Source organism: Aotus nancymaae, unplaced genomic scaffold, assembly GCF_030222135.1.
Source record: "Aotus nancymaae isolate 86718 unplaced genomic scaffold, 86718_ANA_hifiasm-v0.15.2.pri h1tg000077l, whole genome shotgun sequence".
Taxonomy (NCBI): domain Eukaryota; kingdom Metazoa; phylum Chordata; class Mammalia; order Primates; family Aotidae; genus Aotus; species Aotus nancymaae.
In genome coordinates, this window is record NW_026988492.1 from 5,951,935 (window position 1) to 6,240,292 (window position 288,358).

Below are 288,358 nucleotides of genomic sequence, written 5' to 3' on the forward strand. Positions count from 1 at the left end.
TGAGAAATAGCATGTTATGCAGGTGGCATAGAGAAAGCTTCCAGAGAGAAAAGCAAAGGCAAAAGGGATGTCTTGTGCAGAGAAAGCATCTAACAAAATCCAATACCTCTTCATGTTTTAAAAAAAAACATACACTCAACAGAGTAGGAATAAAAGGGAACTTCTTCAGCCTGAAAAAGACATCTATGAAAAACCCACAGTTGACATCATACTGAATGGTGAAAGCTTTTCTTCTAAGCTCAGAGAAAAAACAAGGATATCTACTCTCACCACTTCTGTTCAGTGTTTGTGATGGTTAATTTTAGGTGTCAACTCGATTGGACTGAGGGATGCTTAGATGACTGGTAAAGTATTGTTTCTGGGTGTGTCTGTGAGGGGCTTGCCAGAGGAGATTGACGTTTGAGTTGGTGGACTGAGAGAGGAAGACCCACCCTTAGGGTGGGTGGGCACCATCCAGTTGGCTACCAGCATGGCTAGAACAAAGCAGTGGAAGGTGGGATAAGCTTGCTTGCTGGGTCTTCTGTCTCTTTTTCTTTTTTCTGTGCTGGATGCTTCCTTCTGCTCCTCCTGCCCTTGGACATCAGATTTCAGGTTCTTTGGCCTTTGGACTCTGGGACTTGCACCAGTGGCTTGCCAGGGGGATCTGGGGCCTTTGGCCACAGACTGAAGGCTGCACTGTTGGCTTCCCTGGTTTTGAGGTTTTCAGACTTGGACTGAGCCAATATCAGCTTTTCTCTTCCCCCACTTGCAGACAACCTGTCATGGTACTTCACCTTGTAATCATATAGCCAGTTCTCCCTAATAAATTCCCTTTCACATGTATATATGTATCCTGTTGGTTCTGCCCCTCTGGAGAACCCTGACTAATACAGTATTGTGCTGGAGTTCTAGCCAGAACAGTTATACAAGAAAATGAAATAAGAGGCTTCCAGATTGCAAAAGAAAAGGTAAAACTATCTCTGCTTGCAGATGGCATGATCTTGTTTATAGGAAATTTTTAGGGATTCACCATACTATTAAAACTAATAAGCAAGTTCAGCAAGGTTGCAGGACACAAGATTAATATATAAAAATCAATGTCGTTATATATACTTGTAATGAATAATGAAATAATTCCTTTTATAATAGCATGAGAAAGAATAAAAAACTTAGGAGTAAGTTTAACAGAAGAAATGTAAAAACATATACCTTAAAACTAATGTCATTGAAAGAAATTAAAGACCTAAATAACTGGAAAAACATTCCATATGCATGGATCAGAAAACAATATTGTTAAAATGACAATACTCTCCAAATTGATCTACAGATATAATGCAATCTCTGTCAAAAATCTCAGATGAATTTTTTTAAATTGATTAGTTGATACTAAAACTAATATGGAAATTCAAGGGACCCAGAATAGCCATGACAATCCTAAAACAGAAGAACAAAGTAGGAGACTCAGCTTCCTGATTTCAAAACATATTATGAAACTACAGTAATCAAGACAGTGTGGTACTGGCATTCTATTCTATTCTATAGAATTGAATTGAGTCTAGAAATGAACTCATACGTTATTTATGGACAATTGATTTTTAATAAACCAGTTGAAACAATACAAAACAATGCCAAAAAAATTCAGTGGGGGAAAAATAGTCTCTTCAACAAATTGTACTGGGGCAACTGTATATCCACCAGTAGAGGAATGAAGTTGGACACCTACCTCACATCATATACAAAAATTAACTCAAAATTAATAAAAGACTTAAATGTAAGAGCTACAACTTTAAAACTCTCAGAAAAAAAAGCATAGATATAAATTTAATGACCTTGGATTGGATTTTTTAAAGATATGATACCAAAAGAACAAGTGACAAAATAAAAATAGATAAATGTATCAAAATTAGAAACCTTTGTGCAGCTAAGGACAATCTCAAGAAAGTGAACAAGCCTGTAATCCCAGCACTTTGGGAGGCCGAGGCGGGTGGATCACGAGGTCAAGAGATCGAGACCATCCTGGTCAACATGGTGAAACCCCGTCTCTACTAATACAAAAAATTAGCTGGGCACGGTGGCGCGTGCCTGTAATCCCAGCTACTCAGGAGGCTGAGGCAGGAGAATTGCCTGAACCCAGGAGGCGGAGGTTGCGGTGAGCCGAGATCGCGCCATTGCACTCCAGCCTGGGTAACGAGCGAAACTCCGTCTCAAAAAAAAAAAAAAAGAAAGTGAAAAGGCTGTGCATTAGTCCATTCTCGCATTGCTGTAAAGAACTACTCCTGAGACTGGGTAATTTATAAAGAAAAGAGGTTTAATTGGCTGATGGTTCTTCAGGCTATTTGGGAAGCATGGCTGCAGAGGCCTCAGGCAACTTACAATCATGGTGGAAAGTGAATGGGAAGCAGGCACAGCCTACATAGCTGAAGCAGGAGGAAGAGAGAGGAGGGGGAGGTGCTACACACTTTTAAACAACCAGATCTCGTGAACTCACCATCACAGGAACAGCAAGGGGGAAGTTTGCTCCCAAGATCCAATCACTTTCCATCAGGCCCCCCTCCAACATTGGGGATTATAATTCAACATGAAATTTGGGCAAGAACACAAATCCAAACCGTATCACGCTTGCCACAGGGACTCATGCCTGTAACCCTGGCACTTTGGGAGGCCAAGGCAGTAGAATGGTTTGAGTCCAGCAGTTTGAGACCAGCCTGGTCAACATAGCAAGACCCTGACTCAGGAAAAAAAAAAAAAAAGGAAAAGGAAAAAGGCGATTCACAGAATGGGAGAAAATAGTTGCAAATTATGTATGTCATAAAGGACTGTATCTAGAATACATAAAGAACTCTTAAGACTCAATAATAAAAAGACAATTTGATTAAAATGGGCAAAGGATTGGAATGGATAGTTGCCCGAAGAAGATATGCTAATAACTATTAAGCACCTGAGAAGATTTTTACTATCATTAGCCATTAGGGAAATGCAAATTATAACCACAGTAAAAGACACTTGATACCCACAAAGGGAAATGTGAATTATAACCACAATGAAAAACACTTCATACCCACAAAGACAGATAATGACAAGTGCTGATGAGCATGTGGAAAAATTGGAATGCTCATGTTTCCAAAGCAACTGTTTTGGGAAACAGTCCAGCAGTTCCTCAAACAATTAAACATAGAGTTACCATTTATAACCCAATATACCCACTCCTAGGCATATCCTCAAGAGAAATAGGAAACATACCTATACAAAAATAACAGTATTTCTAGCAGCATTATTCATAATACCAAATGAATGGAAATAACCCAAATGTTTGTCAGCTGAAGAAGAGACAAATAAGATGTGGTATATCCATACAGCAAAATACTCTTCAGTTATAAAAAGGAATGGAGTGCTGATATATGCTAAAACATGGATGACGCTTGAAAACATGCTAAGTGAAAGAAGCCAGACACCAAAGAACACATACTGTGTAATTCCTTTTATGTGAAATTCCTAGAAGAGGCAACTCCATGGACGCAAAGTAGACTAATGGTCGCCTACGACTGGTGGCAGATTACGAGTGATTGCTATGGGTCTGTGGAATCTGGGAATGATGAAAGTGACTAGAATTGACTTGATGATGATTGTACAACTCTGCGAATGTATTAAAAACCATTGAATGATACATTTTATATTAGTGAATTGTATGGTGTGTGAGTTTTATATCAGTAAATCGTGTGTGTGTGTGTGTGTGTGTGTCTGTGTCTGAAATATATTGGAGGATTAACTATCAGTACTTGGCAATAGATGAGACTTAGGAAGTGAGGAGAAGGGAGGAATTAAGAATGACCTCTAAATTTCTGTCTTGGGCAACTTCTGAGAAGGAGATGAAAGCCTGGGATTAGGAGGGTTTCTTTTTGCTTTGTTTTGTTTTTGTTTTGTGGAGCAGGCCAGCTTTGAGAATCAAAAGTTCTATTGTGGACATATTAAGTTTGAGGTGTCTATTAAATATCCAAACAAATCTTAAGCAGTTGAACATGTGTCTAGAATTCTGAGGAGTAATCTAGACTGGAGATAATATTTAGATGATAGTTAAATCTGTGGGAAAGGATGAAAACAGAGAGACAGAGAGAGAATGCATGAGGCTCAGGAGGATGTGGAATAGGAGAGGTGAGCTACAAAGCAAACTGAGAAGGAACGGCCAGCCAGGGAGGAAGGAGAAGTAGGAGAGTAAGTGCAAGGTCATTGAACTCAGGTCCAGGGTTAAGTCCTACCAGAAGGTCAGTCATGGGAGGACAGAAGCATCTATTGAAATTGTCACAATGGATGTTGCCCATGACCACGACAAGAGAAGTTCAGACTGGAAACTCCAGATCCGAGTGGAAACTCAGATTGAAGAGGGAATGTGAAGTGCTACAGTGGAGACAATTTGGCACCTCTTTTCAGAAGCGTTGCTATCTCTGGTGAAAATTGCTCTTGGATCCTTACCTGCTCTGCTGAAACGCCCAACAGGGTGCTGGTTGGGTTTAGAGGTCATGTCTTCCTGGGAACCAGCCCTTCTGGATATGAATGATGCATCTATGTAGGGAGCTGCTAACTTGTAGGCAGGGGTTGGGCAGGAGGGTGGTGTGAGGCTGAGATGAGGAGAAGAGTGGCCATTCTTTGCCTTGTGCTCTGATGGTTTTGATTTGTTTTGTTATTTTGATTGGGAGAAAATATAAAGAAGGAGTTTACTAATGTGCTTTTTCAAAGTCTAGGTCAAATTGACAAAAAGAAATCTCTTTGAAATCAGAATAAAAAGAAAAGAAATTACATGCTCTTTTTTTTTAGAGACAGGGCTTCCTTCTGTTGCTGCACAGGCTGGAGTGCAGTAGCGCAAACTCATAGCCTCAAGTGATCCTCATGCCTCAGCCTCCAATGTAGCTGGGATTACAGGCATGTGCCATCATGCCCAGCATTTTTTTATTATTATTATTATTATTATTATTATTATTATTATTGTAGAGACAAAGTCTTGCTATGTTGCCCTGCTGTTCTCCAACTCTGGACCTCAAGTGATCCTCCCAACTTGGGCCTCCCAATGTGTTGGCATTACAGGTGTAAGCCTGTGCACCAGCTTCTTTCCAGGCTTTTAGATGTAGTGAAAGTCTTTATGAAACACAATCCTTAACTGTACATATATAATTGCCTTGCATTTATGAATACATCAGTTGGTTGGGGTTTGGACCCTGAGATTTTAACAGTTCCTGGAGTGAGCTGGAAAACAAAGTGGTAACTTTCTCAAAATGCACACAGACAGATATTTTTCAGAAACCTCAAAGTGCATTGCCCACGGCTCTTACCATTTGCATCAGTACATTCTTTCCCCATGCTTCTTTACTAATTTAGATTATGTGAAAACAACTTTTTAAGACAGATGTTCCTTCAAGTAACAACCCACTCTTTCTCTTCTCTTGAGAAAATATTAGTTGGAAATGGACTGTTACTTAGGCTAGAAAGCCCATTTGAAGTGTTTTGAGCAAGCATTATTGTCTTAGTCCACTTCGTGCTCCATAACAGAATACCACAGACTGGGGAGTTTATAAACAATACAAGTTTATTTGGCTCACAGTTCTGGTGGCTGGGCAGTCCACAGTCCAGGGGCTGCATCTGGTGAGGGCCTTCATGCTGCGTCATCCCCTGGCAGAAGGCATCACGTGGTAAGAGCAAGCAACAGAGAGCCGGACTCACTTTTATAGCAGACCTACTCTAGTGATAAAGAACCCACTTCTGTGATAATGATATTAATCCATTCACAAGGACAGAGCACTCATGACTTAATCACCTCTCAAGGGTCCTACCTCCCAACACTGTAGTATTTGGGATTAAGTTCCCAACACATGAACTCTAGGGGATGCATTCAAACCATAGCAATCATATTTTGAGCACATGACTGAGGACTGCTCATCTTGGATGAGTCCAAGCTGTGTTTGTTTTTCTTTTACCAGATGTGTGTATGTGTACGCCCATGCACTTGCATATTTTGGTAAGTCAATTGTTTGAAGTTATATTTGAGTGTTCCTAGCTAAATTTTTTTTCTTATATGGAATACAATTGGCCTACCATAACACAATATTTAAAAACTTTAGTGTTTTCTCACTGGGTTGGCAGGAAATTAGAGAATGTCCTTATTTCTCTAACCTTAGGTACATTCTTCTTCTTCTATCAGTTTTCTTATGTGTGTGGTTTAAAAAACAAAGCTATGTGGTTGTAATTGTTTGGTTGTGTTCTATTGTATATGTAACAGGCATGCCGTGGGGGGTTAGAAGAAAGAATTTTTCAGTATTACTTTCATAAAACATTGAAAGAAGCATCTTAATTTGTTCTAGAGTACAGATTCACAGGGTTTTTTAGTTTCTTATTCTGAGAAGATGATATTAATAGTGTGTCTTATGTGATGAGAAGTTAGAATATCACCCATGAAAAAATTTCTAGCTTAAAAGAAACCCTGCTTTTACTTTTTTTTTGAGGAAAAGGACTCAGTCTGTCACCCAGCCTGGAGTGCAGTGGTGCAATCATAGCTCACTGCAGTCTTGACCTCTTAGGCTTAAGGGATTCTCCTGCCTCAGCCACCCGAGTAGCTGGGACTACGGGTATGAGCCACAATGCCTAATTAAAAAAAAAATTTTTTTTTGTAGAGACAGGTGTCTTACTGTGTTGCCCAGGCTGGTCTGAAACTCCTGGGCTGAAGCAATCCTCTCTGCTTGGCCTCTTAAAGGGCTAGGAATACAGGCATAAGCCTCTATACCCAGCCCAAGAAACAAACCCTGCTTTTGGAATTTTTTTTTTTCCAGCTGTCCTGTGCCCTAGGTTTATAGCTTTCACTAACTTCTAGCAACTTCCAATCATGGGAGAATTAGAGTGGTTATCTGGGAAGAACTGTTTGAACTTCAACCTGTTATCTTGGAAGGCCACAGGGCCGTGCTAAAGGGCACTTTTGATTTCTTGATTTTAAAAGAGCAAGAGAAAGTAGTTGCCAAGAGGAGGGATTTGGTTGGCTTTGCTCAGAACTAACTGCCTCTCCAGAGAAGCCTGCATCAGCTGCTCATCATGACGGGCGTCGGGCAAGGTCTGTTTGCACTGTCTTCTCATTGTTTTCAGAGAATTGGACGGTACAAAGCAGGTGCCACTGAAACATTCAATGGCATCGTATGGAAGAGTACTGATTCCGTCTTTTCTGCTCAGGGCGGATCTCTGCAAATAACTTTTGTTTCTCAAACATTTCTGGTTTGTCTTGGGATGCAGCCAGGTCTCTCATGTGGTGGTGTGTGCTGTGTCACAAACCTCAGCCCCGAGAGCCTGAGCTTGGCTTTGTCAGATCCGATGAGTATGCACGAGCCGGAAGCCACCCTTCGGGAGGGGCAAACATACAAGTGATGTTTGTGAACCTGTGTAGACAAAAGCTTTGGGTAGATGCCTGTGAGATGTGGGGATCCAGGTGACAATGGAGGGAGAAGAACAGAAGAAGACAGGTAAGCAAGCGCCTTGTGGCTTTTCCTAACCCCATGTGGCTGCATTGAGAAAACTGGTTAACATTTCATGGGCTGGTGGCAGCCTCATCTGATCGTTCGCTCCTCTTTTTTTTTTTTTTGGTGATGGTGATTTTTTTTTCGATATGGACAAAAGCTTAAAGCGTTTCAATTAAAAATGCCGCTAATTTGACTTCTTAAGTAAAAAAAAATAGGGGTTTTAAAAACTACTTTCCTATCACCAAAAAATCAGGAAGTATCTAGCCCTCTACATTGGGAAAACAAGCAATCTTATAAAAACCCAAAGGAATCTCTTTCTTTGTGACCTTTTATTAAACTCAGTTTAAGCTGTAGACCTTATTTAAAGTAAAATGCACCATAGAACAGGAAATAGAAGCTGTGGAAGTACTTTGTACTTCTCTGTTCTTCACCTGCTCTCTTGCTGTCTACACACACACACACACACACACACACACACACACACGCCCCTACCTATATTTGCCTGAAAAATGGGTAGTAAAAGTATATTGAAGGGCAGACAGAAGGTACAATACAATCAAGTGAGAGGTTGAATATAAACTGGAATGAGTCTTCATTTTTGATTTCACTTTCATTCGGATGCTTTTACTAATTCTCTTTGCTAGCTTTAAGACTTTTAAAACATTCTTTGGCCCTGGGAGGGAGTTGTATAACCATAAAACTTGAGAATCCTGGCCCTAGAATAAATGTTCCTTTTAAAACCCCAAGGACAGAAAATTGAATACAGCTGTGCAAAAAAGAAAAAAAAAAAACGCCAAGTGATGGTTTAGGCTTGCAGGCACCCTGACCAACTTTCCCAGTGCACTTGGGCTGTGGTTTCTTGGAGATGAGAGATGCGGAGCTTTGGTGTACTTCTGGAAGGTTTCAGAAAAAGGCCAAGACTTCTTCAGAACTGTATATTTCTGGGATGTGGTTCAGAGCACATTCTTTTTGGCGTGGTTATCTATCATCTTGCTTGTCCTAAGAATGTCATCTTGTTTTCCCTTGCAGAGGATTGGGGTTTCTAGGTCATTTTCTGAGATGCCATGATTCTACAAATCTTACAGTTCCTACCTAATCGTAAGCTTCAGAGTGTAAGCAGTTTCCACCAGTCAGAAGATAGAACAGATGAGCTTTTGTGAGCTAATCTCGCTCTTCTCCCTGAGTCACTGAATTTGTCTTAGTGTTGCAAGTTTTCAGGCATGGTCCAAAGAACATGACATTGCTGTTCCCTGCTTCTCCTCTCTCTGGGTGGAGACCAGGTTGTTGTTCTCTGATGTTTGCCTCCTGGGTTTCCAAGTTAGGTTTATGGCCCACAAGGAGCTGTCACTGGGGACCCTACTGCAGCCTGGCATTAATCACTTTGCTCTTTGTCAGACCGTGTCATGATGATTCATACTTCTTCCTCTACAAGATTAGATTACTGTAATTTTCATATCCTGGACTGCCCACGAGGGATTTGAATTAATACTTGTTGGTATAGAAAACAGGATCATGTTTCTGGGGAGAAAGGACTAAACTTGCCCACTTGGCCATCATCAGAAAACATTAGGCAGGGCCTGGCTGAAAAATAATCCTGCCTTCAGGGCTTACCACATCAATTAGCTTACCATACAGGCCAGCAAGCCATGCCTCTGTGAACACATGGTCCCTGCAGTGGATTTGTGGAAGTGATGCCAAGCTCAGGAGATCAGAATGCACAGAAGACTTTGCAAGGGAGTCTTACATTGAAATCAGACACTGCTTACTGAGGAAAATCTTTCCCAAAGAGGTATTTGAGAAGGAGGTAAACTAATTCAGTCCTGTGGAACAACCTGCACAAAGCCAGCAGAACTGTGGTCACAGATTGCAGGGCAGCGGGGAGACTATGAGGAATAAAGTTGCCTTTGGAAAAAACACTCATTGCCTTGGCATTTTCCCTGTAGCACATATATCATTACTATATCCTAGGCACTGAAGATGAATACCAGTTCACAAACCAGACAAAAATCTCTGTCCTTGCACGAGTCACCTTTTAGGGGCCCGTGCCACTAGGGGTACAAGTGTAAGCTGAAGGAAGCCATAGCCAAAAGTTAGGAGTACCTGGAAGAACTCCTTAATATCTATAGTTGTTTGAAAACCTATTTGCTTATTTCTTTTATCTCTTCCCTTTGATGCAATTTGTACTCTCTATCCCACTAACAAGATTACCAGCCATCTTTCAATAGATCCTTGGGTGGGAATTACTCGTACTTGCTAATGAATAATCCACTTTGGTAGTAGGAGTTTAACAGATAATAACTTCAGAGTCTTCAAAGGGTTATCTGCTTCGGCCTGGGTCTCTACTGAGGGAAGTTGAGGTGTGATCAAAGAGTTTTATTTTTGCTTGCTCTTCTACCGTCTAATAATTCTTATTTCAGAATGCCTTACTTTGACATATTTTATCTCACTTGGAGCTCTTTATTCTTTCCTTTTTTTTTTTTTTTTTTTTGAGATAGAGTCTTGCTCTGTCACCCAGGCTGGAGTTTAGTGGCACAATCTCAGCTCACTGCAACCTCCACCTCCCAGGTTCAAGTGATCCTCCTGCCTCAGCCTCCCGAGTAGCTAGGACTACAAGCTCCGACCACCATGCCAGGTTAATTTTTGTATTTTTAGCAGAGACAGGGTTTCACCATGTTGGCCAGGCTAGTCTCAAACTCCTGACCTCAAGTGATACCCCTACCTCAGTCTCCCAAAGTTCTGGGATTACAGGCGTGGCCCACTGCACCTAGTCCCTTCCTTCTTTCTTTACCCCTCATTGTTGAGGTTTTTCTTTGGAGAATGTGAGATGGTGCTATGCCTCATAATTATAGAATTTCAAGTTTTTAGAATTTGATGGCACTGTAGGAATCTTAACCCAGACCAGCGATTTTCAGTCCCCAGACTAAAACTAAGCCCTTACTTGATGGCCGTGCAATGAGAAATCTAAGAAAATGAAGTGCCTGTTGTATTAAATATAAAGCTAAACTTCTTCAGTTGATTTTTACAGCATTGTTATTTTCTTTTCTTGAAATTTTCTGGTTTTTTTAGTGTCCTCCACCTACCCAGAAATCAATCATCCTGATCTCAGCCCTCTGCCCCCCATCATTCTGTCCTCACAGCTAACTCCTGTCAGACCCCATCCTCCCACACCCCAGTTCCTCCTCCTCAGTCTTGTGGCCCCTGCCCTCAATACAGAAGTCACTGGCTAAATCTTAGGGTAGGAAGTTACCACTCATGCTGTCAGGGAGACGTGGGCCGGGATCCACGGTTGAAGCCACAGATACATTGTAAGATACAACACATCGTGGTTCCGGCTGTTTATTTGTTTGTTTGAGATGGAGTCTTGCTCTGTCACCCAGGCTGGAGTGCAGTGGTGCGATCTCAGCTCACTGAAACCTCCACCTCCTGGGTTCAAGTGGTTCTGTTTTATAGAATTATCAGGACTGTGGTTCCACTTTATCACAGGCTTATCAGCCTTCTGTGGGTTGGCCAAGTACAGAGCCATTACTTAGAGCTCTGTTTCTGGAGGAAGATGAGAATGGAACCCTCGCCGGGCTAGGGAGTACTTGGCTCAGGGGATGTGGGTTCCTTGGTCCTTGGGGCTGGGAGAACATACTCAGAGAAGGCTCCTCACTCCTGTGTTTTTCTAAGGTGTAGATGATGCTCCCTGGGAGCACAGGCTCCTGGAGTATTTCATTCAGGAATAAGAATGATCCATTCCCTCTTGATATTTGGAATCAGCCAAGGAAACCACATGTGGCGTTGAGCTTTGTGATGTTAACAACAGCAGAGAAGGGAAGAGCCTTCAGGTCCTCATTCCACGGGCCACATTGCCATCAGCTCACATCCCTATTTGAGCAGCAGCCTCCATGGTTCTGTTCATGCAGCGAGCTGCTGCTTGACAGCAGACAGAAATCTCATATTTTTAGATATCCAGTGGCCCAAACAGAGCATGACACACTTTGTACATCTCTGATTACTCTCCAGACTCAGCCTGGTGTCCAGGAATGTGATGTTGCTCCAGCCGTGTAAAAGGCTGGGTCTCTGGAGCCAGGACTCATAAACCACAGTCCAGGCTCACCCCTGGCAAGCTCACATCTCATTTGGACCACGAGGCCAGCAGTTCTCTTTGGGTTGAGCTCTGCTACACACCCATTGCTCTGAAGCCGCAGCCTGGGAGAGAAGAGTTGGCTCGCTCATCGGTGGTTCAAGCCAGTGACTTACAGATGACCTTGGAGCTCAAAGATTTTCAGCTAAAGCCAGTAAAGTTCTCCAAAACCTTTGAGAAGAAGTGAGACCAGACCAGACAGAAAGACAGACTCGATTGAATTATTGATTGATTCAGATTGTCTGGCAAGGGTCGGGGGTTGTTGTTGGAAAAATATTAACTGAAAATAATATCCCCTTGGCCGAGCACGGTGGCTCATGCCTATAATCCCAGCACTTTGGGAGGCCGAGGTGGGCGGATCATGAGGTCAGGAGACCAAGACCATCCTGGCCAACATGGTGAAACCCCATCTCTACTAAAATACAAAAAAATTAGCTGGGTGTGGTGGTGCACACCTGTAGTCCCAGCTACTTGGGAGACTGAGGTAGGAGAATGGCTTGAACCCAGGAGGCAGAGATTACAGTGAGCCGAGATGATGCCACTGCACTCCAGCCTGGGCAATAGTATGAGACTCAGTCTCAAAAAAAAAAAAGAAAGAAAGAAAAGAATATCCCTTTTTTTGTTTTTAAAAAGAAATCCAGGCCGGACTCCGTGGCTCACGCCTGTAATCCCAACACTTTGGGAGGCCAAGACGGGTGGATCATGAAGTCAGGAGTTTGAGACCAGCCTGGCCAACATAGTGAAACCCCATCTCTACTAAAAAAAAAATACAAAAAATTAGCTGGGCGTGGTGGTGGGTGCCTGTAATCCCAGCTACTCGGGAGACTGAGGCAGAAGAATCGTTAACCTGGGAGGTGGAGGTTGCAAGTGAGCTTAGATCACGCCACTGCACTCCAGCCTGGGCAACAGTGTGAGACTTGGTCTCAAAAAAAAAAAAAAAATAGAAATCTATGCACAAAGAAAATGACTTGCCCATGGTACAGAAGGCCACGATCTCCGACTCATACTGGTGTATCGGGGTACATATCAGTAGACTACAGTATGTCTCTGTCTTCTCTCATAGAGGTCAAAGTCTTAAGCTTATTGAGAAAATGAAAAATTCCAAGTCTGATCCCATCATGGCAGAAAACAGGGCAAAATATAGGTCCTCGTTGTCTAGCCTTTTCATCTCCTGGAAATGAACTGCTTAAAAAATACCTCCAGTGATTGATCAAGTTCACTGCCATGTAGAAAGCAGAACTTTTCAGAAGGCAGAGGCAAGGAGACAGAGTGTTGTTGTCTTCCTTTCCTGCACTGACAGTCCTGACCAATGCTCTGACCTCATCTTGACTCCAGAAATAGGAGTGAGCAATTGACTGTGAGACCGCTACACAGAAACACTTGAGCTGGTGATGCAAGTTTTCTTTTCTCCCTGTGAACTTCAGTCTCCCAAAGTGCTGGGTTTATAGGCATGAGCCACCTTGCCTGGCCTAACATTTTTCTTCTTTTTCAAGACTTTTTCAGCTATTTTAGGCCTATACCTTTATGTATAAATTTTAGAATATCTGCCAAAAATCACTGTGAGGCCAGGCAGAGTGGCCCACACCTGTAATCCTAGCATTTTGGGAGGCTGAAGTGGGAGGATGTCTTGAGCCCAGGAGTTCATGACCAGTCTGGGCAACATAGTGAGACCCCCAGCTCTACAAAAAATAAGAAATTAAAAAATTAGCCCAGTGTCATGGTGCATAACTATAGCCCCAGATAGGAGGCCAAGGCAGGAAGATGGCTTGAGCTGGGGAAGTTGAGGCTGCGGTGAGCCATGATTGCACCACTACACTCCAGCCTGGGCAACAGAGAAAGACCATGTCTCAAAAAAAAAAAAAAAAAAAAAACCAACTTAAAAGATTTTGATAGGAATTGTGTTAACCTGTAGATCAGTCTGGGGAGAACTGACATCTTTTGTATGCTAATTTTTCTCCTAATTCATGATTATCATGATTGGAAAGAAGTGAGTGTGATGAGAGTCTTCCAAGTTAGGCAAATAGCCAAAAAATTAGGAACGTGTTTAAATGGATTGCACAGAAAGAATTAACTGGGATTTAAATAATCAAAGACAAAAAGGATATATAAAAGAAGTGACAGAGGAGGCTTATCCTATTAGACTCCAGTGCATTAATCTAGGACAGTCTGGTTGCTACAGGGAAGCAGTGTGCAGAAAGTTAAGAGGCATACAGAAGCTAGATGTTTATTTTGTGGGAGTGAATCTTTTTTAGGAAGGAAATAACACTGTTGTGTTAGCCAGTGATTCATTTTCTCCTCCTATCTTCTCTTTACAGAGAAGACTCAGATAGTGAACTGTTTTATATAAGTTTTTATTTATTTATGCCCTACTTTTTTCCAAGGAGGGGCTTAACACAGCTTATAGAAATACATAAAACACGATCAAATAAACTTTAAAATGAGGGAAAAGCCAGTTTGGTCTAAGGGAAAGGAAGATCAGGGTCAGGACTGAGATTAGGATGCAAAAGCCATGCTATGAAGTTTTGTTTGTTTGCCATCTTGAGATGGGTAAAAAAAACGTTGGCTGGGACAAATTTTTTTACCCCTAGCACAAAACAATCATGAAGCCAATGTTTCATTTTTTTTTTTTTCTTGAGACAGGGTCTTTTTCTGTCACCAGGCACCAGGCTGGGGTACAGTGGCGTGATCTCAGCTCACTGCAACCTCCGCCTCCCAGGTTCAAGCAATTCTTCTGCCTCAGCCTCTCCAGTAGCTGGGATTACAGGCATGCGACACCATGCCCAGCTAATTTTTGTATTTTAGTAGAGACGGGGTTTCATCATGTTGGCCAGGATGGTCTCAATCTCTTGCTCTCGTGATCTGCCTATGTCAGCCTCCCATAGTGCTGGGATTACAGGCATGAGCCACCGGCCCCAATGTTTAATTATTATCCTTGTCATCTTTTCACCTGGCCTCAGGACTGTCCTTTTAAAGGGAGGCATTGTTCTGCAGAGTTAGTTAGTAACGGGAATTTAGATCCTGCTTAGAGAGGCCTCCCATGCTGGCTGAGGCAGCTGGTGGTCTGAGAACCCTGGCACCCAGAGGCATCTGGGAGGCCCCAAGAAACACACAGCTTTTTGTTGTACTGCAGCCCAAATCTTATGGGGTTTGTGGTTTATATTGAAGTTGGCGCAGACAATTAAGATTCTCTGTTCTTGGTAACAACAGGGACAGAGACCTACAATTCTAAGTATTTTTGTGAACAGGGTTGTGATATTTGTTTGAGTGCATTCAACATGTCAGTGGCCTTTTTTATTTTATTTTATTTACTTATTTTTTGAGACAGAGTTTTGCTCTTGTTGCCCAGGCTGAAGTGTAATGGCATAATCTCGGTCCACTGCAACCTCTGCCTCCCAGGTTCAAGCAATTCTCCTGCCTCAGCCTCCCGAGTAGCTGGGATTACAGGCATGTGCCACCACGACCAGCTAATTTTGCATTTTTAATAGAGATGGGGTTTCTCCACATTGATCAGGCTGGTCTCGAACTCCCAACCTCAGGTGATCTGCCTGCCTTGGCCTCCCAAAGTGCTGAGATTACAGGCGTGAGCCACCGCGCCCAGCTGGTGGCCTTTTAATGTTTAAAAAAATGCACATGGCCTTTTAAGAAGTGGTTGTGCTTCATAGTTAATTTTTTTTTTAATTAGTTTAGATTCATCTGGTTTTTCAGTGAGGTGAGCTACTCGAGATCCACAGGAAGATAGAACCTGCCAGTTCAGAGGACTGACTTTGGCTTGAAGATAAAATATTTGGGTCATTTTAGAGCAAGTACTTCCAGCACAATGCTTTCTTCTGATGATTCATTTTCTACACTTATTGGAAGCGGTAAGAAATCCACAGAGGTTACAGTATTTGTAAACTTGTAGAGACATGTGCCATTACATCATGCTGTTTCATAGACGTATATGTCTGTTAGTTACATTTTGGGCGTTCATTATATATATGTCTGTTACTTACTTTTGGGATATTCAGTGTCTGAGCTTTATCAATTATCGTGTGCTATTTTTTTAGCCTAAAAAGCTAAGTTAGAGAAACGTTTGCTCATCCAAGTCTGTATTGTTGTATCTTATTCGGTAGACTGCTGTTGTATTTTTAATTTCTCTATAAAACAAGCCGAAAGACAGTGTGGACAACCTAATTGCATTTGAAATAGCTGCTGGCCAGGCCCGCTGCAACAGCTGATGAGCTCCTCTGAATTTCCAGAGCTATTTCTGGTAGATGAGCTGGTATCAAGGCTCTCGAGTTCAGGCCATAAAAGGCCCGTCCCATGTGGGGTTGCTTCACTGCTCTGACCGCGTCCTCCCCAGGCTGAAGTGTCTTCGGGTTTCATGTGGATTTGTCCAGTAATGGATGGCTTCACCGAGGCCAGGTTGGGGAAGTTCAGCCTCAAGGACACCAGGGGACGGAAAACTTCAAAAAGAAGACTCTTTTTATTAGTATTTTGGCGTTCTTTTTGGAGAGGAACTTTTGGGATGTAGCCTTCACCCATTTCCTAAATTTGACATCCAAAAAGCCTTTTGGAAAACACCATTCTAAATTTATCCTGTTCTGAATCATCATCGCTTCTGATAGATGCAATTGTCTGTTGACATCGTGATCTTTGATTTTGTACGCTATTTGGGCTAACTTTTGAGATTGTACTTTGTGCTTAGAATTTGAAAGTAGTATTCATTGGAAAGAGACTCCAAGAAAATACTCGAAGACATCCAAAGCTGGATTCGAGGATATAACGTGTTTTTGTTTTTGTTTTTGTTTTTTCTTAATTAGAAAAATAAGGAATTGCAGTGTGATTTTCTTTCCCCCTTTAACTTAGAGGAACGAAGATTATACAGAAATTCAAAGTAAGTGAAAAAATCTTCCTGTAAATCTAAATGCAGTTTGTTGGGTTTTTTTAAGTGCCATCTGTCTGAGCATGTTTCCTGAGAATTTGTTGACTTCAATTGTTGGAAAATTCCTGCCAGTGTTTGCCAGTTACTGCAGCCACTCCTGTAGATACCCTTGGGCATACTTCTTGGGTTGGGAAGGATTGGACTTTCTTTTTTTTAAGGCTTTACTTTATGGTACGGAAAGGTTTATTGCTAACAATTTGATTAATATAACTTAGTACATTCTGTCTAAATGTTAGCAGTTGAAGTCTTGGCATTAAAGTATATGCACAATGCAAAGTACTTTAATAATCATAGCACAAGTATGGGGGTGGAGTTCAGAAGGGCAAGTTTTATTTCACTGCCATTATAATTCATGTAAAAATAGAAAATCACCAGTAATCCTTTTGCATAATCTTTGTTCTGAGGTTCTTTGCCGTGGTACTCTCATTCTTCAGGGCTTGATTTATAGAACTTGGGATGTTCCAGAATTTATGAGACAAACCTCACTTTATGTTCTAGAGTTCAAACTGCATTTGATTTTTAAATTCTCCAAGAAAAAAATACTGCCCCAGCTTTTTAAAGCCTGGAGACTGCTATGGTCTCTTAGTAATTTAGCTCTGTGATTTGCTTCTGCCAAAAAATAGCAGTGAACTCTAGAACATTTAAGGCTTATTTGACATGTTGCTGCTTTGAAAAAAAATATTATTTCTTTATACCACATTAGATGGACAAGTACAGGCAGTCATTATTTTTACCAGGTAGGAAGACAGAGTATTTATAGAGAAGAACTTCATCAGTGAATACTCCAAGGGCTCTGCATGGAGGTCCTGCAGCAACCCTAGGGGGCGTTTGGAAATGCATGGGGATATTTCAGATTTTCTCAATAACTTACTGGCATTTGGGAGGATGTGGTTAAGAACCTAACTTACATGGTGTAGGGGACAGTCCCATACAGCATTACCCTGGCCAAGCTCCTGGTGATATCCTCTGTTGAGTAAAACTGCGGGGTGTACCTTGTACCCTCTGTCTCCAAAGAAGCGCAACCAAGTGCCAGGCATATGTGAGCTGTCTCTTCTCACCAAACCCGGGGATGTCTTGAGGATCCAGGCTGTCAAGTGCACACTAATACTCTCAGAGAATTTGTCTAACAACAGAAACTCTGGAGTCTACACTCGTGTGTGTGTGTGTGTGTGTGTGTGTGAATTTATTTGGTTACCTTGATCAATGGATGAGGCTGATGTTATACAAGCTATTGTAGTACATTTGGTGCCTTTCTGCCTACCTTTATGTTAGTACTTTTGGCACATTTTATTTTGCCACGTGCCTGGTCTTCAGAGTGAAATTTGGCTAATGCACGCAGCTTGCAGTGGATGTCAGTCTGTCATTCAACAAACACTTCTTTATCTTTGCTTCTACTTTGGAGACAGACTGTTTTGTAGTAAACAGACTTCTGGAAGACTTTGGAGTTCAATTCAGAGTGAACGTCTTTGGCTGCACCTGGGGTTATTTATTTAATATTCTACAGTTGATGAATTGCATCCAAAGGACAGGGCCCTTGGATTTTTATAAGGAGGTCTGGTGAGCTCCAGCACACACGGCTCTCGGGCTGCAGGGAGAATTAGGGACACTGAACCTCTAGAAGCCTTTTTATTGTTAGGATACAAAAGGCAGCCTTGGAGTCATCTCCTGAATCTGCAGCTGCCTGGGCTTTTAGAACGCTCACTGCAATTTTATGTTAAAGCACTGATCTCAGGGTGCCTCGCTGTGATTGGGAGTACCCCCAGATCTAACACTTTCCAGCAGTTCTGGGCTTCATTGATTTGTGACTCAACTAGGAACCCTGTGGTCACCCTTAACTCCTCTCCCTATAGGTCCCCGAGGCCTCTGCCCTACCACCTCCTCTTGAGCCTCGCCATCTCTTACCTGGGCTACTGCTTTGCCCTTAATGGGTCTCTTGCCCCTGGTTTCTCCTGTCTGGTCCAGCCACAGAATGACCTTCCTTTACAAAGATCTCATCTTGCACTCAGCCAGGGCCAAACTCATCACTCCTCACTGCTGACATGCAAAAGCCTGGGCTCTGTAGCCTCCCTTTCAGGGTGTTTCATGCCCCTGGAGTTTTGTTGGCAAGTCTCCCCAAAATGTTTTCTCTTGCCCGCCAGGGAAGCAGTATCAAAGGAGATGTGCATGAAGCTTCCTCGGACATGCCTCTGGCCTCCCGGGCCTCGACTTCAGCCTGTACTCTAGGGCTGCTGTCACTAGGTCCTGGTGGCCCTTTTCTCGGTAGGGGGTACCCGGTGAGGCACTTGGGTCTCAGTTCTGTCACCACCCCAGGGTCTAGCCCCGTGCCCACTACCTAGTGGGCACTCCAGAATTGTGAGTTAGTTGAATGGATTGAATTGCAGCGACCTGTGGGTTCATATAGAAATTTGGCTGTGATCCATCCAGTACTTTTGCCCTCATCCTATACTGTTCACAGTAGAAGCTGCTGTTCTATGTTACAAGTTCTCTTTTTTTTCCTTATCTATAACAACGCAAGCAGAAAGATTCATGTTACGGTAACAAGTCTGTTGGGGTTTCTGTGTACATGCTTTTGCCAACCCAGGAAATTAAGGTGTGCTGCATGAAGTCAGTCATTTCATGATTGGAACTTTGCCTACAATGAAGCAGCTCATCTAGTGGTGCAACTTGACCTAAGTGTTTTTCCCAAACATTCAGTTTCATCTGGGGTCACACATCTCAGGAGCCATCTGCACTACTGATCTCGGGAGCACTTTGTTGTTGGTTCAGAGAGATCTCCGTCCCTCGTAGTGACACCGCCTGCTGTAGGAGCTTTTGAGAGAAGCATTCTTTTTCCTCCTAAGGTTCTTGTCCCCTTCTGAAAGTTGATCCTTTAATCCCAAACAAGTTCATAACCTCTGTCTAACTGGTTTTTGTGTAAACAGAGTAAAAGAAGTAGTTTTCATATTTGCTTTGGGATCACTAGCCTGCCCATGTCACAGCCCTGGGAATGTTCATTTCAGTCCATATTTTCTGGGTACCTTCCCTGTGCAGAGCTGCGGGCTGGATCCTGTGGGATGCAGAAGCCTGAAGCGTATTCCCTGTCCTCGGCAACTTCTTTCCCAGAGTGCTTCGGACAGGGACATAATGGAGCTATTTGACCAGTTAGACTGGAAGGGAAGAACAATAATAACTGCCCGTCCATTATTACTGTGTACCAGGCTTCATGCCAAGCTCTTTACCTCTACAATATATCATTTAATTATTTTTATTTTTTGAGACAGTTTTGCCTTGTCACCGAGGCTGGAGTGCAGTGGCACGATCATGGCTCACTGCAACTTCGAACTCCTGGGCTCAAGCACTCCTCCTTCCTCAGCCTCCCAAGTAGCTGGGACTACAGGCATTCACCACTATGCCCAGCTAATTAAAAAAAAAAAGTTGTAGAGGCAAACGTGTCTCGCTATGTTGCCCAGGCTGGTCTCGAACTCCTGGCCTCAAGCGATCCTCCCATTAAGGCCTCTCAAAGCACTGGGATTACAGGTGTGAGCCACTGTGCCCAGACTCTAATTTTTACAGTAGCCCCCAAGCAATATTAGTATAATTGTCTTCATTTTACTGAGGGAAAAACTGAGGTTTAGAAATGCTTGCCCAGGCTTGGGCACATACTATGAAGTCAGGGGAGAGCTGGATTTGAACCCAGATCTCGACTTCAGTGCCCATATTTGTAAACACTGCTTTAGCCACTACGGCTCAAACTTTAATACGAATCACCTGCAGTCTTGTTACTGCAGTGTCTGATTCAGTAGCTCTGCACTGGGCTCAGAGATACAGCAAACAGGATCCAGGTGATGCTGATTCCTCTGTCTGAGGACCGGCTTTGAGCCGCCTTAGGCTAATTCTTTGCCATATGCTTGAGATGGCAACCAGCTGGGGTGCAGGACTCGAAGCGGGTTTCCAAGGGGGAGAAGGAGTCCTTCAAGGCTCCTCCGTTCCTCTGGGCTTTTCATGCCACCCCTTCCCGGTCTCTTCCTACATGGTTCTCTCCCGTTGGTCTTATTTTCCACTCTGCTCTTCTCCTGGCTTCTTCTCCTTGTGTTGAAAACATCCTCAAGTTTCATCCATTCTAAATAAAGCTCTCCTTGACCTCAAGTGATCACTTCTGTCCCTGCCCACTCATTCCTCAGCACCGATCAGAAGCTCTTCTGTCCTCTTTTCTTGGAGAACTTTCAAGACCTCCTGGTTGCTTTGATGTCCCTCCAGGCTCCCTGGGATGGAGCACCTCTCCATGAGAATCTCAGGTTTAGTGAGGCTGATGGGGCTCCGACCTCCACACTCAGCGTCCACAGCCTGCTGTGATCTTGAGGTTTCTTGGTGGCCTTATTTTTAAAATCATTTTCTGTCTCTTTGCTTGCTCAGCTTTTCTTCTTAGGGTCCATTTAAGTTTTAAAAAGAAGCCTGGTTTTCCTCTTTATAAGGTGAATTGTACAACCTGTCCATTTCAGGTGGATTTCATTCATCAGGCTTTTAGAGCTGATTTTTCTGTTTGTAATTAGAAATTAACTCCCAATTAGCTGTGTGAGAATTTGTATCCTCTGTATCTGCTATTGATAGAAAAGAAGAACTGGGTTCTGGGAGAAGACCTGAAGGGCTTTTTATGTTAATGCACCTATGATTTGTGAACTGTGTTTTGGTTTCTCAGAGGCCTCTCATTTCTTTCTGGACTGTCAATTATGTTCTGAGCATGGAAAGCTGGCAGATATCTTAGGCTTGGATGGATATATACAGTCATTGAATAGAAAAACCAGATTGATATTTTTAGGTTTTTAAGATCTCATATACTTTAAATATTTATTTCAAAATTTTAGGTAAATACTCTTTCATACATTTTGAAACATTATACCTAATTGATCTCATTTAGCCAAAAATCCAAGACATATATATGTTGCAATTGCACACGTTACACACTCAACAAAATACTCCAGCCAAAACCCAAATGAGAGAGCAATTGCTTTTCAGTGGCTTAAAATATATTGAATTAAGAGGTAGATTATGAAAGCTAAAATGACATTCACGCATTTTAGTAGTTTTGAATATAAATTTTCTTAGGAATTTTTTGTTTGAGTTAAGCTGATGGTTTAGTTTACATCCTAAACTAAACCTAGGTTGGTTACAAAATTCAGCTACATTTGTTTATTTTGTAATTAATTCACTCCCTTAGCAGTTGCTATTATGAAAACCAAGACATGGCATTAGAATGTCTTATTATTTGTTTGCAAATATTGCATCAGACAGCTAAACCAGCTAATGACTCTATAGGTTTGAGCCAGGTTAGAAAAAAAGGCTTGGGTATCCCGTTAAGAAACAGCTAGCTCTCCAAATTGTGCTGATAGTCTTAATTTCCCCCAGATGTTCATTTTAGTCACACACACATAACCATTTGGCTTTATGATTTCATACATTTTTTATTGAAAGTGCTGAATATTTTAAAATTCCATGATTAGATAAAATTGGCCATGATGCTTCAGATTCGGGTGACTAAGCTTCATGGGATGTACTTTACCCGACACAGAATCCTCCCATTTGAGGTGGAATTTATGAATTTGGATTTGTATCATGTCTTCACTCCAGAGGGGTCAGGGAGCTTTCAGGCAGCCAAAATTCTTAAATATTTCAAAAGGAAATATTTTGGGTATGGGGCATGGAGAACACAGCAGAGCAAAGTGATATAGGGGCCATCACAGCAAACATGCTTGGTGGGCCATCACAGCAAACATGCTTGATTCATTCACTCATTCACTTACCTCCCCAAAAGTCCGAAGAAGTATTTTCCCTGCTCTTGGTGGAGGAGGAAGATTTCATCTGGAAATTGAAAGTGTCAATGGCTGGAGGAAGAAGGAGAAGCACTGATTTTCATGAAGAACCAGCTGTGTAACCTTGGGTAAATTCTTAACCTCTCTGAGTCTCAGTGGCCTCATTCATTCAAACGAGGGTTGGACTGGAGGATTTCTAAGGCTCCTTTTTTGTATTGGGATTCTGTAATCCAAATGTTTCAGAGATTGAGGATACTCTGGTGTTCCTTGGAAAGGAGACACCTTGTATCTCGTATCTAGTTCAAAGTGGGAGAGCAGGAACAAGTTAGAAATGTGTTGATATATTTTAGACAGTCTCACTTCGTTGCCAGGCACCAGGCTGGAGTGCAGTGGCACGATCTCGGCTCACTGCAACCTCTGCCTCCCGGGTTCAAGCAATTCTTCTGCCTCAGCCTCCCGAGTAGCTGGGACTACAGGCACTCACCACCACGCCCAGCTAATTTTTGTATTTTTAGTAGAGATGGGGTTTCACAGTGTTGGCCAGGATGGTCTCAATCTCTTGACTTCGTGATCTGCCCACCTCAGCCTCCGAAAGCGCTGGGATTACAGGCGTGAGCCACGGCGCCCGGCCGAGAAAGATCTTTTTAAAAATAAGTCCTCTCACTGTCCTTGCATATTTCTTTTGAAATATGCAGAGTGTTTCTCCCTTCTCTGATGCCTTGGTCATCATTCTTTGTCTTTGATTCTTTGTTTTAGAAAGTTTCTGACATCTCTTCAAATTAAGCTCTCATAGTTTCTTTTGTGTTCATTTAAGTATGTCCATTTTCTTTTCTCTAACCTGATTTATTCTTATCTCCATTTGGACTTTTGCTTTTTCTCCTGATGTGAAACCCCAATGTGGTCACAGCAAACTCACACAGGGATGCCTGAGACCGTCAGAATCTTCCTCTTCACAACAGGATGGGATGTGCTTGGCTTTCGTTTCCCTCTAAGTTGATTAGCTCACTGCCAGGGATTTATTCATTCTCAACGGTTATTTTCTGAGCACTTACTGTGTGTCAGGGACTGGTATAGGTATTGGGGAAAGAGCAGTGGAAAACAAAATTCCTGCTCTTGTACGGTTTAAGTTCCAAGGAAAAGGTACTCAAGAACCCTGAGTGACTCTCTTGATCTTCAACCCTCCATCTGTTCTTCAAGTGTTAGGTAAATGATAAAATGTCAAATCCCTACCATGGTTTCACATAGTTACTTGTATCTGATGTAGGGGCCATAACCGTTTGTATGTGCCTTGAGAAAACCTAAGATCTACTTTCTTGGGAAATTTTAAATATACGATACATTGCTAGCAATTGTAGTCTATGCTATACCTTAGGTCTCCAGAACTTGCTCGTAACTACAAGTTTGCATCCTTTGACCAACATCTTTCCATTTTTTTTTTTTTTGCCTCCAGCCCCTGGTTACCATTATTTCTGTGAGTTTAGTTTTATATCAAAACACTATGCCACACACCTTAAGTATATACAATTTTCATTTGTCAATTGTACCTCAAAGCTGGGAAAAAAAAAAAAAAAAACCCAGCATGGTTCCTAACCAAAGGAGACGCTTGTTAGGCTTAGTATCTTCCTACGGTTTGCATTTTGTATCTTCTGAAATTCTCTCTTCCTTTGGAGTTTATACTGATAAAGTTCATATGCATTTAACGATATATATTCAATTGAAGTAAGTACAAGTCAAACTCATCTCTATTTTTTTTTATTTTATTTTTTGAGACGGAGTCTCTCTCTGTCACCCAGGCTGGAGTACAGAGGTGCAATCTCAGCTCACTGCAACCTCTGCCACCAGGTTCAAGCAGTTCTCCTGCCTCAGCCTCCAGAGTAGCTGGGATTACAGGCGCCTGCCACTGTGCCTGGCTATTTTTTGTATTTTTAGTAGAGATGGGGTTTCACCATCTTGGCCAGGCTGGTCTTGAACTTCTGACCTCGTGATCCACCCACCTCAGCCTCCCAAAGAGCTGGGATTATAGACGTGAGCCACCACGCCTGGCCCTCTCTCTATTTTTAAAATCCATGCTCTCTCTGCCATCATAAAATTCTATCTATAAAATGTCGATTCATTGCCAAGGCAAAGGTTGATGTTGATATCAAGCAGGATGTTACAGAAATAAATCATGGGATCAACTTGACTCTTTCTTACTTTTAGACCTTGTCTCAGAACTTTATTAAACTTATCAAAAATTAAAGAGTCTTACCTGAAGACCGAAATGATTTTAGAAAGACTTTAGTAACATTGGATGGACTACTGTGTATCACTAATAGTGTCAGAGAATCTAACTTAGAACTGAAACTTTTGAATATGTAATCTTTCTGTGTGTTTTTTCTTTTTAAGATGATTCACCTGGTCACTTCTATCACTGGGTGAAGCTGATTTTATACAAGCTAGAACATTAGCTGCCTTCCTGCCTACCTTTATGTTAGTAATATCTTTACATTTAATTTTGCACAAGTTGAAAGACATTGGTTGGTTCATGGGGCCATAAACATCTCAACATTTGCCCTTCACAAGATAATTATTTCATTAAAAGTAAATTACAATTTATTCAGTAGGTCTCTAGATGAAAATAATAATCAGATGGCAAATGGACGCTCTAAGATTTGTGGAGAACAAATTACCATGGTATTTTAATGGAGAGAGTTTTCTGAGCTAATTTTTATGCATGTAATATCTCCCTGGCTAACATAAGAATGGATGAAAATTTCTACCATTAATGAGCTCAATTCTTTTTAATGCGACTTTGTTTTTACTTAAAAAAAAAAAAAGTAACCTAAGATAGGTGAAGTCAAATTGTTATTGCAGGGAAGTTCTGTTTCAAATGAGCACTGTAAATGATTTTGCTGAGCAGATGGGGTTTTTTGGTTTGTTTTTTGTTTTTTTGAGATGGAGTCTCACTCTGTTGCCCAGGCTGGAGTGCAGTGGTGCAATCAATCTCAGCTCACTGCAACTGCCGCCTCCCGTGTTCAAGTGGTTCTCCTGCCTCAGCCTCTTGAGTAGCTAGGATTATAGGTGCATACCACCCCACCCGGCTAATTTTTGTAATTTTAGTAAAGATGGAGTTTCACCATGTTAGCCAGGATGGTCTTGAACTCCTGACCTCAAGTAATCTACCCACCTCAGCCTCCCAAAGTGCTGGGATTCTAGGCATGAGCCACCGTGCCTGGCCAAGCAGATGGTTTTTAAAGTGGAGTCCAAGAACAAACTTTAGAATGTTAGAATATTTCCCCACAACTGTATGGAAAATGTTAGAGTATTTTTTTTTTTTTTTTTAAAGCTCATTTAGTAAAGGAGAGCATCCACTGTTTTCATTACTTTTCTTAATGGGGCTGTGACTCCCAAAAAGTGAAGAACAAATGCATCTGAGGAAAAGTCACGTTCTGATTAGTTACATGTTACTTAACAACAGGGGTACATTCTGAGAAATGTGTCCTTGGGTGATTTCGTCATTCTGCAACCACCAGAGGATGCATTTCCACAAACCTAGATGGTACAGCCCACTACACACTGGGGTCGATGGTGTAGCCATCATAATCTTAAGGGACCAGCAGAGCATATGCGGTCCATCATTGACCAAATGCCACTATGTGCAAATGGCTGTGTTTCTATAGAAATGAAGATCTTAGACGTGCCTGGACGGCTTCAGATAACACCCAGCTGAACCTTAAGCTCTTAATGGAGCAAGTGTCCTTGGGTGTAGAAAAACACAAGTGAGATAGTTCTGTCTTGCATTTCTTTTCTACTAAAATTCGAGTGATTTTTCAGAAGTGCAATAAGACTTACCTGATTCTTATTTCGAGGTAGTGATGTATGATTAAATCCACAGAATACAAAGGCAGGGATGGGCAGGGCATAGTGATGCGTGCCTGTAATCCCAACACTTTGGGAGGCTGAGGTGGGAGGATCGCTTGAGGCCAAGAGTTTGAGACCAGCCTGGGCAATATAGTGAGGTCCCATTCTCCCACTGAAACCAGGTGAGGACACCCAATGGGGCCTGACTCAGTACTGGCCGGTAGAACTGGACAATCTGTCAATGGATTTGTTTTCAAACTGGTACTGTTCTGTTGGATAGCCCCTAGCCACTGGTAGCAAGTACCACTGAGGAATTAAACTTTAACCTTGACTTCATTTTAATTAGTCCAGATTGCAGTAGCCCCTTGTGTTGGACAGCACAGGAGAGAGGGAGTGGATTTGCACGTGGTACCTGCCTCTAGGAACTGAAGAACTGCCACGCATTGCCTATTGGCCTATCCGTGTAATTTGTCATACTTGGATGGCAGAGGAAAAATCTAAAATACTGTGTTTTTCAAAAGAAATGGAAGCTTATTGTATTAGGAGAAAATGTTCTGGGGATTCCTTATTTCTTTCACACATACACCCAGTGTAAGCATGCACACGCGCACATGCACACGCAAGCATGCACATGCGCACGTGCATGTGCATGCACACACACACTGGATACAGTTTTGTAGGTTCTTTGTGTCCTGAAAACATAAAATGTTCATTTCCGCATTTTGAATTGAATTGTGGATTTGAATCGCCATGCTGTGCGACTCAGCATCGCTAATAAAGCTCCAGTTGAATGCTTCAAGCTCCCTTCACAAGGCAGCTCTCACTGCCTTGGAGAAGCAAGGGAGAGGTTTGCATGAAGGTGCTTTGAATGCCGGGACAGAGTGGTTTGGTGACTAGTGGGGCTGTAGCCTCTGTTGACAGTGTGCCCTTTGGCTGCTTGGGTGTTCTTTCCTAAGTTTGCGTTTTGGTTTAAGGTCATGGGGTTCTGTGAGCAATTTGTTTAAATAGTGTTTTGTTTGTTTTTGCTTTCGACGAGTTTAAATGTATGGATAGAAACTGAAGTCCTCTGGGAACCAGGTCTGTGATGTGCACGACTAGACCTTTCTGTGATGACGGCTTGTGTGAGATCTTGTGATTACCCAGTGACCCATGCCAAAAGCTCATCATTAATTCATTCCTTCCGATGATTTTGGAGTACCTGCTGTGGCTACTAAGGATATCATGTATTTTCCTTCCAAATGTCTGCAACTCACAAACCTCTGACGGTTTAGAATGTGTGTGGAGTCGGTAGTAGGGTCGCAAAAAGAGACGCTGTTCATGTCACATGTACAAAGCCACTTAGATTCCCAGGGAGTTTTCTCACCTGAAAAACGAGAGATTGACCTTCAGTGTTTCTAAGGTTCTTTGCTGCTCCCAAGCCTCTGATGTTTGTGTGTGTGTGTGTGTGTATGTGTGCTTGTGTGTGTGTTTCTGTATGTGTGTTTGTGTGTGTGCATGCATATGTGTATTTATCTTTTCCTCATAAATATTTATTAACATGAACCCACAACAGAAGAGGATGAGAACTCTTGGACTATGTAGGAAATGCGGGGCCAGAGGGTGTATTAGGATCCAGAAGGGGCCAGACTGGCTGATGGGGCCAGACTCCAGGGTCATGGACCTCCTTCAACCATGGACCCACAGCCCAGGTGGTTTTGTGAGGTCACTTGGAAACCTGGTGAACCTGGAATCTGATTTTTAAACATGATTGTACTTTGTGGAAAGAGGCTGTTATTTCTTGTTAGAGGGATCTGGTCATCTTTTCCGCTCTGTTATCTTTGTTTATTTTCTCATGACAGTAATGGTTCCCTCTGCACCTTGAGCTTGTCACGCAGTGGGGTAGCCCCTGTTTCCCAAGCACGTGGGCTCTCCCCACTCTGCCTCCACATCCGTGTTCTCCTCCATCTGCTCTGAAATGCCCTCCCTGCCAACCCACCGAGCTTTCCAGCCTCAGGGAACTGAGTGCTGCTTTGGTTGGGAAATTCCCCTTGGGATTAAGCGTTCCTGCCTTCAACCTCCCGCAGCACTTTCCTAGCTCGGAGCAGCCTCTTAGAACGTGTGAGAGTCCTTGGGTGCAGAATAACACAGGCAAGTGAGATAGTTCTCTGCTGCATTTCTTTTCAGCTAAAAGCGAGTGATTTTTCAGAAGTGCAACAAGACTTAACTGATTCTTATATCCAGGTAGTGATGTATTACTAAATACACAGAAAACAAAGGCAGGAATGTGAGGGGCATAGTGGTACATGCCTGTAATCCCAGCTCTTTGGGAGGCCGAGGTGGGAGGATTGCTTGAGGCCAAGAGTTCAAGACCAGTCAGGGCAATATAGTGAGACTCTCCCCCATCTCTAAAAAAAATTTTTTTAAGAATAAAAAATCAAATTTAAAAAATTTATTGGCCCTCACACCTGTAATTCCAGCACTTTGGGATGTCGAGGCAGGCAGATCACAAGGTCAGGAGTTGGAGACCAGCCTGACCAACATGGTGAAACCCTGTTTCTACTGAAAATACAAAAGAAAAATTAGCCGGGCATGGTGGCATGTGCCTATAATCCCAGCTACCCAGGAGGCGGAGGCAGGAGAATTGCTTGAACCCAGGAGGCAGAGGTTGCAGTGAGCCAAGATCACACCATTGCACTCCAGCCTGGGTGAAAGAGTGAGACTCCATCTCAAAAAAAAAATTTTATTTAAAAAGGCAAGGATAGGCTGAGAGCCATGACTCAGGCCTGTAATCCCAAAACTTTGGGAGGCCAAGGCGGGTGGATCAAGAGGTCAGAAATTCGAGACCAGCCTGGCCAACATGGTGAAACTTTATCTCTACTAAAAATACAAAAAATAGCTTGGTGTGGTGGTGGACTTCTATAATCCCAACTACTCAGGAGGCTGAGGCAGGAGAATCGTTTGAACCCGGGAGGCGGAGATTGCAGTGAGCCGAGATTCCGCCATTGCGCTCCATCCAGCCTGGACGACAGGACAAGATTCCATCTCAAAAAAATAAAAAAAAAGAGGCAGGGCTAATACCTTACTTCCCCTGCTTAACCCTAGCATCAAGAGTAGATGAATACACAAGTTGAATTGGATTAGGTGACTATATATCAAAAACGATTCAGCTCAGCTGTTGCGCTGAATGAACGTTTTTAAAATAACCAGCACAGTTGACTATCCGAGTTGCCACCTGACCTTATTTGGTTTGTCAGAGGGTGGGTGAATATTTAGGGACACTATAAGGGGAGTCCTGTCCTTTCTCTCCCACCTCTCTCCTGTTACTCTCTCTCCCCCTTTCCCTTCTTCTCTTTTCCTTTCTTCTCCTTTTCTTTTCCTTCCTTTTCTTTCTCTTTTCTTCTCCTCTTTCCTTTTCATCTCTTCCCATATTCTCTTTTTCTCTTATTCTCTTTCTGTCTCCCCCCTTTCATCTTCAAGACATCACAGCATGGCCATGGATATCTGTAAGTCTGACTGATTTTAATGTGTGCAATGATAATTTTTGAAACATACATAATATGTACATAATTTGTCTCCATTTACACAGTCCTGATGGCTTTTGTAATGTTGCTAATACTAAAAAAAAAAATTTTAAATAAGATTATAATCTGAAACATGAATTCTGATTTCTAGACTTCATGATACCTTATGGAATGAGGCTGTTATTTCTTCTTAGAATTGGTCATCGTTTCTTCTGTTATCTTTGTTTATATGTGTATTATACGTGTATGTGTACATGTGTATGAGTAACATCCAAAAATCTACATTTAAAAAAATGTAGTTTGCAATCATCTTTTTAAAAATGCATTTGTCATAATATTTTTTAAAACGGAGTTTGTAATGAGAAAAGAGTACACGACAATCTAGTTTAATTTTAGTAGAGCAAAAAAAAAATCAAACCTCAGCTTCTGCTTTGGTGTTTGTTAGCTCAAATGTAAAATTAGAAATGTGGTAATTATTTGGCAGTTTTGGCTTTGTCAGGGAAACCATATCATATTGTATGTGTGTGTGCTGGCCTTTAAAAATAGACATTGCCACGAAGCTCATCATCTATATTCATGGCCGCCTCCTGGAAGTGATGGGCTTTGGAAAGCAGGGCTGTGTGTTTGACTCTTAAGCTTCCAGGGAGCTCTCAGCGCTGGTTCCCTTCAGTCCATCTGTGGTCAAAGCTCTTTTGTTTTCAAAGCTAACTGCCGAAGAGTAAACACTCTTGACCCCGACCATAAATATTTGTCATACGTCTGGTTAGTTTTAGTTTTAAGCGAACAAAATCATTTTGGAAGAAGACTCATTAAAGTTTGACAGCCCAACAAATTGCACAAAATCCTGACCTTTACATCCCTGGTTTTCCTCACACAGGCGTCCACAGTGAGTCACAATCCATTTAAAAACATTTCTTCTCTGGGACTGAAAATCTCCTAAAAAGTATATTCTTCCTCAAACAAAGTATCTCATAGGTGTAAACACGGATGACAGGGAGAATAAAAATTTTTTGCACATACTGTCTTCGGTCAGACCTCTAAGAAATTCAAAGAGGATGGTTAATTTTCACGGTGTCCAGTTTAAATTCTAGAGCCTCGGGCCACGGTCATGGTTTGTCCTGTGTTTGATTATCTTTCTGTTCAGGGGTTTGATTGTTACTGGGCTACTTTAGACGAAGCTACCTGGATCTTGAGTTGCCACTTTTAGCCCAAAATCCCCTTCTTCCCTGCTTATGGGGCAGTGGAGCACTTGGTGGCCACACTGGCTCTCTGTGTTAAGATGTTTGCTGAAAATTAGCTGCCTGTAGTCCCACCTACTCAGGAGGCTGAGTGGGGTCGGAATCCCTTGAGTCCAGGAGTTTGAGGCTGCCGTGAGCTATGATTGTGCCACTGCATTCCAGCCTGGGTGACAAAGCAAGACCCTGCCTCAAAAAAAAAAAACAAAAAAAAAAGCTGTCTGTGGAAAGAGCTTATTTGTAACATGAAAGGGAGGAGGTAGCCCAGGGTTTAGGGCAGAGCCTGTTGCCTCTGAAAAGACCTAGCAATTCTCTGGGGACTGCTTGGACCCTTGTATCTGGATAGTCATCACACATGAGTCGAAAAAAGGCATTTGGGCTTTGAAGGTGGTTCGAGAGCGTCCATGCTGTGCCAGGCAGGGCGGGTCTGTGTGAGAAGCAGAGCTTAGGAAGGCTGGGGTCCGAACAGGCTTTGACTTTTGCTTTGTGCAACTAGTAATCCAGAAAAATTCCGCCTGAGGCCCCGGAGGCTGTGCCTCTTCTCTTCAGCAGAGTGTTGTATTGTCAGGGAGCTGCAAACAGCCTGTTATAGTCAAAAAAAGACAGTGTTTTCCTTTCCACAGCTTTATGGATATAAAATAAAACTTGAATTTGACAAACAATACAATAAATCCTCCTTTCCCAAAAATTATGAGTTGAGGTCAGGATTCCTAATGGGAACTATGTACAGCTGTTGGATTTTTGGCGCTTTCTAGAGCTTTCACTAAAATCAAATGCATTAAACACCGTCCCTCCCCAAGAGCACGGGATTAGCCCACCTCCCTGGGAGAACGGTGCTCTCTTCCTGTGTCAGCGAGCTCCTTACAACAGTGTCTGTGCACACCGTCGCACGGCGGTGCACACACCATCAGTTTATCATGGATGAGAGGCTGCAGAGTATTTTCATATGGTCCATGATAATGTAATGATGGCTGTCACTTTCCAACTTGAAAATCTCTTAATGTCTTGGCCAGACTGTGGACTATTCTTTCAGGCATTTGTCTTTTAAATCAGATATCTCCATTTGCTGTCAAATTTGGCCTGCATTGGCCGGCTTTATTATTTCTCTTGTTCCATGGAGCACCACACAGAAACTGATTTGAGAAAAGCGTAATCTCTATTGAAAACTGGGAGTCCACCAGCAATAAATAGACTCTTTATCTTGGAGGGTCAGAGTCGTAAGGATCCTTCCAAGGAATCTCCAAAAAGTGGTTTACATCTGCATCCTTGATGGAGATTTTCCTATTAAGTAGACATAATTTCTTAATGTGAAGGTGCTTTTTCTCTAACTGACTTGAGTTTAAATAGCCAGACAGCGTCATGAAGAACATTATGCACACAGCTGTTGCAGTATGCACAGGCACACACTTATTGAGGACCTTGGTGCCTGAGAGAATATTCTAGAACTGGAGGTGTGGCTTCTGTGTGGGCCCGGCCCCAGGCAGAGGAATAACATTGCTTGGGTATTCTCTGGCTCCATTCTGTACTCTGTCATTTTAGGATCGGGAGAAAGAATTGACTACTGTATTATTTCAAATTTAAAATAAAACCTATTGCTTTCAAGAGGAATACATGACCTGCCACGTACTTGTCAGGGAGGAAAAACTCTTTCCTTAGCTTCTCTTGTGCAATGACCAGGCACCTGCAAATGTAACTGACAAAAGTCAGGTTCGCAGCAGAAAAGAATACAAATGTTATTAATAATTTGTGTGCATGGAAGTTCACAGAAAAGAAGTAATAATACTCAAAGAAGGGATCAGACTTGGGAGCTTATAAAGGAAAGGCGCTTTGGGCTTCAAGGGCTGATAAACTGTGGGGAAGCTACTAGGAAACATATGGGGAAGATAAGGGTTATTTTAGTGGGGTTCATTTGTTCAGACTCATCTCTGTCGCCAGTGTTAAGAGTTACACTTCAGCCAGGTGCAGTGGCTTACGCCTGTAATCCCAGCACTTTGGGAAGCTGAAGCGAGTGGATCACCTGAGGTCAGGAGTTCAAGACCAGTCTGGCAACATGGGGAAACCCTGTCTCTACTAAAAATGCAAAAATTAGCCAGGTGTCATGGTGCCTGCCTGTAGTCCCAGCTACCTAGGGGGCTGAGGTGGGAGAAGTACTTGAACCTGGGAGGCAGAGGTTGCAGTGAGCAGAGATCACGCCACTGCACTCCAACCGGGGTGACAGAGCAAGACTCCATCTCAAAAATTAATAAATAAATAGAAAAGGGTTGCACTTCTCCTTCCTCAGTTGTCTTCAACTCAGAATAATCCTTATGCCAGAGTGGCATATTTTGAGATGGTGTATTCCAGACCCTGTTTCATGCTTTATATAAAAAATGTCAGTGCAGTATTGTAAATCTCAATACTCAGATTACTATGTTTTCAGTGTGACATTTTATTTATTGGAATCTGTCTTTTATGTTAGTTTATTGCATATTTTATTTGATTTTGGACTAACTTGCATGTATTAAATATGTAATAATTGCCTATACCTCAGTGTTATAGAACGAGTTTATACATTTTTGTCTTAAAAATGGAAACACAGGCCGGGTGCAGTGGCTCACACCAGTAATCCTAGCACTTTGGGAAACTGAAGGGGGTGGATTGCCTGAGCTCAGGAGTTCAAGACCAGCCTGGGCAACATGGTGAAACTCTGCCTCTATTAAAGTACAAAAAATTACCTGGGCATGGTGGCACACGCCTGTAGTCCCAGCTACTTGGGAGCCTGAGGCACAAGAATCGCTTGAACCCTGGAGGAAAAAAAAAAGAAAATACAATTTCTCAAATAGTAAAGGTTTAATAAGCCTCCCACCTATGTGCTGAAATAACCTTGAATTGATAAAGATTTAAATGAAAACAAATGTGGTCATCTTTAGAAGCATATTATTTAAACATGAAGTATCATGTGATGTCATTGCAAATTGTGTAGGAAAAGCATCAACTTCTGTTTAAATTTGCTTGGCTGAATGAATGTGAGGAAGTCAGTGTGGGGGTTTAAGTATGGCGAACTCTCAATTATTCTCAAAATAGGCTATTTCAAAAAGGCAGGTATCTCTAAACAAATTAAACAGGATTTGGAAAACATTTTTGTACTTAAATTTGATATTTTGCCTGATATTTAGGACTTCTAACCATTACTGCCTAATGCTTGGTACATAACAGATGCTCAATAAATATTTGTAAAAGGAAGAAATTAATGAATGGAACACATACTTGAGTGAGCAGAAAGACTGAAAGTACACAGAGCTGAAAGCCAGTTTGATTTCTTCATCTGTCAAACTCCCTAGTGAAAATGTGCTTTGTGACACTTCTGATTCTTTCAAACCTCTCCAGAAGGAAAGTAATTGAGTGTTTTTGTTTTAGATAGTTCCATTTTTATACTGCAGGTGACAAGCAAGGAATAACCAGCTTTAGCTTTTAACACAATGAGTAATTAAACACAGAAGGTGCTGCCAACAGAATTGAAATCAAATCTGTCCTTTGATCCAGTGCTGTGTTGCATTTGCTTTGTGAATTGGTGGAGAAAATATGCTAAATAATAATATACCATTGAATGTTAAGAAACAGCTGGGAGAAGTAGGATAATTTTAAAAGGCTAAGAAACAGGTGGCAAACATCTAGAAAATTCTTTAATTAAAGCTAAAGCAAATGAGATAAGATCAATCCTTTGATTGTGATATGATAGTTTTTTTTAAAAAAAAAAAACAATTGTTTAGTCTGTTTCTTAAATAGATGCTGTCGTTTACCTTAAAAGCTTTGCTAACCTTAAATCTGACCGCAGGCTTTCTCTGTGGCCACTGAAGCTACTGTAGTTATGGCTTGTATTAGCATGGATGGATAACTTAACCTCTGCCCCCAATTTCCTCATCTGTAAAATGGGAAAGATTGTTGTACATAGCACACAGAGTTGTTATGAAGATCGAATAGGTTCATGCCTGTAGAACACTGAAAGCACGCCACTTGCAACGTGGCCGTGTTTATTGAATGATGATGATTAATCCTCATTAGGACCCAGATGATTTGTAGATTTCATTTTAGCCATAAGCTGCAAGGATTTTTTTTTTTTTTAACTAAAATGTTATTGTAATTTTTTTTTTGTAACTTTGGTGTTAAAAGTAGATGATTTGAGCCTGTGATTTCCATGAAATCTGGGGAAATGTTTTAATATCCTTTAATTAAAAAAAATGACTTTAAAATGTTTTATCACGGTATAGGTAGGTAACAGAAAGCTCCTACTCTCGGTGCCTTAGTGGCCATTCCAGAGCCAGTTTCCTGAGGACGATGAGCTCAGTGCCTAAGACTGAGCCAGCATTCTGCAGCTGATTCACCAAGGAAACCTTGACCACAGCAGTCTCATACATTCTATAAGGGGAAAGGAAAACTTTCCTACTGATGAGTTGGTTGGGTTTTTGGAATTCATATGTAAGGTAATTATGTGGATTTTAGTACCCTTAGGTCAATCCTTTAAAAAATACATAAAAGAAGAGAATATTCTTTTGGTTGCAATGTCAAATTATAGGTGAGTATTGGCATATTTATTCATGCAGGGGAAATTCTAGATTCACTGAAATAAAATGTTTCAACTAGAGCCATATCACTATGGGTTTGGAACAGATCATCATCCAACAAGGCTACTGTTTTCCAAATTGGATGATCAGTAGAACTGCTTGATAAATGGCCAGGTCCCACTCCTATAATCCCAGCACTTTGAGAGGCCTACACAGGAGGATCACTTGAGCCCAGAAGTTCAAGACAAGCCTGGCCACCATAGTGAGACCTCCATCTCTACAAAAAAAAAAAAAACAAAATCTTTTTAAGTAGCTGGGCGTGGTAGTATGCACTTGCAATCCCAGCACTTTGCAAGGCTGAGGCAGAAGCATTGCTTGAGCCCAAGAATTCAAGGTTGCAGTGAGCCATGATCACACCACTGCACTCCAGCCTGAGCAACAGAGCAACACCCCTACTCTAAATAAATAAATAAATTGCTTGATAAAGCTCTTGAATAATATGGCTTTCTGGTCGACACTCAGACCTGTTTACTCAAAACCAGAGGGTAGGGATTATCAGCCTCTCCCAGGCAGTTCCTGTGTGCCGCACGGGAGGATCACTCATTCGACCCTCCTCCCTCCTTCTATAGCATCTTATAGCCCAGTGCCATCCAGCCATCAGCTTGAGTGAACCCATCAGCACGTGGCTTTGTGAACGTTGTCATAATTGCCCTGTACAGTCTAGACATTTGTAACTAAGAAAAGCACACTTACTAAGGATCTAAGTTTTTGAAACTTTTTGAATATTTTTCCTTTGCTAAGTTTTTTTTCTTAACTGCATAACATAAATCTCTTAGAAAATCACACTTAAAATCTAAGAGAAACTCATGAGGTCCTCTTCTTATGTTTTCTGGGTGCAGAGCTCCAGAGCTGTTTTTCTGAAATACAAGTTATCTGTTGAACTTCAGCATACTTGGCAGAGCACTCTGGGAAGACAGCACAGTCCCCAAACTCTGAGTCTCACAAGGAGGGAGATCAATTATCAGCGTGCACATGGTTCCCCTATAATTCCACCCAGCCCACCAAAGAGCTCACTGCTGACTCCATCCCTGCTATCATGGATGATGCAAAGAATGGTCAGTCATTCCATTGCCTGATGTCATGACCAGTACACAAGAAGCTAGAAAAGAGATAAACAGAGAGCAGGGAACTCTCAACTCTTTTCCCTGAGAATAACTGGAGCACAGGGTTGGGTTACTTCTCTGTTGGCTGTTGAGGATTCACAGTCAGTTGTAACTGTCCATGATCCTCCTATTCCCTGGGACCCTTGCTCAATGACCTCACCATCTGGCTGGCACATACTACCCTGGGGTGGAAGCACATTCTCTTATGACTCGCAATGGGAAAAAGGGCTGAGGATTGATTTTTTTTTTTTCCTGAGATAGCTGAGGAGGTGAGTTCTGCCAGCATCTGAGCTACCCGCTAGGGCAGACAGAATATTTCTAGAGAAAAATGAGCCAACATATTGTTAACAGATTCCATTGCATTGCAAACCCCACCCCTCCCACTGGGCTATTTGGTATCTCCTGGAGTGTGAAGTCCATGGAATGAGAGATTCTCCCCCATGTTCTGGTGTGGCCCCATTTTCTAATAATACCCATCCGTAGTCTTAAACCTTAGGCTGTCCCAAGGGTAGGGTGTCTTAGGGAACCAGTTGGCTCCAGTCACCTTGAAGGATTCACTGTGAGTTCTGGCAGGTTGAGACCAGTTCTCTAAGTTTCAGCTTTGCCTCTGAGCTGCTCCTTTGCCTCATCTGCACGATTCTGCAGAGCCAGGGTCCTACCTGCCTTTTAGCCACATCTGACAACAACCACCCTTACCTTTTTCTACCACTTGAATTCAGACTTCTTTACCTTTGGCCTTGGTTTGCTCCTCATTCCTCTCCAAAATATTCTGGAATGTTAAAAAATGTCAAGGGATTTTTATTTTAAACAAGGGGCAGTGTTGGAACAATCGTATGTCATAGGAACAGGCCCGTCGGAGCTAAAATGAGACTTACCACGTGCCGTCCTGCTTGGGAGCAGCTGCGGATGAGTAACCACTTGACATGTTCCATCAGTCCCCCCACCTCGGTCCCCATCCGAGACAGGCTAGAGCTGTGGCCATACCAGCGTCCAGTCCTTATGTTTAAAACAGATCAAGCCTCTAAAAAGAGAGCCTTTTTTTTTTTTGAAACAGAGTTTCACTCTTATTGCCCAGGCTAGAGTGCAATGGCATGATCTTGGCTCACTGCAGCCTCCACCTGCTGGGTTCAAGTGATTCTCCTGCCTCAGCCTCTAAGTAGCTGAGATTACAGGCATCTGCCACCACGCCTGGCTAATTTTGTATTTTTAGTAGAGACGGGGTTTCTCGATGTTGATCAGGCTGGGCTCAAACTCCTGACCTCAGGTGCCCGCCTCAGCTTCCCAAAGTGTTGGGATTACAGGTGTGAGCCACCACACTCCGCCTAAAAAGAGGGACTTTTAAGTGCTTTTAGACATTTTTTAAAAGTGTGAAGGAGCAGTGTGCTGAAGCTAGTGAACAAGCTTCCTTTTCACTAAACAAGAGTCAACCAAGAATTGTATTAACAGGGATGCAGGCGAGGCATGAATAGACAGTGGGACAGACTGCAGGTCATGTTCCAGCAAGGACACCTGACTGAGGAAGGAGGGGCAACATTCTCTCAGGCACTTAGTGAGTTGGATATAAGTGTTACCTATTGATATCCAAAAAAGCAAATAGAAATCAAAGTGATTCACGTGGAAAAACCAGAAGAGTGTCCATGGTAATTATGAAGTAGCTGATGGCTCTGGGCACAAAAGTGAGCTGGACACAGTTATGAGCCAGTGTGCTTTGGGTAGCAGAGCTCCTTCAGCAGCTCAGAAGTGCATGAGTAAGCATGCACGTAATGAATCACAATTGATGCACTGCACGAATTACAGGAAATGAGGAACCAGGGCTAAGCGAGCCTGGGAAGGCTTTGTAGATGGGTGGGATTTTGATTTGTGAAAAGGTGGAGGTTGGTGAGCAGGAGGAAAGGACACATGAAGGGAGAATGGGCCAGGCACAGTGGCTCGTGTCTGTAATCTCAACACTTTGGGAGACTGAGGTGGGAGGATCACTTGAGGCCAAGAGTTTGGGACCAGCCTGGGTAACATGGTGAAACCTCATCTCTACTAAAAATGCAAAAGTTAGCCAGGCATGGTGGAGCATGCCTGGAGAACCACTAAAACCCTGGAAGTGGAGGTTGCAGTGAGCTGAGACCATGCCACTGCACTCCAGCCTGGGTGGCAGAGCAAGACTCTGTCTCAAAAAAAAGAAGGCAGAATGAATGGAGCTTGTCTGGGCAGGGAAGAGCCTTGAATGACAAGACAAGTGGTGTGTGTTTATGGACAATAGCAAACCTTGGGAGCGTGGAAGGCACAGATGCTCTGGCCCTATGGAGGATGGAGGGGAGGAGGAAATGCCAGAGGTAGTTCAGAGGCTATTGTGATTGTACAAGTCTCAAACTCTGCGATGACAGCAGCAAGAAGGGAAAGGAAGGGGTCGGGGGGAGGGTGTGGTGAGGGAAGAATTGCTCAGGTTGAGGAACTGATTGGATATAGAGCTCTGCAAAAGCCCAGAGATACAAGTGAGGCAAACTACTCAGGTTGGCAGGGAGCCTGCCACAGTGTGGAAATGAGAAAAGGGTGAGGGGTTGCTCTGATGTCACCATAATGAACCTGTCCAGTCCTCACCAGTCTCTCAGGGGGAGGGAGGTCACAGTGTCACAGGATCCTTAGGGTAGCTCCTTTCTACAGGCAGGTAGTCTACACAAGTGTGTTAGTCTGACTGAGTCTGGGGTTTTTATGGGCTCAGAAGGGAGGAAGTGCATGCTGATTGGTCCATAGGCAGCCTGAGGCAGGCCTGGAAAAAGCACCATCTGACTGGCCAAAAGGCATCAATGAAGTTCTCACTCCAGGTTATAGACTCCACTTGGAACAGGCAGCCTGGCCCCCAGAATTCAGACCATCCCTGGCTTGAAGATGGGGTTTCACCAGGGACCTGCAACTTCCTGCCTAGGAATCTGTCTGCCTCCCACTGCCATCAACATGCCTTCCATGCTACCCAGGCTGTCCGCACTGAGGTGCACCCATAGGCGTGCACTCAGCTGCCCTCAGCACCCCCATCCTCCCTCCCACACTCATCAGCCCCCAAAGTCTAGAGAGGGCTGAGGCATCAGGGGGCTGGCTCCCCCATAACTTTGCACTGGAGTGGGCACCAGGAGAGAGGAGAAGCCAGGGAGTGGGAGTAGGCACTCTAAGGATCCTGCAGGGGTAGGAGGCTTCCCAAACCCCTGAGAGTGCAGGGATGCCCAGGTCCAGAGCCATGGCTGGGCAGCTGCAGCTGTGCCTGAGAGAACAGGCTCACATCCTGCCAACTCGGTAGGGCGCAGGGCTCCTGCTTGGATCACCTGTTCCTCGCCCCTGCCAGCTCTACAGAGCACACAGTCCCAGCCATGGCTTCCCCACTGCAGCTGGTGTCCTCACAGCAGCTGCCCCAGACGGACCACTGCTGCCATCAGCAGTTGGCAGGAAGGCAGGTTGAGCCTGGTGTCTCAATCAGAGGACTTTTCAGCAGAGGTAATTGCCAACCCCACTTCCACTGCCTTGACATCCCTCCCACAGCAGAGAAGCTAATCCTGCCGAGCCTGGTCATGAGTGAGGGCACCCGAAGGGGTGAGGAGGCAGGGGTAATGTTGTGTAGGTGGGAGGGGCAGAAGAGAGTACCATACTCAAAGTGACTGCCGAGCCCAGGGCTGTGAGTAGAATGACTGCTTTCGGCCTTTGAAAAGCTTCGCTGTGAATCCAAAGCAATTACGGATAGATGCCTGTCTTGCAGAGCATCTACATTAATCACATAGCAAATTATTTGTCTCATATTAGAGAAAGTTCAGCTTTCTTAGAAGCTTGATGGGAGAGAAAGAACCTCCCAGCTCTTAGAGTTTGCTTTTTCACAACTCAGTTTACATCTTCTCTGTACAGTTTCCCAGCTCCTTGAGCCTTGCCTTTGAAGAGGCTGGGAGTCAGGATGGGAGGCCTGGAGCTGCCGTGACCTGCTCCGGCTCTGACCCAGGGATGCACCCTGCTTGTCCCAGCACGGGTGAGCTGGGCCTTGGAGCATTTTTTGAGGCAGAGAGCAAGACGTTGGCACTGTTGAAAGCTGTACCTCCAAAGAGCAGCCCATTCAAAGACTACAGAGAAGAAAAGACCACACTCACTGCAGTAACAATGCATTCAGTGCCAAGGAATAACTTAACGTGAAACATTCAAATCCATGTAAACAACTGGAAAACACTCCTAAAAAATACAAAAAAAAGTTTAAAGAAAATCATGTTCTAGATTAAGGAAGTTCGAAGTTATCAACACATCAATTCTTCCTAAGTTAATGTATTAAATTTTACATATTCCCAATAAAATACCAACCATTAAGAAAAAAATCAAGTAGGCAAGTGGATGCTAAAGTTCTAAATTTATCTAAATTATCTAAAGGATAAATAAGAGCTGCCAGTTACTAAATAATTACACAACCTCAATAATTAAAATCATATCGTACTGGCAAGTGAATGAACAAGACAGTAGAACATATTAGAAAGCCAGAAGTCATCCCAGATATATATAATAATACATGAATTTTGAAACCTGTCATTGAAAGTCAATGAAGAAAAATGGATTGCCAAATAAACATGAGGGCAACTGGGTAACGATATGGAAGAATAAATAAATCATGCCCCACACCAGGATAAATTTCCAATGGATCAAATATTTAAATAGTTAAATGTGTAGGCCAGGCACAGTGGCTCATGCCTATAATCCCAGCACTTTGGGAGGCTGAGGTCGACGGATCACCCGAGGTCAGGAGTTTGAGGCCAGCCTGGCCAACATGGCAAAACCCCATCTCTACTAAAAATACAAAAATTAGTCAGGTGTGGTGGTGTGTGCCTGTAGTCCCAGCTACTCAGGAGGCTGAGGCAGGAGAATCACTTTAACACAGGAGGCGGAGGTTGCCGTGAGCTGAGATCCTACCACTGCACTCCAGCCTGGGTGACAGAACAAGACTGCATCTCAATTAAATAAATAAAGAGTTAAATGTTTTCAGAAGTGAAACCACAAATACATCATTGTTTGGACAAACCAGTTGTACAAATACATTTTTGAGGCAACTGGAGAAAATTGAATACAAATCAAGTATTAGATGATACCAAATAATATTGTTAATTTTGTCACATATAATAGCATTATAGTTATGTAAGGAAATATCCATAATTTAAAAACGTATATCGAAGCATATAGAGGTAAAATTACTTGATATTTTGGGTATACTTTAAAATAATTTTGTAGAGAGAGAATCAGAGAGAGAGGAGATAGAAGAAAGAAGTATGACAAAACCTTGACAGCAGTTGAATTTAGGTGGGGGTATATGCCAGTTTATTATAGCATTGTCTCTACTCTGCACAGGCTTCAGTTTTTTCAAAATCAAAAAAACTGTCTGGTTGCGTGGCTCACGTCTGTAATCCCAGCACTTTGGGAGGCTGAGGTGGGAGGACTGCTCGAGGCCAGGAGTTTAAGACAAGCCTGGGCAACACAGTGAGACTCCATCTCTACCAAAAATTTAAAAAATAGGCCAGGCACTGTGGCTCACGACTGTAATCCCTGCACTTGGCGGGGCTAAGGCAAGTGGATCACTTGAGTTCAGGAGTTCAAGACCTGTCTGGCCAATGTGACAGAAGCCCATCTCTACTAAAAATACAAAAATCAACCAAGCATGGTGGCAGATGCCCATAATCCCAGCAACTCAGGAGGCTGAGGAAGGGGAATTGCTTGAACCCAAGAGGTGGAGGTTGCAGTGGGCTGAGATCACAGGACTGCACTCTAGCCTGGGTGACAGAGCAAGACTCCATCTCAAAGTAAATAAATAAATAAAAACTAAAATAAAAACTAATACTAGAAGAAAACAGGAGAATTTCTTCATAGCTGTGGATTTGGCAAACCTTTTCAACTGATTTAAAATGCAGAAATCATGAAAGAAAAGATTCATAAAAATCAATTCTCTATATACAAACACATGTATTTATTTATTTACATAAAATATATATTTCATAAATATATATACTTTAAAATACAGATTTTATATATAGATATATATATTTTTTAAAGCCACTTTTCCACTGAGGGGGAAAACCCACCAAAGAGAAAAAAAAAAACTCTTTGCTGCTCACATCACAGATAAATGGCTAATATATTAATATAGACATTTCTGGAAATCCTTTTAAAAAGTTAAAACTATCAAAATAGACAAAAGATATGAACAGACAGCTCACAAAAAAGGAAAAAGGAATGTAAGGATCCTAAAACATATGGAAAGATGCTCAACCTCATTCTTAGTAAGAGGAAAGAAATGTACCATGTCTGGGAACCCTTCGAGTAGCAGAACTCCAGCAGTCACTCCTGCACTCTGCTGAGGCTCTGGGGAAACGGGAACCGTGGCTGATGGGAATGTAAAGTGGTGCGATTTGACAGTTTTTGTCAGAATTCTTTCAGATATATTTAGATTCAAGGTGATACAGCTCTATTTGAAAATAGCAAAAAGGACAGAAACCTCAAGGCCCATCCACAGAGGACTGGCTAAGTAAACCATGGAAGCTGTGTACAGTAAAATACTATGCACCTGGAAGAAAATGAGGCCAATGCCTGCCTGCCTATATGGGAAGATCTCCAAAGCAAACTGTTATGTGTACTTTGCACATTTCTGCTTATATATAAAAGGGAAACTAAGTATCTGTTTGTATTTGCTTGCATAAAGAAACTCAAACAAGAAACAAATACAGTAATCCCTCCCTTATCCTGGGGGATGCATTTGAAGACCATCAGTGGATTCCTGAAACTGCAGATAGAACCCAATCATATGTATACTATTTTTTCCCATACTGTACATACATAAACCTATGATAAAGTTTAATTTATAAAATATGGCTCACAGCTATAATCCCAGCACTTTGGGAGGCCCAGGTGGGAGGATCACTTGATCTCAGGGGTTTAAGACCAGCCTGGGCAACATAGCAAGACTCTATCTTTAAAACATTTTTTTTAAACTAGCTGGGCATGGTGACCCAGCTTCCTCGGATGCTGAGGCAGGAGGATCACTTGAGCCTGGGAGATAAAGGCTGCAGTGAGCTATGACTGCACCACTGCACTCCAGCCTAGGCAACAGGGCAGGACCCCATCAGTCAATCAATGAGTAAGTAAGTAAGTAAATAAATAAACAAATAAAGGCACAATGAAAGAAGAACAATAAAACCAAGCACAGTGACTCATGCCTGTAATCCCAATACTTTGGGAAGGCAAAGGAGGACAGGTCACTTGAGTCCAGGAGTTTGAGACCAACCTGGCCAACATGGCAAAACACTGTCTCTTACTAAAAATACAAAGAAAAAAAAGCCAGGTATGGTGGTGCATGCCTGTAATCCCAGCTACTCAGGTGTCTGAGGCACGAGAATTGCTTGAACCTGGGAGGTGGAGGTTGCAGTGAGCCAAGATTACACCACTGCACTCCTGGGCAACAGAGCAAAACTCTGTCTCAAAAAAAATAATAGTAATAATAAAATCTAATTCTAGTAAAATACTATAATAAAAGTTGTGTGAATGCAGTGCTTTTCTTTCTCTCAAAATATCTCATTGTACTGCAGCCTTGAAAAGTGAAGCCGTGGAGGTAGGGCGACTACTCTAACGGGCACCTCAGAAATGGGGAAGGGGGCTGGAATATTTCACTGCGAACCCTCTGCCACTTTTTAACTTTATTCAATCGCATGAATCAAAAAATTACAAATGTAAATTGGATTTTTAAAGACTGTACTGTGGGCTTATTACATAGGCACCTTTTCAGATCAAGTCCCGGCTTTATGTGTGACATCTATTAGCAGCCTAATTTTATATGAACTGAATGCAATTCCAAAAATAACAGTTAGGTCATTTGAAAACATTTGCCTTAGGTGCCCATTAAATGCTCTTTTCAATATCTGTTTTGTTCAGAATGTGGTCTGACCGGCCCCGGGTGAGTAGTTCCATGAAGTAAGATGCTGTGATCACTTTGAGAGGGGAGGGTCCCTCTGCTCATTCCTATATCATTTCATCACCTTCCTCATGATCCAGCCAGCTTCTCTATTAAATATGAATACCAAGTATGCTTTAAACCTACAGGTGAAGAAATTAGATGAACCGTCTGGCCATAAATTGTATCATGATTCTTGGGAGAGTCCCGTAGCCTGGAGCCAGAGCTGTTCACTGAGGTTGAGACCAAATTTCAGGCATCTGCTCACTGAATGCTTTTCCATTTTTGCTTTGGAAGCTTCATATAAGTACGTACAGTATTTTACTTGCTTCACAGCATGTCCCGCAGAACTCTTTCTTGGAAATACAAAGATTCCTATTTTTGGTCTTTCAGGAAACAAATTACTAACTTTTCCCCTTCTTGCCTTTTTCTTCTTTATAAAGAAGAAAAGGTTAGAAATCTTATTTGCATTTTCATTCTCTGTGATAAGAGGATGAGAGAGGAGGGCAGGGTTTATGGGGCTCTCTCACAGTTTCCCCGCCTAGGACTGAATACCATGCGTATCCACAGCTTGTCCTGCTCTGTACTTCCTCTTAGTTATTTACCTCCAAAGCAAACCACACCCAGCAAAGGAAAGAGTGCTGGTAAGTCCTTCATTATCATCTTGATGGGCATGAAACGATTTTAAAATAATTGATATACTTCTCCCTTTCTTTTTTTCTTTTTTTGAGATGGAGTTTCACTCTTGTTGCCCAGGCTAGAGTGCAATGGCCTGATCTTGGCTCACTGCAACCTCTGCCTCCCAGGTTTGAGCGATTCTCCTGCCTCAGCCTCCCAAGGAGCAGGGATTACAGGCATATGCCACCATGTCTGGCTGATTTTTCTATTTTTAGCAGAGACAGGGTTTCATCATGTTGACCAGGCTAGGCTGGTCTCAAACTCCTGACCTCAGGTGATCTAACCGCCTTGGCCCGGCAAAGTGCTGGGATTATAAGTGTGAGGTGTGAGCCATCGTGCCTGGCCTCCTTTTTTGTTTTTTTGTTTTTTGTTTTTTTGAGATGGCGTCTTGGTCTGTTACCAGGCTGGAGTGCCATGGTGTGATCTCAGCTCACTGCAACCTCTGCCTCCCGGGTTCAAGCGATTCTTCTGCCTCAAGATCCCAAGTAGCTGGGACTACAGGTGCCCATCACCATGCCTGGCTAATTTTTCGTATTTTAGTAGATGGGGTTTCACCCTGTTGGCCAGGATGGTCTCGATCTCCTGACCTCATGATCCGCCAGCCTCAGCCTCCCAAAGTGCTGGGATTACAGGCGTGAGCCACTGCACCCAGCCATTCTACTTTCTTTTTCAGAAAAAGTATATTTAGTCTTTTTTCATACTTGACCATTTGCATCTTTAAACATAGGTTGCAAAGCCACTTAAAGCTTCAATTTACAAATGCACATGATTCATAGGTTTATAGATTTTCATAGAAGGCCTGACTTCATAAGCATTTACACTAAAAAGTAGAAACATCTGCATTTTCTTTCTTCCGCAAATCATTCCGGCAGTGAACACTTCACCTGCCCAGGTCTTTTATGGAAGAGTGTACATAATCCCTCTGGGCCTTTGGGGCCTGGGATCCAGGTTGTCCCACAGCAGGGAAGGAAGGGTGAGACAAGGCAGGCTAAGCAGGTATGGCATGTTGGAAGGTGTACCACGTGCGTTTAAAGGTAAACCCGGTGCACCTTAATGAACCATGGTACACCTTTAAGAACTTGGTACACTTTCATAAACACTTAAAGTACCAGGGGGGCACCTAATGAACCATCACTGCAAAATACTGAGTTCAGGAGTTTGAGACCAGCCTGGCCAATATGGCGAAATAGTCAAAATAGGTCGAAACTCTTTTTTTCATGAACAGCATTTCTTTTGTAGGTGTTTAGAATTGCTAATAGCTCCATAAATTCTTCAGAATATTGAAATATAACCTAATAATCCAGGGCCCCATGTTTTGAAAGAACACTGCCAAATCTTTCACATAGATACCAAACCCCGTCTCAACATTTAGCTAAATCGAACTGATGCTGATCCCAACAAGCAATGAACTGGTAAAAAGAGAAACAATTAGAATAATGGACTCAGCCATCAACAAAGTGAATAATGATCAAATGGACAAAAGTACAGACAATGGGGAAGAGAAGAACAAGAAAGGGAGAGGAAAGAGGTAACCGGCGCTGAGCAGGAGATGGTCCCACATGGTGGCAGAATCAGAAGCCTGCATGGTGCGCAGTGCAGGGAACAGATGTGAATGCTGTCAGTCCTTAGAACAACCTTAAAGTCACTGTCATTAGAAGAGGGGACAATGAGCCTGAGTCACATAGCTAGAAAGCATCAGAGCTGGGCTTTGAACTCATGTCTGATGAGCCCAGGCTCTTAACCTCCAGGCTGTTCTTTGCATTTATGATATGACATCAGTCACCTATTTCTCTCTGCATCAGAACTGAAAGCCACAGGTTCAATCCTGAAACGGGCCTGTGGCAAGAACCTTGTTCTCTATAGTAGTTGCAGATTGTACCTCAGGCTTAAACCCCTCCCAGAACTGGAGCCAAAAGTGGCTAGATGCTATGGTGAAGGAATATGGATAGTTCAGTTTAAACACATTTCTACTTTTATTTATTTATTTTTGAGACGGAGTCTCGTTCTGTCACCCAGATTGGAGTGCAGTGGTGCAGTCATGGCTCACTGCACCCTCCACCTCCCAGGTTCAAGCAATTCTCATACCTCAGCCTCCTGAGTAGCTGGGATTACAAGCATGTAACACCATGCCCAGCTAATTTTTGTATTTTTAAGAGACAGGGGGGTTTCACTCTGTTGGTCAGGCTGGTCTCGAACTACTGACCTCATGATCTGCCCACCTTGGTCTCCTAAATTGCTGGGATTACAGGCATGAGCCACCGTGCCAGGCCTCTACTTTTAAAGAAATAATGCATTAATGTCTTATTTTCCCTAATACATGATTTAGAAGCATCTTGTTCATAGATACAGAGTAGCACATTTTAATCTTTATAATTTTCATCTTCAGCTCGGGGGTTGGGTAAACCTGAGGTATACATTGGTTTTAGAGTAAAACGTGGCATGTAGCATTTTGGAAAGCAAAGTGAATAAATAAAAATCCAGGGGGAGATTTATTTTCAGTGCTTCTGCTCTAGGAACTTATTTATGCTGGTATCGTGAGCTATTTTTCTTGGATGACCAACGGGTACAATTGTAGTGACATATTTCTGAGATAGCATGAAAACCACAGTAAAATACAAAACTTTCAAGTGAGCGCATAAGTTATGTATAATAATCACAGGGAGAAATGGAGCCAGGAAAAGCGGCTTTAAAACCCCACAGACACCAGGGAGTGTCCGTGTATGTGGTTTTATTAGATCTGACTTCTAGAAGTGAGTTGTTCACCAGTGAGCGTGAGAAATAACCCAGAACATCATAATCACATGTATTGACTACAATTCAGATCATATAAGTGGTCCCATAGCATAGGTCCCTTGGAGAGAGCTATGTGGACCCCACTGTGAGATTTTAGTTAGGATGGTCCTTCAGTCCTTCTCCTGGTTCATGGAATTTGTTTGGATATGTTCTCATCACAATCCTACTCCTGCTTTTTCGCATAGGGTCCTTTCGTGCCCCGATACTTCATGTTCTGGGACTAAGAATATTGTAATTTCCTACTCTCTAATAACATATGTATAAAACACATCATCGAGTGACAAACTTTACTATGTAAATGATGCTGCTGTTTATAAAAGAAAATGGTGAGTTCTTACAGTCCTGAATTTGCTACTAACAGCACCTTAGCCAAGGTGTGCATTTCTCCATCTGATGTGCAGGAGCAGCATGCCTGGGCTGCACGCTGAATCACCTGGGGAGCTTTTAAAAAATTCCCATGCCTGGGTCCCACCCAGAGATTCTGGCGCCGTAGGTCTGGGTGTGGCCAGGGCATGGAAAGGTTAAGGCTCTTTAGGAGGGCCTAACAATGCTCAGTGCCAGTTGACAATGACTAAACCAGAGGACTTCTAAAGCCTCCTCCAACCCTAAATTTAATTCTACCAGGAAGTCCCAAAGAAATGTAACTGCCCCTTTGTGATTTCTAGTCTGTGTCATACATAACTAGTGGCCAAAATTCACAGTAAAAATTCTTCAGTGATTCATGTAAGGATCTCATGCAGCCGGACATGGTGGCTAGTACCTGTAGCCCAAACTATTGGGAGGTTGAAGTGGAGAAATTGCTTGAGCCCAGGAGTTTGAAGCTTCAGTGGGTCATGACTGCACCATTGTACTGCAGCCTAGACAACAGAATGAGACCCTGTCTCTTAAGAAAAAAAAGAATAAAAAAATCTCATCTAGCCCAAAGCACTAAATAGTAGAGTGCCTCTTTTGCCACATGTAGTGGATTTTATCTGTTCTTTTGTGGGATGCATTTACCAGATTACCCTACTCCTACCTCCAAGTCTTCCTAGGATAGCAAACCGGACAGAAGAGGGCTGTCATTAATCTCCTACTTAATAGACACTTCACGAACATATTCCACATCTGGTGTAAATTCCACTCACCCTGTGAACCACTACGTCTTGTCTGTCTAACTGTTGGGGAATTGATTTTGTTATTTTTGCTTATCCCTGGAGGACTGAACAAAGTTTCAAAACAGGCCGGGCGTGGTGGCTCACACCTGTAATCCCAGCACTTTGGGAGGCTGAGGCGTGCGAATTACCTGAGGTCAGGAGTTCAAGACCAGCCTGGCTAACATGGTGAAACCTCGTCTCTACTAAAAATACAAACAATTAGCCAGGAATGGTGGCACGCACCTGTGGTCCCAGCTACTTGGGAGGCTGAGGCACAAGAACCACTTGAACCCGGGAGGCAGAGGTTGCAGTAAGCTGAGATCATGCCTCTGCACTCTAGGTTGGAAGACTGAATGAGACTCCATCTCAAAAAAGAAAAAAAAAGTTTTAAAACACAAGACTGAACAAAAAAAAAATGGAGGGCAAATAAAAGAAAGAAAACAACATTCTCGTGATGTTGCATGTGTTCTAAATTTTCTAGGCAAGAGAAAAGAACAGCTGTGATTCTGCGAGTTTGCCTGAAGGTCAAGGTCAGACTTAGGAGTTGAGTGTGGCCCTGGGTGTCAGGCTGAGGTCCCTCGCTCTCATCTCTTATTTGCCCAGACTAGTGATTGCAGAGATGAAATGGTACTGCTATAGGAAGCATTTTTTTTTTTCTTGCAGGATCAGCATGATCAAATATTTCTAAAGCTAAACCAAATGACATATTGGCTTGCAAGGATTACCCACACCCTTGCATCAATAAAGAAGAAACAAACTGAACTGCTGCCCGGAAGGAGTGGAGAGAGGCTATTTTGTGCTCTGAAAGACGCCCAAGGCAGCTGTACATAGCATTGTTTTCATAAAGCATTGGCTGGGCTGGCCTGAGCATTAGCTCATGTTCCAAATCTATCACTAGAAGAATGTAGTGAGAATCTTGTTTCAATCTTCTTTTCCTTCTTACTTCACTCTCCTTAACCAGAGTCCAGCATCTACACAGCCACTCTGGCCAAGGTCTGAAAACAGCAGTTTTGAATAAAACCTAACAGGCTTTTCACATTCTTTCTAAAAGGGAATGGAGGCCCTTTGACACCCATTTCCAGGCCCTATTTCCCCACACACCCGAGAGACAGTTGCTGCTGAGTTTTAGAACATATGGATTATCCTTTCCCTGAGGAATCTCCACTGAAACTAGAGACGGCAGAGGGAAAACTGGGGACAGCTGTGACTGCGTGCTGGTATTTGCCACTCAGGTTGGTCATTTCTGTCCACATGGCACAGGCAGCAATCCAGGGATTTTGTGCAAACTTCAGGAACCAAACAGCCTTTTCTGAGTCCCACACCCACAGGTTCAGAACCCACCTGTTAACCTTTCATGTTTTCCTCTCACTAGCCCTGTGGGGCTTTTTCCCTCAATTTTTTTTTTATTTTGGTGAAATATACCATGAAATTTACTATCTTAACCATTTTAAGTGTGCAGTTTGGTGGTATTAAATATTAGTACATTCACACTGTTGTACAACCATCCACATCCATCTCCCAAATTATTCTCATCTTGCAAAACAAACTCTGTACATATTAAACTTCCCAGGCCAGGCGAGGTGGCTCACGCCTTGTAATCCCAGCACTTTGGGAGGCCAAGGTGGGCAGATCACCTGAGGTCGGAAGTTTGAGACCAGCCCAACCAACATGGATAAACCCCATCTCTACTAAAAATACAAAATTAGCCAAGCATGGTGGCACATGCCTGTAATCCCAGCTGCTCAGGAGGCTGAGGCAGGAGAATCACTTGAACCTGGGAGGCAGAGGTTGCGGTGAGCTGAGATTTCACCATTGCACTCCAGCCTGGGCAACAAGTGCAAAACTCCATCTCAAATAAATAAATAAATAAGCTTCCCATTCCCCCAGCCCCTGACAACCACTGTTCTACTTTCTAGCTCTGTGAATGTCACTACTCTTAATACCTCATTATGTGGGATCATACAGTAGTTTTTTGTTACTGGCTTATTGCACTTAGCATGTTCCATGTCGTAACATGTGCCAGAATTTCCTTCCTTTGTAAGACCGAATAATATTCCATTGTGTGTAGATTCACCACATTTTGTTGACCCATTCATCCACAAGGGACCCAAATTGCTTCCACATTTTAGCTATGGTGAATAATGCTACTAGACACATGAGTACACAAAGCAGGATCTGTGAGACCCTGCTTTTAATTCTTTTGTCACTAGCCCTGTATTTTTTGTTTTATTTTTCTGTTTTGTTATTTTGAGACGGAGTTTCGCTCTTGTTGCCCAGGCTGGAATGAAATGGCGCAATCTCGGCTCACAGCATCTGCCTCCAGGGTTCAAGCGATTCTCCTGCCTCAGCCTCCAGAGTAGCTGGGATTACAGGCACGTGCCACCACGCCTAATTTTGTATTTTTAGTGGAGACGGGGTTTCTCCATGTTGGTCAGGCTGGTCTTGAACTCCCGACCTCAGGTGATCCACCCACCTCAGCCTCCCAAAGTGCTGGGATTACAAGCTGAGCCACTGCGCCCGACCTAGCCCTGTTGTTTTAACCTCGCTGTACTAGCAGCGGCAGAGATGCGAGTTACCCCAAGTTACAGGCTGTGAATCCATAAGGGTCCACAGCAACTTCAGTCCTTGCCTCCTAAGAAGAAATAATTCAGTTGAGGGGCATCAAGCAGAAAGAGACTGAGGCAAGGTTCAGAGCAGGAGTGGAAGTTTATTTTAAAAGGCTTTAGGCCTGGCTTGGTGGTTCACACCTGTAATCCCAGCACTTTGGAAGTCCAGGGCTGGCAGATCACTTGAGGTCAGGAGTTGGAGACCAGCCTGACCAACATGGAGAAACCCTATCTCTACTAAAATACAAAAATTAGCCGGGCATGGTGGTGGGCACCTGTAATCCCAGCTACTCGGAGGCTGACGCAGGATAATCACTTGAACCCAGGAGGCAGAGGTTGCAGTGAGCCAAGATCGTCACTCCTCTCCAGCCTGGGTGACAGAGCAAGACTCCCTCTCAAAATAATAATAATAATAATAATAATAGTAGTAATAAAAGCCTTTAGAACAGGAAAGAACCTTTGGAAGAGATCCAGGTGAGCGCATGAAGGCCCAAGAGAGAAAAAGAGAGGCGTTTAACCTTAATCTCGGGACTTCATAGGTTGTCCTCTCTCTCATGATTCTTCCCTTAGGGTGGGCTTTCCGCATGCGCAGGAAATGAGCGGTGCGCCAGTTTAAGGAGTTATGCACATGCGCAGCTGAGGCTTGCTTCCGTTTTCCGGTGGCTGTGCCCAGCACGTGATTCTTCGCCATTTTGTTTCTTAACATGTATGCCCAATGGTTGCTTCTCTCAGGCGTATGCATGCAATTAACACTTTCAATGTTAACAGGTATGCATCATCAGTAGCCTGTCTCTCCCTGGATGCTGAATTACCGTTTTTTAGAGAGCGGTGTGATCGTTGCTGAACCATCACCAGACATTCCTGGTGGGTGGCGGGGGAGCCCTCTCCTGCTCTGCTCATGCCTAACTCTGTAGCAGCTGGAGGTCAAGTCTCCTCATCGCAGAAATGGGGACAGTAAACACTTCACTTCGTGCCAGCAGGATCACACAAAGCTGCCTTGATTAAAACCCTTTGTAAATTATCAAACACTTCACCAGTGTCCATTTATGCAGTGTGAAGATTAAACGAGATACGGAAAGCATTCTGCATGCAATGAAATGCTGTACAAATGGACAGTATAGTGTTACTCATTTATGCTACCATGGGATGGGTTCTGTACTTGGCCCTGGGTAGGAACTTGGTTTCCATACATGAGAAGGTAACCAAAGGGAGGTGCAGGAGGGGATGGGGTCCTCCCTCTAGCCCAATGCCCAGTGGGCTACACCCTCATACTCCGTGAGTTGTGGCATCATCCCCCATCCCAAAATTTTCCAAACCTCTTAATTGCTCTATTGCTGGATGGCTTACTCAAATGCTCTTCACATGATCTCTGTGGCAAAGGGAAATATTTTTTTTTTTCTTTTAGAGACATGGCCTCATTCTATTGCCCAAGCTGGAGTGCAGTAGCACAGTCATAGCTCACTGCAGCCTTGAACTCCTGGGCATAAGTGATCTTCCTGCCACTGCCTCCCGAGTAACTGGGACTGCAGGTGCATGCCACCATGCCCAGCTCATCTTTTTAAAATGTTTATGAATGTGGGGTCTCACTGTCTTGCCCAGGCTGGTCTCAAACTTCTGGCCTCAAATGATCCTCCCACCTCGGCCTCCCAAAGGTCTGGGATTACAGGCATGAGCCACTGCGCCCATTCAGGAAAGGAATTTTTAAAGGACAAATTATGATTGTGCATAGCTCTCTCTCGAAAAGGAATCCTCATGAAGGAGAAAGGACATGCAGTGCTTCCTGTGGTCTCATATGTGACACCTGCTCACATGCACACAGGCTGGCCTCATCATGCATGACCATAAAGACATTTTGGGTAACATTGCAGAAAAGAAAGTGTTGGGACTGGTCTCTGCAGAGACAACAAGCTGTCCTAGCTGTCCTGGGAATGATGGGGCCACAGACTATGTGGCCAAGAGCAGGCAGAGCAGCTACTGTTTCCCTACAGCCACATGTGGAATGGGTCACTTCATCAGCTCACCACACTGCTGGCCTGGCACCTGGGTCCTACGGTGAGGGCATGGGAGGTAAAATGCGATCACAGAACCACTGGGTCCTGAAGACTGCGTTGCATGTTTGGAGGATATGGGGCCGGCTTACTGGGCTGGAAGCAGAGGGGAGGCACTGATGCTAGAGACTTTCCCTTGGGCCGTATGTATTTTTGTCTTGAAAGATGAGTTGTAAAGGTTTGCCTGCCCAAAAGCTGTTTTGTTTCAGATTTACATTTTTAGTTCTTTCTCTATCAAGAAAACGATCAGTAAAGTGAATGGAATTCGTCATCTTTGCTGCCATTGCTCATGTGTTCCCATTTTACCATCCTTTGTAAATAACAGTGTTGTTTCTGTCAGGGCGCTTCTCCCTCACTGGGCGCGTGCCTTTCTGCACTGTGTCCAGCCGACCATAGCCTGTCTTCATGCCGCCATCCATACCTAGCAGAGCCGTGCTACCTCTGAGAGTGCTGGGTGGGGCTCGGTTCTCACCTTGGCAAACTCACCAGAACAAAGCCTACCTGCTCACCCCCATCCTCATCTCATTTCCCAGCTTCCTGAGGCTTCCTTCCATGCCCACAGAGGCAGGACTGCTAGAACCCCACTCATGAGAATCGCAGGTTCCATGAAGGAAACCAATCTAGCTTGGACTGCAGGTTCCTGGTTTTGCAGATGTAGAGTGGTGGAGGCCTAACCGAGAAGAGGAAACAGGAGATGTAATGGAACCCCCATCCCCGGACCAGCATCTCTTCCCCTTCCCTTCAGGGGGTCTTTATCTTCCTGAACTTCTCAGTGTATGAAACACAGCAGGGGCTGGGGAACTGTACAACCAAGAGGTGTGTGTGTTTCAAGTATTTTTTTAGAGCAGTTTCAGGTTCAAAATGAAGCAGAGGTCAGGTGCAGTGGCTTACACCTGTAATCCCAACACTTTGGGAGGCTGAGGCAGGCTGATTGCTTGAGCCTAGGAGTTCAAGACCAGCCTAGGAAATATGGCGAAACCCTGTCTATACTAAAAATACAAAAATTAGCACCCCTATAGTTCCAGCTACTCGGGAGGCTGAGGTGGGAGGGTCAGCTGAGCCCAGGAGGCAAAGGTTGCAGTGAGCTGAGATTGCACCACTGCACTCCAGCCTGGGTGAAAGAGCGAGACCCTGTTTCAAAAAAAAAAAAAAAAATTAAGAAGAAGCTACAGAGACCTCCCATAAACTCCCTGCCTCCCACTTGCGTGCCTTGCCCATTATCACCCCCACTATCAACATCCCCCACTAGAGTGGCACATATGCCACAATCAATGAGCCTGCACTGACACATCATTGTCACCCAGAGTCCATAGTTTAATTAGGGTTTACCCTTGGTGTATACTCTGTGGGTTTGAACAAATGTATAATGATAATATCTGTTGTTACACAGGTTGAGTATCTCTTATCCAAAATGGTTGGGACCTAGAAGTGTTTGAGATCTCAGAAATTGAAATATTTGCATGTACATAATGAGATATCTTGGGGACAGGACCCATGTCTAAACACAGAATTCTTTTATGTTTCATGTATATCTTATATACATGGCCTGAAGGTAATTTTATATAACATTTTAAATAATTTTGTGTAAGGAACAAAGTTTGTGTACATTGAACAATCAGAAAGCAAAAGTGTCATTGTCTCATGTCAAGGCTCAAGACGTTTGGTGTTTTGGAGCCTGACCGATTTTGGATTTTCTGATTAGGGATGCTCAGCCCGTAGTACACCAAGGGTATTTTCACCACCTTAAAAAATTCGCTGTGCTCCATCTGTGCTTTCCGCTCTCCCCTCCCAACCCCAGGGAACCACTGATCATCTTACCGTCTCCATAGTTTTGCCAAGTTTCTTAGAATTGGATGTAAATTAAGAATAAAAGGGCTTTCCTCAGTCTCCAAGGATGAGGCCTGGGCTCAGTCCATTTAACAATATTATTGTCCTTTTGAGATATTATAGAATTGATCTATTGACTATTTCTTAACATGTGTATGGTGTTAAATATTCTTAATAAGTTTTGGCACATTGTCCAAAATATGACGTTGCCAATTTGGGAAGTTCTATAGTTCTTTTCCTTAGAAGGTTTGAATTAGAGGTGAATTGCCCAAGTGTTGAGAAGGAGGCCGGGAGGCAGGGAGTGGAAGGCATTTGATGTATTTGGCTTTTGATAACCACCCTGCTCAAGTTTGAGTGAAGACCATCTAAGGACTTGAGTCTGACAGATCGGCAACTGGGAGCCCCATGCGTGGATTTCCCTTGGTCTGGAATCTTCCTGATGGGCAGGAAGAGTAACAAATCCTCTTGAGTCCCCAGTTGAAATACCTGGGGAAGTTTAGTGACACCAGCCTATATCCTTCATGTGAAGGTCTGAGAGTGAGTGTCAGCTACTTAACAGTTAACTTACCTGTTGGCTACTGTCAGAGCCTGCAGGGGGCCATGGGACAGATTGTGCCTGGCTTGTACTTTTATAATAGTGTAAAATTTGAATGAGGGATTGCATTGTAATATGATTTTACTATAAAATGACAGACTCTGTCTCTTTTTTTTCCAACAAGTATTCTCTAACTATACAAATATCAATGTGGCTGCTATCAAAAAATTTTAAATATAGCACAGAGATTAGGGCCACAATCTTCAAGGTAATATTTAAACCTGGATCACCATATTGATAGCTTTCAATGTGACCTTGAATATCCAAAGTCCTGCTTTTGTTTAAAACTTCAACAATTCAATACAGTAGAATTTTAGAGACTTTTTTTCCTTTAAATTTGGAAACTGAGTTGAAATTGAACTTATTTCCACCACCCTTTTACTAGCCTTAAAGAATGAGATAGAACATTAGTCACTAGAATGAACTTTAATCTAGGCCTTGGTCATGAAGGAAATATTTAGATAAATGATTTCAATTTTGTTTAGGCTCAGTATAATTATAGCCACACAGATTTTGCTTGAAAATCAACTAGGCAGGGCCAGGCATCATGGCTCACACCTGTAATCCCAGCACTTTGGGAAGCCAAGGCGAGTGGATAATGAGGTCAGGAGTTTGAGACCAGCTTGGCCAACATGGTGAAACCCCATCTCTACTACAGATACAAAAATTAGCCAGGCGTGGTGGTGGGCGCCTGTAATCCCAGCTACTCAGGAGGCTGAGGCAGGAGAATCAGTTGAACCCAGGAGGCAGAGGTTGCAGTGAGCTGAAATCACACCATTGCACTCTAGCCTGGGCGACAGAACAGAGAGCAAGACTCCATCTAAAAAAAAAAAAAGAAAAGAGAATCAACTAGGCTTCCTTTCACCCAAGAGACGATTTTGCATAATGAAGTTCACTGTGCACGTTTTAATATTAATTGTTTATGCTTATTTACTGTTAATTTGGATCAAATATTGGGTCTGGCAGAATGCTCCCCCCACTTCCTGTCAGAGACCATGCAATGATGGACGCCTTGACATTGAAACCTCCATTATGGGGATCTCACTGTTAACTGGAAGAATCACAGCCACAGAAACTGAATGGCACCTGGGCGATTTAGGTAGAATTTTAAACATATATGAGAAACCAACATGTATTCGGCTTCCGTGAAGTTGTGTGCTTTTAGGCGTCTCTTCTTGCTCCTTGTCTTGTGAAATATCAAAGTGGCTTTATTTTATTCAGAAATAGGTAACATGTTAGAAAACAGAATATGCATATATTACACTTAGACACTTAAAAACAGTGACACTGTTTCAGAGAAGTCTCCTTTTTTCTTTCTTTTCTTTTTTTGAGACAGAGTATCACTCTGTTGCCCAGGCTGGAGTGCAGTGGCACCATCTTGGCTCACTGCAACCTTTGCTTCCTGGGTTCAAGCAGTTCTCCCACCTCAGCCTCCCAAGCAGCTGGGATTATAGGTGTACAGCACCACGCCCAGCTAATTGTTTGTATTCTTAGTAGAGATGTAGTTTCACCGTGTTCGCCAGGCTGGTGTAGGAACTCCTGACCTCAAGTGATCCACCCGCCTCGGCCTCCCAAAGTGCTGGGATTACAGGCATGAGCCACGGTGCCTGGCCCAGAGAAACCTCTTTATGTCCCATAAGCATTAGAGCAGTACCTAGGACCATGTAAGGTACCAGCAGTGGTAAATGACTGCCAGGCTCTTTGCTCATCTCCTGTCTGAGCCAGGAACAGACAGGCATCAGCCCTCACCCAGGGCACTTGGATCTTCCCTTTGCAGTGTGCCAAGATCCCTTCAAAGCATGGAGCTTCATGCAGCAAGGCCGATGACCTAAGCTGGCGTGAGTCCTGTCTGCTGTCCTGGTGTATCCTATGGCACCTAATGTGCTGGAAGCGCTCATGTATTTAGAAACGTGATTAGTTCTTATGATATCCGTTTTTAAAACAAAGATGCAGGGTGCAGAGGAGGAGAATCGGAGAGGTATTATTGCTTTGTCAGAGATGAGATTCTGAATAAAATGTTCACACAGTTACAATGCTCAAATACAAAATTATTAGCATGGCACAGGATTGCATCAGGTTTTATAGAGAGACCTATTACTTCTTTGTAAGACTGCCTCACTTTTATAGCTGTTAATATATTAGCTTATAATACAGACAATTGAAAATAGCAAGAGCCCTTTTATGTCGCTGATAATAAAGCCTCTTAGTTTGGATTCCCTGGGTTTTGATTCCATGGCCCACAGTCATTTTGTTCAACAGGTTCTTTTTGAGGGCACAGGGTGGAAAGTTCTGGACCTGCCTGGGAGGTCAAGGTGAGAATGACACACAAGGTGCTGAAGAGATAAACCAGCAATGCAAAATCACCGGCACTTCCAGAGTATTTGAGATTTCATGCACGTGAACACATTTCACTTCACGTACATCAAAAGAAAAGGCCAATGAGTGTGTGAAACATTATTCTTTTATTTGCTTATTAATAGAACATAAGTCCTTGTGGGCAGGGACTGTATCCACAGCCCCAGAACCGGGCTTGGGCTACTGGGTACTCCATAAATATTTGTTGAGTGAATGAATGAAATAATTTGCTAACGTTTAGTTTCTTGCACGTCTCGGAGATATTAAAACTACTTTAAACAAAGATGTCCTTGCTTCAGGGTTTCTGTTGGGAATGTTTCCTAAAATTGGCTTTGGGAAATGCATTGATTCTTTCCTAGCACTAGGGGGCGGTATAGTGCAGTTAAGGAACCAAGTTTTTAAGTTTTTTCAAAGAGGGGTTCGTACTTCAGCTGATACTTAGCTGTGGATAACCATGACTAAGTTAAATCAGCACTACAGGATGAGGTTTAAAGCTACATCAGCATATTTCAAGCTTAACACAAGCATGTGTCCGGGTTAAAAATAATATCCATAAATACAGCCTGCTTAAAAATAAATCATGTAAACAGGTTGCAAATGATGATTGAATCTTTCATCATTTTATGATCACTTTCTGCCACCCAACCAGTTGCCGTATGTTATCTAACAGCCAGAAGGTGTAACATACACGTTAAAGTGAACAAATACTCTTTTTTTCCTTCAGAAGAGGAAAAGATCAGATAAAAATCTATCATTCCATCCATATAGTTGACACTGTTTTAACGTCGGGGAAAAATGCAGGTGTTCTACTTCTGCTGCAGAGACAGTGACTAAAAATATATCGTCAAGGCTGAGTGTCAGGGGCTGGCTCGGTACAATCCAGCATGTGAATAGCTCTTTTGTGCTGGGAACCTGTTGGGCAGCCTTGCCTCACATGGGAGTGCCCACGGGACGGGAGGTCTGGTCATATCTTTATTATTAAGTAGAGAGTCCCAGGGGTTGGAAGGGAGGAATTTTCCTTTATAACATTATGTTTAAAGAGAACAAACTTAATATTAGTCTGGTAGACATTGCCCATTATGTGGGAAGTTAATGTATTCTTTTATTACTATCTTCAGTTTGCAGTTCCTGAGGTCTTGAGGTTTGGCTGTGAAAGAACATCCAGGTAGATCCAGGTTTCTAGGCAACTCCAGACCCCTCTTCCAGGAGTCTTGATTGACAAACTTGCTGCAAGAGTCGGTATCAGCAGCCAAATTGTCTCACCTTCTTTTCTTGCCTGGTCTCTGTGGAAGTTCCAATTGGGAATCAAACAGCCCCAAAAGCCGGCAGCTGAAGAGGAAAGGGGAATACAGGGGTGCGTCAGTGCCATCTCCCTTGGCCTTAAACAGTAGGAAATCAGCTGCTTGTCACTAAAATAAACAAATGCCCACCAGTTCCATGGCTGCATGCTGCAGGGGACATGCAAGGGGACTGGGGAAGTCCCCATAGTTTCTGGGGGTCACGGTGGGCCCAGAGCCGCTCTCCTCCCCTCCAGATTCCAGCCGCACTGTTGGCCAGCTGTGGATCCTCTCCTACTTTACCCACGTTAGAGGAGACAAAGGTGAGTGCCAGCTGAGTGCTTCAGTACCCAGGCTGTGCAGGCCACCATGTGATAGGGCGGCTTGGGGTTGAGGTTACTTTTTAAAACTCTGCTTCCCGATGCGGCTTTCCACAGAGCTGGAGGACAGGCTTTTGGCGTGGAGTGTCTCACATCCTTGTTATTTTTCCCTTTGCCTTGAATATCTAGACAGGAATTTCTGTTAACCTCTTGTGAACCAAAAAGTGACGGAGGCACCTCAATTGACTTAAAGGTTTATTTTGCCAACATTGAGGATTCATCTGGGGAAAAAGAGACCCAAGTCCCAGCGGGATCTATGTCCTGTGCTTCTTCCAAACAGGGTTTGAGGACTTCAGAATTTAAAGGACAAGGAAAAAAGGGGGATGGGGGAGGTAGGCAGTGAGGCAAGTGGTCACGTTCTTGGGAGGCTCTGATGAACAGTCGTGAATGTACATTGTACACATGAAAACAAAGGACCGGAAAGTCAATTACACATTTTTCTCTTGCACAGTAGATCTACATTTTAAATAAGGTACTGTAAGCCTGTGAGGTCACAGCTTTGGGAACAAAAGGAAAGCAGTTTTTGTGTGACTCAGTTCCTAAGCTTCACTTTCCCTTAGGCATCGTGAGTTTGGGGGTCTCAAGATTCTGTTTTCCTTTCACACTCTATTAGGGAATTCTCTAGGCACTATTTTGATTTGGTAAATGCTGGATTAGTGTAAACTAAAAATCAATCTGCTATTTACACCCCCAACACAATGGCTCTTAATAGGCAACCATTTTTCATAAGTCTTGTTTCAGACATCCCAAACTCCATTCCCGAGAGAAGCAGAGAACGGGTACTGTATGTTAACTGCTGGATGTCCGAGAAATTGCACAGGAACTGTCTTAACGTGACGAGTCCACACTGGACACTGTCACAAAGGGCAGAGTGAAGTGATGAAGCGTCAGATGCATCTGTTTGCCGCTGGCACGCGTTTCAGTTGTGCTGGATTTGCCCCTGCACGGGACGCTACACTAGTGGTTTGGTGACTGTTCTCCTGTACGGTAGTGCTGGCTCATGCTCCCTGACCCCTTCTAATTTTGCTGTGGTTTAGCAGTTCCGGTCCACTGTCGACACTTGAAATGCTGGTAGTATTCAAAACTCCACTGAGACTTAGGAAATTCTGGTGAGCTAGTGGCTGGAATGCCTTCTGAATGACAAAGGGGCCGCGTGGCTAAAAGCTGAAGGAAATGTGCACGATGATGAAGGTGCTGTAATTAATCACCGGAGATCTGTTCTCTTCCTCCTATGCACAGCACAGTGCAGGGGCCGGTGCGGGGCGTAGGGGTGGGGGGAGCGTCTCTGAGCCCAGACCTTCTTAGAGTTAACAATAGTGAATGCTGGTCATCAGGCGTGGCTTGACCGACAACTCTGCCTCCTTAGTTGGAAATACAGACGTCCGCTTTTCACTGGTGTGTAATTATTTTCTGGAATGCTGAGAATTGTTCCCCTGACCTGTGCCTCCTTCTTAAGCATCCAGGGTATGCAGTCTATTTGCAGGTTGCTATTTGAAGTCAGGGAGCCTCAGAGAGTCATATACGTGCCAAATCAGTTCCTGCAAAGATGGACTTTCTGGGAGTCCTCTGGTGAGGTTGGGACAAGGCAAAGAGGAGGAGTTTCCGTGTACAGGCCGAGCAAGCTCCAGGCCCCTGCTGAAGTTCAGCTTTCTTCAGCTCTGGAAGCTGGACCCTATGGCTGGAGTCTGGCCAGCTGCAGAGACAAGTTTCTATTATTATGTAAAGGGAGTCACAGCGCCGCCTTGGAGGCGTTTTTTTGGCACAGAGTAACCCTTTGTCTGCCAAAAGGTAGCCTTTCCCTTTGCTTCAAGCCTGGAGTGTGCAATTTGCAGTAGTGGCCTGTGAGCCACCAGTCAACCTGCAGATTGCCTTATTAGGCAGACTGCGGAGGCTGGCAGCTGGGGACTGGCTGGCAGAGGCGGTGGCAGTGAGCTTGTGTCCTGTACGAAGCCGGAGAACCCGAGCCCTGGAGACGTGGCCTAGTACTGTTCTATTAATGACAGTGCTCCGTGATGACAGGAATACACTCTCTCCTTGACAGATGCACTTGATGGGATGGTTAGGAAACAGGCGTTTGTAGGGGAGGTGACTGCCCGAAGGACAGAATGGTAGGGGGCTTTCTTTACGCGTAGCTTGTGCTGTTCAGTCCTGTATCCAGGCTTATTCTACAGATTATGGACTTTAGCAGGAATTTTTTTTTAACTTTGAAGTTCAGGAGTACATGTGCAGATTCGTTATATAGGTAAACGTGTTATGAGGTTTGTTGTACAGCTTACTTCATCACCCAGGCATTAAGCCCAGTCCCCATTCATTATTCTTCATGATCCTCTCCCTCCTCCCACCCTCCACCCTCCGAAAGGCCCCCGTGTGTGTTGTTCCCCTCTATGTGTCCATGTGTTCTCATCATTTAGCTCCCACTTACAAGTGAGAACGTGCGGTATTTGGTTTTCTGTTCCTGCGTTAGTTTGTTAAGGATAATGGCCTCCTGCTTTATCCATGCCCCTGCAGGGGACATGAGCTCATTCTTTTTTATGGCTGCATAGTATTCCATATCAGGAAATGTTGAATGTTTTCCTCTTACTCCAAGATGTTTTTTGGACGCTCAGAATCATGTTTGTGTTTTGTAGTAAGCTTTGTTGAATGGTGAGGTCGTGTGTGTAGCAGGAAGAAAATATCACCGGTCAATAAGGTGGTACAGCAGAGTTTTAGGAGCCAGGGGACCTGTGTTCCAGGGCTGCCACAGGTGGGCTAAGTGGGTAGGTCACTTGCACTGGGGAGGTGACTTCCCCAAGGACAGGATGGTATCGCTCACTTATCCAGGGCTTAGTGGGTGATCACTGGTGAATCTGTCATCACTATACATTAAATGTATCCAAACGTCAATGTGTACCCCATAAATACGTACATTTATTATTTGTCAATTAAAAATGAAATAAAAATGTAGAGTAGGCTGAATGCACTGTTACCGCCCATCGTACATTTCTCTCGTGAAATTGCATGAACCGGCCTCCCCTCTCCCTTGTGTTCTCGGTAAAGCTGTTTCATGAGTGTATGTGGTTCATAGCCACAGCCGAGCACCCACAGGACCGTTCCCCTGATGGAACCTGTAAGGCTGAATCCATCTTTTCTCTTTTGAGCTTCTTCCAAACTTGCTGCAATCGCTGAACGTTAGTGAAGAAGGCATTTTCCTGCACTGAAATGTTCGTTGCGATGCCTCAGGCTTTATGGATTATGGCTCAGGGACCAAAGCTGCACGTGAGGCAAGTGAACACCTGGAGGAGCCTGCGCTCCGGATGCGGCAGTGACCAGGCTCACAGCGCTCAGCCTCACATCCCCTGTCTAAGCGGCTTCTCATTCATCGAGCTGAGGCGTGGGCAGCCTGTCGGGAAGACAGACGCAAACCGCGGCTCGCGCTGACTGCCTGACTGCTCTGGACGCGGGCTCCAGCTCTCCTCTCCCTCCAGAGATCTTGGGGCGGCAGGGCTCATAAGCTGCTGCATGAGAACAGGGACAGCTCCTACTGCTGGAGTCAGACTCGGAGCGCATGTGTATGTGTATGTTTGTGTGTATGAGTGTGTGCACATGCATGTGTGTGCGTGCGTGTGTGTATTTTTAGCACAGTTGGGAGACGATGTCTGAGGTACTGCTGGCTCTGCTCTGCTAGTGTCCCTCTTGAACATGGAGCGATATCCTCGTCATCTTCACTTCATTGCTTATATCTGTGGCTTGTGGTTCAGGGAAAGCACAGATTCACTTTTCTCCTCCTGTTAAAGAAACGAACGCTTTTGGCTGGGCATGGTGGCTCGTGCCTGCCATCCCAGCACTTTGTGAGAATGAGGTGGAAGGATTCCTTAAGGCCAAGAGTTCAAGGCTAGCCTGGGCAACATAGTGAGGCTCCTGTCTCTATAAAGAATAGGCTGGGCATGGTGACACACTCCTGTAATCTGCACTTTGGGAGGCCAAGCCAGGCAGATCACTTGAGCTCAGAAATTTGAGACCAGCCTGGCCAACATGGCAAAACTCTGTCTCTACAAAAAAATACAAAAATTAGCCAGGTGTGGTAGCCCATGCCTGTGGTCCCAGCTGAGGTGGGAGGGTCACTTGAGCTTGGGAGATCAACACTGCAATGTGTTGTGGTCATGCCACTGCACTCCAGCCTGGGCAACAGAAGGAGACCCTGTCTTAAAAAAAAAAAAAAAAAAAAAAAAAGAGAGAAAATTAGCTGGGCATGGTGGTGTGCACTTGCAGTCCCAGGTACCTGCAGTCCCTTTGTACTCAGGAGGCAGAGGTGGGAGGAATTGGCTTGAGCCCAGGAGGTCAAGGCTGCACTGAGCTGTGATTGTGTCACTGCACTGCAGCTTGGGCAACAGAGCCAGACCGTCTCAAAAAATAAAAAATAACCCATGGAAAACAAGGGTGACATTGGGGAGGGTGAGTTGATGAGCTTTTCTTGCATTTTCATACTGATTATTGTTGCCGAGTTTGTCATTGTTGATATTTTATTAAGGTCCCCTTCTGAGAACAAGGAGAGCCAGAAATTACTTGATTTGAAACTCTTTCCTTCAAATCGTTCAAGTATAGCTCTAGAACAGCTATGATCCATCAGGTATCACAGGCATTTTATGTAGTACTTGTCTGCCATCTGGACTTTTAGACTCATAAGGAATTCTCATCTCTGATGAGTCAGTGTTTCGTTGCTTTCAGTTCATGTGAAAACCATCAAGTAGTGAGTGTTGAATGACTGGATTGGCAGAGCCTCCTCTGCCCTCCCTGGATGATTGTGATCAAGTCAGCCCCTTCCCTCTGCCTGAGGTCTTCTTCTCAGTGAAAGGAGAGGCGTGGACCCTGTGGCTCTAAAGGTGTGGCACACTGCCCCTTATGATGTCCCAGGATGCAGCTGCAGACTTCATACAGTGAACACCTAGGTTTACTATTATTATTATTTTTAGAGACAGGGTCTCACTCTGTCACCCAGGCTGGAGTGCAGTAGCATGATCAAAGCTCACTGCAGCCTCAAATTTTGGGGCTCAAGTAATCCTGCCCTCTCAACCTTCTGAGTAGCTGGGACTACACCATCATGCCTGGCTAATTTTTAATTTTTTTTTTGTAGAGACAGGGTCTTGCTATGTTGCCCAGGCAGGTCTCTGACTCCTCTTATCAGTCCTCCTTCCTCAGCCTCTCAAAGTGCTGGGATTACAGGTGTGAGCCACCATTCCCGGAAACAGCTGGGTTTACGTTTATTTGTCACATCATTGTTTAAGAGCCTGCTGTGGGTTGAGGCTTTGAACAGGTCAGAATCGTCCTTGGCATCTCCTGGCCTCCCTCGAGTGGTGGGCGGCCATGTGCCCTTCACAAGAGCTGTTCTCCGGGTGCTCAGCATGTGCCTGCATTTTATGTGATTTGCCTTGAGTGGACATTTTATTGTATATTGTGCTGAAATCTACATAGCATGACATTTACCATTTCAGCCATGTTTAAGTGAACAGTTAGGGGCATGCAGGTGCATTCACTCATAGTGTGTGCGCCCATCACCACCATCCCTCTCCAGAACTTTCTCATCTTTCCAAACTGAAACTCTGTACCTCTTCAGCAACTCCCCAATTTTCCCTCTGCCCAGCCCCTGATAACCAGCTTTCTACTCTCTGTCTCTGAGTGTGACTGTTCTAGAAACCTCATATAAGTAAGATTGTACAGTATTTGTCCTTTGGTGACTGGCTGATTTCACTTAGCATAATATCTTCAAGGTTCATCTACATTGTAGCAAGCATTAGAATTTCCTTCCTTTTAAGGCTGAATAATATTCCATTGTATGTATATTTCAGTGTGTAATTTAAACATAGAACTGACCTATGTCTTTCTTTTCTGACAACCAGCTGACCATTCTCTCTTCCTCTGAGGCATCTGGACTTTTCTTCCCAAGAATCATTAGCTATAGATTCAGAATGAACCAGAAACTAAAATGGAGATAATTTCATTTCAAATGGTAACGTTACTCCTTGGAACATTAACTTTAAGGATAAGTCTTTTAGGTGATTGTAATAAGCCTTTTCTTTAAAAAAGAATTCTTAAGTTTAGAAAGGCTGGCACAGTTTTCTTTCAACACATCTGATAACGAAAAAAATAGCTGTGACTTGTAATATTTCTTATTGGATGTACTTTTACCTTTTCATCCTACCTACGTAGTCTGTTTTAAATTACCTTATGCGGTGACGTAACACAACATTTTATTTGCAGTCTTGTCCAAGATATTGCCACTAACCAAAATTCACAGAGCCTTTCGCAGTGCGCGCAGGAGGAGAGTTAGACTAAAATGAGGAATCTGGAAAGTCTGACCGACCAGTGAGATGTGATCAAAGGGAAATGAAAGGGCCTCAGTGGACTTTCCCGGGGGAGTGCCTCAGGTCAGGCAGCTCTGCCTTAGATTAAGAATCTGCACACATAAAGAAAATCCACCGAAGAAAATGAGAATACCATTTATGGCTATTGCTAGCATACAAAGTGCTCCTTCATTAGCCTATAAAAATATATCCTTCACTTTGGAATTTCAGTCCAGCCATCGTCATTAGTAGCTTATAGTAGATTTCATTAAAATTTCCAGAGCACTTCTCGATTTTGGAAATGTATTGATAACTCAAATCAGTATGTATTTAGACAACTGTTAGTCATAATATAACACTCCCCCATACTGTCCATTTAAATTCCAGCTTATGGTTGGCTCAGTGGCTCATGCCTGTAATCTCAGCACTTTGAGAGGCCAAGGTGGAAGAGTCACTTGAGGCTAGGAGTTTGAGACCAGCCTGGGCAACGTGGCAAGATCCTGTGTCTACAAATTTTAAAAAATAAGCCAGGTGTGGTCCCAGCTACTCGAGAGGGTAGGAGGATGGCTTGAGCCCAGGAGTTGAGGCTGCAGTGAGCCATTTGTGCCACTGCACTCTAGCCTAGGCAACAGAACCAGACCCTGTCGCAAATACATACATACATACATACATACATGCATTAATTAGTTCATTCATTCCAGCTCATTGTTCTGTAGACTGGGAGTGCTTTCATTGATGTTCAGTGAGCACGACAGGGTGACGAGGTGACATCGTACAGACCTCTGCAGGAGCGTGTAGTGCACCCAAATCTCTTTTTGATACAGAGTTCCTTGCATGGATTAAATAATGCGGTCCATTTTCGGAGTGCTTCCATATGCAGTCTCTCATTTTATCCTGGCCTCACCATCCTATTTCCCTCTTTGATTTTCTTGGATTTTATTGTGCCTAGCCAGGGAATGACTGTTTTGCCTTTATTTAGAAATTTTTTTAGAGACAGGGTCTTAATCTGTTGCCCAAGCTGAATGGGTGCAGTAGCGTGAGCCTAGCTCACTTCAGCCTCGGCCTCCAGGGCTCAAGTGATCCTCCCGCCTCAGCCTTACAAGTAGCTGATTACAAGTAGGGATTACAGGCATGTGCCACCATGCCCAGATAAATTTTTTAAAAAAATTTTTGTAGAGACGGAATCTCACTTTGTTGCCCAGGCTGCTCTCAACTCCTGGCTTCAGGCGATCCTCCTGACTTGGCCTCTCAAAGTGCCGAGATTCCAGGCATAAGCCACTGCCAGGCCCTGTTTTGCCTTCAGCGATATATTTTAAGTTGTTGTTCTAGGCTTGATGGATCTATTCTAGGTCACACACTATCCTGGTTTTCTCATCTGCATATGAGGATTGTCATAGGATCTCCCCAGCAGGCACTGATAAGACTAAAGGAATTAAATGCTCTGAGCCCCTCAGCCTTGCATCCACCCCCACAGCCATGAGTCAGGCGAGGTCACAGGCGCCGTCGTGTTCTCTCCAGCAGTGCCCCAGCCGTGGTGGGGAGTGTCTGGCTGCAGTGGAGGGGCCGGCTACTTCCCTTTCCTTGGTTTTGTCCTCATTTTCTCCCCCAGGTGATGGCCCCCAAAGGGCAGTTGCCCCAAAGGACAGCATTGCACGGGGGCTTGCATGTCATCAGCAAGAACAAGTGACAGGGTCTGGCTCTCCAAATAGCCTCCCTGTAGTCTGAACTGCCGCTGTGACCTGCGCTACACAGTCCCTGAAGGTTTAATACTGTGACTGTCATCTGATGCCTTCTCTTTTGACCTTGTCAATTTGGGAAATGACACTTCTCACCTGAACTCATACTGAGACATCATCAGTAGTTGGACTGCAGGAACCATTGTCCCAGTTTTTACCTTTGCCTAGCTCAGAAATCCTGTTAGATGCCCGGAACTCAGATGAACACATTGTTCGGAAGAATACTAGGAATACAAATACTAAAGAAATAGATGAAATAGAGAATCATAAGACATTTCCAGTTTCCCTAGCGAATCTTTACCATATTCCTCCTGATTCTTCCTGCATGCAGATATTTCTGTTTCACATCATGGCTTCATATTTTAGGAAAGACAAGAAGACTTTAAGCAAGAGTCTCAAGCTGAGGAAAGAGAAATAATACTTTTCGTCTCCGCAAACTATTCAAGTAATGAGGTTGGCTGAGCATGAGACGATTTCAGGATAGAAGTGATCTCATTGCTCACCTCCTTGTTTGATTCATTGATCCATTCAACCAGTATTGATAATTCGCTTGTTCTGAGCCAGGCTCTGTCTGTGCTAGAAATATTCCCAGAAGTGTGCATCACGTGCTGTCTCTCCAGTTTTTATAATCCTTTAGCTAGGAGACAGTAAAGGCTGTTGAGCAGGAAAGGTTTGATAGATAATAAAGAAAATTTATGAAGGGGTTGTAACAGGTAAATTCAGTGTTGATAGGCAGGGCGAGGTTCTTCTGTGTGCAGCTGGTGTCGAGGTTAAGAAACACTGGTGCCGCCTGTTATCAAGGATCTTGGTGACTGTCCAGGTCAATGCCTCAGTTTAGAGCCAAGAAAATGCCTACGCTAGGAGATTGGAGCAGGCTGGTTTTCTGCCATTGGTCCACGGGCCCCAATCGTTCATGCCAGGATTTTCTCCTGGATTTTTAGTCTACATCTAAGCTTTGGGGATTTAAGAGGTCTTATTGCCTTCATCCTCATTTGTATTTAATTCTTTTGCTAATGTCAGAAGCAAATCATGCATATGGTGGATTCTTTGGAAAACAGAGAAGGAAAGACATGAATAGAGTTATCTCTGAGTTGTGAGAGAATTAATGTCTTGCTCTATTTCCTGTCATTCGAATTGGGTGTATGTGTATCTCTGATATAAACATCAAAAATTTTTCAAATCAGTAATGGAGTTTCACCCCTGGTTTGCTTGTGTGATTTATTTACCCAGTTTTCTGTATGCACTATGTACACCAGGCAGACTGATTCCCATTTTATACATTTATAAATGTGTACACAAATAAATGGGTTCATTAGTTTTAATAATATTAGTTATTCCAATTCATAGACCCGTTTATTTACATCATCTATAATTTCTGTCATCAACATTTTATAGTTTTCAGTATACAGATCTTTCATCTTCTTGGTTAAATTTACAACCATTTTATTTTTTGATACAATTATGAATGGGATTGATTTCTTAATTTATTTTTTATATAGTTTATTGTTGGTGTGAATAAATGTTATTGGCATTCCTTTTGTTTTGATTTGGTTTTGAGATGGAGTCTCGCTCTGTAGCCCAGGCTGGAGTGTAGTGGCACAATCTCAGCTCACTGCAACCTCTGCCTCCTGGGTTCAAGTGATTCTCCTGCCTCAGCCTCCTGAGTAGCTGGGATTGCAGGTGCACGGTTATTGGCACTCCTTAAGGAACCAAAAGTAAAACTACCATTTAATCCAGCAATCCCACTACTGGGTATCTACCCAAAGGAAAAGAAATCATTATATCAGAAAGACACATGCACCCACGTATGTATAGCGGCACAATTCACAGTTGCAAAGATATGGAACCAACCTCAGTGCCCATAGACCAACGAGTGGATAAAGAAAATGTGGTAGATATACACTGTGGAATACTACTCAGCCATAAAAAAGAATAAACTAATGTCTGTTGTAAGAACTTGGATGGAGCTGGAGACATTATTCTAAGTGAAGTAACTCAGGAATGGAAAACCAAATGTCATATGTTTTCACTTATGAGTGGGAGCTAAGCTATGAGGATGCAAAGGCATAAGCGTGATATAATGGACTTTGGGGACTCTAAGGGGAAGATTGGGAGGGGGTGAGGGATAAAGGACTACATATTAGGTACAGTGTACACTGCTCAGGTAAGGGTACACTAAAATCTCAGAAATCACCACTAAATAACATCCATTTAATCCAAAGCCACCTGTACCCCAAAAATTATTGAAATAAAAAATCATTTGCATTGTAAAAAGAAATGCTACTATCAGGAGCAGTGGCTCATGTCTGTAATCCCAGCATTTTGTGAAGCCAAGGCAGGAGGACCACTTGAGGTCAGGAGTTAGAGATCAGCCTGGGAAACATAGTAAGACCCAATCTCTACCAAAAAATGCAAAAATTAACCAGGCGTGTTGGCACATGCCTATAGTTCTGGAGACTCAGGAGGATGAGGGGGGAGAATTGCTTGAGCCCAGGAGTTCAAGGATACAGTGAGCTATGGTCACACCACTGCACTTCTGCCTGGGTGGCAGAAAAAGATATACTACTCATAATTGTACTTAATATAATAAATGATGAGATATGTATGTATCAGAATTAGAACATGTAGCTATAATGCCATAGTCTTTATGTTGTGAGTCATCATCAATAAACTACAAACATTGTAAAAACATAGCAACCTGACATATATAAATTAGAAGTTAGCATGTTAACTTCTCTATTTAGACCAAATGAATATCACATCATAGAGGTGGTATCAATAATCACAAAACTTGTCAACATTATATTAATGCAATTTTAGTGAAAAATAAAGTTTCCTTCTTGTAGATCCCATCAAGTATGATAGTCACTCATTGAGAAGAAGAATATACCATGGTAGTCATGTTGGCTGAAGGAATTGCCCTGATTGTCATTCATCTAAGGGGCCATTAGGTCTATTTACCATTGACCTTGTTCACAGCACACACTTTCATCTTAACAAAAATGAAGCCAAAGGTACTCGGGAGAGGGAAGCCAGATACCAGATTGCTTAGCAATTTATCCAATTTCAAGTTTCATGGGAAAACGCATACTATTGAAACTCACATTTTTACCCCTTGCAGGAGTACTTCAGTCATAAAGATACATCAGTGATCAAAACAGGTCCTAGCACTGTTAGCATACTTACTAATATTGTGGGAAATTTTGTCCGTCTATTTAGTCCAAAATGACTATAGTGCAGTGAGCAAAATTCCAATGTGTCATATTTCTCAATGGTCAAAAAAATCAATCCTAGGTAAAAAGTAAGGATTTTCGGCCAGGCATGGTGGCTCACACCTGTAATCCCTGCACTTTGGGAGGCCAAGGTGGGCGGATCAAGAGGTCAGGAGGTAGAGACCATCCTGGCTAATACGGTGAAACCCCATTTCTACTAAAATTACAAAAAATTAGCTGGGTGTGATGGTGGGCACCTGTAGTCCCAGCTACTCAGGAGGCTGAGGCAGAAGAATCGCTCCAACCCAGGAAGCGTAGGTTGCAGTGAGCCAAGATCACACCACTGCACTCCAGCCTGGGCGACAGAGCAAGATTCCATCTCAAAAAAAAAAAAAAAAAGGATTTTCTCATGAGAATCACATCATGTGTGTCAGTCAGTTATTGAGAAGAAAACTCAGTCATGATATTCCTGTTGGCTGAATGAACAATTCTAATCATTACAGAGGTTAGTCTTCACTAGTTCAATTACCTATTTGGAATTTTTCAGTCAGCAAAGGCAACCTCTCACTTCACCTCAATAGAATAGTGCCAGTAGGACTTACTAAATATCCAGTGAGAGAAAAAGAGCAAAGGTCTTAGTGCCAAATATCCAAGAAAATTGGGAATTATAGGAAACTTAAAAAACACTTAGAGAATCGGAATTTATCATTTACTTAGAAGCACACAGATAGAAGAGTGCAAAGCAAGTTTCACAGAAATATTTCATTGGCAGAATCCCGAAATAAAATCCCCATGGAAAGAAACTAAGAAATCCAAACTTCTTGTCTTAGAATTGTTACCTAGGCTGGGACCTCAGCGTAACCAACTGAACTTAATTTTTGCGTCATCATTTCTCTTCACGATAACAACTTATCACTGACCCAGCCCATGGCACTCATATGCATACGCACACTTAGATTAAATATGCTTACTAGAGATGGTTCCTTAAACACTGGTGGTAAAGTGGACTGCATGCCACATATGCGATGCCAGACAGTTGGGTGGTATCAGTATAGAAATGCTAGACATCCTTGAGTCCATTCATAGTAATTTCCTCGTATGATTTCTAGAAATAAAGTTAATGAGTCATTGCTTCCTACACACTTCAAAGTAGCCACATCCACATCTAATTCCTCTCCAACCAAGTGGGAGAATTAGGAAGAAAAGGGAAAATAATAATCAATTACTTCCTTTTATTCACAGCACCCACACCCCACCAGGGACACTGACTTCTCTCTGAGCCTTATGACCATAGCTATGCCCTAGTTACTCATATCTGGGGGCAGCCCTGGTTTTGAGCAATGTCTATGGGATCAAAACTAGACTTAGAAAGCATAAGTCTAGGATAGGAGTGACTTACCCTAGAAGTAGTATATGGTTAGAAATCGTACATGGTTTATGAAAGACAACTGCAGCTGGCCTGACGTCTCCTTCTGGGGTCAGGCTGGCCCCATTGCCAGCGACATCCACGTGGGCTACAGGGCTGGGAATCTCTATGACCCCAATGCAGGACAAGTTTACAACAATGGTGCCTGTTCTTTTGTGTTCAGGCTGATCAGGACTGTGGGAATTGTCCTGGGGAGAGTCAAAGGATGTGGATTTTCAGCCTGGCACTTCCATGCCACAAGCTATGTGACCTTGAGTATTCTATAGGAGTCATCTACCATTTCACTAAATGAAGACTGGGTAATCAGAAAGACCTCTTTGGCTCCAGTCTTCCCAGGGTCCAAGGTTCTGGATGTACTGGGCCTGATTCACTTGATCCAGTGATGCCACAGTGGGGTGTCAGCATTGCAATGGCTCACTCATAGATCCTTCAGGCCCCCTCCAGCCACCACCCATGCACCACGACATAGCATGACATGCACCATCGCCCAACGTGATGTGCACCATGACGTGACATGTTCCTTGACCTGCTATGACAGTGACCTCCCTCAGCCTCTCCCAGTCACACGGTTATGCCCCTATTCCTAGAGCATGTTTGCATGCCCATCTAAAGGCAACTTAAATATTTGCTTTTACTTCTCTTTAATTTAAAGGTTGAAACCTTAAAAATACCCAGTAAAATATTGTACTTCCACAAAGCATTGCTCCTAAGATGAGTGCTTCTCAGTGGACACAGCAGCAGGGAACTTTGTGCGTTCATGCTGAGCTGGTGGCTATGTGATGCTATTGAAGAGGGAATACACGACCATCAGCACTCAGTTAAAATGTCTTCTCCCTGAAATTTAAGAAAGTCACAGGCCAGGTGTGGTGGCTCACACCTGTAATCCTAGCACTTTGGGAGGCCAAGGTGGGCGGATCACCAGAGGTCAGGAGTTTGAGACCAGCCTGGCCAACATGGTGAAATCCCATCTCTACTAAAAATACAAAAAATAACCAGTTGTGGTGGCGGGCACTGTAATCCCAGCTACTCGGAGGCTGAGGTAGGAGAATTGCTTGAACCTGGCAGGCGGAGATTGCAGTAAGCCGAGACGTGCCATTGCACTCCAGCCTGGACGACAGAGCAAGACTGTCTCAAAAAAAAGGTCACAATCACAACTTAGAATTCCTCTGCAAATAAATATGTTAACCTACAGAATGATGTGAGGCAATGTTTGGGTATTTTGTAGCTCCCCTGTGTCAATGAGCTAGCCTACAACAATAATGATAATTTAATAATAATTTCTGAATGTCAAGTGGAAAAATTAAAAATAATAGCAATTATAATTATTGGAGAGTAAATAAAACATTTTTACAGATATTTTCTATCAATATAAAATATAGATTTTTCTTCACAGGCTTATTTGGTTTCATATGGATAGGATGCTTAAATAATAGATTAAATATTATATCTATAATTTTACAAAGAATGTTGTGCTTTTTCCTTTCAGCAATTATGTCATATTTAAATGTTTGCTTTAATTATAATCAATAGGTGAGGCAAAGTGGTAAGACTCCATTGCCAACTTAAAGAAAATATGCAACATTTTAAAAAAATCCTGTACTGAAATTTCATTTTCAAAATCTAAAATAAGGGGGCAAGGACTGAAAAACTAATGATTGGGTACTATGCTCAGTACGGGGGTGATGGGATCCATTGTACCCCAAACCTCAGCATCACGCAATGTACCCATGTCACAAACCTGCACAGATACCCCCAAATCTAAAATAAATGTTGGAATAAAAAAGAAGAAAAATGATTGGGTACTATGCTCAGTACGGGGGTGACGGGGTCCATTGTACCCCAAACCTCAGCATCACGCAATGTACCCATGTCACAAACCTGCACAGATACCCCCAAATCTAAAATAAATGTTGGAATAAAAAAGAAGAAAAATGATTGGGTACTATGCTCAGTACGGGGGTGATGGGATCCATTGTACCCCAAACCTCAGCATCACGCAATGTACCCATGTCACAAACCGGCACAGATACCCCTAAATCTAAAATAAATGTTGGAATAAAAAAGAAGAAAAATGATTGGGTACTATGCCCAGTACGGGGGTGACAGGGTCCATTGTACCCCAAACCTCAGCATCATGCAATGTACCCATGTCACAAACCTGCACAGATACCCCCAAATCTAAAATAAATGTTGGAATAAAAAAGAAGAAAAATGATTGGGTACTATGCTCAGTACGGGGGTGATGGGATCCATTGTACCCCAAACCTCAGCATCACGCAATGTACCCATGTCAAGAACCGGCACAGATACCCCTAAATCTAAAATAAATGTTGGAATAAAAAAGAAGAAAAGGAAAAGCAAATGACAGGAAAATTTGAAAAAAAATTAGGTTAGACTTATTTCCTAATAATCATTCAAAGTAAGCTTTTAGATTCTTTTAGGAAAACTGTAATTGAGTATTCTATAGGAAAAGTAGTTTTCAAACACAAAAAGGGTGATGAGCAGTGATGCTTGTTCCATAAACTGTTACGTTCTTTTTTTTTTTTTTTTTTGAGATGGAGTCTTGCTCTGTCGCCCAGGCTGGAGTGCAGTGGTGCGATCTTGGCTCACTGTAACTTCCGTCTCCTGGGTTCAAACGATTCTTCTGCCTCAGCCTCTTGAGTAGCTGGGACTACAGGCACATGCCACCATGCCCAGCTAATTTTGATATTTTTGGTAGAGATGGCGTTTCACCATATTGACCAGGCTGGTCTCAAACTCCTGACCTCATGATCTGCCTACTTTGGCCTCCCAAAGTGCTGGGATTACAGGCATGAGCCACCGTGCCTGGCTAACAAACTGTTAAGTACTTTATAAAGGATTATTTATCAACATGTCAACATGTGTATTATTTCATCCTATCTCTCTCTTCTGTTGTTTTTTGTTTGTTTGTTTGTTAGTTTTTTTAATGTAGGATCTCACTCTGTTGCTGCCCAGGCTGGAGTGCAGTGGTTTGATCATGTCTCACTGCAGCCTCGACCTCCTGGGCTCAAGCGATCCTCATGCCTCGGCCTCCCAAGTAACTGGGACTGTAGGCATGTACCACCACACCCAGCTTATTTTTTATTTTTTATAGAGACAGGCCCTCACCAGGTTGCCCAGGCCAGTCTTGGACTCCTGGACTCAGGTGATCCTCCCTCTTGGCCTCAGCCAAGCATCAGCCACCATTCCTGGTTCGTCCTACCTCTTTATTTCCAGAATCAGTTGCTTCTACTACTCCCTCCCCTTCCTCTTCTCCTCCCAGTACTCCCTTTTTTCTTTTTGTTGCTAATTATCTGTGACCTCACCATCAGGTTTCTATCTTAGTTATCCACAGCACTGACGTTCCTTGCCGAGTTTTTGTTAACTATCCTATTTGCCATAGTTCTTCCTGACTTTTTGACTATAACATAATGAGGAGTTTATAGAGAAAAATGCTAAATGCTATCACTGATCCCTCTAGTACCCAGGGTTGATGTACCTTATATTTATGTGCCTTTATTTTATTTTTATTTTTTATTTTTTGAGACAGAATCTTGCTCTGTCGCCAGGAGCCAGGCTGGAGTGCAGTGGCATGATCTTGCCTCACTGCAACCTCCGATTCCCAGGTTCAAGCAATTCTTCTGCCTCAGCCTCACGAGTAGCTGAGACTACAGGTGTTCGCCACCATGCCCAGCTAATTTTTGTATTTTTTCGTAGAGATGGGATTTCACCATGTTGGTCAGGATGGTTTCAATCTCTTGACCTCGTGATCTGTCTACCTTGGCCTCAAAGTGCTGGGATTACAGGCATGAGCCACTGCGCCTGGCCTTATGTGCCTTTATTAATTCAGCATATAATTCTTCATTTTCACTGTGTGTTTGTATTTTACAAATTTAGTCTAAGTCCACCTGGTTTGATCACAGGATACTAACTCCACACACTCATTTTAGAAGGAGAATCTCTAGCTTTTAGAAGAGATTATCTCGTGATTTCCTGTGGTCATTCAGCAAACATTTCCTGCAGACATACTGTGCACCAGGTACAGTGTCCAGAACTAAAGATACAAAGACAAACTCAGAGTCCCTGCTCCCAGGTGGGGGTGTGGTGAGTCACAATCTTGATCCCACCTCTCCAGCATCCTGTAGCTCCATCACCAAACAATTGTCTATCCAGGAGCAAGTTATTCGTCTAGCCCTATTTCCTTAGCTTGCAGATGAGACAGTTTCCTTTTGTTCTCTTGAACGTCCCATTTCTCTGTACAAACGATCAGTCTGTAATTATCCTGAATTTTTCTTAAATTTGCCTCAGCATTGCTTGGGCCCACCAACTACATACTGTGGTTAAAATTAAATAGGGGGCGGTCTAATAGGCGAAGCTTAACTTAATGGCTTCTGCCTCAAATTAAAATTTTTGAATCTCTAGTAGTATCTGCCCTTTCTTTTCCCACAGTTTCACTCATATGTTGTTCATAAATCCTAAGTATGGGCTTTTGGCTCTCTGTTAGGTGAAATACTTAATTTAACTTAGCCAAAGCCAGACTTGGAGCAGCGTGGAAATCCTCAAGCGTCCCTTCTTCCCAATACATCGAGAGTCTCTGTAGGTTTTGCTTTTGTGAGTGTGTGTTCGTAGGGAGAGGAAGTTGTGTTTGACTTCTCCAATGATGGTTAGGTTGCAGCGTTGTCTGCTTAGCAGAAGCAAATCCTGGGATGCGCGTGGCTTTGCCTTGGTCATCTACATCACCCACGTCCCATCACTGGGCTCCAGTCTGTTGCAGCGCCTCCAGGCTTAATTTCTGTTCGTAATCTGATTATGGGGTCTGAGCTCTTCCAGCCAGCAGCCTCTTGCTTTTCACGTACCAGAGGCTCAAAGACACAAGTGCCTGGTCACTGTAGTCCTGCACTGTGAAAAATCTCAACCCAGTTTTGCTTAGACCAGACGAAGGTCGCTGCTGGCTGAGAATTAGCTGTAGAGTAGGCTGTGCTACCGAGCCTTCTGTGTGCCAGCATGTTCAGAAGCCCAGGCTTCTCCAGCTATTTGGGAGCTTTCAAATTCTCTGAGAAACAAGGTAAGGCAAGAGAAATATGAAATGCACTTATGTATGGATTTTCTGGCATAATGAATACTGGGGGTCCTCTGTTTTACCCTGTGTGTTCTCCGGTGTCCAGTTACTTATACACGTTTCTCAAAAGACATTTTAAATATCTAATTAAGTTTATAAATGAGCTTATCTTGTGATTGCTGATAAGTGAATTTTTTCCCCTCCATAAGTTAAAGTTACTGCTAAACCACTAAAACCTTTATGTAGGAAAAATTGCAAATGCAATTGGAATGCCCACATTTTGGATCAGATTCTAGATGTGCTGCACTTCGGTTAAAGTATTTTTCTAAATCAAATGCTATACGTACTAAATGATTTTCAGTAGGCAGTGGTGAGTGAGTGTCTTTTTATTAACTCTTCATGTGAGACAGTTTGGAACAAGATAGTCTTTTTAGTGGCTTTCTTCCAGCACAGAGGAAAATACATGCTTTCAATTTAACTGCTGAAGTGGTATGGCATGTTCGGTTTACTGACTGAGCGAAAATGAAATGCTCAGGTTATTGTGAGTATCATATTTGAAACTCAGCCATTATACATCAAAACTGTTTCTAGCTCAAATGCCCTGTTAAGTGACTTGAACAGTTCAGACCTCAGATTCGGGAATTTTCTTCTACGGTACTTGATGCTTTTTGAATTGATTTCTCTTTCGTTAATTACATAACAAGATACTTGTATAATTAGGAGAAAAGCTTAGATGTTTCACTGGCATGATACCTTTTATTTTATTGTTGATTTCTTTAGTTGGCCACACTTCCAAATTTCAGGACTGAGGATGTATTTTGACGGATAATGAAGTGTCAGCATCTGAGATATTTTGTACTTATTTTTCCTCGGGCTTCTGCCCCTAACTATAAAACAGCCAAAGGTACTTCCTTAGGGGAAGCAGTTTCTGTGTCTATTTGTGGTTTTCTTAGTGAAAAAATGGTTTCTATGCCAAAGGCTTTAAAACAGATTACATGCCATTAGACCGGTTATAAATTTTGTCTGTGCCTGGTTTTGATTAACCTGTTCACTCAGGATGTGTTTTTCCTGTATAGAATTGTTACCAGCTGTCTTTACATAATATATATCTTGTCTTCAAAATACTAATAAATGGGTTTTTTTTATTGGTTGTTATTGTTTAGATTTTAATGAAAGCAAAAGACACAGCTGAGTTGTCCTCTGCTCTTCAGACCCACCCCCATTCTTTAAAGGCATCCCAAACTCTTCTAGTTACCATGACCAAAATTGCTTATTTCTCCTCTATTCCTGAGTATATAGCTGTGTTATTTAGTATTTAATTGCTTTGAGTTATTCTTGTTGCCATGACAAATTTAAATAACATTGAACTATGTTAGAAGCATGATTGTTATTATTGTTGTTATCATTATTTTACCCATGGAGTAAAGTTGGCTACTTTCTGGAAGAGAAAAAAAACTTGCATATGTAAATTTACATGGAATTTGATTCTTAGAAGGCATCGTTTTTGTATTTCTATTTTTTGTCTGATTCATGGTTTTCTTTTTCTTATATGTTCAAAGGGAGTTTGGAGAGTTTTTTCTCATTGGATTTTTAACATTTTATGTAACTATTTTAATGTTATTTCATTTCTTTTCCCTTAGATTTCAACAAGAAAAACATAAGCTTCGTTGGATTCCCACGTCAAAGAAAAGTTTCAAGGTAAAGTGGCCTTGGCTCAAGGACTGTGACATTTTAAAGATTTGTCATAGCTTTTGAAATTATTCTCTTGAATATCTAACTCACGAGTTTCAATGTATGGCAATATGTTGTCTCCCTAGAATTTGATTTATTAAAATGTATGAAGCAAAGGACTCTTTTTATATTTAATACTGTTTATGGAAACTATTTGGAGAACAGAATCTTTGTTCTCTTGCCTTTGCAAACTTTTAAAGGACAATTAGTTTTTCTTTATCACACCTGCCTCTAAACATGCAAAGAAAACTTGCATGCTTTTGCAATCTGTCCATCAAAGAAGGGAGCTAGATTTTTTTAGAAATGGCTTTAACTTATTTCTCCTTCCTTCCTCTCCTCCCTCCCCTTCCCTTTCCCCATACACACACACACACACACACACACACACATCCATCCATCTATCCATCCATCCATCCATGTGAGTTATTCTTCCCTAATCTTCCCAACTCTCTCTCTTAACCTTTCTGTACTTCCAGTCCCCTTGGCTGCAGAATATTATGGGTGCTAAGCTGATTGACCTAATGTGCTAAAACTCCATGACACATCATCATGGATGTAAGAGAATGTGGAAATGATTGTCTACGCTATACACAGTAGCTGTATCTCAGGTGCTTCTTAGTAGATCATTGTCTATATTAATAGTTTGAAAGTAACCAAACTATCCCCAACAAAATATCTCCTACACAGTCAGAGTCAGGCAAGGGTCTCAACCTGTGCTTCATTACAGTGGAAGGACCCAGCCCCAAATTCCACTAAGTTGCTCTTGTGCCTAAGCTATTATGACGTTGTTTCTTGATGGCAAAGGGTTTGCATTTCAATAACATTTTAATAGACAAGGATCTAAATCCTGTCCTCCTCAGGCTGAGCCTGCTCTGCATTTGAAAATGGCAGAGTTGATCTTGTGAACACACTGGATGGGACAAATTTTTGATATATTTCATCCACATCTTTTAAATTTTTGTTCTGTATTTAATTTTTACACACAGTATCATCAAGCAGCACATCTAAATATAAGGTTAATTAGAGTAAAGATGATCCAGGGTCATCAGTGAGGTTGTCTTAACTGACTCAGGAAACATCACTTTTTTAATGGGGTGCATCCATATTTCTCATCTTGGCCATGTTTTAATAGGATCTGAGGCTTGGTTTCCATGATGTCCCTGGCAGGTTGGTTTAACTGTCATGGAGCTAATAAGTGACTAAGGAAAAAGAGACAGGAAGACTTTCCTTATTCAGAGATAGGAAAGGCATGCAATATGAAAGTCACACGCATCAGTGGACAGAGACTCGCAGAGACACAGCTATTCTCAAATCATGGGTGTTATGGCATGCATACCTGTTAAAATGACAGCCTGTGCGCCATGGTGCTAAGTGTAAAATGGACTGGAGGCACAAGAGCCTGCTTCCTCAAAAGAAACCTGGTCAACCAGACACCAGCTAAAAGAGACGAAAGTATGAGTTAGCGGGGCTTCGTCTCCCGTATCTTGTAATGAGCAGATTGTGGAGGAGACTTACACCGCGTGGCTGCTGGACAGTCCTTGTAATAGTAGTAGCACATTCCATGTTGTGAAAAATAGAGATGATAACAGCGGAGCATCCTGCCCTCCCTTTACTAAAATTCCCGTGTTGCTACAGGTAGGCATTTAAGTAGGTTAATGGGACACGTTTAGAAGACAAATTGTCACAGAAGCGATTCCCTTCTTAGATGATTGAAGTAGAGGGAGGGAGATGGTGGCACAGTCAGTCCTGAAGAGCGAGCACTGTTTCAGGGGAGATGAAAAGAGCTGGATAAAAATCCAAAAGGTGTTTCTCACTGTTAGAAAGTTAAAATCAAGATGCAGAAATGAGGCGGATGGCATTTACTTTAGTATCTATGGACAGACGCTTCCCCACTGAAACATAGGCTCTTACTTTGGGTTGAGCTGTAGCGAGACACCAAGGCCTGAAGAGGTTGTCCCTGCAGAGACTCCTTTGTCCATGGGGAGGTTGGGGGCGAGAAGTGACTGATCCATCATCCGAGAGCTCCGTGCTTTTGGGGTCACCGGTCAATCGGTCATGTGCCTTAGGAATGGACCCTACCAGTCTCTCTGCTAGGGTGCCTGTGAGTCAGAAGAAGCGGAGAGGAGAGGAGAGTCCGGGCACTCACAGGTCCTTGGGCTTCGTCAGCGTTATATGAGCAGAAAAAGGTGCTCACTGATGAACCGTCCTGAATTTTACGAGGTTGTCTTACCTGTATTTTCACTGATGATTGGGGCCCTCGGGTAGAGAAAGTTCAGGGAAGGAACATTATTTTTGTTTTAAAGAGAGAAACTCGATTTCACATGTTGATTGGAAGAGTCTTGCGTCAATCACAGCCTGTGGCACCGCCTTGAGCCACAGCCACACTTTCCAGCCCGGTCTGCCTGCCCCTGCTCCTCCTGTCTGCTCATCCGCTTTCTCAGAAGCCCTGGTCATTTAGCAGGAGCAGGGGAGAGAGGCAGCGGAGAGGGGAACAGAGGGTGATGACAGCCGTGTGGACTCAGTAATAAATGTCTACCTGGAAGCTGCAGATACTAAAATCGATACTTTATAAACATGCAATTATGCCAGTTTTTCACACATGTATGCAAGGGTAATAAGCAGTGATGTGTTCCCAATTATGTCCTATCCAAAGATCAAAGAAGAAAGGAAAGAAGAAAAGGAAGGAGGGAGGGTGAGAACGAAGGGAGGGCGGGAGGAAGGAGGGGCTTATAACTGATGTTATTGCCCTTGTGCTCTTATAGTTATTCTCAATGTTTGTAATGATTTAACCCCTGGCCATCACCTCAACATTGCATAGAAGGTACACCAAAAATACTTCAGGGTGAATCGTAGTATTCATTTGAAATGTTTTGTAGTAGTCATTTATTTGAAATATGTTAATTTTCTTAAAATAATGTTTAGTTTAATCACTTAGTTTTTTTAAGAGACAGGGTCCCACTCTGTCACCCAGGCTGGAGTACAGTGGCACGATCATAGCTCACTGCAGCCTCAAACTCCTAGACTCAATGAGTCCTACCACCTCAGCCTCCTGAGTAGCTGGGTCTACAGGCTTGTGCCTGTGCCTGGCTAATTTTTCTATTTTTTGTAGAGATGGGATCTTGCTATGTCCCCCAGGCTGGTCTTGAACTCCTGGGCTCAAACAACCCTCCTGCCTTAGTCCCCACAATGTGCTGTGTAATATCCTTTGGGTGCTGGTAGGGATAGGCAGTGGGTCTGGTGCTCTGCGCTGAGGACATGACCAGCCAACTGAGGCACAGACCAGGAGCGAGACGAAGCCACAGGATGGCGGGAGGCTGGAGAGGAGAGCGCTCAGGGGAGGAAACAGTGTGTCGAGTGAACCACGCTGGGAAGCATCATAGACTTTCCTCTTAGAGCTTTGGTTTCCATTGGTTTCTGACCTGCCGTCAAAAGGCTGCACTTCACGTGGGTGCTGGCTCTATTTGTAGCGTGTTTCGAGAAAATAAGTGCCTGTGGATCCGGGGAGTGTCGGGGAGAGGACTCGTAAAGCTCACTCTGTAGACTCCAGGGGAGTATTGGACTCAGCGACAGTTTCTTGCTTTTCATTAGTGGCTCCATTGAGCTTTCTGAGAAACAGAAAGAAAGAAGGAAATAAAGACACACAGATGTTTATTTTTGAAAATATGAGATAGCATTTGTACCCCAGGTCGGTGGTCTGAGAAGCTGAATATTTTAGGGATTGCATTATTTCACTCTAATGTAGATGTTTTTGTCTTGAAAAGATTTTAGTTTTCCAAAGCAAGTACAGAGCTTTGTCAAGATGTTTAAATCAGCAATTAAACAATCAATTAAAATAACATGCCATTCCTCAAGTCAGGTACATTTCTGCCATTAATTTTTTTAGCTTTCTGCTAAATCCTGCATGTGAATAAAACACTGACAGGAGTAGTTACCGCCTTACAACTCAGTGTTTAGAAGTCGGGGCTCACTCTAAGTTTCTGACTAGGCAGGTGTCCCGGGGTCTTCCAACCATTCCAGAGCATGGCTGATAAAGCCTAATTCTTCTCAGGACTTTTTATTAAATAATGTGAACACATGACACACATACTTAGGGAATATAAGCTTTGCTCCATTGTATGTGGAAAAACGAAGATTTCAGATGGACTTGGCTCCAGGAGGGCAGAGTGGTGGGTCATGTTTTGGGCGTGTAGAAGTTCCTTCCATCTAGTTTATACATGGGGTATGGGGGATTCCTGCGTCCCACTTAACACAGTGTCCACACAGCTTCCTCCGTCTCTCCCTTGGCCTGTATGGAAATGCACCCGTACAGGGGGAGGGTTGGCTTCACAGTGAGTCTTTTCCAAGCCTGTCTTTCACCCTCTGAGGTCACACTGACCTTGAGGAACAGCAGTTCCCTGTTTTCACGGGTTTGCTTCCTTCGAGGCACCAGCACCCTCTGCCCTGCCCGCTCCAGGCACGTCGAAGACCTTGGAGTTGTGTACACAGCATTCTCGGGGTGGCTGCGGCTGGTATTAAACTAGGAGATGGATTTGAATCTCATCTCTTCTTCTTGTCAAATATGGATTTTTGGGAAAATCATGTAACAATTCCCGGATCTGTAAACTGAGGATGATACTAGTTCTGGTGTTGTGCTGGGGCCAGACGTGCGTGCCTCTCTCCTGACTTTGAGTTCAGTGAGTCCTATGGGAGCCACCGTGGTGAGTGTTGACACCACCTGCCAATACTACAAAGCAGGTGCTTTTCTCAGGGCCAGGTGGAGGGCCTGGGTGGGCGGGGCCAGGCGGTGGGGCTGGGTGGGCGGGACAAGAGGGCAGGGCCATTTGCACCTTTATCAGCATACCACTGAGTAGTTCACACCTCTTAGTGTCTTGGGGAGATAATTAGGGAGATACCTGGGTGTGCTTACCCTGGGGAAGTCCACAGGAAGGGCTCGCTTCCTTTATTATTCTCCCCTTTCATTTCCTCTTTTATTCTAACACAAGGCTTCATGAGGTTTTCCAAACTTTAATATCTTGGTCATTTGAAGGCATCTGTTATTTTAATATAATTTTGATACTGGAGGACAGCGTGTAGATCACCTAGACAAGTTACTGATTTTCTAAAGAAGAAATTATAGCACAGAGAGGTTGAGTAATTAATCCAAGCTTGCAAAGCTATTACTAGGTGGAGAAGAGGTGTTCAGTGCGAGCGAAAGCATATGACAATGTTTTCACCCTCACACACCACACCACACCACACTACCCACTAATCCTGCTGTAATTACTTAGGTGCGCAAAAAATCACCATATTTACATAAATATAAGTAAATGAAAAAGCTACCAATTTTCTCCCCAAAATAAAATGTTTTACTTGTGATCTATGTGTTCATATTTAATGATGTGTAACAATATCATAATTTTTGTGTTCTGTATTTTTTCACTTACATATCTTGATTTAAATGGACTTTATTAATGGAGTAAATTTTAGCTTTCAGAAAGAGTTGTCACTCGAAGATCAAGAACAGCTCCCTAACCGCAAAAGAGGAATCGATGCTAAGCTTTCAGCTGCGCTTCCGAAAGGTAAGGCTGCTCCTCAGTGACCAGCGTGTCTGGGTAGAGGAGTACTGTTTTGTCTGCATTTCCTCCAGCACATCTCTCCCTCACCTCCAGCTCACAGTCTCCTTTGTGGCCATGCCTGCCTCCTCCAGGGATTAGCTTCAATTCCCTTACGTCTCTCTGATGCATTTTTAATCCTCTCCTTTCTACTCCTCCTTGCCCTTTAATTGTAGACATCCTCAGGGTTTTACTGGAGGTCCCCCATCTCTTCTCTGTCCACCCACTCCTGCTGCCTCCAGAGGCTGCCCCAGGCCTCTTGATGCTTCCCAGAGTTAGGGCTTTTTTTTGTTTTTGAGAGGGAGTCTCACTCAGCCGCCCAGGCTGGAGTACAGCGGCGCATTCTTTGGCTCACTGCAGCCTCCGCCTCTCAGGTTCTAGAGATTCTCCAGCCTCAGCCTCCCAAGTAGCCGGGATTACAGGTGCATGCCACCACATCCGGGTAATTTTTTTGAATTTTTAGTAGAGGCGGGGTTTTCACAAGGGTAGCCAGGCTGGTCTCAAACTCCTGGCCTCAGGTGATCCTCCCAAAGTGCTGGGATTACAGGCGTGAGCCACCGCACCAGGCCAGGCCTTTCACATTTAACATCTTGTACCTCCGTGCTGAGCTGCAAACAGCCCGTGGAGATCACAGCATGACCGTCTTTCTTCTTCCCCAAGCAGCACTCACACGTGTTTGGTGAATTACTATTTCCACTGGTCAAGGCGCACATGCAGTAAAATGTCTGCACCAACTAGAAGCCAATTCGCCTTAGTTTTACCTGTGAAATGATGTAAACATCGCTTGGTCTTTGTAACTGGAACACTAGCACAAGGAATGATCGTTAGTCCCAGCTCACAAAATGTCTTCATCCTGAGTGTGCTGTGGAAACCTTCCTGTGGAAGAAACCGATTTGATGGAAGGGCAGAATTTTTTCTACACTGAAAGAAAAAGCAAAAGATCATGCCCCAAAGAAATCAGAACAAACACATCTTCTTTTAATAGAAAATAAATCCATTTTATAAGACCTGCTGATGAATTGCACTCTATCCTGAGGAATTGAACTGATGATGGACCGAGACATGTTCTGATGAGTTTGGATGCCTGAAGGACCCCGGGGATGTGGCCTGGTGAAGAAAACCCAGACTTGCTGCAATTTTCAAGTACTTACAACACTGTCAGCTGAAGTACAGGTTTATGCTATGTGGCTCCAGAGGCCAAAAGTAAGAAGAATGTGTAGAATTACAAGGAGGCAGATGAGATTTCATAGCAAAAAGAAAATTAATCGTTCATGGTACCTGGAAATGAAGTGGCCACACCGTACTCCCATCAGCTCTCCCCCGGGAGTTTCCAAGGGCAACTCAGTGGCCTCCTGTCTGGGTAGGATGGATGCAGACCGGGCCAGAACGGCTGTCAAATGGAATGACTCTGCCATTGTTTAGCACTCTCTGTGAAAGACAAAAAAACTAATTTAATCTGAGACAAAGTTCTTAAAACCTATGCAGATGATCAAAACAACATATAAGAATGAACAAATCAAATTAGCAATAGCTGAGAAGAGCTGATTAGGCAAAGTTCTACATGGCAGAGGTTCTTTCCACCAGTCAGAAGCGTCCCTCTTTCTCTTTCTCTGTCCCGGTTCCTTTATTTGATACATAATACCACCGACAATATTATGAGCAGAAAAATCAAAAACAGTATGAAATGCTAGGTTCCTTAAGGTTCAACCAATGGTAACTTCATCTGTAATTAACTTTTAGAACACCTAAGCTTGTTAGCTAGTTGTATTAAAAAATGTGTCATAAATGATTATAAAAAATAATTTTTACAAATCAAAGATGATTATTTGATGTATTCACCAGATTGATGTTTCTAAATAACATGGTCCCTTAAATCTTTAAAATATGCTTTAAAAATGACAGTGCCGCACTTCCCCTGAATTTCACCTAAATTCTCTACAGTCCTTTGCTTTTTATGAAAAAATAAATAAATAATAATTAAAAACAAGGCAGATTTGGAAAGACCAGAAATCTCTTTTTTCTCTGATTTAACAGATATGTTAATGGTTTTGTGTGTCAGCTCTTAGCAATATTATGTTTAAACATGATTTAGTTATTTTATTTTAATGACATCAAGTTTTATATGTGATAAGTTTATAGAAGTTTCTTTGTTCATTTCCTGTGAAACTGGGCATTAAAGTGGTTGTTACTTTTTCTCTAAGAGACGTCCTCTAAGTGTGTATCACAAACAAGTAATCAAGGAATTAAAAATGTTTACCTAGGCCATGCGTGGCGGCTCATACATGTAATCCTAGCACTTTGGGAGGCCAAGGCAGGTGGATCACCTGAGGTCAGGAATTCAAGACCAGCCTGGCCAACATGATGAAACCTCGTCTCTACTAAAAATACAAAAATGATCTGAGTATGATGGTGGGTGCCTCTAATCCCAGCTACTCGGGAGGCTGAGACGGGAGAATTGCTTGAACCCAGAGGATGGTGGTTTCAGTGAGCCGAGATTACAGCACTGCACTCCAGCCTGGGCAGCTGAGTGAGACTCCATCTCAAAAAATAAAAATAAAAACAAAAAATAAAAATATTTACTTATGTAACAGTTATATTAAAATAGATTTTTTATTTAGGAATTATGAAATGGACCAAATATATGGCTCCACTTTCTTTAGCAGCTTTATTAAGATACAACACACCTACCGTGCAATCCTTTGATTTAAGGTATGCAATTACGGCGATTTCAGCAATTCACAGAGTTCTGCATCCATCAGTACAGCCAGTTTTAGAACATTTTCATTATTCCAGATGGGTACACCTTGCAGCCATCACCCCTCCCCTGTTCCTCTAGTTTGTAATTGCTTGGTGCATGAGCTGCTTGTCTTTATATTAGTGGCTGCCATCCAAGTGCAAAGTTAAAGGGCTTTACTCTTGTGGGAAGTAAGCTCAGAATATTCCAGACGTGGCCTGGGCTCTCTGGCTGTCGCGTGAAGGAGGAGAGAAGTGTTCTTGGCAGTACCTCTGCCACTCATATTTCTTTGGAAGATTCTACTGTACTCAGGTTTGGAGGACTGAACTCAACAATGTCCAAACCAGAAATCCTGTTTCTTAGCGCTAATGGAAGAAACTGTGTGTCCCAAGAAGAGCACCCCACAGACCAAATTGTTCAGAATATTGATGTTATATATCATCTTTGCAAAACATATTAGGCAATTGTAAATAACTTAAGTATTATAGTTTTGCTATCAAATTTCCTTAAATAGCCTTATTTGAAAACTAACCTCCAGCTCCTATCAGAAATAACTAAAGAAATACACTCATAGAGGCCATATTGCCACAGTAGTACCACTCTGAATTACACACAGAAGAGTAACAGACCAAGATAGCAGGTAAAATAAGGGACAGGTAGATATGTTCAAAACTTCTGGCCGGGCGTGGTGGCTCACGCCTGTAATCCCAGCACTTTGGGAGGCCAAGGTGGGCAGATCATGAGGTCAAGAGATTGAGACCACCCTGGCCAACATGGTGAAAACCCCTTCTCTACTGAAAATACAAAAATTAGCCGGGCATGGTGGCGTGCACCTGTAGTCCCAGCTACTCAGCCTCCCAAGTAGCTGGAACTATAGGCACCCGCCAGCACGCCCAGCTGTTTTTTTGTATTTTTAGTAGAGACAGGCTTTCACTGTGTTAGCGAGGATGGTCTCCATCTGCTGACATCGTGATCCATCCCCCTCAGCCTCCCAAAGTGCTGGGATTACAGGCGTGAGCCGCCACGCCCGGCTGAAGGTTATCTTTTAAATTTTCTGTAAGTCTGGAATTACACAAAACTTTTATGAAGTTTTGAAAGAACAGGAACCTTTAAGATTATCAATCAGAAGGTAACTTTGGCAGAACGGTCGGTAGGCTTTATAAATAAAACAACAGAGTTACAACATAGATTCCCACAGCAACAATGACTTTTGTCCATGATGTTTTTAGTATTGGCTTTATGCTAATAATACAAAAACATGTTTATATGATTGGTGGTAATATAAAATAATATAAAACATGGTTTACATAATAATATAAAATGTATAATATATAAATGTATAATATCATATATAATGTATATATATAATATATACATAATATACATAATTATATATGATGTATATATAATATATAATGCATATATATAATATAAAATGTATATATATAATATAAATGTATAATAAATATAAATGTATAATATAAACCACATTTTTTATATATATATTTTTGAGACAGAATGATGCTCTGTCACCCAAGCTGGAGTGCAGTGGCATCATCTTGTCTCACTGCAACCTCTGTCTCCTGGGTTCAAGCAATTCTGCCTCAGCCTCTCGAGTAGCTGGGATTACACACACATGCCCACCACGCCAGGCTAATTTTTTTGTATTTTTAGTAGAGATGGGATTTCATCATGTTGGCCAGTCTGGTCTCAAACTCCTGACCTCAAGTGATCCACCTGCCTCAGCCTCCTAAAGTGCTGGGATTACAGTCATAAGCCACCATACCTGGCTATTATTAATAATAATAATATAAAACAAATATGTAATATAATACACATTAATTACACACTAATTATATTACATGTTTGTATAGACTTGGGAAAAAGAGGCAAAACTCAAAATGTCTCTCTGTTGCTTCTTTTTGTCTTGTGTGTCATTTCTTATAATCCCATTTCTGAAGGAATGAGGCATATCTTGGTAATTGAAAATATATTTGCTAGAAAGAATAGACTGAGACGTCATTAATTGTTTGCTGGAGAGATTTATTTATTTTCCTTTAAAAATTCACTATAGGTTTTCACTAAGAATTAGTAAGCTCATCAGTATATTTAAAGTATAGTTTATTTTATGACCTCATTTAATTCCTCAGTGAAACCATCAGAGAGGACCCTACGTTGATGGATTCTAGTTTCCAGGAGCAGTAGGCTTGGCATAGCTTTGCGTTGAATCTGGGCTTGACTGAAGAGAGTGCAGTGCTGGGCTAGTGGCGTCTGTACTGGGTAACCGAGGGCCTGGGTGTCTAAGGCACAAGCTGTGTATTTGAAATTCTAGGACCGGGGGAATCAGTGATTCTCAGTGGTTCTCAATCTAGGACAGCCCCTAAGGGGCTTTAGAAATATGTGACATTTTTGTGCCGCAGCAACTGGGGGTGATCTAGCATTTCTAGGAGAACCTGGGACATTCAACATCCTGCGGTGCAGAGTTCACAACAAAGCCACTTCTCACCCTGAAGCCATTAGTGCCCCCATAGTGATCTGTGAGCTCTCCAAAGCCAGCTTCCTGAACCCGGGACCCTGATGAGGTGCATCTGCATGCCTGCTACATCCTATCCTGAGAACTTCTCGTCTCATGCGCAGAAGCGGACGGCTATCAGAGGCCAGTGTTCCCTGGTGGGCAGTAGGAAAGTCTACCTTGCCTGTGTGTGGGGAGCTAGCACACTCTCCCAGCTGGATCGTTCCTTCTGGAACACGGGAAATAGAGAATGGCAGGAGGCAACATGTTGCTTTGCTTTTCCATATACTGTGGTAATCTTTCTGAAAAATCCCTTTAGTTGCATTTCTATAGAAAAATTGTAAAATTAATTAAAATTTGGATGAAATGAAAGTGACTTTCAACAGTCTCTAATTAGAACGAAGAAAAGCCTATCTTCACTTTTTCCAATGGAAGGTCCATGACACTCTGTATATTAATGGTTTTGATATTTACCCAGTTGAAATAATGTGGGGGAGAAAAGGGAAGTGTCTGGCCAGGTGTGGTGGCTCACGCCTGCCATCCAGCACTTTGGGAGGCCGAGGTGGGTAGATCCCTTGAGCCCAGGAGTTCAAGACCATCGTGGAGAATATAGCGAAACCTCGTCTCCACAAAAAATAGAAAAAGCTAGCCAGGTGTGGTGGCACATGCCCCTAATCCCAGCTATGCATGAGGCTGAGTTGGGAGGATCACTTGAGTCTGGTAGGTTGAGGCTGCAGTGAGTCAAGATCGTGCCTCTACACGCCAGCCTGGGTGAGAGAATGAGACCCTGTCTAAAAAAGAAAGAGGGGTGTAGAAAGAAAAGGAGAGGAAAAGAGAGGAAAAGACAGGAGGGGAGGGGAGAGGTGATTATGCTACCCAGGACGCTATTAATATTTTCGATTTTTCAGTTATGTGTTCGAGGCATGGGTTCAAGCCATACCTTTTAGGTGCCCTTGGAATTTGGTTTTGATAGCTTCTTGAGCGGTCTTTTGAAAAATACGGCTCCACTCTCCTCTTTGGGGTTTAAATAACTAATTGAAACCCTTTGTTTTTGTCATCCTTGAAAATATTTTCAAAATATGTCCTACCAGCTATTAAAGTTTTATCACCATAATCTCACCAGGGCTAATTTGTTGACGGGGAAGATGTCGTTACTGGTCAAGCCTCCTCTCACAAGACTGCGCGGCAGGTGCACCATTCTCATTATACTCCTGTCTTCTAAATAGGAGCATAATTAGAATGAGGACTTCTCTGCCTCCAGCTACTCTGGTTCCTGGGGAGGCCAACTGAGAGACCTTTTTGAAGTCGGAGGGAGAGAGGTTTTGCTTTTTTGAAGCCAGCTACCTTAACAAATTCAACTAAAGTTTTAAGGAGGCTGTCAATTAAAAGTAAATGAAGAAAAACAAGGCTTCTATCTCTGAACACAAAGGGCAGTAAAGCTATGTGTGTGTATGTATGCATGTATGTGTGTGTGCGCACGCGTGGATGTATGTAGTTTTGACTCATTACTAAAAATTGCCACTTTGAGAAAAGAAAATGGAAATTGAAGCAGTTGAAAATCAAATTCCTTTGAGTTTCTCCTTTGACTCAGCCTTTCAAAACTTTTCATTGGCCCTGGCCCCGGGCTGCCCAGCCACCCCTCTCTCCTACTCCCACCCCATTCTGAATCCTTCATAGGACTCACTCAGATGAGCCCTTATGAATTTAAGCTATTGAGGAGGAGGCAAAAAGAGAGACTTTTATTCTCCATGAACTGTGGCCATTTCTCCAAAGAAACAGTTGTCTGGCATCTCAGTAATATCCTTGTAGTCAGTATCATGTGAGAACCTCCCAACCTCAGCACAACCTTTGTTCTCTTTCTCCAATGCTGCCAGAAACATTGGGATAATTGCCTTACCCATCATCTACCTAAATTATAGCAAGGCAACATTGTTAACATTTCCTTCCAGTGAAAGCCTGTGCAGGGAGGCGGAGGACCTGTGTTCCTCTAAACTGTAGCTAATTGAAGTGGCCACTTTAGGCCCTGTTGGAAACACAATCAGATAATTACAGCCATTTACAGATTCCCAGAGAGGGTGGAGGAGGAGTGGCCATGAGTTCATGGCTTGTAGCTTGCTGATGGCTCTGTGGGGTTCACGGTCCTAGTCTCTACTTCTGTAAATGATTTCCATAATAGAGGCTTAGAATACTTTGTTAAACCAAACCAAAGTTAGAAACAGTTATTGAGATTTCTGCCTAAAATACTTTCCTAGAAAGATCTTGCTAGTCAGGTCTCCCTTGATTCCCCTAAATGAAAGAACCTTCTCCCTTACCCTGTATGATTTTACTTCTTTACCAACCTATATATGTGACATTTACATGAGTCATACATACAGATGTTGCAATGTATATACAATGAAACATTCTATTTAAATTATTTTAATGTATGTAATTTTAAATATATTACATATTTATTTCATATTAAACAGTATGCTGGGTGGGCATGACTTAGCTTTGCCTTGATAACTCAGTCATTTTTATGGGCATCAAATATTCAACTTGACCTTAGAGGAGGATGATACATCCTAGTGTGTGTGTGTGCACGCACGTGCACTCATTCATTTGGCATTAGCCTCCCCTACTAGAAAACAGTCTCCATGAAAGCAGGAACTTGGTCAGTTTTGCATATCCCTGTTACATAGGAACCAAGAACTGAAATTTTCTGTTCAATAAACATGTTGTGTGGTGAATAAAATGAGTGCCAGACTACTAAATACTATATTTTATTCTTTTTTGGTTTTCTTTTAGTTGCAGAATTAAGACAAATCTTTGAACCAAAGAAAAAAGAATTCTTAGAAATGAAAAGGTAAGATCTTTATAGTATGGCGTTAGGAAGTAGAAGAGAGCTTGGCAAAGCAGTATTTCATTTTCCTTTAGACTCGATTGCTGTTGCTCACTCTGCCTCTTTTGGTGTATTTCACAGAAAAGAAAGAATTGCCAGGCGCCTGGAAGGAATTGAAAATGACACCCAGCCCATCCTCTTGCAGAGCTGCACAGGGTTAGTGACTCACCGCCTGCTGGAGGAAGACACCCCTCGATACATGCGAGCCAGCGACCCTGCCAGTCCCCACATCGGTGAGCGAGGAGCTGGGTGGCCCATTTTCCAGCATGCTGCCTGGCTTGTTACACGTCGCCTTTTCCACCCAGTGGTGTCAGGACGTGAGATATTCCACAAAAGTGAACTGTGTTGATTCGTTTTTTGTAACACAAGGTTCCACTCTGTCACACAGGCAGGAATGCAGGAGTGTGATCACAGCTCACTGCAGCCTTGACTCCTGAGCTCAAGCTCAGGGGTTCTCCCGCCCCAGCCTCCTGAGTAGCTGGGACTACAGGCTTACACTACCACACCTGGCTAATTTTTTTTTTTTTTTTTTTTTTGAGACGGAGTTTTGCTCTCGTTACCCAGGCTGGAGTGCAATGGCGCAATCTCGGCTCACCGCAATCTCCGCCTCCTGGGTTTAGGCAATTCTCCTGCCTCAGCCTCCCAAGTAGCTGGGATTACAGGCACGCGCCACCATGCCCAGCTAATTTTTTGTATCTTTAGTAGAGACGGGGTTTCACCATGTTGACCAGTTTGGTCTCAATCTCTTGACCTCGTGATCCACCCACCTCGGCCTCCCAAACGGCTCACCGCAACCTCCGCCTCCTGGGTTCAGGCAATTCTCCTGCCTCAGCCTCCCGAGTAGCTGGGATTACAGGCGTGTGCCACCATGCCCAGCTAATTTTTTGTATTTTTAGTAGAGACGGGGTTTCACCATGTTGACCAGGACGGTCTCGATCTCTTGACCTCGTGATCCACCCGTCTCAGCCTCCCAAAGTGCTGGGATTACAGGCGTGAGCCACCGCGCCCAGCTGACCTGGCTAATTTTTTAAAACTTTTTTGTAGAGACTAAGTCTCACTATGTTGCCCAGGCTGGTCTCTAACTTCTGGCTTTTAGTGATTGTCTCACCTTGGCCTTCCAACATGCTGAAAATATAGGTGTGAGCCAATTGACTTGGCCTAATTTTTTGTTAAATGTATTTGTTTTTGTTTATTTTCATTTCATTTTATTTTTTAGAGACAGAGTCTCACTGTCACCTAGGCTGGAGTGCAGTGGCCTGATCACAGCTCACTGAAACCTCAACCTCCCAGGCTCAAGTGATCCTCCCACCTCAGCCTCCCGAGTAGCTGGGACTACCAGCATGTGCCATCATCCCCAGCTATTAAATGTATTTGTTAAACACAGCAACAACATGTATGTCATCTCTACCCTGCCTCATGGATAAGGCCTTCCAGTGTCACAGCTGTATGAAATGATTCCCCTCGCACATCATTGGGTAACTGAGGACCAGTCATTTTCCTCCCTAGACTGGGACCCTCAAAGGCAGTCACTGTGGCTTTCTGCACTGTCAGGGCCCTGCACAGGATCCCTGCTCTGAGACAGAGGCCTCTCACCATCCTCACCCAGCACAGGGAGCAGCTGCTCTCAGCAGGGAGCGTTAGAGGCAAAGCTGCACCTTGCATGATGATGGTTCTGACTCTGGAGATGCAACAAAACATTCTATTTAAGTTATTTTAATGTAGGTAATTTTAAGTACATTGCATATTTATTCCATCTTAAACAGTCTGTTGAGTGCGCATGATTCAGCTTTTCCCTCATCACTCAGTCATTGTCATTATCAAATATTCGACTTGACTTTAGGAGGGGAGGATGTACACAGGGCCATTCTTCCCACCACAGTCCCTGGCTTCCGACGCTCTGTGCTGCTGCTTTTTATTTATTTTTTATTTTATTTATTTTTGAGATGGAGTTTCGCTCTTGTTGCCCACACTGGAGTGCAATGGCGTGATCTTGGCTCACTGCAGCCTCTGCCTCCTGGGTTCAAGCAATTCTCCTGCCTCAGCCTCCTGAGTAGCTGGGATTACCGGCACATGCCACCACGCTCAGCTAACTTTTTTGTATTTTTAATAGAGATGAGGTTTCACCATGTTGGCCAGGCTGGTCTCGAACTCCTGACCTCAGGTGATCCACCAGCCTCCCAAAGTGCTAGGTTTACAGGAATGAGCCACAGTGCCTGGCCATGCTGCTGATTTTTACAGTGTTTTCTAGTTTCTTGTTCAGAGAGAGCTGTTGATCCCACTTTATGATGTTATCAGTTTGCTTATTTCTACAGTTTCCAATTTCTGGTTGCCAGAAAGCTAGAAAACTGAGATATTTTCAAATCACATGCAATTATTTTTTAAAAAGCCTGGGCTTGGTGGCTTACACCACTAGTCCCAGCACTTTGGGAGGTTGAGGCAGGAGGATAGCTTGAGCTCAGGAGTGCAAGATTAGCCTGGACAGCTAGACTCCATCTCTTAAAAAGTAATTACATGCATGAAATATCAATACATAGATCAGAGTCCCAAAATATATAGCCAGAAATAAACCCTAGTGTATATGAAATGGTAATCTGTGTAGTAAATGATAGTTTAAACATCACATAGTAGTGAAAAAAGGAATAATTATTTAATAAACTTGTAATGAAAAATATGGGTTCATCAGAGGGTGGGGAGAGGCATGTTCCTCTTCTCACTTCATACCACCCTCCAAAATTAGTTCCAGTCACCCACCTGTTTAATTTAAAGAAAATAATGGAAAAGATATATGAATATTTAATTCAGGTAGAACGGAAAAGTCTATACGGGAAGGGTTAAGGTAATAATGGAATGCCTGTTAGACTGTTAAGACCCTTAAAAATGATGTCTTCAGCCAGGTTTGGAGGCTCACACCTATAATCACAGCACTTTGGGAGGCCGAGGTGGGCAGATCACAAGGTCAGGAGTTCGAAGCCAGCCTGACCAATATGGTGAAACCCCGTCTCTACTAAAAATACAAAAATTAGCCAGGAGTGGTGGCATGCACCTGTAGTTCCAGCTACTTGGGAGGCTGAGGCAGGAGAATTGCTTGAACCCAGGAGGCAGAGGTTGCAGTGAGCCGAGATCATGCCACTGTACTCCAGCCTGGATGACAGAGCAAAACTGTAAAAAAGAAAAGCCTAGTGAATATTGATATGGGCCATATTGTTATGGTTGCTCTCAAATCCCAGGAAACCAGCATCCATCACTTGTTCAATGACAGCAGCTCAGTTGTCTGCTGTCTTTCCCAGAGGACTCTGAACTCATCCTGTGGCCTCCCCTGTGAAATCCTAAACTCCACACAAAAGGGTAAATCAGTAAGGGGAAATAATCAGTGAACAAGGACTGAGACGTTCTCAGGAGTGAGGTGGCTGAGCTGAAGTTAAAGCCATGCCTTACATGGGTTGCAGAATCTGCACCATTCACAGCCTTTGTAGATTTCACTTCAGATCTCAGACTTCTTCAGCAGCCCAGGTCAGTCACTTTAGGTGAAGACACCTTGGTGAGAAACTGGTCCTTCCCAGCATGGGCACCCAGGTGTGCGCCGTGTACAGTAGAGCGTGTCTCTCTGTGTGTAAATACATGTCTTGAAATCTGTACCTTTTGTCCATGTGACCTCCTCGTAGGCCGATCAAATGAAGAGGAGGAAGCTTCTGATTCTCCTCTAGAAAAGCAAACTCGATCTAAATACTGCACAGAAACCTCTGGCATCCACGGCGATTCACCCTATGGTTCCGGTACCATGGACACCCACAGTCTGGAGTCCAAAGCAGAGAGAATTGCAAGGTACAAAGCGGAAAGAAGACGACAGCTGGCAGAGAAATACGGGCTGACTCTGGACCCCGAGGCCGACTCCGATTATTTATCCCGCTATCCCAAGTCCAGGAAGGAGCCTGATGCTGTCGAGAAGCGGGGAGGAAAAAGTGACAAACAGGAGCAGTCAAGCAGGGATGTGAGTTCTCCATACCCCGGGACAGAGACGATGGGGCTCAGGACCTGTGCAGGTGAATCCAAGGACTATGCCCTCCACGGGGGTGACAGCGCTTCCGACCAGGAGGTGCTGCTGAACATAGAAAACCAAAGACAAGGTCAAGAGCTGAGTGCCACCTGGCAGGACCACGACCTGCCCCCAGCCGCCGAGAGTTCCTTGACCTTCTCTTTCTCTGGGCGAGAATCCTCCTTCACGGACGTGCCACGGTCTCCAAAGCACGCGCACAGCTCCTCCCTGCAGCAGGCAGCCTCCCGGAGCCCCTCCTTTGGTGACCAACAGCTGCCCCCTGAGGCCCGACCCAGGTAAGCATCCAGCCCATGCTAACCACCCTGAACGCAGGAGAATACCTTCTTTTTGCCTCTCTGTGTGATAGGGTTTGGGTATTCTTAGCATCCTGTGGAGGTCAAGGCTCATTGGAGAAATATCATGGTATATGATTCTTCTTTCTTTTTTTTTCAGAGACAGGGTCCCACTCTGTTGCCCAGGCTGGAATACAGTGGTGCCATCACAGCTCACTGCAGCCTTGAACTCCTGGGCTCAAGCAGTCCTCCCACCTAAGCCTCTTAAGTAGCTGGGAGAACAGGCACATGCCACCGTGCCCAGCTAAGTTTTACCTTTTTTTCTGTAGAGACAGGGTCTCGCTATGTTGCCCAGGCTGATCTTGAATTCCTGGCCACAAGAGATTCTCCTGTTCAACCTCCCAACACGCTGGGATTACAGGGATGAGCCACCACACCTGGCCTAAGATTCTTACATTTCCACAGTATCAAAACAGGTTCTACCAAAGCAGGAAGCCTCGTGTTCTTTTGTTTCTTATGTTCTTTTTAAAAACAAGCTGAATGGGTGTCATGGTCACACTTTCATGGATGCCTCACTTCAGGACCCCTCTTCCTGGGTTTCTCACCTGCCTGTCATAGTTCATCTTTTTGAGGGTTTTCTGTAATCATATCTGAGACCGAGGATTGTTAGTGATTGCTTTTGTTGCTGAGATTAGAATCACAGAGCAGAAGAAGCAGCACTAACCTATGGAAGCGTCTCAGCGCAGGGCACAGGCGTACAACTGCCAGGTACACGGAATAGAACTAGAATGCTTAGTTCTATAAGTATAGCACACACTAGGACACAGGCGTGTGTGAGAACCCCGCATTATAAAGATCAGCCGTTAGACAAACCGCTGTGTAAAAGGATCCACTCAAGATAAGAGCCACTCCCGTTTGGAGAAATTAAAAAAGGTACGAAATCAGAAAGTCAGATGCCAGAAGAGAATATGTGTTTATTCCCAGATTTACACTTTAAAAGTGTGATGACCATATTAAAAAATGTAATTTACTTAACTGTCTTACTTAAAGCTTTGGGCTAATTGTCTAAGTGGATCTTAAGGGTATTTTTCAGTTTGAACAACCAGTAGCTTCCCAGGTGAATTGAGAAGGGATGAGAACCTAAGGTCAGGCAGATTCATTCTGAAAGAAGAAGATTCATATGTGGGAAACACCCCTATTTGTTTCCCTCTGGGACAGAGGGTTGCACACCTGGCCATCTCTAAGTGGCAGTAACACCTCTGAAGCAGACCCTTGTGGTATTGAAATTTATTTATTTATTTATGTTTATTTTTTGAGACGGAGTTTCGCTCTTGTTGCCCATGCTGGAGTGAGTGCAATGGCACGATCTTGGCTCACCGCAACCTCTGCCTCCCAGGTTCAGGGGTTCCAGCAACTCTCCTGCCTCAGCCTCCCGAGTAGCTGGGATTACAGGCATGTGCCACCACACCTGGCTAATTTTGTATTTTTAGTGGAGACGGGGTTTCTCCATGTTGGTCAGGCTGGTCTCAAACTTCCAGCCTCAGGTGATCCACCCCACCTCAGCCTCCCAAAGTGCTGAGATTACAGACATGAGCCACCACGCCTGGCTGGTCTTTTGTTTGGGGAATTTGCATTTCATCATAGAAACTATGTTCTTGGGTTAGTTACTCCCTACCAAAGGAAGTCCTTCATGTATTTTTTGAGGAGGCCAAAGAACCTAACAGACTCCAGTTTAGAAAGAATATTAGAGATATATAACTACACTGGTTTAAAAGAAATAAGGAATCTAATTTCAGATTGCCACATGTTGACAGCTGTTGAAGTTCTTATCATGGTATCTGAGTTAGTTACCTAGATTACATATAATAGATTCTCAATAAGATTTTAAATGAGTTATAATAGTAATTAAGACTTTGTTAAGCATTCCAAGTAAAAAGACAGGATACTTCATATTTTGTGTTGAGTTAAAATCTTAATATTCAAAAATGTGTATAACGTGTCTTAAGACCTAGACAAAAGCATTTTTGACATATTTATTCCTGTAACAAAATAAAGCCACTTCTTCATAAATTATTTTGAAGATGCATATTACCTAGAAGTTTTCATAAGCCAAGTGTTAGCTTCACAGCACTTTAGTTTCATGAAAAAGATTTAAAAGGATTAAGAAATTATAAAGGACTTCTAGAAGAGATGCAAGCCTTATTTTCTAAGCCATTTAAGATATACAATTCTATGATTCATAGGCAAAGAAACACAAATTAGTTTATATATTTAGTAGGAAAATACCTGAGATATATTTACATAAAGAGGGATGGAAAATGTGTGACAAACTTGACATTTAAAAAAAATTAAGATTTACGGCTGGGCGCGGTGGTTCACGCCTCTAATCCTAGCACTTTGGGAGGCTGAGGCGGGTGGATCACGAGGTCAAGAGATCGAGACCATCCTGGTCAACATGGTGAAACCCCGTCTCTACTAAAAATACTGAAAATTGGCTGGGCATGGTGGCGCGTGCCTGTAGTCCCAGCTACTCGGGAGGCTGAGGCAGAATTGCTTGAACCCAGGAGGCAGAGGTTGCGGTGAGCCGAGATCACGCCATTGCACTCTGGCCTGGGTAACAAGAGCAAAACTCCATCTCAAAAAAAAAAAAAAAAAATTAAGATTTACGTTGTAATGACAGCATTTATTCAGCTTGTAAAAATGGATTTACAATGGATAAAATTCTGCATAGACATTCTTTATCTAGAGCCAGGAAATTCAAGTTTCAGAAAGTCATTGTCTGACTCCTATTTAGGAAGAAGCAAGATGAACCAAAAAAATACGTTGTAACCTAAAACAGTAACAGAGGAAACCTCGGTGACCTAAATAACAGTTTGTGAAAATAATAATGTCATCTGATACGGAAACATGTAACTGAAAACTTTACAATTAACAAGGGAAGAAAAAAGTATCCGTAAATAATTTTTAATGCTGTGGTTTTTTGTGGATTTTTTTTCTGCCACTAAAATGGAATATTTTTCTCACTGCTACACTCTCTTATCATCTAGCTCTGCCAGACTTTTTGGCTATGAAATCTCTGAATCCACTCATTCCCATTTAATCATTTTATTCTGTGCTTGCTAGGCTGTTTTATTATTTACATATGAATATACCATCAAAAGACCACCAATAGTGTCCTAAACATTCAAATGTGAGCCTCATCTCCAATACTCAGTTTTTGAATGTGCTCACGTACACTAACACCTGTACACACCTGTGCTATACACAGAATAATCATAGATTTTTTTTTTTTTTTTTTAGATGGAGTCTCGCTCTGTTGCCCAGGCTGGAGTGCAATGGCACAGTCTTGGCTCATTGCAACCCTCCGCCTCTGGGGTTCAAGTTATTCTCCTGCCTCAGCCTTCTGAGTAGCTGGGATTATACGGGGCCCACCACGACGCCCAGCTAATTTTTGTATTTTTAATAGAGACGGGATTTCACCATGTTGGTCAGGCTGGTCTGGAGCTCCTGACCTTGTGATCCACCCACCTCATCCTCCCAAAGTGCTGGGATTATAGGCGTGAGCCACCATGCCTGGCCAATAATCATTAATTCTTATAGTTCACTATACTATATACTCTTTAAGCATAGGACAATATTTAGGACAATATTTAGCTGAGTAATAAATTGATTTTACAGTCTTTAGTATTCAGTTTATATGATAAAGAAGATTTTTTAAAAATTAGTTAACTGATTAGTTGACATCATAGGATCCTTAGCTTAGAAATTCTGTTAGATGCCCAGGAATTCAGATGAACAGGTTGTTCTGAAGAAAACTAAGAATGTACATAGTAACAAAATAGGTGAAGTAGAGAATAGTGAGACACTTCCAGCCCCACGTCTCCAACCCTTCCAAACCTGTAAACTTGGAATTTGAGAAATGGTATCTGCTGGAGAGGTGGTGGTACTGATATGAACCATTCTTTGTTAATTCCACCAGTGAATTTTAGAATAAAATCCAAAGGGATTCTGGTCCTGTGGATTATTCAAATTAAACATCTGAGCTTCTGCTACTACTAGAAATTCAAATACAAAGCTCTTGTTGAATTTGCTACTTTGTACATCTCATGTATCTATATAAAGGAAATGCGCTGTCTTAGTTACTTTGATGAAGAAACTTTGTTACTTTTATGAGGAAACTCACTGTCTCCAGTCCTGCTGCTGCCTTTGCTCAGCATCTGGCCTGCACTCTCTGTTCTCAGGGAACTACATGACTGGCAAAGAGTGTGAAATGGAAGGTAGACCTCATTTTTTAGTGATGATCCACTCTAGAAAACCCCTGTTTGTTAGTTTTGTTTGTCATTTCTGTACTGCAGCCCTTCACCACTCCTTTCTCCCTAACGAATTGTATCCTTGGTGGTCAGAACACGATATGGAAGTTACATGCAGAGCTGAGGCTGACATTGGACCCCTGGGAGAGTTGCCATTGGTGGATGATGGTTTGAGCAGGGTTCTCTGTGGACAGCAGAGAGCCAAGGATCAGCTCAGGAAATAGAGCAGGGCAACTCTCTGGAATGCAGCTTCTGTAACACCTTGACATGGTGCAGACTGAGCCACTAAGAAAGGAATGGGCTTGTGCTAGACACTTGGAGTTTATTTTTGACTGCGTTTGCTCATCACCCAACGAGAAGTTTTAGTTTAAACTAGACTCTTGGCTCAGTGGTCTGTTTCTATGCACTGAGAGCATCCAGACTCCCATGTCCACTAGCAGGCAGGTTTTCTGACACAGGCTGTGGGATTCAGGACAGCACATCATGGAGAAACATACATCTCGGGAGCCACTCTCTAAAGAAAAGACCTCTAGGTCCTCCTCCCAGCTTGTTCTGTTGTTGGAATGGAATCGGCTTCACCTTTCAGTCCCTGCACCCCCAAACACCTGTGTTCCCTGCCATACTCTAGAATCCCAGCTATTAAAATAGATGGGTAAGTCATTCCCTTTTTTCATTTCATTCTATTCTTATTGGCAAGTGAAAATTCTTGTTTTTTTTTTTTTTTTTTTTTTTTTTTTTGCCCAGGCTGGAGTACAGTGGCACAATCCCACTGCAGCTTGACTTCCTGGGCTCAAGTGATCCTCCTGCCTCAGCCTCCTGAGTAGTTGGGACTTAACAGGCACACACCACTACACCCGGCTAATTTTTATATTTTTTTGGTAGAGATGGGATTTCACGGTATTGCCCAGGCTGGTCTCGAACTCCTGGCCTCAAGCGATCCACCCGCCTTGGCCTCCCAAAGTGCTGGAACTACACGGGTGAGCCACCAGGCCTGGCAGACAATTTCTATTCATTGGATTAAATATAAATATATCTCCCCAAACCTTAGCTGCTCTGTACACTAGCTAAAAACTCAAAGGTGTGCAAGATTTTAAATGCAAAATTTTGTCCTTGAGCCTGTGTTCTTGCAAATTTTACACCTGTACATATCTGCGGAACGGTGATTAGCAGTTTTCCAAACAAGCAACTTTCAGTAAATTAACTGTTAATTTTAATGAGATTCAGAAGTTAATAGCCATTCTTAATGTTTTATAATTAGAAGCTGTTATATAATTAGAGCTGGACACCCACATGGTGAAACTAATTTTACTGTGCTGGATTTTACTTCACTTTGGTAACAAGAGGCGGTTTTTAGTCTATAGACTCTTGGGAGTTGCAGCGAGTTAAAATGTGTTTTATATACGGTTATATACTTAGGATACAACCCAAGGGCAACCCCTGGCCTTTATGAAAACTTGGGGTGAGTTATTTCCTGGCAGTATAATTCTCTGCCAGCCAGTTGCTGCATTAAAACAGTTCTGATACACCTGAAGTCACCACCTCCTTGTTCTGGTCCCCAGTAACCCTATAAGCCTCTCCCCTTGTAGATGATCTCTGCCCTGTGAAGAGCTGGCTCACCCCAAGGTTCCACAAAATAAATTGTCTGTTTATGAGAGCAAAGCTTTTTAAGCACCATATGTAACACATGCATATAAACTGTTTCTACAGTGTCCCTGACCTTTTTTTCTAAACTCTCTAACTTGTAAAGGACAAACCCCGCAAACGCCCTGTTTGACAATGATGAAAATTAGCACTGACGTAAGGAATCTCAGACTCTTAGAAGTAATCCTGGAGACTATTTAGTTTAAAAACCCAGTTTATACATGGAAAAAACTAAAGATTTTAAAAGTTACTTGATCGAGACCATAGACCTTCTTCGACAAAACTGAGACCGTCATCCGTCCATTCGTGCACGTTCTCTGCACCCGTCAGAGCTCTTTCCGCTGCACGCCACTCTCCATTTATGTCAAGGCTATTTTTCATCATCGTGGAAGGAGGGTTCGCTGGGTTTTGTCTTTTTTTTCTTTTTTTTGAAATGGAGTCTCACTCTGTCGCCCAGGCTAGAGTGCAATGGCGCAATCTCCGCTCACTGCAGCCTCTGCCTCCTGGGTTCAAGTGATTCTCCTGCCTCAGCCTCCTGAGTAGCTGGGACTACAGGCATGCACCACCATACCCAGTTAATTTTTTGTACTTTTAGTAGAGACAGAGTTTCACCATGTTAGCCAGAATGGTCTCGATCTCCTGACCTCGTAATCCGCCCGCCTCGACCTCCCAAAGTGCTGGGATTACAGGTGTGAGCCACCACACCTGGCCTTGAAGGTTAGAGAGTCTAGGAAAAAAGATTAGGGCACTGTAGAAACATACGTATAGAAACATCCGTATTTATGGATTTGCACAAGGCACTTAAAGCCTTCTCAAAAAAGAAAATGAAAAACTTTTAGTCTAGGATGATTCAAACTCACTGGGCATCCTTCCATGTATCCATACCTCATCGCTGTTGATTCGGGGGTTAACTTCAGCTCTCAGGTAGTCCAGCTAATCACTCAGGAAAATTGTATTGAGCCTCCTGTGTGCCAGGCACTGTGCTCCTGGTAGGGCAGATACGTTTTGTTTTGAGTATAGAAATAACTACCACACTGTGGGGTAAACATGGATCTCCAGGCCAAGGTTGGGTGACGTGGGAGTACCGAGGATGGGGAATTAACTCTTCCCCTTGGGGAAGTGAACCAAGTCCTTAAGGATATGGTGGGTGTGCTAGATGTGGGGGGAGGCTGCCCCAGGCAGGAAGGCACAGACGTCCAACATGGACCTGGAAGGAGGAGGATGGGAGGAGTTGGAGAGCCTGGTGAGAACAGTCACGGACCGCCTCGGATGACATAATCAGGCGTGTTTGGCCTTTGCCGTGTGGACAGTGAGAAGTGCCTGGAGGATTTTAAAGCAAGGATGATTGATCATGAATTTGCAAGTTCTGCTCCAGAGGAGTGTGGAGGATTGGTCTGAAGGATAATCCTTTCCCATAGGGGAGGCCCATTAACTGGTTGCAGTTACCTAGGTCTGAGATAATCAGGGCTCCAGTTCCAGTTGGGGCTTTGTCGTTAACCTGACCCTATCTGGAATTTCTTTTTTTTTTTTCACTTTTATTTTTATTTTTATTTTTTTGAGATGGAATCTTGTTCTGTTGCCCAGGCTGGAGTGCAATGTTGCGATCTTGGCTCACTGCAACCTCCGCCTCTCGGGTTTAAGCGATTTTCCTGCCTCAGCCTCTGAAGTAGCTGGGATTACAGGTGCCTGCCACCACACCTAGCTAATTTTTTTTCTTTTCTTTTCTCTCTTTTTTTTTTTTTTTTTTTTTTAAGTAATAGAGACGAGGTTTCACCATGTTGGTCAGGCTGGTCTCAAACTCCTGACCTCAGGTAATCCACCTGTCTTGGCTCCCAAAGTGCTGGGATTATAGGCATGAGCCATCGCACCCAGCCTTGGCATTTTTTTCAATAGTCTGGGAGATATTAATGGTAGGGGTGATCAGATTTCTAGGGGAGGGATTGTAAATAAATTTGATGACTAAAAGAGAGGAGAGGAGAGAGTTGGAGGGGGAAGAAGGAGTGGGGGAGAGAGAGAATAGGAGCTCGTAGGCAAGAGAGCACGTGTACCTGGAACAATGGTTAGAAACTAACAAGATGAAATTTAATAAAGTCCTGTATTTAGAGGGAAAAACATCAGTGCACAAGTTCAGTATTGGGGAAAGCTGATTCGACAGCAGTTCATGGGAAACAGACCTAGGGTTTTAGTTGACAGCAAGTTCTTTATACGACTGCCAAAGTGACTAGTCCACTCTCGGGGACATTAATGAAAGTGAGTCACCAATAGCACAGGTAGGCAGTGGTCTCCCTGCGTCCTGCAGTGGCCAGATTACATCTGAGGATCTCTTTCCAATAGGGCCACTGACAAATTCACCCAGAAAAGGGTCCATCTTCCCATCTGCCCTGCTTTCCTGACCTTTCCAGGTTTTTATTTTATTTTGTAACTTCTCTCTGTCTTAACCCGTTTATGCCTGAGGTGGCAATTTTTTTAATTTTTGCAGTCAGACCTTGGCAATGATCTTGACCAGCAGGATATAAATAACTCCCACATGCTTAGTGTTCCAGTAATGGAACACCAGGCATAAATGGGCTAATAGAAACTGGGATCATTTTTGGAGTCACTTCCACTTTCTGTGGTGTTTAGACTCTGCACCAGTCGCTCTCATGATTAGACTGTGAGTTTCCTAGAGACAGAGCTGGAGCTTGGCTCAGCTTGGCATAGGGAGCCCTGATGTTATCAGTTTGGCTTCTGGGTTGCTGATGATTGTACTGGAGGGGAAAAGAAGAGAAAGAGGTCATGAGCCAAATGAGGAGTCCCACAGATGCCACTTCACAGACACCTATGTCCTAGGAAGGATATTCAAATGCCCAGCACCTAATGGGTACAAGAAATAGAAAGAATAAGACCTACTATGTGATAGCACAACAGGGTGATTATAGTCAATAATAAGTGTGCATTTTAAAATAACTAAAAGTATACTTCAATTGTTTGTGACACAAAGGATAAATACTTGAGGGGATGGACACCCCATTCTCCATGATGGGATTATTATGCGTTGCATGCCTGGATCAAAACATCTCAGGTACCCCATAAATATATACATGTCCCATGTACCCACAAAAAATTAAAAACAAATGCCAGGCACCCTAGATCATGGCTGTCATACCCAGAAGAGGATTTTAGCAATTTTGTAAGGATTTTTCCAGACACGGCACTGTGGATTTGGTATTAAGCCCTTCTGTAAGTCTGGTGAGGATGATTGCAGTGATAGCAGTACTTTAGTAGAAGCTTTAAGAGAAGAGGAGATACCCCTGCCTTGGTCATTTTCATATCTCCTTCACTGCAACTGGGATATCCAATAATTCCAAGTGACCTAGCAAATCATTTCTGAATGAATGTTCTGCCGTTTTCTGTGTTTGCTTAAAGTGTCAGCAAACTATGGCAGTGCTGTTTGAAATAGCCAATGTGCAAACTGTGTGTCGTTGCACAGCCTGTGAGACACTTGCACCCGAATGTAAGTCATGTACGGTTTCCTTCATTGAGAAAATCACGCCGTGGAGAAAATGTCAGCGAACGACACAGCAGGCTCAGCGCGTGGTTAATTTCCCTCTGGTGCGGACTTTTATCTACTCATAGACCAGGGACACCAATCAGCGGAACACACTGTGAGCAGCGCTTGTTTAGACAACAGGGCGGTTTCTGCTTCGTCTGGGATTGGGGTTCTCGTATGTGGTCTTGAGTCAGGCTGCTCATAAATATTATTAAACAGTAAATGGGAATCGTGGTAAGTGAGCAGAAGATCATCGGCCGCTTGTGGAGCCCTGTGAGCTCAGTCCACAGCCCCGACAGGCTGCTTCTAGTCTAGTCTCATGACGAAATCTGTCAGGTCCCCGATTACCTTATTCTAGGAGTGGTGTTTCAGATCAGATGAGGGGATGCCAGCCCAGCCTCGCGCCTCCCTCAGATTCCAGCATTTTCTGACAGTTGTGCTGTGTGCACATCCCTCCTGCCTTCCTCCTTTCTGCGCTGGGGTTACAGCATTTGGACCTTCAGCGCTGAGATGAGCTCAGAGGGAGACTGGAAGAAATTGGTTATCTCACATGTTTACCTTGCTTCTGCTCTCAGAAAATGCTACGTTTTCATTACTCAAGAAGTCCTTACTCTATAACCTAATGATGATATATTTTTTAAATGAGATACAATTTACATCAAATGCACAGATTTTAAAGATGCAGCTTGGTGAGTTTGCGTAAATGTGTAACCATTACCCCAGTTAGGAGAGGAAACATTTCCATCATCCTCTGTGTCTCTGTCCCCCAGAATTGATTCTTGACTCGTGCAAAGGCTGCTGTAGCCTCACAGTATCCTGTTTTCATCTCATTATGTTGTATAAAGCAAATCTCCCACTGTTAATTTTTTTTTTTTTTTTTTTTTTTTTGAGACAGAGTCTTGCTCTGTTGCCCAGGCTGGAATATAGTGGCTCTATCTCAGCTCACTGCAACCTCTGCCTCCTGGGTTCTAGCAATTCTCCTGCCTCAGCATCCCAAGTAGCTGGGACTACATGCACACACCACCATGCCCAGCTAATTTTTGTATTTTTAGTAGAGACAGGGTTTTACCACGTTGGCCAGGCTGGTCTTGAATTCCTGACCTCGTGATCGGCCCGCCTCAGCCTTCCAAAGTTCTGGGATTACAGGTGAGAGCCACTGTGCCCTCCACTGTTAATTTCTTAACCAAGCCTTGTTTATCAAAAATAATTAAGCATAACATTAAGGAACACTTCATGAAATAATGTCACAGAATATCAAAAGAATAAAGAGAAAATAAAAATAAAGAGAAAAATAACCACCATAATTCAGATGTGATCTTTTTTTTTACTCATTTTTTTTAAAAACTCACTTGCTATTTTATTACCTCTCCAAAACAATGCCCTCTGGGCCCCAGAAGTAAATTTTGCATTTGATTGAAGGATATATCTTAAAATCTGAGTTGGGGCATCCCTTAGCCAACCCCCTCGGTATTATAATCAGGCTGTGCTGCTCCAAGGTGGAAAACTCAGTCCACAACCTTCCACCGCCTGACTCCTTTGATTTTATATTGTTCATTGGAGAAACAAAGGAAGAAGGTAATTGGGTTCTGCAGAATTCATGGGTAATCGAGTAATTCTGCTGACGGTGGAACCGGCACTAGAGAGAGCTCCGCATCCCGTCGGGGGGGTTGGCTGTGACCAGGAAGTTCTTGGTGTCTTCGTTGCTTAACCTTAGAGCCGGTGAACTCTGGCACCCCAACCTCATTCTAACCCATTCAAGCCAAGGAAGCAACCATTTTTTAGGATGTGGAAGCTTGTAGCTCTGGAAGGCTGGAAGGTATAGGCTGGGGGGGTCCCATTGCACTGGGTCCAAACCCCACCCTTTTGTTACCAGCCGGGTGACTGTGGGCAGTTCATGTCCTTTTTCCCTTGCACCTAGAGGTCTGGATCTATAAAACGGGATGAGAAGACCTCACAGAGTTGCTGTGGAGATTATCAGTCACCAGTTCATCCATTCCATGAGCATCTGAGACCTGCTATTCGCCATTCATAGTTCTGAGTGGCGAGGAGATGAACGTGCATGAAGCCTCTCTCTCCGGAGGCTGACACATCCTAGTGAAGAGAGAGGGCTGCCACGGAGGGGGTGGGTGGTAGGGATGACGTTGGCAAGACTGCAGATCTGGGAGGGCCTCAGAGTCACCGCGCAGGCTTTGGGTGTTGTGCTACTTGATATGTGGAGCCATAGGAGGGTTTCAATAAGAGGAATGACCCAGCTGCCTTACATTTCAAAACACTACTCTGGCTGCCAAGCTGGAGATAGACTTTAGGGGGGCCAGGATGAAAACAGGTAGAATAATGAGGTCATCTTGGTAACGTAGGTGAGAGGCGGTGGTGGCTTGAACTAGAATGACAGCAGCAGGGGTGGAGGAAGGACGTTATATTTTGAAGGTAACCAGGGGAACTTGCTAATGAGGTAAGGTGTGGTGTTTGAAAGAAACAGAGGAGTCAAAAGCAAGTCCCAATTTTTGGCCAAGGCAACTCGAAGCAGGGATTTGCCATAGGGAAGACTCCAGTCCAAGCTGGGACAGAGGGAAGTTGAGAGTTCATTTTCTGGGCATGTACATTTAAGATGTCTATTAGATACCATGTGGAAATGTCAGGCGTGCCCTGGGGCTCTGTGTCATGGGGGTAGGGAGGGGAACTCAGCTAAGAAGGCTGACGGGGGAGGTGGGAGACGGAATGGCAAGTGTCGATGCAGCTGCATGACTCAGCAGTGGCCACGGCACCCAGGACAGCCTGTGCACTGTGGGTGTCCGATTCACGCCTTTCCTCATCCCTCTCTCTTTTCCGTGTCAGATGGCAGATAACCTCACCCAAATACATGCCATAGCCAACCTCAATGATCCTGAAAGCCTTACTTGGAGAAATGCTTTTCTAGATCATTCCGTTTTAAATGTACTAAAGACAAACTTAGGCCCTCCTGATAAGGCTGGACTCATCCTGCTTAAAATCGCATGACTTCTGAACTGGGTCTCTGTGTGTATCGTGTCTTCAGAACATAAAACCAGAAATTCCTAAACTTTCGGTGCTGTGTTGACCTATGAAGATGGAAGAAAATAAGAAGACAAGCGTTTAAAAAGGCTTATTATGTTCTAGACATGACGCCTTCACATACATTCATTGATTATTTATTTACGTACTTATGTATGTTTTAGAGGCTGAGTCTCACTCTGTCTCCCAGGCTGGAGTGTAGTGGTATGATCATAGCTCACTGCACCCTCAAACTCCTGGACTCAGAGAATCCTCCTGCTTCAGCCTCCTGAGCAGCTAGGTCTACAGACATGTGCCACCATGCTTGACTAATTTTTTAATTGTTTTTTATAGAGATGGGGTCTCGCTATGTTGCCCAGACTGGCTCAGACTCCTGGCCTCAAGGGATCCTCCCACCTTAGCCTCCAAAAGGGTTGGAATGACTGGAGGCGTGAGCCACCACACCTGGCCTATTTGTTTCTTATTACATACATTTGTATTTATTTTACAGAAAATGTTCCTCAACTTACAATGGGGCCACATCCCAATAAGTCCATTACAACTTGAAAATATTGCAAGTCAGAAAATAAAGGAAACATTAAGTTAAAAATGCACTTAACAGAGTCTTGCTGTTGTTGCCCGGGCGGGAGTGCAGTGGCGCTACCTCGGCTCACCGTAACCTCTGCCTCGTGGGTGGCAGCGATTTCCTGCCTCAGCCTCCTGAGTAGCTGAGATTTCAGGTGCCCGCCACCACGCCTAGCTCATTTTTTGTATTTGTAGTAGAGACGGGGTTTCACCTTGTTGGCCAGGCTGGTCTTGAACTCCTGACCTCAGATGATCCACCCACCCCAGCGTACCTTAGATATACTCAGAATACTCACATTATCTTGGATTTGGACAAAACTATCTGGCCACACAGCACACTGTGGAGATGGGTCGTTCCTCTCATGGCTGCATGGCTTGTGGCAATCTGGGAGCCGCGGCTCACCGCCTCAGCGCAGCATCGCAGGGGAGCATCGCACCACACACCACCAGCCCAGGAAAGAACAGAATTCACCATTCTATGCACAGGCTCTCCTGAATCCCCATGTCTTTCTCAACATCTTAAGTGTTGCGAAAATCTTACATTGAGCCATCGTAAGTCGGGGACTGTCTGTCCGTATAGTCAGACTTGGAGTATTCACCACCCTGGTGCTAGTTCCTTGGTTTTTGGCTGGTTCCATATCTCCGACGTGATAAGTAAATGGAGCCCAGCAAGTCCCCTGTGTCTGTGTAGGGTTTCCATTTTAGAAATGCTGACCCAACATTCTTACGCAAGCCCCAGATGGAGTTCGGAAGTGTGATATTGACCAAGTTTTATTCTTGTCAATGAAGGTCATGTTCAGAAAGTTGTATTTCACTTCGTTTACAAAGCCCTCTATTATGCAGAAAGCATTTAGCCTAAACATAACCCTGTGAAGCCAGCAGATTCGTTATAGGAACCCAATGTCATTTCCAACAGCAGGCATCTGCTGGTCCCTCTTCCCCTCTGGGCACTGGACGGAGGAGCTGTGCTGCCTTCGTTCCTGGCTGTGGGCGATGTGCCAAAGTCTTCCTATCAAGTAGAAGTTGAGAAATTGGACCCTTTATAGTTGGAAATGAAATGACTTTACATACATCTTAACTTTTCATTTGCTGTGGGCAAAATGGATGTGATGCAGAGGATTGGGAGGTGGGTGATAGTTTTAGGAGTAGCAAGGCTGGAGGATCTTACTGGAGAAACAGATCAGTCCAAGCCTACACCGAGACAGTTCAGTTGTCACCAGCAAGACGGACAGTGGTGGTGCCGGGTACCTGCCTGTCCCCTCAAACCAGAACTCAAACCAAAATGATTTTAGAAATGTAAGTGGAGTATAACTCTTGTTTACTTTTAGAAATTGCTTTTTGAACTGCAGTGTTTTTCCAGCCTGGTATTGAAAAATTCTTGCAGATAGGCTCATCAGGTTTTGAGCTGGTAAACATTGTAACCAGCCCGTGAAATTTCCTTTTTTCCTTTCTACGTAGTAAGTGGAGACAGCAGTAATCTGAGTGTTCCTCCTGTGACTTGCTTTACATTGTTAAAACAAGGTCACCCTCACCCACAACGTTTCTCTAAAGTACCTTCAGCCTGGCGTAATTACTCGGTCACATTCTGCTTGGAGTCATACTCAGTCGTGTGTTGAGGAATGAATGTGTGGACTGTTTATTACCTTGCCGACCTGCGGTATAAGGTTTTTAATGGCTATATTGATTTCTGATTCATTTTTGTCCTTCCTTAGCTCATTACTTGCACATCCTAGGAGCTCCATAAATAGCAGTAGAATGGACCTGAATTAGTGCTTGTACCTCTTGTGTTGATCACATTATTCGGTGATAATTATAAAAGGAAAATGTATAGTAGCAACTAAAAACGTGATTTCATTGAGTTTTTAAAAATTCTGTTTTTATTTATTTTAATGATCCTCTTTATTTGAAATGTGTTGTTTTACATGGATGCTATTTTTAAGTTAGGCTATTTACCAATGTGCTGCAACAAGAGTTATGGAAATTAAATTACCTTTTACTTTTAGTCAACTACATACAAGAGAATTGCCTGGTATTTGTGGGCAGATCGTGACTTTAATAGACTCCCTTTTTTTTTGTTTTTTTTTTTTTGAGACAATCTCACCCTTGTTGCCCAGGCTGGAGTGCAATGGCACGATCTCAGCTGACTGCAACCTCCGCCTCCGGGGTTCCAGCAATTTCCTGCCTCAGCCTCCCGAGTAGCTGAGATTATAGGCGACTGCCACCACGCCTGACTAAGTAGAGATGGGGTTTTGCCATGTTGGTCAGGCTGGTCCTGAACCCCTGACCTCAGGTGATCCACCCACCCAGGCCTCCCAAAGTGCTGGGATTACAGGTGTGAGCTACTGTGCCTGGCCAATAGACTCCTTTCTAATACTTTAAAATTACCTGGGAAAACATATGATTTGGTGGCTTTAGATACATTTATTTTTACCTCCTGATTTGAGTAGAGAGCCACGTGTCCTAGAAATTCCAGGAAGTGAATAAAAACTCTATAGCAAAAATGTGCTTATACATTTTCAAAAGCCAGGATTATTCTTTTTTTTTCCTGTAATATTTCTATTTATTTTTTAAGTTTTGCTTTAGGTTCATGGGTACATGTGCAGGTTTGGGGTAATATAGGTAAATTACGTGTCTCGAGGGTTTGCGGTATGAAATATTTCGTCACCCAGGTACTAAGCACAGCACCCAGCAGGTATTCTTTCGCTCCTCGCCCTCCTGCCTCTCTCCTCCCTCAGGTGGACCCTTGTGTCTGCTGTTCTCTCTTTGCGACCTTGCGTACTCCATGTTTATCCTGCACTTATAAGAAAGGATTATTCTTAATAAAAATCAGCCTTTAGGTTTTAAGTTATAAGATCTGTATATATGCTGACATTTTAATAGAGATGATCTGGTTTTGTTTTTTGTACACAATAGTACAGGGAAACCCAAACACGAGTGGTTTCTCCAGAAAGATTCCGAAGGGGACACACCTTCACTTATCAACTGGCCTTCCAGGTACCCGCACGCTGGCCCTCCGGGGCCTGTGTTCACGAGTGCTGCTGCTTCCTGCCGTGCCGTTCCACACATCAGCTAACGCCCACTCTCCTCTTGCCCTCTTTAATCCCAGTGCACTTGAAAGTCCTGTGGAAGTTACTTTCTAATCCTTTGCTTTTCTCCTCCACATGCCCTAATCCATGCTAATAGTATCTCTCCTTCCTCCTCTTTTTCCCTCTTTCTTGACTGACAAGCCTTTCACGTCACCTCTTGCTTTTCCCTTCTCACCAGCTCGCCTAGGACTGGCCAGTGGGGGGCGGTAGTGAGCTCCCAGCCAGGCCCTGGGCTGCTCTCTCCTGAGCTGGACTCCCCAGGCCAGGTCCCTTCTGCTCAGCTCCCCGCTGCTCCCAGCCCTTCCTGCCTCCTTGTTTCATATCTCCTCATCTCTAAACCAGTACTTAATTTTCAACGGTTAATTTAGGGCATGTGGTTTTAAAAGCAAACAAAACCCCTATCCTTTCATTTTTAAGACTGGGGGCAGGGAGAGGCGGAAGAAGTCAGAATGAGTAAGTCATGGAAAGACAAAGCTCCCCACACAGCGTTTCTAACAGTCACTTTGTTCTCCGCTGAGGACAACATTCAGATTGTCTCTGATCATAAGCGCGCATTCCACAGGAGAACTGGAACCGCACTCCAGTCTCCTTTTGATTAACAAAGGTTTTAAGTAAAAACCGCCAACACTGGCTCGTCTCTGGGAAAAATAGCAACTCAGAATGTTTTCTTTTCCTGAGTTGTTCTTAGTCACTACCTATATGTCCGTCTATGTGGATTTTCCTTTAATGACGCATATATGGATACTCCACCTCTTATGTTAAAAAATATATAGGAGGCCGGGCGCGGTGGCTCACGCCTGTAATCCCAGCACTTTGGGAGGCTGAGGCGGGCAGATCACGAGGTCAGGAGATCAAGACCATCCTGGCTAACACGGTGAAACCCAATCTCTACTAAAAATACAAAAATTAGCCAGGCATGGTGGCACGTGTCTATAGTCCCAACTACTCGGGAGGCTGAGGCAAGAGAACCGCTTGAACCTGGGAGGCGGAGGTTGCAGTTAGCTGAGATCACACCACTGCAGTCCAGCCTGGGCCACAGAGTGAGACTCCATCTCAAAATACACACAAACACACACACACACACACACACACGAGTTTGTATCAAATTAGGAGTTGCACTTGTCATTAAAGAAACTAATCTTTTTCTATACAGTGTACATCATAAATACTTTTGCCAGTTCAGCTTAAGTAAGTAAAGGTTCTGCATTCCTCTTCCCCCAAGAAATCCCTTTTCCTACTCTAAAAGCACTCTTTAAAGCTTAGCCCTAATCAGTGTTCCATTCTCAAGTAGTTGAAATTGTATCTTCTCTTTCCATATGGTAAAAATAAGAACCAGTTAACACTATTCGGTATTTACTCTCTGCTAAGCACTAAGCCATGTGGTTTGCAAACGTCACATTACATTATGTCACTATTATTTCCATTTAAAAGGTAAAGCAGCCGAGGCTTCCTGAGGGCAGGTGAGTTGTCCAACACCACACAGCTGGACCTGACTGAGCAGGATCTGAGCAGAGGTTCCCACCCCACAGCCAGAGCTCTTGGTTACTTTGTTTTGCGGTGATGGAAAAAGGTCTCTAGCTTTTGAAAAGGGTGTCAGTTTTGCTCCCAGATAATTTGAATAACTCTAGAAACAACTAGAGCAATCTCTCTTTATTATTTTATTTTATTTTTGTGTTTTAGGGACAGAGTCTGTCTTTATTGCCCAGGAGGAGTGCAGTGGTACAATCGTAGCTCACTGCAGCCTCAAACTCCTGGATTCAAGTGGTCCTCCTGCCTCAGTCTCCCAAGTAGCTGGGACTGCAGGCACAAGCCGCTGCACCTAGCTATTGTTTTTCACTTTTGTAGAGACAATATCTCACTATGTTGTTCAAACTGGTCTCCAACTCCTGGCCTCAAATGATCCTCCTGCCCAGGCCTCCCAAAAGGTTGGGATTACAGGCATGAGCCAAATAACAGCAGGACGAGGGGACGATGGTGGGAAATGTTCACTTCATTAATTCTTTCAGCAAATATCTTCTCTCTAACATTCTTTTGGTGCTAGAATTATTCATAATGATGCCCAAACTGGCCACATGCCTTATGAATGAATGAAGGAATATGCTCTGCATTGCATGAATAAAGCTTGTGAATGTCTAATTGAGTGCTTTAAAAGAGAGGTGATTGTTATATCTTGAACTAAAAAAAAAAAAAAACGCATAAATAATGGTGAGTGCTCTTACATTTTCAGGAGACAGTGAAATTACGTTTGGTCAATAGGTGTCTGTATGCCGGGAACCTTCCCCACAGTCCGTGTTCTGGGCCTGTGCATGAGGAAAGCTTCCTGATTCCAGGCACCAGCCTCATTGTGCCCTAGTGCATTCTGGTGGTGTATATTAATGCATTTTTCTCTGACTTCTGGGTATTTATTTGGTCAGAAGGGACCCATTCTCCCCCAGGATAGCATCTGACCCCTGTCAGCTTTTACAAGGGGTAGAGTGAGTTTTGCACCCCCGGGCATACATATGCAAATTGGAAACTCAACTCAGATCACCTGACAAGTAGTTGGTTTCTAACATTAGACACCAAGATGCTTTTTCACAGGTTATTCTCTCTTGGGGTCGGTTTCCATTCACTGGTACTCTGTGATCTGCGCATGCTTCCCTCCTATGAAGCCAGCCATTATTGCACTTTGCAACTTAAATCCTTTTTCTTTCTTAAAGAGTTAAAGTTAGAGAAAAATTGGTGAAAGAGGAAAGTGCTCGAAACAGCCCTGAACTCGCCTCAGAGTCCGTAACTCAGAGGAGACACCGGCCCGCGCCAGTCCATTACCTGCCGTTTCAGTCCGAGCACTCGGCCTTTGATAGGGTCCCCAGCAAGGCAGCAGGCTCTGCACGACAGCCAATCCGTGGCTACGTGCAACCCGCAGATCCCGGCCACACCGCCAAGCTGGTGACGGCAGAACCCCCAGAACATGTATCTGAGTGCAGCTGGGTACCATCGGCCACCCAGAATGTCCCCAAACCTCCCACCTTGAAGGTTCTAGAAGGTGAGAGAAGGGAGAGCCCAGTTCTCCATATCTGTGAGCCAAAAGCAGAAGAAGAACAAGAAGAGGAAGGAGAAGAAAAAGAAGAAGGAGAAGATGTGCTCTTCACTGAAGCTCTCGAGCAAAGCGAGAAAACCCTACTGGCTTTGGAGGGTGATGAGCTTGCGAGAAGCCTGGAAGATCCCTCTGGAAATGAGGACTTTGGTAAGCCTGCTGTGAGCACAGTCACCTTAGAGCATCAGAAGGAACTGGAAAGCATGGCGCACCCACCTCAAGCTCAGCACCAGCCCACTGAGAGGACAGGCAGGAGCGAGATGGTTCTCTACGTTCAAAGTGAGCCCGTGTCCCAAGACGCCGAACCATCCGGTCACAACAAGGAAGCCTTGACGAAAAAGCGCAAGGTCCGCACCCGCTCTCTGTCAGATTTCACGGGCCCCCCTCACCTCCAGGCCTGGAAGTGTAAGGACCCAGCTTCCAGGAGAGAGCCGGAGCTGCCCAGCCCCAAGGCTGAAGGGCCCTATGGGGAGTTCGGCGTGCTGGACACAAAGGTCTCTGTTGCCCAGCTCCGAAGTATGTTCCTGGCATCTGCCAACGCCAGCAGGACACCTGAACTGTAGGTGATGCTTCACATGCCCTCCAGCTGTGTCACTTGCACGTCCCTGGCAGAATGACTCACTCCTCGACTTGTGTTGTGTTCTGCATTGAATCATATTAGCTTAGCTCACAGGTGTGTGCAGGGCAACTGTGCAGAAAATGGCTCAAAAACTACCACTCTGCTTCTGCCTACTAATGGGGAATAGCGGACTGGGTCTCCGGAATGCCCCCTTCCTTACGTGCATGGTAGAGGCATGACGAGGGGTTTGGCGGTGTCTGTGCCTTGACTCACGGAGATGCATAAACCTTCGCTGTCTTCTCTTTCTCTGTCTTCGTTTGCCTTCCGTATACTCTCTGCCCTTTGATTCTAAAAGCAAATCACGGGTGGAGAGGTCGGCCGAAGGACCTGGCTTGCCCACCGGTGTGGAACGGGAGAGAGGGTCCCGGAAACCAAGACGCTATTTTTCTCCTGGTGAAAGTAGAAAAACTTCCGAGAGATTTAGAACCCAACCTATAACGTCAGCAGAACGAAAGGAATCGGATAGGTAGGCATGCGTCTGTGCTGTTTCCTAGTCCAGGAACGTGACAGCGACACAGGAGTGTCACACACTGACGGCCTTCACACTGTTTATATAGGATGCTGGCCATTCCATGATTCTTCCATCTAATCTATAAGCGTTAGGTATTTGGCTTATTTAAAAGTCTTTTTAAAGAATGTTGGCCTTTACAGTGGTATTATGATACATACACAATTTTACATTGCACATCTTCAGATGATAAGAAGAAATATTGTTTTTCTTCATTTAATGTTTTTAGTGTTTTTTACCCCCTTGTTAAATTAGACTCCAGACTGCATATTCACCCGATTTTACAGTGAAGATAACTGGGGAATTTTGTATTCATTTTATAAATGTCCGTCTACTTGTTGTATTTGCTTTATACTGAAGTGTCATACGCTGTCGTATAGAAGTGATAAGGTTCGTGTAAACATTGTCCTCAGTGATGTGTAGTAAGTTGCACGTGTGCCTGGTCTCCCCACAAGGCGTGTCCTTGGCTGGGATTGTGTACACACACGCTCCACAGTGTCACTTCACAACTGTGTGTGTGTTTTCACAACTAGAATTGCTACCAGGGGGTTATCTCTTCAAAGAATTTAATTGCACTTTTAGTTTGACTTTTAATGTGATGTTTGATTTCGATCTTCTGCTCCCACCTGCTAATTTATGATGATTATTTGCTGATGTCTTTCCCAGGTGCACTTCACAGTCAGAAACGCCAACTGTTGACGGCAAGTACCTTTTCCCCTTTTCTTCCCCTTCTTTATCGTCTCATCTAGACGGGATTTAGCAATACGATTTATGACTTTCTGAGAGAATAAGATGATAGAGCATATCAATGTCTCCCTTTGCTGCAGGCTTTCTTTCTGTGAATATAATAAAACCTAGTTGCAATTTGCAGATGAGCTTTCTCTTTTTGAGAGCAGTTAGAGAATCATGCAGTGACCAATAAAAGCAGCTAATTCAAACCAAAGAGGCAGCTTCTTGTTGCTGCTGCTACTGTTTAAAAATAAGGCCAGGCGCGGTGGCTCACGCCTGTAATCCCAGCATTTTGGGAGGCCACGGTAGGCAAATCACAAGGTCAGGAGTTCGAGACCAGCCTGACCAACATGGTGAAACCCTGTCTCTACTACAAATACAAAATAGCGGACGTGGAGGCGTGCACCTGTAATCCCAGCTACTCAGGAGGCTGAGACAGGAGAATCGCTTGAACCCAGGAGGCAGAGGTTGCAGTGAGCTGAGATTGTGCCACTGCACTCCAGCCTGGGTGACAGAACAAGACTCCATCTCAAAAAAATAAAATTAAGTAAAATAAAAAAATGAAAGAATCCCCTCCATAAATATATTCATGAAATCTCTATTGGACAAACGTTAGAGTAGGAATCCCTGGACAGAGTTTGCTTTGGTTTGGCTTGGTTTGAATGCCAAGGGAAATTAGTACCTTTTCACTGAGCAGAAAGAATGGGCTCCCTGCATGGGGAAACTACCACCAATTATTATTTTAGTGCACCTATTCTTGTATTCAGAGATTTCCAAGTCCACCCTGGAAGACTTTTTGGAGACTGTACTTACCTTTTCTAATAATGTCCAGTTTTTAATTTGTGACTTTTTGCAGATGAAGAAAAAGTAGATGAACGAGCCAAGCTGAGCGTTGCTGCCAAGAGGCTGCTTTTCAGGGTAAGCTGTTGTATGTGCTTGAATAGAGATGATTACTGGGTGCGGTAATCCCAGCTACTTGAGAGAGAACAAGGCAGGAGGATCACTTGAGACCAGGAGTTCGAGACCAGCCTGGGCAACATAGTGAGACCTCGTCTCAAAAAAATAAAAATTGTAAGCCTTAGGGAGGGATAATCTTGTGGACCCAGCCTACTTGATGCACCTCTGGGCATGCTAAGGCCTCCCAGCTCTGGCCCACCTGTGTTCTCTTCCTAGTCAGTCTTTGGCTGGTTGTGGCCACCTCATGGACACAGCATGAGTGTACAGTTCTGACAGTGATACAAGGCCCTCATTAGAGACCCCTCCTGTAGGTCCTGTAGGAGAACAGAGTAAAGACTTTTTACTGCCCCATTTCCTTTCCTTGAATTTCTTTTTCATTTTTAAATTTTTTTTAGAGATAGGGTCTTACTCTGTCACTCAGGCTGGAGTGCAGTGACGTGATCATAGCTCACGGCAGCCTCAACCTCCCAGGCTTAAGTGATGTTCCCACCTCAGCCTCCCAAGTAGCTGGGACTCCACACCTGTGCCAGTACACCTGGATAATTTATGCATTTTTTGTAGAGATGGATTCTCACTTTGTTGCCCAGGCTGATCTTGAACTCCTGGCCTCCAGCAATTTTCCCTCCTTGGCCTCCCAAAGTGCTGGGATCATAGGCATGAGCCACGATGTGCAGCTCTTTCTTTGAATTTTTAAGGGTTCCACAATGTTTCTAATCTTAGGAGATGGAAAAATCTTTTGATGAACAAAATGTTCCAAAGCGACGCTCAAGAAATGCAGCTGTGGAGCAGAGGCTCCGCCGTCTACAGGACAGATCCCTCACACAGCCCATCACCACCGAGGAGGTGGTCATCGCGGCCACGTAAGTGCCCACAGGACTTCTCAGCCTTGGCTCTAATGTCTTTTTCTTTTTTAATACATTTAAATAGTGTTCAATGAAAACGAGGCGTTGGGGAGGTGGTTTAGCTAGAAGCCACAGAGAAGTTAGTGCTCAGGGATTTTGTTTACTGTGGTCTCTCTAAACTTTGTAATGGGACGTGTTATCTATTGTATCTCCCGGAAAAACTTGAAAGGAGTTTTTGTTCTATTTTGTTTCTGTCTCTGCATATTGTTGTTTAAAAAATCTCTTTGACAATGGAAAATAGAAACATGAAACTTGGTAGATTGCTGTGATGAAACCCCAGCTTCCAAAGTCACCCACTCCTGGCTGGACATGCTCAGCCTGTATCCCATTCATTTCCCTTTTCCTCCTGCGCTATTTTCAAGCAAACACTAGAGGTCTTATTATTTGATCCGTAAATATCCAGTACACATTTTTTTTTCTTGAGACAGAGTCTCGCTCTGTCGCCCAGGCTGGAGTGCGGTGGCGAGATCTTGGCTCACTGCAACCTCTGCCTCCTGGGTTCAAGCGATTCTCCTGCCTCAGCCTCCTGAGCAGCTAGAACTACAGGTGTGTGCCACCACGCCCACCTATTTTTGTGTTTTTAGTAGAGACAGGGTTTTACCATATTGGCCATGCTGGTATCAAACTCCTGACCTTGTGATCCACCTACCTTGGCCTCCCAAAGTGCTGGGATTACAGGTGTGAGCCACTGTGTCTGGCCCCCCAGTACGCATCTCAGATAAGGGTTTGTTTTTTTTTTTAATTGCCAGAAATTTCTTTTCTTTTCTTTTCTTTTTTTTTTTTTTTTTGAGACAGAGTCTTACTCTGTCACGCAGGCTGGAGTACACTGGCACGATCTCAGCTCACTGCAACCTCCACCTCGCAGGTTCAAGTGATTCTCCAGCCTCTGCCTCCCGAGTAGCTGGGATTACAGGCACATGCCAATATACTCTGCTACTTTTTGTATTTTTAGTAGACGTGGGATTTCACCATGCTGGCCAGGCTGGTCTCGAACTCCTAACCTTAGGTGATCTGCCTGCCTCACCCTCCCAAAGTGCTAGGATTAATTGCCAGAAATTTCTAAAAATTAAATTGCTGTTTGATAACTTTCCAAACAACGGGAGGTTCGTTTTGAGTAACGTGTTTCAATATACTCAGAATTAATTTCCCAGAATAGTTCATTCAGAGATAATTGCTTCAATCAAGTGAAAAAGTTTATTATTTTGGGTTTTTTTTTTTTTTTTGAGACAGTATCTCTGTCACTCAGGCTGGAGTGCAGTGAGCAATATTTGATCACTGCAGCCTCAACCTCCTGGGCTCAACTGATCCTTCAACCTCAGTCTCCCACGTAGCTGGGACTACAGGCAACACCCCTACACCTGGCTAATTTTTGTATTTTTTGTAGAGATGGGGATTTGCCCTGTTTCCCAGGCTAGTCTCAAACTCCTGGGCTCAAGCGGTCCTCCCACCTCAGCCTCCCAAAGTGCTAGAAACACAGGCCGGACACTGATACTTATAAAAAGTAGATTGAGGCCGGGTGCAGTGGCTCATGCCTGTAATCCCAGCACTTTGGGAGGCTCAAGTGGGTGGATCACCTGAGGTTAGAAGTTCAAGACCAGCCTGGCCAACATGGTGTAACCCCATCTCTACTAAAAATACAAAAAAAAAAAAAATTAGCTGGGCATGGTGGCATACACCTATAAACCCAGCTACTTGGGAGGCTGAGGCCAGAGAATTGCTTGAACCAGGGAGGTGGAGGCTGCAGTGAGCTGAGATTGCACTACTGCATTCCAGCCTGGTCAACAGAGTGAGACTCTGTCCAAAAAAAAAAAATAGATTGAAAGCAATATTCTAAAACACTGACATAATCTACTGCTTTTTGGATGGCTAATATTTGCTTTTTTGAATTATTATTATTTTTTTACACCAAGACCTGTATTCTCAAGACAGAGTGAATCCTTTCCCAGCTCTGAACACCGGTTCTTATTGCTTTGGGTAGCCACCGTCTCTTATTTCCTGAGTTTGTAATTGCTTTTCAAGTTCTTTTAAGATTTTCCCCCCAAAAGTAATTAGCAAAGAATTCCGTTAACATTTTTGATTTAACGTTTCTGAGTTTAAAACTATGCTGTCCTTAATGCTTCTTTTCTTCTCTCTCCTTATGAATGTTTCCTCTTTGGCAATTGCTTGTAAAGTGAACCTATCCCCGCTTCGTGTCCTGAGGGCACCCACCCTGTAATGGCAAGACTTCCTAGCCCCACTGTAGCTAGGACCACTGTGCAGCCTGCCAGGTACTGGACAGATACGGATGCATGTGGCACCCGGGGCACAGGTGCCAGCCAGCAGATGCATCACAAAGTCTTGAATGTCTGTTGTTGGTTTGACAAACAAGTCAGTGCCATGAGTTGTTCCGGAATGCGTGACATTTTGTTTGTCATAGCGCAAGGTGCTGATAACCACATGCTGGCATGCATGGGAAAACCTTTCGTCTCTCTGTATGTTATGTGTTAGAACTAGGATCACACTAACTCACGTATCTAGTTGCTTTGTTTCTGTTTTTAATAATGTCATCCCTCAAAAATGTTGTTCTTCATCTAAAATACTGTTACAGCACTTAATAAAGATTAACAGAAAAATGGGACATTGGATGGGCGCGGTGGCTCCCGCCTGTAATTCCAGCACTTCGGAAGGCCAAGGCAGGCAGATCACAAGGTCAGGAGATAGATCAAGACCGTCCCAGCCAACATGGTGAAACCCCGTCTCTACTAAAAATACAAAAATTAGCCGGGCGTGGTGGCCTGTGCCTAGAATCTCAGCTACTTGGGAGGCTGAGGCAGGAGAATCACTTGAACCCGGGAGGCAGAGGTTGCAATGAGCTGAGATTGCATCACTGCACTCCAGCCTGGCAACAGAGCAAGACTCCATCAAAAGAAAGAAAGAGAGAAAGAGACAGAGAGAGAGAGGAGAAAAGCAAAGAAAAGAAAAAAATAAAAGAAAGAAAGAGAGAGAACAGAAGAGAAGAGCAAAGCAAAGAAAAATAATGGGACATTATTATGATAAGACCCAGTCTTTTTCAAACACCTGTACACACAAATACATGTTGAAAACAATCCTCCCTCTTTCTAATTTATAGGGAGACAATGCCATTTTATTTGGGGACTGGGAAAATAACAATTTATAGTGTCTAAACGTAGATGTTTTACTATTGTGTTTCGGATTTTGGGGCTTTAAAATTATGTCCTTACACCAGGTCACATCCCTTCATTTTACTGTTACGTGAGCCAAAACACAAAAGCTAAAAATGATGCAGTGCAGGGATAAAGCTGGCACACCCACAGCAGGGCCGTCCCGGGGAAGTGGGTTTCCCTGCCCTCCTGGTTACTGCACGAGGTCCGTGGAGGACCCTGAGGCTTAGGTAGCTTTTTGTCACCAGCCTCATTATGGAGGAACATGGAGGCTGGCTGCTCTTTGGCCTGAGACAGCTGTGCACTGGGGACTCACTGGAGTCAAGGCAGAATATCTCCCTTACTAGATCTGAGAACTGGATCAGTCAGGGGCAGAAGGTATATTGCATTAAAAACCTCTCAAGATTTACAGTGACCGTGAAGACTTCAGGCTTTCCTTCTCTTCTAGCTGGAAGTTGGAGGGAGTTGTTTATTAACTTACTATGTATTTATTTATTTTTGAGACAGAGTCTTGCTCTGTCGCCCAGGATTGATCACTGCTAACTGCAGCCTCAACCTCCCAGGCTCAAGCAGTTCTCCCACCTCAGCCCCCCAAGTAGCTGGGACCACAGGTGCACACCAGCAAGCCTGGCTAATTTTTATATTTCTGGTAGAGATGAGGTTTCACATTGTTGCCCCGGCTGGTCTCCAGCTCCTAAATTCAAGTGATCCTCTTGCCTTGGCCTTCGATAGGTGTGAGCCATCGTACCCAGCCAGTGGGAGGGATTTACAATCCACTGACATTTTCTTTACTCTCCTGGTTATTGGAAATTGCAGATTTAAGTACCTTTTAGAAAACTGGTAGGAACCTATGAGAGTAAACGCTAAGCTGAAGCAGTGACTCTTTAAAAATTAAGCCATTTGTCTTTAGCAAGTGACAATCAAGACCTTCTGTTATTATGTAGTTGACAGAAGACCATATCGTTTCCTAATTGTTTAGAATGAAAGACCACCTTCAGAACACATCTTCAGATAATGTCTGAATGCACCGTGGGTAATGCTGTGCGACTCCCTTTCATTCTGTTTATTGTGATACTAACAATGCCACCTCTCTGTCTGAGATAAGGTATAGCCAAGCTGGCTTCAGTGTCTCAAATAGGAAATTCGTTTTGTAGAAATAATTCAGAGCTAAAGGTCTGCTGTTCATAGAAGTGGTGACGCTAAGTGTCCTGTGCCAACCCTGCTTGTTGAACAGCTGAACGGCTGCCTGCCTCTGTCCTAGATGTGATTAGGGCAAAAGAAGCCCTTTGCAAAACGAAGTGACACTTAACATGGAAACTTAACACTTAACATGGAAACTTAGCAGTGGGCTTTTGTTTGTTGGTATCTGTGTTGCTGATATTTTGTTTTTTTCAGATTACAGGCCTCCGCTCACCAAAAAGCTTTAGCCAAAGACCAGACAAATGAGGGCAAAGAGCTGGCTGAGCAAGGAGAACCTGATTCCTCCACTCTCAGCTTAGCTGAGAAGTTGGCCTTGTTTAACAAATTGTCCCAGCCAGTCTCAAAAGCGATTTCTACCCGGAACAGAATAGATATGAGACAGAGGAGAATGAACTCTCGCTATCAAACTCAGCCAGTCACGCTGGGAGAGGTGGCGCAGGTGGGTGCGTTGTAGTCCAATTGCGGTTCGTGTCTGTGTTCTTAAATCGTCGCATGGCAGTGCTGCTCTGAGGTTAATGATGCCATTAAGGTGTTCTACCAGGAAACTGCTACCTGCAGGTGATTTGGTAATAACTTTCTTCCCACAAACGCTAACCCTACCGAGCATGTTCCTCTTTTCTTGTTTTCATACCTTGCTGAAATATCTAGAATGAGTCCATTTTGGAGAGAAAAAAAAATAGTATCCACAACTGCCTTTTACCCAGAGGATTTTGTTTAATGAGACGTATTATGTAACTATGTCCAGGAGTGGTTTTCCCCTAAGAGAAACAGTGAAACTGCATCAAATCGCGTATTTCAGCTTCTGTCAATTCATAAGCCAGGATTTCCATAGACGATGTTTTACAAGCAGCTTCTTCCTTTTTAACTGTGTCCTTCCAGGTGCAGAGTGGAAAGCTCATTCCTTTCTCGCCTGCTGTGAACACATCGGTGTCTACTGTAGCATCCACGGTTGCCCCAATGTATGCCGGGGATCTTCACACGAAGCCACCTCTTGATGCCAATGCAAGTGCCACTGACCATAAATTTTCTTCTTCGATGGAAAATTCAGACTCTCCAGTTAGAAGCATTCTAAAATCACCAGCTTGGCAGCCCTTGGTAGAGAGTAGCGGGAACAAGGGACTGTTGAGAGAATATGGAGAGACGGAAAGCAAGAGAGCTTCGACAGGTCGAGACAGCGGGATGGAGAAGTATGGGTCCTTTGAGGAAGAAGCATCCTACCCCATCCTGAACAGAGCCAGGGAAGGAGACAGCCATAAGGAACCTAAATATGCCGTCCCCAGGAAAGGAAGCCTGGAACGGGTGAATCCTCCCATCACTCACCTTGGGGATGAACTGAAGGAATTTTCCGTGGCTAGAACAAGTGCACAAGGAAACTTGGACTTGAGAGACAGGCCCCGCTTGGAAGAGAAGGTGGAGGTGGAGAATGTTATGAAAAGGAAGTTTTCACTAAGAGGTAAAGTTTCTGCTTAATTTGTCCTATGTGTCTGTGATTGCTTTTAACAAAGTTCTAAAGGCAGTTTACAGCTAAATATTGGTTAAAAGTTCAGTGGAAATCAGGCCAGGTGCACTGGCTCATGCCTGTAACCCCAACACTTTGGGAGGCTGAGGTGGAGGGATCACAAGGTCAGGAGTTCGAGACCAGCCTGGCCTGGCCAACATGCCGAAACCTCATCTCTACTAAAAATACAAAAAATTAGCCAGGGATGGTGGTGCATGCCTGTAGTCCCAGCTACTCTGGAGGCTGAGGCAGGAGAATTGCTTGAACCCAGGAGGTGGAAGTTGTGGTGAGCCGAGATCGCACCATTGCACTCCAGCCTGGGCGACAGAGCAAGACTCTGTCTCAAGAAAAAAAAAAGTTCAATGGGAATTCTGTTCTCCCCTGGGTCTGACTAGAGAGTGCATCAAGTTTTCAGCAATAAAACTACCAGAAGCGCTTTCATGCATCTTGATAGGATTTCTCTTGACTTTGGTCACTCACACAATGGCCTTCTGAGCTGCTTAGCTCTGCTGGCCCCTTTTAGAAATTGATGACCCCAAAGATGTAGGCTGGATAAGCACAAGGAATTAAGAAAGGACTTGACCCCAGTCTCTGAATCGCTAGAGTGTTTCTTCCTGCACACGTGTTTTGCAGGCTAGCAAGCCCGCTGAGTGGGCCTTTCACCATCTTTCTAAGTTTGCATAAAACAGGACAGCGTCAGTTATAATAAAGGGTTTGGTTTGTGAGTACAGCACATTTGAATGTTAAAGTATTGTTTTGGAGACTAGAACCGTTCTGGGGTGAGTAGTTAAAGCTGACTTCCTGTGTCTCACACCAATTGCCACGAAGCATTTTGCTGTGTGGGGACCCTCTGGGAAGCGTGGTTTTCTCACAGTGTAGCGTGCTGCAGATTTGCATAAATCCCAGCGGATTGGGTCACCCGCCGCGCGCCCACGGATTGAACTCCGAGAGCTGCGCTGTTGGGGGCGAATCGCTGGAAGAACGTTCCCCTGAGGAGTTCGGTGCTGATGTCGCTCTTTTCCTTCCCAGCGGCAGAGTTCGGGGAGCCGGCTTCCGAGCAGACGGGGTCAGCTGCTGGGAAAACTGTGGCCCAACCCGCAGCCCCCGCGTCCTGGAAGCCCCAGGATTCTTCGGAACAGCCGCAGGAGAGGCTCTGCCAGAATCCATGTGCGATGTTTGCTGCTGGAGAGATCAAAACGCCGACGGGGGAGGGCCTTTCCGACTCACCCAGCAAAACCATGTCTATTAAAGAAAGGTAATGAGACTCAGGGAGCGAAAAGTGAATCCCTCGGGGAGGAGCTCACAGCTGGCTTTTAGAAAGCGATCTGGGTGGGGGGCAAAGAGATGAAATCACACACTCAGCTTCTAACGGGCTGGGCTGTTACCCTGGAGTCATTCCGAGAAGCCGAGGTGTTCACAAGTGAACTGCCTTTGCTCCTGAGCCTGGTTTGGTAACGAAGACAGGGCGGGTTCCAGACTCAGATGAGAAGACGAACAGAAACAGACTTTTTGCTTTATTTGTATGTTTCCATTGTCCCAATATCTTTTATAATATTAAATTATTGGCTTATCTGGTGACAGGAGCTGAGATCTTGGCTCTTTCCCTATTAGATACACAGGGTTCATACTGAATGCACAAACCATTTGTGACTTTGTGTAAAATTTGTGTGGAGGGAATGAAGATAAATTGACATACAGGGCACCCATCTTTGGGCTTAGAATCCAACTTTTGTTTCCTTTACAGAAAATAAAATGGATGACTTTTCTGAACTGCATTTAGAAATTTTATGTCAGGTAATAGCTTGAAAGATTGCGTTTGAACATCAAATTACACAGTAATCTCATTTCTTGCAAAGAATGACACAGGGTGCAGAAGAACATAATTTAAATGAGACGCATACAGAGAATTGGAAGTAAATTACCTTGGGGATGTGTTTTCCTTGTTAACCTTTAACTATAGATGAATTAAGCAGCAAAACATGCAATAGTGGGAATAAATGCAGAGTTCGATAGCAGAGTAGGGTGACTAGATAAAAATGTATTGTACTCAGGTGATAGACATCCTAAGTACGGACTTGATCTCTATGCATTACATATGTGTAACAAAATTTCTCATGCACCACACCACATAAATTTGTACAAAAAAGGAGAAAGTCTTCAATAGGAAAAAAAACGTGATGGAATAGTGATAGGAAAACTGGGTGAAGAAAAGTCTTGTCAACTCCAGAGAATAATTAGGAGAAGCATTTCCATCGCCTGTCCCCGCAGTTCTGACAGCTTCCCCCCTTCCTCAGCAGCTCCATCGCCTGTCCCCGCAGTTCTGACAGCTTCTCCCCTTCCTCAGCAGCTCCATCGCCTGTCCCCGCAGTTCTGACAGCTTCCCCCCTTCCTCAGCAGCTCCATCGCCTGTCCCCGCAGTTCTGACAGCTTCCCCCCTTCCTCAGCAGCTCCATCGTCTGTCCCCGCAGTTCTGACAGCTTCCCCCCTTCCTCAGCAGCTCCATCGCCTGTCCCCGCAGTTCTGACAGCTTCCCCCCTTCCTCAGCAGCTCCATCGCCTGTCCCCGCAGTTCTGACAGCTTCCCCTCTTCCTCAGCAGCTCCATCGCCTGTCCCCGCAGTTCTGACAGCTTCCCCCCTTCCTCAGCAGCTCCATCGCCTGTCCCCGCAGTTCTGACAGCTTCCCCCCTTCCTCAGCAGCTCCATCGTCTGTCCCCGCAGTTCTGACAGCTTCCCCCCTTCCTCAGCAGCTCCATCGCCTGTCCCCGCAGTTCTGACAGCTTCCCCCCTTCCTCAGCAGCTCCATCGTCTGTCCCCGCAGTTCTGACAGCTTCCCCCCTTCCTCAGCAGCTCCATCGTCTGTCCCCGCAGTTCTGACAGCTTCCCCCCTTCCTCAGCAGCTCCATCGCCTGTCACCGCAGTTCTGACAGCTTCCCCCCTTCCTCAGCAGCTCCATCGTCTGTCCCCGCAGTTCTGACAGCTTCCCCCCTTCCTCAGCAGCTCCATCGCCTGTCCCCGCAGTTCTGACAGCTTCCCCCCTTCCTCAGCAGCTCCATCGCCTGTCCCCGCAGTTCTGACAGCTTCCCCTCTTCCTCAGCAGCTCCATCGCCTGTCCCCGCAGTTCTGACAGCTTCCCCCCTTCCTCAGCAGCTCCATCGCCTGTCCCCGCAGTTCTGACAGCTTCCCCCCTTCCTCAGCAGCTCCATCGCCTGTCCCCGCAGTTCTGACAGCTTCCCCCCTTCCTCAGCAGCTCCATCGCCTGTCCCCGCAGTTCTGACAGCTTCCCCTCTTCCTCAGCAGCTCCATCGCCTGTCCCCGCAGTTCTGACAGCTTCCCCCCTTCCTCAGCAGCTCCATCGCCTGTCCCCGCAGTTCTGACAGCTTCCCCCCTTCCTCAGCAGCTCCATCGCCTGTCCCCGCAGTTCTGACAGCTTCCCCCCTTCCTCAGCAGCTCCATCGCCTGTCCCCGCAGTTCTGACAGCTTCCCCCCTTCCTCAGCATTTCCATCGCCTGTCCCCGCAGTTCTGACAGCTTCCCCCCTTCCTCAGCAGCTCCATCGCCTGTCCCCGCAGTTCTGACAGCTTCCCCCCTTCCTCAGCAGCTCCATCGCCTGTCCCCGCTGTTCTGACAGCTTCCCCCCTTCCTCAGCAGCTCCATCGCCTGTCCCCGCAGTTCTGACAGCTTCCCCCCTTCCTCAGCAGCTCCATCGCCTGTCCCCACAGTTCTGACAGCTTCCCCCCTTCCTCAGCAGCTCCATCGTCTGTCCCCGCAGTTCTGACAGCTTCCCCCCTTCCTCAGCAGCTCCATCGCCTGTCCCCGCAGTTCTGACAGCTTCCCCCCTTCCTCAGCAGCTCCATCGTCTGTCCCCGCAGTTCTGACAGCTTCCCCCCTTCCTCAGCAGCTCCATCGCCTGTCCCCGCAGTTCTGACAGCTTCCCCCCTTCCTCAGCAGCTCCATCGCCTGTCCCCGCAGTTCTGACAGCTTCCCCTCTTCCTCAGCAGCTCCATCGCCTGTCCCCGCAGTTCTGACAGCTTCCCCCCTTCCTCAGCAGCTCCATCGCCTGTCCCCGCAGTTCTGACAGCTTCCCCTCTTCCTCAGCAGCTCCATCGCCTGTCCCCGCAGTTCTGACAGCTTCCCCCCTTCCTCAGCAGCTCCATCGCCTGTCCCCGCAGTTCTGACAGCTTCCCCCCTTCCTCAGCAGCTCCATCGCCTGTCCCCGCAGTTCTGACAGCTTCCCCCCTTCCTCAGCAGCTCCATCGCCTGTCCCTGCAGTTCTGACAGCTTCCCCCCTTCCTCAGCAGCTCCATCGCCTGTCCCCGCAGTTCTGACAGCTTCCCCCCTTCCTCAGCAGCTCCATCGCCTGTCCCCGCAGTTCTGACAGCTTCCCCCCTTCCTCAGCAGCTCCATCGCCTGTCCCCGCAGTTCTGACAGCTTCCCCCCTTCCTCAGCAGCTCCATCGCCTGTCCCCGCAGTTCTGACAGCTTCCCCCCTTCCTCAGCAGCTCCATCGCCTGTCCCCGCTGTTCTGACAGCTTCCCCTCTTCCTCAGCAGCTCCATCGCCTGTCCCCGCAGTTCTGACAGCTTCCCCCCTTCCTCAGCAGCTCCATCGCCTGTCCCCGCAGTTCTGACAGCTTCCCCCCTTCCTCAGCAGCTCCATCGCCTGTCCCCGCAGTTCTGACAGCTTCCCCCCTTCCTCAGCAGCTCCATCGCCTGTCCCCACAGTTCTGACAGCTTCCCCCCTTCCTCAGCAGCTCCATCGCCTGTCCCCGCAGTTCTGACAGCTTCCCCCCTTCCTCAGCAGCTCCATCGCCTGTCCCCGCAGTTCTGACAGCTTCCCCCCTTCCTCAGCAGCTCCATCGCCTGTCCCCGCAGTTCTGACAGCTTCCCCCCTTCCTCAGCAGCTCCATCGCCTGTCCCCACAGTTCTGACAGCTTCCCCCCTTCCTCAGCAGCTCCATCGCCTGTCCCCGCAGTTCTGACAGCTTCTCCCCTTCCTCAGCAGCTCCATCGCCTGTCCCCGCAGTTCTGACAGCTTCCCCTCTTCCTCAGCAGCTCCATCGCCTGTCCCCGCAGTTCTGACAGCTTCTCCCCTTCCTCAGCAGCTCTATCGCCTGTCCCGCAGTTCTGACAGCTTCCCCCCTTCCTCAGCAGCTCCATCGCCTGTCCCGCAGTTCTGACAGCTTCCCCCCTTCCTCAGCAGCTCCATCGCCTGTCCCCGCAGTTCTGACAGCTTCCCCCCTTCCTCAGCAGCTGCCACCACACAGAAGCCTGCATGCTTTGTTAGGCACTGACCACGTTTATTTTTCTAGATACATTTCAAACTGCCTAAGACTATACCAAACCACAATGAAAAGTCTTCTATTTTTTTTTCTTTCTTTATCTTTTTCCTTTTTTTTTTTTTTTTTTTTTTTTTGAGACAGAGTCTCACTCTGTCGCCCAGGCTGGAGTGCAGTGGTGCAGTCTCTGCTGACTGCAACCTCCACCTCCCAGGTTCAAGGGATTCTCCTGCCTCAGCCTCCCAAGCTGGAATGACAGACGCATGCCACCATGCCTGGCTAATTTTTTGCATTTTTAGTAGAGACAGGTTTTCACTGTGTTAGCCAGGATGATCTCCATCTCCTGACCTCATGATCTACCCTCCTCGGCCTCCCAAAGTGCTGGGATTACAGGCATGAGCCACCACGCCCTGCCCCTTCTTTCTCTCTCTCTTTTTTTCTTTTTCCAGAAGCATAGTCTTCCTCTGTTCCCCAGGCTAGAGGGCAGTGGTGCTATCACAGCTCACTGCAGCCTTGAACTCCTGGACTCAAATGATCCTCCTGTCTTAGCCTCCCCAGTAGCTGGGACTACAGACATGTACCACCATGCCTGGTTAATTTTTTCAAAAAGATTTTTCGTAGAGTTGGGAGGTCTCACCATGTTGCCCAGGCTGGTCTCAAACTCCTGACTCAGGTAGTTCTCCTACATACCTCAGTCTTCCAAAGTGCAGCGATTACAGACGTGCACCACCATGCCTGGACCGTCTTTCTAGTTTTAAGCCAAGCTTCTTGAATATTATTTGTAAAGTAATAGATGGCATCTTTTTCACCTGACAAATTAATAAGATTGTTAAATCTGAGTTCATGATAAGTTAGACCTGGTAGGCTGAGGGGCAGAGGGAGGGGCAGAGGAGTCCATGCAGTGAGGAGAGAGGTGTCTTCAACCAGGGAAGCAGTTGGGCCTATTGAGGTTTGAAGTTCTCTTCCATGAAAACAGGACTCAAAGAGAGTTTCATCCTAGAAATCCAAGTATTGACAACTCGTTAGGTGAGAAGGAAGAGAAATCATTTAAGGAAATTAACAGTAAATATCACTTATGCACAAGTTCTGATGTTTTATACATGAGGAAATATCCCTGGGGTACTCTCCAGTGGGAAATACTCGTATCATGCCCCCTTCTTTCAAAGGCTTTTAAAGGAGCCTCCCCATGTTTGGGTATTTTCTGTCAGTGGGGACTTAGGACTTCTGATGGAGGAGCCCTGTGTCCGTCCACTAAGCCATAATTCCTGACGTATGTTAGACTTTTCTCCGAGTTTAATGAGGAAACAGAGACCGGAGTGAGGAAATTAAAAGCCAATTTATTCGGCTCCCGGGTGAGGTTCTATGGTCCGGGAGGGGCCAGAGAAGTTGCGCTTCTCTTCTTGGGGTGTGGGGTTTTATAGGGAGTAGAAGTGGCTGATTGACTACGGGGGAAACAAAGACAAGGTAGTTCTATTGGGTGTTAAAAGACTGGGGACGGGCGAGGTGAACAAAGCGGGGGCATTTCCATTGGGTATGAAGGGAGTGAGCACGGACGAGGGGCTGGCCGAGGATGTACGGGGGAGCTACCATAGGGCAGGCTCTTGGCAGGCCTTTTCAAAATTTGTGGCAGGTGCAGGGCTGAGATTGGAATGCGGACATGGGCAAGGGGAGCCTGCGTGGAGAGGGCAAATGCTGAGCAATGTGCTCAGTATGATGATGTAGTTTTTAGGCACGGAGAGAGAAGGGCATGTCCATTCGGCTCCCAAGGAGGCACCGGCCTTACAACGTACTTGCCTGTATTTTGGTAAATTTTAGTTGATCTGTATCTTTCTGAAAGTTTTAATCCTATAAAATTCTCATTTTTAAACTGAGACATGGGAAGCTGCAGATCCTTAGCTTGGGCTTTGTGAACATCTAAGGTCTTCGGGGATGGCTGGAAAGCGTCTGTGACGGGCGTGGAAGTGTGTTGAGAATTGGATGTGTGAGCGTGCACCTGCTGGCCGGCAGAGACCACAACTTACCATGGTCTCCAGGAGATCCCTAAGCCCGGTCTGTTCAGAATCATGGTAGACAGGAACGCTTGATGGATATTCAGCTATTCAGTTTGTTAAAATACGTTTAAGAAAGGACGGAAGGCCGGGCGCGGTGGCTCACGCCTGTAATCCCAGCACTTTGGGAGGCCGAGGCGGGCGGATCACGAGGTCAAAAGATCGAGACCATCCTGGCCAACATGGTGAAACCCCGTCTCTACTAAAAAATACAAAAATCGACTGGGTGTGGTGGCGCGCCTCTGTAGTCCCAGCTACTCAGGAGGCTGAGGCAGGAGAATTGCTTGAACCCGGGAGGCAGAGGTTGCAGTGAGCCGAGATCACACCACTACACTCCAAAAAAAAAAAAAAGGAAAGGACGACGGACACTTTATTTAGCAGCTATGTCTGTAATAAATTACACTAACACAAAATACATTACCAGTGATCTTTTCCCCCTTACCTTGACAGCACTTTTATTTGTACTTTGCTGAAAATAACGAAATTACATATATTTACAATTCATTCGTGATAGCTTTGCCCTAAATGGGACTTTAATCCCTCACTTTTGTGAAAATGGAATAATGAAGCTTAAACGAATTAAAATAAGAATGTTATTCCTTATTCCCGTATTTATTTGGGCTTTACTTGCTTTCTTGAGAAAGAAATGTATAAAATCATAAGATTTCCCAACCTTATTCAGCTGCCTCTGACTGCCTCGTTTTACTAAAAGAGGAATTTAGCTCCGGGAGCCTCCAGGACCACGTAGGGAATAGAACTGACCTAGGGGCCACGTCTCCAACTGTCCCCTGGTTCATGGCAAGACTGGGGTGTGCTCAGTTTAGTGTTAGGGCAGCCAACTTTGTGTCTTCTAACCAGGAGAATATGGTGAGGACAGAAAGTCCAGCTAGACAGCAGCGTTACAAAGACATACCATCTTTCTTCATGAATTTTCTCAGTTCACATGTTCCTAACATGGCTTATTTCAAATTACACATCCACGTTCACATTTCAGTGTCTAAGAAATAGAGCCTGGGATTTACAGATTTCCTTCGTGTTTTTTATAAATGGCTGTGCCCGCGAAGGAGGGCAGGTCTGTCTTCAGCCTTGTTGTGTCAGTCTCTCTCCTGTCTGGGGCCTGAATACATTGAGTTCTCCATGCTAAGTGCTACCAGAGTCACAGACGGCCTTCTGCATTTTGGGCATGATATCTCATTTAATTTTTATTTTTATTTTTTGAGACAGAGTCTCACTCTGTCACTCAGGCTGAAGTTCAGAGGCAGGATCTTGGCTCACTGCAACCTCCGCCTCCCAGGTTCAAGGGATTCTCCTGCCTCAGCCTCCAGAGTAGCTGGGATTACAGGCATGCGCCACCATGCATGACTAATTTTTTGTATTTTTAGTAGAGATGGAGTTTCTCCATGTTGGTCAAGATGGTCTTGAACTCCTGACCTTAGTGATCTTCCCGCCTCGGCCTCCCAAAGCACTGGGATTACAGGCATGAGCTACCGTACCCAACCCTTTTTTAAAAAAATCTTTTCTGACATTGAGAATGTCAAATTTGAACCATAACCAGCATAAAATTTAGGATGCAGTCGACTTTTCCCATTGGATTAGGAAAATCGCTATTTTCTAACTGTCCACATGATGTGTGTTTAAATTGTCCCTGTTTGGGAACTTGTTTGAGAAGCATTGTGAATTAAATAATTCTTACGTTATTTAGGGATAAAACCTTTGCTATTGCTTAAAGCATACCTTAGGACTTTAGAAATCTTATTTATTTCCACAACGTCAGAAACAGTGGCATCTGAGCTTTCATATTTGGGGAAGAAGACTATTGGAAAAGAAAAACAGAGCCATCCTTCACTTCGAGAAACTGGTGGCGTGTAAGGACTTAGTGGAACTCCCTGAACTGCTGCAGAATCCGCCTCGCCTCTGTGGAGTTCTGCCCTAGGGGGACTGGCTGGAGGCTCCTGGGTTTCCTGCATGCCCGCCCCGCCCCCACCATCCACCCTTCTGTACCCCACCCAGTCAGAGGCTGTCTCCCTGTCTCTTCCACAAACTCCAGGTTCTTAACCACTAGAGGGCCCCAGATTTTTGTGGGACTAGGAATAGAGATGTAATTCCCCTTTGCTCCCTCCTTTCCTTTTCCTTTCTTTCTTTCTTTTTAATTTTTCTAAACAGGATCTTGCTCTTTTGCCCAGGCTGGAGTGCAGCGGTGTGATCATAGCTCACTGCAGCCTCCTGGAACTCTACTGATCCTCCCACTTCAGCCTCCAAGGAGCTGGGACTTGAGGCACACACCACCATGCTCAGCTGACTTTTTACGTTTACCTTTTATTTTTTTGTAGAGACAGAATCTTGCTCTGTGGCCCAGGCTGGTCTCCACCTCCTGGCCTCAAGTAGTCCTCCCACGTCAGCCTCCAAGGTGCTGGGATTACAGGTGTGACCCGGTATGCCTGGGCCTCCTTTTCCAGTGTTTGATTTGTCTCTATTTAAAATACACTTTGGTTCATTCACTTCTCCAACTTGTGAACCAGCCAGGACCAAGATGTAATATAAGTACTTATGTGTGCGTTTCAGCCCTATCTGAGATCTGTGAGGTGCCCGTAATTCTCTAAAATGAAGGGGAAATTCTAAAAAGAGAGAGAGAGAAAGCACACCTTATTTAGTATTAGGGGCACATGTCATGCCTCCTCTTTGACCCAGCCTGGACTGCTCTGAGCCTGAAGTCCTTGTTCCCAGCAAGCAGGGCTCTCAGGCCAGCATTCCCTGCAGAATCGTGTGGGCTGTGGAAGGGGAGGAGCCGCTACCCGGGCGGCCTGGCAGGCACCTGTCATGGTGGCCCTGGGCCAGGCTTCAGTGACTAAGCCAGTGTTGTGCGTCTCCCTGGGTTCGCGCAGCCCCGGGCCAGGCTGCTGCCCAGGCTCCCAGCACCACAGTCCCGCAAACAGCACTTGGACTTGGCAGTTGTGAAAAGCGCTGACAGTTGTTTGAATTGCACCGGCAGGAATTTATGTCCTGCATAGACCCAGACATCGGCTCCTCGACCCTCTCGGAGCCTGGCAGTCTGCGGTGAGTGGGAGCTCCATGAGCTCACAGGAGGAAGGAACATGTTTGGGAAGATCTCCCGCCCTCCTCAGCGTGGGGGACACCAACGAGGAAATCTAAAGGGACAGGAAGAACACGTTCAAATTCTAGTGTGTGTTACTTTCAAGTTACCCGTCATGCACTCCGGAGGCTGTGGGCTCGGGCTGGCTGCAAGTGCCACGTGGGCTCCAGGAAGCTCAGTCTCTTCCACGTTATTCTGGTTATGCTGTAGTCTCCGGGAGTCCCTAATGGTGACCCTGCTGGCACATGTAGAAGCAGAATTTCAGGGTTTGGAATGGAGGAATTCTTTGACGGCCATCCCATGGTGGGAAACACCTTCTAAGAAAGCCAGAATCCTGTGCCCTTCCTAAAACGGTACAGCAAAAACGTGTCTGGTCAGCTAATGTTCTGCCGCAGTGAAACAGGCTAAGCACAGGCAGGCAAGGGTTGTGGTCACGTCTCTCTGCCCACTACCATCCAGTGTGACCTCAGTCAGTGGAATTCCTGACCCGGATGTGCTCATGCCCTTGTCCGTCAGAAATGGGAATAACAATTTCCAATACATTAGGGGTCGCCATGCAGATCAGCAGAGTATAAGGTGGACGAGGCGGTGACCTCAGATGCCACAGCTCGTGTTTTTCTAAGTCAGTTTTAGATGCCGCAAAGCAACCACCAGGGAAACCATCCTGATGCAGGTGCTGGTGTCCTTGCCCTAGACTTCTGAGAACTTCTTTTTGAGAAGGTCTTCAAAGACTGGAGCTCGTGACTTTCAATAAACTCAGCTCATGAAGATGAATTTGATTTTTTAAAAATTCATCATTTGAATCCAATCTGATTAACAAGGTGGATGGTCAAGAGGAGTAACTGCCGGTCTGGGTCGAAGGTGAGGTGAGTGAAGCTGGTTCTGAGGCCAGTTTGCAAGGAGAATATCAATGAGATGAGTGCTGACTCCACAAGACGATGAACTGGAAAGAATTCTTCACTTGGGGATTAAAGTGCTGGCATGCTTACTTTTTGAAAGTCTCATTCGTTGATGCTTTGAAAGCTCAACTACAGCATGCAAATATGAATTTCTTTTAATGATTTTATTTTGTGAGATTCTTTTATTAGAACAAAACTGACTCATTCAAAATAATTGGAGAAAAGATGCATCATAGTCATTATATATAGTACAAAATGATGCAGATTAAAACACTTACAGGAATCTAGATTTCGTGTCCAAGCCCATGAACTAGCCCTTGTAGCATGCAGGGTGCTGTTAAACATTCAAGAATTACAGGAGTTAGGACCAAATGAGACCTTGACCCAAATGGGCTCTGCATGAAACTGATAAGGCAGCCTCACCACAGTTCTTGAGAATGTGCACTTGAGGTCTTATCGGCTGCCCCTTAGTAGAAGGAGGAAAACAGAAAGGAAGGGAGAAGGAGGAAGAGACTGAGGGAGGGGACAGGTCCAGAGCTCGAAGCTCCGGCCTCTTTTTTTTCATGGCTTACTTTCCGTTATTTGACTGAGTAAATAGATAAGTACTGGCATAATTGTGTACACATATGTAGATGTCCCTGGATTCTTCTTTAAGTTCTACAAAATTTGTTTTCTTATTAGCGTAACAAAACTTTTATCATAGGATATATCTCATCTCATCTCTAAAACAACTATTTAATGGGAATAGGGAAGCTTGGAAGAAGGGCCCTTAGAGATCATCTGGTCCAGTTCCTCGTGTGACAGATACGGGAGGGAGAACCGAGGTACTCAAAGGGAGCTGGTGGCCAAACTGGGACCAGAGCTGATGTGCTGCTTAAAAATACACTGTTGTCTAGGCGCGGTGGCTCACGCCTGTAATCCCAGCACTTTGGGAGGCCAAGGCAGGGGGTCACTTGAGACCAGGAGTTCAAAACTAGCTTGGGCAATATAGCAAGACCCTGTCTCTACCAAATAAAAATTTTTAAAATTAACCAGGCACAGTGATGCACACCTGTAGTCCTAGCTACTCTGGAGGCTGAGGTGGGAGAGTCACTTGAGCCCAGGAACTTGAGGCTGCAGTGAGCCATGATTGTGCCACTGCACTCAGCCTGGTGACAAAGGAAGACCCTGACTCTAAAACAAATTTATAAAAATAAAAAATACAGGCTGGGCACGGTGGCTCACACCTGTAATCCCAGCACTTTGGGAGGCCAAGGCACGTGGATCATGAGGTCAGGAGTTCGAGATGAGCCTGGCCAATATGACAAAACCCTGTCTCTACTAAAAATCCAAAAAAATAGCCGGGCATGGTAGCATGCGCCTGTAGTCCCAGCTAATTGGGAGGCTGAGGCAGAAGAATTGCTTGAACCCAGGAGGTGGAGTTTGCAGTGAGCCAAGATCGTGCCACTACACTCTAGCCTGGGCAACAGAGTGTGACTCTGTCTCAAAAATAAAAATAAAATAAAAAATACACATTTATGGATTGTGCATTAGTGATATTTAGAAGACCTGGCCCATCAGATCCAGCACAGAGGGAGAGGGCTCTAGACATTTGTTTTTCCCTCATCTTTAAATTGTTTGAGCATCAGCTCAGATGAATTTAATGATCACCACCTTTTTTTAAATTTTACCTTTTATCTTTTCCATGTTTGTTTGTCCAATGCAAATGCCTAAGATGTCTTCAATCATGTCAATACAGTTAGCCAAAACAGCCTCACGTTTGTGAAGAATAACCTTTCAGCAACCCAGTGTTCCAGCAGCTTCCTATCAAGTCGCATGTCATTGAACTAAAGTAGGTTAGGTAACAACCTCAGTTAATTAGATTCTTTTTTGGTGTATATCATTCCCTGAGGAAAGTTGAAGTGATAATTTTTTAAAAATGGGTTTGTAGAAAATAGTTTCTGTCTAAAGAAGACAGATAAGAAAGATAATATTCATTTATAGGAAAAGAACAGGGCTTAGAACGCCTGAGGAGAAACAGTCATGAACACCAAATTTTACCTCTAATTGAAAGGGATGATATTGAGAGATGGTGGGTGCTTCATGGTTTCTGTTTTAAGTCCACGTCTTCATTATTCTCTGTAACACAGCTTTAGTCCTTTAATGTTATTTCACCGAGTGACCAGAAGGCGTCGCTAGAAGACATTTTTCTCTGGGGACGGTTCTCTTGCTCTCAGCCCAAGGGCGAGGTAAAAACAGACGTTCCTTGGCTGGGATGATGGTGCATCTTTTATCTAGCAAGTCAGACTTCGGCTCTGTGTTTCAATCAGCTGTAAAATCTTCGGGGCCATCTTAGAGAAGGGACTTTATTATTTTTCCAGACATGCTGTCTTCAGAATACATGAAATTCAAAATGTTAAAATGAGGTGGCTGTGGTCATGTCTTGGCCAAAGGCGTCTCACCTACTGAGATTATGGCTCTATCGCAAGGAAGAGCTTGGTGCTGAACTCTTAGAGCCTGGCATGTTTCCCTCCTAGATTGGCACTGTTGAAGAAGAGCGGGGAGGAAGACTGGAGAAACAGACTCAGCCGGAGGCAGGAGGGCGGGAAGGCGCCGGCCAGCAGCCTGCACACCCAGGAAGCGGGGCGGTCCCTCATCACAAAGGTAACGTTCCCCATGTTAGGAAAAGCATCTGGACTAACGTCACTCCTGGAAGTGCATCAGAGAGACACGCATGTGCCACCTAATTCCTGCTCTGTGAAGCATTTGTGCGTTTTTGCTCTTAGGATACACACTGAGGGTCTGTCACAGAGCACCTGAAACTGGGCAGGAGGCCGAGCCTTGAGATGCTTTAGAACTGGGGTCAGCGACACATAACACACGGTGTCAGCAAGCAAGTGCCTGGAGGTTAAAGTGTGTACTTTTCCTTCAGTTTAAACCCCTTCTTAAATGAAGTCTGGCTTTAGAACGTTATTAAAGCTTTTATAATGAAAAAAATGGAATTCACCACTAATATCTTTAAGTTGCATGTAACATATGGACTTGGGTTTCCTGTGCAGAGATTTTAAACTAAGTATAAAAAGTAAGCACATAATTGTGGTTTGTGGGTATTTAGTTCATCACTTCAAGCGTGTTTCATGAGTAGCTATGCCTTTTATTGAGAAGGTACAGCAATGTATGTTATAAATTGAAACAAAATTAAGTAATGCGTGGTGATCCATACTAGCAAGCATTTCGTATGCGTAAGTATTGATGAACTGTTAAATTACAGATGTGATGATGACCGGCTTTTGACAGGCAGTGCGCACTTTCGTAACTGATGGTGGCTTACTTGTTGGCTGGCCCTGCAGTTGCAAATGCCCCTCCTGGCTGGAGGCGAAATGGTGCAGCAGTGACGCGCTCCCTGGCCACTTTCTAGGCCCAGAAGTCTTCAAGTAGAAAAGAAAAAGAGTGCTTTCAACCAGCTGATCCCCAGGCCCCTGTCAGCTCGAAAATAAGCATCTGTGGAAGGACGAGATGATGAGTGTGACTTTCATGCGTTAAGAAACTGACGTACAAATGAGGTGTGCACGTAAAGTGTGAGTCAGGAGTTCTGGCGCTATTCCCTCTGATACTTCCGTGTCTTCATAGGTTACACTGGAATGGCAATTTGAATTCTCTTCTTTGAGACATACATGGTGTTAAAGATGATATAACTAAGACATTTAACCTCAGCCATTTGAAAGTTCTCAGATATAACTAGGTATTTAGAAAGTATATGCATGCACGTATTTTTCACCCACCATGTGAAACTCACATTTCTAAAAGGAGATCCTGAAGTGAAAGAAAACTGCATCTGTGAAATAAGGTATCCCCACCCCCCACAAACTTTATTTAAAAGAGTCTCGAAATCATTGCTTCAAAAATGACTTTAACACGTTCCCCATAAGCAAACCTGCCGACTACTATATCCTGGCACCAAGCAGCGCCTGGCCCCTGGGCCATCATTTTGGAAGGTGCAGAGACTCCCACCCGTCGGGAGCTGAGAGTCCCAGAGAGCCAGGTGGAAATTTAAATGAAGCCAAAAAGCACAATGCAGGAGAGGTTCCTGGTGAATAGTGAAATATGTGCGCCATCCACTTAGAACGGAGGGTCACCTTAGGTGTGGAAGCCAGAAGGCTTTGAGTGGAGGATGAGAGCTGAGCCGCCTGAGCGCTGGCTAAGGCTCTTAGGAGGCAAGAGATGCCAGTTGCCCACAGCTGCCCTTGGGGTAGAAAACCCAGTGACCTGAAGCCCGGGGCTTCCACGGGGCATGGGGCTGGAATGAAGTGCTGCCTCAGGGCACGTGGAGGCTGCTGTTTTCGCAGCAACAGGGAACCTCCCACCCTTCCTCAGTGGCCTGGTTGCCTTGGCTGGAGACAGTGAGCTCTTTGAAGTTAAAAGAAGAAGGTCTATTTGAGGGCTCTGTAGCCCACACTGGGCAATCTCAGGTTCTGCTGAGGTCAGGTGTTTCTCAGGTGGCCTCTGACAACCCCTGGTTCCTTCCCGAGGGCTGGCAGTGTTTTCAGTCACCCGCTGGCTGTGCTCAAATGTGGTCGGTGAGGCGCCTTCAACCTGGTCTGTCTTAAGGGAGTCCCCAGATAGCTGAGAGGCTGCCATGCCCACTGCTTGTGGGTGTCTGAGTGCTGCCTTGGAGAAGGACAGACAGTCATGACACGTGGGCCTGAACATGGGCGCTTGCTGCAGGGAGTAGCTCTTGCCTTGCTGATGGAGAGGGACCCAGGAGAGCAGGTGCTGGAACCTTCCATCTTCAGCACCAAGGGCAGAAAGGAGCCAGCGTATGGTCAGCTCGTCACGCCCTTCACGGTTGCTGCGTTCCTGTTGTGTGCTGAGAGCCTGCTGCTGTGAGTGTGCGGTGTGTGGAAACGCAGAAGGGGCAGGAAAGAGGGGACTCCACGTTCCTGCCATTGCACCCATGAGAATACATGCAGGGTGGCAGTCAGCACCGTCCTATAAAAATAGAATGTGTGCCACATAGGTCATTTTGAAATTTTCTCAGTCACATTAAAAAATACATTAAAGACCGGGCGTGGTGGCTCATGCCTGTAATCCCAGCACTTTGGGAGGCCGAGGCGGGGGGATCACAGGGTCAGGAGATCAAGATCATCCTGCCTAACAGGGTGAAACCCCGTCTCTACTAAAAATACAAAGATTAGCTGGGCATGGCGGCAGGCGCCTGTACTCCCAGCTACTCGGGAGGCTGAGGCAGGAGAATCACTTGAACCCAGGTGGCAGAAGTTGCAGTGAGCCGAGATTGTGCCACTGCACTGCAGCCTGGGGACAAAGGGAGACTCTGTCTCAAAAAAAAGAAAATACATTAAAGGATGCCTCAAAAAATCTATACCTGTTTTGTCTCTGTCAGTGGATTAGTCTCAAAAAAAAACATACTTGAGGTGTCCCAGCCAGCATCTCATTTTCGGTCTTTTATGTAAAGATTCGCTTTGGGGCCAAGCACAGTGGCCATGCCTGGAATCCCAACACTGGGAGGCCGAGGCAAGAGGATCACTTGATCCCAGGAGTTCTAGACCAGCCTGGGGAACATGGTAACACCCCGTGTTTACCCTACAAAAATTAGCCAGGTGTGCACATGAGGTCCCAGCCACTTGGGAGGCTGATGCAGGAGGATCGCTTGAGCCCGGGAAGTTGAGGCTGCAGTGAGCAGTATTTGTATCACTACACTCCAGTCCAGGTGACAAAGCAAGACCCTGTCTCAAACAAAAACAAAATTTGGGGGCCCGTGAATAGATGCTAAGCTAGAGTTTTCATTTCTGTACTAAAAGTTCCGGCACATCTCAGGAAATGGAAGACTCACCAGTGATTCCTTCTTTCCCCATTTCACTCCCCAAAACGAAGCTAAAGAGCACTAATTGTTTACCTGGCTGTCTCTGTCATTTCCTGTGAAAAGCTGTGGGTATTCTCTTTCTCTCCCCCACTTTTCTTTCTTTCTCTTCCTTACTTCCCATCTCATCTTTCTCCTGTTCTTGGTTTAGTCTGGACCAGGCTAACCTGACTGAAACGTGGGTTCCTCTCGTAGCGTATTATACTTGGTCTAAAGGTGTTGAGCTGTTTGGCTTGTGGATTTGGCCTGGTCCGCACTGTGTGGTTTGTGTGCACTTGAGCATGGCTTGTGTACAGTTTCCTCCAGAGCCACCCATTCCACCAGAGAGGGAGAAATGAAACGAAGCGAAGTCTCAAGGAAGTGGTTGGACAGGAGTCTCTGTTACAATTAACTTTCAGTTACGTATTTATTTTCACCAAATAATTATTTTCCATTTCAACCCCATTTTGGCTTATTTGACTTTAAGGCATACACGGTGACTCCCTGTCTGTTGTGAAGGTATTCATCCAGCAAATCAGACCTTTTCCAAGAAGTGAAAACCCTTCATAGACTTGTGCATTAAGAGCCCGTGTCTGTTTCTGAGTTCCAGGTGGGAACTGGATATCCGACTGTGCTTCAGTAGCTGTGAGGTCAGTGTCTCCAGCGCAGACCTATGACAGCCCCAGAGCAAGTGCCTGAAATTTCAACAAAAGTGAATCTGGCACATTCGTACTCTCAGTGTCTGCTGTCATTGAAATTCCAGATCACAATCCAGGAGAATTTAGAGAATGAAGTCACTTTAGAGTGCGAGGTTGGGAGGGAGAGAAAGGCTGAGGGAACTCCAGATGATGATTCTGCGGTGGGGGAATGAGGTGGCCTGAGGTTCAGTCACCGCCTGGTGTGCGCACGTGCATGCTGCCTTTGAACCCGGCACGAAGTCCCTCCCGGCGATTGCGGCGCCCTGACAAGGCTCTTCCCTTCCAACACCCTGCAATGTTTCCTGTTTCAACCTGTAGGAAGAAGGAGGAGTTGCGGATGATAATGCCATTTCTAACCTGCTTTGGGTAAGCCTGACTCTAACACAGGTGTCCTCTAGATGGTGGCGGGAGTCACACCTCGCGTGATCCTGGGTGGCTCCTTCGGGCGCCCTCCCTGGTGCTTTATCTCCAGACCAGACGCAGCCCGTGTCTGCAGTGGAGAGCTGAGCCGGTGCCCTTAAATTACTTCTTTAATCATGTAATGAAAATACTTTAAAGAAGATGATATTTTCTGTTAAATGTTAGAACTGTCAATGAAAGTCTTGGTTGCCTCTCTGCAACTGACAATCTTCTATAAATTAACTCATTTAATTACTGCACAAAGCTGACGCAGGTAGTTACCTCGCGTGTGTGGATTTATTTTAGCATTAGCATTCACGGGAGGACTCTCTTGAAAAAACTGAAATTGCAGTGAGTAAATTAACATTCTGTTAGAAAAACCATTGTTCTGTCTCTCCGTCCCCCACGTCCCTGCCCGGCCCCGCTCTGACAAGTCTTCTCCTTTCCCCTTTAATCCTCTCGCTCTGCTCTGTAGGGACCTGTACATGCCTCTCCTTATTCTCCTGCTATTCCTGCTGCCCATAAACACCTGTGTTTTGTGTCGATTAATCAGGTGAGGAAAAGCTGCTCATCTGAACCCTCGCCGCAATTTCCGAGCAGCAGGGGAAGAAATTCTGTTGTAATTTGGGGAAATAACTTATTTGCTGTATTTCACTGTGAGAGGGGCATGTGTGTGTGTCCATGAGAGTGTGTATCTGTGAGTGTGTTTCTGAGTATCTGTGAGCGTGTTTCCGAGTGTGTATATCTGTGAGTGTGTGTATGAGTGTGTGTATATGAGTGTGTTTCTGAGTGTGTATCTGTGAGTGTGTCTGTGAGTGTGTGTATATCTATGAGTGCGTTTCTGAGTGTGTATCTGTGAGAGTGTGTCTGTATGTGTGTGGGTATCTGTAAGAGTGTGTGTGTGCGCACGCACACCTGCATATGTGTGTGTTTAATTGGTTCTTCATATATTTAGGGTCAGTCACACACACACTGATCCTTGCGCAGATTTTCAGGTGGGCTTGGTGGTATTAATTCACCTCATAGTCATGAAACTGGTTTAAGAGGAGAGTGTCCCTCGCGGCCTCCACGCTTTCCATCCTGAGTCAGGAGCCCAGGAGATGCGCCGGTGTCCTTGGCTCCGGCTCAGTGAGGCTGTTGTCCTGCTCAGTTCACAGAGGAGGAGGATATGTTGGAGGACATTTGGGGTGTGGAGGGACAGGAAGACTCAGCGAGGGAGGCCCCTCCAGTGGCCCTACTAAAGCAGCAGGAGGAGCTGGTTCCAATGGCCCTATTAAAACGAGAAACCACGGCCCCTCCCCCTTCCCTCCTTCCTTGCTGTAGCCGCCCTGAACCCCACGCTGGAGGGCAGACCGGGCTGAGCCACTCTGCCGGTGAACACATGGAAAATAGGAATGGCTGGTTTTTGATTTCCTCGTGGAATGTTCTTGGTGTCAAAACAGCTTCGCTTTTCCATGAATGCCAGGTTCCCACCACCTCCCTGTGGGGCTTTGCCCATCTTTCCCCTGTAGGCCCTCTGTCTCCTCCCTCTTGGGCCTCTGTCCCCTCCCTCTAGGGCCTCTGTCCCTTCCCTCTAGGGCCTCTGTCCCTTCCCTCTAGGGCCTCTGTCCCCTCCCTCTAGGGCCTCTGTCCCCGCCCTCTTAGGGCCTCTGTCCCTTCCCTCTAGGGCCTCTGTCCCCGCCCTCTTAGGGCCTCTGTCCCCTCCCTCTAGGGCCTCTGTCCCCGCCCTCTTAGGGCCTCTGTCCCTTCCCTCTAGGGCCTCTGTCCCCGCCCTCTTAGGGCCTCTGTCCCCTCCCTCTAGGGCCTCTGTTCCTTCCCTCTAGGGCCTCTGTCCCTTCCCTCTAGGGCCTCTGTCCCCGCCGTCTTAGGGCCTCTGTCCCTTCCCTCTTAGGGCCTCTGTCCCTTCCCTCTTAGGGCCTCTGTCCCCGCCCTCTTAGGGCCTCTGTCCCCTCCCTCTTAGGGCCTCTGTCCCTTCCCTCTAGGGCCTCTGTCCCTTCCCCCTAGGGCCTCTGTCCCCGCCCTCTTAGGGCCTCTGTCCCCGCCGTCTTAGGGCCTCTGTCCCTTCCCTCTTAGGGCCTCTGTCCCTTCCCTCTAGGGCCTCTGTCCCCACCCTCTTAGGGCCTCTGTCCCTTCCCTCTTAGGGCCTCTGTCCCCACCCTCTTAGGGCCTCTGTCCCTTCCCTCTAGGGCCTCTGTCCCCACCCTCTTAGGGCCTCTGTCCCCACCCTCTTAGGGCCTCTGTCCCTTCCCTCTAGGGCCTCTGTCCCCTCCCTCTAGGGCCTCTGTCGCCACCCTCTTAGGGCCTCTGTCCCTTCCCTCTAGGGCCTCTGTCCCTTCCCTCTAGGGCCTCTGTCCCCGCCCTCTTAGGGCCTCTGTCCCCTCCCTCTAGGGCCTCTGTCCCTTCCCTCTTAGGGTCTCTGTCCCTTCCCTCTAGGGCCTCTGTCCCCGCCCTCTTAGGGCCTCTGTCCCCGCCCTCTTAGGGCCTCTGTCCCCTCCCTCTAGGGCCTCTGTCCCCTCCCTCTTAGGGCCTCTGTCCCTTCCCTCTAGGGCCTCTGTACCTTCCCTCTTAGGGCCTCTGTCCCTTCCCTCTAGGGCCTCTGTCCTTCCCTCTTAGGGCCTCTGTCCTTTCCCTCTAGGGCCTCTGTCCCTTCCCTCTAGGGCCTCTGTCCCCGCCCTCTTAGGGCCTCTGTCCCCTCCCTCTAGGGCCTCTGTCCCCACCCTCTTAGGGCCTCTGTCCCTTCCCTCTAGGGCCTCTGTCCCTTCCCTCTTAGGGCCTCTGTCCCTTCCCTCTAGGGCCTCTGTCCCTTCCCTCTTAGGGCCTCTGTCCTTTCCCTCTTAGGGCCTCTGTCCCCTCCCTCTAGGGCCTCTGTCCCTTCCCTCTAGGGCCTCTGTCCCTTCCCTCTTAGGGCCTCTGTCCCTTCCCTCTAAGGGCCTCTGTCCCTTCCTTCTAGGGCCTCTGTCCCTTCCCTCTAGGGCCTCTGTTCCTTCCCTCTTAGGGCCTCTGTCCCCGCCGTTTTAGGGCCTCTGTCCCTTCCCTCTTAGGGCCTCTTTCCCCGCCCTTTTAGGGCCTCTGTCCCTTCCCTCTTAGGGCCTCTGTCCCTGCCCTCTAGGGCCTCTGTCCCTTCCCTCTTAGGGCCTCTGTCCCCGCCCTCTTAGGGCCTCTGTCCCTTCCCTCTAGGGCCTCTGTCCCTTCCCTCTTAGGGCCTCTGTCCCCGCCCTCTTAGGGCCTCTGTCCCCTCCCTTTTAGGGCCTCTGTCCCTTCCCTCTTAGGGCCTCTGTCCCTTCCCTCTTAGGGCCTCTGTCCCTTCCCTCTTAGGGCCTCTGTCCCTTCCCTCTTAGGGCCTCTGTCCCCTCCCTCTAGGGCCTCTGTCCCTTCCCTCTAGGGCCTCTGTCCCTTCCCTCTTAGGGCCTCTGTCCCTTCCCTCTAAGGGCCTCTGTCCCTTCCTTCTAGGGCCTCTGTCCCTTCCCTCTAGGGCCTCTGTTCCTTCCCTCTTAGGGCCTCTGTCCCCGCCGTTTTAGGGCCTCTGTCCCTTCCCTCTTAGGGCCTCTTTCCCCGCCCTTTTAGGGCCTCTGTCCCTTCCCTCTTAGGGCCTCTGTCCCCGCCCTCTTAGGGCCTCTGTCCCTTCCCTCTAGGGCCTCTGTCCCTTCCCTCTTAGGGCCTCTGTCCCTGCCCTTTTAGGGCCTCTGTCCCCGCCCTTTTAGGGCCTCTGTCCCTTCCCTCTTAGGGCCTCTGTCCCTTCCCTCTAGGGCCTCTGTCCCCTCCCTCTAGGGCCTCTGTTCCCGCCCTCTTAGGGCTTCTGTCCCTTCCCTCTAGGGCCTCTGTCCCTTCCCTCTAGGGCCTCTGTCCCCGCCCTCTTAGGGTCTCTGTCCCCGCCCTCTTAGGGCCTCTGTCCCTTCCCTCTTAGGGCCTCTGTCCCTTCCTTCTAGGGCCTCTGTCCCTTCCCTCTAGGGTCTCTATCCTCTCCCTCTAGGGCCTCTGTCCCTTCCCTCTAGGGCCTCTGTCCCCTCCCTCTAGGGCCTCTGTCCCCGCCCTCTTAGGTCCTCTGTCCCTTCCCTCTAGGGCCTCTGTCCCTTCCCTCTAGGGCCTCTGTCCCTTCCCTCTTAGGGCCTCTGTTCCCGCCCTCTTAGGGCCTCTGTCCCTTCCCTCTTAGGGCCTCTGTCCCTTCCCTCTAGGGCCTCTGTCCCCACCCTCTTAGGGCCTCTTTCCCTTCCCTCTAGGGCCTCTTTCCCTTCCCTCTTAGGGCCTCTGTCCCCTCCCTCTAGGGCCTCTGTCCCCTCCCTCTAGGGCCTCTGTCCCTTCCCTCTTAGGGCCTCTGTCCCCGCCCTCTTAGGGCCTCTGTCCCTTCCCTCTAGGGCCTCTGTCCCTTCCCTCTTAGGGCCTCTGTCCCTGCCCTTTTAGGGCCTCTGTCCCCTCCCTTTTAGGGCCTCTGTCCCTTCCCTCTTAGGGCCTCTGTCCCTTCCCTCTAGGGCCTCTGTCCCCTCCCTCTAGGGCCTCTGTTCCCGCCCTCTTAGGGCTTCTGTCCCTTCCCTCTAGGGCCTCTGTCCCTTCCCTCTAGGGCCTCTGTCCCCGCCCTCTTAGGGTCTCTGTCCCCGCCCTCTTAGGGCCTCTGTCCCTTCCCTCTTAGGGCCTCTGTCCCTTCCTTCTAGGGCCTCTGTCCCTTCCCTCTAGGGTCTCTATCCTCTCCCTCTAGGGCCTCTGTCCCTTCCCTCTAGGGCCTCTGTCCCCTCCCTCTAGGGCCTCTGTCCCCGCCCTCTTAGGTCCTCTGTCCCTTCCCTCTAGGGCCTCTGTCCCTTCCCTCTAGGGCCTCTGTCCCTTCCCTCTTAGGGCCTCTGTTCCCGCCCTCTTAGGGCCTCTGTCCCTTCCCTCTTAGGGCCTCTGTCCCTTCCCTCTAGGGCCTCTGTCCCTTCCCTCTAGGGCCTCTGTCCCCACCCTCTTAGGGCCTCTGTCCCTTCCCTCTAGGGCCTCTGTCCCCACCCTCTTAGGGCCTCTTTCCCTTCCCTCTAGGGCCTCTTTCCCTTCCCTCTTAGGGCCTCTGTCCCCTCCCTCTAGGGCCTCTGTCCCCTCCCTCTAGGGCCTCTGTCCCTTCCCTCTTAGGGCCTCTGTCCCTTCCCTCTTAGGGCCTCTGTCCCCGCCCTCTTAGGGCCTCTGTCCCTTCCCTCTAGGGCCTCTGTCCCTTCCCTCTTAGGGCCTCTGTCCCTGCCCTTTTAGGGCCTCTGTCCCCTCCCTTTTAGGGCCTCTGTCCCTTCCCTCTTAGGGCCTCTGTCCCTTCCCTCTAGGGCCTCTGTCCCCTCCCTCTAGGGCCTCTGTTCCCGCCCTCTTAGGGCTTCTGTCCCTTCCCTCTAGGGCCTCTGTCCCTTCCCTCTAGGGCCTCTGTCCCCGCCCTCTTAGGGTCTCTGTCCCCGCCCTCTTAGGGCCTCTGTCCCTTCCCTCTTAGGGCCTCTGTCCCTTCCTTCTAGGGCCTCTGTCCCTTCCCTCTAGGGTCTCTATCCTCTCCCTCTAGGGCCTCTGTCCCTTCCCTCTAGGGCCTCTGTCCCCTCCCTCTAGGGCCTCTGTCCCCGCCCTCTTAGGTCCTCTGTCCCTTCCCTCTAGGGCCTCTGTCCCTTCCCTCTAGGGCCTCTGTCCCTTCCCTCTTAGGGCCTCTGTTCCCGCCCTCTTAGGGCCTCTGTCCCTTCCCTCTTAGGGCCTCTGTCCCTTCCCTCTAGGGCCTCTGTCCCCACCCTCTTAGGGCCTCTTTCCCTTCCCTCTAGGGCCTCTTTCCCTTCCCTCTTAGGGCCTCTGTCCCCTCCCTCTAGGGCCTCTGTCCCCTCCCTCTAGGGCCTCTGTCCCTTCCCTCTTAGGGCCTCTGTCCCTTCCCTCTAGGGCCTCTGTCCCCTCCCTCTAGGGCCTCTGTCCCCTCCCTCTAGGGCCTCTGTCCCCTCCCTCTTAGGGCCTCTGTCCCTTCCCTCTAGGGCCTCTGTCCCTTCCCTCTTAGGACCTCTGTCCTTTCCCTCTTAGGACCTCTGTCCCTTCCCTCTAGGGCCTCTGTCCCTTCCCTCTTAGGTCCTCTGTCCCCGCCCTCTTAGGGCCTCTGTCCCTTCCCTCTAGGGCCTCTGTCCCTGCCCTCTTAGGGCCTCTGTCCCTGCCCTTTTAGGGCCTCTGTCCCTTCCCTCTTAGGGCCTCTGTCCCTTCCTTCTAGGGCCTCTGTCCCTTCCCTCTAGGGCCTCTGTTCCTTCCCTCTTAGGGCCTCTGTCCCCGCCGTTTTAGGGCCTCTGTCCCTTCCCTCTAGGGCCTCTGTCCCTGCCCTCTTAGGGCCTCTGTCCCCGCCCTTTTAGGGCCTCTGTCCCTTCCCTCTTAGGGCCTCTGTCCCTTCCTTCTAGGGCCTCTGTCCCTTCCCTCTAGGGCCTCTGTTCCTTCCCTCTTAGGGCCTCTGTCCCCGCCGTTTTAGGGCCTCTGTCCCTTCCCTCTAGGGCCTCTGTCCCTTCCCTCTTAGGGCCTCTGTCCCCGCCGTTTTAGGGCCTCTGTCCCTTCCCTCTTAGGGCCTCTTTCCCCGCCCTTTTAGGGCCTCTGTCCCTTCCCTCTTAGGGCCTCTGTCCCTTCCCTCTAGGGCCTCTGTCCCTGCCCTCTAGGGCCTCTGTGCCCTTTGTAGGGTTTCTGTTCCCTCCCTAGAGTCCAAGCCCTCTGCCTCTTTCTCTTAGGACTGGGCTTTCTTAGCTCTCAGGTGGCCTCTGACAGTGTCGCGATGGGCGTGCTCCGGCAGCACCAGCAGTTGTTGAACAAGAGGCTCAGGGTTTCACGTGAGAAACTGACAGAGAAGGTGTCTGGGGTCCCCGTCATCATCTCTTGCCTCTTCCCAAATGGAAACTCCCCACTTCTTCTCCCTGGGCGGCCTTTCCCGCGCTCTCCTGGTTCATTTCCTCTTTCCCCGAAGCTGAAAATGCTGGCTGTAAGAGGCCCCAGGTACCCAGCCGGTGTCCACCCCGAGAAAGAGGCTGAAATCTGGAGCAAACTTCCTATCCCAACACAAAGTGGGGAAATGAGCTTCTGTGTCTTTGAAATAAATTAATATTAGACTTTAAAGGAAAAGGTATATTACTGAAACCTTTAAGTGTATACAGTCGGCCCTTCATCTCTTCCAGTTCCGCATCCAGGGATTCCACCAACTAGGGAAACTTGGGAATAAAAACAATAAAAAAGAACAAAACACAATTAAAACTTACAAACCAGTACAGTGGAGCAGCTATTCACATAGCATCTGCCTTGTGTTAGGATGATAAGTAATCATGAAATGATTTAAAGTGTATGAGGGGATGTGCACCGGCCGTGTGCAAACCCTTTCATCTCAGGGACTTGAGCATCTGTGGGTTTTGGTATCTGTGGGAGGTCCTGGAACCCATTCCCCCATAGACACTGAGGAACAACTGGATATATTTTTTAGAAGAATTTATTTTTATGGAGCAGTTGTAGGTTCACAGCAGAAAATACAGAGTTCCTACATCATCCCTGCCCTCCACACGCAGCCTCCCCCACCACCAACACCCCTCTCCAGAGTGGCACATTTGCTGCCAGTGATGAACCTATGCTTACACGTCATTATCCCCAAAGTTCAGAGATGATGTTAAAATTGACTCTTGGTGTCGTCCATTCTCTCGGTTTTGACACATGTATGATGACACGTGTCTGCCATTACAGTATCATACGGAACCGCCTCCCTGCCTGAAGAGCCTCTGTTCTCTGCCTCTTCATCACTCTCACTGCCCAGTCCTTGGCAACCGCTGTTTTTTTACTGTCTCATAGTTTTTTTTGCCTTTTCCAGAATATCAGAGTTGGAATCATATAGTATGTAGCCTTTTCACATTGGCTTCTTTCATTTATGCATTTAAGATTCCTCTGTGTCTTTTATAATTTTTATTTATCATTATTATTATTATTATTGAGATGGAGTCTTACTGTGTCACCCAGGTTGGAGTGCAGTGACACAATCTTGGCTCACTGCAACTTCTGTCTCTCCAGTTCAAACAGTTCTCCTGCCTCAGCCTCCCGAGTCACTAGGATTACAAGTTATTGTTTTTTTTTATTATTTATTTATTTTTTTAATTTTTAGTAGAGATGGGATTTTGCCATGTTGGCCAGGCTGGTCTCGAACTCCTGACCTCAAGTGATCCGCCCACTTCAGCCTCCCAGACTGCTGGGATTACAGGCGTGAGCCTCTTTCGTGTCTTTTTATAACTTGAAAGCTTTTTCTTTGTAGTGCTGAATAACATTTCAGTATCTGAATGTGCCACAGTTTATTCATCTGCTTGAGGACAGCTTTGTTGCTCCCAAGTCTTGGCAATTATGAAAAAAGTGCTATAAGCATCCATATGCAGGCTTTTGTTTAGACATAAGTTTTCAACTCAATTGAGTATCAAGGAGCATGATTACTGTGTGACATAAAATGAGTATGTTTAGTTTTGGAAGAAACCTCCACACTGTCTTAAAAAGTGGGTATACCATTTTGCATTTCCATCAGCCCTCTCTCTCTGCTTCTCTCCACTACATTCATGGGCTCTATCTTTGAAAGAATGAAGGACAGATGGGGTAGGTTTCTGTTCAGATTCTTCCCCAACTCTCTCTTACTATCCCAGCCAACCCTAAACATTTGCCAGCTAAACCGGGGATAATGACACAATACTTACTACTGTATAGATTTTCCCACCCCAACCAGGTGCCGGTAGTTTGGAAACTCTGTGCTCCTCTGCCTTTCAATATCCCAGTGTGTATTTCCTAAAGTCCAAGATATTTCCTCCCATAACCACGATACGGTGGTCAAGATGAGGAAGTTAATGTTGATACAAAGTTTATCTAATCCACATCCACCTTAAAATTGTGTCCGTTTCCTCCAATAATGCCCTTCGTAGCTTGTAGCCCCCACTCCATCTAGGATTCAAGCCAGGATCGTGCATTGCCTTTGGTTACCATCTGTCTTTAGGAAAGGGTTTTAACCTACTTTAAATTGGCAGGGACCTCAAAATCACTTCTGGCTATGAGGGCTTTATAGAAGAATCCTGTGTAAGACAGATTCCTCACTTGGATGCTGGAGAAGTCCACGTTCATAGCTTAAATCAAATGGTCACAGTGCAGACCTGGTTTTGTGCTGCCGGAAAGGAAGAGAAGGCCCCTTTCCTCTGTCAACCCCCATCTTTCCAGGGCGTTAAGAAAATGAACTGTGGCAGCCTCCACGCTCTTCCTGTCGCCCCTGAATCAGGAAGCTCCCTCCCGTGGGGCACGGCAGGGAAGTGGTGGCCAATGGGGTGGAAAGGCCTGGGGAAGAGTCTCTAGGATGACTTCTCTCGGGGCTCTCCGAGTCCTCCCTGTGTCAGCGCGAGGCCTTAGGATCACGCCCACCCACGGTGACGTCTTAGCCGAGGAAGGCGCCTTAGAAAGGCAGAGAAGCCGGGGACCTGCTGGAGAAGGTGCGGATGCTCAGATGTAGTTTGAAAGCGATGCGCCAGGCCGGGCGCGGTGGCTCAGGCCTGTAATCCCAGCACTTGGGGAGGCCGAGGCGGGTGGATCACGAGGTCAAGAGATCGAGACCATCCTGGCCAACATGGTGAAACCCCGTCTCTACTAAAAATACAAAAATCAGCCGGGCGTGGTGGCGCGCGCCTGCAGTCCCAGCTACTCGGGAGGCTGAGGCAGGAGAATCGCTTGAACCCGGGAGGGGGAGGTTGCAGTGAGCCGAGATCAACCACTGCACTCCAGCCTGGCGACAGAGCGAGACTCTGTCTCAAAAAAAGAAAGAAAGTGGATGTGCTACAGCAGGGGCCTTCCTCGGGGAAAGCCGCAGGGCAGGGCCCGGAGCCGCCGCCTCCCCCCGAGTCCCCCCTAGAGGAGCCCCGGGGCGACAGCCAGGGACGCGCCTCCTGCTCGGGAGGGGACGCCTGTCCGCTCTTCCTTCCTGGCGTTAGCTCCTGTGCTTTGTGCCTCGCCGCAGACAGGGGTCTTGGGGAGCAGGGAGGGGTGGCTCGAAGGCAGAGGAAAAGCAGACTCTGCTGCCAGCGTGTGAGGACCTCCTGCCCCAATGCCGCCCGTGACCACCACCCACACTCTCCTCCCCAGCACACGCCACTCAGTGCCTCGTTCTCTGCCTCTGTCCCTGCCCCTCCCTCCCTCCTCAGCCCCGTCTCCCCATCCCAGGCCTGTCCTCAGCCCCCTCTCCCCATCCCAGGCCTGTCCTCAGCCCCCTCTCCCCATCCCAGGCCTGTCCTCAGCCTCCCTCCCCATCCCAGGCCTGTCCTGAGCCCCCTCTCCCCATCCCAGGCCTGTCCTCAGCCTCCCTCCCCATCCCAGGCCTGTCCTGAGCCCCCTCTCCCCATCTCAGGCCTGTCCTCAGCCCCCTCTCCCCATCCCAGGCCTGTCCTCAGCCCTCTCTCCCCATCTCAGGCCTGTCCTCAGCCCCCTCTCCCCATCCCAGGCCTGTCCTCCACACCCTCCCCATCCCAGGCCTGTCCTCCACACCCTCCCCATCCCAGGCCTGTCCTCAGCCTCCCTCCCCATCCCAGGCCTGTCCTCAGCCTCCCTCCCCATCCCAGGCCTGTCCTCAGCCTCCCTCCCCATCCCAGGCCTGTCCTCAGCCTCCCTCCCCATCCCAGGCCTGTCCTGAGCCCCCTCTCCCCATCTCAGGCCTGTCCTCAGCCCCCTCTCCCCATCCGAGGCCTGTCCTGAGCCCCTACTCCTTTCCTGAGGCCCCTAAGGCCCCTGTAGCTTCTTCCCCTTCCCCTCCTCCACATCCCCAACCGCAGGCATCACCAATGGCTTGGACATGAAGAGCAAGTATCCCCAGAACACCAGTTAGAAACTGTCGAAAGCATTTTAAGTAGAAATGTTATCGTGTGTGTAGGTCACGTCCACGGCATAGTTCATCCTCAACGTCAGATGTCTCACGGCTGAAAGCTTCTTCCGTGGGCTCCCCTGGTGGCCTCCCTGCCCTCAGAACATCCTGGCTGCAGGAAAAAGCAAGCAGCGTCCCAGAAAACCTCCTAACCAGCCTCCCTGCCTCTAACTGGCCATGTTACAGGATAAAGTTTTCTAGATCAGTCCTTTTACTTGTGAGTATATAGGGATAAAACTCTCCCAGTTAACCGAGTTTAAATAGATGGGTTAAGACAGAGAAGCTTTAAAACCCTGTAGAGTCCATGGCACGAAAACAATCCATTGTTAATTGTTTATGTTTACAAAGGATCGTTTTGCTGCTGCAGTGCCCCAAACCAGTGTTACAGAACAGAGGTTTTCATCTAAAGTTTCAGTATGGCCAGCGGTGACATCCAACCCAGCCTGGACGTAAGGAAGCCCAGCCCCTTTCAGAGAGAACGTTTCTGAACATCTTTGGAGGATATGCTTACTCCTCTTTGCCTGCCTGCTTTTTTCACTCATGAAATGCTGCAGGCTGAGATCCACACGGCTGTCACTTCTCTCTCCTGATTTCTCTTCTCTACATTTATGAACAGCGGGTCACAGAAAGTCGAGAGAGCCAAATGACGATTGAGGAGAGGAAGCAGCTCATCACTGTGAGAGAGGAGGCCTGGAAGACGAGAGGCAGAGGAGCGGCCAACGACTCCACCCAGTTCACTGTGGCTGGCAGGATGGTGAAGAAAGGTCAGTGTGTGTGTGCACGTGTGTGTGTGTGTGTGGCATGTACACAATGCACACACGTGATCACACTCACTCATGGAGGGCATGGTGGTACCTGATAGCTCAATTTAAAAGAAGAAACCATGGTCTTTTTAAGTTTTTTTTTTTTTTTTGAGAGACAGGATCTTGCTCTGTTGTCTGGGCTGGAGTGCAATGGCTCAATCGTGGCTCCCTGCAGCCTGGAACTCATGGGCTGAAGCAATCTTCCCACCTCAGCCTCTCTAATAGCTGGGACTATAGGTGTGCAACACCATGCCTGGCTTTTTAAACATTTTTATGTAGAGTAGGGTGTCACTGTGTTGCCCAGGCTGGTCTGGAACTCTTGGGCTTAAGTGATCTTCCCATCTCGGCCTCCTAAGTAGCTGAGACTACAGGTGTGAGACACCATGCCCAGCCTTCTTTTAAAATTTTTAAACTTACTGACAATCTGTCAATGTCTTCTGCGTAGGTTCTGTGAGATATTCCTACTGAATATCTTTTCCTCATAAATAGTATCATCTTCTTTTAACTTTATATGATTCTTAGAAATATTTGAAGGTCATATACTATAAGAGTGACACATAATTCTATTTGTCACTAATTTAAAACTTACTCATTTGGAATTAAGTGAAAGTGGAGGTTTCAAAGGAATTCAAATCTGACAAATCTTGGTCCTTTTCCATAATTACTTGTATATGTGTGTGTGTGTGCGTGTGTGTGTGTGTGTGTGTGTATTTTTTGTTTGTTTTTTTGAGACAGAGTTTCACTTTTGTCACCCAGGCTGGAGTGCAATGGTACGATCTTGGCTCACTACAGCCTCCACCTCCTGGGTTCAAGTGATTGTCATGCTTCAGCCTCCCAAGTAGCTGGGATTACAGGCACCCACCACCGTGCCTGGCTAATTTTTCATATTTTTAGTAGAGATGGAGTTTGACCATGTGGGCCAGGCTGGTCTTGAACTCCTGACCTCAGGTGATCCACCTGCCTTGGCTTCCCAAAGTGCTGGGGTATGCGGGGGATGCAGTCTCACTCTGTCTGCCAGGCTGGAGTGCAGTGGCAGGATCTTGGCTCACTGCAACCTCTGCCTCCCGGGTTCAAGCGATTCTCCTGCCTCAGCCTCTCGAGTAGCTGGGATTATAGGTGTGCACCACCACGCCCAGCTAATTTTTGTATTTTTAGTAGAAACGGGATTTCACCATGTTTGCCAGGCTGGTCTCGAACTCCTGACCTCAGGGGATGCACCCACCTCAGCCTCCCAGAGTGCTGGGATTACAGGCATGAGCCACCAAGCCCTAACCATAATTACTTTTAAATGGTTTCCATTTCCTTGACCTGGAAACCACATACCCTAAGTCAGCCTTTGGAAATAAAGAAGTTTATTCCCTCTTCCTTTTAGGTTAATTTCTAGATCCCTCTCCATCAAACCTGATTCCTCTGACTGATCAAAGCCAATTCCGGACATGCTATAATAGATCTCTAAAAAATGTCATCAGTTCCAAGGCAGTGGGATGTCCCTGCTGCAGTTCCTTGCTGCTGAGGTCTTAGAACTGATTTGATGCCTGTATTCAAACATTTATGAAACTGACTTACATATCACATGGTTAGTAAAGTCTGGAGAGCTTTGAGGCTTCATAGGAGTGTTTGGGGCTTTATGTCGTATCCTGCAGGAAATCGTTAAAATTTGGCGTGCCTTTGTCACCTCTATGCACATACCATCATTTTCTAAGCTATTATCGAACAGCGGATTTCCCAACTTAGTGGTGTATGTTTTCACATTCACTTGGGCTTAACATCTTGTCATCAAATTTATAGGCTTAGCTTTCCTTTTTATCAGAACCTTTAGGGATCCACACTTTTATGAAGAGTACCTAACTCATAGGTACATAATAAATGTTTGCACAGGAAGAGAAGGAGCAAGGGATAGGAAATCCCTGAATTGTGATTAAGTCAAAACTTAGTGGGGAATTCTTTCTAACAAATCTCTTCTTACCTCATCTTGGACTTGTGAAGAGAAGAGAAGATAATTTACTCTGAGAATGAGGTATCATTTGCCAGTTTCCTTCATCAGGTCACAGAACTGGATAATCATGTTTAAACTCCTTTAACACGAGACCCAGCCCTTCTTTAACAGAAGCACATCCTTAGGCACAGAGTGTGTGAGTAGAACTGGAGCTGAGAACTTGAACCAGACCTCAGGTTTTCCAACTTCTAGCCCAGACTTTTACCTTGATTACTTTCTGCTTTGGTTTTTTTTTTTCTCTCTCTTCCATCTTAAAAACCCTAATTTATTTCTAAGTGGGTTCTTACTACCAAATACCACTGCCCTTGTCCACATTGACATCAGAGGAAATAGATTTGCTCTTACTCAGGTTTGGAGAAGGAATCGTTTCCGTTTCCTGGTGGATGAGTTTGCTTTCACGTTTTCCTGAATGTATCAGGGATCTTTATTTAATAGGTGCGATATGGCTCGCTCAGGAAATTATCTTCTTGTACTTTATGATTAATGAAAAAACTATATCCTGTATTTCTAATATTTGCCGTCACCTCCTGGGTTACATGTTTCACTTGAGTCATTAGCTGTAGTGATGTGGCATCTGATGTACATTCACTGCAGGATAAAATAACCCCCTGCACAACAGCCAGGCTTCCTGTCTCCCGGGACAATTAGGGAACCAGGAGTGACCCCTCTCAGCGCACTGCCAGGAGGCATCCAGGACCTGACCTTCATTCTCTCACCCCAGAAACCGCTCTTCTCCCGCTAGCCTCATTAGGACTTGCCCCCTTTTGTACATTCCTCGATTCTGTGTAACAGCACTCCCCAAGGTTCCCGTGGTATTCTAGGGTTCTCCTGGAAGCCAAGTACTCCAACTACACCTGGAGTCAGAGAGATGTGAAAATGTTCCCAAAGACAGTAGGTGACTGATTGTTGCACCTGGAATTCATTGAGAAGAGCTATGTGAGAGATCTTTGTTTTGTTTTAACATTTTGTAATTTGCATCTCCATGCCCTGAGCCATTTTTTCCCTAAGGATCCTTACCTCTAGTTGGGAGAAGAGCTCTTTTGAGCAGTGCCACTGCCTGAACGGCCAGCAGGGGGAGCCATGGCAGCGGGGTTTGCCCAGCACGGGCCAGGACGGGGAAGGATTTCTCTGATTGCTTTGGAAACCAGCCTTCAGAGAAATTAAATATATGTACATAATGGGAAGTACTTGTAGAATATTACCTAAAATTTGAGTTTTAAACCATTTAATGGTATTTTTTATTAATTTTTCTATGTTGTAATACTTCTCCCATTCACAGGAGGAAGGAGCAGAATCATTCATTCGTTCAGTTTTCCTTGTAGGTGATAGTGATTTGCATATTCTCCGGATGTTGTTCGTCCAGGGATGCATTGTCATCTAAGTGGCAATGTCATCTAAGGATTTCACTTTTATTACAAATGAGTACAGAGAACACTCACTTCTCATTTTGTTTTATGTAAATGCACTAATTAGTTTTCTTTCCAATGCCTTCTGCTTAGGTTAGGGAAGCCTTACTCATCCTTCTCTCACTAAGTTTTCTTCTTCCAGCTGGATGTGTTCTCCATGCTGGGATTCCTCCCTTTCCCTTTCATATGTCTCTTACCACTTGCCCTTTTAAAGATTCCCCACCCTGCTTCTCGGTAAATACATGAAGAAAGACATTTCTGGTTTCCGCCCACACAGGAGGTGGACAGGACCCTCCAACACCCACATTCGGTCTAGACCTGCCCCGTGGTTTCTTTTGAAACATCGTTCCTCCTTGGGTTACTGTCCGTGTCATGTCCCCAAGGCCACTGTCCCTCCCTCCCCTCAGCCTGGAGGAGAGCTCCCGTGCTGGGGGCCGCTTGCTGGCGAGTGTGACACAGCTCATTCTGCAGATGGCACCAATGCACTCTCAGCTGCCCCTGAGGCCAAAGGGCCTCAGAACTTGCAGCTGCATCTGCTCGAGTTCACGTGTCATGGACATGTTTTCCCACGGCTTGACTGTTCATTTTGGAATATTGGCTTGTCAGCCACTGCAGTCCTTGGAAATAATAAAATCCCGTCTGCGTTTACAGTTGGTGGTCCCACAGTCGCGGTACCTGTGAAATGTACGTGTGTGTGCCTGCAGGTGTGTACATTCTAACATGTCGTGCCGTCTACCCTGGGACTCCTGGAGATCCGTCACGGTCCCAGGGATTTCCAGACGTGACCCTGAGGCGCTCAGTAGCTCATCTGTGTGTTCCGCAGGTTTGGCGTCACCCACTGCCATAACCCCAGTGGCCTCACCCATTTGCAGTAAAACAAGAGGCACCACACCCGTTTCCAAACCCCTGGAAGGTAAGCGGCCAAGGCCCCAGCCACGCCAAGCAGTTTCTGACCAGAAGAGGCCTTCGCGATGCTGTCTCACTGACGGTTTCTGCTTGCCTAGATATCGAAGCCAGACCAGACATGCAGTTAGAATCGGACCTGAAGTTGGACAGGCTGGAAACCTTTCTAAGGAGGCTGAATAACAAAGGTACCTACCAGAAACCAGAAGGCTTCACTCTCAGAATCTCTAAATCCTAATTCTGATTGCTTTTCTTCCTCAGCTAAATTGTTTTCTTTCTGTTATGGCTTCACTAATCCATACTTCCATCATGATCTTTGTTGCTGTCTTTTAAAAACTGAAGTTTTGGTCAAGCCTGATTAGACTATCAAGCCCTGACTCACTTGATAATGTAGTAAATTGGGGACTTCCAATAATACATTTTTCTATTGAATCTAAACCCTTGATGTCATCCAATCAGAACTGTGAACTGAGTGATTTTGCTTCTAACTCTGAAAGCAGATTATTCCACGTTGGCAAAATCAATGTGATCTTGGGCCTGGTGAACTTTAAATTACATGTTATCAATTTCCAATAAGGTAAAAGCTGATATTAGTTCTTATATCACAAATGATTTCTAAAAGAAAATTATAGCAAATGAATGTCGAAATATTTCAATATAAAACTCAATGAGGTATACAAAAAAAAATAGCCTTTTATCTCTTGATTAAAATATCCAGTCCTGGAAACTTACCAATTACTAGGCGCTGGGAGTCCCTACTGTTGACAATGACCACTAAAAGGTTCAAAATAATACAGTCACCACTGAACAGAAACATAAAATGTAATATAATCACTGAGTTAGCTAAGCAAGGAATGCCAGTCGGCAAAGCATTTATGCCACACGTGGAACAGCGATCTAGGCCGTGGGTCAGCAAGCGATGGCCGTTGCCGAATCCAGCTGCCAGCCTGCTTTTGTTTTGTGTTGTTCCTTTGTTTGTTTTTTTAGAGACAGTGTCTTGCTCTGTCACCCAGGCTGGAGTGCAGTGGTGCCATCATAGCTCACTGCAGCCTTGAACTCCCGGGCTCAAGCAATCCTCCCGCCTCAGTCTCCTGAGTACATGGGACTATGGGCATGCACCACCAAGCCTGGCTAATTATTTTGTCTGGTTTTGTAGAGATGGGGTCCCACTATGTTGCTCAGTCTGGTCTTGACCTCCTGGGCTCAAACAATCCCCCAGCCTTGGCCTCCCAAAGTCCTGAGATTATAACCATGAACCACCATGCCCAGTCCTGTTTTTGTTAATAAAGTTTTATTAAAACACATACACGCCCATTTGTGAACTATTGTCAACAGCCTTTGCATTTTAACAGCAGAGCTGAGTAGTTGCAACACAGGACCTGTGTCGCCCCTCCCCAGGCAAAGCCTAAAGCGTTTACTGCCTGGCCCTTTTTGGAAGAAGTTTGCCGACCTTTGATGTAGAACGAGGCTGAGCCTAGTTCATCCACCCTCAGTAGAAGCAAGCGCAGGTTCAGAAGCGTTGAGTGGGCCGTGTGTGCTGCAAGGTCAGCCTCCCTCTCTCCTGTCATGTTACTGTGGGAGATCTGTTCAGGTGGGAAGTCCTTACGTGGCAGATGAAGTAAGGACCCGGGAAGCAACCACCCTGTATATCACAGTCGTGTTTCCTCCACTCCTGGAACGTAGGAGGAAATACAGCTTTTAAACTATTGTGAGGCATCATTGTAGTCCTTGTGTCTATAAAACTCTTACGTCATTTGCTTGTTTGTTGATAGTTGGCGGGATGCAAGAAACGGTGCTCACCGTCACCGGCAAGTCTGTGAAGGAGGTGATGAAGCCGGATGATGACGAAACCTTTGCCAAATTTTACCGCAGCGTGGATTATAATGTGCCGAGAAGCCCTGTGGAGCTGGACGAGGACTTCGATGTCATTTTTGATCCCTATGCACCCAAGTGAGTTATTTGGGTCTCCATCTTTCCTCCACTGAGAAGGGCTTCCGTCGCCTGCCCGCACACAGCACATTCACGGGACTCTTCCCGGCGTGACCTCCTTCTCCTTCTAACTCCATCATAGCAGCGTTAGTATTCTAGGGCCAGGGCACGGTGCGGCAGGAGCCAGGGGCACGGAGCCTCGCAGCAGATAAACGTGCAGGAGGCAGACCAGATGTGCACGCGGGCAGACCCGTGGGCCACAGATACTTGTCCCGTGCCATAAAGAGGATGTCACTGGACTTTACACATCACTTGAATATTGTTTTGCAGTTTTTAGGTTTACATCACTTAGCAGAGAGTTCAACACCTGTCTTTCATTTGACATATTGAATTCTTACTCATAACTTTGCAAAGTATTTGGATGAGATGGGCTCAGATTAGTACAGCTAATTAGAAAATCAGTAAGCATGTTACTTAGCTTTAATCATACATGAAATCAATAGCTCTGAGCGTTTTCTCAGTGATGTCTTAGGGTTTCTCTTCCCGCAGGAACATGACTAAACCAACCAGGAAAAGTGATTACGGTGTTAGGATTCCTTCAATTTCAAGTGCCAGGAAAAAGATCCCAACTCAAACCGACTTCTGCTAAAAAGAAAAGTGCGCAGGGGTTTACTGGCTCACTCGCCGAAATGTGCGGGTGTGAGCTCGGGTTCTAGAGGCCCTCAGAACAGTCTGTCCTGGCTGTTTTCCTTTGGGCTGGCCTCCTTCTTCGTCAGGCAGTGGCCAGGCAGCAGATGGGCACCCCAGCTGTGGAGTCACAAGGCTGCCTCCTTGGTCAGCCCGGCACAGGTAGCTTCTCTTCCCAGTAGTCCCAGCAGAAGGTCCAGGTTTGATTTTCTTGGCTTCAGCGTGAGCCCAAGTCCATCCCTAAACCAGTCACTGTGGCCAGTGGGATAGAAGATGCCGACAGGCTGAAGGCGGGTCTCCGGGTCCCCTCCAGAGCCACAGTGGGGACACAGAGAGTTTCCCCAAAGGAAAATCCAGATGTTATTATGAGAAGCAGAGGAGGGCGTGTAGACAGGCCACACCCACGGCAGTCCACCACATCCATCTGGTCTTTCCTGCGAAATTGTCAGAGTGACATATCATACCATTTCTACAAGCTGCTCCTGATACATTCTTTGTATATTTCAATTTGCATGTTTTAATTTCCTACCATAAAAAATCAAACCTTTGCCATTTTCCACCTCAAAATAGTATTTTGGGTATTTGCACACCTAGCTATTTAACCATTTCTCAATGTCACTGTTTAAACTGGTGTATGTCATAATTTAAACATATATGTATATTTTCACACATATGACACCATGGTACGTAAAGAGGCCTTTCGGGCACAGAGACCCGCGCAGTTGGAGGTGGACAGTGGCAGCAGGGGCCTGTCGGGAGATCACTTAGCTCGGTCAGCTCACCTCCCCCAGTCTGGTTTTCCACCCCAGAGAGTTGTGAGAACATGGGGTGGTCACAGATGGTGGTGGGCCTATTTATTTCAATATATTCTTCCAAAGAGTGGTTATTTTTCAGAGGGGGCAGTGAGTTGAGTGGAAACTAGTCATGGAGGGACAGCAAGGGGACCAAAAGCTATGGCATGGGGGAAGGTTTGGTCTGAGCAGAGAGGATCACATCAAGGAGCCGTGGTCTGCAAGTTCCTGAAGGGCTTGCGGGGGACAGACAAGTAGACATGGGAGTGTGATTCCAAAGCGAGAATGAGGACGTGTGCACGGGCGCGGTGAGGAGAGGCAGGAGCTCCCGGACCCCCAGAGCTGTCTAGTAGAGCCTCGAGCTGCCCGGAAGTACTCCACACCCTTCCAGGCAGACCAAGGGGCATGAGTGAGTGGGGGCGTCTGGGTGGCTGGGATTTGAACTCAGTGGGCTTGCATCCCTCTTCCTTCTCCAAGATTCTACGAGTCCACCTCAGGGGAGTTGCGGTGTGGGGAGGAGTTGCAAGACCTGTAACAAAATCAGGAAATACCCTGTGGAGTCCAAGACCCGCAGGTCACCAGGCGTGGGGGTGTCGCAGACTGGGACCGCGCTCTGCTTCCATCCGCAGATTGACGTCTTCTGTGGCCGAGCACAAGCGGGCAGTCAGGCCCAAGCGCCGGGTTCAGGCCTCCAAAAACCCCCTGAAAATGCTGGCGGCCAGAGAAGATCTACTTCAGGAATACACCGAGCAGAGACTAAACGTTGCCTTCATGGAGTCAAAGCGGATGAAAGTAGAAAGGAGTGAGTATCTGAAATCCCTGCCTGCTCCCGCGCTTGGGAATGGCTTCTTCCGTTGCTTTAATCACGTCTTGGTTTTCTGCCTGTGAAGGCCGATAATGGTGCTCAGAAACCCTCACGAAGTAAAAAGGAGTAAATATGAACACACATGTGCACGCTTACCTAGAATCGAAGGATTTGTTATAATTCTCACAATGTGTATCACCTATTCAGTTGGTTAATTCTAATTATCCTAGGGTTTTCTTTTTTTTTTGTTTTTAAGAGACTGGGATCTCATCATGTTGCCAGGCTCATCTCAAACAATTGGCCTCAAAGAGTCCTCCCACCTCATCTCCCAAAGTGCTGGGATACAGGCAGGAGCCACTGCGTCTGATTACAAATTATCCTATTTTGTTGGTTTTTTTTCTGGAAGTGAGAAGAGATGGCTATTTCTGAGTATGTTAATTCAGCCATTTTCAGCTCTGTTGATTCTGAACAGTCATTCTTCATTTAATCTTATTCAAGAGCAAGTCATTTGATCTCTTATAGTAAACGAGCTCAAATCACTGGTGTTTCTAATCTTAGATTTTTATATTATTCATTAACACATAACCAGTGCTTTTCAAATTGTTCTTGGTAGGACCCTCAGCTTCTAAAGTTAGGATGTGAGCTGGAGGGAGCAGGGGGAGCTGCCTGGGGGCGATGGATGGAGGCGAGGAGGTGGACTCCAGACTCACCCTCACTGTGGGCTGAGCCACGCTGCTCTGATCTGCCCAGTAATGTGGGGTTCCATCATTCTGAAACAGGGGTTTTCTTGGTTTGAGGTGACAATGTGCATAATCTTGATTTTTGAGATAATCTTGCTGTAATTTTCATTTTCCCATAACATTCATAAACCAATTTCCTAATGTTTGTGTTAGAAATATAGTATTTAGCTGAAGTGGTTGAGCCTTTTCATTATAACTGGTTTACTGAGAAAGTATATTTCAGCCTGTGTGTGGTGGCTCATGCCTGTACTCTCAGCACTGCAGAAGGCAGAGGCAGGAGGATCACTTGAGCCCAGGAGTCTGAGACCTGCCTGGGAAACCTAGCAAGACCTTATCTCTACAAAAAATACAAAAATTAGCCAGGTGTGGTGGCACCCACCTGTGGTCCCAGCTATTCAGGAGGCTGAGGTGGGAGGATGGCTTGAACCCAGGAGGTCAAGGTGGCAGTGAGCCCTGATTGTACCATTGCACTCCAATCTGGACTACAGAGCCACACCCTTTCTCAAAAAAAAAAGTGTTATCAAAATCACAGCATTGACAAGTAGTATTCTATTTCTTCAAACCTAATCCCAGTGAAATAAACTTCTGAATTTGTCTCCAACATATACATTTTTTTTTTTATTTTGGAAGGGAGTCTTGCTCTGTCGCCTAGGCTGGAGTGCAGTGGTGCAATCTCAGCTCATTGCAACCTCCGCCTCCTGGGTTGAAGCGATTCTCCTGCCTCAGCCTCCTGAGTAGCTGGGATTACAGGCACGTGTCATCATGCCCAGCTAATTTTTTGTGTGTTTTTAGTACAGACAGGGTTTCACCATGTTGGCTAGGCTGGTCTCGAACGTCTGACCTTGTGATCTGCCTGCCTTGGCCTCCCAAAGTGCTGGGATTACAGGCATGAGCTACCGTTCCTGGACACATAAACATTTTTTAAAACAGTAAGTTGGAGAAATGAAGGTTTGTTGGCACAGATTTTTTTTTTTTTTTTGAGATGGAGTCTTGTTCTGCCACCCAGGTTGAAGTGCAGTGGTGCAATCTTGGCTCACTGCAACCTCTGCCTCCTGGGTTCAAGTGATTCCTGTGTCTCAGCCTCCCAAGTAGCTGGGACTACATACTTGGCTAATTTTTTGTATTTTTAGTAGAGACAGGGTTTCACCATGTTGGTCAGGATGGTCTTGATCTCCTGACCTTGTTATCCGCCCGCCTCAGCCTCCCAAAGTGCTGGGATTACAGGTGTGAGCCACCATGCCTGGCTGGCATGGATTGTACATATGTTTCCTCTGCCTCTACTTTTGGGACCTCAGGGGTTAAATTGGTGATGACTGACCGACCCATAGATGTTTGCTGTTTTGCACTGAAAACCCATCTTATAATTACAATAGTAACTCTGAGAGCAGAAGACCTCAAGATATCATCTGACTGATCACTTCGCCTTTAGGAAAAGATTAGAACCTAATCATCCCTTACAGAGTGTCCACTTTTTTTCTGTTTACATATAAAAGCTTTTGGTGACAGATGTCTAACAGTCATCCGGCATCTATACATTCCAGCATGTAAAAGTTGTTAGGATTTAGAACAGCTTTCAGTGGAACTGCAACAAGTGAATCCAGCTCCTGGCTTTGTACTAGAGCAGCTGGTCCACGTCGTCTCAGTTCTTGTCCCTCTGCACAGTGCGGTGTGACAGTTACCAACAAGCCGTTTATATTCTCGATGCTGTATTTAGTTCCCAGCACGGTGGTTAAGCACTGAATTGCACATTTGATCAAACCTGGGTCTGTTTCCCTCTCGGGACTAACTTGAAAAGACAAAGGTGTTGGGTCGGTTGTGAATGATTTCTGACGGTAAATATTGTCGCTGTAACTGGACCTCCTGCGTTGTGTTTCCTTATTCAGCCCGCCCAGTGTCTTCCAACTCCACCTTCTCAGAAGTCACCCTGGCGGGTTTAGCCAGTAAAGAAAACTTCAGCAGCGTCAGCCTGCGGAGCGTGAACCTGACGGAACAGAACTCTAACAACAGCGCCGTGCCCTACAAGAGGCTGATGCTGTTGCAGATTAAAGGTATTTCAGAGCAGCTGGGCCCAGTGACTCAGGGCCCGTGGTTTCTGTCTGGTCACCCGAGGAGTCCTGACTCATTCGCCTGTGCCGGGAAGGGAACCCACGTTTTTTGAGAACCTCCTGTGTGTTCCTTGCTATGCAACCTCCTGTCTCTTGAGCTTTCCCAAATTCCATGAGGTAGGAAGCATTCTGCTCACCAGGGCTTCCAGAGGCAGGAACGTGTCTGGGGTCCCAGCAGCTGCTGGGTGGTAGAGCTGGATTCGAACCCACGTCCCTGACTCCAGAATCCGGTCTTTTGCTCCTGATGCCCCGTGCCGCAGGAGGCGGCCACATATTCATGCAGTTACCAGAGGCGCCCTACCCAGTTCTCCCCAAGTCAGTACAGAACCGGGGAGGAGGAGGGCACAGCTTGGAGAAGGAATCAAGGGAAGGTCGAGCAGATGCAGCCCCCCTGCATTCCACTCCAGTGCCCTTCTGTCCATGGCAGGGGAGATTTCAAAGATGAACTAGGGGGGCGCTGGCCATGAGGAGGGAGACTCGTCCGCCCCCTGGTGGCCACTGTGTAGATGACTCCTCGAGAGGAGAATGGAGGAAATCTCTCCCTCCAGGAGGGTTTCCCACGTGTTTCTGCATGACCGCTGTCCTATTGCATATTTAAAAAAAAAACTAGTGGCAAGCTCAAATAAACGATCTCTGTCCTGCGTCCTAACCCAGAGACTACATGGTCAGTGTAATTGTAGAAAGCTCAAAATCAACGAATACTTTGGAGAAGGTGTTGAAAGCCACAGAAGGCAGTGCCTCCCTCCTTCCAGTGGAGAGGCCCCTAGTGTTCACAGTGGAAACGCCCCGGGGGAAGATCCGACCCTTCCTGAGGGTGTGGCTTCCCTTGCTGAGGCCACAGATGTAAGTGAGTACAGGGCGTGGCCAGGGGAGAGAAAGGCCCCAGGTGAAGAGTGAAGGAGGGAAAAGGAGCCCCTGTCTTCATTTCCCTGGAAGGGGGAGCCTCAGTTCACCCACGCATGTGACACTGACAATGGTCCTGAGACGCGGGTGACATTTGGGAAAGCAGGAACCAGGGAAGCAGTCGCTAGTGCTGTCATGATGCCCTTTCTAAATCCCCCTGCTGCCACCCTGGGCCATGGGAACTCTTATTAGCAAACGAGACTCTTTAGAAGCAAAAGCGTCTGCAGCAGGGAGGCTTCCGATGTGGGGTGCGTCCTGTCCCCGTTCTGTCTGGGAAGACAGTGACTGTTTGCCTCGTGTTCAGGAAGAAGACACGTGCAGACCAGGCTGGTGGAGCCTCGGGCCTCGGCACTCAACAGCGGGGACTGCTTCCTCCTGCTCTCTCCCCACTGCTGCTTCCTGTGGGTAGGAGAGTTTGCAAACGTCATAGAAAAGGCAAAGGTTGGTAACTAGAAACTAAAAATGCTGTAGCGAACGTCCCCTTTACACAGGTAGAGTGTTCTCCCTGGTGTCGGTCACAAAGCTTCTCAAACGCCGGGTGTTGCATTCAAGTGAGAAGGGATAGGTGGTGTTTCTTTTCCTGAATGTCTCTCAAACAAGCTTTCATTACATGTTTAAGTGGGATGTTTTAGGACTATGACCTACACCCCCAGCGTTTAGGTCCTGGCTTCCTTCTTACTCCTGTGTAAGAAAAGGAACTGGCCCCACTTTGAAGTCCTTTATCTCAGGTCGCTCTGAAGTTCCTCCATAGACCTATTGAATGAGAATGTCATGGGGTAAAGCCCAAAGAATGAGTGTTTCTTAAAAGCGTCACATGTGACCTATTGAAGATGGAGAACTATTGCTCTAAAGAATTGAAGCTCCCTGGTCTTTCAGTTACACTTTCTTGAGGTCATTGAAAATATCCAGGAACCAGCATCCACCCAGCCCCGTGGTCACAAGGCTTTCCTTTCAGGCGCGCCCTGTTTCTCCTCTCTGGTTTTCACATGTGCCGCTCTGTCTAGCCAAGGGCTTTTCTACCCAGGTAATGCATTCCTCTCTTTTTCTAGGCCTCAGAACTTGCAGCTTTAATTCAGACAAAGAGGGAACTTGGTTGTAGAGCTACTTATATCCAAACCATTGAAGAAGGAATTAATACACACACTCATGCAGCCAAAGACTTCTGGAAGCTTCTGGGTGGCCAAACCAGTTACCAGTGTAAGACTTTATTGTACTTCAGAGATTGACAAGACGTGAATCTCCTTTCTTCTCCCTAACTCATTCTAAACCAGCTACTTTGCAACGGAAAATGTGATGCTCTCCTGTTGTTCTTATCCCTAAGCTGCTGGAGACCCAAAAGAAGATGAACTCTACGAAGCAGCCATAATAGAAACCAACTGCATTTACCGCCTCATGGATGACAAACTTGTGCCTGATGACGACTACTGGGGGAAAATTCCAAAGTGCTCCCTTCTGCAGCCCAGAGAGGTACAGTCTGTGGGCTCTGCCCTTCAGTGACAAAGCACATCAAAAGCACTCAGCACAGCCTGCCCAGTAGATTAGATAGCAAGTTTCCAATAAAGGCTAGCCAGTGTCAGTACCCACTGTAGACAGTCCATGGGCTCTGCCCTTCAGTGACAAAGCACATCAAAAGCACTCGGCACAGCCTGCCCGGTAGATTAGACAGCAAGTTTCCAATAAAGGTTAGCCAGTGTCAGTACCCACTGTAGATCATTTACAGCTTTTTAAAGGATATTTGTGATTTCAACCCATTACTGAAATCTTAAATGCTAATATGGAATCCTGAATATCGGTCAGAGGTGGAATGGATCATTGAAGACTTTTATGTCTTAAGCAAAATGTAAATATTACTTAACCCTATGTCTTGCACTTTGCATAAACATTATAACAAAATATTTTTCAGTCCTTAGTTTAAGGAATCATAGATGCATGTATGTATAATTTGTGGATTTGCCAATTAATGTGCTGCTTTCGTCCTGTCACGCCAGTAAATATTTGTTAATCACATACATTTCCAGTCCCATTAAGTCTGCTAAGTGTCGAGACGGTGGAAGACACACAAGGCCCTTCAGTGTAACTGGGCGGAAGAGTGTTAGGAGGAATGTCATCTGGAGCGAGGGTGGCTGTGTGATGTGTATGGGCATTTACATGGGAAAAAAGTCACAGAAAAAGAAATCTTCAGGAATAATTTTACATAGAAAGTGAAATTGAGCCGAGTTTAGAGTTAAGCAAAATTTGAATTGCTGGAAATGAAGGGAGAAATCATTCTAAGAGAAAGAATAAAACGAACCATGAAAATAAGAAATAGCACTACGTTCAGGTATTCATTCAGCGAACACTTAGTAATCAACCCCTCCTGTGTGTATTGCTATGATCTGATCCCTGCCCTTAAGGATCTTGAAATTGTGTAAAGGCGAGAAGACACCATTGGACCCTGAGTGCCTGGTGTATGAAGGAGCCTCTGTGTATATATTAAGTGAATGAGTGAGCACATGAGAGAGGGAGGAACAGGGGAGAGACGGAGGAAGGAAAGAACATAGGAAGATGTGCTTACACAGCTCTTGTGGATCACAAGAGGAGGAAACATTATCTCGGCCACTTAGGACACTGGGAGGAGGAATCACGCCCCCGGGGCAGAGGCTGGCTTGGTGGGGCAGTGCCAGCTGGGATCTCATGGCTTTTCTGGGTCTGTACCGGTCGCCCCATTAGGATTTCTGTCTTCCTGCATTTGACTCGCTGTCAACAGAGACCCTGATTCAACTGTTGCACGTTCCTGAAGTTAACAAATTCTTTTGTGCCATTTCTCCCAGGTACTGGTGTTTGATTTTGGTAGTGAAGTTTACGTGTGGCATGGGAAAGAAGTCACGTTAGCACAACGAAAAATAGCATTTCAGCTGGCAAAGCACTTATGGAATGGAACGTTTGACTATGAGAACTGTGACATCAATCCACTGGATCCTGGAGAATGCAATCCGCTTATCCCCAGGTACTTCTGCCGCCGCCCGGGACGGCAGATTCCATTCGATCCCTCTGTTCTCACCGCAGTCCTCTACTCTCGCTCTTTGTAGGGTTCAGTTTTCATAAACGATCATATGCAGTGGACCGTGAATATTCACAGAAGGAACACTTCTTTCACTTTTATCCAACTACTGCAGAAATATGGATGCTGTAGTCTTCTGGAAGAGGTTTATGTGATAGCTGATTTTCTGAAGGGAGCGGGAGATGCTGCGAGTTCCCACCTGCGGCACTCCAGCGGCTGCCGTGGCAGATGAGCAGCAATTGTTTAAACAAACCACATACAAGTCTAAAAGGCTTCCCCAGATCTGGAATTCAGCCACCGATGTGAAGGTGCAGAAGCAACGTGCTGCTTCTAATTCACACCTTCCCAGCATCGCCCCGGAATTCCAGGATTTATTTGGCAGTGGATGATGTTGATGCCTTTATACCTTTTGGGAAGGGAAGAGGGGGAGGAGATGGCATTAAAATAATGACTGCGGTTTTAATATTTCCCGCATGTACTGGACTCTTTAAAGTCATTTTGGCAATTCAATAGAATATGTGAAAACTCTAAAATTATGATTATGAAACAAAGAATTTACAGGCAAAGAATTTGTTTTTTTAACAGACCAAAAAAAGGAGTGTTTTTTAACTATACATGCCATTATAATAGATTGGAAACCAGTGAACCACCAAACAGCATAGAATACTGGGCATCACACAACTACATTTTAATGTTTTCCATTGACCTGGTATATGAATTGCAACTTTCCTGGTTAGTTTCCTGCTTTAAAATCCAGCTATTTTCTTATTAATTAATCATTATAGAAACCATTAAAAATTACAGCAGTGTGATAAGTTTTAAAGTCCTTTTTAAGCAAATGCACATTTAACATCAGGATGGTGACAACTGGTGTTTTAAGGACTGTAACTGCAGCTCAAGATTTTTTTGGTACAGCAAAGGACAAAAAAAAAGAAAAAACAGACCGAAGCACAAAATCTATGTGATGCCAGTTGTGTTTAATAGTGGCTTAATCACATATCTGAAAGTGGATAACTGAGCTCCTAGCCCACTGGTTTTCAACGTCTCTGAGAAAATCACCTGAGGAGCCTTTAAACAAATGCATTTGCTAAGCCCAGCCCCAGAGATGTGTTTTTGATTCATGTGAATTAGAGCTTATGTGTCAATATGTCTTAAAAGCTCCCAGGGATTTTAAGGTACAGCCAGGATTACACACCCTGCCCTTCTTAGCAATGAGGCTGAAACCACTGAGCCCAGTTCCGGCTGTAAGTCAGGGAATGGGGTGGCGAAACACACCTGGCTCCTGCCGCAGGTTCATACCCCTTACCCTGCAATCCGGCGCGTCGCTCGCTCATGCTTCAAAACATAGATGACAGATTCTAAAGCAGGAGCTAAGAGCCCTTCCAATTGTCATCTTAGCAAGCCTGCAGAGGAGGACTGACATAAGAGACTCTCATTCAGGTATTTCCTGATAAAGACCGCAGCCTTTCAAGACCGCTGTGCATATTTCATTGGTGCTGATGTTCGGTTCCTCAAGTCCCACAAGAGGTAGACGTGTCTGTGTTCTATGATTTATCCTGCAGCTTTCTTTGAATCCAGCAGCCTTTCTGATGTGCCTCAGCTGTGATGTCAGCAGCTGTGGACTTGACCAAGCAGGAAGCAACTGAGGCAGTAGCACAGCAGGGCAGGAGCAGCAGGGCCAGCTGCTCTGAGGGGTCTTGTATCCCGAGCCGATTCACAACCGAAGATGGGTCTGGAGGGCTGAGAGATCATGCATGTTAATCCAGGGCCATGCCCTCCACAGCACGTGTATCTTCTCGCCTCTACCTTTTTCTAAATTACCTGTGTCCTTGGGTACAGAGCAAATTCTAAAATCCCAAACCCACAAAAGACCTCCAGGTGGGGCTGTGCTGTTCTTTCCTGTCTCTCTGTGCTCCCACAGCTGCTGCCCTGGCCAGTGGCCTAGAAATAAGTGTGCAAAAACGCACTTCATGATCTGTGAGTGTGTTTAGTGACCAAAGAACCTTCGTACTCTGGAGAGCTTTGTTGTAACATGATATAAAATGAGTAGAGAATTGAGAGGGAAGGGAGCTGCCTCTTCCCTACATCTGTTAATTAACAGGAGGGAAACTTGGTGAGTGTCTGCAGGTGACTGGGTGGCTAAAGTAGACAAGTAAGGTTTGCCGGCGGCCGCTGCCTTTGCTGAAATGCTCACCCAGCGTGCCACCCCAGGGTATCCCAAAGACAAGAATTGGCTAGAATGTGGCCCATGCCTGTAATCCCAGTACTTTAGGAGACTGAGAAGGGAGGATTACTTAAGGCCAGGAGTTCATGGCCAGCCTGGGCAACATAGCGAGACCCCTGTCTCCTATTTAAAAAACAAAAATTAGGCACACTGGCTCACACCTGCAGTTCCAGCTGCTATTCGGGAGGCTGAGGCAAGAGGATCACTCCAGACCAGGAGTTCCGAGTTCGAGTCTGTAGTGAGCTATGATCATGTGACTGCACTTCGGCCTGGGCAACAGAGCAAGACCTTATCTCTTAAAAAAAAAAAAAAAAGGCCAAATATGGTGGCTCACACCTGTAATCCCAGCACTTTGGGAGGCTGAGGTGGGCGGACCACGAGGTCAAGAGATGGAGACCATCCTGGCCAACATGGTGAAACCCCGTCTCTACTAAAAATACAAAAAATTAGCTGGGTGTGATGGCGCACGCCTGTAGTCCCAGCTACTCAGGAGGCTGAGGCAGGAGGTTTGCTTGAACCCAGGAGGTGGAGGTTACAGTGAGCCTAGATGGCGCCACTGAACTCCAGCCTGGTGACAGACCAACGCTCCGTCTCAAAAAACAAACAAAAAGAAAGAACTTGCTGGAATGTAAGGCAAGTCTAGTCCTGACATGGTTAATGTCATATTCAGGTACATGTAAAACACCATGGCCACAAAGCTTTGCAAGACTTCAGACTAAAATAACAAAATTTGGTAAAATGCAGGGGAAAAAAGCCATTTGTTCTATATACCACTTATGTGCTTTGAGGTTTTTTCCAGTAGCCGCTGTTTTAGATTCCTTTGTTTAACTTGGCTTAATCTTGGTTCTTTTCCTGTTTATTCTCCCAACCCCCCACCCCCACCCTGCAGAAAAGGACAGGGGCGGCCCGAGTGGGCGATATTTGGGAGACTTACTGAACACAATGAGACGATTTTGTTCAAAGAGAAGTTTCTGGATTGGACGGAACTGAAGCGACCGCATGAGAAGAACCCCGGGGAGCTTGCTCAGCACAAGGTATCCTGGCGACCAGGTCTCAACCTCGGGGCTTGGTTCGGGTCCCAGCAAAAGTGGCCTTGATGTAAAATGATCAAATCAGGTAGTTCGCATGACCGTCACCTCAGATTTATCAATTCTTTGTGGTGAGAACATTCAGATCCTCTCTTCTAGCTGTTCTGAAATATGCAATAGTGTTGGGGACAGTGGCCTATCGTGCCGTAGAAAAGCAGCTCGTTCCTCGCTGATTGTCACTTTGTGCTGTTGGCCAGCATCTCCCAATCCTCCCTCTGCTGCCTCCTTCCCTCACCCCCTCCCCATAAAACAGATGCCTGTTACAGCACATCAAATTGTACGCACAAAAATGTGTCCACTAAAATACTTTTTTAATTAAAATAAAGAAACACACACAGCCTTAAAGCTAGGAAGCCTTCCCCGGACTCACGAGTAGAACAGCAGACTGGCCTCCAGTTCTAACCTGACTCCGGGAGGTGAAGAGTCAGGTTTGCACCTTTTCTCGGGCGTCCATGTGCTCTTGTGGCGATGGGTGTTCAGACCTCCCAGAGTCTTCCTGGAACTGCAGCCTTTCCCTCACTGCAGTTAAGCATCCTAGGACAGAGCGTGGAAGCTGTATTTTTATGCTGTCCCATGAACAGCTGAAGCAGCATTGAGTGTGACAAGGAATGGCTGTGGAAACAGGCAACCTTCATGTTCCCCTGTAGGAAGACCCCAGGGCCGACGTCAAGCCGTACGATGTGACGCGGATGGTGTCCATGCCCCAGACGACAGCGGGCACCATCCTGGACGGGGTGAACGTCGGCCGTGGCTATGGCCTGGTGGAAGGGCACGACAGGAGGCAGTTTGAGATCACCAGTGTCTCCGTGGATGTCTGGCACATCCTGGAATTCGACTATAGCAGGCTCCCCAAACAGAGCATCGGGCAGTTCCACGAGGGGGACGCCTATGTGGTCAAGTGGAAGTTCATGGTGAGCACGGCAGGTTAGTGAGCGCTCGTGGTTTCTTCCGGCTGAAAGAGGCTGGCCTGCAACCCTGCGGGAGCCAGCTTCCCCAGCACGCCCTGCTGTGCCCTCTGCTGTGTGCGCGCGTGCAGTGGGGCACTCCAGTCATGCGTCTTTGAGAGCCACTTAGTAAACCACAGAGGGGAAAAGAAGTAAGGCCGAGTCCCTGACAGCCTAGCCTTGCCGGGACCGCTGGTGTTCACCTGTAGAAACTGACTTGCACATCAAGGCTTCCTGGCTCCTTCTCTCCCTCCCTGTCCCTGTCCCCAGAGCTGTTCTGGGAAAGCGATGATTGGCCTCTAAATGATATTTCTCATGTGCCTGTGTGCTGCTTCAATTAAAGTCATTAAGTAGAGAACATCTTTGTGATTTAAAGCTGGTACCAAATGGTGCTGTAACATTATAGTAAATACACGCACACAAGGTTGATTTGAAAAGTAAGAGGCTGTTTCTCCCAAGGCTGAGCGCACGGGTGGCCTTTTTAGGTCTGGTTTAGTACATGCAGAGTCTAAACTCTCCTGGGTTCCTGTTGGTGACATGCCCAATTGCAAAACACTCACCTGGATGCTTGAAGCTGGAGGCGGGGGAGTCAGGTGAACTCTGGAGAAACCATCCATGTCCTTGCCAAGGAGGAGCCTTCCTGCAGCGCTCCTCACCCCTCCCACTTAGGACAACATGCAGGTCATAGCTCTGTGACATCAACTCAGAAGAGTTTTTGGCCTCTTTACAGCCCCCTTGCTGTGCAGGTGCGCCTGCCCCGGGGCCACGGGAGGCCCAGGTTGATCAGACACCTGCAGGTGCAGAACCACGTGATTTCTTTCCTGATTTACACAAGATGCATCTATGCATCAGCTGGCATTTCCTGAGCACCTACTCTATGGGAGACACTTTTTGTAGGGACCAAGTAAATATTTCAAGTCCTGTCTCCAAGACGCATGTGGTATCAATGACGTAGAGCAAGTGCAGGAACAGCCAGCAGGCGACCTTGCTAGGCACCAGGCCGGTGGGGTTGTGTGCTGTGCAGAGCCCGGTTGTGGCCCAGAGGTTTCCCCCCACCCCCTGGGGCACGATGCTGGGTCTTTACTTGCCTCTAGCTGAGGGCTTCCTGGGCTCCCTGAGACTTGTTCTGTTGTGATGCTAATTTCTCAGATGAGGACCAGGACAGTAAGATCAAGGAATCTGCCTGAAGCCACACAGCTAGCAGAGAGCTGAGCTGGACACTCACATCCAGGCGCCCTCTTTCCAAACCCAACCGTGCTGTTAACCCGCTTTGTGGGCAGGGAGTCAGAGGGGGGCTCCAGCACAGGATGTGGGGAGCCCTGAGTTTGGCTACAAGGAGGGACCGAAGAGCCGAGTCACCAGATCAGGGCAGGGAGCAGGTCAGGGTTGAACCAGCAGCAAGGCGACTTGAGGCTGGCTGCTGAGCACACCAAACTTCAGGGGCTCCTTAAACAGCAGGAATCGGATCTTCCAGCGCCCAGGCAGCTCCTGTCTCTCCTTCCAGGGAGTAGTGGAGTGGCGGACAAGGAACCCCAGTGAGAAGGACATTTCTTTCCTTTTGTTCTTTTGTGTGTGTGTGTGTGTGTGTGTGTGTGTGAGAGAGAGAGAGAGAGAGAGAGAGAGAGAGAGAGAGAGAGAGAGAGAGAGAGAGAGAGAGAGAGAGACAGGTCTTACTCTGTCTCCCAGGCTAGAGTGCAATGGCAGAATCGCGGCTCACTGCAGCCCTAACCTCTCAGGCTCAAGTGATCCTCGTGCCTCAGCCTCCCAAGTAGCTGGGACTACAGGCATGTGCCACCGTATCAGGCTTTTAAAAATTTTTTGTAGAGATAGGGTCTCACTGTTGCCCAGGCTGGGCTCAAACCATGCTCCCACTTCAGCCTCCCAAGGGGAGCAGCATTTCTCATCTACTTAATTTCTTATGAGCAAGCAATTGGAACTGCTCCTTTCCTTTTTCATAAGGAGGCATGTCCCCTGAGGGAAGATGACAGGCGCTGAGACCCTATAGCCTGGGATTCAGAATCTCAGGCCCGGGTTGAGTAAAGTTACCCCGTCTGAGCCTTGGTTTTCTCACCTGGAAAGGAGGTATTATAATACTCAGCTCACAGGACTTTATAATCAGGCATATATGATGTTGAGCAGGTGCGTGGCCTGTGTTCACACTGCAGGTGCGGGAAAGACTCATCACTGACACTGTCAGCAGGAACAGCATAATTACTGTTTTTAACTTGAAAAGTGAGATAACGTGGATCTCCCCAAAATAATGGCAATTTCCAGAGTCAGTGTCGTGGATTTACGCTCTTGCTCTCGTGCAGAGGTGGCACGTGCAGTGATAATTAAGCTGATGCTGGTTACCAGTGATGACGGTAATAGGGAATTGAGTGTGTTTCGGGGCAGGCGGATCTCTTAGCGTGTGGAGTAACAGAACTGGGAACTTTAAAGAACAAACTAAATGCACTTGTAGTGCCCCTGGGGAAATCGTGTTTATAAAACCAGACATTTTCTTACCTAAGCTGTTACGAGGCAAAAAAAAGAGGTAATAGTGAATAGATGAATGAGTAAAACTGTTAAAGTGAATTAATTAAAAATAAAGCTGAGTTCAAAGACCTTCACGGACTACTGACTTGGAGGCCCCTAGGAAATGATTTGACCCAGTCGATTCCTTTCTATATTTCTTCCCAATAAACACAATGGACATCTCACAGCCAGCTCCAATGGTATCTTTCCAGCAGACTTACAACTTTGAAAATGTCCAGCTTTAGAGAATTAGGATACAGCAGGGAGCATTTAGATTCCAGACTGTCCCTCCAGCAGCTGGGAAGCACAGCCCGACGGCACTTGTGGACACTCCGTAGCCAATGCGGAAGCTCTGGCCCCTTGGTGACACTAGGCTGGCTCCTCCATCACTTGCGCCCACAAGGGCCACACCTGCAAACAAGACTGAGCGCTCAGGGAGCACTTGTGGGAGAAGGTCAGCAAAAAGCAGTAGTTGTGCAGATGGTACAGCCTCCGCTTGGCCGATGCCAGCCAGCCTGCTACGGTCGTGTCCTGGCCCAGTGCCTGCAAGTCAGGGTTGCTCGCACCCCAGCAGGGTCAGGAGACAGATGCTCCAGGTGCCAGGGATGCTGAGCCAGGCTTCCCTAGGGCGTGACAGAGGCTTAATTCCTATAAATTAGAGGTGGCTGTGGTGCGAGAATACTTAACCATGAGCAGTCTTTACACCTCTGTTTTCTGTTATTCCTAACTAGCACTCCCGGCACCAAACTCACTCTTGAAAGTGCTTTGATGGGATAACATGTCCACACTTTAAATTAGGTAACTAATCAAGGTTGTAAAGAGAATAGTCCTTAAGTCCTTACCACTAAAAATTTAATCTTTACATTGCTGAAATTAAAAATGAATATACATATGAAAAATTAAGTTGCATACAAGACTGAATTTGGATATGTGCAAGAAAACTAGTGAAATGTCTGCTTTACAAAATATCTTTAAAGAAATAAAATTCTAGACTCACACCTGTAATCCCAGAGTTTTGGGAAGCTGCGATGGGAAAATCACTTAAGGGCACGTGTTTGAGTCTAACCTAGGCAACATAGTGAGACCCTGTCTATACAAAAAATCAAAAATGAGCCCAGCATGGTGGCATTTACCTGTAGTCCCAGCACTCTGGGAGCCTGAGGCAGGAGGATCACCTGAGCCCAGGAGTTCAAAGGTGCAGTGAGCTATGGTCATACCACTGTACTACAGCCTGGGCAACAGAGCAAGACCCTGTCTCTAAAATAGGAGTAATTTTAAAAGGAGATACAATTCTATTTGGGGTATATACAAGTCAATTTACAATGTTAGGATGTGATGTTGATTACTTAAGTGTGAATATGTATTTACACAATGTATTTGGGTGCTTACAAATTTCAAGGTCTTTATAAGCTGTTATGATCTATTTGAAACATATCTTTCCTCAGTAATCGATTTCGTGAAACAAATTTTCACTTTTGAAGAAGGGATTGCTATTCAAAGGCAAAGTTTTGTTGCTTGGGAAGCAGAAATTTCAATTAAGTGGCTTCCAAATTAATTGTGGGATTTATAATCTAGTCATTGATGGTTCTTATTTTATTTTTCCCTCTCAGAAACACCCAAACTTAACCAGTTTAGACCACAGTGGATGGTACGAAAGGCTGTGTTTAGTCAAAATACTTTCAAGAAATTATTCAAATCATTTAAGAAACCTATGTTACAGATACCTTACCAAACAAAGAGATAAAAGTCAAATAAATATGACCCCGACCTTTGAATAACTTAAATGAGTTTTATAAAACACTATTTCCCTTTTTGCATTTTAGGAAGGGGCACTACAAGTGCCTTTACTTTGTTCTTTAAAGTTCCCAGTTCTGTTACTCCAAAGGCTAAGAAATCTGCTCGCCCCTTCAAATCTCAATACAATCGTAATGTTGGAAATGGGACTGGAGCTGAGAAAAGTTACGGTGATATAAACCCAGAGACTCCAGTCATTCTCATTCCTTTTTAACCTGCGTGGGTGTTCCCACCAACTGCATTCTCCTGTGTTGACCCCCACTCCCTGGGATACCCAGGCCTTTGGGTCAAGAGCTTGGTCTGCTGGCCTCACTCAGCCTAGAAGCTTCTGCTTCCAGATCAGCGTTAATCGCGTCTGCACTCCCCACCTCCTCAGAAAGGCCTTTCCTCAGCAGCCGTCCCATGAGCCCGACCCTGCCTGGCATCAAGTCCTTAGCTCTTGTCCTCATTGCACTTATCACTATCTGAAATTGCCTTGCTCTTCTCGCTCGTCTCTTTGTTTATTAGAACAAAAGCACCGAAGTTGTTTGTCTCGTTCATCATTGTAGCCCAGAATCCTGAAGTCCTGGCTCAGTGAATATTTGTTGAATGTGTGAATGAATGAAGGGAATCTAGAGTGAGACATAGTCTTTTTTTTTTTTTTTTTTTCTGAGACGGAGTTTCGCTCATTACCCAGGCTGGAGTGCAATGGCGCGATCTCGGCTCGCTGCAACCTCTGCCTCCTGGGTTCAAGCAATTCTCCTGCCTCAGCCTCCCGAGTAGCTGGGACTACAGGCATGCGCCACCATGCCCAGCTAATTTTTTTTGTGTTTTTTAATAGAGACGGGGTTTCACCTTGTTGACCAGGATGGTCTCGATTTCTTGACCTCGTGATCCACCCGCCTCGGCCTCCCAAAGTGCTGGGATTATAGGCGTGAGCCACCGTGCCCGGCCGAGTGAGACATATTCTTACAGGTAGAGATTTGGATGTCTGCAATGACATCTAAAATGTCTATTTGGCCTATAATTCCAGTACTTGTGGAGGCTGAGGTGGGAGAATCACTTGAGGCCAGGAGTTAGAGACCAGCCTGGGTAGCATAGTGAGATCCTATCTCTACAAAACGTTAAAGATAAAAATTAGCCAGGCATGGTGACACATGTCTGTAGTTCCAGTTATTCAGGAGGCTGAGGCTGCAGTGAGCCATGAATGTACCACTCCCCTCCAGCCTAGATGCAGAGGGAGACCCTGTAACCTCCCCGTGACTGCTTTCCACACCAAGAGTCTCATCTGCCCAGTGTGCTGCCCATGTTTACTGAGCGCCTGTGTGGTGCCAGCTATGAGGACCATCAGCTCTTAATCCTGGCAGCAGCCCTGGTGACAGACATGAAATCCCAGATTCATTTATGCTCAGCTGACATGTCAGCAACCTATCTCCCCCATTTCTGACGGAACTGGAACACTCAAAGTTGTGTTTTTTACTAGAATAGTTTTAACAACCCTCTAGTGCTTAAAGCTGATCCAGCTATTGTTTTTAATATCTTTTCTCTACCAGCTAATCTTTTGCCAAAAAGTAGCGTAATGTGGAAAACTCGTTTGTGAGCCCTTAGTCCTGCTCTGGCAGTCACCAAATACCCAAATGCTTTATTTATTTATTTGTTTATTTGTAAGAGAGTCTCACTCTGTCACCCAGGCTGGAGTGCAGTGACACAATCATGGCTAACTGTGGTCTCAAACTCCTGGGCTCAAGTGATCCTCCTGCCTCAGTCTCCCAAGTAGCTGGGGCTACAGGTGTGCAACACCATGCCAGGCTAATTTCTTTAAATTATTTTAGAGATGGGGTCTTGAACTCCTGGCCTCAAGCAGTCCTCCCAGAGTGTTGGGATTACAGGAGTGAGCCACTCACCTGGCCTCGCCACATAGTTTGAAGAAATTGCTGTGCTGCACACTTGGAGTGATCTGCCGCCCCCTCCTGATAACAGGTGTTTTCTCGGGACACCAGGAGGCCCCTCAGATCCTTTTTCTTCACGTTGGAGACTCTGGGTCAGGAGCTGGAAGGAAGGTAGTTTCTCTTTTCTCCTGGGCGTGGCCATCCTTCCCTCCAGTGCCAGTGGTTTGTCCCCAACCCCAGGCCTGAGGCTGTCTCTTTGCCGCTGGTCCTCGCCGGCCCTGGGAAAGTGAGAGGGACATTTGTTCCTCCTTGGGCAACTCAGCTGCTGACCTGTCCCTCTGCCATTCTGTGTTTGCAGTGGGAAGTCGCCAGAAGGGAGAGCACTCAGTGAGGGCGGCTGGCAAAGAGAAGTGCGTCTACTTCTTCTGGCAAGGCCGGCACTCAACAGTGAGTGAGAAGGGCACGTCGGCGCTGATGACGGTGGAGCTGGATGAGGAAAGGGGGGCCCAGGTAAGTCTTGGGGAGCTCTGCACCCTAGGGACCGAGAGGAGCATCCTCTCCTGGGAACTGATGGTGCTCGGCCTGTTTCCTCCCAACATGATTCTGATAATGGAAGACCATGTTACCCAAAGCACTTCAGCCCTGGTCTGGCTTCTGCAGATTTCAGGCTGTGCCTCCACCTCTTTCCTCCTCCCACTTTTTGTAAGATGATCCCAGAGAAAATGTTGTACCTGCAAACAGGAAATCCACATGACAAATGCAAATGGCCAATGGGTGACCTTGAAAGGTTTCCACCTAAACAATCAAGGCATTGTATGTAAAACAGAGATGCCATTGCCCGCTTCTCAAAATGGTAGTGACTTTTTAAAGAATGGATCCAGGGCTGGCAAGGATCCTGTGGGATGAGGATGCTGTGTTCGGGGTGAGAAGTGTAACTTGAACAGCCGTCCTGAAATTTTGGCACGAGAACCTTAAAACTTTGATCAGTTGTTCCACATACACAAATCTACCTGAATGTAAGAATTGGGAACGCCCATTACCTCACCTGCATTCTCGGCAGCCTGAGTGGGTTTTCTGGAACAGGTCAGATTGGGTCACTCGCTTGCTGTCAGCCACACACACTGCAGTCTAAGTGGCTTCCCAGAGCTTCAGCACCTTCATGGTGGACCCCACGCACCTCTCCAAGCTCCTCCTGCTCCTCCCCTCCACCCAGGCCACGCCAGCCTCTTCCTGTTCCACTACTAGCTCCTTCCACTCACTTCCTGCTCTGTGTCCCATTCCCACTGTCTGGAAACTTCCCCTGCCTAGTCTGTAGCTCTTAGTCTCTGATGAGGCAGCTTTCTGTTGAAATGTCACCCGCACCCCTGCCCCAAGTTCTATCCAGAGCCTCCTCATTCTCTTATCATTCTCTGTCCCTGTGCTTTATCCCTTTATTTTCATAGCACTTCCTGCCACCTAAAGCACATGATCCCCAGGAGCATGACAGAGACCCTGTGGCCCTGGCCTTACAACCCCATGGCCTTATAACCCCAGGGCCTGCATCTTGACTGGCAGGGACTGCTGCCCAGATCCGAGGCCTGTAAACACGTCTCTTTAACATTCGGATGATCTCTGCCTGAGTCTCATCTGCTCAGTACTAGTACCAGCAATTAAGAGTTACTCTGCTGAGTCCCAGCAATTAAAGGTTAACTCTAGGATTCTTGGAAAACAGGACAATGCCATGTGTAAATCTCTTTATTCTCCTGGATGAATGATTAACAATAGCAGGAGGGAAGACAGCAGAGACAGACATTTTTGCCAGAAATGGATCAACAGTCACCCAGCTTTGCAGTCCTAAGAACCAATCATATTCCCTAAAAAATATTTCCTACTGGCCAGGCACGGTGGCTCACGCCTGTAATCCCAGCACTTTGGGAGGCTGAGGCGGGTGGATCATGAGGTCAAGAGATCGAGACCATCCTAGTCAACGTGGTGAAACCTCGTCTCTACTAAAAAATACAAAAATTAGCTGGGCATGGTGGCGCACACCTGTAGTCCCAGCTACTCGGGAGGCAGCTCGAGAATTGCTCGAACCCAGCTACTCAGGAGGCAGAGATTGCAGTGAGCTGAGATCGCGCCACTGCACTCCAGCCTGGCGACAGAGCAAGACTCTGTCTCAAAAAAAAAAAAAATTTCCTAGTATGGACTATATTTTAGAAATGATATTGGCAACAGTTGCATTTTAATTTATTCCTAATAGTGAGTCATTTCAACTACCCTTTTTTTTTTGTAAAGGCTCTAAATGAATATGCTTTTATCATGCCTTCAAAATCATCCTGAGTTTTGAGTCTTAATCTATTGCATTTGAGCATTTTACCTGTTACCAATCCAGTGGATGGAAAATCATTTTATTTGTGTTTGTATTTTTTTGAGATAGGGTCTCACTCTGTCACCCAGGCTGGAGTGCTGTGGCACCATCACCACTCACTGCAACCTTGACCTCCCAGGCTCAATCAATCTTCCTTCCTCAGCCTCCTGAGTAGCTGGGATATAAGGCATGCACCACTACAGGCACGAGCCATGGTCCAGCCCTGGAAAATCATTTTAGATATGAAATACTGCCACGAAATGGTGATTGGTTATGCCAAATGGGCACTGAGATTGATATATTAACTCACAGTGGGAAATGCTTCCTCTCAGTGCTCCCTGACTACCAGCTCCAGGAAACACTGCCTCTTTAAGGGAAAAGTGTCCTAGAGGGAGCTGACTCAACCCTAACTTTATTCATGGTACAGATAACATCTGAAGGAAGAGCCTTCCCTAACAGCCAAGGGAGAGACTGAGTGGACTGCTGGGGTGGCCACAAACCGTACATTTTCCCCAGAATGATTACTAAATCAGTGATGAGTCATTCTCGTTACTGAGAACTATCTTGTTAAGAACGTGTTTTTATCAGTCTTGTTACATCAGTAACCACAGAATACCATTAAAATATCAGGGGTCTTTTAAAAGAATATTCCATGATAGAACAACATTAAGTAAAGAAAACAAGGCTATACATCCTTATAAAATAAGGCTCCTACTTTGTTTAGGAAAAGAAGACACTCCCTAACACCCTGAGAGGAGGTTGCACACCCCAGTTCGCAAAGCTTCTCTTCTCTTTAGGCCCTAGTGTTGGAACCGGCTTTTGTTTGCACATCTTGATATTTTCCAGATTTTCTGTGAGAGGCGTGTATTGTTTTTAGGACTTTGAAAGCCCCACGCCCCTTACCTATTTACCTCTGTTTAAATCTGAAGGTCCAGGTTCTCCAGGGAAAGGAGCCCCCCTGTTTCCTGCAGTGTTTCCAAGGGGGAATGGTGGTGCACTCTGGGAGGCGGGAAGAGGAAGAAGAAAATGTGCAAAGTAAGTCATTTTTACTGCTGGAATTCGACTTTGTCTTTCCCTCTCTTGGAAGGAATTATTATTAGCTGGGGCTGAAAGTGAGTCTGTCTTCATCTAGCTGTGGTTCTACCTCTGAAAGCCTCCTAATGTTTTCCTGATAACGGCTCTGGGCGCTCGTGACCCACCTCTCCCTGGAGAATTTACTCGGGGATTCACCTTTGCACGAAGGAGGCTGGAAAGTGACCTCCTTTCCTCTGTCTGCTTGCTTTAGGAGGAAGAAAAATCAGTGGCTCTTCTATTATAAAGTATGAAATTTGTGTTGGCCAGTATCCAAAAAAAATTTTTTTTAGCTCTAGAGCCTTTTAAAATATGCCTGTTATAGAACTTATTGTGTAAACCTTGGAAAAATGTTTTGTCTATATTGTGAACTTCGGATTACCTGCGTCTAACTACATAAGAACCCACTTTCTGGGCTGGCAGGAAGTCCTGATGCCTCAGTGCTTGGCAGGGCTCCTTGTGCAGGGCCTCAGCCTTCCAGTCCCCTAACTCCCTGGCCCTGGACAGAGGTGGCTGCTGTGGACGGCACAGCAGGCACCAGAAAGGGCCTAGTTTGTTGCCACTCGCTCACATCGTAATTCCTACATTCCGCTGGTGCCCCCTGCAGGTGAGTGGCGGCTGTACTGCGTGCGTGGAGAGGTGCCCATGGAAGGGAATTTGCTGGAAGTGGCCTGTCACTGTAGCAGCCTGAGATCCAGGACTTCCATGGTGGTGCTCAACATCAACAAGGCCCTCATCTACCTGTGGCACGGATGCAAAGCCCAGGCCCACACGAAGGAGGTTGGAAGGACCGCTGCAAACAAGATCAAGGAACAGTGAGTGCTGTGTCTGCGGCGAGCCCCCAACACACTGGGCTTTCCAGAGGGACGGGGCAGGCTCAGGGGTCCCAAGACTCCCAGCAGATCCTGGGGTGCTGAAAGTGACTGCAGCAAGGGATGGCTGGGAACATGGTCAGGGGCCTCTGACACTCCAAGCAGAGAGGATGCACATCTCAGCCCAGACCTCCAACTTGGGGGCCATCCCATTGCGGTCTGAGGATTTAGCTGGCTTAATTATTTAAAGACATAGGAGCTTGTGGGGAGTTTTCTAACTCATTTTTAAGTTTTCTAGATGTCTTATCCATACGATTTCTGTTTTTTTTTTGAGATGGAATCCCACTCTTGTTGCCCAGGCTGGAGTGCAGTGGTGCGATCTCAGCTCACTGCAACCTCCGCCTCCCGGGCTCAAGCAATTCTTCTGCCTCAGCCTCCCGAATAGCTGGGATTACAGGAGCCTGCCATCACACCCAGCTATTTTTTTTTGTAATTTTTAGCAGAGACGGGGTTTCACCATCTTAGCCAAGCTGGTCTTGAACTCCTGACCTCGTGATCCACCCACCTCAGTCTCCCAAAGTGCTAGGATTACAAGCGTGAGCCACTGCGCCCAGCCTAAAAATGTCTATAATGTTCATGACATATTAGATGTGATCATACATCCCTCCCTAGGGGTCAACTTCTCCTCCACCACACTCACAGCTGCAGAATATTTTTTCATTCATAAGAATTGCTTTTCCTTAGAAAGTAGAAGAGACGGTGAACTGATCTCCAGATTTAGTTTTGAATAATTTTGTGTCTGTACCCCATAAATATATATGTACCTACTATTAGTATATACCCACAAATATTAAATTTTTTAAAAAAGCAGACAATAACAAGTATTGGCGAGGATATGAAGTTGGAACCCTCACACATTACTGCAGAGGTTGTAAAATAGTACAGCCACCTTGCAAAACAGTGTAGCAATTCCTCTAAAGATTTAACCATACAGTTACCATATGACTAGCAACTCTACTCCGAGGTTATCTACCCAAGATAAATGAAAACACTTGTACATGAAAGTTCACAGCAATATTAGTCATAGTGGCCAAAAGGCAGAAATAACCCAAATGTCTACCAATGCATTAGTGGATGAAAAAAATGTGGCATCACAGCAGAATATTATTCTGCCATAAAAAAGAATTCAGTACTGAGACATGCTACAACATGAACGAACCTTAAATACATTATACTAAGTAAAAAAATGCAGTCACAAAGGACCATATATTACATAATTCCATCTGTATGAAATGTGCAAACTAGGCAAATCCATCAATACAGAAGCAGACTAGTGTGTTCTGAGGACTAAGGAGGGGAAGGGGAGTGACTGCTAACAGGCACAGGGCTTCTCTTTCCAGGGGATGAAAATGTTCTGAAATTGGTGATGATAGTTGCACAACTCTGTGTATACTAAAATCTGTACACATAAAAAGAGTGAACTTTATGACATGTGAATTATATCTCAGTAAAGCTATTATTGTAATAATAATTCTGTGTCATCAACACTCTCCAGACTTAGAAAGAACTCTTGGAGTTTCTCCCTTGCAGATGCCCCCTGGAAGCAGGACTGCATAGTAGCAGCAAAGTGACCATACACGAGTGTGACGAAGGCTCCGAGCCCCTGGGATTCTGGGATGCCTTAGGAAGAAGGGACAGGAAAGCCTACGATTGCATGCTTCAAGGTAATGCGCCATCCACAGCCTGTGATCCAGTTCTTTTGTTTTTGGAAATAAGAGTCTTGCTCTGTTGCGCAGTCTGGAGTATAGTGGTACAAACACAGCTCACTGCAGCTTCAACCTCCTGGGCTCAAGTGATCAGCCTACCTCAGCCTCCCAAAGTGCTGAGACTGCAGGCATGAGCCACTGTGCCCTATTCATGTTTTATCTTAATTCTTCAGCCTGTCATAAATCTAGTGTGATGAGTACTATGTCCAGCTGATAGAACAGTTTTTTTCTCCCCAGGGGTGAGTTTAACTTGGACGCCAAGACTTCAAATTCCCATGGCAATTCAGCTCCCAAAGCTTCCCGGGGACCATGCCACCTTCCAGGGCATTCTTTCTTTCTTTCCTCATAGCTGCCACCTGAGAAGTCGCAGTCCTCTGGGTGCTGGAGTGGGATCCGGGGAAGGAAGCCAGCCTCTTATCCCCTTTCCAGAGCCCTTTGGTCATTAACCTGTTTGGGGATACAGGCCGCATCTGTATAGAATAGACACTCCCGTTGACTGGAGTGAGGTTAGGTGTTATATGTGTGCTTTCCCAGCTGTTCTCAAAATACAGATGAACATAAGAAGGAAAGTGAACTTCTGTTAAGCAGTTCCAATAAGCCAGACACTAGTCAGCACCTTACACATAGCAACTCCATTAGTACAACCCAGCACTCTGCCATTTTTACAGATGAGGAAGCTAAGGCGTACAGAATTTAGTTAGCTTGCCCAAGGCTGGACAGCAATGGAGTATCCTAACTACTCCATAATACTCTGCCCCTCAATGTTTATAAACTTTTATATAGCTTTTTAAACATACTGCCTAGGAAACCTTTGAAATTATGGAAGTTTAAAAAAAAAGAAATGAAGTCACTTATGATCGCATCTCTCAGGACTATGCTGTATATAATAACTTTTTAAAAATAAAATGTGGACCTACTGTTTGTAACCTTTTTTTCTTTAGTATGAATAATCTCCCAAGTTATTAAAATGTGGATTTCTAATGGCTGCAAGATATTCTATGATTACTCTGTGAATATACATCACTCTACCTGACAGTCTCTGGCAGCTGAGGAGTTGAGCTGTTTCTTGTTTCTGATTTTTCTCCCTTATAAAATAATGCAGTTTGAATACTTTTTAAAATAATCATATACTTTCATTCCTAATTCAGAGGAATTCCTAGATGTGGAACTGCCATGCTAGTTACGAAAGTCTTACAGCATGTGTCAGCACGGGCTAAGTTTCATTCTCACTTGCAATATACAAAAGCGTACATTTCTCAGCACAATCATAAATTCAGCATATTACCTTTTTCCTCTGCCAAATTGACGAAAGGAGACAGATAGCTAAGCATTGTTTTGTTTTACTTAGAAGTACATATATGTATATAAATGTATAATATATACAAGTAAAATATATGTATATTTATGTTATATAACATATGCATATTTATGTTACATATGTATATTTTTAGCCATTTTAATATCTACTTTGGTGAGTGTTCTATTTGTGTCTTTTGCACATTTTATTGAGAGATTTATGTTTTTCTTATATATGTCCCTTCATGTATTAAGGATATTAACTAGTTGCTGTCTTACAAATATTTCCCATTTGTGACTTGGTTTTTCTTTACAATTTTGCATTTTTTTTAATTTTTATATAATTAATGTATTATTTCCCTTTTGATTAGTTCTTTTACTATTGCAATTGAAAAGGTCTTTTCCACCTTGAAGCTCAGATAAATCTTACCTGTGTTTCCACAGTGCATTTAATTATTTCATGTTTTCATTCTTCATCTGGAATTTACTTGGCTGCATATGGTATCTTCAGCTTTGTTCTCTTTTCTTTCAAAGATCCTGGAAGTTTTAACTTCGCACCTCGCCTGTTCATCCTCAGCAGCTCCTCTGGGGATTTCATAGCCACTGAGTTCGTGTACCCCGCCCGAGCCCCCTCTGTGGTCAGTTCCATGCCCTTCTTGCAGGAAGATCTGTACAGCGCGCCCCAGCCAGGTAAGCCTTGCAGTAGGCAGCTGTGCTGAGCAGCAGAAGGCACACCTTCCAGGAAGCCTTTTGATTTTACATCGGTATTAAGCAGCTTCTCTTTGCCACGTACACTCCTAGAACACTCAGAACAACATGTGCCTATGCTATTTCATCCTCATCTCTACACCAGAAGGAAGGAGGGTGAAATCAGCCTCACATTATAGCATAAGGAACGAGGCTCAGTTACTTAACCCACCCAAAGATGTCTGCTAAGAATAGGTTGAGCGCCACAGTGGCAGAGCTGGCATCTCCGCTCTTCTCCCAGCCTTCCTCTCAGTCTTGTTGCTGCATGGTCACTGGTCAACTGCCATTGCTCCAGCCATCATGTTTGCATTCAAGACAGAGAAAGAAGGGGTGAGGAAGAAAGAGCACTTATAGCCACATCTCTCTCTTTAATCAGATAAAGCACGTTTTCCCAGAAGCCCCCAGCAGACTTCTGCATATGTCCCATTGGCCAGAGCTTGTCACATGGCCAACCCCAGCTGCAAGGGAGCCTGGGAAAGCAAATGGCAGGGGAGAAGGATGTTGGGGTATCAGCTAAGTTAGCCAAGGAACAGGGTCCACCATACCAAGGCTCCACAGCAGAGCCAAGACTCCAGCCCAGGTCTTCTGATCCCAAGGTCAGGGCTGTTCCCACCAGGCCACCACCTCAAGACAGAAAGCCTTGTGCCCTCATTCTGGTTGAGAAAGTCACAAGAGACTGGGCTTGACAGCCCCTGCAGCCCACCCTCCAGTGAAGCCAAGGTCAGCTGCCTCTGAACGTGTTTGTTGCTTCTCACATTACAAGAGCCCGGAGGTGCAGCCAGGGGCCTCACCTCGCACTGGGAGCCCAGGGCACCACTGAAAGTTTGACCTGTGCACATGCCATGCTTGGAAAATCTTAGTCAGTGACCAGAAAGAGAGGCTGTGCCCACACCCTTCGTCCTGGAGCTCAGGGCAGGTCACCAACCTCCACTGGGCTTTTAAAGTGTGGTTCCTGAATCCTGAAACGCATGCCAGGAAAGGACACACAGTGAGCTGAGCTAGCAAGAATGAGAGGCATTTTGGCACGTGGAGTAAGAGTCAGGCTGACAATTTAAGAAGGAGAAAAAGTGAGGAGGAAAAGACAGTAGAACAATTTTAATTTTTATTTCTTTTTTTTTTTTTTTTTTTTTAGAGATAGGGTCTCACTCTGCCATCCAGGCTGGAGTGCAGTGGTTCAATCATGCCTCACTGCATCCTCGAACTCCTGGGCTCAAGTGATCCTCCTTCCTTAGCCTCCTGAGTAACTGCGACTACATGCATGCATCACCATACCAGGCTAATTTTTTTTTTTTTCTTTTTGTAAAGATAGGGTCTCACCATGTTGCCCAAGCTGGTCTTCAACTCCTGGGTTCAAGGAATCCTTCCACCTCAGCCTCCCAAAGCACTGGGATTACAGGCATGAGCCACCACTCACAGCAGCAGTTTTGATTTTAGGCCCATTTCTCTGTAAGACAACCATGAGCTCACCTCACTGCTAAGCAGTCACACACAGGGCAGGAACGCCACTGACCTCTCTGCAGTGAGCTGTGCGCGCCAGTGTTGACTGTGCTCTTTGGAGATGCGTGGTGCTGACACCCCCTTGATTGGCACATGCATCATCCCTTCCACTCTCAGCACAGCCCTGCCAGCATCCAGAAGGGTTACAAGGGCTTGAGCTGGAGCAAAGAGGGGAGGACCTGGAGGACGAGGAATGAAAGAGGCCAACTCCTTGACGCCAACTCTCTCTGCCTAGAGGCTTCTCCCAGTTGAACTTTCAAAGGGCTGGGTGGGACCCTGTGTTTGCCCCTTTGTCCCTGGGGTGAGAGCCAAGGGGATTTTCCCCGTGACACAGCAGTGGGGAGGGCCAGCATCCACTAGGTTTGGGAGGAGTGAGCGCCAAGTGTCCGCGAAGGAGCTCCTGATGGTCGGGTTCTGTCCCTCCCTCACAGCGCTTTTCCTTGTTGACAATCACCATGAGGTGTACCTCTGGCAAGGCTGGTGGCCCATCGAGAACAAGATCCCTGGTTCTGCCCGCATCCGCTGGGCCTCTGACCGGAAGAGCGCGATGGAGACCGTGCTCCAGTACTGCAAAGGTGAGGCTCCCTCTAACGCGCCTGCAGCAGGGAGCAGATTGGGGAGCCCCTCAGGCACGCCCAGCCAGCAGACCCCCTTCCCTTTCTGCGCATGTCAGCCAGCATCTATAAAGCCTGGCAAGTGGCAATGAAACCCATTTTTTCCCCTTTAACTTTTTGAGATTTATTAACTTTTAGATTAGTGCAGTCTCAGCTGCCAGCATGAGGAAGAACTAGTTTTTCTCTCAGGAGGCCATCTAACATGTTACCCTCAAGGATAAAGGCTGTATTGTAGAAAGCCCAGGGCAGATTGAAACCCTGTTGTACTTGGGATTGATCACGCTGAGAGACAAGTTGGCCTCTGCCATGTACATTATCTGCAAGCACTACCATGCTGTGGAGAATGGAAGTCTCCCCCAAATGGCGGATGGCCATTGCCAACCTTTTTATTATTTATTTATTTTTTTTTTTAGTATTATACCCAAAGAGAAATACCCATAGTAAGTTCATGGTTCTTTACTATACACATGAACTTTCTGGTCTTTTATGTAAAATGAAAATGCCAGTAATTAATATCTTACTGAATTTTTATGGTTTCATTGACACAATTAGTTTAATATCACTGAGTATGTGCAATTGATTCTCTTCCTGAAAATCTCTTTAGCAATAAATAACATATGAGACCTTCCACCCAGTGTTATAGTGAGTGTGGATGTGTAAGATGCTGTCATTTGCTGTCAGTCATATTGGAGTTAATCCCGTTGTAGGAAGTGAGAGGGATGCCTCTACAGGTGAGTTCAGGAGGAAGAAAATGCTCCACCCAGAAGCTGCAGACAGAGCCTCTCTCTCCCTTCCAGGAATACAGTGTTTCATTAGGTTCAAGAAGTATAGGCTCAGGTTGATTATAGGTCACTATTGTAGTCACAGGTATGAAATTAACATCTTATATAAGCATCGTCCATGTGTTGTTATGAGCTACTCATAACTTGCGTTTTAAGCATGAAGTCATGAGTTCTGAACAAAGAAGAAAATATTTCAAGGGAAATCAGAGAAAGACAGTAGGATCTACCGACATTGCATTTTGTGTAACTACAGGAAAAAATCTCAAGAAGCCGCCCCCCAAGTCTTACCTTATCCATGCTGGTCTGGAGCCTCTGACATTCACCAATATGTTTCCCTGCTGGGAGCACAGAGAGGACATTGCTGAAATCACAGAGATGGTAAGCATTCTGTCCTGCGCCTTTTGGACTGTGGGTTGACTTTACTTTGGGGAGAGCATCCAGTTGCACTTTCAAAGTGGGAAAATATTTTTCCTTTTGCAACATCTTAACAAGACTACATAGAATTTGCTTAGGAAGAAGAGAAGTCTAATGGGAAATCAATTGAACTATTTTAGTAATTTTCTACACAGTATACCCCATTTTAAAAACTTAAAAGCAACGGTGAGTTTAATCATGCTGAGGACTATATATGTACATAAAAGCTGGAACTCTTCGTTCTGTTGCTAAGTACCTGTTACTTGGCATTGCTGGTCTCTCAGTGTCCACATGAAATGTGATGAATTAGTGTGTTCAGATAACTGAATGAAAGGATGTACTGCGACTCACTTATGATAAGGTATCGCTCAGCATCTCATTAATATTGTCTTTTGGGCCGGGTGCGGTGGCTTATGCCTGTAATCCCAGCACTTTGGGAGGCCAAAGCGGGCAGATCACCTGAGATCAGGAGTTCAAGACCAGCCTGACCAACGTGGAGAAACCTCATCTCTACTAATAGAAAATTAGCCAGGTGTGGTGGCACATGCCTGTAATGTCAGCTACTCGGGAGGTTGAGGCAGGAGAATTGCTTGAACCCAGGAGGCGAGGTTGCAGTGAGCTAAGATTGCACCATTGCACTCCAGCCTGGACAACAAGAGTGAAACTCTGTCTTAAAAAAATGAGACCACCTGGTATTTCCACATGAGGCATTTATCATAACTTCTATCTACCAAAATAGTATTATCTAGAATGTTTTCTTTTCCACACAGAAAAGAATTTTACTATAGCTATGTTCAATTCCTTATTTATGAGCTATTAACATTACTAGCAATAGCAATTCCAAGGATTCGTTTTGATTTGGTGAAAGATAGATAGGTTTTTACCATTTTGATTTTTTTTTTTTTTTTTTTTTTACCATGTAGGAGAGCTGCTTTGCTTGGGGAAATGACCCAAGTGTATTTTATAGGAAATCTGAGTAATTTTAAACAGAGTCCACTTCTGCGTAGCAATGGAGAAGGTCTGTTGGATAGTGCAGACGTTGCTGCTCACTCTAACCTGTCTCCTTGGAGCCAAATGGACTTGATCTCCACAGGGAAGGGGCTGATTGCGGCCTGGTCTCTGCCACAGCCAGAGCAAGATGGTTCTGTTTGCCATAACTATGGTATCATGAAACCACAAGGCTCTGGGGATTGCAAGCTCTGCGGCTGCTGCATGCAGCCTAAGTTCAGGTGTTACAAAAGGCCAGGGGTTCAGTCGAGGTCTCATTGTTCACTACACAGAAGAAAGCCAATCACTGAGACAAGCAAAACCAGGGAAGAAAGTTTATTTGGGTGCTAATAGCCAAGGGGAACGGGACATAAGTCTCAAATCTGTGTCTCTGGCCTACTAAAACTAGGGTTTTTTATAGAAGGGAAGAAATGTAACTATGTGTGGGAAACAGGAATTAGGGTGAGGAAGAGGAGTTAACAGAAAGCAGGGAGTTGGTTAGGCATCAGGATGGGTGAGGGGTCTGGTAACCTTTACGTTTTGTTTTTGTTTTTGTTTTTTGAGACAGGATCTTGCTGTGTTGCCCAGGCTGGGGTGTATAGTGGCACAATCATGGCTCCCTGCAGCCTCTGGCTTCCAGGCTCAGACAATCCTCCTACATCAGCCTTCCAGGTAGCTGGAACTACAGGCACACACCACAATGCCCCGCTAATCTTTTTGTATTTTTAATGAGGTTTCGCCATTTGCTCAGGCTGGTCTTAAACACCTGGGCTCAAGCCATTTGCCCAACTCAGCCTCCCAAAGTGCTGGGATTACAGGTGTGAGCCACTGCTGGCTTTCTGATACTATCAGAGTGGCCTAATGGTTGGTTTCCTGAGAAAGCAACTCAGATAAGACAAATATAACTTTCTCGAGTTTCAGGACTGGGAGAGTTAATTTTGATGATGTTTATTTAAAAGAAACCATAAACATAAGTTCTGTGGGACAGTTGAGCCAATTTCAGAAGGATATAACTCACCACCCTCTCTCTGTATTCACTATAGATCCTGGGGGTTGGCAGTGGGGCTGTTTACTGTTGTGCAGGCCTGTGGGATTCCAGCCAGAGAAGAGTCAGGCTTCCCACACCAGCAAGTTATACAAATAATTAACATTCACCAAGTGCTCACTCTGTACTAGGCACAGCTCCAAGCACTTTACACTGATTTTCTCGTTTATCAACAGTCCATCCAGATCTATTTTACTATTACCCCCATTTTACTGGTGTGGGAGCAGAGTCACAAAAACATGAAGGCACTTGGCCAAAGTGACTTTTAGCAAGTGGAGGAGTCAGTACTTAGTTGCAGGCAAGACCACTCCAAAACCCGCCTCTTCTTTTCTTAGAGAAAGGATCTTGCTTTTTCACCCAGGCTGGAGTGTGGTGACACAATCATGGCTCACACAAACCTTGAACCCCTGGGCTCAAGTGACCCTTCCACCTCAGCCCCCCAAGTAGGTAGGACTACAGAAACATACCACCATGCCTAGCCTATTTTGTATGGTGAGACATGGTCTCACCATATTGCCCAAGCTGGTGTCCAAGTCCTGGGTTCAAGCAGTCTTCCCACCTCAACCTCCTAAAGTGCTGAGATTACAGGCACAAGCCACTGCACCCAGCCCAAAACCTGCCTCTTGACTACCAGTCTGCTCCATATATTTCTGATTTGAGCAACAGCTCTTAGTCATCAATTCCCATCATCCACCCACCCAAAAGGAGAGCAGCCAATCTGGAGTCAGAAGTTTAATGGAGGAAGAGAATTTATCTAGAATAGCTTGCTCAGATTAAATTCACACAGTGGTTTTTTAAAAACATGATTCTGCTCCAGAATATTCTACCTTATGACCTTCTTTTTCTATTGTGGATTAAGAAATGGGGTTGGGGAAGGGAAGGAGGGTATGATTTCTTTTCAGGTTATTTTTAAATATTTTTAAACAAATTCCATTATTTGGAGGCTTCTGGTGTTTAGACTTCAAATCTACTATCTTAGTCCGCAGTTCACTCATGGGAAAGTCTCAAAATGTTTTTCCAGAGGCAGTTCTGAGAAAGGGTTTGTTTGAAACTCTGTGACAAGGTGAGAAAACATCTAAAAGTCAGAGAAACAAGACTCTATCTCTACAAAAAAAATTTTTAATATATTAGGTGGGCATGGTGGCACGTGCCAATAGTCCCAGCTACTGAGGAGGCTTGAGGTGGGAGGACTGCTTGAGTCCAGGAGTTTAAGGCTGCAATGAGCTATGATCGAGCCACTTCACTACAGCCTGGGTGACAGTGAGACACTGTCTCTAAAAAATAACAAAATTTTGGGCCAAGTGTGGTGGTTCACACCTTTAATCCCTGCACTTTGCCAGGCTGAGGCAGGAGGATCACTTGAGGCCAGAAGTTTGAGTCCAGCTTAAGCAACATAGCAAGACCCAGACTCTACCAAAAAAAAAAAAAAAAGAAAAAGGAAAAATAATGCACACCAGTAGTCCTAGCTGCTCAGGAGGCTGAGGCAAGAGGATCACTTGAGGCCAGGAGGTGGAGGCTGCAGTGAGCTATGATCACACCACTGCACTCCAGCCTGAGTAGCAGAGTGAGACCTTGTCTCAAAAAAAACTTGTTTTTAATTTAAAATTTTTTTAAATTAAGAGTCCAGAGAGCTGCAGGGCTTTAGGCAATCCCTTATCTCTCAGAGCTGTTTCCTCAGTAACGTGGAGCAATGAGTCCTCAGGCTGTGTAGAGATGGCACAGGACTGTGTGTTTGCAAGCACTTGATAAAACGTGTTCAAATGTGGGACACATTTCTCCTCTCTACCCCCTCCTCTACTCTAGGACACAGAAGTTTCCAATCAGATCACCCTTGTGGAAGACGTCTTAGCCAAGCTCTGTAAAACCATTTACCCGCTGGCCGACCTCCTGGCCAGGCCGCTCCCGGAGGGGGTCGATCCTCTGAAGCTTGAGATCTATCTCACTGACGAAGACTTCGAGGTAAGCGGTTCTTCCGCTGGGATGGGGATGGGACTAAAACAACACATGCAGCTGAGAGTCCTTTCACTGAGCCGCCGGTATTTCTCCCAATGTTCCAGTTTGCACTAGACATGACACGAGATGAATACCACGCCCTGCCCGCCTGGAAGCAGGTGAACCTGAAAAAAGCAAAAGGCCTGTTTTGAGTGGGGAGACACAGAGGAGCCTCGACGTCACGTCCAATACCTCCGCCCCAGGGAAATGGATATAGAGTTTTGGACTGGTGTTTTTCACAAAGTAGTTTTCAATCAGTTTTTGGAACCTGACATTGTTAAAGATACTGCTTGTCCTGGAGTTGTGTATTTTGTAAACGTTCAAGGAAACTGTTTGGAAACTTCTTTCCACTGGTCAGCAGGTTATCAGAATTAATAAAAGTATCGTTATGTGCACTTAAGCCGCAGCTGCTATAGATAGCACTGCCTTCTTGTTCCAGCTAGACAATGCCTTTTTTTTTTTGAAGCAGTTCTCTTTATAAAGTGTTATTTTGATAGTTTGTGGATTCTAAAATATATATATATATTTATATAAACACCATATAAGTCAAATATGTATTTAGCAAAGCAATATGTATTCATTCACTTTCGAGATTTGTTTTGGTGTCAAAATAATATGAAAAGGTAGTTGGAGTTGCTTCTGTGGAATGAGCTCTGCCACCAATACGTATCTTCACACACGTTTGGAAACGTTTCCTGCAGCGTTAGGTATGACTTGTTCTGAGTACTGCTTCCGGTGCTAAAATGAACAAAGAATTTCTACTTAATGGCCTGGACTCTGGAGAATCTATGCGAATCAACCTTTCTACCTTAATATCTCCCCAAAAATGTATAGTGCCTTGTTTTTATGTACAGTTTATATACAGAAAAGTTTGCTCTGCATTTTTGATGATGGTTTGGAACATTATCTACAATTTTACTCTCAAATATTCAAAATAAAAACATCTCAATTTCTAATACCTGTTGTAAACATTACACATGTCATTTTGTGATACGGGACTCCCAAATAAAAGCATCAGAATAAACACAACAATTAACTGATTGGTTCACAGTGAATTCCAAGCATGTTCCTTACTGGAACTTTTTTTTTGTAAATATTAACATAGCACCAGTATTTTGTCATTAAATATAAATCATCTATACATTTGAATTTAGTTTAGGGCAAGATTTTATACAAGGTCATAGGATTAGATAGAGAGTTATTTGCCCCATAAAATTAGTACTTAGTACTATATTGAAGACATACTTCTGCAAATCATTATTCAGTAGAAGTTCTTTATCCCACAACTCTATCTACAATTTCAGTTTTAGGATCTCAGTGCCTTTAAAAAAATTTTTATGGGCTGGGCACGGTGGCTCACGCCTGTAATCCCAGCCCTCTGGGAGGCTGAGGTGGGCAGATCACCTGAGACCAGGAGTTTGAGGGCAGCCTGGCCAGGATGGTGAAACCCTGTCTCCACTAAAAATACAAAAATTAGTCGGGCATGGTGGTGCGTTCCTATAATCCCAGCTACTCAGGAGGCGGAGACAGGAGAATCGTTTGAACCCAGGAGGTGGAGGTTGCAGTGAGCCGAGATCGTGCCACTGCACTCCAGACTGGGCAACAAGAGTGGGACTCCACCTCAAAAAAAAAGAAATTCTATGGATAAGACATCTAGAAAACTTAAAAATGAGTTAGAAAACTCCTCACAAGCTCCTATGTCCTTAAAGAATTAAGTCCATGATTTTGAACGTATTCTACAGACTACTCTGAATTGTCATAGCCCTTCGCCACTCCCTGTTAATCTAACACATCCAATCACAGCACATTTGCCTGAAACTTCAGAACTTCAGAAACCTATAACCTGTTCCTGGTCTCACTGTTTTATGATTTTTATGATGTTGGGTCATCACTGAAATTTTCTACCTCGATTTCCTTTAAAAGGAGACAATCCTAGCTCTGCCGCCTGCATCACAAGATTCCGAGCGAGGATCTAGGGGAAGCTCTTTGAAAATTTCCAAGTATAAGGGCGGTCGCCTTGCTGGGAGCTCGGACACCCCCCCCGCCACCCACCACCAGGAGCTTGGACACGTCCACCCCCTTGCACAGCCTAGCCCTCCCTTAAAAAACCCCACCAAAATGCAAACGAAGTTGTGTAACTCTAGCCAATAGCAGCCAAGTCTCGTATGCAAACAAAGTCTTGTAACCCTAGCCAATAGCAGTCAAGTCTTGTATGCAAACGAAGTCTTGTAACTCTAGCCAATAGTAGTCAAGTCTTGTATGCAAATGAAGTCTTGTAACCCTACCCAACAGCAGTCTTGCCTTGCCCACACCCTGCTCTCCCACAACCAATCGAACACCTCCACTCCCTATAAAACCCCACGTCTGAGAGGAGTCCATGCGACTTCTCCGGCCCCTCCTGTTGGACCGCAGAACCTCACCCAGGAGCTGAATAAATCCTTCGCATTGTATCTTCTTGTGCTGGCCTCAGTTTCTTCCTTTTAAACGCGGCAAGAACCCAAGAACCCTTACAAGTGGTGCCGAAACCCGGGAGGAGTTGTAAGACCCCTCCTGGGGGAAACTGACTCCTCCACTCAAAGCTGGACTGGGGAGCTGCCGTTCCACCACAAGGTAAGACTTCTGTTGCCCACTATCCCACCCGCTGTTCTTGGGGAGTCCCTGTTCAAAACTGTTGCAACGTCAGGGATTCCTGTGGTGAGTCCGGGACTCCGGCTTAGGACCTGAGTGTAAGAGGAGATGTCCCTGCACTCTTGTCTTCTCCCCGTGAAGGGTTTCTCAGGGTCAGGATTTTAAGGGAGATGTCCCCACTTTCCTGAACCCTCACCAGCAACTGAGGTGTGGGTACTCAGAAGTCCCGTTAAATGCAAGCAGCCCTGCCTCACGGCAGAGCAAAACCCCCGGCTTACATCACCAAAACCTTTATTTTGAACCAGCCTATTGGCATAAAAGCTCCTGTTAATTAAGTAACTGAACTTTCAGTTTCTCTCTCTCTCTCTCCCCTCCCCCCGTACCTAAGATGGCGGCCACTTCCCCCTCTTAACTCTCTCTCTCTCTCTCTGTAGAACTGCACCTTCAGTTTCTCTTCCTAATCCTGATGCGAGTGAGTGAGTAAGTGAGTTTATGTGTAGTCCCACGGCCTAACAGCTACGGGGCTTGTGTGGGCCTCAACCCACGGTTCCACAGGGATGTCATAAGGCATAACGGTGATTCACCTCTGGACTGAAAGTTCTGAGGTGACCAGGCCCAGGGGTTATACGGGTACACCTTAGCCAAGACGCCCCTGAAACATCCCTTCGGGGACGTGGCTGGGAAGGCATCAGACTGGTCTCCCATCTGGGGGGCACCCACCCTTTGTCCGTCACTCACATACGTAGGACTGTCTTTATTGTGCCTTCTAATTTTCCCATGTGGCAAATAGCCCTAGCCCTCTTTTCATTTTCTTCCTTATTATACTCATTGCTGCCTGTAAGTTCTCTCAGCCACCTCCTCCAGGAAAGGAACCCTTCTGCCCGTGTTGGGTGTAATACCTGTTCCTATCCCTTCCTCGCCTCTGACTGCCCCACAAAAGCCAACTATGAGTAATCAGGAGTCCTGCTTAGACCCCAAGTCACCATTAGGATGCCTAGTCCAAAATCTACCCAAACTAGGGCTTTCCATAAAAAAGAAAAAGCTGCTCTTCCTTTCCACTGTAGCCTGGCCACAGTATCCTCTAGACAACCAGTCCAAGTGGCCTCTGGAGGGCACATTCGACTTCAAAGTCCTGACAGACCTAGATAACTTTTGTGAAAAGAACAGTAAATGGTCAGAAATCCCCTATGTTCAGGCTTTCTGGTATCTTCGTTACCGCCCCATCCTCTGTTCCTCTTGTACCACCGCCAAGGTGCTCCCAGCCAAAGAAACCTCCTCTTTGCCCTTAGCCCCTCCACCCTCCTCCTCTTCCTTTTCCAACCCCGACGCACCTGAGAAACTCTCCTTTCCGCTGGCCCGACCCAATAATCCTCCGCCTTATGACAGACCTCAACCCCCCTCAGCTCCTCCACCTCCTAATCCCAGCCTGGCTTCTCCTGTTAGTGCTCACACCCACTCGCGCTGTGCTCCCAATGAGGAAGCCGCCTTCCTTTTCCCCCTCCGTGAGGTGGCTGGAGCAGAGGGCATTGTCCGAGTGCATGTTCCCTTCTCCCTCTCCGATCTATCAGCCATTGAAAAATGCCTAGGGTCTTTCTCCACCAATCCTACTGCTTACGCCAAAGAATTCCGCTATCTTACTCAGGCATATGACCTAACCTGGCATGACACGTATGTAATCCTATCCTCCACCCTCACCCCAGATGAGTGTGACTGGGTCTTTACAGCACCCCGAGCACACGCTGATCAGGTACACCTAAATAACAACCAGATGCTGGTAGGCACGGCGGCGGTCCCCAAGGCCGACCCTAATTGGGACTATCAGGATGGTCAAGATGGCTGCCACCACCAAGACCAAATGCTACAGTGCCTCCTAGCGGGCATGCAAAGTGCAGCCCAGAAGGTAGTTAATTATGACAGGTTGAGGGAAATAACTCAGGGAACTGATGAAAACCCAGCCACCTTCCTCGACCGATTGACTAATGCTATGATCCTCCATACACGGCTGGATCCAGCCTCCTTAGTGGGGGCTACAGTCCTAGCCACCCACTTTATTTCCCAGTCGGCGGCTGATATAAGGAGGAAACTTAAAAAAGCTGAGGAGGGCCCCCAAACTCCCATATGGGACCGGGTAAACATGGCATTTAAAGTTTTTAACGGCCGAGAGGACAAGGCAGAGGCCACCCGACAGGCCCACTTACGGCAAAAGGTAGGCCTCCAAACCCGAGCTCTTGTAGCAGCCCTGAGGCCGGCAGCCCCCCAAACATCCGGTGGGGGAGGTCCATCGAAACCCTTCCAAAATGCTTTAAGGGCCCGGCCCAGGCCCTGTTTCAAATGTGGCCAAGAGGGACATTGGGCCCGGCAGTGCCCCTGTCCTCGTCCACCTCCTGGACCCTGCCCAAACTGCAAACAGACTGGACACTGGAAGGTTGATTGCCCGTCCTGGACCACAGGCCCACTCCCTGCACCTCTATGTGAGGAGCAGGCTGGTCCGCAGGAAGCAATCCCTTCGCTTGAACTTCTCAGCCTTCTGGACGACTGACACAGCCCTGACTTGAGGACCCCCATCACCCTTACCGAGCCCAGGGTAACGCTGCAGGTAGCAGGTAAGTCCATTTCCTTCTTAGTGGATATGGGAGCTAACTGTATTGCCTTCCTACTCAGGGCCTAGCATACCTTCCCAGGTCTCAGTCATGGGAATTGATAGAAGGCCTTCCTGTCCTAATCAAACCCATCCTCTAGCCTGTGTCCTCGAGGGACACCCCTTTTCTTGCTCTTTTCTAATTGTACCCTCATGCCCAGTTCCCTTGTTAGGACAAGATATTCTCCATACTGTGGGGACAACTCTCCAACTCACTAGCCTCCCATACTCAAGCCCATCTCCCGCACACCTCCTTCTGCCCCTCCTAACTGACACCCCAAAAGCCGTCTGGCAACTACCGCTTGGTTCAGGACCTACGCCTTATCAACAAGGCAGTAGTACCCCTCCACCCTGTAGTCCCCAACCCGTACACCCTACTATCCAACATTCCCTCCAATACCTCCCATTTTACAGTTCTTGACCTTAAGGATGCCTTCTTTACCATTCCTCTACACCCTGAGTCTTACTTTCTCTTTGAAAATCCTTCAGTCAGCCTTCATCCCACTTCTCCACTCAACTCGGCTACCTTGTTTCCTCTTCCATCCCATGCCCCCTCCCCAACTCATTCCTGTCCTGAACTAACTAATAGATGCATTTGCTAAGCCACGAGAGGGCCTGTCTAGCCTTCCACTCTCTAGTCCAGACCTTACCTTGTATGTAGATGGAAGTTCAGTAATGACGGACAAAGGGCGGCGAAAAGCAGCTTATGCAGTAGTCACAGATTCAGCCACCCTCGAGGCAAGCCGCCTCCCCGATGGGACAACATCACAAAAAGCAGAGCTCATTGCCTTAACCTGAGCTCTTACGCTAGCAAAGGAGAAGAGAGCAAATATGTATGCCGACTCCAAGTATGCTTTTCTTATTATCCACTGTCACTCTGCCCTTTGGAAAGAGCGAGGATTCCTTACCATAAAGGGGACCCCCATAGTCAATGCTACTCAAATCTCAAATCTCCTGCAGGCTCTGTTACTGCCCAAAGAGGTTGCTGTCATCCACTGCCGGGGGCACCAGGCCCAGCAGGATGCTGTTTCTTGGGGCAATGCAAGGGCAGATGTAGCAGCAAAAGCTTTAACCAGTACCAGGCCAGCTCCCGCTCTGGTCCTGTTCCTTATCATGGCCACGTCGCCGGTTTACTCGCCATTGGAAAAACAGGACCTCATATTAAGAGGTGGAACCGAGTCTGATCAGGGCTGGATCTTCCTAAACAATAAGATCGCCCTTCCACGGGAACAGACTCCTAAAATTATTGCCAAAATCCACCAATCCTTACATATAGGGCCCAAGGCGTTGCACCGCTTTGTGCAACCCCTCTTTTATTCACCAGGTCTACAACAGACAGTTGAGCAGGTACACAAAACGTGCGTCACTTGCTCTAAGGTCTTATCTCAGGGAAGCTTAAAGCCACAGTTTCCCACCCACCAAATGCGTGGCAACCTGCCGGCCCAGGACTGGCAAATTGATTTTACTCATATGCCCAGTCACAAAAAGCTTCGCTACCTCCTAACTTTTGTAGATACCTTTTCAGGTTGGATTGAGGCCTTCCCCACTTTCCAGGAAACAGCAGACACTGTGGCCTCCCTCCTTACTCAAGAAATCATCCCTCGCTTCGGCCTACCTGCCACCATCCAGTCAGACAACGGTCCAGCATTCACAGCTCAGGTGGTCCAGCTGGTCGCCAAGTCTCTTAACATCTCCTGGAAACTACACATCCCCTACCCACCCTCAGTCATCAGGTAAAGTCGAACGGGCCCATGGCATCCTCAAAGACCATTTGGCCAAACTGACCATCGAGGTAAAACTCTCTTGGCCCACACTCCTACCTCTTGCTCTAGCCTGGATCCGAGCCACCCCACGGGGGCCAACGCAGCCCCTTTGAATTGCTGTACGGCCAGCCCTTCCTGGTCTCCCATAATTTCCTGGTGCAACCATCTCCCTTAGTCCCCTACCTCCCCTATCTCTCTCTTCTCCGCCACTTACTCAGGAAGCACGCAGATCGCACTCTCCCCGTTGTTCGAGGGCTTGGAGACTCACACCCGGCAGCACCTCTTCAGCCAGGTGATAGTGTTCTCCTCCGGAAGCTCCAACCAGGATCTCTGCAGCCCAGGTGGTCAGGACCCCACATCGTTATCCTAACCACCCCTATGTCTGCCAAGTTCCTGGGTCACACTCTGTGGTATCATGTGTCCCGCCTCAAGGTGGCACCTCAAAATTGAATCCTGGAAACAAGGCCCCACCACTAAAACCCAATACATTGCTCAAGCAGATTGCCAGCCCGCAGGCTGCAAATCCACCATAAAATTCGAGTTCCCAAAATCCAAGGCCAATACTATTAAGAACTCCTGGAATAACTTTGGCCTCTGCTTCCTGCATGACCAAACTAAGACTGCTTGTCACAAGTGGAGCACTACCTATGGTGGATGCCCGTACGCATCTAGTGTCATGCACAAGAGCCTGAAAAATGAAATGTTCTCCATTGACAATCGAGGTAAGGTATCCCTTATTATCCGCGACCCCTGGGACGCTCGATGGGAAAAGGGAACTGCAGGTAAAATATACACCAGGTTTACGGATAGTCACCCCAGTGGTACATGGCTAATATTTCGGTCCTATACCCGCATTGTGCCAGTGGAAGTAGACCGACTCAATTCGTTAGGCAACACCATCCTACAGAATGAGGCCACTTTAACTAACCAACTTGGGCCCTCAAGCAATAACAATAACCCCCAACCTTTCTCTTGGTTAATGCTAGTACAGCAAGGTGTTAACACGTTAAGCTTAACCGAAGTCATAAACTTCACTAGTTGCTTTATATGTGCCTCCCTTAATGAACCCCCCTTAGCTGCAGTTCCCCTCTAGACCGGGTTCAACCTGTCACAATCATCTACGGGACCTGACACCACCCTAACGGGGATCCCGCTGTTCAAGACACACTCCCAAGGTCTCTTTTTCTGCTACGGAATGACTAACAGCTCCAGCTGCAACACGACTGTAAAAGTAAGATCCACCCACCATGCACCTCCGGGAGGATACTTTTGGTGTAATGGGACCCTAACCAAGGTTATAAATGCCTCTCTTCCTTCCCCCTCCGTACCTGTTACTTTAGGCCCACAGTTGAAGGTATATGGACAAGCCCAGTTCCTATCCTTCCTTATGCCTCCCCCTGCTCGCCGAAACAAACGAGCCGTCTTCCTCCCAATAGTAGTTGGCCTCTCTTTAGCGTCCTCTTTAGTAGCTGCTGGAATAGGAAGCGGAGCGATGGGCTACAGTGTCACTTCAGCCGCTCAACTAGAAGACAAGCTCTGTGTGGCCATTGAAGCGTCAGCCGCCTCCCTGCCCTCCCTCCAGCGACAAATCACATCACTGGCCCAGGTAACTCTCCAAAACGGACGGCCCCTTGACCTACTAACGGCGGAAAAAGGGGGTACCTGTTTCTCCAGGAGGAGTGCTGCTATTACATCGATGAATCAGGCCTAGTAGAGGAGAACATCAACACTCTCCACCACCTCCAGGAAGACCTCCGTAAAAAGCAAAATATGGGAGTCTTGCCTCTAAGCTGGTGGCATTCTCCCATGCTTACCTGGCTGACCCCTGTCATCACTCCTATCATCGTAATCTGTCTGCTATTATTAATGGCCCCTTTCCTTCTCAGGTTCCTACAAGCTCGTATGCGAGAAATTGGACGAGTGGCTGTTAACCAAATGCTGCTTCATCCCTACGTCCGATTCTCAAGTCGAGGCACCAGCCAACTGACCTATCCCCCTCACTCCGCCCCTATTCAGCAGGAAGTAGCCAGAAACAGTGACACCTTCTATCATCAAAAGGTCAGAATGTAAGGCCGGTCACCTTGCCGGGAGCTCCGACACCCCCTCACCTCTCTGGGAGCTCAGACACGTCCACCCCCTCACACAGCCTAGCCTTCCCTTAAAAAACCCCGCCAAAATGCAAACGAAGTCTTGTAAACCTAGCCAACAGCAGCCGAGTCTTGTATGCAAATGAAGTCTTGTAAACCTAGCCAACAGCAGCCGAGTCTTGTATGCAAACGAAGTCTTGTAACCCTAGCCAATAGCAGTCAAGTCTTGTATGCAAACGAAGTCTTGTAACTCTAGCCAATAGCAGTCAAGTCTTGTATGCAAATGAAGTCTTGTAACTCTACCCAATAGCAGTCTTGCCTTGCCCACACCCTGCTCTCCCACAACCAATCGAACACCTCCACTCCCTATAAAACCCCACGTCTGAGAGGAGTCCGTGCGACTTCTCCGGCCTCTCCTGTTGGACTGCAGAAACTCGCCTGGGAGCTGAATAAATCCTTCGCGTTGGATATTCTTGTGCTGGCCTCAGTTTCTTCCTTTTAAACGTGGCAAGAACCCAAGAACCCTTACACGAAGTGCTAGATATCTGCTGGTATTAAGATCATTGTGATGGTAGCTGAAATATGAAAGCAGGAAGGTTAAGTTAGGGAGTATCATCATGCACCTAGAAATGATGAATTAAACCAAAGCAAGGAGAGGGAAAAAGAGAGAGAGAGGTTCAAAGTCTATGTCCCATAGACAGTCTGTGAAGAGGCGTGGAAAAAGTTTCCTGGAGTCGCTAGGGCAACCTGAGGGTCAGGAGAGAGGTAGGGTTGCAACCTCGGCAGCAGGTTCCAGAAATCAGCCAGACCCTTAGATACTCAGGAAGGAGCTTGGGTTGCTAAAGGAACTTCCAGTGGAGAGCCACTGTAATTAACAAAGAAGATAGGTGTCCTTAGTAATACTCATTAATACCAGATTTTCCCATAGTCCTTTAAAATTGTGTCTATCTACATTGGCAGCTGGGTACAGTGGCACATGCCTATAATCCCAGCACTTTGGGAGGCCGAGGCAGGCAGATCACTTAAGGTCAGGAGTTTGAGACTAGCCTGACCAATATGGCAAAACCCCATCTCTACTAAAAATACAAAAATTAGCTAAGTGTAGTAGTGCACATCTGTAATCCCAGCTACTTGGGAGGCTGAGGCACGAGAATCGCTTTGAGCCTGGGAGGCAGATGTTGCAGTAAGCTGAGATCGCACCACTGCACTCTAGCCTGAGTGATAGAGACTTTGTCTCAAACAAAAACAAAAACAAAAACCACTGATCCCCAAAATGTGCTGTCCATCCGCTTCTTGCCTCTTCTTGGTGAATAAGACACCCCAGCTTGGAAAGCCAGTTTACTTTTTGCCTCTTACCCTCTAAATTGTTTCCCACATCTCTTTCCTGCTTAAAGAACCAGATCCTATTTTCCATGTTTTTTCTGATCCTTTTCCTTCCATAACTGCAACCTTTGACCTTTGTATTCTGGGAAGGGACCTAGCCAAAACACGTGAATCGCTAAACTCTCAAGTCTCTGCCCATGGATTGACACTGGTGCTTGGGGCTTTTCACCACAGTTCTCCAAACTCAAACCCCTGCTCGCACGAAATGAAGCAGGGTCAGGGAAACGGGGTTTCCTTAATTTGCTGCTCTTGAACTAAGGGACTTATGAGAGGGGTGGGTGTTTGGGTTGACATCCACATCAGGAGCCATGGGGCAGACGGGATGTTGAGTGTGTTCCGAAGCTTTGGATAACTGTGTGAATATGAGCCATTTCCAGAGTGGGACGATGGCACCTCTTTGTTCCCGGGTCCGAGGAAGGAAAGGCTATTGGGAGCCCACTCCTTTCTCTCCTATTTTACATTTCCCACCCCACTCTTAGAACTCCCATTTTGGTAAAAGAAAAAGTATTCCAGAAACAGTTCCAGAATTCATTTTGGCCCTTTGGTTTTGTTTTTCTGATTATAAAATTAGCAGTGTGTGTCCACACAGAGACCTGGACACAGATGTTCATAGTAGCTTTATTCCTAATAGCGCTTTCCTGTAAACAACCCACATGACAGTCAACTGAGAAACAGAATGACAAAATGCAGGACCTCCGTGCGGTGGCATCCTCCCCGACGGCAAAGGGACGGATATCCTGCATATATACGATATACACGTGATACTCACTACAACATGGATACACCTCAAAATCATTAAGTGAAAGCAGCCAGATGCAAAAGGCCACATATTGCTTGATTCCTTTTATATGAAACTTCCCAAAAAAGGCAATCTGTGCACACAGCAAGATCAGCGGTGGCTAGGGTTGGAGATGGGAATGGAGGTTGACTGTAAATGGCATGAATGATCGTTTTGGAATAATAGAAATATCTTAAAATTGGATTATGGTGATGGTTGTACAACTCTATGAAGGTATTAAAGATTTTTGAGGCCAGACGCTATGGCTCACTCTTGCAATCCCAACACTTTAGGAGGCTGAGGCTGGAGGATCACTTGGGCCCAGGGGTTCAAGACCAGCATGGGCAACATTGTGAGACCCCCAACTGTACAAAATTTTTTTTAATTAGCCAGGTGTGTTGGTGAGTGCTTGTAGTCCCAGCTACTTGGGAGACTGAGTAGGGAGGATCTCTTGAGCCCCAGAAGTTTGAGTCTGCAATGAGCTATGATCGTACTACTGCACTCCAGCCTGGTGACAGAGTGAGACTCTGTCTCTAAAAAACAAAAAAATTTTTTAAATTACTGTTCACTTACATGAGTGTATTTTATGGCATATACATTTTATATAAATATAGATATATATATGCACACACATACACAAATGCATTATATATATATATATATAAACCACCACAAAAAAGCAGTTTAAAAAATAGTTACACCTGATCTATGTAAAAAATGCAATCACTATAAGAATATATAATCTAGGAATCAAAAGTCGTAAATAATCCCACTAACCAAATACAAGTACTTTAATAATCTGATTTATATTCTTCTGGATTTTTCTTTACATCTACTAGCATAAATGTGTATGCCCACATTAAAAAATAATAATAATAACTGGCACAGGCCTGCAGTTTCAGGATCTCGGGAGGCTGAGCCAGGAGGATGGCTTGAGCCCGGGAGGTAAAGGCTGCAGTGAGCTATGACTGCACCACCACCGCACTCCAGCCTGGGTGACAGAGTGAGACCCGGTATCTAAAAATACATAAATAAAGAGAAAAATGGTGTTTGTTTTGCATCTTAATTTTTTTTAGCAGTAAGTTGCAGATACTGGTCCTTGGGTGTTTATTCACAGGTTTCTGATGTTCTGAGATCACAGAAGGCCCAGTGTGAAGACTTAATTAGCAATGGTGCTGAGCCCCAACCCTGCTGACCTCCCCGCACCATCCTCAGCCATTCCTCATGCCTCCTGAGGGCAGGCAGCATCTAGCCACAGTCCAGAGAGAGAATCTGGGATTCATTTTCACAGCACTTTTTGATGTCAGATCTAGAGTGAGGCACAGAAGTCTCAAAACAGACCTCTGTTCAATGCCTGCCTGAACTAGCAGAGCAACTAGTAATGGGGAACAATAACCAAGAAGTCAATAAAGAATATGGTGCAAGGCCAGGTGCGGTAATTTACACCTGTAATTCCAGTGCTTTGAGAGGCCAAGGAGAGAGGACCCTAGAGGCCCAGAGGTCAAGATCAACTTAGGCAACATAGTGAGATCCTGCCTCTACAAAAAATTTAAAAATCAGCTGGGAATGGTGGGGACATGACTTTAGTTGCAACTACTCTGAAAGCTGAGCTGGGAGGATCACTTGGACCCAGAAAGTAAAAGCTGCAGTGAGCTATTATCCTGCCTTTGCACCCAGAGACAGAGCAATACCCTGTCTCAAAAAAAAAAAAAAAAAAAAAAGTACAGTGCTTTATTTTCAAAAATATCAAGGCTGAAGAGTGCATTTAGGATTGCAGGACTTGGTGAGTGTTAGAGCCCATCCTAAAAGACAATGATGCAGCAGCACCCTACCTCTCCTTTCTTCCTCCATGCTCACCCTCTGTGCTTCCTTCCTGAAGGAGGCCATTCCGTTATTAAAACCAGGAACCAGGTTGGATCCAAGATGGCCAATTAGGAGCAGCTCAGGATTGCAGCTCCCAGTGAAAGCGCAGAGGGTGAGTGGACGCCGCATTTCCAGATGGATTTTTATTGCCCACAGACCAGCAAATTCCCATGCGGAGGAACCCCACAGGTTGCCAGTGTGGCTGGTTTGGCCGGTGTGGCTGCTTTGCCGGCGCCCCGGGGCAGCAGTTCTCTGTACAAAACACACTGGTCTGCGCACCGTTTTAGCTGGCGATTGGAGCTCCAGGAAGGCAGAGTCGCCCATTCATCTGATTAAAAAGGGGACTGAAACAGGGAGCCAGGCCAGGAGATTCCCGGGCAAAAAAAACGCCACGAATCTCAGCGCTGCTGTTTCAGCCAGCACAGTGGGTCACCGCATGGGAAATCACATAGATCCCTGCGCCTTTTCAACAGGCGACTGGAACACCTGGGAGAGAGTCGCCGTTCAACTAAAAAAAAAGGCTCTGAGGCAGGGAGCCAGGTGATCAGGCTCAGCTGGTCCCACCCCCACAAAAAAACAGCAATTGGAAACACTCTGGGTTGAGAGTTTCACAGCAAGCACAGGTGAACCCGGGAAGGTCCAGCTCTGTGGGGGAGGGGCATCCGCCATTACCGAGGCAGTCCACCACTACGGAGGTAGTCTGCCATTGCTGAGGCAGCCAGCCATTGCCAAGGCAACCCGCCATTACAGAGAGAGTCTGCCATTACAGAGGTGGGCCGGCTTTGCCGAGGCAGTTCTAACTACACCAGTATAAACAGGACTGCAGGGAAGTTCACACAGCAGCTGGGTGGAGCCCACAGCAGCTCAGCAAAGCCTCTGCAGGCAGACAGTGACTAGGCTGCCTCCTCACTGGGAAGCGCAGTCCTGATAAAAAGGCAGCAGCACAACGGAAACTCATAAATAAAGCCCTAACTACCTGGGACAGAGCACCTGGGGGAAAAAAAGGGGGTTTATGGGTTCTGCTGCAGCAGACTTAAACGTACCTGCCCAGCAGCTCTGAATGAACAACAGAGATCACAGCTCAGCACTTGAGTTCCTATAAAGGACAGACTGTCTCTTCAAGCAGCTCCCTGACCCCCGTATATCCAAAGAGTCACCTCATAAAAGAGAGCTCAGACTGACATTTGGCGGGTATCTTTCTGGGACAAAGATAGCAGAAGAAGAAACTGGCAGCAACCCTTACTGTTCTGCAGCCACTGCAGGTGATCCCCAGGCAAGCAGGGCCTGGAGTGGGCCTCAGCAGTCCTACAGCAGAGGGGCCAGACTGTTAGAAGGAAAACTAAGAAACAGAAGGAAATAACTTCATCATCAACAAACTGGACGTCCACTCAGAGACCCAATCTGAAAGTCAACAACTACAAAGACGATAGATGGATAAAGCCACAAAGACAGGAAGAAACCAGCGCAAAAAGGATGAAAGTATCTGAAACCAGAACGCCTCTCCTCCTACAAGGGATCACAACTCCTCACCAGCAAGGGAACAAGGCTGGATGGAGAATGAGTGTGATGAATTGACAGAATCAGGCTTCAGAAGGTGGGTAATAAGAAACTTCTGTGAGCTAAAAGAACACGTTCTAACCCAATGCAAAGAAACTAAGAACCTTGAAAAAAGATTTGATGAAATGCTAACGAGAACAGACAACTTAGAGAGGAATATAAGTGAATTGATGGAGCTGAAAAACATAACACGAGAACTTCGCGAAGCATGTGCAACTTTCAACAGCCGAACTGACCAAGCAGAAGAAAGGATATCAGAGGTCGAAGATTAACTAAATGAAATAAAATGAGAAGGCAAGATTAGAGAAAAAAGGGTAAAAAAGGAATGAACAAAGTCTCCAAGAAAAATGGGACTATGTGAAAAGACCTAATCTACGTTTGATAGATGTACCTGAATGTGACAGAGAGAATGAATCCAAGTTGGAAAATACTCTTCAGGATATCATCCAGGAAAACTTCCCCAACCTAACAAGGCAGACCAATATTCAAGTCCAGGAAATACAGAGAACCCCACAAAGATATTCCTCAAGAATACCAACCCTAAGGCACATAATCGTCAGATTCACCAGGGTTGAAATGAAGGAAAAAATGCTAAGGGAGAAAGGTTGGGTTACCCACAAAAAGAAGCCCATCAGACTCACAGCAGATCTCTCAGCAGAAACCCTACAAGCCAGAAGAGAGTGGGGGCCAATATTCAACATCCTTAAAGAAAAGAACTTTCAACCCAGAATTTCATATCCAGCCAAACTAAGCTTCATAAGTGAAGGAAAAATAAAATCCTTTGTGAACAAGCAAGTACTCAGAGATTTCATCACCACCAGGCCTGCTTTACAAGAGCTCCTGAAAGAGGCACTAAACATAGAAAGGAACAACCAGTACCAGCCACTCCAAAAACATACCAAATGGTAAAGAGCATCAACACAATGAAGAAACTGCATCAACTAACAGGCAAAACAGCCGGCTAGCATCAAAATGGCAGGATCAAATTCACACATAACAATATTAACCCTAAATGTAAATGGACTAAATGCCCCAATCAAAAGACAGACTGGTAAATTGGATAAAAAGCCAAAACCCATCGGTGTGCTGTATCCAGGAAACCCATCTCACATGCAAGGATATACAAAGGCTCAAAATAAAGGGATGGAGGAAGATTTACCAAGCAAACGGAGAGCAAAAAAAAAAAGCAGGAGTTGAAATTCTCATCTCTGATAAAATAGACTTTAAACCAACAAAGATCAAAAGAGACAAAGAAGGACATTACATAATGGTAAAAGGATCAATGCAACAAGAAGAGCTAACAATCCTAAATATATACGCACCCAATACAGGAGCACCCAGATACATAAGGCAAGTTCTTAAGGACTTACAAAGAGACTTAGACTCCCACACAATAATAGTGGGAGACTTTAACACCCCATTGTCAATATTAGACAGATCAACGAGACAGAAAATTAACAAGGATATCCAGGACTTGAACTCAGACCTGGACCAAGCAAACCTAATAGACATTTACAGAACTCTCCACCCCAAATCCACAGAATATACATTCTTCTCAGCACCACATCACATCTACTCTAAAACTGACCACATAATTGGAAGTAAATCACTCCTCAGCAAATGCAAAAGAACGGAAATCATAACAAACAGTCTCTCAGACCACAGTGCAATCAAGTTAGAACTCAGAATTCAGAAACCAACTCAGAACCGCACAGCTTCATGGAAACTGAACAACTGGCTCTTGAATGTTGACTGGATAAACAGTGAAATGAAGGCAGAAATAAAGATGTTCTTCGAAACCAACGAGAACAAAGACACAACATACCAGAATCTCTGGGACACATTTAAAGCAGTCTCTAGAAGAAAATATATAGGAATAAATGCCCACATGAGAAGCAAAGAGAGATCTAAAATTGACACCCTATTGTCAAAATTTAAAGAGCTAGAGGAGCAAGATCAAAAAAACTCAAAACCTAGCAGAAGACAAGAAATAACTAAGATCAGAGCAGAACTGAAGGAGACAGAGACACAAAAAACCCTTCAAAAAAATCAATTAATCCAGGAGCTGGTTTTTTCGAAAAGATCAACAAAATAGACCACTAGCCAGATTAATAAAAAAGAAAAGAGAGAATAATCAAATAGATGCAATAAAAAATGATAAAGGGGATATCACCACAGATTCCACAGAAATTCAAACCATCATCAGAGATTATTACAAACAACTCTATGCACATAAACTAGTAAACCTGGGAGAAATTGATAAATTCCTGGACACTTGCATCCTCCCAAGCCTAAACCAGAAAGAAGTTGAAACCCTGAATAGACCAATAACAAGGTCTGAAGTTGAAGCAGCAATTAAAAGCCTACCACCCAAAAAAAGCCCAGGTCCAGATGGGTTCACAGCCGAATTCTACCAGACATACAAAGAAGAACTGGTACCATTCCTTCTGAAACTATTCCAAATAATCCAAAAAGAGGGAATCCTTCCTGTAAGGCTGGTCACCTTGCCGGGAGCTCGGACACAACCCCCCTCCCTCTCCAGGAGCTCGGACATGCCCACCCCCCTCACACAACCTAGCCCTCCCTTAAAGAACCCCGCCAAAATGCAAAAGAAGTCTTGTAAATCTACCCAATAGCATTCAAGTCTTAGCTACCCAATAGCAGTCGAGTCTTGTAAATCTACCCAATAGCATTCAAACCCTGCCTACCTGCCAATAGCAATCTTGCCTGCTCCCTATAAAACCCCATGTCTGAGAGGAGTCCGTGTGACTTCTCCAGCCTCTCCTATTGGACCGCAGAACCTCACCCGGGAGCTGAATAAATTCGCATTGGATCTTCTTGTGCTGGCCTCAGTTTCTTCATTTTTAAACTCGGCAAAAACCCAAGGACCCTTACACTTCGAAAATCATTTTATGAGACCAACATTATGCTGATACCAAAACCCGGCAGTGACTCAGCAAGAAAACTTCAGGCCAATATCCATGATGAACATAGATGCAAAAATCTTCAATAAAATACTGGCAAGCCGACTGCAACAGCACATCAAAAAGCTTATCCACCATGATCAAGTAGGATTCATCCCGGGGATGCAAGGCTGGTTCAACATACGCAAGTCTATAAATGTAATTCAGCACATAGACAGAACCAAAGACAAAAACCACATGATTATCTCAACTGATGCAGAGAAGGCCTTTGACAAAATTCAACAGCCCTTTATGCTAAAAACCCTCAATAAACTAGGTATTGATGGAATGTATCTCAAAATAATAAAAGCTATTTATGACAAACCAACAGCCAGTATCATACTGAATGGGTAAAAACTGCAAGCATTCCCTTTGAAATCTGGCACTAGACAAGGATGACCTCTCTCACCACTCCTATTCAATATAGTACTGGAAGTTCTAGCCAGAACAATCAGGCAAGAAAAAGAAATAAAGGGTATTCAAATAGGAAAGGAGGAAGTCAAATTGTCTCTATTTGCAGATGACATGATTGTATATCTAGAAGACCCCATCATCTCAGCCCGAATCTCCTGAAACTGATAAGCAACTTCAGCAAAGTCTCAGGATACAAAATCAATGTGCAGAAATCACAAGCATTCCTATACACCAGTAACAGACTTAAAGAGAGCCAAATCAAGAACGAACTGCCATTCACAATTGCTACAAAGAGAATAAAATACCTAGGAATACAACTAACAAGGAAAATAAAGGACCTCTTCAAGGAGAACTACAAGCCACTGCTCAACAAAATAAGAGAGGACACAAACAGATGGAGAAACATTCCATGTTCATGGCTAGGAAGAATCAACATCATGAAAATGGCCATACTGCCCAAAGTAATTTACAGATTCAACACTATCCCCATCAAGCTACCAATGACCTTCTTCACAGAACTGGAAAAAACCACCTTAAACTTCATATGGAACCAAAAGAGAGCCCGCACAGCCAAGTCAATTCTAAGCAAAAAGAACAAAGCTGGAGGCATCACACTACAGGACTTCAAACTATACTACAAGGCTACAGTAATCAAAACAGCAAGGTACTGGTACCGAAACAGAGATATAGACCAATGGAACAGAACAGAGGCCTCAGAGGCAACACAACATATCTACAACCATCCGACAAAAACAAGCAATGGGGAAAGGATTCCCTGTTTAATAAATGGTGTTGGGAAAACTGGCTAACCATGTGCAGAAAGCAGAAACTGGACCCCTTCCTGACACCTTACACTAAAATTAACTCCAGATGGATTAAAGACTTAAACATAAGACCTAACACCATAAAAACCCTAGAAGAAAACCTAGGCAAAACCATTCAGGACATAGGCGTAGGCAAGGACTTCATGACCAAAACACCAAAAGCATTGGCAACAAAAGCCAAAATAGACAAACGGGACCTAATCAAACTCCACAGCTTCTGCACAGCAAAAGAAACAGTCATTAGAGTGAATCGGCAACCAATAGAATGGGAAAAAATTTTTGCAGTCTACCCATCTGACAAAGGGCTGATATCCAGAATTTACAAAGAACTAAAACAGATTTACAAGAAAAAAACAAACAAGCCCATTCAAAAGTGGGCAAAGGATATGAGCAGACACTTTACAAAATAAGACATACATTAGGCCAAGAAACATATGAAAAAATGCTCATGATCACTGGTGATTAGAGAAATGCAAATCAAAACTACATTGAGATACCATCTCACGCCAGTTATAATGGTGATCATTAAAAAATCTGGAGACAACAGATGCTGGAGAGGATGTAGAGAAATAGGAACACTTTTACACTGTTGGTGGGAGTGTAAATTAGTTCAATCATTGTGGAAGACAGTGTGGCGATTCCTCAAGGACCTAGAAAGAGAAACTCCCTTTGACCCAACAATCCCATTACTGGGTATATACCCAAAGGATTATAAATCATTCTACTATAAGGACACATGCACACAAATGTTCACTGCAACACTGTTCACAATAGCAAAGACCTGGAACCAACCCAAATGCCCATCAATGATAGACTGGACAGGGAAAATGTGGCACATGTACACCATGAAATATTATGCAGCCATCAAAAACGATGAGTTCGTATCCTTTGTAGGGACATGGATGAACCTGGAAACCATCATTCTCAGCAAACTGACACAAGAAGAGAAAATCAAACACCGCATGTTCTCACTCATAGGCGGGTGCTGAACAATGAGAACACATGGACACAGGGAGGAGAGCATCACACACTGGGTCTGTTGGGGAGAAATAGGGGAGGGACAGCGGGGGATGGGGAGTTGGGGAGAGAGAGCATGGGGAGAAATGCCAGATATAGGTGAAGGGGAGGAAGGCAGCAAATCACGCTGCCATGTGTGTACCTATGCAACAATCTTGCATGTTCTTCACATGTACCCCAAAACCTAAAACGCAATTAAAAAAAAAAAAAAACAAAAATAAATAAATAAATAAATAAATAAAATAAAATAAAATCAGAACCGAAAAGGTCGAGCAGGGAGCATTGTTTGCCAGTGAGGATATCTGAGGTCCCAGTGGGAAAGAATTTTTTTTTTTTTTTTTGGTTGGATAGGATCTTTCCACAGATTCACAGAGTTACCATGAGGCCACAGTATCTGCTGAAGTCTATTTCTAGTATCATGTTGCACATTCCAGACCCCTCATTATTTGCAGTGGTCCACATTCATTCATGAATACTTGCATTTAGTATTTGTTCATTCAGATAGTGATTGAGTGTGTGCTTCATTTAAGGGTCAACAGAATACAAATATGACTATATCTAGGCTCTGATCCCCCAGGGGCCTGCATTCCTGGGGAGGGGAGAATAATGATAATTCACCATATGTATAAATAATGATGCAGGGCCAGGCTTGGCGGCTCATGCTGTAACGCCAGCACTTTGGGAGGCCAATGCAGGAGGATGGCTTGAGCTCAGGAGTTTGAGACCAGCCTGGGCAACATAGTGAGACCCCATCTCTATAAAAATATGTAAAAATTAGCCAGTCATGGTCAGCATACCTGTAGTCTAAACTACTTGGGTGACTGAGGTAGGAGGATTAATTGGGAGGAATTATATCACATAACAAGCCAGAAAATGAAACTAGATATTATACATTATTGCTCTGGAATTGCACAGCCTGGGTTCATATCCCAGCTTTTCTCCTCACTAATGGTCTGACTTAGAGAAAATTACCGAGGTGCCTCAATTTTCTCATTTGTGAAATGAAGATAATAATGGTACCTGCCTTATAGGATTGTTCACAGAATTGTATTAAATACATAAGCGCCCATAACCATGCTGGGCAAGAATGAGAGCTCAGCAATCGTTAAATTTAACTCTTCCAAAAAAAGAAATCATGCATTATACTATAAGGCAGGGTTAGCAAACCTTTTCGGTAAAGGATCACATGGTAAATACTTTAGGCTTTGGAAACAATATGGTCTCTGTCAAACTCTTCAACTCTGCACAGGGGAAAGCAGCCCTAGACAATACATAAGTGCATGGGTCTGGCATATTCCAATAAGGTTTTACTTATGGACACTGACATTTGAATTTCATATAATATTCACATATCATGAAATACTGTTCTTTTAAAAAAATTATTTCTCAATCATTTTAATGTAAAAAATCATTCTTTACTCCTGGGTGGTGCAAAATCAGGTGGTGGGCTGGATTTGGCCTACAGGCTATAGTATGCCAACAAATCCGCCCCTCCACCATCACAGGTGTCCCCACTTGGTCACTTTTGCATCCTCTCTTCTCCAGGTCCCCGTCTCTTTGTTTTGCTCATGTTTCCTCTATAGGAGAAAGCCAAACTCAGTAACCACCTTTCTACTCAAGAAGAGCCCTTTCCCATTTGGACACAAGGATCACGGTCCCTCTGTCTCAGGCTCTACACTCCAGGTTGAGCTCTGCCCTCTCCTTTGCAAACTAGAGGGACCAGGGAAAATGGTCACGTGTTGTAGGAGGAAGCTGGCCTTCTGATGGGGACATATATTTTAATGACTGCATAGCAGTCAACTGCTTGAGTCCACCAACTTCTTTAACTTCTCCCTTGGTAATTGACATGGTTTGGATGTGTGTTCCCACCCAAATCTCATGTTGAATTGTAATCCCCAGTATAGGAGCTGGGGCCTGGTGGGAGATGATCGGATCATGGGGTCGATTTCTCATGAATGGTTTAACATCATCCTCTTGATGCTATCCTCACAATAGTGAGTAACTTCTTGTAAGATCTGGCTATTTGAAAGTATGGCAACTCTTTCTCTCTCTCCCTCTCTCTCTCCTGTTCCCACCATGTGAGATGCCTGCTCCCCCTTGACCTTCTACAACAACTGTAAGCTTCCTGAGGCCTCCGCATAAGCAAATACCTGTGTTATGCTTCTTGTATAGCCTGAAGAACTATAAACCAATTAAACTTCTTTTCTTAATGAATTACCCAGTCTCAGTTATTTCTTTATACATAAACAGCCTAATACAATAAGGAGTGTTTATATTGTTTCCAGGTTCCAGGTTTGCACTATTACAAAGAATGCTACATTTTCTCATAAAATCCTCAAACAACTCTGTGAAAGGGAAACAATTTAATCCCATTTTGCAGATGAAGGAATGGAGGCACAGAAAAATGAAGTAATTTGGCTAATCTCACATATGGTTATGATGGAAGCTGCTATTGAGACAGTGAAATGCCTAGGCAGATAAAAAAGGGGTCTGTGATAGTTAACACTGAGTGTCAACTTGGCTAGATATAAAGTATTGATCCTGGGTGTGTCCGTGAGGGTGTTGCTAAAGGAGATTAACATTTGAGTCAATGGGCTGGGAAAGGCAGACTCACCCTTAATCTGGGTGGGCAAAATCTAATCAGCCACACTGGCTGAAAAGAGAGACTGGCCTAGCCTCTCAGCCTACATCTTTCTCTCATGCTGGATGCTTCCTGCCCTCAAGCACAGTACTCCAAATTCTTCAGTTTTGGAACTTGGACTGGTTCTCCTTGCTCTTCAGTCTGCAGATGGCCTACCTATTGCAGGACCTTGTGATCATGTGAGTTAATACTTAATAAACTCCCTTTATATATATATATATGTACATATATACATATATTCCATCAGTTCTGTCCCTCTAGAGAACTCTAATACAGGGTCCCTGGAGAATCTCCGACCTGCCCCACAAGTGTTTACATCAGATGCTTTTGTGCAGATGAGGGAACCTGCCCCGGGTGTCCTCTGAGCCTGCCCGTATGTGCACTGAGGAAGGGGGTGGAGCCACCAGCAGTGGGAGGAGCCTGGCCTCTTCAGTTCCTGTGTGGTGGCCTGGGATTCAATCTGTGAGGCAGGGGGCCTATTAGCAGGACTCTATCTTGCTTTGCTGAGTTTTTTCTCTTTTCTTCTTTTCACCCAATAAAATCCTGCTCTACTCACCCTTCAATGTGTCTGCATGCCTAAATTTTCCTGGTCGTATGCCAAGAACCCAGTTTAACTGAACTAAGGTGCAATATTCTGCAACACTATGACCCCAATTTCAGGATACAACTGACTGACCACCAAGAGTGGTCACCGGAGCCAAGATGTTACTGTAGTAATTCATTTCCTTGTATTACTTAATTGGTCTATAAGCAGGCACATGGCCCATGGTAAGCCAATCAGGGTCCTTTTCCTAGAATTTTAGAACTGGAATTAGGAAACTCTTATAATTCAAACTCAGGTCTACTAGCAGACTTTTGGAGAAAAATTCCTCCAAAGTTTTCAAAAAGAAGGAAACCAGGACAGGGAGAAAAAATGGAAAAGCCATGAGAATCTTGAGGCACTCAAGGCTTGGTTTCAGGTGTTCCTGAGGCCCAGCTATACCCCATTCTTTCCAGAAGCTAAGTTGTTTTCTAAGAGTCCATAGTATATATTTAATGTTACTTTTTAAAGTGCTTTTATTTGAAAAAGATTTCCTTTCACTTTTACCTGAGAGAGTTCTAATTACTTGAAGTAAATTAATCATCTGGTGGTACTGTAAACATTGTAAGAAAATTGCCCAACAACACAAGTGCTATCTCACTTCCATTAGCTCCAGCTGTGTAATGAAATACAAACAAACTTGGTAAAAACAACCCTTTAAGATCATATCCATGACAAATGTTTCTGTACTAACTCACTTTAGGAAATACAGACTTCTATTTTAGTGGAGTCATTTATTCTCATCTTATCCAGTAACATAAGTTTTTAAGGTTGTTTTCCACAGCATATCACATAGGCCAATAATGTATACTAGCTAGACAAATAAGACAACTTTCTCACTAAATGCAATCCTTTCAAGAAAGAAGTAAAGTGTCAAAATTTTGCAGTGACCAGTTGATAATCCACCACTACGCATTGAGGAAAAAGTTTTAAAAGGTTAGGCTGAAATAAATTTGTTTCTGGGGAGTGAACTAGAGAGACTGATAAACCCACTTAACAGACCTTCCTCTAAAAGGGGACTCTCAGGTGCCATGGCTCAATGCCTGTAATCTCAGCACTTTGAGAGGCCAAGGCAAGAGGATGGCTTGGGCCCATGAGTTCCAGAACAGCTTGGGCAACATAGGGAAATCCCATCTACAAAAAAAAATTTTTAAGTAGAGCCAGGTATGGTGGCTTATGCCTATGATCCCAGCATTTTGCGAGGCTGAGGCAGGAGGATCCATTGAGGGCAAGAAGATCTGTTGAGCTCAGGAGCTCAAGACCAGCTTGGGCAACACAGCAAGACTTTGTCTCTATAAAAAGCCCTAGCCAGGCATCGTGATTCGTCCTTGTAGTCCCAGCTACTCAGGAGGCTGAGGTGGGAGGACTGATAGAGCCCGAGGAAGTCAAGGCTGCAGTGAGTCATGATCGCAGCACTGCACTCCAGCAGGTGACAGAACAAGATCCCTGTCTCAAAAAAAAAAGCGGGCAGGGAAGGAATATCATATACTCCAGTTAACTTTCCCGAAAATTTTGACACACTCTAACTTGTCATCCATGCCACACATTTACATAAAGTGCTAATCAATTTCAAGGATTGGGCTGAACTACATGAAATGACAACCAACCATTCATGGCTTCAAAAATACCCATTTCATATATGCCTGAACTTAAATGAGAACCATATGTCAAGGAAAAAAAGAGAAATGAAAAAGAAAGATGACAAGTTTATGAAATTCTTATTGAGGCAGTATTTATTACATTAACTTTTTAACCCTCAAATATGTACTTGCTATAACAGATGATCATGTAAATGATTTTATTCAGCCCTTTATACACACACAAACACACAAATCATATTGGTTTGCTTACCCATAGTGTTTCATTATTCTCTTCCTTAGCATGTGCAAATCCCTCACTACAGCAGATGCAGAGTATATTAAATGAGGAATGCCGTGAAAATGTATTGTCAAACTTTAAAAATACATAAAATTTCAGAATTTATTACATAATAAGCTTTGAAATCCTGAAGTTGCTAAAAAATCACACTTTGTCATCTTATTTTTTTATTACTATACTTTAAGTTCTGGGATACACGTGCAGAACGTGCAGGTTTGTTACACAGGTATAAGACTTTATAATTTTAAAAGTTACATAAGGAGAGCTTTCATTCTATTTGTATAAGGGTACTTTAATTTATAAAATTTTACATGCATAACAAGTTATTTGAAAGATATATCAGCCAGTCGTGGTGGCTCATGCCTGTAATCCCAGCACTTTGGGAGGCTGAGTCGGGTGGATCACTTGAGGTCACGAGATTGAAACCATCCTGGACAACATGGTGAAACCCTGACTCTACTAAAAATACAAAAATTAGCCGGGCGTGGTGATACACACCTGTAATCCCAGCTACTCAGGAGGCTGAGGCAGGAGAATCGCTTGAACCCAGGTGGCAGAGGTTGCAGTGAGCTGCGTTCCCACCACTGGACTCCAGCCTGGGCAACAGAGCAAGACTCAGTATCCCAAAAAAAAAAAAAAAAAAAAATCTGTGTATCGGCAGGTATAGCTAAAATATGAAACTGATTACAGCCCCTGGAGTGTAAATGTGGTTTAAGAATCAGGACAGCCTTAAACATAACCTACTCATAATCAGATGGCAAGAAATGACTTCACCTGGAGAACTTAGTTCTAAGAGCTGGATGAAATCACAACCCTCTAGCAACATCCTCCTAGATCCATGTCCTACCTTATATTCCACTGTCAATGTTATTTTCCCCAAGAAAAAAATAAAAAATGAAAAGACACAATACTAATTTTTTGTCTCCATAGGATGTGGCAAAATGAGAAATATCAATTACACTTCATTTTCAAAGGTGGTCCACAGCGGAAACACTCGGACTTTACACTAAAGTGAAATTTTCCAGCAGTCACAAGATCCAGGAGTTCTTTCACAGCCAACTAATCAAAAAGTAAGAGAAGCGACATGATGCTGGGCCCAAACAGGCCAGGAATGGGACCTACGGCGTCACGAAACTTCCCGAGGACATTATGTACTTAGAGAAGGCCCCACAGAAACCCTCAAGTGGGAAAGTTACGTCTCCCGGGTCTTGGGTGTCAGGCATTCCGAACCCCGAGGGACTCGAGGCGAGGTGCCCCCCGGCCGGATTCGGGGCCAAACCCACCCGCCGCGCCCTGAGCTCCGCGCAGCAAACCCGCCGGCCAAGCGGCGGCCCTTGGAATCGTGTTTTCTCGGCGCCATAGGAGGGAGAGCGGTCCTGAGAACTCAGGCCTGGCAGAAGCCGGGAACCAGGCAGGCGCGGGTGGGGCGAGGGGCGCAGACGCCGCAGGAGAGCGCGGCCCAGAGGCCCAGGAGAGCGCAGCGGAGCCGGCCCGAGCCCGGTCGCCATCGTGGACGCTAGCAGCCGTTGACGGTTCCCGTCGCGGTATAAGAGACGGCGGCGACGGAGGCAGAAAGAGCCCAGCCACCCTCGTCACGGCCCGCACGCCCGCCTCACCTGGACTTGCTCACCCCACTCTCGCCGATGATGAGGCTCTTCAGGGTGCAATACGTCCTGGCCCAGCCTGACCCCGCTGCGCTCCGAGCGCAGTTGACCGCCGTGGTGCGCCTCAGCCCTTCAGCAGCAGGAGCTGTCGCGCATGCGCGCACTCCCAGGCCGTACGCACCCAGAATCCCCAGCGTCTTTGTGAAAGGCGATTTCCTACCCTGCGCATGCGTAGACGGGGAGCGCTGGGACAGCTTGGGCTCTAAATCTGCCCGACCTCGATCCAAATCTATGTCGTGTCAGTAGGCGAGGACCGAGTCAGGAGAATATCAAAGCTGCTTTATTTCAGCAAATGCTCATAATAGCTGCATTGCAGTGGGAAACGCACTGTGCTTGAAGCAGATTACCTTAAATTTAGGCATGTAACTGCCTTGTCATACTACCCAACCTTGTGAGCCTTTTTCTATCAGAGACACGAAGGCTTCTTAGAACACCTGTTTCTTATTGTTATGAAGATTAAATGAGTTAATTTGCGAAGACAGATTGTTAACCACAGTCTCTATAAATAAGGTGTGATCAGGTATTAACTTGCTGGCTTCCCCTGTGTTAGAGTGGAGAGCACCCTTCACACGTTAACTGATCTTGAAAGGGAGGTGTAGACTTCAGGTAGGTCAGGTGCATATAAACTTTCGGTGGTGCAACTTCAAACCAACTCTTCCTCCTCGTAAGAACTGCTGCTACACTCTGCAGAAAGTGTATGCCTACACCTTGCCTCTTGCATTAAGTTGTAAATCTTAGTGAAGGTACCAAACCTCATTCATAATACTTAGCACAGTGTCTAGTACGTGGCAGGCACTCAATAAACATCCGTTATCTCCTTATACCTGCAGTTAATGTCATATAAAATAGATATTTGATTAAATAATACATACAAATAAAGCTTAGAGGCCGGGTGCCATGGCTCATTTGCCTGTAACCTCAGTACTTTGGGAGGCCTAGGCAGGTGGATCACTTGAGCTCAGGAGTTCAAGACCAGCCTAGCCAACATGTGAAACCTTGTCTCTACTAAAAATACAAAAATTAGCTGGGTGTGGTGGTAGGCTACTTGGGAGGCTGAGGCAGGAGAATCGTTGGAACCTAAGAGGTGGAAGGTACAGTGAGCAGAGATCGTGCCACTGCACTCCAGCCAGGGTGACAGAGTGAAAGATACTGTGTCTCAAAAACAAAAAATAAAATGTAGAGTAAGTTAAGAAATTATTTGTTAAATACCTGGAAAAGCTCTTTCACCAGATATCCAAGCGGCTTCCTCACCTACTTCAGATCTTCCCTCAAACGTTGCCTTAAGGAGGTCTTCCCTGTCCATCCTACTGAAATATGCAGATCCTTCTAGCATCTCTAGATGTCTTTACATTGTTTTTCTGCAAAGCACTTAACCACCCTCTGAGGCACTGTATATTTTATTACTTTGTTAGAAGTCTCAGGAAGGCAAGGATTTTTTGTCTGTTTTGTTTACAGTATGGTTCTGAGTATCTAGAGTACTTCCTGGCACATCATATGTGCTAAGTATATGCTGAGTAAATTAATTCAATGAATTTCTTAGAGTCTATTTCCAACCTTAGAGAATAGTGTCAATGAAACAACCTATACCCCTCATTAAATAGCACTGGAAAGTTCAATCAAGTCTAACTAGCTTTCTTTTCAGTATGACAGCAAGAATTTATTTGTGAGGGTCACAGAATTGTCAAGCTCTCCTGCTCTGGGATAGTCATTCTAAATGTGTGGTGCCCAGATCCCTAGAAATTCCTGACAACCTTTGGAAGCATTTTTCCAATGTTTTGAGCCTCAGCACCACTGATCAGAGAGAAAACCCAAGATAGTAACAAGGAGGAATATGAGTTTGGTTTCAGCCATAGTGAATTTCATGTAAGGGTGAGCCTTGAAAGCATCACTTTTCAGAACTCTTTTAGTCTATGGTTCTAAGATTCAGGGCAGATAGCCAGACACTAAAAACAGAAGCAGGGAGATAGCATTCCTAACTAATGATTTGGCCTAGGTGTTGTGTTCTGTATACTGTTATTCTTATATCCCTGGAAAACAGGGAAATCCTTTCATAAGTTTTAGACATTCCTGACTGTCCTTTTCCCTGCAGATCTATTTTCTAGTATTAATTATTTTTTGCCATACTCCGAAGATACGATCAGTTCATAGAAGAATATCTATGGACATAGTCTTAAGACCTGAAGTTTGGGATGATAGCCCAGTATGTAGGAAGGGATTGAAATGAAGAAACCACTTGGAGGGGTTTCTCTGTTATAATTTGCACAATATCACCTTCTACCAAGGAACTCGTTTTACATCAGAAGTGTGGCCGTGGGCTCATGCATGCCCTTGGATTTCACTGGTGTTATCACCAGACCCCAGCATAGGAAGCAGCTAGTCTGATAGACTGTGGGATGGCCCAATGCCCACTCAGTTTAGGTGCTAGCAGGGAGATAATATTCTGTAAGGTTGCACTGCTGCTCTATCGGATGTAGTAAAAACTTTAAACCTGCAACCTACAAATGATGCCACTTTCCTAATAAAATTCACAGTCAATGAGGAGCATCTGACCTCCCGCGTCTATATTATATGTTCCTCCTATATGGCTCCTACCCTGGCCCTGGCTGTCACTGGGCTCTGGTAACACTAGCTCCTGCCTCTGCGTCTTCAGAACTAGGGTGGAAAGGGCTACCTACTGAAGTTAATCTCTGGGTGACTTTCTTCTTGGCTGCCCTAACCTGCTGTAAATAGTCTTTTGATTATAGTATCTTGAGACATCTGAGTTAGATTTTGTTTCTTGCTGGGACCCTGACTAACCATTCTATTCATTTACTCATTGACCTGAGGACCGAAAGCTCAGTTTCTTGGGAGAATTAAGAGGCAGCATCTTTGGCACAAATATTAGTGTTTTCAGGAAAGTTACTGTCAACAATGATGATGAAACAGTTTTTTTTTTTTTTTTTTTTTTTTTGAGAGGAGTTTTGCTCTTGTTGCCCAGACTGGAGTGAAATGGTGGGATCTTGGCTCACCGCAACCTCTGCCTACTGGGTTCAAGCAATTCTCCTGCCTCAGCCTCCCAAGGAGCTGGGATTATAGGCATGCACCACCAAGCCTGGCTTATTTTTTGTATTTTTAGTAGAGACAGGGTTTCACCATGTTGGTCACGCTGAGCTTGAACTCCTGACCTCGTGATCCACCTGCCTTGGCCTCCCAAAGTAATGAGATTGCAGGCATGAGCTACTGTGCCCGGCCATTTTCTTTTTTCTCCTTTTTTTCTCTGCCTGGGGCTCGATCCTACGACCTTCCTATTCCTGCACCCTACCTACTGCGCTACCCTACTGACTAATGCCCTAGCACTATGTCTAAGCCTCTAGCCCTATTCCTAACGCTAAGCCTACCTGGGATTCGAACCTGCACCCTAGCAGCTCCTGGAGCTAGGCCTTGATCAGTGCTCTAGCAGGCTGCCTGATGAAACTATTTTTTAAGAGGTGGAGTCTTGCTATGTTCCCAGGCTGGAGTGCAGTGGCTCTTCACACGTAGGCTCATAAAGCACTGCAGTCTCGAATTCTTGGGCTCAAGGGATCCTTCCACCTAAGTGTCCCAAGGAGCGGGTACTATATGCATGTCACCATGACATCAATCATGATAGCAAGAGCAGGAGAAAAAGATGGCAGAGTCGATATAATAAAAGCTTGGGACCCACATAAATAGTCGACTGATCTTTAGCAAAGGGGCAAAGGCAATGCAATGGATAAAAAATACTCTTCTCAACAAATGGTGCTGGAACAACTGGAGATCCACGTACAAAAAAATGCATCTAGAAACAGACCTTACGCTTTTCACAAAAATTAACTCAAAATGGATTACAGACCTAATGTAAAACAGTATAAAGCTCCTAGAAAATAACTGGAAAAAATCTAGACAACCTTGAGTATGGCAATGACTTTTTAGATACACCACTAAATGCATGATCCATGAAAGCAACTGATAAGCTAGACATAATTACAATTTAAAGAAAAAGGAAACTTTCTCTGATAAAGACAATGTTAAGAGAATGAGAAGACAAGCCACAGACTGGGAGAAAATATTTGCAAAAGACGCCTCTGCCAAAAGACTACTATCCAAAATGTACAAAGACATTTTTAAATTCAATAATGAGAAAACTAACAATCCACCCCCCAAAATGGACCAAAGACCTCAAGAGATACCTCACCAAAGAAGATATACAGATAGCAAATAGGCATCTGTATATCTTGAAAAGTGGCTCCAGATCCAATGTCACGGAGGAAATAGAAATTAAGAAACAGTGAGACATACCTATTAGAACTAAGGCAGGAGAACAGGGCCTGAAGGCAGGGAACCTAAGGACTTCCTAGAACCAAATCAAGTGGAAACACTTCAGCTATGACAGAAAATATTCTCTTCATTAACGTACAAAGACTTTGTAACTTTATCTTCTTAATTTACTCTGGAGTGGTGGTCGGGGGAGGGGGATGTTTGTTTTTTCGGACTGCCATCTGGAGGCTGACAGGGGTAATTACAGACACTATGCTTCCTAGGCCGGGAGGTAGGAAAGGCTGGTGGAGAAGGCAGAACCTTCGATTTATCTTTCCCGCTCTGCTGCCTAAGGAATGCTTTGCATGCCTGACTCATCACAAATACTTTCATTCCGAGGTTGCAAGGTCTAACTGGCCCTTTTACACTCTCCTTTGGCTTCTTTAGAAGAGCATAGCTTGTCGCTTTAGATAACCCATTTGTCTGAAGCCTCTGCCCGAGGACCTTATTTAATTCATAAAATAAAATAAAGCCATTCATTTTATGCATTTAGGGAAGCTGCCTCACCTTGTGAGCCCACACTGTAGTATTTCAGGTGGCTTTAGCCACTGGAGGAGGTAGGTGTCACTTTGTGGAATCGTAGACACTTAACAGGTGGAAGGAGCTTTGCAGACTGTCTAGCAAGTGATGCTCAGCCTAGAAAACTGGGTTATCTGGCTCCAGAATTGCAATCAATTAATGGCCTATCTTCCCATAAATCACAGGAAAAAAGTTAATAAGAAGGATTTTCTCAATTCTGAGTTTTCTCCCATATATATTTTCCTTTTTCTTTTTTTAAAATATTATTTTATTGAAATAAAGTCTGGCTCTGTTGCCCAGGCTGGAGTGCAGTGGTGCCGTCACAGCTCACGGCAGCCTCGACCTCCCAGGCTCAGGCAATCCTTCCACCTCAGCCTCCTGAGTAGCTGGGACTGCAGGCACATGCCCCCATGCCTGGCTTTTTTTTTTTTTTTTTTTTTTTGGTAGAAAGGAGGTTTCACTATGTTGCCCAGGCTGGTCTCAGACTCCTGGGCTCAAGCAATCCTCCCATCTCAGCCTCCTGAGTAGCTGGGGCTGCAGGCACATGCCACCATGGCGGGCTATTTTTTTTTTTTTTTCTTTTGAAAAAGGAGGTCTCACTATGTTGCCCAGGCTGGCCTTGAACTCCTGGGCTCAAGTGATCCTCCTGCCTCTGCCTCTCCAAGAGCTGGGATTACAGGTGTGATCCTCTGTGCCATATAGTTTCTTTCATATATTTTTCTTAAATCATTGTACCCACTATGCCTCCCTAACTAAATAGGCAACAGATGACTTTTAGGTGAGACCTTAGGGACAGATGAGCTGTGATCAACAGCTGCCCCTCTTCCCTTCCCATGGCTCAGGTCCCTTGTTTAGTATTAGACTATAAAGATAAGACTGCTATTTCTCCCATGTTTTTTTGCTGGAAAAATTCTTTTTATTTCTTATCATAAAATTAAATTTATTTAGAATTTCAAAATCATTGTGAATTTATTTAGAAATCCACAATGTGCTAAGTAGGTCACACTGCTATGCATAGAGTGACATATGGGGGTTCTGTCGTCCAGATAGCGTGAGAATCTGGAGGCAGATCCCCTTATTCCACAGAGGAAGCGGATAAGGCCGAGAAGGGTGAGGTGAGTACAGGGACAGAGCTGGGTCTGGACTCCTAATTAGGGAAAAGGAGTCGGGCTGGTGGGAGGAGGGGAAAGCAGAAAGAGGCAGCAGGTCGGCTGTACGTCTGCCTTTCTTCATGACCCAGGTCACCAGCTCTCCTGTACAAATAACTCACGATCTTCCTGTGCCCAAGTATCAGCAGACACCTGCAGGTTAACTCACTGCAGCCTCGGCGTCATCAGTACTGCGCACAGCCCTCTCCAGCACACGGCACAAGCACCGTCCTATAAAATCCCCAGCAGCCTGTCTCCTGGCTGGCAGCTGCTCTTCTGCTAGCTGCTCATTGCCTTCTTGCAATATATTTTCATACATTAAAAAAAATAAATAAATCTGCCTTTCTTTATCTACAACTGTCTTGGCAAATTCTTTTACCCCCATGCCACCGGCCCAGATAGTTGTGGCTCACCCATTGGTCACTAGAAGAGCTGGGACCAGGGCCGTGTTCCCATCACAGCCCAGTGATTCTCCTTCCCAGACTCAAGACCTACTCTTCGAGGTGCAATTCCAATCCCCAGAGCACTTTCCTTTGGTTGAGGAACATTGTCTCTGGAAACCACCTGGTAAAATGAGCAAGCGCAGCGCTTTGCTCCCACGCTCAGGTCAGCGGGGAGTGGCTCAGTACACAAGCAGGCTGTCCCCTCCCTCACGGAGCAGAAACAGGCTCAAAGGAGAATGTGGAGCGGGCAGAGCTGCTTCAGAAGGTGTGGTCATCAGGGATCAGGGCGGTCCGGAGCCTGTGTCCCTGGAGATGAGTGTGAGGGACCCACATGTGGAAGCTGTGGCCTCTGAAAGGAAAAGCCTGTTCCAGCATTTTCCTTAATGGTCACTAATGGCCTCTGCACTGCCAGATCCAACAGCCACCCCTCCGTCCTCACCGGGCCGGACCTCAGCAGCTGGGGCGTGTTGATGGCCCTGCTCTTTCGTGCTTTCTCCCTTCGGCTCTGGACGCCACCGTCTCTTGGTTTTCCTCCCACTTCCTGGTCACCCTGCCTTCTCTGCTGGGTCATCTGCTGCACCTTAATCTTGTAATGTCACAGTGTCTTTGGCCTTGCAAAAGGAAAATAAAATCCAGGGATCCCAAACCCACTATGCCAAAGGGAAACGTGAAGCTTGGGAACTGAGTTACGCTAAAACAAACAACCAACAAACCGAACGCTGCCTTCCTTTTGTTCCCAGATAGCTGTAATTTCACATGCTTACTTTATCTTATGTAGAATGTAGATGTGCTGAGCGCAGACGGATGCATGACTGACCCACCCATTTCACATGTAAAATGTGGATTCAGTGTGTGCTAATCAAAACCTTATAAAAGTGTAACCACTTGCCTCACTGCTGACCCTCCCTTTTTTTTCTTTCCTCCCTCGCTCCTGCCTACTCTTTCCCCTTTAAACACTGAAGTTGTCAAAACCCTCTTTGGAAAAAGCACGGGCACAGATCCTACTGTAGAGTGAGTGTGTGTGCGTGTGTGTGTGTGTGTGTTTCCTGGGTGCATCCTCAACTGTGGCAAAATAAACCTTTACATAAATTGCGATTTGCCACAGCCACTTTTTGGTTTCCAGCCTCATCCCTCCTTACCTCCCACACTCCCCTGAGGCCTCATCCTGTCCCCTAACTTTAAACATCTGTTTATCTACACATAATAACCCCTACATGTCCATCGCTAGCCCTGAACTTTCTCCCAAACTGCACACACGTTTGTCCATGTCCCTACTTGAGATGGAGGCTTGGATGTCTAGGAGACATCACACCGATGTGTCCAAATTTCCCCCAGATCTGCCCTGCCCACAGGTTCCCCCATTCCAGGCGCTGGTGACCCCATTGGTCTAGTTTCTTAGGCTGAACATCCTTGGCTCCTCTTTCTCTCACAACACAGAAATCCTGTTGGCTCTATCTTTAAAATACACCTAGAGTCAGACCACTTCTCACCACCTCCCTGCTGCCCCCAGTCACAGTGGTGTTATCATTTCCTGGCTGTGGCAGAACCTAGAACATTCCACCTGGTCCCCTGCTGTGACTCTTGTGTCTCCCAAGCGTTCTCTTCAGAACTGCATCAGGACAATCCTTTCAGAGCAGCTCCCATTGCGCTCCTTCCCTGCTCTGAGCCCCGCGGTGCTGCCCTTTTCCTTCAGTGCAAAAGCTGGCATGCTTCTCTGGTGTATCAACCCAGTCCCCTGAGATATAGATGCCTGGGGGGAATTCTGTCAAGTCCGACCAGCAGACTCGACTGACTGATGAATGAAAAACGTACACTGGCCCAGACTTGCTAGTCAGCATGGCCAGGGGACCTCTGGCAGAGTCAGCAGCGGCCCCCATAAGCTGGCAATGCTTGCATTAATTTAGTACAGATTAAATGACAAAGGTCTTGAATAGAGAGCAGTTATGTGCTTGCAGACGATCAAAGGTCAGTCTTAGGACCACATAAATAAACAAGCTATTTAGATAAACTTCTCTACATTCCCTTGTTATTTGCTTTTTGGTGTTAGCTCAAGGTAAGAAGATTAGTCTGCCTTCAGCCGTAACCTCTTCTTTTGCAAAACCTTCCAGCCTTCCAAGAAGGTTTGAGTTTTCTATAATTTCTCCCACCATTCTGACTGATCTCCTACAGGATTCAATGAGTGAAGCTCTTCTGAGACGATCTGCCCATGAGAAGATATAAGGAAGGAGGGAAGGAGGCTGAGAGAGGCATCAGGCTGGGATGCAGGTCAGATGCCCAGTGCAGGAGAGAGAGGTCAGGTGGGATGGTCCCAGGCTGCAGTGAAGCCTCAGGACAGAATCTCTGCAGAGCAGTCTGTGTCTCCCAGGAAGGGGCCTGCCTCATGGCCCCTTGGCGCTCTGCCAAACCTTTCTCATAAACTCGTGCTAGCACCACATTGAATATTTAAATCTGCCCCTCCTACCCCTGCATTCTTAATGCCCCTTGACTGGCTCTTCCTTTCTTCTTCTTATTCTAGCACATCCTGCCTTCTAATGTGCTATACAATCTACTCATTTATTGTGTCTGTTTTAATTGTCTGTGTCTTACCTCTGGCGCATTAGCTGCATAAAGGCAGGGACCTTGATTTTGTTTATTAATATAGCCCAAGTAACTAGAACAGTGCCTGGAGCATGGTAAGCACTCTATGAGTAAGTATTTGTTGGATGAATGAATGCTGTTCTCATTCAGCTTTTCTGTATGTTACCTAGCAGTTCTTTCTCAGCCTCACATTTTGAATTGGGACACTTTGTACTGATGGGATAAATAATGATAACTTCGGTTTATTTTCTTGAGCCTCTACCAGGTGTCATTTGCTTACTTCACAGGGACACACACTCATCTCCCTAACACCCCTCAAGGGAGAGGTGGTCAGCAGCATCGCATGGGCCTCTCCCACAGTCCCCAGGTTTGGTCTGTGTGGCTGTGAGAACACAGAAGTGAGGGTTTGTCGCCGCCCAGGCTATGCTACAAAAGCTACTGTGGCCTCACCCCTTGCTCTCTCTGAGATCACTCACTCTGGGGGAATGAAGCCAGTTTTCACACCATGAGGACATTCGAGTGAGCTGTGGAGAAGCCCGGGAGGTGAGGATCGGGGGCTCCCTGTCTGCAGTCCTGTGAATGCACCATCGTGTAAGCAGGTCCTCGGCTCCAGTTACTCCTTCAAATGACTCTGGACTCAGCCTGCCCCTTGACCGCTGCCTCCTGGAGGTCCTGGGCTGGAGCAAAGCTGCTTCCGGGTTCCTGCCCTGCAGAAACTGTGTGAGGGTGCACGTGTTTGTTGTTTGAAACTGCTAAGTTTTGGGTCATTTGCTAGGCAGCCATAGAAACAAATACAGTAGGTATTATTATTATTACTATTCATTTAACTTTAGAAATAACAGATCAGAAGTTCACAGAAACTAACCTGCCTGAGGTCACGCAGGTAAGAGGAAGCGGGGCCGGGCTTGGCACCTCGGAGGGGCCGGAGGGCGCTGGGCCCCCCAAAGCCACTGGAAGTTGAAGAGCAATTCCACATTCCATGTGTACCCATGGTGACAGGCCCTGGAGAGGAGGAAAAGCTTATGTCTGTTAATTTAATCAGAAAGATGAGGCTTATTTGCAGAGAGCAGAGGCTGGGTCATTAGGTAACAGCACCTCCAGCATGGCTTAAAAACCAAACCATGCACTGGGTTTAATCTGAATCCCTATCCTTGGGTTTGGAATGCCCAGCTATCCACCTCTTTAAAACGACATCAGGCAAAAAAGAATTCAGAAGCTGCCCACCCCATTAAGCCCATACCTCTACCACTTGTAATAAAGCCAACCTTACCTTTATTCCAACTTGGACAGAATGTGGATCGAGGTTTGGGGCTGTGTTTGCTTGCAGTAACCAAGGATTTAAAACCTCAGTGATGCAATCTTTCCTGTTGCACCTCTCATTTCTAAATATGCCTGTATATGGCAAAGCAATTAAGTCATTTTGTTTCAGCTTCTGATTTTACTCTCCTGACCCCAACATTTTTGCAATGTTTATTCAATGGAGTTAAAAAGAAACCTCACCTGAATCAGCCTTTAAATAAAGGAGTCGCTAACCCCTTGTGGTGCTTTATCTGCGCAGTGGGAGCGAAGGTAACGTTGAGTAGCGGGAGCCGGAGCTCCCTTACCCTCCCTCCTCCCAGGAGTCTGGGCTCTCAGCTGGAGGCCACTGTGCCCTGGCAACTTCCATTTCAATGACATTCTTTCTAATAAATGGCTGCCCGAGGGTTTATGGGGTGTTTCTGGCCCCAGCTCAGCGTAAGCAGCAGGGGCTGGGGGAGGAGCGATTTCCTGTCCCCTCACCCAGGGGTTTCTGCTTCACCATGAAAGATCACAGGAGTATTTGATGTTGGTTCTTGGAACAGAAATCAGTTAATTAAAATCAGTGAGTGTTTGAACAAATTGAATGCAGCCGCACATTGTTGGCAGAGCACGGGCCCAGAAACGCAGGCAGAAGGCAGCCCCCAGAGAGCACGGATGCAGGAAGCCCCTCTCTTCTCAGCCAGTCCCCCAGTTCATCAGTAATGAGGGGCAAGGGGAACAGAAGAGACAGAAACACAGCAACAACCCACCTGTCTTTCCAGCCAAACCTCCCGACCCTCTGGGCGGCACACCTCTAAGCCTGAAAGGCTCTCCTCGGAGCCCACGTGACTGGTTTGATTTTTGCTCATTCTCTTTCTGCACCAAAAGGTAGAGAGAGGTTGAGAGAGGGAGAGAGAAGAGAAAAGAGAGCAGGCGGTCTGAGTAATCTTTAAAGTATGTAATTATCAATACTCATCAAGAAACTTGATCATTGTCCCAAGAATGAAGATGTTAATGACGTCTGAGATGGAGGAACAGGGTCACCAGGTCTTGTCTTTTTGGAGCCTCTTCTTTTGGAGGTCTGGCCTCCCTCATAGACTGGCCTCTGCGTGCTACCAAGCCCAAGATGCGCCTGGAGGAACTGGCGGGGCTCCTTGTTAGATCGCGGGAGGGAAATGGAGTTTGCTCTCTGCTCGTCCCTGTCACTCAATCCAAAGATGTTTATTAAGTGCCCCTGGGACTTAAAGTAGCCGTTCTTTAGATGCAGAGCAATCAAGACATCTTTGCATTAAGGAAATGAATGAGGTAGCACTCACCTTCCATTGCTGGGGCACAGAACAAGCCTGCCAAGGCCTTCTTGAACTCAAGTCTATGAGATTCATGAATAAAAAATTGTGTCTTTCTGTTGAGTGCTATAATATCTTGGGAAGATCATAGTCAAAGCATTCCTTATTAGAAAGGGCCTATTAAACACAGCCGGGGCCTTCATAAAAGGTAATGTGAATATGTTTCCTGCAATTTGCAAGATGTATTTCAACATGTGTATAGACTGTTTATTTAATTTTCTGCATGCCTGAATATCTTCACTTGCTTACAAATTCTCTATTGTAATTGGCCAGGAAGGCTGATTATAAACGATTTATGAGTCCAAGTGTTAACCACGTGTTTGGCACAGAGCTATGCCAGGACCACATTACCCAGTGCTCGAGAATGGAAGTATCGACAGGCTGGATCTGGAGACTCAGCTGTGGTGTGACATGCGGATGGTGGATCTCCAGGGCCAGCCCCTAGATTCACGAGCAGAGGGAGACATGCCATTAACACCGCCAACCACACACCTTCCAGTGACTATTTTGAATGGGTTGCGTTGCATTTTACCACACCCATGCATTTAGGGATGTGAGATATTGTAACGTTAGCTTTTATTTCAAAGACAATTATTTAAACATACTTAACCTTTGTAATTCTTCCCTTTGCTATTTAGATAATTGAAAGATTGAAATTGGGAAATGGAATTTTCCTAGAGCTAGGAGAGATCTTATACAGGATTCACCATTTTACTCTGCATCTTTTTCTAGGTGAGGTGTCTGAGGATGAGAGGGGACAGGAAATCATCCAAGGGTGCACAGCTTGTTCAGGACAAGGACAAAAGCAGTGGGATGGGGGTGTCAGTCCTTCTCATGTCTTCAAATCATCAACCTGTCCTTCCCTACCGGCTCCTTCCCTCCATCTGAAAATGCCATCAAATAAGTAAATCAATAAACACTGGCCAGGGCCGGTGGCTCACACCTGTAATCCCAGCACTTTGGGAGGCCAAGGCAGGCAGGTCATGAGGTCAGGAGTTCAAGACCAGACTGTCCAACATGGTGAAACCCCTTCACTGCTAAAAAATACAAAAATTAGCCGGGTGTGGTGGCTTGTGCCTATAATCCCAGCTACTTGGGAGGCTGAGGTTGGAGAATTGCTTGAAGCAGGACCCAGGAGGCGGAGGCTGCAGTGAGGTGAGATGGCACCACTGCCCTCCAGCCTAGGCTACTGAGCGAGACTCCTTCTCAAAATAATAATAATAATAATAATAATGATAAATAACAGCTAAACACCAACATAGCCCCCAAAGCAACTCCCCCCACCTCCAGTGCTCCTCTGGTAACTACCCTGACTCTCCTCTTCTCATCCACACTTTTTAAAAAGCAGCCGATGTCGGGCTGTCTTCACAGCACTCTGTCCCCAGGCCACTCTCAATGTGCCTCTTCCTGTTGCAAATCCAATGGGCTTTCTTCTGTCTTCTAGGGGACACTCCTGCTTTGTCCCTTCATAGCCCCCACTTTCTTTGACACTACCCTGCCAGCTTCTGCCCGCGGCTCTCAGAACCCTCCTCTGTCCTCCGCGAGCCTGTCTCCTGACTGGCATGCTGCGTTCTGCAGGATTCTGTGCCTGTTCCCAGCCCCTCTCACTTGATGCTCTGCCCTGGGCCATGCTTTTCACCCTCACCATCAATTACAAATGAGGTGTGATGTCTCCCTGATTCCGAATGTCACTTCTCAGCTTCAAATCTAAATATTCAACAGCTTGTTGGACATCTCCACCCGGAAGTACTATGGGAACCTCAAACTCAGCACATTCACAGTGGAATTCATGACCGGGCCAGGCACTGTGACTTCAACTTTGTGTAGCCAGCACCTAGCAGACAGCAGGCACTAAGGAATTATTGGCTGAGGGGGCATCTTACTTGGGAGGCAGAGGAGTGGACATGTTTGAGAGTTATTGGAGTAGGTAAAAGTCCCAAAGTGCTGCAAGGAATGTGGGTTGAGTTCATTGAAACCGCATTTCCTAGAAGTCATTATATGAAAAGGACACCAGCACACGCATGTCTACAGCAGCACAATTCACAGTTGCAAAGATGTGGAACCACCCTAAGTGCCCATCAACCAGTGAGTGGGTAAGGAAAATGTGGTGTATGTACACCATGGAATACTACTCAGCCATTAAAAGGGAGGAAATAATGTCTTTTTGTAGCAACTTGGATGGAGCTGGAGGCCATTATTCTAAGTGAAGTGACTCAGGAGTGGAGAACCAAATCCACAGGATCTCACTTACAAGTGAGAGCTACGCTATGAGTATGCAAAGGCATGAAGTGTGGTATAATGGACTTAGAGACACAGAAGGGGGAGGGGCTAGGGATAAAAAACTACGCATTAGGTACAACGTCCACTACGCCGGTGCACTAGAATCTTAGAGTTCACCAGTATATAATTCATGCTACAAAAAACACAACTTGTGCCCCAAAAACTATTGAAATAAAAAAAAATTTTAAAGAAAGAAACTGTTCCCTGACACACTCAAATACAATAATAAAATGCCAGGTCTTTGAAAATGAATGCTTCACGGTTGGGCATTGTTTTCTAGCACCACCTAGTGGATATCCTGAGTCAGCCAGCGTGCCCCCTTTTTTTTGAGACGGATGCTCAATCTGTTGCCCAGGCTGGAGTGCAATGGCGCGATCCCGGCTCACTGCATCCTCCGCCTCCCGGGCTCAAGCAGGCCTTGCACCTCAGCCTTCCCAGTAGCTGGAACCCCAGGTGTGAGCCACCCCGCCCGGCTAATTTTTTTTTTTTTTTTTTAAGAGACGGAGTCTCGCTATGTTGCCCAGGCTGGAGTGCAGTGGCTATTCACAGGCACGATCCCATCACTGATCAGCACGGGAGTTTTGACCTGCTCCGTTTCCGACCTGGGCCGGTTCACCCCTCCTTAGGCAACCTGGTGGTCCCCGGCTCCCGGGAGGTCACCATATTGATGCCGAACTTAGTGTGGACACCAGGCATAGCGCACTACAGCCCAGAACTCCTGGACTCAAGCGATCCTCCAGCCTCAGCCTCCTGAATAGCTGGGACTACAGGCACTCACTACCGTGCCCGGCATTTTTTTTATATATATATTTTTTGTAGAGATTTGGTTTCGCCATGTTGCCCAGGTGGTCTCGAACTACGGGACTCAAGCCGTCCACCTGCCTTAGCCTCCCAAAGTGTTGGGATTATAGGCGTGAGCCACTGTGCCCAGCTACCCTCATCTTTTAATTAAAAATTATGTTGCAGTTAAAGATTTGCACTGTAATGGCACCTGCCAAACCTACGAATTTTACATACATTATTTCATCTCATCTCCAAAACGAAGCACTCGTTATTCTCCCCATTTTACAGGTTAGAAAACAAAATTTTGGAAGGTTGAGGAACATTCCTCTTTCTCACAACTGTTTCCAACACTAAACCTTCGCCAGCCTGCCATAGAACTTTGAACTTTTATTCTACTGTTTTATTTCATTGTTGGTATTTTAGCTTATCCTTTAAAGAACATGAGTAGTTAGTTTATAGGGCTCCTAGACAATGTATGAGACATTAGAGTCGCAAAAATTCATTATAGATACAGTATTAGGCCAGTCACGGTGTCTCATGCCTGTAATCCCAGCACCTTGGGAGGTCCGGGAAGGAGGACTGCTTGAGCTCAGGGGTTCAAGACCTGCCTGGGCAACATAGTGAGACCCCATCTCTGCAATATACATACACACACACACACTCTCTATATATACACACACAATGTGTATATATACAATGTATATATTATATACTATATGTATATACTATATATAATATATACACAATGTATATACTGTATACTATGTGTATATACTATATATAATATATATACTATATATATATATGAAAAAAAATTTTTTTTTTTTTGAGAAGGAGTCTCCCTCTGTCACCAGGCTGGAGTGCAGTGGTGTGATCTCAGCTCACTGCAACCTCTCTGCCTCCCAGGTTCAAGCGATTCCCCTTCCTGAGCCTCCCACATAGCTGGGACTACAGGCACGCACCACCACGCCCGGCTAATTCTTTGTATTTTAGTAGAGACGGGGTTTCACCATGTTGGCCAGGCTGGTCTCAGCCTCCCGACCTCGTAATCTGCCCGCCTCGGCCTCCCAAAGTGTAATCACATACTACAGCGTGAGCCACAGCGCCTGGCCAAAAAAATATTTTTTTAGAAAAAAACTTTTCTTTTATAAAAAATATCTAAAGTTTTCTTTTTCTAAAAGAAAAAAGTATATAAACATAGAAACAGTATTAACAATAACAACAGAAACAAAGCTCATGCTGCCTCCAGGCACTGTTACAGCTCCCTAGGTATCATCTCACTTAATCCTTGCTTCCTATGTATCATCTCACTTAATTCCCGCAACCACTCCATGAATAAGATATTCTTATTATCCCTATTTTGCTTTCCCAAGGACATCAGCTAGTAGTGATGTCTGGCTCCAGAGTCAAGATTTTAACTCCTATCAGAACAAACAGCATCAGAAAGACAATGGAAGAGTTAAACATATCTTGTTCATTCATTTGATTTCCATGATAACAGAGCTTTAAATGTTTGATCTACATCTAATGCACCTTTTTCAGTGCTGCCTTTCCAAAAGCAGAATTTCAGAGGCCACTTATTGAATGATCTGTATTAAGAGGACACTGGGATGATGGCTTAATGTGTCCTGTAAGGCTGATCGCCTCGCCGGGAGCTCAGACACGCCCATCCATCTCCGCGCCTAGAAACTACATCACCACTCCACGCCCAGCACCAAGCCCTACACTCAGCACCTACCTCCACCACATAACTCTCCCACGCTCACTTCTGCACTCAGCACTCAAATCTGCACTCAACACTAGGCTCTGCACTCAGCACCTAGCCCGCCATTGGAGAACCCCGCCAAAATTTGAAAGTAGTCCTGCCAAAACCTGCCCAATAGCATTTTGCCCCGTCCAGGTCCCACTTCCCCTGGGCAGCCCGCTCACCAGAAATCCCGCCTACCTGCCAATGGCAGCTTGCCCCATCCACATCCTGCTTCCCCACAACCAATCAAACACCTACACTCCCTATAAAACCCTGTGACCACAAGGAGTCAAGCGCGACTTCTCGGGCCCCTCCCGTTGGACTGCAGAACCTCGCCCAGGAGCCGAGTAAATTTCTTTATTCCAATAACTGGCCTCAGTTGCCTCATTTAAACCTTACAAGTGGTGCCAAAACCCGGGAGGAGTTGTAAGACCCCTCCTGGGGGAAACTGACTCCCCCACTCAAAGCCAGACCAGGGAGACGCTCTGCTGCAAGGTAAGACTTCTGCTGCCCACAACCCCTCCCGCTGCTTGCCTCATGGACTCCCTGCTCGTAATGGCAGCCACGTTGGGGACTCCTTCTTGTCTCTTGCCGTGGGCCTGGGGCCCCGGCCTCATCTCGAGGACCTGAGCGTAAAGGAGACGTTCCTACACTCTTGTCTTCTCCCCATAAGGGGTTTCTCAGGGTCAGGATTCTGAGGGAGACATCCTCACCTTCCTGAACCCTCTCGTATCCTCCAGTGTTCGGTAGCATGGCCCAGGATGCTGAGCCGCTCTTCTGACCATCTCCGCAGCAGTGGCCGAGGTGTGGGTAATCAGAAGCCCCGTTTGTAAATCCAGGCCCTGCCCCATAGCAGAACCAAACCCCCGGCTTACGCCACCAAAACGTTTATCTCAAACCAGCCCGTTGGCATAAAAACTCCCGTTAATTGAGTAACTGCACTTTCAGTTTCTCTTCCTAACCTTGGCACAAGTAAGCAGTTGAGTAAGTAAATTCTAAGCAGCAAATCCAGATTCGGCTGTATTGTCGGCTCCTGTTTCTGCTCCTATCTTCTAACTCTCTGTCTCTCTCTCTTTCTCTCCTGTCTCCTCTCTCTCTCTCTCTTTTCTGTCTCCTCTCTTCTTCCCCTCTCTTATTTTCTTGTTGTATTCTTGGCTCCTGTTTCTGCTCCTATCTTCTAACTCTCTGTCTTTCTCTCTCTCCCTCTCTCTCAAGATGGCAGCTGTTTCCTGCTCCTAACTCTCTCTCTCCCTCTTTCAAGATAGCGGCCGTTTCCTGCTTAATAGAGTAGCTGAACCTTCAGTTTCTCTTCCTAACCCCGGCGTGAGTGAGTGAGTGAGTTTATGTGTAGTCTCACAGCCTAATGGCTACGGGGCTTGCGTGGGCCTCAACCTGTGGTTCCACAGGGACGTCATAAGGCATAACAGTGATTCACCTCTGGACTGAAAGTTCTGAGGTGACCAGGCCCAGGGATTATACGGGTATACCTTAGCCAAGACGCCCTGAAACATCCCTTTGGGGACGTGGCTGGGAAGGCATCAGACTGGTCTCCCAACTGGGGGGAACCCATCCCTTGTCCGTCAATCCTATATGTGGTTCTGTCTTTATTGTAAATTTGCCAGTTTTGTTAAACTCCTGCTAGCTGATGTACAGTGGTTTAGACCTGCTTCCCTTAAAGTAGCATATATTCTACAGTAGGTAATAGACCACTGGCTGCAGGGAACCTTTACTGAATTCAGGCCCCTAGAAATAACTCTGTTCTCTTTTTTCCTCCTATTCTTCTTCTACCACCGAGGTCTCACTTCCATGTGGCAGATAGCTCTAGCCCTGTCTCTTTTTATCTTCTTCCTTATTATAATCATTGCAGCCTGTAAGTTCTCTCAGCCACCCCCTCCAGGAAAGGAACACTTCTGCCCGTGTTAGGTGTAATATCTGTTCATATCCCTTCCTCGCCTCCGACTACCTCACAAAAGCCAACTATGGGGAATCAGGAGTCCCGCTTAGACCCCAAGTCGCCATTAGGATGCCTAGTACAAAATCTACCCAAACTGGGTCTTTCCATAAAAAAGAGAAGGCTACTCTTCCTCTCCACTGTGGCCTGGCCACAGTATCCTCTAGACAACCAGTCTAAGTGGCCTCTGGAGGGCACACTTGACTTCAATGTCCTGACAGACTTAAACAACTTTTGCCAAAAAAAAAGCAAAAACAAAAAAACAGTAAATGGTCAGAGGTCCCCTATGTGCAGGCTTTCTGGTATCTTCGTTCCTGCCCCACCCTCTGCTCCTCTTGCACCACCGCCCAGGTGCTCCTAGCCAAAGAAACTTCCTCTTCACCCTCAGCCCCTCCACCCTCCTCCCCTTCCTTTTCCAACCCCGACTTGCTCAAGGAACTCTCCTTTCCACCCGCCCTACCCAATAATCCTCTGCCCTATGCAGAACCTCAACCCCGCCCCAGCTCCTCCCCCTCCTGATCCCAACCTGGCTTCTCCTGTTAGTGCTCATACTCACTCGCGCTGTGCTCCTAATGACGAAACCTCTCTCCTTTGTCCCCTCCACGAGGTGGCCGGAGCAGAGGGTGTTGTCCAAGTGCAGGTTCCCTTCTCCCTCTCCAATCTATCAGCCATTGAAAAACGCCTAGGGTCATTCTCCACCAACCCTACTGCTTACACCAAAGAATTTCGCTACCTCACCCAGGCATATGACCTCACCTGGCATGACACCTATGTAATCCTGTCCTCCACCCTTACTCCAGATGAGCGTGATGGCATTCTTACAGCAGCTTGAGCACACGCTGATTCCTTAACCCCACCAGTTCCCCTTGCAACACTCCTATCTTGCCAGTCCAAAAGTTGTCCGGCGACTACCGCCTAGTTCAGGACCTATGCCTTATTAACGAGCGGTGGTACCCCTCCACCCGGTAGTCCCCAACCCATACACCCTGCTATCCAACATTCCCTCCACTACCTCTCATTTTACAGTTCTTGACCTCAAGGATGCCTTCTTTACCATTCCTCTACACCCTGAGTCTTACTTTCTCTTTGCCTTCACCTGGACTGATCCGGACACCAACCTGTCACAACAGCTCACCTGGATGGTCCTGCCCCAAGGATTCAGAGACAGCCCCCATATTTTCGGACAAGACTTAGCAGCTGACTTTAGCTCCTGCCTCCTCCAACCCAGTCTCCTCCTTCAGTATGTAGACGACCTGTTACTTTGTAGCCCCTCCCTCTCCCGGTCTTAACAGCATACCACCACTCTCCTTAACTTTCTGGGATCTCAAGGGTACTGGGTATCTCCCTCCAAGGCACAGTTGTCAGTCACCTCAGTAGTCTACTTGGGCATTCACCTCACCCCTACAACTAAAAGCCTGACAACAGATCGCCAAAAGGCACTCCTTTCGCTACAGCGTCCAGAGATGGCTGACCAAAAATCTCTCCTTTTTAGGGTTTGTAGGATTCTTCCGCCATTGGATACCTAATTTTGCCTCTTTAGCTAAACCTCAGTATGCAGCTGCTAAAGACACACCCACGGGACCCCTCTCCCACCCTGGGGTAGTAAAACAGGCTTTTAAAACCCTACAAACTGCCTTGTCCACGGCACCCCCACTCCAACGGCCAGATCTCAACTGCCCCTTCCACTTGTTCTCTGACGAAAAATAGGGAATTGTGGTTGGGGTCTTAACCCAACCCCTGGGCCCCGTGTACGTCCAGTAACCTACTTATCAAAACAACTCGACCCCACAGTCAGGGGATGGCAGCCTTGCCTGTGGGCTCTGGGAGCAGCAACAGAACTCATCAAGGAATCCCTAAAACTTACCTTGGGCTAGCCCATCTCAGTGTTTTCTCCCCATCGGCTCACTGACCTTCTCTCTCACAAATCTCTCGCTCACCTAGGACCCTCTCACCTATAGGAGTTCCATCTGCTCTTTATTGAAAATCCTTCAGTTAGCTTGCATCCCACTTCTCCACTCAACCCGGCTACCTTACTGCCCCTTCCATCCCTTTTCCCCCTCCCAGCCCATTCCTGCCCTGAACTAATAGACGCATTTGCCAAACCTTGAGAACGCTTGTCTGACCTTCCCTTACCTAACCCAGACCTTACTTTCTATGTGGATGGAAGTTCAATAATGACAGCCGAAGGGCAACGAAAGGCAGCCTATGCTGTAGTCACAGATTCAGCCACCCTCGAGGCACATCGCCTCCCTGATGGAACCACATCACAAAAAGCAGAACTCATTGCCTTAACCCGGGCTCTCACGCTAGCGCAGGGAAAGTGAGCTAATATCTATACAGACTCAAAGTATGCCTTTCTCATTACCCACTGCCACTCTGCCCTTTGGAAAGAGCGGGGATTCCTTACCACAAAAGGGTCCCCCATAATCAATGCAACCCAAATCTCTAATCTCCTGCAGGCCCTGTCACTGCCCAAAGAGGTCGCTGTCATTCACTGCCGAGGGCACCAGGCCCAGTAAGATGCCGTCTCTCGGGGCAATGCAAGGGCAGATGTGGCAGCAAAATCCTTAACCAATAGCAGACTAGCTCCTGCTCCAATCCTTTTCCTCACCACAACCACGCCGCCAGTTTACTCACCATCAGAAAAACAGGCCCTCATATTAAAAGGGGGAACCGAGTCTGATCAGGGCTGGATCTTCCTAAACAACAAGATCGCCCTTCCCCGGGAACAGGCCCCAAAAATTATTGCTGAAATCCACCAATCCTTACATGTAGGGCCCAAGGCGCCGCACTGCTTTGTGCAACCCCTTTTCTTCTCACCAGGTCTACAACAGACAATTGAGCGGTATATACGGCATGCCATACTTGCTCTAAGGTCTCGTCTCAGGGAGGCTTAAGGCCACAGTTTCCTACCCACCAAATGTGTGGCAACCTGCCGGCCCAGGATTGGCAAATTGATTTTACTTACATGCCCACTCACAAAAAACTCTGCTACCTACTCACCTTTGTAGATACCTTTTCTGGATGGATTGAAGCCTTTCCCACCTCCAGGGAAACCGCATACACGATGGCCTCCCTCTTGATTCAGGAAATCATCCCTCATTTCGGCTTACCTGCAACCATCCAATCAGACAACGGTCCAGCATTTACAGCTCAGGTGGTTCAGCCGGTCGCCAAGTCTCTCAACATCTCCTGGAAACTACACATCCCCTACCACCCTCAGTCATCGGGTAAAGTTGAACAGGCTCATGGCATCCTCAAAGACCATTTGGCCAAACTTGCCATTGAGGTAAAACTGTCTTGGCCCACACTCCTGCCTCTTGCTCTAGCCCGGGTCCGAGCCACCCCACCAGGGCCAACAGGCCTCAGCCCCTTTGAATTGCTGTACAGCCAGCCTTTCCTGGTCTCCCATAACCTCCCGGTGCAACCCCCTCCCCTAGCCTCCTACCTCCCCTACCTCTCTCTCCTCCACCACTTACTCAGGGAGCACGCAGATCGCACTCTCCCCGTTGTCCCAGGACTTGGAGACTCCCATCCAGCAGCACCTCTCCAGCCAGGTGACATTGTTCTCCTCCAGGAGCTCAAACCAGGATCTCTGCAGCCCAGGCAGTCAGGACCCCACATTGTTATCCTAACCACCCCCACAGCCACCAAACTTCTGGGTCACACTCCGTGGTATCATGTGTCCCACCTCAAGATGGCCCCTCAAAACAATCAGTGGAAATCTGAATCCCTGGGCCCCACTCGCCTCCGCCTCACCCGTGGCCCCTGCCCGTCAACTCCTAACCCATCAAACTCTCCTCCTAACCATCCTTCTGGTGTCCCTTCTTAAAGCCAACCCCTACTATGTCTGGCGGTTCTACCTTCAGGAATCCTGGATGGAAGGCCCTACCACTAAAACTCACTACATTGGCCAAGCAGACTGGCAACCCAAGGGTTGCCAGTCTGCTATAGTTATTCCTATTTTGCCAGGTAAAAGTGCTGTCCTATGGGAGGAAGGCCACACCTACCTACACGGACTATGCTTTCTCTATGACCAAACCCACGACTACTGTCATTGGTGGAACACCACATATGGAGGATGCCCCTATTACTCTTACAAAATCCACAGACCGAGGCCCCTGTCCTCCACCAGCAACCAAGTACTAACTCGCCTTTCCAACGAAACTCTGCTCCTCCACATCCGTGACCCCTGGAACGATCGCTGGAACACTGGAGTACAAGGCAAATTGTACGTAGACTACACCTTTTCACACCCCCAGGCGACATGGCTAATATTCCGGTCCTATACCCGCGTTGTTCCTGAAGGAATGGAGCAACTCAGCTCAGTAGGCCATACCATCCTACAGAATGAAGCGACCCTAACTAACCAAATCAAACCCTCAAACAGCACTTCCCAACCTTTCTCCTGGCTAACTCTAATTCAGCTGGGAGCTAACATGTTGAACCTAACCAAAGCCATAAATCTCACCCACTGTTTTTTATGTGCCTCTCTCAACAAACCCCCCTTAGCCTCAGTTCCCCTCCGGTCCGGGTTAAATCTGTCACAGTCACCTATGGGGCCTAGCACCACCCTAACGGGTATCCCCTTGTTCGGAGGGCACCCTCAAAATCTCTCTCTCTCTGCTATGGAACAACCAGCAGTTCCAACCCCTGCTGCAACACCACAGTAAGAGTAAACTCCTCCCTCTACCCGCCTCCGGGAGGATACTTCTGGTGTAACAGAACCTTAACCGAAGCCATTAATGCCTCCTTCCCTTGCCCTTGCGTGCCTGTTACTCTAGTTCCGCAGTTAGAGGTATACGGGCAACCTGAGCTCCTATCTCTCCTTACGCCTTCCCCTGCTCACCGAAACAAACGAGCTGTCTTCCTCCCAATGGTAGTTGGCCTCTCCTTAGCATCTTCTTTAGCAGCTGCTGGAACAGGAAGCAGCGCCCTAGGATACAGTGTCACTTCAGCCGCTCAACTAGAAGACAAGCTCCGTGTGGCTATTGAAGCGTCAGCTGCCTCCCTGGCCTCCCTCCAGCAACAAATCATATTGCTGGCCCAAGTAACTCTCCAGAACCGATGGGCCCTTAACCTGCTAACAGCAGAAAAGGGAGGTATCTGTCTGTTTCTTCAGGAACAGTGCTGCTACTGTATCAGTGAAACCGGCCTGGTAGAAGAAAACATCAACACTCTCTATTGCCTCCAGGAAGATCTCTGCAAGAATCAAAATACATCAGTCTCGCCTCTCAACTGGTGGCAATCCCCCATACTTACCTGGTTAACCCCCATCATCACTCCCATTGTCGTACTTTGTCTTCTGCTAATGCTAGCCCCCTTTTTCCTCAGGTTTTTACAGGCCCGCATGAGGGAAATTTCCAGGGTGGCCGTAAATCAGATGCTGCTTCACCCCTATGTCCTACTCCCAACAGAGGCACCAGCCAACTGACCCTTCTCCTCCACTCCGCCCCATTCAGCAGGAAATAGCCAGAAAGAAGCGGCGTCCTATATCATCAAAAGGCTCGGAATGTAAGTCCGGTCACCTCGCCAGGAGCTTGGACACGCCCACCCCTCTCTGCGCCTAGAAACTACGTCACCACTCCACGCCCAGCACCAAGCCCTACACTCAGCACCTAGCTCTGCCGCGTAACTCTCCCACGCCCACTTCTGCTCTCAGCACTCAAATCTGCACTCAACACTAGGCTCTGCACTCAGCACCTAGCCCGCCCTTGGAGAACCCCACCAAAATTTGAAAGTAGCCCCGCCAAAACCTGCCCAATAGCATTTTGCCCCATCCTGGTCCCACTCCCCTTGGGCAGCCCGCTCACCGGAAATCCCGCCTACCTGCCAATGGCAGCTTGCCCCCGCCCACATCCTGCTTCCCCACAACCAATCAAAATGCTTACACTCCCTATAAAACCCCCGTGACCACGAGGAGTCAGACTTCACCGGCCCTTCCTGTCAGACCGCAGAACCTCGCCCAGGAGCCGATTAAATTTCTTTATTACAGTAACTGGCCTCAGTTGCCTCATTTAAACCTTACATGTCCATCACTGCAAGTAGCTTATTTCCTTTTTATTGAGAACTTTCTGGAGGCCAGGCAGAGTGGCTCACGCCTGTAATCCCAGCACGTTGGAAGACCGAAGCGAGTGGGTTGCTTGAGCCCAGATTTTCAAGACTAGCGAAACCCTGCCTGTACAAAAAATACAAAAATTAGCCAGGCCCCGTAGTCCCAGTTACTGGGAGGGCTGAGGTGGGAGGATCACCTGAGCCCATGGAGGTTGAGGCTGCAGTGAGCCGTGATCAAAACATGCCACTACACTTTAGCCTGGGCTAAAGTGAGACTTTGTCTCAGTTAAAAAAAAAGAGAAAGAAAGAAAAGCAGTTTCTGGAAACAAAATTTCTTCTTTCAAAGGTGGTTAGGGAAAAGCACTCTTCTGTACCTGGGATGAACCCGGGGGTGGGGAGATTGGTCCCTAGGGGATATTTGGGGATGTCCTCACACCTGCCCACAGTGGCCCATTCGTTTATTTTTATGTTGGCTATGGGCACAGTGCCACACCCCTACTGGGCTTCTGTTTCAGTCACTGAACTTAGTTTTGGGTGGCCTTTGGGGATGGTTCTTCGGTTGAATTATTGACCCTGATTTGATACCTCTGCCATTCATACTGTAAGGTCTGGGTTTTGTGCAAAGAGCTTGCCTGCCTCCTGAGCCCACATGACCACAAGCCAGGAACGCTTCCCTGGCCACCTCTGGATAATTATTTTCTTCTGTGTTTAGATTTGCTCTTATATTTAGCTATAAAGACAGGCAGCTTTAGTCAGAAAGTCTACTTTTCCACAACTCCATATAGAGAGAAAACCTCAAAAAGTAAAAATGGGTATTTTTGGTGAAAGTTTTCCTTTATGACAGGGTCAATTATGAAATAACATATGTGAAGGGGACTCTGATAGGTGGTTGGTCAAAATGCGAGGCAGTGAAACAAAACTTTGGGTGCAAATTTTAAGTTTTTAGGCTCAAAGATTATTTTAAAGCATATGTTTGAATGCTTTCACTCATACATTGGCTAACCTATGAATTTCCATCCCAGCTCACCACCCACAACTCAAAGAGGTTTATACCATACATTTTGTATTTCTTTCCTCGGAGTTGTCACCATTTTCCCTCACCACAGATGCAATTTCCAGAGCCAATATTTAGACATAATTTCAATGTGTCTCATTTGATTGATTTACATTTTCTAAATGAAGTCCCCGGGCCTTCCTCCATCCCTCCTGTGCTTATAGCTGCAGGCTTCCATAGCCCCTCATGGTGCCTGAATGGAGGGGACGTGTCTCTGCACCTTGTGTCCTGGCATAGTATTTACATCAGAAAGAGCTCCTGGGAAGATACAAAAATGTTTTTATCTCTTAGCTCCCTGACCAGGTAAAGATCTTGGTGGCTCATGCCTGTAATCCCAACACTTTGGGAAGCCAAGGCAGGTGGATCACCTGAGGTCAGGAGTTTGAGACCAACCTGGCCAACATGGTGAAACCTCATCTCTACTAAAAATACAAAAATTAGCCAGGCGTAGTGGCAGGCACCTGTAATCTCAGCTACTCAGGAGGCTGAGGCAGAAGAATCACTTGAACTTGGGAGGTGGAAGTTGCAGTGAGCCGAGATCGCACCATTGCACTCCAGAAAAGAGCAAGACTTCATCTCAAAAAAAAAAAAAAAAGATACATAAATGGCTGGGTGCAGTGGCTCACGCCTGTAATCCCAGCACTTTGGGAGACCGAAGCAGGCAGATCACAAGGTCAGGAGTTCGAGATCAGCCTGTCCAACATGGCAAAACCCCATCACTACTAAAACCACCAAAATTAGCCGGGAATGGTGTCGCGCACCTGTAATCCCAGCTACTTGGGAGTCTGAGACAGGAGAATTGCTTCAACCTGGGAGGCGAAGGTTGCAGTGAGCCAAGATCGTGCCACTGCACTCCAGCCTGGATGATGGAGTGAGACTTTGTCTCAAAAAAAAAAATGTATGAATGATAAAGACAGAAATACTTAGAAGGATGGGAATGTAAAGCTCAATGTCGTTTGACTTTTTGATAGTAAAGATACATATGTATTTACTATATTTTGGTAATATACATATTTACTATATATTTGTTATATGTACTATAATACTATACTGTAATATACTATTATACTCATTATGTATAACTTTATATATATTTACTATTTATAGTAAATACATATATATGAAATACATAAACTTTAGTATATAGTAAATATATATGTATACACACACACACACACACATATATGTGTATATATATATATGTATTTTAGAAATAGGGTCTTGCTCTGTCACCCAGGCTGGAGTGCAATGGTGTAATCATGGCTCACTGCAGTCTTGACCTCCTGGGCTCAAGCCATCCCCCAACGTTAGCCTCCCTAGTACCTGGGAGTACAGGCATGCACCACCACATCCAGCTAATTTTTTGATTTCTTATAGAGTAGAGTCTTGTTATGTTGCACAGGCTGGTCTTCAACTCCTGAGCTGAAGGGATCCTCCCACCTTTATCTCCTAAAGTGCTGGGATTACAGGTGTGAGCCACCTCGCCCAGTCCCTAAACATTCATTATACTAAGAATTAGTTAAGAGAAGAATATTGTTATGGACTACGTTGTCTCTCTTCAAAAATCCATATGTCGAAGGCCCACCCCAATGTGCCTATTTGGGGAGGAGGCCTTTGGCAGATAAGCAGGGTTAGATGAGGGCATGAAGGTGGAGCCCTCATGATAGGACTAATGGCTTTATAAGAAGAGGAAGAGGGAGAGCTCACTCTCTCTTTCCACCATGTAACACACAGCAGGAAAGCAACTCTACAAACCAGGAAGAGGGCCTTTATCAGGAACCAAATCGGCCACCACTGTGATCTGGGACTTCGCAGCCTCCAGAAGTGTGAGAGATGAATGCCTGTTGCTCAACCCACTCAGCCTATGGTATTTTGTTACAGCAGCCCAAGCAGACTAATGATGAAGACGATATGATTAAGATTGAATAGGATTCAAAAGAGGGTTATTCATTACTTTTTTCTGTGATTTTAAACATGTGAGATAAAAATAACATGTTGGCTTTTTGAAAAATAATTTTTCTGCCATTTTGTTCTAATGGTGAGGCAAAATGTCTTGCGTTCCTACTAAGTCTCAGCTTGGTTCGATAGAAACCCTCCGTCACACCTGTGCTAAAGGCAAACTGCAGTCTATCAGTAAGGCCGGGCATATTATAAGGCAGGAAATAAGCGAGCAACAGAAGGTCAAAAAAAGTCTTTGCTACTCACTGAATCTCTAGTCCCCAGATAAAGCAGAGTAACATGGTGGAAACTCAGGAACTATTTGGTGAATGAGTGGGTGGAATTAAGGAATGAAAGCCCAGTGTGGATGATGGAGAGGACAGGGGCTTGGGAGCCAGAAATGTCTGGGTCAAAGTCTGGCTCTTCCGTGGAATGACAGCTACCTGACCCTGGGCAAGGTAAGGAATTTTGTTTAGCCTCAGTTTCCTCCACAGAAGGGGGATCGTAATGCCAACATTGTAAGGTTGTTGGAAAGATCCAAGACAGTAGACATAAAGTGTGCAGCAAGAGCCCAGACGCATGCCATAGCCTCAATACTATTACATCTCTTGTTTCAAGAGAAGGAAGGTCGGAATTGGCAGAAAAACTTTCATGGAAGGGGTAGGGCTTGATCAGGACTTTAAAGAAATAGGAGAAATAGCGAGAAGATAAGATGTTTATTATATACCATTAAGGGAAAGAAATAAGTCACAGAATAATATGTCCATAGTATGATCCCAGTAATAGTTTTTTTTTTGGAGACCCAGTTTCACTCTTGTTACCCAGGCTGGAGTGCAATGGCGCAATCTCGGCTCACCGAAACCTCTGCATCCTGGGTTCAGGCAATTCTCTTGCCTCAGCCTCCTGAGTAGATGGGATTACAGGCACACGCCACCATGCCCAGCTAATTTTTTTTTTTTTTTTTGTATTTTTAGTAGAGACGAGGTTTCACCATGTTAACCAGGATTGTCTCGATCTCTTGACCTCGTGATCCACCTGCCTCGGCCTCCCAAATTGCTGGGATTACAGGCGTGAGCCACCACGCGTGGCTCCATTAATAGCTTTTAAAAACCCTACCACTTTGGGTGTGCACGTAAACATACCTATGTTTCTGATTGCACTGGCTAAAGTGATAATTTAGCTGTGGTTAACAGCAAGGGAGTAAGATTAGAGAATAAGATGAAAACACAGGAGATCTTGAATTTTACTTCCTATATCGTATTGCTTAAGTCTTTCCAAGTAAGCATGTCTTACTTTTGTAAAATAATGCAAAAGGACAACTTACAAGAGGAAGGAGTGGGGTTCAACTCCCTGGGAATGAAGAGGGGGCTTCAGGGAGAGGCATAAATTAAAGATCTACTGCAAAATTTGTTGTCTTACATCAGCGAGAATGTCCCAGCACACAGAAAATCAGAAATGTTTTCCTGATTCTCAATCCTGTCTTTTAACTACCAGCATCAGTTCAAGGGAATTTCCTGAACGCCCTTTTTTCTGGCCTTGTGGTTTAAATTGGTATAAATCTTATATCCTGAGATATCTCCTTGGATTGTGAGCGTCACCTCAAATACTTTGTCTACGAAACAGAAGAGGGCAAAGTTGTTTGGCTATGTGGTTCCCGATATTTCCTCTACCACTTCGCCCTGGCCAGTGAATCACAGGGACAGGAGAGAAAGAACATGTCCTCTTCCCTGGGCAACACAGGCAGGGCACAGAAAGCCACATCCTTGGTTTTGTCAAGAGACTTTCTGCAATTTCCCAAACATTAACAATTCTTCTTTCAGAAACTCAGAGACTGCCTTGTGTACTTTGCCAGCTTTTATCTACAAATCTCAACATTAGCTCATTCACCCTTAAAGCTCACAGGAGACCTGGGTAGAACCACATAGCAATTACTCCCGGGCCAGGGAGTGAGTTGGCCTTAAAAAGGGATGGAACCCACAGACCTCCTAATGGTTGGTGAAAACTTCTTCTGTTCCCCCTCCCTGCCTTCCACCCCTGTGCCGAATAGGGGGTAATGTCACATTCCGCTGCCTGAACCCTAAGGCTTTTATGTCCCTTTAATATGTTGGTTTTCCTTTGGGTTTCCAATCTGCATATTCCGTGAACACTCTCCCCTGGTAATCATCTGTCATCATCAGTAATAATAACCTATAACGTCGCATGGAAGTGAGCTGGACACCAGTCAGAGCTGTCTCCTGGCAGCTTTGGGAGCGGCAGAGGCCTGATGTGTTAGTTTTGAGCCAAGAATATGCTGTAATGTGAATGTAATGCTATTTCTGGAATATATACAACTCCAGGGACCCAGGGGGTGCACAGAGGGTAGAAGAACTTATTTTATTGGAATGTCAATCTATTTCATTTTTTATCGCACTTGGCATTTCTCTGAGCTAATTTCCTCCATAAAGTGGGGAGCTGCCGTGACTTCTGCGGACGAGAGGTTCCTAAACCTCAGCTTGCCCAGCCCACAGAACCGCTCCAGAGCCTGCCGCGCCTGCCCGGGTTTAGCGCGTTAGGTTTGGCATCAAAGCTGCAAACATTCGGGTGACGTGCAAAGCAAATGTTTTTGCTCTTTCAGAAGAGGTGTAAATCCTTGGTCTGATCTGGTTTCGCTGGGAAGTGTTCTCTTGGACACGTTTTCTTTCTGGTAGCTCCCTCTCCATAACTGAGCCAGTGCATCTCATACACAGTAGCTGCATATTTACTTGCAGCAATCCAAAACACAGTTTCCAAAAAATAAATGGATGCATGTCAGGGGTTCCTGGGAAAATGAGAGAACCCAGACTTGGCCGCCTATGGAAGAGAGAGATGCTCACCCTCTCTGTCTCCTCATCATGCCTCCAATGCCCGGATCATTCCCACTTCCATGTGTGATCTCAAGCCTCGTCATCATTCATAAGGCATGCCCTCATTTCCTTCATCAAAAGTGGGGAAACTGAGGCTTGTGGAAGCAAAATACCAAAGCCACAGGGCTGAAAAGATGCTGCATCATTTGGCTCCAGCCTTGAGCTCAAATGTCCTACAGATCCAATGTGGGCACCCCTCGTTGCTCCAGCCACTCATGAGAGGAAAAGTTATCCTGTTCCTAGAACACATGATTAAGAATGAAGACCCTTAGCGTCTAGTACTTGCTAACTGTCAACATGCTCAGTGATGTGGGCACCATAAGAATCATGATATTTTTATTACAGTTAATAGTAATTGAGGGCTTACTATGTCCCAGGCACTACTAAGTACTTTAAAGGGATTACCATATTCATTTACACAGCAGCCCCATGGTGTCAGTACTAGCTTCATTTTACAGATCACGAAACTGAAGTGATTTGTTAAAGCGCTTTCCCAAGGTCAAGGGTAGCTCACAGCAGCCAGGCACAGCCTCTCCCTCTTGTCGCTCATCTCTCAGTGGAAGAGTATTGCTAGATAATTTCTTACAATGTCCTCCAATTTTTAGAATATTCTGACTCGTTATCCTTGGCTTTGTTATATTTATCTGTTTTTTTAACTCCCTTGGATTGATCATATGTCTTTTCATATTGTTTGTGCTGAGGGACACATAAGTATAAGCTCACTGAGGCCAGGGTGTGTCAATGACCTGGCTCACCATCTGAAGCGGCATACAGATAATATTAACTGCGAATTAGAAACGGAAAGTGGGAGGTAGGTATCAACACCAAGAAGAAGAAAAACGGCTAAGAGTTTTAAGCTCACCTCTAGTATTTCTTTCTTTTAATGAAAGCTGCTAATAAATATTCACAATTGGCAGGATTGAGATTTTTTTTCTTGCTTGCCATCTGGGGAAAGGATATACACAAAAAGCGAAATGGCAAAAAAAGATCAGGAGAGGAAAAGAATATAAAATAAGAACAAGGGGCTGGGTGCAGTGGCTCACGCCTGTAATCCTAGCAATTTGAAAGGCCAAGGTGGGTGGATCACCTGAGGTCAGGAGTTCCAGATCAGCCTGGCCAATGTGGTGAAACCCCATCTCAACTGAAAACACAAAAATTAGCTGGGCGTGGTGGCACATGCCTGAGATTCCAGCTACTCAGGAGGCTGAGGTAGGTGAATCGCCTGAATCCAGGAGGTGGAGGTTGCAATGAGCCAAGATCAAGCCACTGCGCTCCAGCCTGGGCGACAGAGCGAGACTCCATCCCACCCCTGCCCCCTGCCAAAAAGAAAAAAAAGAACAAGGATGTGACATTTGCAGAAGATGTTCTGCTGCTAACAGTTTACATATTTTTAGAAATTTCTTTCTTTTGGGAGAGGGACATGTGCATGGAGAAAGATTTAAAAGAGATGTTAAATGAAAGGGTAACTAATTGGATCAAGAACGTACAGAGAGTTAAGCCATGAGGATCGTGGGAACAGGATGCCGGTGTACTCGGTGTTCTGAGATTTGCAGCTTTCCTGAGGGTGCAGCTGGGCTCTGCAGCGGCCGTGGTAGCCATCAACTTCAACGTGCTCTGCTCCTTCCTATGAAGCCATATCTGATGATAACATCGATGCGCCAGACCTTTCTACTTATGTCATTATTTGTTTGATGAGTTTCCCTTTTTCTCTATTCTTGTCTGTAAACGCTTGACCTGTTGGAAGGAAAAAAAAGACGCAAGATTTATTTTCTTTGTACAAACTTGCTCTCATAAACAGTTTTCAACCACAGTCAACAAAGCATCTGAATCAAACTGATTTTCAATTACATGCACCGATTTGTTAATGTGCTTTACTTTTTTGATCTTATATGTGAATCTCTAAGACTTTGTAAAAATTTTTAAAGTCCAGGATTATACTGTATCAAGAACTTTTAAAATTAAGAATGGATTATTTCATTGATTTTCACAATCCCCTTTGGTGACAATATCCTTGGAGTATTTCACCAAATTTCTAATTTCAAAGTGATCGTAACAGGAGCTGGAGGAGAGAAGCAGAACGTAAACTATTCACGGAATGTAATTTCTATTCCACTCATGTTAGGGAAGCCAAAGTCTAGGAGAGCCACGCTAATGCCATTTTAAGTTCGGCTCCGTCTTGAGACTAATGGCACATTCACTGTTACTCACCACCTATAGTCTTAAGAGGCTTACAGTTGAAAGGAAATAGCCTAAAAATACCTACAAGGATGCACTCCTGCAACAGTGGAAAGTCCAGATGTCCCAATACTCATAACAACACATTTTCAAGATAATTCCTTGATGCTTTAGAGTACACGCACACTAAAATGTCAAAGACAGTTTTCTTTAAATCAACAGAATAACAAAATTTGTCAGGCTGTCTGCCTACCTACACGTAGACACAGCTTAGCTTAGCTTCTACGTAGACAATATCCCTACATAAGAAAAACACAGATGAGGTGCGCCTCCGCTTGCTTTCTGAGGTTGCCCTACGCTGCATCCCAGTAGCTTTCAGTAAGCGATCTCTTCTCACTGCTCTCTGCGACTCTCCTTGAACTCTTTCCTACATGAGATCCAAGAACGCTTTCTAAAGGCAGACCCAAGAAAGACTCCATATTTCCCAGCAACGGTCATGTATCACTTAAAGGGAAGAAAATTCATTGTTAGCTGATTTTGTCATTTGCAAACACCCTGCAATGTACCTACAAAAACCTAGATGGCACAGCCTCCTATGCACTCAGGCTCTGTAGTATACAGCCTATTGCTTTTAGGCTACAAACCTGCACAGCATGTGACTGTACTGAATAGTGTAGGCAATTGCAACACAATGGTAAGTATCTGTCTAACCATCTCTAACACAGAAAAGATACAGTAAAAATAAGGTATAAAAGATACAACATGGTCCACCTGTAGAGGGCACTTACCATCCATGAGCTTGCAGAACCGGAAGCAGTTCTGGGTGTGTCAGTGAGTGAGTGGTGAGTGAACGTAAAGGGAAATTAAAAATCTCGGACCCCAAGACTCCTTATGCCAATGAGAGAAAATTAAGCCTGGAGGCTGAGTCACACAGCACCATTGCCATCCTCTTCCCAATGAATAGTGGTTACTTCTTAGCCTTGTGCCAAAGGGTTTTATACATTAGCCATGTCCCCACGGAAAGGCAAAAGGCTTCAGGAATCTGGGATGGCTGCCCCTATAAATCATTCATAAGTAAATTCTTTGCTGGACTCAAAACCTCTCAAGATGTATCTCCTCCCATAAACAAGGGCTTGTGAATTGTAACTTTAGGTCTATAATCTTAGTCTAGCTCCTAAAACTGTTAGATTCCAGTCTAGTCTGTTAGATTCCAAGCTGATCATGTCCATCATAAGCTTCACTTTCCAGGTGCAGAACAAAGACAAGATGAGGTCAGGTCGAGCACAGTGGCTCAAGCTTATAATCCCAGCACTTTGGGAGGCCAAGGCAGGCAGATCATCTGAGGTCAGGAGTTCAAGACCAGCCTGGCCAACACGGTGAAACACTGTCTCTACTAATAAAACAAACAAACAAAAAAATTAGCTGGGCATGGTGACATATGCCTGTAATCCCAGCTACTCAGGAGGCTGAGGCAGGAGAATCGTTTGAACCTGGGAGGAGGAGGTTGCAGTGAGCCAAGATTGCACCATTGTACTCCAACCTGGGCTATAAGAGCAAAACTGTCTCAAAAAAAAAAAAAAAAAAAGATGAGATCAATGAATGATTCCTCCATCTACCCTGAGATGTCTGCATAATTCATTCTTCCTTCACTCCCTCTTTTCTTCAAACTTTTACCTTATCTTATGTAAAATGTAGACTTACTGGGTGCCAACTAAAGTCTCATAAGAATATAACCATTCACCTAACCACTACCTGCCCCTTTCCCACAGGCATTCAGAAATGTGTAAACACAAGGCCTCCTGAAAACCTCAGAAATGTTCTGCAACAGTGTTTTTCCTGGGCGTGCCCTCAGGCTCTGGCTCAGTAAACTCCTACCGCTGGAGACTCTGGCCTCAGTCTGTCATCTTTGGTTAACAGGCACTTACCATGCGTGGAGCTCACAGGGCTGGAAGGTGCCGTGGGTCAGTCGGTGAGTGAATATTGAATGCATGTGAAGTCTTAGGACATTACTGTACATGACCGTAGACTTTTAAACACTGGACACTTAGGCTACACTACATTTATTAGAAAATAAAGTAGGCCGGGTATGGTGGCTCACACCTGTAATCCCAGCACTTAGGGAGGTCAAGGTGGATGGATCACGAGGTCAAGAGATCAAGACCATCCTGGTCAACTTGGCGAAACCCCGTCTCTACTAAAAATACAAAAATTAGCTGCACATGGTGGCGCGTGCCTGTAGTCCCAGCTACTCGGGAGGCAGAGGGAGAAGAATTGCTTGAACCCGGGAGGTGGAGGTTGCAGTGAGCTGAGATCGCGTCACTGCATTCCAGCCTAGTGACAGAGTGAGACTCCGTCTCAAATAAATAAATAAAATAGAATAAAATAAAGTACTTGCGCTATGACGTTTTAATGGCTACAACATCACTAGGTGGTGTTTCAGCTTCAAATAATCTTACAGGACTACTGTGGTCACACAGATGGTTCTTCATTGACTTAAACACCCTTATGTGGTACATGACTGCAAGTATAAATATTTACTTTGGTTGATTTGCAGGGCAGTGAAAAAGGACTAAAAAATTGTAAATGGAAATTAAATTAGAGAATGACTAATTTGACAGTCATGACGTTGACCTGACAGGACTCACCTATGGTGGAATCTTTATACACCATTTACCTTATTACGTATGGTGAATTTGTGTCATCCTATGGTGACCACATCAGCTTGAACATTTATTTCCCATGACGTTTCAGCTCCCATATTTGCCATCTGTTTGATCTGGGGCATTGGATTAAAAGCCAGTAATGACTGGACATGGTGGCTCATCCTTGAAATCCCAGAGCTTTGGGAAGCAGACACAGGAGGATTGCTTGAGGCCAGAAGTTTGAGACCAGCCTAGGAAACATAGCAAGACCCGGACTCTACAAAAATGAAAAAAGCACTGGGCCAGGCATGGTGGCTCACACCTGTAATCCCAGCACTTTGGGAGGCTGAGGCAGGTGGATAACCTGAGGTCAAGAGTTTGAGACCAGCCTGGCCAATATGGTGAAATCCTGTCTGTACTAAAAATACAAAAGTTAGTCAGACATGGTGGCAGGTGCCTGTAATCCAAGCTACTGGGGAGGCTGAGGCAGGAGAATCTCTTGAACACGGGAGGTGGAGGTTACAGTGAGCCAAGTTTGTGCTACTGCACTCCAGCCTGGGTGACAGAGCAAGACTCCGTCTCAACAAATAAATAAATAAATAAATAAATTAGCCAGTTGTAATGGCCCTGGCCTGTAGTCCTGGCTACTAGGGAGGCTGACACAGGAGGATGGCTTGAGCCCAGGAGTTGCAGGCTACAGTGAACTATGATTGTGCCACTGAATTCTAACTTGGGCCACAGAGTGAGACCCTGTCTCCAAAAAAATAAAATAATAAATAAATGAAAATAGATGTCAGTAATTCCGAAGAGTTATCAGTGCAGTGAAAACAGCCTTGGTGAGGCTTCCCCATGGAACTAATGGCCCCAAAGATGCTGCTGTAATTGGTATGCCTAGGGCATAGCACGGTAGCTTGTTAATAAAAAATGATGTCCTAGCTATCCTGTAATATCCAAATCACAATAGACTTTGAGCCCCGGGAATGCAGCTTTCTTAAAGAGCCTTGGCTGGTTTTCACAGGTGGCTCTGGATACTATGTTGTGTGTGCTCTGGACTGAGTCACTCGCCCTTCTATGGCCTCCTGCTGGCTGGCACCCTGCTGTCTCTGCAGCTTCTGGCCCTTTCAACTTTTATTTCAAGTTCGGGGGTACGTGTGCAGGATATACAGGTTTGTTACATAGGTAAACATGTGCCATGGTGGTTTACTGCACAGATCATTCCATCATCCAGGTATTAAGCCCTGCATCAACTGGTTATTCTTCCCGATGCTCTCCCTTCCTGCCTCTGCAGGTGCTCAGTGTGTGTTGTTCCTCACCGCATGCCCATGTGTTCTCATCAATCAGCTCCCACTTGTAAGTGAGAACATGCAGTGTTTGGTTTTCTGTTCCTGCATTAATTTGCTGGGAATAATGGCTTCCAACTCCATTCATGTCCCTGCAACATGATCTCATTCTTTTTTATGGCTGCATAGTATTCCATGGTGTATATGTACCACATTTTTTAAAATCCAGTCTATCACTGATGGGCATCTAGGTTTATTCCATGACTTTGCTATTGTAAATAGTGCTGCCATGAACATATGTGTGCATGTGTCAATTGATCTATATTCCTTTGGGTATATACTGAGCTAAATTGACCTGGCTAGGCATGATGGCACATGCCGGTAATTCCAGCACTTTGGGAGGCCAGGGCGGGGAGGATTGGTTGAGGCTAGGAGTTTGAGACCAGCCTGAGCAACACAGTAAGACACCATTTTTATAAAAGCAATTAAAAATTAACTTGTAGGAGTTCATATATTTTTGTGTATTTTTTTTTTTCTGAGACAGAGTCTCATTCTGTTGCCCAGGCTGGAATGCAGTGGCATGATCTCGGTTCTAAGCTTGCTACCTAAGCTATGATGGTAGTCTGCATTTGAAAAAATTGTTGAGTAGACCAGACTGAAGGAACATTCTAGAATCCTATCTCCTTTGTCTGCCAGGCCTTTCCCCCAGAAATTCTGCAAGTTTTACCTCCTGGGTTCCAGTGATTCTCCTGCCTCAGCCTCCAGAGTAGCTGGGATTACAAGTGCCCACCACCACACCTGACTAATTTTTGTGTTTTAGTGGAGATGGGGTTTCACCATGTTGGCCAGGCTGGTCTTAAACTCCTGCCTGGCTCTACTGGCACCACTGCCTGGTTCTACTGCTGTGTAGACCTTGTCTTAAAGCAGATCATCACATGGTAAAGTGGTGATTCCATGAGCACTCGGGCCCTCTTTCGAACAGCTGTCAGTGGAGCCTGAGACCTCGTGAAATCAACAATGTGGCCAAGGTCCAAGCCGAGGAAAGTGAAGGCTGCTGGCAAAGACATCCTGCTGCAAACAGACGGGGGCTGGGCGCCCACCCTTCTCTTCCTGGGTTTCCATCCTGAAACTTCCTGTGGTGAACTCCCCAGCTTTCATTTTATGGAATTAGATTTCCAACACATAAACAAGTCTTGTCTGGAAAGAAGTCATTTAGTGGGCCTGAGAATGGAGCAGAAGTAGACCCATCAGCACGGAGCTGCTCTGCAGACCAGGAATGACTTCGCAGGGCACCGCAGGACTGGCATTTGGCTTCCTAGCAAGAGCAGGGCCCTGCTCATTCCTCTACATCATATACCAGTTATGCTTAACGGGATATATATATTTTTCTGGGGTCAATTAAATCACTTTCTCTTCCCACTGTGGTAAACCCCAAAGAGCTTCTAGATAATTAATTTCTGGTTTATTGCTGGATTGCTCTGCTCTGCTAGAAGGTAAATTCTATGAAAGCAGGGGCCTTGTCTGTCATAGTCACTCAGTAACTATCACAGCTAGTGAGTGAGTGAATGAATGAATGAATGAATGAATGAAAACTAGTCTAGACTAATGAGTAAATAAGAAAAAGCATTGCTGTGAGGAAGAGCCATGGAACAAAGAAGGAATTGAAGGATGATATTGATGCTCTCACAGAAAATTTTCTACTAGAGAACCCTAGGAGCTCATGTCACCTGAGAAGAGCCTAGGAGAAGATGATAAACGTCAGTAAAAGTTGTATGGAAATGGGACCCAGATGGTTTACTCTTCAAACTGTCACAGCGATCACGTTACATACTTTAGGGAATGTTGGTAGGATAGCAATGGGGGGGGTGATTGGAAAAGTGGGATATGGTACCTTATTTCTTTGTTTAAAGCCTGTCTGTAATGGTTACCTAACAATTGTCTCAGAAACCTCTCAAAATTCTCCTCTCTTATAGCATTTCTGACTGAACACAGACAACTCATTTGGTCAATCTAAGAACTGGAGTGTTAAATTGGGAACCAAGCTTGATATCAATAAAATTGTTGGAATTCAGGAGAGACTCATATTTTAAGCTATTCTGCTGAAAATACAATAAAAATTCTCCTTAGCATTTTAGCTATACTAGAACAAAAGTTGATTATCAGAAATAATCTCTTTTGCATTGTGGTCCAGCTTCCCATTTAGAAACAAAATATCTACAAGATTAAATTTCCTTCCAAACTGTTTTTCAAAGGAAAGCAAGATGGCTTTTCACAGGACAAATTTTGAAGTTAAATAGATACACACACACACACACACACACATAAAATATGTGCATATATAATATGTAAACTATATATAATATACATAAGGACATATATATGCACATATTTGTGTGTGCGTGTGTGTGTGTGTTTGGGAGAATTCTCCTGGCCCACAGTAGCAATTTCAGGGAGGGTGCTTGGTTGTAGCCTCAACTTTCCTATCAAATTCCTTTTTTTTTTTTTTGAGACAGAGTCTCACTTGGTTGCCTAGGCTGGAATGCACTGGTGCCATCTCAGCTCACTGCAACTTCTACCTCTGGGGTTCAAGCGATTCTCCTGCCTCAGCCTCCTGAGTGGCTGGGATTGCAAGCATGTGCCACCACACCTGGCTAATTTTTGCATTTTTAGTAGACACGGGGTTTCACCATGTTGGCCAGGCTGGTCTTGAACTCCTGACCTCAAGTGGTCTGCCTGCCTTGGCCTCTCGAAGTGCTGGGATTACAGGTGTGAGCCACCGAGCTGGGACTCAACTTCCTTTTTAAGTCTGTGACAGGTGGCTGCAAGCTCCCATCTCTAAGAGAGTGGATTTTTGCCCATCCTAAGCTAAGATGATAGTTTGCATTTGAAAAGATTGTTGAGTAGACCAGACCAAAGGAACATTCTAGAATCCTATCCCCTTTGTCTGCTAGGCCTTTCCCCCAGAAATTCTGCCTCTGCATTTATCCTAACTTGAATCATTGTCTGCAGACATGCAGCACCTTCTTTAACAATCTTCTAAGTTAAACCCGCTGCATCTTTCCCTTGTTAATATCTGCACATTCGGGAGCACCTCCCATGCTGTGTGTTTGTCCAGGCATGAGTAGGGCACTGGGAATACAGGCTGTGAAAGGCATGGCCCTACCCTCTGGGAAATGTGCTCTGTGAAGGAACGGTCACATAAACACGCAGTGTCACTGTGGTCAGTGCTGGGACAGAGGCAGACACGCAGAGATCCCAGAGGAGGGGTCCTCACCCTCACTTTCTTTATATTTTGCAAAGTTTGGTTTCGTTGTTGCATCTTTCCCAGTCTTCCCACATCTGCCAGTTTCATTTTTTCCTGTATTACTTCCCCCATAGGAAGGGAGGGGGTGCAATTTACCAAGAGGCTGTGATGATGTGCTCATTTCCTTGAAATAGAGAAAACAGGCCTTAGAGCTTCCCTACCTCATGGGGCCATCTGAGGAGCAGATGATTTAGAGGCGGGCACTTTAAGAATCACACACAGCCCCATTATGTTCAAAATCAATCCCACGGTTTCCGCTGTGAAATGTCATCCAGGCAAATCCATAACCTCCTAGCAGGAGCCCTTGGGAAATCCCACCGAGGAGGTGGGCATCCTCCTTCTGGGAGTGTGAGTGTCCCAGCTGGTGGAGGCCAAAGGCCCTGGGGAGATGCTCTCCAAGATTCATTTCCTTGTAAATCTGATTTTATTTAGGAACAAGTTCTTTTCTGGGTTTAGGGGGCTCTCTGCAGTGGCCCAGGGTGAAGACTCTGGTGTCTTTGTGCACAGCTACCTTCTACATTGCCCATAATGCACCCCCACTGGACCCTTCTCTTTTAGTTCCCTGCCCCACTGTGCAGTTCTTGTCACCACATCCTGATTCGTGGGGCTCTACTCACATGTCCTCACACCAGCATTGCCCCTAAGACATAAGCTGGCGCTGTGTGACACCAGGGAGTAACAAGGGCTTCATAGTCAGCTCACCCAGGCCGAATGGAGTTCCTAAATGGGAAGCTGGCAGCTGATTGCATGAATTGGAATCCCTAATTGAGTTCTGCCTGAAAGTGATTATGAAATGTACTGACCACTCTACTACTTACCTAAGGTTTAGAGCTAATCTTCGGGAGTCTGTTATTTGATCAGATGTTAAGCATTTTAAATATTCATATAGTTTTTACACAAGCTGGTGTTAAAGCTGTTTCCACTTTCTGGACACTTCATTTTATCCGAAGCAGGATATCCTCCTACTGGGACTGGTTGCTATGCAGCGGGGACAATAGGATTCCTACGCAGTGGTAGTTTAGGGGTTACCATTTACTTTTCTCAGGAGTTCAAACCCTGACTCCGGCATCCTGGGATCTTCTGAAAATTGAAGTTAATCCACAGCTTGACACAATAGGAGGTAATTAAATTCTTTCATAGTCACACTCAGAAAGCACAGTGCTATTTGCATTATTAATTCACAGGAACGTTTTTTTTAACCTGTCAGATTAAAGCTTATTTCCCAGTACTGAAAGAAATCTCTTTCCCAAACTATGCTTGTTGGGCATATAAGTCTCGTTATAATCACATTAAGCTTATCTTGACATTCTTTGGGTGGGGAGGAACATGGAAACGCTGGAGGTCCGTCAGCATTTCTGGAATTTGAAAATGTCTTCCTGCCTGCTAAAAAACGAAACAAAACAAAACAAAAAACAGAACAAATTAAGTAATATATTTCTGCTTGGGTACAGGGTTTGGGCACCCGAGACTTGGTGGAGTGGTTGACACCCCAGTACTGCTAAACTATTTAAGCTGCTTAAGGGAGAATGGACTTCTGATTTCTCTTGGTGACTTCTGGCTAGAGTTTTGAACATTTTTGAGCACATGGAACCCCTTTTAAAAGTAAAAATAAAAATATGGACACAGCCATATGATCAAGCTGGACTCTTAATAGCCTTCGATGGGAAAATTGCGTTTATAAACCTGGACTCTTGAACCTTTTGTAATCATTCTGTTGCTCACCAGGTTTTTTGTTTTTTTGGTTCGGAAATCTGGGGTGGGAGATTAGGCAACCAGGTACCTACTAGTCTAACTAATTCCTTGTTGGTCACCAGAAGGAATTTCAAAGGAAGTCAGAGTCCGACTTCTTGGCCTGAGGAACGCACCCCTCCGAGGAGGGCAGGGGCTTAGACTTCAATAGGGCTTCTTTGCACGGCTGAAGTTTTCTTCCCTTCTCTGAAAGCCCCTGGGCCCTCCATGCAGCCCGTGGGTGGCATTGTTGGTGGGAAACGAATGATACACATGCAAATGATTCATGTCCGGCGTGGGTGGCCCCTGAAGGCCCTTTGCCAAAGAATTACAATTGTTTTAAAGCTTCATAAATGAGCCGGCACAGTACTCTCGGGAGGCCAATCAGCAGATTACCCTTTCAGACCACTGCAAGCCAAGTCCTCATTACCTAAGGTGAAGCGGAGGTTAGGTCACTCTGGCTCACTTCTCAGCAGTAGAGGAAATGATAGGTTTTTCAAATGTAGACCTCCCTGTGGCCTTTTGGAAGGCTCTTCCCAGTCATCAGAGCCAAAGTTACAAAGGGAAGTCGCGGCCGCATCCAGCACAGGGAGGGATCGTGGAGGTGAAGGGGAAATGCCAAGTGCCCTTCTGCTTTTTCTCGTCCTCTGATTACTCACATCTGCATCCTTTGGACACGCTCTCTTCCTTCTTTAGCGGTATTCATAAAAGGACACTAGCTTTCCTTCTGCGGTCAGGCCCACCTACGTGGGGCCGGAGGCAACCTTGCTCTAGAGATATGCAGGACAGCGAACAAATGGGGGGTGTGTTTGGAAACCTTCTCCATGTTCCTGCCAATTCTCAGGGTGCATGAAGAAGAGAGTAATTCTGCTGCTAAGACCCATGTCAGATGTGGGGGCTGGACCCTGCTAAAGGAGCCTGACGGTGGGGTCCCAGGGTGTGGCTTTCCAAGCCAAACAAAGACTCCAGGGTTGGAAAGATCAGGCCTTGATGGGTTCTACTTCCTGAGGTCTAGCCTCTAACCCACAGGGCGGTGTTTGCAGCCCCCAGCGTGCCTCATTATGTAAAACCAGCCATTCCCATCACACACCCCAGCTTCCTGTTTTGAGGCGGCACATAAGGGACCCTCTGTAGTCCATTTGTTTTACTAAGCAATATAATTCTGCTGTGTGGCTCCCAAAGTGGAAAGATAAAATTCAAACAGTCAGGAACTGTCAGTTATTTTTCAGACCACAGGAAGTGGGACTGAAAAGAAAGAGAAAAAAAACACACACACACACATACACATACCTCTTTCCTCTTTCAAGTCAAGTTTAAACATAATTATTCATAAATGATCAGAAAGATTTTATGAGTAAGCATGGACCCAAGGAAGGTGGGAACATCCCTTGCTCTGTAAGGTAAGAAAGGAACTCCCCAGGAAATGCAGTCAGCTAACTCTGAGCTTAAGAACAAATTTCTCAGAGACATTGACTTCTGCAAGACAGCGTGGAGCCTGTTATTGCTAAGTGGGAAATTGAACACTAGGGAAAAAGAAGAAAATTAACCTTGGCACCATGCCTTGACTTTTTCTACCCAGGCTGTAGAAAGAGTCTTGGTGACTAGGTCAAAGATTACTAAACAGAATGGAAGTGGGGAAAAGCCTTGGAAATGCAAAGACGGTAGTGTGGCCCAAGACCATCAACAGCTTTATAGTCACAACCTCTCTATCAAGATAGTCACAAAGTCATCCTATCTCAATCATTCCCATGTTTGCTCTTCATCTCAGTGGGATGAAAATTGGTTGAAAAGAAGACTCCAGAGAATGTTCAGTGACATCTGCAGTTGGTATTAAAGCAGAACTACTTAAATAAGCACAGAAGAGTGAGATCACTACCCTGACTTGGTATCAAGCTGTAATTCTCAGAAACATGCTCCATGTTTCTGAAGATGCAAGTTATCATAACTTACAGGAAGTTATCATAAAAGATGCCAAGCATCTTTGTAACTGCCCAATGGGTTCATCTTGCTCACTGCTTAGATAGAGCCGATTTATCAAGATGAGAATTGCAATAGCGAAAGAGTTTATTACATGCAGAGCTGGGTAAATTGGAGAGGAGAGTTTTATTATTCCTCAATTTTAGCCTCTTGGAACATCCTGAAACTGGGATTTTTCAAGGATAGTTTGGTGGGCAGGGGGCTAGGGAATGGGTGCTGCTGATTGCTTGGGGATATAATCATAGGGGTGTGGAAAATGGTGTTTGTGCACTAAGTCTGACTCTGGGTGGGGACCACATAGGAGTCACTGTTCTGGGCAGGGCCATCTGGTTGTCAGAAATACAAAAGCCTGAAAAGATATCTCAAAAGGCCAATCTTAGGTTCTACAGTACCTTGGGGAAGTTGCAAATCTTGCAACCTCTGGAATAAAGGCTAACAGCTGCATAGGGTGATAAGTAGATTTTCATGAGCATAAATCTTGAATGACAGCATTTATACTTATACTGAATCATGTTTTTCAATAACAGTATTTTAAATGCCATGTACTGTGTTCATAATCTGCCTTCCAACCACCAACACACACAAAACTGGCCAACCAAAGGGAATAATTCTCTTTAAGAACAGGAAGCATCTTTCCCAGTGTTCGGTATGGATAAACTAGTTTTGAAGGAAACCTTCCTTTCTTCTTTTTCCTACTCGAACATAATTTCATGCTCTCAAATCATGCCTTTCCTTATTGTTTGTTTGATTTTAAATGTTTTATTTATTTATTATTTTTATTTTAGAATCAGGGGCTCATTATGTTGCCCAGGCTGGCCTCAAACTCCTGGCCTCCAGCGATCCTCCTGCCTCTGCCTCCTAAAACTCTAGGGTTATAGGCATGAGCTATCATACCCTGGTCATGCCTTTCCTTAAAAATGGTACAGGTGATATTTAATAGTTTTCTAGAATTGGAGTAATACCTTTTCTCTTTCTTTCCTCCTCAATACTCACCAAATACAGATGAGTAACTTTAAAGCCAGAAATTGTTTATTTTTGAAACTCAGGTGATATTCAAGTCATTAGTTTCCACAGACTTATTTGAAAGTGAAAATGATGCAGTTAGTCTTAAAGTTTAATTAGCACTGAATGTGAACCAAAGTTAAATTACATGCGATAAAGCAAAAGCATGATTTCATGGCTTGAACAATTGCAATGAACATAAAACTACTGCACTAGTGAATATATTCCACTTATAATTATTATGCTACTATAATATTTGTTCTTACAGTGGTAAGAATAGGGGACAATGTTGACCCAGTGTAGGTAGACATGAATTTTTATTTTCTTCTAAAGGTTAAGGTATTAAACTATTAAAGAAATGTAATTTGTTTTAACATTTTTTCTAGTATTATCCTAAATATATCTTAAATTTATTACTTTTTTTTAACTTGTGGGAAGTTATTTCTTTTTGATACACACAGTAAGGATTTGGTATCCTAATAAGAAATATAAAAAAATTGATAAGAAAACTCTCAGAGGACAATAATTTTCTTTTCTTTTCTTTTCTTTTGAGACAGAGTCTTGCTCTGTTGCCCATGCTGGAGTGCTGTGGCATGATCTCATCTCACTGCAATCTCTGCCTCCTGAGTTCCAGTGATTCTTGTGCCTCTACTTCCCAAGTAGCTGGGACTACAGACATATACCACCATGCCTAGCTAATTTTTGTATTTTTAATAGAGATGACGTTTCGACATGTTGGTCTCAAACTCCTGGCCTTAAGCGATCCACCCATCTCGGCCTCCCAAAGTACTGGGATTACAGGTGTGAGCCACTGTACCCAGTCAACATGAGCAGAGAACTGGCTTTGCTTTTCTGGTTTTCTGTAAAGACCTGAGGGTCATCTTAAGTTAGAGGATGTGATACATATGAAATATTTTCACAAAATTACAACGCTGTAAAACCACAGAGACGACTTAGAGTCCTTAAGATTATAGAAGTTTGGGTCCTTAGAGGTTGTGTTTTGTCCAGAGCCATGTGACTAGTTAGTGGCAAAACCCAGGATTGGGTCTCTCAACTCTTGGTCCAGTGCTTGTTATTCTTGGAAAATATGACATCTTGGTAATTTTAACCTGCCATATAAATAAGGAAAATATTCTGACAACAGTAAAACTTTAATTTCAGCATTGGAGGTTCTTATATGACTGTGTTTCTGGCGTCCATACATGATAGGAGGTAAGAACTATACTTGAATGATTTTCTTCATCATCCTTAACCTTCATCTGTTAATCCTTGTTCAGTTATTAACAAATATCTGCTCTGTGCTAGCCCCTATGCCAAGCATTGCAGGGGCAACTCTGATAAGCATCATCTTGCTTTCAACGAGTTTAGAACCTGGTTGAAAGTTTGACTCTTTTTAAAATGCTTTTCCTAGGCCGTGTGCCATGGCTCATGCCTGTAATCCCAGCACTTTGGGAGGCTGAGGTGGGTGTATTGTTTGAGCCCAGGAGTTCAAGACCAGCCTGGGCAACACGGTGAAACCCTGTCTCTACAAAATAAATACAAAAATTAGGCAGACATGGTAGTAAGTGTCTGTGGTCCCAGCTGCTCAGGAGGCTGAGGTGGGAGGATGGCTTAAGCCTAGGAGGCAGAGGTTGCAGTGAGCCATGATCACGCCACTGCACTCCAGCCTGGGCAACAGAGCAAGAGACTGTCTCAAAAAAAAAAAAAAAAAAAAGCCAGGCACGGTGGTTCATGTCTGTAATCTCAGCATTTTGGGAGGTTGAGGCAGGTGGATCACATGAGGTTAGGAGTTCGAGACCAGCCTGGCCAACATGGTGAAACTCGTCTCTACTAAAAATACAAAAATTAGCTGGGTTGCAGTGGCATACACCTGTAGTCCCAGTTATTCAGGAGGCTAAAGCAGGAGAATCGCTTGTACCAAGGAGGTGGAGGTTGCAGTAAGCCAAGATTGTGCCACTGAACTCCAGCTTGGGCAATGGAGCGAGACTCCAAAAACAAAAAAAACAAGAAAGAAAGAAAGAAAATACTCTGCTAATATCACCATCTGCTTTGCTCCTCTGAAGCAGATTGCAGTAAGTGTCATCACAGAGGTAGAAACTAAATTCTTGAGAGGTTCAAAGAGAGGAAGGATCATATTTATAATGATGGTGCTGCGGATAGAATCAAAAGTGGCTTCACAGAGAAGACTGTCTTTGCCATGACCTTGAAGGATAGGTAGGATTTCAGTAGTTGGAGATGAAGGGAGGGGGTTTCCTAGGTGGCAAGGACATGACCTAGACAATACTGCCCGTCATTGCAGACTTCCAGAGTTAGGTCTGTCTCAAACTCTTCTCATGCTGTAGACAGTCAATAAGCATGTGTCGATTGACTGGGGCTCTGCGCTGGGGTCACTGTCGGTCACTTCTGTCTGGGGCAGGCAGGACCACTGTGCTGTGAAGCTATAGACTAGCAGTGAGGCATGAATATTACATCCGCGAAGACGTTCACTGCTACACTTGGCCTCCACAATGTACTAAAATGTTTGACCCAGAGATGTTTGTCTTTTCTCCTTTTACAGGACACGGTTAACTTCCGGCCCACACCAGTTGTGGTTTAGAATGATGATGGTGTTCCATTTTTCTAAGCAGAATCTAAATCCAGTTCTGAAGGTGTTAGCACCATCCTCTCCACTGCCGAACCTCCCAATCCCCTGGCTCCCGGAGACGGCTGCAGAGCACTTGGGTTTAGTCCAAGCCTCCCTAGAGTCGGCTGACTGTTTGCTTGGCCCCTCTATATTAGTGCAGCCTGGTTGGTTTTCCTAACCTGGATGTACTGTGTCTGCTGTAGCTGCCTCTCCTGGCTTTTCCTCTGGAGTCTGTTCCAGGAAACCATTGAGCCAGAGTTTCCTCAACACAAGCGTCTTACCCTTCATAGAGCAAAACTGGCAGCTGACATGATTTCCTTCCAATGACCAGGTGCCTGGTCACCCTCATCTCAGAAGCTGAGAGCACAGCAGCCATTGCCCAGATAGAGCTTTACAACCACAGGGTCATGATTCTTGGGCAAGTCCTGTCAGCTATGAGTTTTGCTACAAGGAAAGACCTGCAAGTGAAAGTATGCATACACTTAAAAATCACGCAGCGGAAACAGCTGCAATGTTTTCCCCAAACAATGTCATGCTCATTCCACGCAGCAGTGTGATTTCAGGGCTAGGGTAGAGGAGAGAGTACTTACAGGTTAGCAGGCTGAGAATGCCACTCCACCTCTACCCCTGCAAGTGTGGGCTCTCAACAGTGAGGCAGCTGGGCGTGGTGGCTCATGCCTGTAATCCCAGCACTTTGGGAGGCCGAGGCTGGCAGATTACCTGAAGTCAGGAGTTGGAGACCAGCCTGGCCAACATGATGAAACCCTGTTTCTACTAAAAATACAAAATTTGCTGGGCGTGGTGGTGGGTGCCTGTAATTCCACCTACTCAGGAGGCTGAGGCAGGAGAATCGCTTAAACCTGGGAGGTGGAGTTTGCAGTGAGCCGAGATTGCGTCATTGCACTCCAGCCTGGGTGACAGAGGGAGACTCTGTCTCAAAACAAACAAACACACACACACACACACAACAACAACAACAACAAAAACAGTTAGGCAACTCATGAGTTCATTGGCCAGGCCTTTCCCTGTGCGATAAAGGCTGAGAAACACTGGCTTGTGGCACATGGCAACTGAGGCCAGGTGGATTAAGCTCAGGTTGGGGAGTCATCTGTGTTGGTTTCAGGGCCTCTGCTGGTTGCCCTTCCACTGAAGACCTCCACATCCAGTCTGCTGTATACCCAGCAAGCTAGGTTAAGGCAGGGTGGCCTCACTCACTTATTTAATGATTAGTTTTTAAACACGGTGCTAAGGGTCGGGGATATAGCAAGGAAAAGTCCCAGTTCCTACCTTTTGGAGCTGACGTCTACCATAGTTATGTGTACTGTAATCAGTCACCGAAATTTTGGATGATGTGGGAATGTAGGTTATAGGAGGTAACGCTTCCATGTATAGATGACAGTCAAAAGCCATTTATGACAGTATGAGTAGATGCTTGAAATCGTACTCTAGGTACCTCATACAAGTGAACTCGTTCAGTATTTATCATTTTGTGACCGTCTTATTTCACTTAACATAGTATCCTCAAGTTTCATCCATGTGGTTGTGTGTGTCAGAAGGGGCAAACCTTTCCTACAGCCCAGCCATGAGGACACATCAGGCAAACTCAGATGGAATGACAGTCCCCAAAATATCTGGCCAGTGCTCTTCAAAAGGGTCAAAGTCCTGAAAAACAAGGAAACACTGAGAATCTGTCACAGATCAGAGGATACTAAAGAGACAGGATGACTAAGTGCGATGGGGTATCCAGTGTGGTCCTGGAACAGAGAAAGGTTATTAATGGAGAAACTGGTGAAACCCAAATTGAGTCTGTGGTTAATGAGTAGAGTTGTGCCTGGGATCCTCAATGCTTTCTCCAAGGTGGCAGCTCTGCTGGTGGCATCAGACCCCTCCTTGGTCTTCCGGCCTCTGTGTAGTCCACCACCCCCATCAGAGTAATGATGTGTCTCCACCACGTGTTAAAAGCAACTTCTTTGGTTTTCTCAGTCTGACCCCACAGTGGTCCTTGTCCCTCTTTCTCTGTGGCCTTCCAGCTTGCCCTACCTCAAAGGGGCTAGAGGTGGGCAACTGAGCGCAGAACTCCAAACCCAAAGGCTTAGCCATCCTTGATGTGAGAAGGAAGCGGAAGTTTCCTTTTTATTCTCTTTGAATGACAAGAAACACCAGATCAATTCTCCATGACACTCATCAGTCAACAGCAAAATCCATTGCTATTTTAAAATAACATTTACAAATAGGCATAAATAGTGGTGGAGGAAATATTGACATCATTCGTTGAGAGATCAGCTTTGAATGTCTTCTTCTCTCAGAAAAATCTTCACCCTCTCCAAAATTAGTATCATCCATTAGGATAAAGGTAGGAACTATAACTGAAAAAAAAAAAAGCTGGAAACAGTGTTGTAAACAAGCCTTACATTTGTTCTTTATCTGAAGTCTGGCTTTCCTGATGAACAGGCTAAGGTTTTGGTGTGTTATCTCTTCTGCCACAGGGAACACCAGACAGGAATGAAGTGTATGTTGCACATTTATTATCAGGTACTACATTCATTTGTTCATATGTACATTTGTTTCTTTAACCCTAAGAGTAACTCCATGAGTTAAGTACTTTACTTTATAGAGGAGTCAACTGCAGAGATTAAACAGCTTTGCATCACACAATTAGCAGTGAATGAACCTAGAACTTGAGTCCAAATCTCTGATTCCAAAATTCAGTGTTCATTCCATTAACCCATAGCAGTAACAGAGAGGAAGATACGGGACTTCCTCTTTGCTTCATTGGATTATTTGTGTAAGGATGCACATATGTAGTGTTTGAGTGTTTGCTAATTGACAAAACCTGGATGCTACGATAATAAGTGGGGAAGGAAGAGGGAGAAAGAGAAAGAAGAAGAAGATGGAAAATACAGAGAGGCATAGATACACACGCGTACTCCATGCTCCTTTGACCTCTGCCAGCCGGTGGGTGGAGGGATTGCATGGAAGTGGGTCTTTTGAAAGACATTGACATCAGAAAGGTTGTCAACAAATCTTCTGACAGCTGTTTGCTAATTACTGCTTCTAGGGGAAAAGTGTGAGTGTAAGTTGTGTCTGAATGTTTTGTTGGAAAAAATTTTGGAATGCATAGTTCCATTCTCCTCTATAATCATAAAGGGATTTTCTTGCAATTGTGTTTTCTCTTGCTAATGAATAGTAAACAACACCTATTATAGGAGTTATCTCATTCTCGGTGCCCCCCTTGCTGTGACCTGCCATCACTGCCAAATCCCATTCTCTCTCTACACATACACACACACACACACACACACACACACACACAGGTACACATGCATGCATGCACGTGCAAGAGAGAGAGAGAGACATGTAACGCATAAATCAGCAAGCTTTGCTGACCACTTACGCAATGCCGTGTGCTGTGAAAAGCACCAGGAATACAGTTCATACGATTAAGGGTCAAATATGTGCTTATTGGCTCTTGACCTAAGAGGAGACACAATGTCTTTAGGACAGGAATTGTGTGAATGCTCTGTTGTTTTCAGGGGCCTCATAGAGAGCTCTGTTTCACTTGGGGAGAATTTATAAAGCAGAGTGCCCTTAACATCTATTTCAAATAGAAGTAAATGCACTGAGTATAAAATTAACTTTCTCTCAAGTGGTGGTTACACAGCCAGGCAAAACTGGTTCAGAATGAGAGCCAATTGACCTTGCAAAAATGGGAGGAGGTGGGAGAGATGAAAATTGGGTGATGTTTGGGGCGGCAGATGGAAGGTGCAGGTGAGCTGCTGCAGTGATGATCTGGGTAGGCAGCAGGCCGCGAACATGGGAGCTCACTCAGGAACGTGGGAAGCCATCCCAGGCATCTTCTCTTTCTCATTTGGAAAGCATGCCAGGGGAATGGCAGTTGCCAACATTTGGGGTCCTACTGCTTCCAGAAGAAATATGATGGGCATCCATCTTCCAAATTATCCTTCAGTACGGATGCTAGACATCAGACAAGCCACCTCATGTCAAGGTGGAGTGACATAAGTTTCACAGCTGCTAACCAACTGTTTGAAGATTTTTATGGATGGTTCTCTCTCTTTTTTTTTTTTTTTCTTTTTTGAGACAGTCAGCTCTGTCGCCCAGGCTGGAGCACAATGGTGTGATCTCAGCTTACTACACCTCCACCTCCTAGGTTCAAGTGATTCTCCCGCCTCAGCTCCCAGAGCAGTTAGGATTACAGGCATCTGCCATAATTCCCGAATTTTTGTAGAAAATACAAAAGGGTTTCATCATGTTGGCCAGGCTGGTCTTGAACTCCTGGCCTTAAGCAATCCTCCTGCCTCAACCTCCCAAAGTGTTGAGATTACAGATATGAGCCCTTGACCGCCCCCCGCTCCGCCCAGGGATGGTCCTCTCTTGATACTACGTCAGCTCCTTAAGCTGAAGAATAAGCAAAGGAAGAGTGTGGGGAGGTGTGAAGAAGTGGATAGATGTGGGGCATGGTCTCCCATACCTGAGGTCCAGGGAGAAACAGGCTTCAAAGTCAAGAGGATACGTGCGTGTGAGTTCTGGTTCTGCCGCTTACCACCTGCAAGCTCTCTCCAAGCCCCCGAAGGTCTACAGCCTTAGATTCCGCATGTGTAGGGTGAGTGGTCTGAGAATTAAAGCGAATGTATGAAAGATGCCTGGTACACTGAGTTCTTAAAGGTAGCTACTATTGTTATTTTATAAATTTTTCAAACATTGATGTTGGTGGTCACTACAGCAATATCTCACTGCCTGTAGCTCAGATGTTCCAGCTCCCAATTACAGAAATGCTGGCATGGAGCAGGTCATTGGATACAGACCTCATTTTCTCCAGTTGCCTTTCCATAAGGGGAGGGCTGAGTATATGCGTGGCTAATAAATGGCATTGTCTATTACGAGCCCAAAGAAGAAAACTATTCACACGACTGCATTGGAATGGAGGTTACAGAACTGAAATAGGAGAAAGCACAAGGACATTTCCTATGCCCTCAGATTTAGCATGGAGTGTACTGTCTCAACCTGCTTGTCCATGGATAGCCTTGACCGTCTCCTGGGGAAGAATACGAAGAAGCTTTCCTCTGGAAGGAGCCTTTGGGGATGACTGGACTAAATTAACAGTCAGAGAAATAACGATGTGTAAATCAGAGTGAGGCCATTTCACTGTGAGGTTCATGTTTGCTTTACGATGCTTTGAAATGAGAAAGCTGACACGCCATGGGGTGCTCTCGGTAAGCGTGGGAAACTGCAGGCTTCGGAGTGCCTGGGACCTGCAAATATTTGGGCTTATTTTTTTCCAAAAATAAACTAGAAATAAACTTACACCGGTAAGTTCTAGCTTTACTTCCTTCACGTACTTGCTCTGTTCCATGTTTATTACTGCCGTTGCGCTGGGTGCCCATTAAACGTAATGATTACACTCACGACATCAACAATGACCAAATCTATTACTCGTGCAGTTAATAGAAAACAAACGTCCCAGTAGCTTGCAACGCCACATATCACATGTTTTGCTTTCTCCCATTGATTTAAGAATCTCTCTCCCTCAGCTAATTTTCTTCTCTGTTCGCTCCACCCCAGGCTCCAAATGCTCACAGTCTAAAGGTCTTTTGTCAGCCACACTAAAAGACTTCCATCTCCTTGAGGGTGAACCTGCCTGCCTGGTTTCATTACTTGCATGGTATTCCTCACAGATGGGGACTTTGACCTTCTGAAATTCCTGTTGAAGATTAAATACCGAACCCAGCAGTCCACAGGAGAGTTAACAGACAATTTCAGTACACGCAGCAAGACTTCCAGAAGGGTCAAATGATTAACACATGGGAAAATGCAGATTGGCTGGTCAAATGCAGGACGTAACCCTCAGTGCAAAGAGAGTCACTGAGTCCTAGGGATAGAGCCGCACTGCTTGGCTATCAGGAAATCCCACTGGGCTTTTCGTTTTTGGCGGGGCACACAAATGCAATTGATTCGCTCTTTGTGGAATGTTTCCGAGCTTCAGTGACACTTTAGATGGCTTCTCCTGGCCTCATCTAGAATATTTCTTTTTGGACGTCTTACGTGGAGGCTGAGTTAGAACCTCTGTCTCTTCTCTCCTTCCCTCTCTTTTGCCATTTCACACTCCAGTTTTAGGCTTTTCTAGTGGTTTAAAATATTACATGGTTGATGTATTAATTTAAAATTTATTTTAAATTAAGGAGCCGGGCATTGTGGCTCACTCCTATAATCCCAGCACTTTGGAAGGCCGAGGCGGGGGGATCAAAAGGTCAGGAGTTCGGGACCAGCCTGGTCAATATGGTGAAACCCCGTCTCTACTAAAAACACAAAAATTAGCCGGGTGTGGTGGTGGGCACCTGTAGTCTCAGCTCCTCAGAAGGCTGAGGCAGGAGAATCGCTTGAACCCAGGAGGCAGAGGTTGCAATGAGCCGAGATCGTGCCACTGCACTCCAGCCTGGGCAACAAACCAAGACTCCGTCTCAAAAAAAAAAAAAAAAAAAAGATAAAAGATAAAATTAAGGAAACCACTTGGTCATGAGAAATACATCCCATAGCTATACTAGGTCTTTTGAAATTACCAAGTCAGCAAGTAGGAAAGTCAGGAGCACAGTTAAAAAATGTGCATCCTTCATTCAGCGTGAACACTCGCTAACAAATATTTCGTAACTGAGTAGACGCTCTAAGTGTGTAAACTTTCTGAAAAATCTCCGAATTTGGTTGAAGATGCTTTGTACAATTGTCTCTTGATCAATTCAGATTTCTTCCTTGGTCCCTTCTTTCTATTGCTCGCCCTTTGGTTATTTTTGTTACTTACTGTCTGGTATAAAGAGGGAAGGGTCCCAGAGAGAAAGACAGAGAAAAATACCCCTCCATGTTCTTTCTGACACATTTTCCAACTGTTAATATTTTCTTGGAAATGGGAGGCTAACGTTCTGGGTGAACTGTGTTTTGGGCTGTGTATTCTGGTTGCATATAGTACAAGGGTCAAGAGGAGGGATTTAGTATCTGAATAACCTGAACTTGAATTACTTGAATTAATGAACTAACCTTGTTAATTAAGTTAATCAACTAAATGAGCAAATTCACTCAACTCTCTTGGCTTTAATTTTCTCATTTGTAAAATAGGAATAAGGTTAGTTTCATAGGATTGTTAAGACTATTCAGTTAATGAATGAAAAGCCCTTAGCTGTGTTTCCAACATAGAGGAACATTTATCATTATTATGTCAATAGTTGTTACGCTCTCCAATGCCCATCAATCTGCTGTGTGTAGAATATTTCGATTTTTCACCTGACAAACCATTGTACCACGGCCGCAACACTCTATATTCAGTGTTGCAGGGTACTTTTGAGAACTCAGTGGATTTTTTTCTGTCTTCCTCTTTCCTTTTCTTTATTCAAGCAGGTAGCAAGCTGCTACTTGGATGTCTGAACTTGTGAGTGCAATGCATGCTGCCAAGCTGTTAAAGGTAGCAAAATTTCATTGATAAAAGCGATTTCCGATCTGGCTTCTGAAATGGACAAGTTCTTCTGTAACTGATCAGGGAACCACATGGCCCAACACTGCCTATTCACTGGAAGGCCAGAATCTTGGGAGTTGAGTTTTTTCAGGGTGCATTTAGCAGCACTCGTTGAAAAGACATGAAAGAGGAAATGGAAATATCTGTAGTTTCTGAGCTATGCCTCCTAAGTAGTTCAGATGCCTACAAGCTCTTCTAGGCCTCATTGTGGGAGCATTTTAAATATCCAGAATGAGGTCATGCTCACCTGATTTTTTTTTCTAATTTAACCAGTTCAGTCAAATCACTGCTGTTGCCCTTGTATTTAGGCTTTGTACGGACCCTAAGAGCTGGGTTTTCACTCAGCCTCATGTGAGAAAGCAGCTACCAACCATTACAAGACTGCTTGCTTGGCCAAATGGACTGTGGTACCCAATCTGACTGGGATGGGACTATTCCAGTACTCTCTCTCAAAAAAATTGTTTTGAGACAAGGTCTCACTCTGTTGCCCAGGCTGGAGTACAGCGGCATGATCTCGGCTCACTGCAACCCCTGCCTCCTAGGCTCAAGCGATCCTCCCACCTCAGCCTCCCGAGTAGCTGGGAATACAGCCTCTCACTACCATACCTGGCTAATTGTTGTTTTGGATTTTTTGTAGAGATAGGGTCTCACTAAGTTGCTCAGGCTGATCTAGAGCTCCTTGGCTCAAGTGATCTGCCCACCTCAGCCTCCCAAAGTTCTGGGGTTACAGGCATGAGCCACTGCACCCTGCCTCAGATTCTGATTTCAAATGAGCTTTCTGAAATGAGTTGGGGGCAGTAAGATACTAGGAGTTTTGTTCCCAGGAACTGTGGAATCTGCAAACTCATGTCCTGGCTTCAGCCTACTGAAAGTCACAAGGTCAACAACAGTAACACCACCGTACAATACTTCACAGTTAACTCGGGGCTGCATATATGTATTACTCCATTTATCCTCACAATGGCTCTGTGACATTTGCTGAACTGAATTGTAATAACAGCAAAAACTTACCGAGGACCTGCTGTTCATTTATGCTAGGCATTACAGTATTCATGACACCCCCATGAGGTGATAGTATTTGACGATCAAACAAGGTCAAAGGCAGGGTAAGTTAGTTGCTCCGCTGCAGAGATGGGATTTGACCTGATGTCTGCCAAGCCCAGTAGGCTGTGCATTTTACTGCCGGTGCAGGAGGCAGGCTCCGGGAAGTGGGAGTCTCAGCCAAGGTCACATAATCGTTATCACCACCAGGACCTGAACCCTCGGTTTTTCATTCCCTGGCCGGCACTCTTCTTGTTACACTGTGCTAAAAGCACTCTATATTTTGGATTATTAAACTTTAAGTAGCTTATAAAACCACCCATTTAGCTGAGCCTACAGCTGGGAGTGATTAGATCAGCAAGCCCTCTCAAGCCAGCTCACCTGTGCAGCAGGCCCTCGTCCTGCGCCAGCCCTCCGTGTCTCCCACAGCATGACTGACAGGGGCTCTCACCCTGGCTGCCCGTGAGAGGCACAGGGTGGTTTTAAAATATGCTGATGTCAGCTACGTACAGTGGCTCATATCTGTAATCCCAGCACTTTGGGAAGCTGAGGTTGGAGGATCGCATGAGCTTAGGAGTTCACGACCAGCCTGGGCAACATAGAGAGACCCCATATCTATATATAAAAAAAAAAAAGTTAGCCAGGAGCAGTGGCATGTATGTAGTCCTGTCTACTCGGGAGGATGGCTTGAGTCCTGGAGTTCAAGGCTGCAGTGAGATATGATCGCATCACAGCCTGTGTGACAGAGCAAGAGCTTGTCTCAATAAATAAATAGTAAAACATGTCCATGTCCATTGCAGATTAAGTAAATAAGGGTCTCTGAGGGTGGGTTGCAGGCAGCAGTAGTTTTTAAAAGCTCTCAGTTGAGGTCTGACTGCAGTCAGGGCCAGGACCCTTAGACTGAGGCGTGTGCTCTGAAAACTGCGAAAGGAAGTTGAGGATGTGGCAGTGGGAACCGCAGTCCGCCCAGCGATTGTGTCTTAGCTTCCAGAGAGAGAAACGGGTCTAGATAACTGCAGTCCACCCAGCGGCTGTGTCTTAGCTTCCAGAGAGCGGAACAGGTCCAGATAAACTCCTTCATGCAGCACTTAGCATGGGTCACACATGAAGGATCAAGATTGTTTGGATGCTATTTAAAATAGATCAGGAATTTTAAATTTAGAACCAATTGGTGGCTTCTTGAGGGTGAGGAGCGGGCTGTGGGATTCCTGAAACTGAATTCTGTGTTTGCCAAATGAACATTTTGCCAAAGAGGGGGCTGTATTGTTGTTGTTTTTAGGTTCTCAAAGGTTTCTTTAAGGAGTTTACAAAAGCGACCTTACTGATCCCTCCGAGAGCCGCCGCAGAACGAACAGAGGCAGTCCAGAATATCGGAGCTGGAAGGAGCCTGGGGTTCGTGACCTTGGTGGGAAATGACAGTGGCCTGAGGGCCACATGCTCAGAGGTTTTGACTTTTTAGGGGAGGACCGGGACATTAATATTTTTAAAAACCTCCCTAGACGGTTCTCCTGTGCAGTCAGGGGTGAAGACCGTCACAACTCACCATTTCTAGATGAGACTACTGCTCACTATCTGCTGTTCCTGGCTATGTCGGTGTGACAAGCCCACTCCACTTCTCTGCCTTTTATTTCTCAGAAAGATCTTTCTTTCTCTCTTTTTCTTTCTCTCCTTCCTTCCTTCCTTTCCTTCTTTTCTTTTTCTCTTTTTTCCCTCCCTCCTCTCTTTTTTCTCTTTCTTTCTTTTCCCCTCCCTCCCTTCCTCCCTCCCTTCCCTCCTTCCCTCCCTCCCTCCCTCTCTCCTTCCTCCCTCCCGCCATCCCTCCCTTCCTCCCTCCCTTATTGCTCAGAAATGTCAATTAGCTTTACTCTCCACCTTGATTAGAATACTTCCAGGGCTGGGATGAGGGTGAAGCCTTAGCACATAATTTAAGGGAGTGTCCAAAAACTCAGTAATCAAGATAAATAATATTCGAAGGCATTATTTTTTAAAAATCAAAATTAATACAAAAATCTATAATGAAGAAAATATCAAAATTTCAAAATAGTTCAGGTGCTGTAATCTCAGCACTTTGGGAGGCCGAGGCAGGTGAATCACCTGAGGTCAGGAGTTCGAGACCAGCCTGGCCAACAAGGTGAAACCCTGTCTCTACTAAAAAAAAATACAAACATTAGCCCGGCATGGTGGTAGGCATCTGTAATCCCAGCTACTGGGGAGGCTGAAGCAGGAGAGTTGCTTGAACCTGGGAGGCAGAGGTTGCAGTGAGCCGAGACCATGGCATTGCACTCCAGCCTGGGCGACAAGAGCGAAACTCCTTCTGAAAAAAAAAAAATCGAAAGAAAATGAAAATTACTTATGTACTGTGAAGAGCCACATTCAAACCTGGGGCAAAAGAAAAAGAAAAAAACTCAGTAATATTGGTCCTATCTTTGAAATGTTGACATTTTGCTCATTACGGAGTTTTTGCATTAGTTTAGTGCATTGCAAGGTGCAAATAGATCATGCATTAACACCTGTCGATCCTGATGACTGAGTGTTTTGGTGCCTCTTTCATTTCACACCTAGGAGAGTTTCTCACAGTCCTCGCCCTGAGACTGTGGTATGGCTGGTTCTCCTGACCCTGCCTCCAGAGAAAAACCAGAGCTGCAGAATCAACAAACTGGTTATATTTACCATTTGCAGAACATAATGCCTGGCACAGTTACTCACAGATTTGGAGTTTTTTGGTTATGTTTTGGTGGGCTTTATTATTATTATTATTTGAGACAAGTTTTTGCTCTATTATGGCTCACTGCAGCCTTGAACTTTGGGGCTCAGAAGATCCTCTTGACCCGGCCTCCTCAATAGCTGGGACTACAGGTGTGAGTCACCACACCTGGTTAATTCTTCCAATGTTTTTTGTAGAGAGGTCTTGCCGTGTTGCCCAGGCTGGTCTCAAACTCCTGGCCTCAAGAAATCCTCCCACCTCAGCTTTCCAAAGTGTTGGGATTACAGGCATGAGCCTCCATTCCTGGCCTTCAAATACTTTCTGAGTGTTGTGTGTGTTCTGTCCTCTGTTGTCCCCAGGCTGCTTTGATGACAAGGCTCCACTTCCGAGATCCCTGCATTGACTCAGCCAATGGAAGGGAAGGACTCCTTGAGTCTTCACTGTGTAACCAGAAGGTGGGTGACCTTGATGCTCTTCTCCCAGTTCAAAGACCCGGTGCCGTAGCCCAAGGGAAGCCTGTGCTCAGCGGAGTCCTATGAAGTCTTACGCAGGTTCGTGACCTGGGCTGAGCATTAGAATTAATGGTGGAGTTAAAAACATCCACATTGGGACCTTGTCTTCAGGGAGCCTGAGTTAACTCAAGTGAGCCAGGCCTGGCAACTGCATTTTTTGGAGTGTCCTAATGATTGCATTGTGCAGCCAGGGTTTGGAACCACAGTTCCAGCCCTGTCCCTGGGCTGCCCCAAGGGACTGCAGGCCATTCCTCCCGTTGTCTCTGTGAATTGTGGGTAACCTGAGCTGTGTTTAAAGGCCTCCCAGGGGTGTTTTTCCCTGTGCCTCCAGCCCCATGTTGGTCTTTGTGGAGGGCCCCCGAGGAGCCCCAAAGTCCACAGAAAAACCCCAATTCCTTAAAGACTCTCGTCGGCACTCTCCCCACCACCCGCACGGACTGCCCCATTGTAGATTTTTTCCTTTCCTCTTTTCTTTTCTAAATTCTAAATTCCTAACAGCCACTAAAATGTCTCAGAGGCAGAAACTAGCTTTGATCGACTGTCAGCAGAGCTGAAAACTACTAATTTGTTTTTTATAATTTCTCAAAATCTCCCTTCTCTAAAGTCCTCCTTGGGCAGCCCCTGGCAGGCCTTTGGGCTGCAGTGTGCACATGACCCGTGTCCCAGGCCTCAGTCCCAGCCCGCCCTCCCCTGCCCTCCTCTTCTGCCCCTCCCCTCCTCTGCCCTCCTCGCCTCCCCCTGCAAATTAATGAGGTGCTGCTGCTGAGAGAGTGGGTTCTGGAGCAGGCTTCTTTCTGGCCTCTCTGCCATCACAGGCTGGCAGCTTCAAAGCTCAATCCATCCTGTTTCCATCTGTCCCTGAGCCCACACTGCCTGGCTTCACCGCAGGGGTCAGAAGTGCAGTCTCAGCCGATGACAGCGGCCTGGCCTGGCAGTGACCAGGAGACACGCACCCGTCTGACGTCTCCCCTCCTCTGCTATTTTCTCTCCCCTTCTCCACCTCCTCCAGCCCCAAACAGTCCTTCCTCTGGAAAGATAAGGCCCTCTTCTCAGTTCCTGCCTCCCTTCCCTTTTATGCCAGACGGAGCAGCCCTTTGTGAAGGCGGAGGTATGGGCTTTTGCACAAATATTTAATCTTTTTCAATCTGCCCTTTTGCACTGCCTGTCAGTTCCTGGGGTTGAAACCGCTCTGTTTGCTTTAGCTGGTAACAGGATACTGTTTTGAAAAGTGATGCCAAAGCCAGATTACTTATGAATCTGGGCTTTATTTTGCATGAATGCTTTTCAAGGCAAGTATAGATGTAGTTTTTTCATCCTCACCAAGAATTACGTTGCCAGTGGGGGTGTGGTCTTGAGCAGGCAGGACAAGCTAGCGACGAGTTTAACTTTTTCCCTGTAGCTTGGAAATCTTAGCAGTAGGGACCTGTGAAAATAAACTTAGCCTCCATTTCAGGTTCGAGTTTCTTTCAGCCATGATCTGCCCCCTTACTTTTTGAACATGCATTTATTTCACATAAAATGTAGTTTATTCTGTAGAAATCACCTATTACAAAATCGTGACAAAGAAAAGTGCAGAGATAGGATAATAATCACTTTTTTTAAAGAGACAGTGCCCAGGAGTGTGGTGGTGTCATTACAGCTCACTGCAGCCTTGAACGTCCAGGCTTGATTGATCCTCCTACTCAGATTCCCAAGTAGCTGGGACTACAGGTGGGTGTCACCATCCCCAGCTAAATTAATCACCAATGATTACAAGCCTGGTTTGTGGCAGGCTTGTAATAGACATTGGTGATTAACATGCTTCTAATACGGTTGCTAGTCCTTACCATGGCCATGCGTGGCATATATTGCTATTCTCATTTTACAGGAACTGAAACAGAGAAGTTCAGTGTCTTGTCTGTGCTCACACAGCCAGTCATGGAGGAGCTGGGCTTAGCTCTTCCAAAGTGCTGGGATTATAGGCATGAGCCACTGCAACTGGCCTAAATTTTTTAAGTCAAAAATCATGATGTATTTCTAGTTGGAAAATGTAGTTCCTGTTTATTGAGAGTTCCAGTTTTAGACATACAGAGCATTTTCCTTCTGTATTGGAGACACATAGAAACTCTTTCTGGGTCTCTTGATGAAGGCTTTACTTTTTAAATTCCCCTTGAAGAGATTAAATTGCTCCTGCGGATCTTGCAGGGGCTGGCTTAGGGTTTGTGGCATATTTGAGACACTCAAGGAAGCGTCTGTGTGGAGCACGGGGGAGTGCTCAGGCACTCCCTGTTTGTAAAGGAACTTGGACGTGTTCCGTCACTGAGTTCTGAAGATCCCCACAGTGCAGTCGGGGTCTCTTGGATTCTCTGCTGTTGCACCGTGGCCCCTGGGCGACAGTTACCCCTTCTGTATCTCAGGGACATGTGTGGAGTGAAGGTTACATCCCCTCTATCCCAAAGTTGTTGGGAGGAGCATATGAAGTAATAAACATGAAGCTGATTTGAAAACAAAAATGTTCTAAATGCAAGATCTTATTTGTATTCCTTCTATGATTCCACATGTGTCCAGTGGTACCAAAAATCAACATCAAATTTTTTAATTAATTAATTTTTTTAAGAGACAGGGCCTCACTAAGTCATCTAGGCTGGAGTGCAGTGGCTCCATCACAGCTCACTGCGGCCTCAAACTCCTGGGCTCGAGCGATCCTCCCACCTCAGTCTCCTGAGTAGCTGGAACTACAGTCATACACCATCACACCCAGTGAATTTTTGTATTTTTTGTAGAGATGGGGTCTCACTATGTTGCTCATGCTAGTCTCAAACTCCAGGCTCAAGTAATCCTCCTGCCTTGGCCTCCTATAGTGAAAGGATTACAGGCATGAGCCACTGTGCCTGGCCTATACCTGATATTTTTGAATGTTAACTGTTATGTGTTTAGCACTGCAGCAGGGACTGTGGAAATATAGCAGTGAAAGACATGGTCTAGGCCTCAGGGAGCTTACAGGCTGGATGAGGACACCAATCCCCAGTGACCTAATCCTACGGCACATACCAGCCATGATTTCAGAGGCAAGAGCTTTAGGGGTTAGAGGAGCAGGAGCTTCATGTTGGCAGGGCCAGGCTTGAATAGGCTGCAGGGGAGTGGCACAACCTCCAAGTCTGGGAAAAACCAAGAGCAAGGACACCCGAGGGGAAATGAGATACTGGGTATAAAAGGCATCAAGGGAAAATTGCAGACCAGACCGGAAAGCATCGAGGAACAACGGAACAAGTTGGGATACAAAGGGCCAGATGCTGCGGATAGCAAGGGGTATCCCAGGAATCAGGCAGAGCTGAGTCCCCACGGAAACCATGTCCCCACATAAACCCATCGAGATCTGCTAATACCCAACGGTCTGCTCAGTGTGTCTGGTAACCAGCAGATAATGTGACCACGAGGTGAAAATGAAAATCTACTTCTAAATGTCTTGGAAGCTATAAAGAAGAATATGAGTGTGGGTTTTTCTAAAATATGCTTTTGTTAAACAAAGATAACTCAGGCATAGAAGTAGTCATTTTCTCTTGAATTGCTGAAGGCATTAATTATGGAAAATCATCTGGGAAAATGCATTTTTTCATCCTAAATTATTCTTTATAGAAATAAATCAAACATGGGGGAAGGGGAAGAGCAGGATTGCATGCTTAGAAATTTTGTCAGTTTTGCAAAAAGATGGATGAGTCTAATGATAGGGCAGCCAATATCCTTCCACCTTGAATTTTAAAGCACTTATTTTTGGAGTTGGTTTTAAAAAAAGATCTTTCCCCTAGTCTTTGAATGGCTGGTGCCAGGTTCATGCCAACTGAGCTCATAAATAGGTGCCATTGGTTTCAATGAAGCAGAAATTTGGCTAAGAATGAGGACTGCAAGGCAGATGGCTAACAGGACAATAATAATGAAAAATGCATATTTATGGCCTTCTATAAGCATGCATTATTGATTTAGTGCAGCTTAATGGATTCTACATTCTTCAGATTTTCTTCAGGTATCTTATAGAACTATCTTTCAATTCTTAGATGGGGTTCAAAAGCTTTTTTTCCCCAGGGTTTGTAATGCCTGTCAGATTGTCCCAGGATTACATGTCTGTTTAGAAATATATTACATGTTTATTTATTTATTTAGGCAAGTAGCAGTTAGGGGTTCTTTTGTTGTTGTTGAGATGGAGTTTTGCTCTTGTTGCCCAGGCTGGAGTGCAATGGCGTGATCTTGGCTCATCACAACCTCCGCCTCCCAGATTCAAGCAATTCTTTGCCTCAGCCTGCCGAGTAGCTGGGATTACAGGCATGTGCCACCATGTCTGGCTAATTTTGTGTTTTAGTAGAGATGGGGTTTCTCCATGTTGGTCAGACTGGTCTCGAACTGCTGACATCAGGTGATCTGCCTGCCTTGGCCTCCCAAAGTGCTGAGATTACGGGCATGAGACACTGCACTCGGCCCAGGAGTTCTTAAAGTCTTTGCATGCAAGTGAAGCCAGTGGGCTGGAAAGGAGCCACTAGTGAGGGTTGGGGAGTTGGCAACAAGAGCACAGTGAAGGGCCATTTAGGTGCCGTCACTGTATCCATCAGTCTGATCAGTAGAGACTTTCTTCTAAGTGGGAAACTTATTTGTTGACATAACCAATTCTCCAACAAACCTCAGTTAAGGGCCTTTTCTAGGTCAAATTGCATTCAACACGAGCCTACTACTTTCACCTAAATTTAGAGCTCCAACCAGCTCTGCCCCAGCAGAACAGAGGCATGTGGATTGATAATGGGCAAGAGAAAACCCAGCAGGTGCCACAGAGCCACCCTCATGGGAGCCAGGAGGTGGCGCCATCCCTGCGTGGAGCAGAAGGCATCCTGGGAATATCCCTTTGGGGTCTGAGATGATCGGCTCACTGCCATGTCACCTAGACTTCCATCAGAGAGTCATCAAATTCCTGGCTATACAAATAACATCTGCATGTCTAAGGTTAAAAACAACTTTGTCATGGGGATGTCAGCATGGCTTTTTGAATTGGGTAGGTTTAATTTAAATCAGGGATTTCCAATCTTTTGGCTTCCCTGGGCCATACTGGAAGGAGAATTGTCTTGGGCCACACATTAAATACACTAACGATAGCTGATGAACTAAAAAGAAAAATCAAAAAAAATCTCATAATGTTTTAAGAAAGTTTATGAGTTTGTGTTGGGCCACATTCAAAGCCGTCCTAGGCCACATGCAGCCCATGGGCCGTGGGTTTGACAAGCCTGATTTAAGTAGAAGTTGGAATAACATGGGGAACTCTCTGGATATTGGGCATAAGAGCTACAATTTT

At 45.5% G+C, this 288,358-nt stretch overlaps 1 protein-coding gene and 1 pseudogene across 17 annotated transcripts; one reads left to right on the forward strand and one right to left on the reverse strand.

The window, feature by feature from the left end:
• Positions 1 to 16,442: 16,442 nt before the first annotated feature.
• Positions 16,443 to 198,507, forward strand: SVIL (supervillin). Of its 17 annotated transcripts, XM_064368537.1 has the most exons (39): positions 28,936 to 29,624; positions 79,606 to 79,663; positions 85,163 to 85,254; positions 93,321 to 93,378; positions 93,496 to 93,647; positions 97,077 to 97,743; positions 113,728 to 113,808; positions 116,600 to 117,535; positions 117,891 to 118,061; positions 118,770 to 118,804; positions 119,689 to 119,750; positions 120,510 to 120,649; positions 122,863 to 122,958; positions 125,248 to 125,491; positions 125,932 to 126,505; positions 127,580 to 127,805; positions 140,376 to 140,502; positions 144,712 to 144,759; positions 156,258 to 156,405; positions 160,670 to 160,759; positions 160,851 to 160,937; positions 162,522 to 162,699; positions 164,786 to 164,958; positions 167,585 to 167,749; positions 169,014 to 169,150; positions 169,759 to 169,906; positions 170,031 to 170,176; positions 171,520 to 171,695; positions 174,863 to 175,007; positions 175,709 to 175,985; positions 182,540 to 182,691; positions 185,458 to 185,563; positions 186,207 to 186,414; positions 188,002 to 188,135; positions 190,008 to 190,163; positions 192,149 to 192,292; positions 193,367 to 193,491; positions 197,363 to 197,518; positions 197,617 to 198,507. In XM_064368537.1, the coding sequence occupies exons 1-39, from the start codon at positions 29,609 to 29,611 to the stop codon at positions 197,701 to 197,703; spliced, it is 6,921 nt and encodes a 2,306-aa protein (XP_064224607.1). In that variant the 5' UTR covers positions 28,936 to 29,608; the 3' UTR covers positions 197,704 to 198,507. The 17 variants fall into 17 exon arrangements, with proteins under 17 accessions (XP_064224612.1, XP_064224609.1, XP_064224606.1 ...); XM_064368542.1 differs by lacking the exon at positions 28,936 to 29,624 and adding an exon at positions 16,443 to 16,468 and having other exon boundaries at positions 197,363 to 197,712; XM_064368536.1 differs by having other exon boundaries at positions 28,934 to 29,624; positions 197,363 to 197,712.
• LOC135271432 (small nucleolar RNA SNORD115) lies at positions 72,328 to 72,402 on the reverse strand (annotated as a pseudogene).
• Positions 198,508 to 288,358: the final 89,851 nt, after the last annotated feature.

Bases quoted from the DNA above. Each gene is read 5' to 3' on its own strand.
- SVIL (XM_064368536.1), top strand. The intron at 120,650-122,862 runs GTAAGTGCCCAC...TTGCTTGTAAAG, and splicing joins GAGGTGGTCATCGCGGCCAC to TGAACCTATCCCCGCTTCGT. The intron at 193,492-197,362 runs GTAAGCATTCTG...CCTCTACTCTAG, and splicing joins TTGCTGAAATCACAGAGATG to GACACAGAAGTTTCCAATCA.